Source organism: Leucoraja erinacea, chromosome 30, assembly GCF_028641065.1.
Source record: "Leucoraja erinacea ecotype New England chromosome 30, Leri_hhj_1, whole genome shotgun sequence".
Lineage (NCBI taxonomy): Eukaryota > Metazoa > Chordata > Chondrichthyes > Rajiformes > Rajidae > Leucoraja > Leucoraja erinaceus.
Window position 1 is genome coordinate 6,314,167 of NC_073406.1, and position 288,358 is coordinate 6,602,524.

Genomic DNA, 288,358 nt, shown 5'->3' on the forward strand with positions numbered 1-288,358 from the left:
ACCCTTCTTCAGACTGATTATGTAAGGGTAAAGGCTAGAAAAGAGAAGTTGAGGTGTGGCAAAGCTTGGCAAGTGATTAAGATATTTTTCAAGCTGTTCAAAGGTGGATTATAATGAATCAATGCAACTAGAGATGTTATTAAATAATAACCTGATAGCAATACTTATGAAAAGTCTTCTTTGTAAGAAAATATTTAATTTCACTATCTGAAAATATACTAGCACTTCAGTGTCACCTTTCACTGAGATAAAAGATCGTATTTTCTGATATAGAGGTGCAATATCTCCAATTTTGCAACCACTGACAAAGCCCACAATTTTGATCACCGGCAGATTTCACAGAGATTTTTGTAAAGAAGATAGAAAATCTACCTGTCTGGAAAAGCTTGTTTTGCTGAAAGGAAGGATACAAAATTGACCAATAGAGAGTTGATAAATGATTCTCTCTCTGTTGCTCTTTGCCTTATTCTCTGCAGTGAGCTAAACATTTCGAAACAGATGTCTCATCTTCTGTTCTAAAATACAAGAACAATTATTTTAGGGGGGCATTATTTAAAATTGGACAATTGAATGTCATAACATGGGTTTTGAGATACCCGTGGAATACGAGGCGCAGTTCTAGTTTACAACCTCAATCTGGCAATTGAGGGCGCAAATGTCAGAAATCTTAATTTAATTCAATCTCTTTAAATTAAAAACATAATGAACAAAGCTTTTGTTCTTTAGGAGGCCTGGGTCATTCCTCATTAAATTTACTGTCTTGTGAGAAGTTTGATAAGGCTACTTACTCTTAATCTTTAATTTATACTGAGCTAGTTTTTGAGTTTTTCAAAGATTCTAGGCAACACAGTCATTCACTGCAATTTTTAATTTATTTGCAAAGTTCCATCAGTGTCAGAAAGTGAAACATGAAATAGAAGCGAACTCTCCGTTGCACAGATAAAAATGGTGGCAACACACAACCCACAACCCACAAAGGAACAATGCATTACTTGCATTGTCACATTTCCTTATGCCACTGTGTGGAAACAGAATCCAGGTCTCCAGGTCATGCCTTATATTCTGCCCACAAATACGGGGCACACCAGCACTGAATGCACAGGTTTAACATTTAAAGTAAGAAAGTTCAAGTCCCCATGATCATTTGTTGATTAGTTACATGGATGGAAAAGCAGATGTACTGGATAACATTGCTGTCCATTGGATGACAATATAAAAATCCATGCAGATATTGTGAAAACATTTTGTATATTTAAGATGCTGCTTCCCTTTTTTAAACTAGCTATAAATTTTGTCTAGAAACGAATTTTCAGAGTCCTCCTGATTCCCTCACAGTTATGATGCTGAATCTACTTTTGAATTGTTTGGTTCCAGATTCAAATTCAAAGAGGTTATTGTTTCTTTCTTGATTTGGCTACATTTGATACTTTGCTTTCTAAAGTTTGCATTGGACCGGATCCAACTCAGATACAAAGTAATGATCGAGTGCTTTATCATTCACCTGCTTATCACCTTCCGGCAGCTGTCTCCGCATTCACCCGCCACTCCCTCACCTGGCTCCATCTGCCTCCTATTTTGTTTTGTTTTGTTCTCTTTATTATCTTTAGCCTACCTCCATCCATCGTCCACTTCCTCTGCCTCCCAACCTCACCCCACTCTTCCCCTGCCTGTTATCCTTCACCCCTCTTTGGTCCAGCAATCACCTCTCACTTCTGTTTATCGTGGCGATCTTCCCTTTCCACTCTCAATGTAAGGTTTTTGACCTGAAACATTCCTCCGGCTGATTGTTTGTTGCTCCAGATTCCAGCATTTCAAACTCTTGTGTCTCTGCTTTACTATTCAGATTCAATTCTTCTCTCTCAGGGGTCATTTGATCCATACAAGCATTCAGAGTTTTTTTTACCAATTGCCAGCAAAATACCTCTTGGGTGTGCAAGAAACTATGACAGTTTTTAATCTTCCACTGTGTAAGTCTAACTTGCCATGTAGGCTAAGAACACAAAAATACTTGTTTTGCTTGAAACTGCATTGGTTTATGATTAATGATATTTTTGTTTCAGCTACAGTACATCTACCTGACTTTGGAAGTCAAATTTGGTTGAATAAGTCTTACTGTCTTCCCAATCCTGGTCCCACCCCCCACCTACATTCCTTCCTCTAGCTTCACAATTCACAACTCCAATCCTTTTGTCTCAAACTTTCTGCCTTTACATTTGACCAGCCCCTCCCCCCTAACAGCTCTCCCCCCCCCCCCCTCCCCCCCCCCCCCCCCCCCGTATGATCAGTCTGAAGAAGGGTCTAGAACCAAAACATCACATATTCATGTTCTCCAGTAATGCTGCCTAATCCACAGAGTTACTCCAGCACTCTGTGTCTTTATTTGTAAACCAGCATCTGCTGTTCCCTATATCGATATATACATCGTAGTGTTCTTGCTGGAGTAGGTGGAGTTGTCCTTGATGTGTTGGAGGGCGTTTTGATACTGTAAAGCTTGATTGGTTTATTGACGCAAAAAAACCAAACATGTCCCACATTACAACAGCAGGAGATTGGTCAATACTGATCCACAAATGCCTGATAACTTTTATACAGTTCAAGGATCAGAAGTGCAAATTTACTCTATGCAAATACACGCAATTCTACTAAACCCACCAAGGACATACATGTTTAGCTCCAGTTCAACAAACTGTTGGGTGATGTGGATTTCTTGGAACTTCAACAGGTGAAGCCAAGCAAAGGTTTCCTTTTGCTCTGACTCCCAATGGTCACAGGCTACCAAAGTTGATCTAAGATTCCATTTAGCAAATATTTGTTTGGACTCCCTTGCCTAGTGTTTGCACTGGAGACATCCCACAGTGTTCATCGCCATGTGAAATGTATTTAATGCTGTAGCTCAGAAATTGACACTGTTCTTTGCAGTGTTATATTAATCTATCACATGTGACAGTCCTCAGCAAAATGTCTTGCCGAGTCAAACATACCAGTCACTGCAGGTAGAGATGAAAACATTGCTAGAAGGTTTTGTGTTTATATATGACTCTATCACATCTTTCAGAAATATTTATCAATTAAACATTTTTTTCTGTACATTTTCTCAAACCTATCCTGGGAGCAGTTGGTAGAAGAGCATAGGAGTTTGATGGGATGTTGTACAGGGAGCTTTACTCCATTTCCAATCCATGCTGTACTTACCCTGGAAGTATTTAATGGGACAGCCAAGAGGCATCCCACACTAGCCACACCCACTTTGGGAATGTTTGATGGGATGATATACAAGCATACGAAACAGAGCAGGAGAAGGGACTCAGTCTCTTGAGTCTGCTTGCCATTCCATAAGCCGACCTTCCATGGCTGACCTGACTGATGGCAAAGAGAGATTAAATATAGCCCATGGTCTACTTACCCCTATATTTTATCCCATTTGTCTTGCATCTTTTTGTGTTAACACTGCTGCATTATCCTTGTATTCCTTAATATTCCTTAATACTTTACACTCCAATGCTCTACATGCTAACCCCGTAAATCGTAAACAAAACAACAAATGCTGAAAATAAGTCAGACAGAGAATCAATGTTAATATTTAATTAAAACTGTAAATCCTAAATGGTATAATTAGAACTGTATACCTTGACTCATTGGGGCAAATTGATATCCCCTTAAAAAAAAGAAACAAAATGCTGGAGTAAGTCAGTGGGTCAAGAAGGATCTCTTGAGAACATGGATAAGTGAGGTTTTGGGTTGGGACCCTTCTTCAGACTGATTGTGGTGGTGGGGGGAGGGGGAGGAGCAGGTGAAAGCTGGAAGAGATGAAGGGCAGGACAAGTGGTATGTGGATACCAGTGTGGGGAGTTGTTGATAGAGATGGTTGGACAAAGGCCAAAGATGAAAAGACAAAAGGTGTGAGATAAGGATAGAATTGGCATGAATTGTGAAGCCAGAGGATGGAATATAAGTGGAGAGAGAGGGGGAAGGGGAGAAATGGGGTGTGAGTTCAGGTGAGACATAGGGAGGGGGCAGGGGAAGAAGAAGGGTGTTTGTTTTTAGGTTAGTCACCTTTGTGTCTTGTTTTGTAAACCAACATCCTTGTTTCTACTCTTCCAACACTGCTCGGGTTTCAGAGGCAGAACATTGAAAGGGGAGGATTGGGTCCAGGGAGTATAATGTTTCTGGGCCATTCTTTGGAAAATGAACCAAAATGTCACACACGTTACCAAACGGCATCACATAGAGCAATACATTTAAAAATTATTGCAAGAGATTAATCTTATTGCTATTTTCCTACCTACAGAACTATAATGCATGTCTGCAAAATATATGAACATTCTAGCTTTTAAAAATTCACAAGATTCACATGTAAGATGAAACTTATGAAAAAAATGATTCCGTGTGAGGTCACACACGTGACCAGTCATATTTGACCTCTGACCCTAAACAAACATTGTCAGCATAACATAAATATTTAACTTGATAACCTTTGAAAAAAATATGAATCATATGTACAGTACAACACAATATACCTGTAATGCTTTCAGAATTAGAAGAGGTGTATTCCACAATTGTTCACATTTTTTGGTCACACACGTGACTAAGAATGGGCCTTCTGTCCATTCACAGAATGCTAGCATTTACACTCTCAGTGGTGTTACTTCACCAGTGCCGCTGCAATCAGCAAGCAGTCCCGACTCTCACTGTCCATGCCAAGGTGGTGTAGACTGAAGCCGGGCTTCCTCAGCTTGATGTCACTGCAAGACCACCAAAGCTGCACTGAACTTAGCAGCCTTTCAAAAATCTTGCAGCCACTGAGGAAGGAACACTGAACTAGTGAAGGAAGGCAGGCACAAAGGAATGCCTTAGTGGTTTGTCGAAGTTTGCTTAAAATACAGCATGATTTAATTGATACATTTGGTTTGGAATGTTTAGTTTGTGTTGGCTTTTATTGATTTTGCAGAGTTTACACAACCTACAGCCGACCACCACAATTTTTGAGACCCGCATGTTTGAGTACCACAAGGTTTCTCCAGAACAGTTCTGACAGTTGAATCAGGAACCAGTGCTCCATTACAACATATGGCACTGTTGTTTTCATTTAATTCAAGTCATGTGTGTACTGGTATACGTGTTTATGTAGGAATTCTGCACCAGTCATAGCAATGGGCAGTCACAGTGATTTTCTGTGTTCGTCCTGCCAATTGATTGCACAGGGCCTTCCTGCTTGCCATCCCTAGGGACATTCCATCCAGGAGTGTGCTCGTGGATCAATTTTATTCATGATGGTTTGCAAGTGGTGAATTTGGATAGTTTGCTGGTCTTTGGAAGGGTTGCTGCAAGATGACCACTGCCAGGATGTTGGCTATTGGTTTGAGAAGTGGTATCTGCAATGTAATATATGTCATGGGGGGGGAAGTCATTTCTCTTTGAACAGAAAGCCAAGATAGACTGCAAAAGACAAGATGCTATAAATATCTGCACCTGAGCTGGGAAAAAGCCAGAATTGTTGAAGTTCTTAGCCACATTCAATCCCGCTGCCACTGCAATTAGTTTCTAGATTTAAATGATATCACCATGTGAATCTCAGCATTTGAAACGTTGGTTATTGCTGAGATTCAAGTTGGAGAGTTCCTCCCTGAAATTCACAGAAATACCTTCTTCTCTTCTTATCCCGATAGCTTGTCTTGTGCATGTCTTGTGCATGGCAATGGAATAGGCCCAGGACAGAAAGGTCAGTATGGGAGTGGGACGAGGAGTTAAAATGGTTGACAACTAGTAGATCCAATAGGCCTTGGCAGACTGAGCGTAAGTGTTCGGCGAAGTGGTCGCCAAGTCTATGCTTGCTCTCGCCAACGTACAAGAGGCCACATCTGGAACATCAGATGCAGTAGATGAAGTTAGCAGAGGTGCATGTGAACCTCTGTTTCATCTGGAAAGATGGCTAGGGTCCCTGGATGGAAGTGAGGGAGGAGGTATAGGGACAGATGTTACACACTTGCTGTTGCAGGGGAAATTACCTGCGGAGGGAGTGGTTTGGGTGGGAAGGGATGAATTGACCAAGGTGTTGCGGAGGGAGCGTTCTCTGTGGAAGGCGGAAAAGGGTGGAAATGGGAAGATGTGACTGCTAGTGGAATCACTTTGGAGGTGATGAAAATGTTTAGAGGATGATGTGTTGCATGCAGAGGCTGGTAGCGTGAAAGGTGTGGACCAGTGGAATTCTATCCTTGTTCCATCTGGGTGGGAGGAGTGAGAGCAGAACTACAGGATACAGAGGAGACTCCAGACTTTGTGGGTTTTTTTTTGTAAACCAGCATCTGCAGTTCCTTGTTTCTACCTTATATGATGCATTATGCAAGAGTAATTGGTTTAAGCATTAAAATCAACAACAAGCACTTTAGCAGCAGCCCAGACCACTCCCTGGAGACATTTGAAACTTGAAACTTCTGTGCAAAACATCAAAATTGTAGAATTGCCATAAAAGCCAAAAGAAAGAATTTAGCAATTACCCTGATTATCCATGTTGTTTAAATGGCACTAGTGGAGTGAGAGAGGTGGGGCAGCGGGATTCTTAATGTGCTACAGATATTAGTTGTATCCTGCAATTTACAATCCTCTGAACGTCTCCAATCAGAGGAAGATGTACTAGGATAGGGCATCGCTGCAGTGTGGAGTTACGTGTTGCATGTTGATACATCAGGGGATATTAATCACACACATGTTAATGTATTTATTGAAATGACATCTGACATATTTTCCATTAGAAATGTATATGTAAGTTGCACACCCCATTTTGTGTCTCTAATGACGATTTTAATGGTCGAAAACAGACATTATCAATGGTATTATCTTGCACAGTACATATCTTGAAGCTGTATATACAGATCTTATGCATCACGACTTTACATTATGAATCCTTGCTGCTGTGATGATTTATCTACAAAACAGGATGCATTAAATCATAAGGAATTTTTTTCATCATGTATTGGTATTTAAGGTATTTTAACTATTTAGCCATGTTTGCTAAAAAATTGATACCTATAAGTGTTCCACAGTCTTCCCTTACATTCTGAAACAGGATACATGCTGAGATTAAAGTAAGAGTATGCAATTGGAAATCCTGTCTCACACTAAGATCTGATTCCTCTTCTTCACAACCACTGTGCATCTCCACAGCATATCCTCTCCTGTTCCTAAATTCTAAATGCACATTTCCCTCCACTCCATTATTCCCCTCTGTGTGCTAAATCTATCTCACTGTCTTTGATTTATTCTGAACCAAATGTAGTGATTTTTCCCTCGAAAATCTATACTAACCATTAGCTATTGAATCAGATCAGACTCTTTGCTCTTTGTTATTTATTCTGGATAATTCAGCAAAATCAACAGTCCCCGTTGTATAATGGATCTACACAGTATATACAAACGCAGATTATAATTTGTGCACATTATTTCTAAAACCACCTGTTTTTGAGATTAAAAGTTGAAAAAAAAAATGACTTGTTTCAAGATTTATAAATACTTCTATTGTGCTCAGTTTTTGTGGTTGGTGATGTCTCATTCTGTTCATCTCATCCTGTTTGTCATACAAATACCAAAGAGTCTCCTTCCTGTTACCAGAGTAATTCAGATAAGAGGAGTTCTGCTCAACTGACAGCATCCAATCCACACTAGACAATAAAAATTGGATTAAAGGCAGTCAAAGTCATTGTTAGTGTGTCTGTTATTAATCTCAAGTAATTAGCAGGATAACTCTTGCCATTGATTCGGGCATCAATCCTTAAATTAATCTGAAATGTAAAAATCAACACAATAGAAATGCCAATTAACTGACAGCCATATAGCCACACCCAAACAATGTCATTGAGCTCCAAGACAGAAACACGCTATTTTTGTCTCAGAGTAAAGAGCAGAGGGGCCTAAAAGAAAGCATTCAAATATGTTATTGGAAATAATTCTTTAAAATTTCAATATAAGCAGTTCTATTGGTATCAATTGATTTAATACGTTTCTCCAATACCAAATTGACAATGATAGTACATGGCTTTTTGTTATTGCTGGCAAGGCAAGTATTCATCACAAATTATCCTAAATTGCACTACAGAATATAGTAGAGAGCTGCCTTCTGTACCTTCTCTCAGTATGGTAAGAAGCAGAGCATAGAGTGATCCAATTAGATAGGGAGTGCACGAATTTGGAAGGAATTTCCAAAACAGAATGTTGTGTGACCTGAGGAGGAATTTGGAGAAGTTAGGGCATCTAACATTCTCATCAACCTCCCCTAAACCCCTGTAATGGGAAAAAAAACCACCATGGTCTTAAGGATTGGTAATTCTTTAGTCATTATTTTCTTTTTGTTAGTTTTGGCAGGTTATTATGCCTCATTTAGTATTTAATGGTCGACAGTCGATGAGAGCATGGAGGACTATCGTGAGGGGAGAGGGGAAGGACAATAGAAAACCCAACGTGGGGGGAACTGTTGGGGGGGGGGAGAACAAAAGGGGGAGCCGGCGTGTTTTGTAACATTGTCAGCACCCTAGGCAGCTGCTACAGGTATTGGTATACATTGTGTTTGCAAGCAAAGAATCTCACTGTGCCTAGTCACATCTGACAAAGTGTTCCTATTTTTATTTCATTTACTCTGGATGCCAGGTTATCGTGTCCTCGTTCTCTATTATAACTACTTTTCACTATTTACATTTAAGGGGCTATATTACTACAGATCATCTTTTTCCAAATACAACTGCAAATATTTTTGAATTGGGTTCCCTATCCCTTGTGAGTTTCTTTATCATGAGCTCCTATTATTTGTGCAGTCACCTTTCATTGTTCTTTGTATATCTCCCAATCATTAGGATCTTTGATAGCTTTTGCCTTCTCTTTTTGTTTTATGGTGTTTTACTGTTTTGGTCAGCGGTGGCTTATTTTTCTGGAAAGTTGAATGCCCCTGGTGTTGTAAATTGACTTTGTTTCACATTTTATCTATTTTTACTTATTTCCATTTGTTACTTGTCATTTTACTTATAGACAGATTTGCTAGTTTAACATGGACAGTCTTTGATTTACAAGGAGGATGTCAATCTTACCTAAATAAATATCCATAACAACTGCTTAGATAAATTTCTCCTTTTTGAACATTGCATTAAAGTTAATAATATTATGACCACTGTTGAGAAATGTTTATGCAGTGTTAGGCTGTTACTAAATTTGGCTCATAAATAAATCCAATATGGATTGACCTCTTGTTAGTTCCATCCACACGTGAACTTAAAGCTTAATTTTCATGAAAGTTAAAATCTACCAGTAAAACAATATGCTTGTCTGATGTTTGCATTTGTACACACCACCATTTCACATCTGCTATCATGCTGCCAAACACAATTCCCAATGCAACTTTAAATCTTTTCTCATTAATCCTATCCATAAAGTCGTCACTATCTGCTCACCTCATGTTAAATCCTCTCATGATTGAAACAATTCCAACATCAATCAATAAGGCCACTCCTGTCCTTTTAGTATTTTCCTTATATTTCCTGCAGTGCTGGCTAGAAAGGCCGAATGGTCTACTCCTGCACCTATTGTCTATTGTAACTAATAACCTGGTATATTTAGCTCCAGGTTCTGGCAATCCTACTGGTATGCCTCAGTGAAGGCTGCAGTGACAGACACCCCCTCCCTAAATTGGTCCATGCAATCCATTCATTTTGTTCCTTATATGAGCACCTTTCCTCACTACTTTCTTCACTCTTGTTTCATTCTTTCATTTCTGTTAGTTTTCCATTTATCAAAGGCTGAATGTAAGGGTTTTTCTCAACTTCTCCTTTGATAACTTTTGGACTATGCTTTACCCAACCTTGGCTTTCTATGATCTCCCCTCTACCCAAGTTACCATTTCAATATCCTCGTGACACAATTCTTTGGACCTTTTTGATTCCCTTCATTTCTTTCCCTCCCTAATTTCACCTTACTTTCTCTCCCCTCTTCCTTATCCCATGGCCTTTAGCAGCACCCCTTTCTTTGCCACCCTCTCCATTATTTGCCCTCCTTTCCCAATTCCATAATTCCTTGTTTCTCCCTATGTTTCCCCTTCGTAATCCTCCTGTCTCTTTCCCTGTCTGCACCTGTAGCATCCACCCACTCTTCCTCCATGCTTATCTGAATATGGGATAGTTGTGAACTTTGTACTGTGCAAAATGGAATCTGTAGATTCAGTATCTCCAAGGGGAAGTACCTGGACATTGGAAGTTGAGAAGTGTTCCATAACTTTGAAGGCATAAAAGGGTTAATTCAGTTTTGCTGTGTACATTTGCCGTTCTTGATGAAGGTGGCGCAATCACAAAGCAGAAAAGGTGCCAGCAAAAGCATAAACCTTATCACAGAGTGGAGCAATAATTATTCTCCCTCAGGGCAGACTTTGAAATTTATGACGGAACTATCATGATTAAAGAACTGCACAATGTCCTGCTGACAGCTGGGAGGATCTGGCACTGACACGTGCCAGGGTTGCATTCCATTTACTTAACTCAGCCTGTAAACGAGGGCACTCTGTATTGTTCACGGAAGGGATAGGTTCAATTTAGCCCAAAGATGCAGGCAACAGATTAAGAAACACGACACCTAAAAATAAAAAAAAATCTGAATATGCTGTAGTTACATAATAGGCCTGTGAGCTTCGTGAGCAGTAAAACAAGGGTAGACACAAAAAGCTGGAGTAACTCAGCGGGCCAGGCAGCATCTCTGGACAGAAGGAATGGGTGATGTTTCGGGTCGAGACCCTTCTTCAGACAGGTTAGGGATAAGGGAAAAGAGAGATATAGACGGTGATGTGGAGAGATAAAGAAGAATTAATAAAAGATATGCAAAATAAGTAACGATGATAAAGGAAACAGGCCATTGTAAGCTGTTTGTAGGTGAAAATGAGAAGCTTGTGCAACTTGGGTGGGGGAGAGATAGAGAGAGAGAGGGAATGCCGGGGCTGCCTGAAGTGAGAAAAATCAATATTCATATACCACTGGGCTGTAAGCTGCCCAAGCGAAATATGAGATGCTGTTCCTCAAATTTACGTTTAGCCTCACTCTGAAAATGGAGGAGGACAAGGAAAAAAGGTCTGTGTAGGAATGGGAAGGAGAATTAAAGTGTCCAGCAACCAGGAGATCAGGTTGTCCCACTTCAGGTAGCCCCGGCATTCACTCTCTCTCTCTCTCTATCCCTCTATCCCTCACCCACCCAAGTCGCACGAGCTTCTCATTTTCACCTTAAAAACAGCTTACAATTGACTAATAATTTAATAATAATTTATTTGTCATTCGAACATATAACTATACATTTGAACGAAATGTCGTTTCTCACGGGGTTATGCTAGGTGCATAGCATTTGATATTGATGTAAGGTGCCAGTGTGTATTAGGTGAGGTGAGTTTGGGGGGGTGGCGGGGGGGGGGTGTTCATCATTCTAGCAGCCAGGGGGAAGAAGCTGTTGCACATCCTGGTGGTGCTGGTCCTTGATGCTCCGGTATCTCATGCCGGACTGCAGAGGGGCAAAGAGTCCATGGGAGGGGTGGGAGGAGTCCTTAATAATGTTGGAGGCTCTTTGGAGGCATCTTTTGTTGAAAATGTCCAGAATGGATGGGAGAGACTCGCCGATGATGTTCTCCGCTGTCTTGACTAATCGCTGCAGGGTCTTCCTGCTTGGTGCGGTGCAGCTCCCGTACCAGACGATGATGCAGCTGGTCATGAGGCTCTCTATGGCACCTCTGTAGAACATAGAGAGGATGGGTGGGGGAAGCCTCGCTCGTTTCAGCCTCCTGCTGAGCCCTCCTGGCAACGTGTGTAGTGTTGAGGAACCAGGCGCGGTGCACCCCTGGAATTTCCACCCTCTCCACGATGGAGCCATTGATAAGCAGAGGGGAGTGGGCAGCTAGTGTTCTCCTGAAGTCTACAATCATCTCTTTGGTCTTGGTGACGTTCAGAGACAGATTTGTTGTCTTCGCACCAGTTCACAAGCTGCGCCACTTCCTCTCTGTCGACAGTCTCATTGTTGTCTCTGATGAAGCCCATCACTGTAGTGTTATCTGCAAATTTGATCATTTGGTTGGTGTTGTGCTTGGCGGCACGGTCCTGGGTAAGTAGTGTGACTAGTAGTGGACTAAGCACACAGCCTTGGGTAGCTCCGGTGTTCAGGATGATGGTGTTTGAGGTGGTGTTGCCAACACGGACTGACTGTGGTTGATGTCTTAAGAAGTCCAGGATCCAGTTACAGAGGGGGGTATTGAGGCCGAACAGGGAGAGCTTCCCCACCAGCTTCTGAGGGATGATCATTTTGAATGCCGAGCTGAAGTCAATGAATAGCATTCTAGTGTAAGTGGACTTTTATTTCTTTATTTATTTGCTTATTTATTTATTTATTTTTAAGAGCCTGGTTCCTTTATCGGCATCACTTTTTTTGCATATCTTTCATTCATTGTTATTTATTTCTCCACATCACCGTCTATATTTCCCTTTTCCCTTATCCCTAACCAGTCTGAAGAAGGGTCTTGACTCAAAACATCAGCCATTCCTTCTGTCCAGAGATGCTGCCTGGCCCGCTGAGTTATTCCAACTTTTTGTGTCTATCTTTGGTTTAAACCAACAACTACAGTTCCTTCTTACACAGTAAAACAAGGGGTGAACAGAAGTAAATAATTCAGAGTCAATATTCTGGGCTAATAAAAGATGAAACAAAATGACACGGACTGGGAGTTAATTCTGTGGCAATGCAATGTTGCAAAATTTGGGGAAAGGACTTATCAATGCTGAACAAGGTTCATGTGCAAGTTTTAAGTCTAAGATGTGAATCATGATACCACAAAGTGCTATTTCAATAGATCTTTGCTGAAATTTGGAATGAGACAAGACATGTACCAGGGTGCCAGACGAGAAGGAACCCTGGTACATGTCTTGCTTCATTTTACGGTCTAATCACTTTTACAAATCACCCAAGCAAGCAGCTGTTGATTAGTGGAGCATTTCAAAACATTGACTTTCTAGCAGGATGAGGTCAGGGTTTTATTTGATAGCATGTCAAGTCCAAACATGCTTGTTTTTATACACCTATCTACAGGATATAATAAAGGCAAATTTCCTGAGGACCTCCTTACAGTGTCCTAAAAATACCGCGCAGCTCTCCCTCTGTGAATATTGACACAGTTTCAGATATCCTCCTTAAGATTCTGTCACATCCACTTACACGGCCCAGGCATCCCTTATAAATACTAACATACCAATGGGTATCATCGATAATGCCCGACATACGATTAGTCATCCCCTATTAATAATAACACAGCCTCAGCCAGTCCCAGCAAATATTGCCAAACTCCTGGTCATCTCCTCGTAAATCCTGTACATTCAGTATCAGGATGTTGAGCTTAATGAAAGAGAGGTTGATGGAGAGTTGAGCAGATGTGCATTGTAATGGATACGATGCTATGCGTGTAGAATGCCAGACTTAGTCACTGCAATGCAATGTAGGTGAGTGGGAAGTTGGATTGAGTGAGTAAAAGTCTGAGTGGAGTGAATTGAGCACGTAGGAATATTGGAAGGATGAGTGTCAGCGATTGATTCTTTCCCTTGATTATTTTCCAATTGGTTTCTTCTTTGAAACCATTACTTGTAATAATTATTGGTGCATGATTGACATTGCATGGTATTGTTTCATGATGTATCTGCATAAAAGACAGCTTTGATCTCAGGTTATTAGCTATTTCTCCATTTGTTTTACCCCTGCAAGACATTTCATGCCATGAACGTCATCTGAAAGGCACTTTATAAGATGATTGATTTTATGGGTGAATGTTACATGTTCCTTCATGGATTTTCTTGATCATTACCTACTGTTCATTGTTTTCCTGTTTTCTCTCTTTCTGAAGGGACAGTCTCTTGTTTAGCCTCTATCCATTGCTTTACCAGGTCAATTTTTCACACCAGAGCCCAGTCTTTGGAATGTCAGAAGAACTTCCAGCTGTAGAGAATGCTGCAACACAGTCAAAGACCACCCTCATGCATACTTTTCAATGGGAGTCCCTGTTCAGCAATCGTAATGCTGAATCTCATCTTTAAATGAGATACAAAACCAAGGGTTAATTTGTCCCCTCAGGACAGGGTAACATATTTTCCTGGTGGAATCAATATCAAGAAAACAGATCATCTGATCTGCCTCACGTTGATATTTGTTGAAGATTACTATGCACAGTTTGTTGCCACGTTCCTACATTGTAACTGTGACTGCATTCTTGATTAATTATAAAGAAACAAAGAACAATAGATGCTGGTTTATACCAAAGACAGACACAAAATGGTCTATAAACTGAGTGGGTCAGGCAGCATCTCTGGAGAAAAAGAATGGATGACGTTTCGGGTCAGGACTCTTCTTCTTCAGACTGAAAGTAGGGGGTGAGGTAAAGAACTGGAGGTGGGAAAATAGGACCAATAAGGGTGGTGCTCTGGTAGGCCCATTGTTGGCTAGGGAAGGTGTGATTTCAATGCAATACAATGTGGTGAACTGTGGAACTGGTTAAATGACTAGGGTGGAGGAAGGGGGCAAGGGAGAGGGAGGAGGGTTAGGGAATGAAGGTATAAATTACTTAGATAATCCAACCCTCTTGCATGGCATGGTTGGGAAGGAAGGAGCAAGGAGTCTAACTTTAATAGGATCTTTCTCTAGACAGAATGCGTGGAGCGCAGATTTCATCATAACAAACACCATCAGAGAAATATCATCACCATCAAGATATCGTGGCAGCACTCCCAATCCAAGCACCTGCTGATAATATCATTGAACAGTCACATTATCCACACCATGACAGGTATCAATGATTACTGGACATATTGCCTATTCCACTCTATTATCTTAGCTATCAAAATATCAGCATCAACAATTATAATCAATGTAATATATAATACATTTTATAAATGAACTACATATAGAACAATTTGTATGAGCATACACTTGGCAATATAAATAATTTACAATAAAAGATTAAATAGAAGCAAGCAATGCATTAAATAAAAAATACTCATTATTCTTGCTAACCTATTTTATATAATTGCATTCTGTAAAAGGACAGTAGATATATGGATATACAAACTATAAACACACTACATATAAAAACAATGGGTGGATTCTTGTTTTGAACAATGACATTTGATGTTTGATTATCATATATTTTCTGCAAAACTCACAGTTTTTTATTAGATCCTTTCAATTTGATGATTCTGTGCTCCACATATTTTTTAGCTGTCACAGGATCAAGTCTCTGAAGGTTTTACTTCCCTGGATTACAGCATCACCAAATGACCTTTAGTTTGTTCAATGAATGTGGAGGTGTTTACAATGAGTCCAATGTTAGTCATTGATTTAAAGGAAATGACTGTGTCTCGAGTTTAACAAAAATGCCTCACTCCCAGTTTTGTGTACAGGCTGGTTACATGAGTCACTGTTACTGAGAGGGAACTGCATTCCCATGGCTCCATCTAGTGCTTGTACCCATGTAGTGTACATTTCTATTCTGGACACAATGGGCTAGAAATTAAAATACTGTTTTTATAATAGTAATGAATGAATAGGTTTAGGTTTATTATTGTCATGTTTACCAAAGTGAAACATCTTGTCTGTGTGCTTTCCAATCAATTCAGGCAGTACTATACATGAATACAATCAAGCCAAATTCAAGAACAAAAGGTAGAGCAAAAGAGAAAAATGCAGAGTGCAGAATGTAGTTGCCAGCATTGTAGGGTAACAGTTGAGAGAAAAAGTCTGCAGTCTGCAATGGGATAGTTTGGATATGTGAATTAGCAGCAGGAGGCGTAGGCCATTTACCCACTCGATCTTTCTCTTTGATTTAATAATGTCATGACTAATCTGACAGTAACCTCAGTTTAGCTCTCCTGCCTTTCCCAGCCAACATTTCACTTGCTCCCTTCTCAAAAATTCATCTACCTTCAGAAAAAAAGAAAAATCTCTGTTTCCAAATATTCATAACCTTTTGAGAGACAACAATTTACCAAATCTCTGCCTGAAAAATCAATGACATGCCCATATCTGTAACGGTGAGCAAAAAAATAAAACGGCTGGTAGAACTCAGCAGATCAGACAGCATCTGTGGAGGGAGGCACAAAAAGCTGGAGTAACTCAGCAGGACAGGCAGCATCTCTGGAGAGAAGGAATGAGTGATGTTTCGGGTTGCGACCCTTCTGCAGACTGGTTAGGATAAGGGAAACGAGAGGTATAGATGGTGATGTGAGGAGATAAAGAACAATGAATCAAAGATATGCAAAAATGTAACAATGATAAAGGAAACAGGCCATTGTAAGCTGTACGGTGAAAATGAGAAGCTAGTGCGACTTGGGTGGGGGAGGAATAAAGAGATAGTGAATGCCGAGGCCACCTGAAGTGAGAGAAATCAATATTCATGCCACTGGGTTGTAGGCTGCCCTAGCGAAATTGGTGGTGAAGTTGATGAAGTCTATGAGTTCTGCATGGGTGCAGGAGGTAGCACCGATGCAGTCGTCAATGTAACGGACATAAGAGTTCGGGGATAGGGCCAGTGTATGCCCGGAACAGGGATTGTTCAACGTACCCTACAAAGAGGTAGGGCCCATGCGGGTGTCCATAGATGTGCCTTGGACTTGGAGGAAGTGGGAGGAGTCAATAGAGAAGTTGGTGAGGGTGAGGACCAGCTCCACTAGGTGGAGTAGTGTGTTAGTTGAGGGAAATTGGCTGGGTCTGTGTTCGAGGAAGAAACGGAGGGCTTTACGGCCTTCCTGGTGGGGGATGGAGGTGTAGAGTGACTGAACATCCATAGTAAAGATGAGGGAGTGGGGGGCTCGGACAGTGGAAGTCAAAGGGGAGGGAAATGGACAAAACCATTTATATTTCTCTCCACAAATGCTGCTTGGCCCACTAAGTTCATGAAGCAGTTTGTTTGTAACTCAAGATCTAGCTTTTGCAAAGTCTTGTAGTTTTCTCAGTAAGTGTGTGTCTTTCAGGGCTAAATCACATATCTTTGGCTACTTCTAGAATACCAAATATTTACCAGGATAACTTAAAAGTTGCCTCCGGACGAAGTCCCAGCCTATTGTACTAAATCAATGTTGGTTCCCTTTCAACTTTGTAATCTGGTTGCTTCCCTTTGTGTACAGGCCCAGATGTCATCCCCAATATCCTGACAACCCTCCCATTTAAATCGACCACCCAAGCTTCCATGTCCCTAGCACTAATCTTGTGATGCAGCCATCAAACCCCCTGACAAACACAAATCTCTGACAAGCCCCCTGCTCCACAGGCACTGACTCCAACATCCAATCCTCAACCCCCAATTACAATGCCATGGACCCAGACCAGCCCTGGCCAGGTCTCGGATCTTTGGTGCTGCCGAAGGGCACATATCGTTGGTGCTTCAGGTAGCAACATTTTACCACATTTTTTATGAATGTAGATCCATATCTTAGACTTACACTTAGACATAGATCCTTTATTTGTCAATCAGACCTTTCGGTCTGAACAAAATGTCGTTGCCCGCAGCCATACATGTAATAATAAACAACAAAACACACAATAAACACAAATTAACATCCACCACAGTGAGTTCACCAGGCACCTCCACTGTGATGGAGGCAAAAATCTTAGGGTTACTGTCTCTTCCCTCCTCTTCTCCCTCTGCGCCTACGCGATACCCCACCGAGCGATGATAGTCTGTCCCGTGGCCCACCAAGCTCCGCGAAAATATCTTGGAAAATATAATGCCTTTCCTGTGTTCTCCCTTACGTATTTACTATTTGTTTTGCATTTTCTTCTGTAGGTGCTGAGTCTCACTGGTGTCCAATCCCCTCCCCTGAAGTTGCTGACTCTCCCTGGTGACCCGTCCTCTCCACTGAAGGTGTTGACTCTCACTATAGTTAAAATTATTTTTTTTCTTCCTAGAAAAATGTTTGGTATGAAATCTGATTATCTAATTTTGCTTCCTCCCACTGCAATGGGATGGTGCGCTCTGCCAAGTGGCATAATTGAACTAAATTGATGTTCAATTCTTTCAATATTCAGCTGAGGTTTATCTATTCTGCACGATATTTGGTTGAATTTAACCTTTACCTTAACATTAAGGCTGATCAGATTTATTGTGTGCAAGTCCATGTCCCAGACGAATACAGAGATCACTGTAACAGGCATGTGCTTCGAGCCCGGTGGAGGCATAATCTTTAAATGTTTTTTCTCCTCAAATAGCCAAAGGCTGTGCTGCACATTGAAGGGGGTGGTGAATTTTATCATTATTGTGTTCATTCCCTGAACGGTGCCTCCTGAGACACAGAGCGTGCTCCCTGATTTTCAGAGCATTCTCATGGGGTTCTTCATTGTTGGAGATAGGTATCGTACACCATGACCTTGAAGACTATAGTATATGGATGTTAAATGTTCATCAATCAATTGCACAATTTGTTGCCTTCACTCACCAGTGCCACTTCCGTTCTGCACTCACCACATGTTCTGGTTGCACTGCTGTTGTTGTGGCTCTCGTTGTAGCCCTTTCAGGAGCCCTGCTGAGATATATGCAGCTTCCTTAGCCACACGTGAGCTGTCAGAGGATTGGAGGGTGGCAATTGTGCCTTTATTTCAGAAGGGCTGCAAAGAAAAACCTGGGAACTGGATAGACTGCACCCCAGGGTTCTGAAGGAGGTGGCTTTAGAGAATGTGGAGGCATTAATAGTGATCTTTCTAGAATCACTAGAGTCAGTGGTAGTTCCAGACAATTGAAAAATTGCAAATATTACCCCGCTGTTACATAGAAACATAAAAAATAGGTGCAGGAGGAGGCCATTCGGCCCTTCGAGCCAGCACAAGAAGGGAGCAAAGCAGAAGTGGGAACTATAGACCGTTTAGCCTGACTTCAGTGGTTGGTAAGATTTTAGAGTCCATTATAAAGGATGAGGTTTCTGAGTTCTTCGAAGTTCATGACAAAATAGGTCGAAGTCAGCATGGTTTAGTGATGGGGAGATCTTGCCTGATGAATGGGTTGGAATTCTTTGAGGAAATAAATAGCACGACAGACAAAGGAGAGTCAGTGAATGTTGTTTAACTAGATTTTTAGACAGCCTTTGATAAGGTGCCGCACGTGAGACTGCTAAAGAGGAATCCATGGTATCAAAGGGAAGATACTAGCATGGATAGCAGGTTGGCTGGATGGCGGAAGGCAAAGAGTGGCAATAAAGGGGGCTTTTTCTGGTTGGGTGCCAGTGACTAGCAGAGTTCTGCAGGTATCGGTGCTGGGGCCGTTACTCTTCACGTTGTATATCAATGATTTGGATGAGGGGATTGAAGGTTTTGTGGCCAAGTTTGCAGATGATACGAAGATAGCTGGGGGAGCAGATAGTATAGAGAAAGCAGGGACTCTGCAGAAGGACTTGGACAGGTTGACAGAGAAGTGGCAGATGGAATACAGCATAGTAAAGTGTGGAGTTATTTTGGTAGCAGGAATAAAGGTAGTGTGGCGCCACCATGTGGCCGAGATACTTTGGTCTCTACCCGTTGTTCCTCGAGCTCGAGCTCATGCATGGACCTGCCATAATCTGGGCCAACTAATCAACCTCAATCTGGGTGAACAGCTGACGGGGTGCAGCAGACGACGGAGCTAGTCTTTACTTCACAGTCAACACATTAACACACCTTGCCCTTTAGTACTAATTGTTTAAATATCGTTTAAATATTAAACTGAGTGTTTATACAACATGTGAACCTCTTCAGTAGACTATTTTCTAAATGGGAAGGGAATTCAGAAATCAGAGGTGCAAAAGGACTTGGGAGTGCTGGTGCAGGATTCCCAAAAAGTTAGTTTGCAAGTTGAATCGGTAATAAGGAAGGCAAATGCAATGCTAGCATTTATTTGGAGAGGATGATTATACAAAAACAGGGATGTAATGCTGAGACTTTATAAGACACAGGTTATATCACATTTGGAGTATTGTGAGTAGTTTTGAGCCCCATATCTGAGAAAGAATGAGCTCGCGCCGGAGAGGGTCCATAAGAGGTTTACGAGAATGATCCCAGGAATGAGTGGGTTAACATATGATGGCACTGGGCCTCCTGAAACTTACAGAATAGTAAAAGGCTGGGATTGAGTGGATGAGGAGAGGATGTTTCCACTAGTGGGAGAGTCTAGGACCAGGGGTCATAGCCTCAGAATAAAAGGATGTTCCTTTAGGAAGGAGATGTGGAGTTAGTCAGAGGGTGGTGAATCTATGGAATTCATTGCCACAGAAGGCTGTGAAGGCCAATTGATATTTTTAAGGCAGAGATAGAATATTTATTGATTAATATGGGTGCCAAGGGTTATGGGGAGAAGGCAGGGGAGTGGGGTTGAGGGAGAGAGTTAGATCACCCACACTTGAATGGCGGAATAGACGATGAACTGAATGGCCTAATTCTGCTCTGATCACTTATGAACATGAACTATAGACAAGTAAGTTTAACATCTCTTCAGGCACACCACTCGTCATGGGAATCTACTCTGAAAAACAGCCTTTCACCATCAAGCCAATTATGTATCCAATTAGCTAGAGTCTCCCTGGATCCCATTCGATTGAACTTTCCAAAGCAGCCACCTATACAAGCTGAACGCTACATTGACTACATCTACTGCCATGTGCTCATCGACCTTCATGGTTACTTCAGAAAAAGTAATCAAATTTATGAGACATGATCTTCCACGCACAAAGCTGCACTTACACGTCCTTGTCCTGCCTCTTTTCGCTTCCAGTTTTTTTCCCGTTCTTCCTACTACAATCAGTCTGAGGAAGGGTCACCTATCTATTTTCTCCAGAGGTGCTGCCAGACCTACCGAGCTAAACTTTGGCTAGAAGGCATGTTTTATTATCCTTGATTCATCTGGGAGCAATTCACTTAATTTAGCCCCTTGTCCCCAAAGTTTCATGAGTAGCGATTTGCAGAGTCAACTGGGATGTAACTATCTTTGTTCTGCCTAAATTTAGTACCCAGTTTTGATGCAGGATGATCAGTCTAGAATAATTTGAATTCATTTAGAAACTGATCATTGGACACTGTGCTTTATGGCTGAAAATGAAAACATGGCAAATCTTTAATAATCTCATGGTTTGGGAAATTATAAGCACTTCTGCATGTCAAATATTTATTAAATGTAGTTCTGCTATTACGTGTGTTTTCGTAATTAAAAGTTGACATTACGAGAGTAATGAATTCGGGAACATTTTGCATTACGTGGACCGAATTGGCTATAATATGATTTTGATCGTGAACGAAATAACCATTCAAAAGGATTTTGAATTGTCCTTGGTCAATTCGTCCCTTCCCACCCATACCACCCCCTCTCCGGGCACTTTCCCTTACAAACCGCAAGAAATGCTACACTTGTCGCTTTACCTCCCCCCTTGACTCCATTCAAGGACCCAAGCAGTCTTTCCAGGTGCGGCAGAGGTTCACCTGCACCTCCTCCAACCTCATCTATTGCATCCGTTGCTCTTGATGTCAGCTGCTCTACATCGGCGAGACCAAGCGTAGGCTTGGCGATTGCTTCGTCGAACACCTCCACTCAGTTCGCAATAACCAACCTGATCTCCCGGTGGCTCAGCACTTCAACTCCCCCTCCCATTCCGAATCCGACCTTTCTGTCCTGGGCCTCCTCCACGGCCAGTGTGAGGACCACTGTAAATTGGAGGAGCAGCACCTCATATTTCACTTGGGCAGTTTGCACTCCAGGTATGAACATTAACCATATAACCATATAACAATTACAGCATGGAAACAGGCCATCTCGGCCCTTCTAGTCCGTGCTGAACACGTATTCTCCCCTAGTCCCATCTACCTGCACTCAGACCATAACCCTCCATTCCTTTCCCGTCCATATAACTATCCAATTTATTTTTAAATTATAAAATCGAACCTGCCTCCACCACCTTCACTGGAAGCTCATTCCACACAGCTACTACTCTCTGAGTAAAGAAGTTCCCCCTCATGTTACCCCTAAACTTCTGTCCCTTAATTCTCGTCATGTCCTCTTGTTTGAATCTTCCATACTCAGTGGGAAAAGCTTATCCACGTCAACTCTGTCTATCCCTCTCATCATTTTAAAGACCTCTATCAAGTCCCCCCTTAACCTTCTGCGCTCCAAAGAATAAAGACCTAACTTGTTCAACCTTTCTCTGTAACTTAGTTGCTGAAACCCAGGCAACATTCTAGTAAATCTCCTCTGTACTCTCTCTATTTTGTTGACATCCTTCTTATAATTAAGCGACCAAAATTGTACACCATACTCCAGACATTGACTTCTTATTTCAGGTAGTCCTTACTTTCTTCTCCCTTACCTTCTCCCCCTCTCCCTCAGCCCACTGGCTCCACCTCTTCCTTTCTTCTTCCCGCTCCCCCACCTTCACATCAGTCTGAGGAAGGGTTTTGGCTCAAAATGTTGCCTATTTCCTTCACTCCGTAGATGCTGCATCACCCACTGAGTTTCTCCAGCACTTTTGTCTACTAACCATTCAAAAGGATATGGGAAAGGATATAGCAATGGAAAGGTGGCACAGAGGCAAGGGAGGCAGAGAGCTACTCCCTTCCTCTCCTGCCTTGCATCTCCCGCCTCCCCCTTGGCTGCCCCACTTGTTCTTCACTTTGTCTTCATCCTCCTCGCTGCCTCCTTCGATCACACCCCTTTCACTGGTCGGCTTTTACCTGTTTCAATTCCGAAAGCTTTGAATGCTGCCATTGCCTCTGTATCTTGCGATTGGTACATTTTGGATGTATTATCCACCCACAAACTTCGTATCATGGATGCTTTGGGGTTTGAGTTCTGTTTCCCTATTGGTTAGCGATGCTGCACCAGTCTCTTGTGCTGTCTCTGCTTCTGTGTCCAGGACTCCGCTGCCTCCAAGATTACTTGCTGCACTGCCGTGGCATAACGCAGGAGGGAAGGAAGGCAGAGAGATTAGGGAAAGGCAGCATGAAGGAGGAGGCGGGGTAGACCAAAGCTTCCACCCCAGGATCAGGATGCAGGAAACGGCATAGACGGAGGTAATTACAGTCCTTGTCAAGCTGAGCTTTTGTACGCAGGCTGCTGTAAAAGATGAGCAGCCGGTGCTACCTACCAGGGGCTGATGAGGATGCTGCACAGTGCAGTGCAGCTCGCCTCCCAGTCACATGCCGAGAGTACTGAGAGCGAAGGATGATGGAGGCTAGTGATGGGCCGGATTTTTTGTTGATTTTTGGCAATTTGCGGACGCTTTTGATTAAGAGCAAATAAACGATAAGCTTGAAACAAAGGTCCTGAGTAGCAGGCAGGAGCAATCGGAGAGGAATTCAGGGGCGATAGAAAAGACGGGAAGTGATTAGATCAAGGTGTGAATTGCTGCTGTTTTTGAATGCGCAATAAGAAATGGCATCAATTATTACAGGAAGGGCTTAAATGTCATTCTATTGTGAACTCTCAGCAGCGGCATATATTTGGAAGACACCGTGTGTGGTCATGCAGCAGTGTGGCTGGGGGAGAACTGCTACATCACGGGCCCACCCGCTTCACTCGGCTGCCTCCAGTATCCTTCACACACAAATCTAATCACCATGTGTCAGACCCAGGGCAGTCAGCTGTGGAAAGCTGTTAATATTTCAATCCTAAAACTAAAGCACCATGTCACCGGAATCCCGTATAGGCCGCACATATGGTTAAAGAGAGAACATTTTGGACAAAATTCCAAGCAGCCAATGCTTCAGGGCGAAGACCCGTCGTCATTCAAAGCATGTATCCATCATAACTAGCACAATCTCCTCAATATTATGTTATTCCATCGTGCGTGCTGGTTTGAATGAAGGTGTACATTTCTGATGATGGACAAGATTGGATATTTAACAAAAAGGTATAGCCGACAGTGTAGGAGGAGTGTGCTGCAAGGAATGTTGGTTTACACCGACGATAGGCACAAAATGCTGGAGTAACTCAGCGGGTCAGGCAGGAGAAGGAAGGGTGGGTGAATGGGAGGAGTATGTGTGAATGAGAGGATTGCCTGGACATTGGACACTAGACATTTTTGGTACACTAGACATTTTTGGTGCACTAGACGGGTGCTGCTTATAGAGTTAACACAAAAACCGTGAAACTGGCATATCCTTACGTAAATATAATATTATTGTGATATACACTCCCATCGTTGTGATTTAAATCCCGGCCTACATGTTTCTTGAGCCGCTTGATGTCAGGACGGGAGGCAAACAGCGGCCTGCAGGTGGCGACTCTCGGGTAAGCGCTCTTTAAGAGATCTCTCCATGGTATGGCGAAAAACGGGAGAAGGAAACTGCATCTGGATCTCCAGTGCAAACCGCTTCCCCCAACAGTAATGCCGCTATCACCTCGAGTTCACCACAATTTCGACTTTACAGAGGGCATCTGGCACCAATTCTTTATACGCACTAAATCATGGAAGAAATGTTTGAATAAGGTGGCACTTTACACCATTAATGCTTTGCTACTTTTTGTGGGACATTTTAAGTAATTCATGAAGATTGTGGGTTATAATATTTTCATCCAATCATTAAATATTTAGAAGCTGTGAGAGATTATGATGTTCATCACATGGGGAAAACATGCCCAGTTTTAGGTGTGAGGGTGTCCCTGGCAAGCATATGTTACCCATAGATAATGGTCCTTAAAAGATGGGGAACCCCTTTCTTAACGAGGCAATTCATCTAGGGAAGCAAGGATGTTGCATATTGTGTTTTTTGTGACTTTTGGTTTGGAGAACAATGGGAGTGGAATTCCAAGATTTCAATCTACTGACCATGAAGGAGCAGTAATATGTGTCTGGGGGAATTTTAAGATGGTATATCAAAAGTAGTTGACTGGGCCCTCTTGTTTGGAGATGATATGGCATGTGAATGTTACGTGGCAGCTGATGCCTGAACATTATCTGGACTTTACTCCATGCAGGTGTGGGCTGAGAGGTTGTGAATAGAATTGAGCACCGTGCAATCCATCAGTGAACACCCCACTTTTGACTCATGAAAGAAAGAAGGAATGTAATTTTTGAAGCAACTGAAGGTGGGTGAGTCTAGGACCCCAATTGAACTCCTGCAGAGATGACCTGATCATGGGGTGACTACAACCATCTTCCTCTGTACAAGATCAGGCTGCAACTCTTGACATCCATAGATTTCAGCTTTACTGGGGCTCCTTGAAGCTGCACTCGAGTAAGTGCTATCCTGATGTCAGGAGCAACCACTCTAACCTCAACCGTGGCATTCAGCTCTGTTGTCCATATTTGGAAGAAGGCTGTAATAAGATTTAAAGCACAGTGGCAAAACGCAAACAGTTATTGATGAGTGTTCATAGAGAGTAAGTGCTGAGTGTTAGCACTATCAATGATTTGATCATTTTTATGATAATTGAGTATGGACTGTTTGAACATAATTTGCCAGAATAGATTTTCCTACTCTCTGTGAAAAGAACATAGATAGGCATTTTTCCACATTGTTGGGTAAAAGACAGCCGTACTGGTATGGGAACAGCTTGGATATAGGTGCAGCTAATTCTGGAGTGCAAATCTTTGTTACAACTTCTTTGATGTATCTGGCCCCATTGGGTTCACTGTGTCCAATGCATGCAGAAATGTTTTTGACAGCATCAAAATGTCTGAAGTCTGGCCTCTGTGATGGTGGGATCTTACAAGGATGCTGAGATGAATTGTCCATTCAACATTTCCTGCTGATTGTGGTTACAAATTCTTGGGTCTTGGAATGGTTGGAGACATTTCAAAATGTGCCAGCTTTGCTTTTTTATGCAATGTACACGTATAAACGTGCACATCTATCCAATTTCTTGGCTTGTGTTTGTGTGTGCGTGTAAGAGGAATTGAGTGTGAGATATATAAGTGAGTCAGGGTGTAAGGGGAGCTTTCAAATTACCTGTGACAGGGAGTGAAGCCAGAGAGCAATTTGGTTTCTTTATTCAGCAAACACAAAGTGCTGGCAGAACTAAGCCGGTCAAGCAGAGACGTTGCCTGACCCTCTATATTTCTCCATACTTTGTATTTTGCTCAAGATTGCAGCACTTGAAGTTTCTTGTGTCTCTTGGTCTCTTTATTTATTTTCTCCACTGCCCCTCCACACCAAAGATCCTATAGCAGATCTTTGCTCCACACTACCCCAATGATTCCACTCCTCTCACTGCTTCTCCCATATACTCTGCATGCTCATCCTGTAACCCCAAACAATTTCTATTGTGTTCTTTCTCTCTTCACTGCACCTTTTCTCCCATCTTTCATCCACTAGTTACAAACATCTTTGAATCAGTACATGGCCACTGGTGATCAGGGCTTTGATATGGTGCAATATTCTTGAGGTTCAGCTCCTTATTCATATCTAATGGCAATGGAAGGACGCATACTTTATAGCACAAATGGGTTGATGTAAATGGTTACAGTGCAGCTGTGCTTCCTTCATTCTATTTCATCTCACAGTTTCTCTCAACTTTTTGTTACTTTCTCTCTAATAATTTTTCCATTCGCTCCTTGAATGCATCTACACAATTCACCTGAGCAACCCTTAGTTCTAGTAGGTTTCACATTTTAATTGTAGCTTAAAGAATTTTCTATTGGATTTATTAACTGTCGGGGGTGAACATTGCTTTACGAAAACATCTTTTCTACATCTGCCATAACAAACCTTTCTTAATTTTAAACTGTGGTTCTATTGGTAAGTTCATGGGGAGATGGGGAAAGAAAATTCTCTGAAACATGTAAATTTAGGCAGGATTGTTGCAAACTATGTGGAAACTGTAATGATGGTGAGGCATGGGTTGGTAATTGTTCTTTACGATTGGATTGCATGTAAATAACCCAGTCTTTGGTCTTTCCTATACAGGACGAAATCAATCAGAGGAAAGTGACCAAGGCAGCACCATGAGCTCCCCAAATCCAACCACCCCCAGCGATGCCCTCTTCCCAAACCCGACTTCTCAGGAAAACCGGTGTCCCTCAAGCTGCACCTTCCCCCATTCCACTGCCCAACACATCAGTCACCGGGCGAACAATTACAAGCGTCATCCCAAGAGAAGAAAGTTCATCAGGCCTTCCCCCCCTCCCCCTCCCAATACACCAATTCCCATTGAGCTCCTTGATTTCAGTGAAATTCCGCTGCGACACTCCTTCTGGAAATTGCTTTTCAACGGATGCATTCTCTTTGGGATTGAATTCAGCTATGCAATGGAGACAGCTTATGTCACCCCTGTCCTCCTCCAGATGGGTCTACCAGATGAACTATATGGCATGGTTTGGTTCATCAGTCCCATATTAGGTACAGTAATTCCACTTTATATATTCAGAATGTACCATATTTAGCTCTACATGGAGGGTCCAGCCCAGCTATTGTATTGGCCATAGAATGAGGAATATGTGATTCTTGCAGTTCTGGACATGTATATAGAAGAACAACTTGTGACTGAACAAGACTTGCATTTTATAACATCAGGAAGTCCCAAAACAGTTTATGAAATAATTTTAAAATGTTGTAAATGACCATAAATAAATATTTAATTGGAACAAATCAGACTCGTCATATGGTCATAAGGAGGAGCCAGAGGTCCATGCATTCTCTCTCACATTTTGAATTCTTCATCTCCTTTTCCAGATTTGTTCAAGTTTCTGTTGTTTCCACAAAAACAGGCTACTCAGCCCAACTGGCCAAAGCCAGTGTTTATGCTCTGCATCAGTTTCCTCCCATCTTGATTCATCCCATCCTATCGGCATATGCTTTAGTTACTTTTTTCCCCTTATATTTGTCTTGCTTCTCCTTAAATGCCTCATTCTGTATAGCTGTGACAGAAGAAGAGCATTCCCAGTAGAGAGACAAATGGTTGAGGACTTTTACTGCTTTTATAAATGCTGGAATATCTCCTCCTCCATCTTTGATCAATAGGTAATGTCTGACATATAACATGCAAGTGTGATTGAGGCAGTGCAGCGTAGGTTCACAAGATTGATCCCTGGGATGGTGGGAATGTCATATGAGGAAAGATTGAAAAGACTAGACTTGTATTCACTGGAGTTTAGAAGGATGAGGGGATATCTTATAGAAACATATAAAATTATAAAAGGACTGGACAAGCTAGATACATGAAAAATGTTCCCAATGTTGGGCGAGTCCAGAACCATGGGGTCACTGTCTTAGAATAAAGGGGAGGCCATTTAAGACTGAGGTGAGAAAAAACCTTTTCACCCAGAAAGTTGTGAACTTGTGGAATTCCCTGCTACAGAGGGCAGTGGAGGCCAAATCACTGGATGGATTTAAGAGCTCTAGGGGCTAGTGGAATCAAGGGATATGGGGAGAAGGCAGGCACGGATTATTGATTGGGGATGATCAGCCATGATCACAATGAATGGCGGTGCTGGCTCGAAGGGTCGAATGGCCTCCTCCTGCACCTATTTTCTATGTTTTTATGAGATACTCAAATACTCGTGTTGTCCATTACTAGTGACAGATTTTTTTCTTCACTGTCTAGTTCCTGACTGAATCCTTCTCCTCTTGGAACCATTTCAAACTACCCAATTATCAGGGCAGGAATTCTCCTGAGAACGGCAATCCCATATTAATGTGATAGCTGGATATAGTTCATTGAGCAACTGGAGCCAAACACTGTGAGCACTAAAGAGAAAGGGCGAGATTGCCCATTTAGAATGGGGATAATTTACATGAACTAATCAACCAGCTAATCTTTTAGATGTGGGGGAGAAACTAGAGTTCTCGGAGGAAATCCATACAGTCACACTGAGAGCACCCAATGGCAGGATCACACCTAGGTCACTGTAGCTGTGTGGCAGTATCGCCATACTGTTAGAGGTATCTTGTGGGAGCACGGTCAACATTGCCACACAATGGCAAACCTGTTCAGGTTCAAGCGTGTTATGTTCATTTAGGGAAGAAGATTCAGTGTTACAATGCTGTAGGGAGATGTTGCAGGGTCGGGCTGCTTTACGTTCATGTTCAGGTGATTCACTATTATCATATTGTGGGATAACTGTGGAGAAGGTCTCAATTCTCGTTATTTGTGGTTGCAGGTTTCCTAGTTCAACCAGTATTGGGAGCCTGGAGCGATGGTTGCTCATCTCGCTTTGGCCGTCGTAGGCCCTTCATACTTGTGCTGGCAATTGGTGAGTTATAGTTTGATGTTAACTCTGAAGAAAATTTCAGCCTCAAGGGAAAGTTGACAGAATTGAACTGGGTTTCGAAAATATAGTGCATGATTGATTCCATGAAATGCAAGGTTTAAGTCCCGGCGACACTCGTCAAATAGAGTAACTATTCAGAGAGTGGATGTTCATTGAAGGCTTTCTCATTCATGCGAAAATTACATTATGGAATGAATAATTCAGGAAAGTTTATACAGAGAATAAGGTCATTCTGTGTGTATTTTGGAGAGGGAAGACCCAAGCATTTGAAGAGTAGATGGATAGGTTAGTTGGATGTATATGGAGAATAAATGGGTGAGTAACATGGAGGGGAAGGGAAAAAATACACAACGTGCTAACTCAGCACTCAGGTAGCATCTCTGGAGAACATAGAGAGGTGACGTTTCAGGCAGGACCCTTTTTCCAGGTAGAGGATGAAGCAGGTTGATGAAGTGAAAGATATGGGAAGGTATGCATCAGTGGGTTTGCGGAATACGAAGAGAAGGTGGGTCAATGGGGAATATGGTTCACATTGCTTTCCACGTTTGATTATTGCATTGAATTTTAATGTCCTACTTGACTAAGCAGGACCCATTGGGTCCCTGTCACACGGGAGGCCTGGTCCCCCAACGCAACCCGTTCCCCAACGCAATATTCCACCACTCACCCGTTCCCCAAACACATTGCGTTCCCCCAACGCAATATTCCACCACTCACCCAGAGCCCCCAACAGCGCAGGCGCGGCTCATTTCCCCTCATCCCCCGGCACTCCCTCCCCCTCCTCTTCATCTTCCCTCTTCTTTTTCCTCTCCTCCTCCCCATCCCAATCCCTCCCTCACCTCTCCCTCCCTCTCCTTTCCCCTATCCTCAGTCACTCCCTCCCTTCCTCCATAACTCCTCTCCCCTCCCTGCAGCAAGGGGCACCACCGTCCCAGCCGTGGCGGTGACTGACAGGAGAGGAGACCAATCTGCGCATGCGCGGTTTTTAAGATTTTTAAACCGTAATAACTTTTAAAGTATACTATAGATCGGAACAAAACTTGTTGCACTTGCAGCACAGGAGAATGGTGAGTCAGGTGGCGAAAAATCGTAGTGGTTTTGTGTACCGATTTTGTGCAAATAGAAAAACCACATGCATGCCGATGGTTTACTAAATTAAAGTTCTTGATATTTATTGGTTAAGGCTGCACTGATATTAAGCCCTCTTGATTGGGCACTCATGGGTGTCATCAGCCATGTTTTAAGATATTCTTCAACTCTGGGAAGCCAGCTTGTTAGTCTGTTTTGAGATTTAAGAGGACATCTGTCTCAGAATATTGTACACACCCTGTGCAGATGTCTTCTTTGTTACAAACCAGCATAGAAGTCATTGCAGTGAATAAGCATGAGACGATCACTGAATGCCTTGACTATAACATTCCACCTTGCAGCATTGTGAGGTCAAAGGATCCCTAAATCCTAAAGCTTGCTCATTTTGACTGACATCACTATAAATTGATATAGCCAGATTACCTGCCTCATGCATTTATGTACAGGTGCACAACCTTTTATCCGGTGTTCCAGAAACCGAAAAGCTCCGAAAACCGGCCATTTTTTCCAGATGTCGTCTGCGCACCAAAGCTCGCGTTTGGCGCCAAACTTGACCCAAAACGACCCACGGTCAACCCAGGTCTGTACTACTGTAGCGGCTGCCTCCTCCCTGGAGACCGGGAGACGCTTAAACATCTGTAAATCATTGCTTAAATGTTAGTCAGTTAGTTTGGAGGGCTTTTATGTGAAGGGGGGTGAAGGGGTAAACTTTAATTCTTAGTCCCCTACCTGGTCGGAGAGGCGGGGAGCGGTCAATGCCTTACCGGGTCGCCGTGCAGTAAGCTCCGCAGCGCTGTGGCCGTTGGGGCTGCGGGCGGCGCCAGTTGTAGCTCCGACCCCGGCAACTCTACCCCTGGCTGCGAGGCGCTCCAAATCCAGCGCGGCCCGCGGCCGGACGCCCCAGCTCCGCAAATGTCGGGAGTCGGCAGCGTCGCAGCGCTGGGAAACCAGCGGGGAGCGGGCAATGCCTTACCGGGTCGCCGTGCGGCAAGCTCCGGAGCGCTGTGGCCGCCGACACACAACATCGCGGAGCGTCGCTGGATTTGGAGCCGCGCAGCCAGGGGTAGAGTTGCCGGGGTTGGAGCTCCAACCGGCGCCGCCCGCGGCCGGACGGAGCCCCCAACTCCACGGCTCCAAATCCAGCGACATTCCCGGAGCTGGGACGTCCGACCACGGGCGGCGCTGGATTTGGAGCGCCTCGCAGCCAGGGGTAGAGTTGCCGGGGTCGGAGCTCCAACCGGCGCCGCCCGCGGCCGGACGGAGCCCCCAGCTCCGCGAGGTTGGGAGTCGCCGACCAGGTAGGGGACTAAGAATTAAAGTTTCCCCCTTCACCCCGACTCCACCACCACCACATAAAATCCCTCCAAACTAACTGACTAACATTTATGCAATGAGTCTCCCGGTCACCCGGGAGGAGGCAGCAGCTCCAGACTTTTCAAGCCGCCCGCGCTACCTACCTAATCTACGCTAAAAATCTTCCATTCTGAAATCCGAAAATGTCCGAAATCCGACAAGTGTCTGGTCCCAAGGCTTTCGGATAAAAGGTTGTGCACCTGTATTACCAATTGTGTGATGCTGCAAACATTTCTGGCAGAGGCCTGGAATGAGGCAAAATGGTTGAGAACAATAGCTATTTTGGTAGCCATTGATAAAGCCTGGCCTCCATATCCAACAGGATGGAAATCCTGTACAGCAGGCTGCCAAAAGCTATTAATCCAGTGCCGGTCACCTCCTAAGCTTCTCTGAGCTGGATTTCATTGCTGACTCCTTTTCACTGTGGGTTGCAAGGTGCTGACGGTACTGTTCCCGAGACTCTTCTAAACTCTACTGTATTGCAGGATACTGGTGACGATGCTGGTTAGAGCTGCAAAACCTATTTATCAGGGTGGCCCCTCCAGCGCTCAGAAAAGTTACACTTTGACAACGCAATGATTCCCTGTTCAACTTCTGTGAAGAAAGTCTTCCATAGAGTTACTTGAAAAAGGAGCTGTGAGCTCGGAATCGATGACAGGTTTTGGTTATCATCTGTTTGGCTCCTACCCAATGTTCTCACCTTTGTTTCACTGGGAAGTTCTGAGAAGCTCAGGCAACCCATATGCACTGGGCTGAAACCCCCAGAGCCTACAATTTTGCTCTTAATGAACAATTGCCTTATTGAAATAGCTAAATAGCCTCTCCTCAAAGGTTGCACATGTGGCTTAGATTAAAAATGCAAGTTGGGAGTCAAGTTTCCAATGTGGTGTGCATTTGCAAATTGAAACTGGCTCACTTCCTTTCAATGTGGGTTTGATCTTCTTACTGTGTTGCTTTGTTCCAGGTGCACTGATTGGCCTCTCACTGCTGCTTAATGGCAGGGACATGGGTCTTGCTGTTGCTGACACAGTCACTAATCATAAATGGGGCATCATCCTGACCATCTGTGGTGTTGTGCTGATGGACTTCAGTGCTGATTCAGCAGACAACCCCACCCACGCCTATATGATGGACGTCTGCTGTCCAGAGGATCAGGACCGGGGCCTGAATATTCATGCACTCCTGGCAGGTTTGTCTCCATTCAACAACATTTCATCACTGATTTATGACCCTAATGAATTAGTCAGATACGGGGTCTGGTTAGAACATATCCTAGCATGACATTTTCTTTCCTGCATTATAAATGAACACTAACCTTTCCCTTCCCTCTACCCAGTTGTGTATGATTGTTCCACATCCACTCACAATGAAATGAGATTTGCTAGTTTGCTGCATAATGCTTCTCTTTTAAATCCATCTAGGTCTGGGAGGCGGGTTCGGTTACGTCATTGGTGGGATCAAATGGGATCAGACCAATTTTGGAAGAGCTTTAGGAGGTCAGCTCCGGGTTGTCTACATTTTCACAGCAATAACACTGTCTGTCACTACTCTTCTGACGCTGACAAGTATCCCAGAGAAGCGACTGAACGCACAGGGCAAACGGAAAAAAGTGATGAAGAGCCCAAGCCTTGCGCTACCTCCCTCTCCACCAATGGTACTTGATGACGACAGAGGCCAGACTACTGGCCAGAGTGTCACGCGAATCTACAACGGTATGACCAGTCCCATTTCCCCACTGAGCCCTCTCACCCCCAAGTATGGGAGTTTTATGAGCCGTGACAGCTCTCTGACCGGGATTAACGAGTTTGCCTCATCCTATGGAACTTCCTATATTGACACGGTCCTGATTGACTGCTACACAGGAGCCAATGACCAATACCTCAGCATGCCCAGACACACCCTCAGCTCCAGTCTCCCCCAGATTCCTGACGAAACTGAAAATGAGGAAATGGGAACTTCGATGGTTGTTGAGAATCCCGAGAACCTGCAGGTTGATATCACAAGGAATTCAGCATCAGGAATTCTCAAAAGGCCGGAGACCTTGAGTATTCCGAACAGTTACCTGGCAAATGGCGGTGACAGTAGTCGGAGACGGACAGTGACCTTCAGTCAACAGGTACAGATACATCAAAGGAGCATACAGTTCGGTGAGGCATGGGGCGGGGTTGTGGGGGATGGAGTAAGCCTTTGGGAGGTGGAGGGCACTCAGCATTTGGAGGGCGATTGGCAAAGAGAGCGGCCGAACAGTGCGACGAGGGGGCAGAGTTGGTTAGGAATTGTGTGTTCAGGACCAATAAACACAGATCATTGGTCAGTTTGAGTATTATAAAAACCCAACTGGTTTTCGAATGATGTGGCCACTTAAGTGGGTCAGTTAGGCCCCTACCCTCCCACCCTTTCTCCACAGAATACCTTCCTCTGGTCTCCATAGGTTCAGACTTTACCTGGTCAAGTCATTCCAGAAACACACAAAAACTGGACCCAGCTTCCATCCAGTAATGTTGAGCATTTTGAAGACATAATCAATTTCCCTCAGGAGAGTTGTCAGTCCCATTGGGAATCTCACCAGCACATTATCAATGTAATGTACAACATGCCCGGCTGAAAAACCTAGTAACCAATTGCAGTTACGCACAGCACTTTTGGATACAGGTACAACATGTTAGATTTGAAAAGCAGGATGACTCGCCCCCTAAAATTTGTGAATCCCTTGACCTGTTTTTGAGAGCGCCTTAGAAGGCACAGCCATCGTTTCCTAATGTTTAGGGATAAAACTATTCCTGGATCTGAGAGTTGATAATCACCCCACCGGAATGACTGGACTCTCATTATTTCAGATGCTGAACTCGGGATTATTCACGTTACAGTGTTCCAGTGCCACCGTATGATAGAATAAATCTGGTTTTAACACCCTGACCATGAATTCTGTTTGGTCCCGATCTTCACAATCCCTTTGCAGATTTTGGATGTTGCATGACTGGTTAATGTTGCAGGTTTGTTATTCTCAGTACATTCATAGCCTTGGGAGTTCACAAGTTCATTAATGATAGGAGCAAAATTAGCCCATTTGGCCCAATAATACTCCGCCAGTCAATCATGGCCAATCTATCTTTCCCTATTAACCCAATTCCTGCCTTCTCCCCATAATCCCTGACACTCATACTAATCAAGAATCTGTCTGCCTTAAAAATATCCATTGATTTGGCCTCCACAGCTTCCTGTGGCAATGAATTCCACAGATTCACCTCCCTCTGACTAAAGAGATTCCTCCTCATCTCCATCCTAAAGGAACATCCTTTAATTATGAGGCTATGTTCTCTGATCCTAAATTCTCCCACTATTGGAAACATCCTCTCCACATCCACTCTATCCAGGCCCTTAATTATTCGGTAAACTTCAATAAGGTCCATCCTAAACTCCAGCGAGTATAGGCCCAGTGCCTTCAAACGTTCATCATACTCATTGCTGGGATCAGTTCACATCACCCTGGTACAGTACGGGATCAGTTAGTGTTAAGTCCAACCCATGGAAAATGTTTTGACTTAAAACGTTGACCATCTCCACTATCCATTGGCTTCTTCAGGGGATTATTCATCAACAGATGAGATGACCCTGATAGTTCTGTTTTTGTCCGGGCTTTGAAACAGGCTAAAATGTTTAACAGATTTAACAATATTCTCAGGAGTGAGCTGGTGCCTCTTAGGCACTGATGCATTATAGCAATTTATGATCCCCAGAGAATCATATACATGATTCAAGAGCTGTATTACACAAAAGCTTGGCAAATTATTGTTTTTTTTTGTTATGGTGCCAAACCTAAAAGCTGCCAGTGTTTAATAAGACATTGGGTTATGAAAAAAGCACCTAAATCGGTGTAGAGATGTCTATGACTTTTGGATAGTTGTGATATATTTGAAGTTCAGAAGTAATTGTTGCACATGAATAATGCAATGTTTGTCACCATTGCATTGTTTGAAGTTTCAATCCCAGGGTCCACAAGTTGAAATGGGAAATGGATAAGAGATACATGGAGAATTGGAGGCAAGTATTGATGAGACAGACTAAGGGGAGAATAATGCCCGTCCCACTTAGGAAACCTGAACGGAAACCTCTGGAGACTTTGCGCCCCACCCAAGGTTTCCGTGCGATTCCCGGAGGTTGCAGGTAGTGGAAGTTCATTATGGGTAACTTCATTGGGATATGATTTCAAATTGGTAATAAAAGTCAAATTAAAGTAACATTTTTATACAAAAGATATTGGAGCTGTGGTCAAGAGTGAAGCACATTGAGACATTGTATAAATAGGATCAGGAGATAATTATTATATGTCCGGAGGAAGAAGTAACCTATATCCTGATAGAGTATGCAGAACTGTTGAAGGGTACATTGGGAACCCCAGTGAATGTTGGCATCTTCAGGGGTGGAGGCAGGGAGGAAGCCATAAAGATGCAGAGATACAGGATGAGCTGATAAATTTAGATTGCAGTGACTGATTTTATCTTGTTACAGGTTGCAAACATCTTGCTGAATGGAGTGAAATACGAGACTGACTTGAATAGCGCAGAAGAATTATCTGAGAGGCCGCTCTCCACATCTGTCTTGTTTTCATCAATTTGTCAGATGCCAAAACCACTGCGGAATCTGTGTGTCAATCACTTCTTGGGTATAACTCTCACTATTTGTTCAGCTGTCATCAAATGCTGTGCTGTAAATGCTGACCTGTGTAAGGCTAGGAATAGAAGTTGAGAAGTAATTTGAATACAAGAGCAAAGTGGTCATACTGCAATTCATGCAACTCATTCAACCATATCCGCAATGATCTTCATTAGGTCTCTCTACCTAAGAAAATATCTCCTTGCAATAGAGGGAGTGCAGTGAAGGGTCACCAGACATGCTCTCCAGATTCTAATGGAAGGAGTGGCGAACTCATTGAAACATACAAATTATTTTTTAACATGGCTTAACAGAGAAGATGTTACAAGGTGTGATGTGGACAAGCTTTGATGTGGACAAGCTTTTCCCTTTGAGAATAGGGAAGATTCAAACAAGAGGACATGACTTCAGAATTAAGGGACAGAAGTTTAGGGGTAATATGAGGGGGAACTTCTTTACTCAGAGAGTGGTAGCGGTGTGGAATGAGCTTCCAGTGGAAGTGGTGGAGGCAGGTTCATTGGTATCATTTAAAAATAAATTGGATAGGCATATGGATGAGAAGGGAATGGAGGGTTATGGTATGAGTGCAGGCAGGTGGGACTAAGGGGGAAAAAAAGTTGTTCGGCACGGACTTGTAGGGCCGAGATGGCCTGTTTCCGTGCTGTAATTGTTATATGGTTATATGGTTATATGTAGAGATGATATTTCCCCTGGCTGCAAGTCCAGAACCAGAGATGAGAATACATTTCTTCACCAAAAGAGGCATGAATTTGTGTTTTTCTACACAAGATGGCTATGAAGGCTCAGTCCCTGAATATTTTCAAGACAGAGATCAATAAGTTTTTGAATGTTTATGGAACTGAGGGATATGGCATTAGTTCAGGAAGGTGACACTGTGGTAAAAGATCAGCCATAATCTTCTTGAATGGTGGAGGAGGTAGCTGCCTGTGTCCATTTCTTACATTCTTAAATAACCTAGCAAGAAGACAGCAAGGGATGAGCTCTGCACACAACACTGAGTCGGCTCTACTAAAAGCCACAATGAATATTTTCTCTCTGACATTAACCACAGTTCTCGCCCTTAGAATTATTGAGTTATACAGCATGGCAACAGGCCCTTTAGCCCAGCCCATTCATGCCGACTGAGCAGTCTTCCAGGCCTAATGCCATTCCTTCTCTCCAGAAATGCTGCCTGTCCCGCTGAGTTACTCCAGCATTTTGTGTCTAACCTCAATGCCATTTCTCTGCAGTTGGCCCATATCTCAAAATCTTTTCTATTCACATACCTGTCCAAACATCTTCTAAATGACCTCAGCTGATGGTTTGACTACGGCAGTCTCTTCCAAAGCATTTTCTCTCTTGTCCATCTCAACGGGAATGTATTTGACTGACTTTATGCTTAACAATCATGCCCTCTATTTTTGTGGTTGTGATTTCACTTTGCATCCCCACACAGGGGTATGTGCAGGAGTTTAAATCTGACTACTTTTAGGGGGTGCTGAGTGTGATGTCTTTGTTGAGTCCCACTTGCATACTCTGGAGTTGCCTCTCCAAGGCTGGGAGTCCCACATACAAATGAATGAACTTTTTTTTTTCCACACTCCAAATCGGACAGAACATCTCGTTTCAGACAAGGAAACTTCTGCAATTCTGCATTATTGCTTCCAAGTATCAACTAACTATAGGAAATCTGCCTTGTTAAAAATCACTATCTCTGGTCCTGTACCCACCCCTTCCTTTGACCAATGACTACTGCCCAAAGTTCCTTGTTGAGAATGTTCCTCTCTGATTGTGGCACTGGTATTGTACAGCTTAGACGAAGGAGGACTGTTTCTCATATTGTCTTTGCTGGAAGTTACACCTTATGTTGAGGATCTTGTTTTGAATGAGCACAGCAGTTTGTGAGGCAAATTTACCAAAGTTGTTGACAACATAAACATGCTATAGTATAGAGTGGGAGATAAATTCCTGATTTGTGTTTAATTGGCCAAAGCCCTAAGAGGAGATTTTTGTGTAAGTACATGTTGCTTTCAGTTCGAGGGAAACTCAATAACTTTAAAAGGGAATTAAATTAATACAAGAAAAACTATGTCTTCAAGCACTCTTTATTGTTTGTGAGGTATTACTATCTTTTAAATGGGTTAGATTCAGAACAACTGTAAAACTGGGCATACATATATGACATAATCAGTGACATCAAAGCATAACACATTACTCATCCTTACTGACAAACTGTGAGGCCATCGTTGGTTCAATGAGGTACGCCAGGAACAAGATATACGTATAATTGGCTAAGCTGTAACTCAAACCTAAGCATTAAAAAAAAGTTTGACATTGGCAGAGTTGGGCACTGTGGAATACATAAAGGCTCCACAGGGGGTGGTCATAACTGGTCATAAATATGGTGGACAGCACAGCAGTCTGTGAATGTATTCTTATCCTCAGTAATGGTGGTGCCCAACACTTGAATGTTAAAGGCAAGTCTGAAGCAAATGTAGCCAACTTCAGGTAGAAGTGCTAACAGAGACAGGTTGATAGACCTGAATACTTTTGCTGCAGAACTTGCCATGCCTCAGAGCCAGCTGTTTGAGTACAGCTACAATACCAGGTTAGAAGTTGGATATTCTATTTCAAGTTACTTAACATCTGACGGAACAAAGCCTTTCCATAATCAATGAGCACAAATCAGGAGTATGATGAAATATTGTCCATATACCATGATAAATACACCTTCAACTTCACTGGTGAATCTCAACCCCATTTAGGATCTAACAGCGTTCTTGACTGATACTGGATCACTCACCCTAAACATTCACTCTCATCACTTGGTACCATCAACAAAATGCACTGTTGTTATTTGTTAAAGTTATTTAGTTAACACCAACCGGCTCTCAAAATTAGAAATGGGCAAGGACAACACCTGCAAGAGATTATCAATATATGCAATTTCTTCTTCAAAATACATTCTAGTCTTGAAAATATATTACCAATCCTGCATCATAACACTGGGAGTACCCTCATCCAGTGGACTGAAGGAGTTCAAGTTATCTCACCACTATCTTCTCAAGGAGTTAGGAATCAGCAATAAATATAAGCTTTGTCAGCCACGGGCTGTAGATTGAAGGAATGGTTTTAATAGCCTAATCTGTCCATATGCTTCATTCTGTGCTGTATGGTTAAATGAGATACACTGCCTAATCTTAAACCCTTGTTGTGAGCTGTTTGTTTATCACTAGTGTGCTCTCTCTCTGCAGGTTGGCTTTCATTTGAAGGGATGTTGCTTTTCTACACCGACTTCATGGGGGAGGTGGTATACGGGGGGGATGCCAAGGCACCTCTCGACTCGGAAGCATTTCAAAAGTACAACACAGGAGTGAGCGTGGGTTGCTGGGGAATGTGTATCTATGCATTCAGTGCAGCTTTATATTCAGGTAAGGCACTGAATCTACACTGTGGGACTGCTCAAGCACCAATACTAACAACACAATGCAATGCCAAAACGAGTTACATATTTTTGACAAAATACATCACATGAATTTGAGTTAAAATATACATTTATTAAATCGTGGTAGACACAAAATGCTGGAGTAACTCAGCAGGACAGGCAGCATCTCTGCAGAGAAGGAATGGGTGACGTTTCAGGTCGAGACCCTTCTTCAGATTGATGTCAGGGGATATTAAATCGTGGTGTTGTATCTCATTACACCAGTAAAACTACATCATCTTTTAGACCAAAGCAGAATGTGCGCCGGTAATTTGTCCAAACCACCGTGGAACGGCAAATCTGAAACCCTCATTATATAATCATGCATCCAATTTCCCAACTATCGCTACCAAAAGCTTGACAATCTCCCCATAGATCTTCCTGCCCCTTATGTCTCTCTATCCCTTAACACTCATGATTCCAGGCTTGATCCAGCCTGACCACCAACCGTCTCTCCCCCACCCCTCCCAGCCCCAAGACCTTTGGACAACCTCTGCTAGCTCATCAGTAACAAACATAGCTGTGGTTATCTTATTGTCCTTGGATCAAAGGCCTTTCTTCATGTTTAATTTGTGCCTCATTTGGATAGAATCTGGCTGTTGGGCCCCTACAGTGCAATGTCAGTGAACCCTGAAGGCGTGCAGGATTTCTACACTGATGACCCCTGTTCAGATTCAGTACTATGCTGAATTCCAGGCAGTCTCATTGTGGATTTGTCTATTTGTTGCCAAAGGGCAAGGTACTCAATTCTGGGACATTGAACTTTGTAATTAATCTGGGAGTATCTAATCTGTTACATAGGGAGGCCTCAGGAATGGCGGTCCAATGCTCTGTAGAACTGGAAGAATTTGTTGACATTTGTTGCATGCAAGTTCCATGTTGTTGGGATTGGCAAGTAGTGTGGTCCATAAATCATATTCAGAATGGTTAATTCAATGCAATAATATAAACAAGTAAAAATATCCATATACAGTACCATCATTTTAAATTGTATTGGTAAAACTAAAAAAAAGCCAACAAGTATGCCATGGGAAATATGCAATGTCAACGATACAGAATGGCCATTTTTTTCATGGGTGTGATTGCTATGTTTTCTGTGGGCAGAGTGGTCATATTTGCTGAAGTCAATCTTCTCCTGCTGCTGTGGACATATTGGCTATTATGAAAGATGGCCGTGTTTATTGTGAGCTGGGTAGCCATGTCTGTTTTGAGTACTTGTTGTGATGGCCGTATGCAGTAGGTATGGTGGCTGTGTATATTGAGGGCATGGCAATCATATTACCTGTGACAGTATACTCTGTGAATAGGGTATCAGTAGGGGATGTGTGGCTCAGTTTTAAAACGATCTTGACTAATTCTGGCAATGGGAATTCATTAAGAATTTCTCTGTAAAAAAAAGACAAACAGAATGCACAACTGGATCTGTGAAGGTAGCTCCATCAACTGCCAACATCCGGAACATTGCATTCTTTAATTTTGATAATTATCGAAGAAAAACCATTTTTCCCTCTGTTTCTGGTAAAACAATGTGTTGCCACAATTTTCTGTGAGTTTATCAGACTTCAGATTTCTATTTGTCCTTATTATTATACGTAAACTGTGTGCCTACACCCGAGAGTAGAGTAATTCTCCATTGACCAAACACACTCAGAGAGCACGGTTTCTGTGCAGAGATTGTGAAACCTGTTGATTGAGCTGAGAGAAAACAAGATCTGAATGTGTGCAAAAGTGAACCACAACCTCTTTTCGCAGCAATTCGTATCAAAATGTGGAACTGAACTCGAGACTGTGCCTTATGAGCCAGCATGGTGTGTGAAAGCACTGCCCAGTGTGGAACTAAATTATGCAGTATACTACCATGGCATTCAACAACTGCAACCTGAGATACCAGCACCTAACTTGGCAGCATCCAGTTTGCCAATGGTCACCACTTTGGCATCATTCAGCATGCCAGCACTACACAACACATCACCACTCATCACACCAGGATGCAATAAATCATAATCCATTATACTAACTCTAACTTTATCTTCAAACATTTACTCTACTTTTCTCAACACATTTTCAGCTTTGTTTTACACATTTCTCATTATGCAGTATTTTGATTTTCTTCAGCCATCTCATTTAAGCATCCAACACATAACACCAAAAAGCCCTTGCGTAATATGACTGCTCTATAACCCTGACCATAACCACTGGATCCAGGTATCTAGTTTTCTATCACATGTTCCTTTCTTTCTACAGCAATGTTGGAGAAGCTTGAAGAGCACTTCAGTATCCGAACTCTCTACTTCTTTGGTTATCTATGCTTTGGAATTGGCACTGGCATATCTACCCTGTCCCGGAATAGCTATGTTCTTTTATCACTTTGCGTTACATATGGGGTCCTGTTTTCTTCACTCTGTACTCTGCCCTACTCGTTGCTGTGTGAATACTACCAGAGCAAAAAGGTATAAACTCATAACAAAAGTGTACACTCACATAATGCATACTATAGTTAATAACAAAACTGCATCCAACCAGCATCGGAGAACAGTTTTTGAGTTGCTTTTGGTTCTGCTTTTTTTAAATTTTGAGATATAGGAGACTGAGCCAAGAATTTTTGTTGTTAAAGCCTGTAAGGATTTACCATGTATCTGATCAAAGCCAGAGAGGTGGAGAGAGCAAATCAATGATATCTAGGACTATTGCATTGTCAGCATTAAACATTCTCCTGAGATTGGGAGACATTCTAGTGAGAGGGACATAATTTGGAGACCAATTTAGGAGTTTAGCAATTTGCAGAATTTGTGATATAAGATCGTAAAGATAAAGAGGCTACTCCACCTTGATCTATACTTATCCTGAATATGTTTAGTGGGTTAGGGTTTGAATTTAACCTGTGTGGTACTTGGACTATTTGATAGAACAATGTCGAGGGAGCTTTATTATGTGTCTAATGCATCTTGTATCTGCCTGTGGAGCATTTGATGGGTCTGTGTAACTTTACCCAGAATCTAACCTGTGTTGCGTATGCTTGAGAGTGCCAAGGTGCCGTCTTTGACTGAAATGGATAATATTTAATTCACATTGACTTTTTATTTTAAAGTTATCATTGTCTCTTGTTGTTCCATTGATCTTTTGTTATGACTAATGCTGATGGATATCTGTCTCTAACATGCAGTATATTATTCTTTTCTAGTTTGTAGGACCACATGCGAATGGGACTAAGCGAGGGATGGGTGTGGACATTTCACTCCTGAGCTGCCAATACTTTCTTGCACAGATCATCGTTTCTATTGTAATGGGCCCGCTAACATCAGCAGTTGGTAGTGCCAGTGGGGTGATGTACTTTGCCAGTCTGACCTCTTTCATCGGGTGCCTGTACTCTTCTCTGTTTGTAATTTATGAGATTCCTCCTGATGATGAAGTGGAGGAGCACACTCCTCTCCTCGTGGACACCTGATAGCAGCAGTTCCACGTGCAAACCATTCAAAGAAATTGCAGTTGAAGTTTCGCACTTTTTCCAAGATTTCCACAACCAAATCATCATTGCATAAAAAGAATTAGAAATGATGGACTAATTCCTATTTTTTTTTAATCTGTGCCAGTCCCTCTGGAATATAAATGCAAAAATATATATGTAATATAAAAGCTATGAGAATTAATTAACTAGTGGCAGTGATATGCATGGGTTACAAGTAAAAAGTCTGCACTTCTCTCAGGCGCATATGACCGTGTGGGAGTGGGGCCCCAGGCACAGACTGTGGCAACACAAGGCGTATCATGTTACCAAGGGTTTGTAAACCATGTGCATCCTGTGCATCCCCGTTTTATTTCCAGCCATTAAAAACTGTTCAACTACATTAGATCTTTCCAAATTAAATGTCCTTTTCGCAGTGTTGGAAAGAGTTGGGAATATCACAATCGATCACAATCACAATAATACTTTATTATCCAAGTATGTTTTGCAACATATGAGGAATTTCATTTGCCAAGTCAGTCATACAAATAAAACGAGTGGTTAAATTGAGAACATAGTGAGAATGATACATTGTATGACAGTCCCACATTCCATCTTTACTTTAGACTTTAGAGATTAATTGCGGAAGCAGGCCATTCGGCCCACCAAGTCTACGCCGACCAGCGATCATCCCGTACCAAGTCTACGCCGACCAGCGATCATCCCGTACGGTAATACTATCCTACACACAAGGGACAATTTTACCAAAGCCAATTAACCTACAAACCTGTACACCTTTAGAGTGTGGGAGGAAACCAGAGCACCCGGAGAAAGCCCATGCTGTCACAGGGAGAATGTACTAACAATATACAGACAGCACCTGTGGTCAGGATTGATCCTGGGTTTCTGGCACAGTAAGGTAGCACCTCTACCGCTGCGCTACGTGCAGCCCTAACTGATCTTGGTCTAATGGCAACAGTGATTATAGTTGTTACAATTTGAATCAGGGAGTGTCCCCACTTAAAGATCATTATCCAGTGACTGCGGCAGTGGGTTTGTGTATTTGTGCTGTCTGTCCCAGGACCGACATTCCAAGGGTTTGTACAAAGGAAACCTCACACATCAGGGACAGATATAAACTAAAAATCTGTCCATCTGAGATTAATTGTGCATTCCCTATATTAACTTTTTTAATGACTCTAGCTTCCTCAGAGTTTAATAAAACCCTACATCAGAGAGAAACTTCACCTTATATTTTAGTGATATGGTTGCAAGTAGATATTTTTATGGATAATTTAACTAACTAACTTTTGTCAACTCTACACTTATTAATGTCACATTATGGTTAATCTTTGCCATTAACGTTTGCTCACTACAACTTGGACAATCCTTGCTCAAATATTTTTTGGAATCTATGGTGCTGTGACTAACAGGGGGCTTTATCAGTCCATTAGATAGGAACGTAAAAACAAAGGATCAAAAGTAGTTCAGTCTGCCGTCTCTGTCATTCAGAAAGATCATGGTGATTTAATCTTGGCCTCAACACCACTTTCCCACATTCTCCCCATGTCCCTTCACTCCCTTATAGTTCAAAAATGTATCAATGTCCACCTTGAATATATTTAATGGCATTGTCCTCATGGGTCTGTGGGATGAAAAATTACAAAGAGTCATGATCCAAAGTTGTGATATTCAATTTGCCAAATTCTTGCTCAGTGGCCTCTTATTGTTGTTCAAATTGAAGCTTGCATCCCTTAGAACAAAGGTGATTGTTTCATGAAGTACCTAAGTCACTGCTCCTCCGTAATATCCTGTGGTTGATTGCTGAATAAGTGAACATCTTTCCCCAATAGCAGGAGAAGGGAATGAAATTTGAGATGCTTGGATTGGGTAGCATGTAACTATTTATTCAGTAAATACTGGAATCTGAAGAAAAATGAATTGCTGAAGGAACTCGGCAGATCGAACAGCATCTGTGGAGGCAAACAAATTAACGATTTGAGTCAAGACCCTGCATCAACGCAAGAGTCTCGGTCCTAATTTCTAGGAATGTTCACAACTCCTTCACCTCCCCAACACATTCCCAATTGCTGCTTGACCCACTGAGTTCTTCCAGCAGTTTGATTTTTATGCCAATATTTATTTCTACGGGTGATGATGAAGAGCACACATCCATTATTATGTGTGGGTAAATATGAAAACATGCTCACAGAGGTAAGGGATAGTCAAAAAATTCTGAAAATACGCAGCAGGTCACCAGAACTTGCTGATAGAAGGTCATTGAGCAGAATAGTAACTGTGTTTTCCTCTTCACAGATTCTGGTTAACCTGCTGAGTATTTCAAACACTTTTTTTTAGATTTCCAGCATCTGCCGTAATTTGCTTTTGCACTGGATTGATAGGGGAGCCTGGTCAGTTCACTTTGAATGTTATCTGATTGTGTTGATGGAGTGGAGTCACAGTAGGAAACAGGACAATTAGAGCACTAATTAGCAGAGCAAAAAAACATCTTATACCAGCTCAGTCCCTCACTCAATTTGAGTGCAGGAAGGAAACATGTTTATAATTGTATTAATCTTTACTCTGATTCTAGGTAAAAACTTATTGCACTTGTAAATGATTATTGACTTGAATATGAATGACACAGTAAGGACCTTGGTTTAAAAAAATGAGATTAAATAGGTCCAAAATGTTGTTCTTCTGTGTCATTTATTTAATTATATTGATCAGTAACTAAATATTTCAAACCCGTTCAATCATCATCAAGAGTACTGATCTCAATTAGACCTCCAGCTTGAAGATACAATTTGTTTCCGTGCCTTTGGGATAATGGCAGACAGAGTTAGAGAAGGTTTTTGCTTCAGGTTATCAGGCGTTTTAAGGGATGGGCTTGGATATAGTGCTCATTACAAACCTACCCATAGAAGGATTTGCCCTGCCTTAACAAATGTTAATGTTCTGCTTCACTGCACTGTCTGATCTATCTTTCTTTCACCCTGCAGCAGGTGGAGAGCTTTGTTGCTTTTGCACTGCGATTTGTGCTTTGTGGATTATCACAGGGTTTCAGTACAATTAAAAAAATGTTCCTCTTCATCAATGTCATTGTTTGACACCAGAGGGAGCCACGGATACACCGTTCTGGCTGCAATGCATTCACATCACTACATCCATCTGCTCCACAGCCTGGCCAAACCTACATAACTAAGCAAGATTAGTTAGGGTGTAATTTCAAAGCTGCACTTGTCGGTTGTAAGCTGGAGATAGCATTACCAATTTATTAAAGGAAAAGGGAGATGGGAAAAGGAGAAAGTGATGGAGCTTGATCTGTCATTGATCTATTCAAATCTCAAATTTCCTGATTTTGTTTCTGTATCTCTACTTTGGTTAACATTGTAGAGCTGGAGATAAATTGTCACACTGTCACCTTGCCATGATTGCTTTGAAATTTCCTGGGGCTCCAGCAATCCTTGCTCTTGGTCCTGTACTTTCCCACAACAATGGGTGATTAGAGCAGCTTCCAACCAGTATTCCCTATTTTCTTCTGTGTTGGATCCAGCTCTCAAAGAACACACCGGATCTAAATAAATCCATCAGACCATGGATGAGGGACAAGGTACCTGAAAAGATTGAGCAATGCTGAACAAATTTCCTTGGGGAAGATTAAGGAAAGTATTAATAGAGCTATTCAAAATCATAAAAGGCAGGAGCGAAGGGGATCCATGTCCCAGTGATAGTCGGCAACTTCAGGGGAGGGAACTGGATCTCAGTGATGATTAGCACTAACAGGAAAGGAGGCAAATCAGAAAACCAACCTCAATTGAAGTTCCACCAGTCAATTCATGGAAAGCTTTTGATGAATATTTAGATTTGTTCCTAATCATCCATTCCTTCTCTCCAGAGATGCTGCCTGTCCTGCAGGGTACATCTCTTTCAGAACCTTCCACCAAGTCTCAGAGTGTAACTTCTGGGAACACTTCACAGCTGATCAAATCCGTTGAGATTGAAACAACTTTGCTCATCGGTGCTGGTAATTGGCAATCTCCTGTGTGATGCACCTCAGGCAGGATAATTAAAATTAGCACATAACAGAAAACATGTTCTCCTGTTGCCAGCCACCTCTGTGCAAGCATTGCCTCTGAAAGAAGTCTGCTCATTCAAAAGAGACAAAAATTTTGCAAAACTGCACCTTCTGACTCCAAGTAGGGTTCACGTCCTGAAGAAGAGTCTCGACCCAAAACGTCACCCATTCCTTCTCTCCAGAGATGCTGCCTGTCCCGCTGAGTTACTACAGCTTTTTGTGTCTTATCTCCTGAAGATACTGACTGTAACTGTGATACACAGCCATGATATCATCTAGTTCCTAATGGCTGAGAATAAAATTGCTTGGTTGATAACAGGCCAATTTAATTTTTTTTAATGGACAAGACAACATGTGCAATTTCCACTTTATCATATAGATGTTGCTTTCTATAGTGTTGTTTTCTTCTTAGGCAGTCCTTGGGGATTGGGGTGATTTGTGTCCACTATATGGGTTCTGAGATGATCAATGAGCTCCATGAGGTACCCAGCCACAGGTGGGGAAGGTGGGTGGGTTATTTTGATTATTTCCACTGGTTACATTTGGCCGTCGTATGCTTCTGTTGGAAAGACTTGAAGTGGCAGGAGCCCGTCTCAATGCTTTTTCCCCCATTTCAAGCGGATTTGGGAAAGGGATTCCCAGCAATGGATGTCACACTTCAGTGAAATGTTGAGAACATTGATTCTGGATTTTTTTCCTCTGTTCGCCAGAATCTCAGAATAGAGTGTCTGCTTTGAGACTCTGCAGTAAGGCGGGTGTGTGTGCCCAATGAAGCAGGTTGAGTTTAGTTACAATCTCAGTGCTGAGGATGTTGGCCTGGGTGAGGATACTGACATTGGTTCACTTATCCTGACAGTGTATTGGAAGATTTTGCAGACACAAATGGCTGTGGTCACTCATACTGATGCTAACATGCTGATCAGTCTGAAGAAGGGTCTCGACCCAAAACATCACCCATTCCTTCTCTCCAGAGATGCTGCCTGTCCTGCTGAGCTACTCCAGCATTTTGTGTCTATCTTCAGTTTAAACCAGCATCTGTAGTTCCTACCTACACTGATGCTATCATGGACAGATACATTTTCAGTAAGTGGATCGATGAGGATGGTGTCAACTAGATTTAACCTTCAGATTAGTCAATCCATGCAACAGAACTAGTGTGGAAGTTCTGTCCAGTGAGGTCAGTAAGTGGTGATGCTATCAAGCCACTATTGGTGATGGCATTGAAGTCCTGACGCATAATGTATTATTTTTCCTTACTTTACACACTGCTGCTCACAAACATTGTTCAACAGTTAATTCATCAACCAATCAGGAGGCATCTTTACATGCATCTGAAACTTCATGGGGTCTGGAGTCAATGTGTGACTCACATATCTAAGACATTGAACCATCACCTAACGTGGGATTGCATGTCAGTAACAAAAAACATACCAGGGATTGTAATGCAGTGGATGTCTGGCTGTAATGGATTGTTACATATGAAAGTGGTGCAGGAACAGACCCAGTGAGGCCTGCTCCACCATCATCAAGATCATGGCTGATCTACCTCACAGTCATTTATTTGCATTAGCCGCCCATCCCCTGATTCTCCTTAATTTAGTGAAGTTATTCATCTTGTTTTGAAGGAACTCAATGACTGTGCCTTCTAATCTCACTGGGATAGAGAATTCCAAAGATTCACCATCTTCTGCATAAAGAAAATTCTCCTCTAAGCTGGGGGAAAAAAAACATTCTCCCTGCATCCAGCATGCTGAGCCCTGTAAGCATTTTGTAAGTTTCAATGAGATCACATTCTTCCAAACTAAAGAATACAAGTCTAATCTACTCAATTTCTCCGTACATGGCAAATGAGTCATCCTTGGAACCAGTCGAGTGAATCTTTGTCGGATACTCTGAGGGAAGTATAACCTTTTTTTAGGCTACAAAACCAAACTATACACCGTTGTATTCTGGGGTCCTATATAATTGAATAAGACTTCTTTATTCCTGTAGTTAAATCCTCTTGTTTTAAAAGCCATCATACCATTTGTCTTACTAATCACTTTATGTTTCCGCATCTTTTAGTGTCCTGGTACTTGGATACCTAGATCTTTTTGAGCATTACCCAATCTCTCATCATTTTAAAGTGCTAGGTTTTTCTATTTCATAGACCAAAGAGGATAACTTCACATTTTTGCACATTCTTTTGCATCAGCCGTTTTCTGGTCCATACATTTGGCTTCTCTATATTCTCATGAAGCCCATTATTCCTCTATGCAATCTTACCTAACATGGAACTATGATACAAAATGCTGGAGTAACTCAGCGGGACAGGTAGCATCTCTGGAGAGAAGACATGGGTGACATTTTGGGTCTGAAGAAGGGTCTTCACCCGAGATGCTGCCTGTCCTGCTGAGTTACTCCAGCATTTTATGTCTAACTTTTGGTTTAAACCAGCATCTGCAGTTCCTTCCTACACATGAAAGCATGATATTTGGCCTTGTCGGACAATTTTTCCTGATAACATATCATATTCTTAGGCTATCTCTCAGGATCGAGGATTACATTCACTCCATTTTTTGGAGATTCTCAGACAAGAGTTTGAACGATAAACTCTTCCATGGATGTTACGGCTGGAAGCTGGAGGAATGGATGGGTGAGTAATTTGTGACGTGGTTCACCCCTTCTGCTACTTACGCAAGGCTTCTGGGCTCCCTATTATTGGCCTAAGGTTCTTAATACCATCTCAAATACTCCTTCTCTACCTTGGGAGTCCTGGACCACAGATTCCCAGGAGTCAGTGGGTAAATTAAAAAAAAAAATCAAAATACATCATGTTCACTGGCTCCCCCTTAATCTGTCACTTCCTCAGGGAACGATAATAATTTGACTATATAAGACTCTTGCCTCAATAATGTCTAAATCACCTCTTGCAGTGTAGACACTAGTGCACAGATGTTTGTGTGATCAATGCTTGCCATAATAAATTCTTAGTGGTGCATCCTGTTTTATTCTTGTTATTCTTATTGTCATTATGCTTCATTATGGCGATTATGATGTATTAGAATGGCTTGTTGGAGATATCAGGGGGCAGTTAAGCATTAACCACATTGATGTGGGTCTGTAGTTACACAGAGATCAGAGAGTTGTTTTCTTTTCCTGAAATAATTTTCCAACAATCTAATAGTCTCATGGTCACCATTACTGACTCTGGCTCTAAATCTAAACTTATCATTATCTGAATGGTGGGATTTAAATGCAAATGTTTGGATTGTTAGTCCATGCCTTGGGGATCTTGGGGATCAGGTCTTATCCCCTTTGCTGAAGTTGCTGACTCTCACTGGGATCCACGTGCCTGTTTATGCTCAAGGGTTGCATATAATATCACTGGTTTTTCCCAAGTTCTCAGGGTATACAGAGGATGCTTGACCGTCTACGAATTCCCTGCTCTTATTATTTCATCTAAAATACTAATCTAGGGACATAGAGCTGGAAATGCCAAGTGTCCCACTTACGCGACCTTTACAGGCGACTGCTGGCACCCGTGATAGGTCGTCAATGAGAGGTCTCCAAAGAGTCGTAGCATCTTTCTGGTCGCCATCGAATTTTCAACGTTGAAAATTTCAGCGACCTATCACGGGTGCCGGCAGTCGCCTGTAAAGGTCGCGTAAGTGGGACAGGCCCTTTAGTATGTGAATAACCAGGACTTTCCCCCAAAATTCATTTCCCCAGGAGTAAAATCCAGCTTCCAAGCTATTTATAATCTTTCCAGATATTTTACAATTAGTTCTCAGGATCTAAGTGCTGCTGCCATTCTTAGTTCCACTAGGTTTGGAAAGTGAGGGACAATGAAGGGTGAATTACATTTGGTGTGGTCAGCTCAAACCAGGGAAGAGTGACCGAAAACCTGCAAAGACCTTATACTCTACCCATTCCCTCCACTCTCGTTCAGTACACCCATGTTCAATAAACTAGAATCTCTTCCTCGCTCGACAGGTGCTGCTTGAAGTATTATATACTTAAATCATTTTCTGCTTTTTTTTTTAAATTCAGGGTTTTCATATTCCATACACCTGTGGTGTGCATACCCGTCAGGTACAGCATGATCTGCATCTTTATGTACAGTATACTGTATGTTCTATATTGGTGTGCTGGACATCTGTATTCTGGATGCCCATCCCAGTCATGAAGACCATTGCTCCATACACTTGTGATGAATACGTGCTCTGTACTCCTACACAAACGAAATGAGTGTGAATGCTGGAAATCTAAAATATCAACAGAACCTTTTGAAAATATTCAGAATGTCCAATGACATCCATGGAAATAGAAACAGTTAACATTTCAAATTAATCAGCTTTTACCAGAATTAGAAATGAAGACACAAAGATGAAATGAAATGGAGAGAAAGGGAGGGTGGTGGGGTAGACCACAATGTGATAGAATAAAAGGTTCATGGATTAAATGACAAAAGTTGATTAAAGAAGAAGGTGATTGTTGGGAACAAAGAGTCAGTCTGCAGAAGGTATAAATACAGAGTAATTATCTGAAGCTACAGAAGGCTGTATGTAGTATGTAATGAGCCCAGATGCTCTTCCTGTATTTAGTTTGGGACAGTGTAGTAGGTTGAGGAGAGAGAGGTCAAGTTGGCATAGCCTTAGAAAATTAAAGTAACAAGTTGATTGGAAGCTCAAAATGACATATTTCGCAAAGTAGGTACATAATGTGCATTTAATTTACACATAGTAAATTAAAAGTAGTACAAGTAAATCACAGTTTCACCCATGACCAAGCTGGCCAAGCCTTGATGGTCATAGCTGTTGCACTGGGAAAAAGATGAAAGATAAGATGAAATGTCAGAGTTAAGAAGGTGGCCAAAAAATATCAATCTGTAGCCAATAATGAGGGGTTAAACTACTCTATCCTCACAAATCTACCTGTGGTATCATGCAGCACGCCAACTTGGCTGCATGGAAGAAAATTGGAGCAGATCTGTTGTTCATAACTGGACATTGATGATGCTTTGTAGGTCAGCAGCAGCAGCTGAAATATGCATCACTACAAACAAACTGGAACATGATGATGTTTCGGGTTGGGGTCCTTCTTCAGGCTTGCATTTCCCTCCATCGCCCATCACTATCAAGCCACGACATCAGCCCTGATTCAATCCGAGACTTGGGTGTCCTTGTACATCAGTCACTGAAAGTAAGCATACAGGCAGGGAAGAAAGCAAATGGTATGTTGGCCTTCAAAGCGAGAAGTTTTGAGTATAGGAGCAAGGAAGTTCTGCTGCAGTACAGACCACACTTGGAGTATTGTGCGCAGTTTTGGTCTCCGAATTTGAGGAAGGACATTCTAGTGTAGGTTCACCAGGTTAATTCCCGGGATGGCGGAACTGACATGATAAAAGAATGGATCTACTGGAATTTAAAAGGATGAGAGTGTATCTTATAGAAACAAAATTCTTAAAGGATTGGACAGTTTAGATGCAGGAAATAAATTCCTGATGTTGGGAGAGTCCTGAACCAGCAGTCAAAGTTTAATAATAAAGGGTAGGCCATTTAGGACTGAGCTGAGGGGAAAATAAATTTCCCAGAGTTGTGAATCTGTGGAATTCTCTGCCACATAATGCAGTGGAGGCCAATTCAATGGATGTTTTCATGAGAGAGTTAGATATAGCTTTTAGGGCTAAAGGAATCAAGAGATATGTAAGTAAATCAAGGGATATGGGGAGAAAGCAGGAACTAATTTTGGACTTCAGCCATGATCACATTGAATGGCAGTGCAGGCTCGAAGGGCCTATTCCTGCAGCTATTTTCTACGTTTCAATGAAGGTATGCTGAAATAGAAATTGTAAATGAAATGAATTACCAGCATATTCAGGCTTCAACACTGGGCTATGTAGATGCGAAACAGCAAGAATAACGTGTCATAGACAAAGTCACGCAATCTCATAATTTATGGATTAGATCCAAGCTCAACCATCTCATTGCATCTAGGAGAGGCTACAAGACAATCTGCATCTTTCACAATGGCTGGGCCCAGAGTAGGAAAGACAAGGCTGGATATTTACAACCACAAGCAAAGTCATGGAAGGTGTTGGCAATGCTACCAAGAGGCACTCACCAATAACCTGTTCATCAACACCCATTTTGGTTTTGCTAGGACCACTTAGCTCCAGGCTGCATCAGAGCTTTGAGACAAACATAGACCAAAGAGCTGAATTCCAGAGGCGAGGTGATATCAAGGCAGCATTTGACAGTGGCGCATCAAGATGTTTGGCAATGCTGAAGTCAGTGGGAAACAAAGAAAAAACACATTCCAATGGCTGGTCAAACTTCGCAGGAAGAAGATGGTTACGGTTGTTGGAAGTTGCAATCATCACTGTAGAAGTTCTTCATTGTTGACCCAATCTCTTCAGTTCCTTCATCAACATCCATTTTGGTGGCAAAAAAAAAACAGGAAAGCAGACTATTATCTAAATGGTGGCCGATTGGGAAAGGGGGAGATGCAGCGACACATGGGTGTCATGGTACACCAGTCATTGAAGGTAGGCATGCAGGTGCAGCAGGCAGTAAAGAAAGCGAATGGTATGTTAGCTTTCATTGCAAAAGGATTTGAGTATAGGAGCAGAGAGGTTCTACTGCAGTTGTACAGGGTCTTGGTGAGACCACACCTGGAGTATTGCGTACAGTTTTGGTCTCCAAATGGCTGGAAGGACATTATTGCCATAGAGGGAAAGACAGAGACGGTTCATTTACTGATTCCTGGGATGTCAGGACTGTCTTATGAAGAAAGACTGGATAGACTTGGTTTATACTCTCTAGAATTTAGAAGATTGAGAGGGGATCTTATAGAAACTTACAAAATTCTTAAGGGGTTGGGACAGGCTAGATGCAGGAAGATTGTTCCCGATGTTAGGGAAGTCCAGGACAAGGGGTCACAGCTTAAGGATAAAGGGCTTGAGACCTTTAAAACCGAGATGAGAAGAACTTTTTTCACGCAGAGAGTGGTGAATCTCTGGAACTCTCTGCCACAGAGGGTAGTTGAGGCCAGTTCATTGGCTATATTTAAGAGGGAGTTAGATGTGGCCCTTGTGGCTAAGGGGATCAGGGGGTATGGAGAGAAGGCAGGTACGGGATACCGAGTTGGATGATCAGCCATGATCATATTGAATGGCGGTGCAGGCTCGAAGGGCCAAATGGCCTACTCCTGCACCTAATTTCTATGTCTGTTTCTGTTTCTTACCATTGTAAAGCTGGAAGTGGAAATGCTCATTGATGATTGCCAATTGTTCATTTCCATCATTAATACCCCAGGAAATAAAATTTTGGATACCCAAGACACTGCAGATACAGGAATCTGGAGTAACAATCTGCTGCAGGGTCAAGACCCTGCATCAGGACAAAGTGGAGAGGGAAGATAGCTAATGGGAAAGGGAGTGGGGGGTTGGTGTATGACCGGCCAGTAAGTGAATGAGGGATGGAATTGGGATATGGAAGCAGGTGAATGATAAATGGGAAAGACAAAAAGGCAGATGAAGAGGAGAGGGAGAATGTGGAGATAGCTAGGAGGATGAGCTGGGGCAAAAGTCTACCTTTGCTTAAATCTGATGTGAGGAAGGTGGTAAGGGGAGAGGTGAAGTGCAGATGGAATCAAATCAGATCGGGGAGAAAACTACCTGATTGCAGAAAGATCCAGACCACAGAATGGGCTGATAAGTGGCAGGTAATATTGACCATTTCAAAAAATCTGAACAACTACCTTTGATATTCAATGGCATTACTATCTCCAGGTCCACCATCTGGGCAGCATGGTAGTAGGGGTGCAGAGGCAGGGCATTAATTCACCAGAAACTCAACTAGACCAGTCATACATGCTGTGGCTAGGACAAGTCAGAGGCTTGATACAAATGTTTGAGAATATCAGAAGTGTATCAACAACAAGAAACGAGTAAGGAGAGTGCCTGGACGAGTACAGCTTGAAAAACCCTCAAACTGTTCCTTTTCCTCCTTTTTCACTGCCATCCAGGGACCCCGACAGTCTGTCCAGGTGAGACAGAGGTTCACCTTCTCCAACTGCATCTGCGGTTCTCGATGTAGCCTGTACATTGGCAAGACCATGCGTAGTCTTAGCACACATTTTGGTCGGTCTTGCGCTCGGTACACCAAGGCCTGCGGAACTCGACTTCCCATTCCTTTGTGTCCTGGATTTTCCTCCATTGTCAGTGAGGCAACACGTAAACTGGTGGAACAGCACCTCAAATGCTGCTTGTGTAACTTACAAACCAACAGTATGAACATTGAATTCTCCAACTTTAGCAAACCTCTACAACACACCCTCCCCTTCCTCCCCCATGAAGTCACCTTTCTTTCCTCCCCTCCCTCCTGTGTCGACTGATCTTGCACTTTTCTTTACCCCCCTCCCCCTAACCCCTTCATCCCTAAACAATCCACGTCCCTAACCCTTTACTCACCTTGTTTGTGTTCTATCATTTGTCCTTTATCCAACTATCTATCAAATCTGCTCCCTCACGTGACCTGCCAAGCTTTGTTCTGCCCTTCCACTCTTCTTCCCCCACCCACGCGCTCAGTTACTCCAGCATTTTGTCTTTCCTTGGTAAACCATCACATCCTGTTTCTTGTAACTACCCTCCAAAAATTCAAATCCATTATCTTAAACATTCAATGCATGCATACACTACTGGTACACTGCACCTCCAGTACTTCCTATAAAATGCAGTTGCTCCTGTAAGCTACTCCATTATCCACAGGTTGTTCCAGAAGACTGGAAGGTGGCTACTCTACTGTTATTCAAGGAGTGCAACAGGGACAAGACAGGTAATTATATGCTGGTGAGCCCGACATTAGTGGTGCATAAAATGTGTAGGAAAGAACTCCAGATGCTGGTTTTAATCAAAGATAAGACACAAAATGCTGGAGTAACTCAGGACAGGCAGCATCTCTGGAGGAGGAATGGGTGACTTTTCGGGTCAAGACCCTTCTTCCGACTGAAGTGGTGAATATGCTGTTGGGAAAGGATTCTTGAGGACAGGAAATGCTACCAGCATTTGGATAGACAGACTGATTGGGGAGTCAATATGGCTTTGTACATAGGAAATATGATTTAAAAAAATTACGAAGAGGTCACCAAGAGGATAGGGCAGTGGACCTTGCCGGTATGGACTTTGGCAAGGCCTTCGATTGGAGAACAAAGGTAGGTTCTGGTCCCACTATTTGTTCCCTAAATTAATGAATTGGACAACAATGCAGTTAACATTGTTAGGAAATTTATAGAATGCATTAAAATTGGTGGTATCAAAGACAGTGTTGAAAAATAGCTGTTGACAAGATCCAGATCAATTAGGAAGGTGGGCCTAAATGGGAAATGGAATTTAACTCGAAAGTCAGAGAGATTTGAAGATCTTATTTAGGGACAACTTTTTCACTGAGGAGTTGCAAACTGTCAAACTGTTATTATGATAGGGAAATATCGAACTAAGATATTGCAAAGCAAATTACCAAATGTGACTTTTGGGGGGGGGGGGGGGGGGGGGGGGTGGATGTATGGGCAACTGATAATCTGGGAGAACTGTTGGTCAGTACATTAGATGAAATATTTTAAATATCAACCAAGAGCATTTGATATTAATTTGGAGTTATTACATTCTAGAGCTAAACCTGAACCCATAACTTTCTCACACTGTAGCTCCCAGCATCTAATCCTTTATATTTATCCTTCAAACTTAAGTGAAATTGTAAACTGTGCCAATTAAAAGCAAAGTTAAAAAAAAAGCAAAATTGAGTATTATGTCTGGCAAAAATGACCAAAACACTCTGCAAGTACTTAGGGATTGAGACCTACTTCTAATCAACCACCTTATTTCAAGTCACATAAATAATTTAACCTTGAAATGTAATTTGGGAAATGGCTTCAATGGGAATGATAGAAAATGACCGGAATAGAGATGACAACCAACAGACACTGAACATTGGAAAGGAACAAGTGGGAAGTCATGGACAAGATCACACAGTACCACAAACCAACCACTGAAGAAAAATAAATGACGGGAGCGAAGGAAAAAGCAGCAACTTGATTGCATCTCTTTCCATTACGAAGACAAAAATCTCAAGCGCAACTCCCAAGGCTACACAAGAACATTTCTAATCACATAACTAGGTTAATCCATGCACATCAATTTTGCAAATTTAATTAATCCTGGCATAATTTACAATTATGTTAATAGTTGTAAAACAATGTATTACTATTTAGGGTCAGGCTGAAAACCATTTTACTAGAGCTCATCCATAAATTTTATTAAAGGGCCTGTTCTCTTCAATCAGCTCAAATGGTTGCTTGACCTGCTGAGTATTGGCTCTGAAATTACTTTCCACTTCCTCCTCGAAGTGGATGAATACAGCTGTCCCACTTTTTGCTGCCAGCCATCAATCACCCTCATCCAGATTTCCATACACTGGCCCAGCAATAGTCATGAAACATTTCTACCCGCTTCCCTTCAGTTTATTGTTCTTCATGGGTAAAGCGAATAGGTAGTGGTAAAGAAATGGAAAATGTGTTATTGGTAATGCACTCAATGATCATTAAAACCATGTTTTAAAAAACCCAGATTTATTTATAGTACTTAACCAGAATATACAAAGTAGTGGTCAAGCATGAACTAATGAGGTATACAAATTTAAACCTTGTTCAATATGGAAAAATGACACTAATTCAATCAATTCCTTAAACCATGGGTTTTAAGCATACATCACAATGAGTTCAAAATTTACAAATTGACCCTGTCAATTTACTAGAAATGTACGGCACCACAAACAAAAACAGCAAAAAACTGTGGAGCTTGAAGAAAGTATTTTTTTCTTATTTTTGGATTTTTGTACAGAATAGAAGACCAATTTTATTTCCCCCCTACCCAACTTAGCAAGACCTATATCTTTGGCCTTCATTGCATATGAACCTATACCCTAAGCACAATTTACAAAAAGAAAGAAGGGCAGTAATTATTTTTTTCTTGAAATAAGAACATGGTCAGTAAACTGTAAAGTGTGTGCTTCTGAAATGTACAAATTCAAGTTCTAAACCCATTTTGAAACAGACCCAAAACTTATTACTGCATTCAAACCCATTACAAACGTGGTTGTACAAAGACCATTTAATAAATAACTTCATAAAAAAAACAAATATCCCCCAGAGCAATGCCTTGGACAGGTGTTTCAAGAACCAGTTGTACAGTACAATATAAAAACTCACTCTGCAAATGTACAAGAAAAAGCACACTCTCTACATCGTGAACTTGACCACACCATCAAGATATAAAATTTTAAACAAAGGAATGTTTAAGCTTCAGTCTTGGATTTTGTTGACTCTCCATTTTCTGACTTTTTCCTCTTGCTTTCGACTGCATCCTGGAGGAAAACAAGGAAATTAGTGGCTTAAAACTTCAATGTCCAACCAAAATGAACAGCATACTTTCTATAGCATTCAGTGAATTTACCTTTTATGCACTTAAAAGAACTGTCAAGCCCCTATTGTGTTCTGACACAATATCATACTTATATGGCCAATAACCTTGAGATCAGGAATTAGCACACCTAATAACAAAATTTGAAATTTGACAGAACACATACCAATTCAGTAATTTACTTCAGAATTTAACATTTTAGTCAAAAGAACAACTTTTAAAAATCTATACAAACCTCTTCCTCTGCAGGACGCTTTGCTGCATGACCATCTGCATCATCTCCTTCCTCCTCAGCACCTTCTTCCTCATCACCATCCTCTTCACCTTCACCTAGATGATAAACATTCGTTACCAACCAAAATCTGTGCACAAAATTAACGATGAACGTTCAATACATCATAATAAAATTGAATGCTGTGCAACTTAACCAAAGTATTATCTTAACCAAAGTAACAACTAGAATTCTTAAAACATTGATGTCACGCAAGTTTTTTTTAACAAAAATTGTATCAAATTCAAAATGTATCCTGGATACATACCATCTTCATCTTCTTCCTCTTCCTCATCTACTTCCTCTGCATTCTCATCAACATGTTCTGCCCCATTCTCCTCCTCTTCCTAAATACAAAACACCTCAATTATGCCATTGTGTAGAGTAGTTATAATATGGACTTTGAAAGGCTATCAATAGTAAGAAAAGTAAACACTTTATGGTTTACCATGATGTGCAAGAGATTATTATCACATGACAAATATAAAGTTACAGGACATGATCCCACTAGTTAAGTGTCTACAACATGGGATATGCCCCCTCCCACATGACCATGTAGGACATGGCAGAAACCATTGCGATTCATGGGAGACGTCTTGCGGAGAGTTGTGAACAAAACAAAAGAGATCTTTCCCTTCTACAAAAATATAACCCGTGATACTATTTGAAAGTTCTCCACCCCTCCATCTTAATACCTACTGTTCCATTCGCTGGAGCATCACCGCTTCCATTTTCTTTTTTTTCAATTTCCTCCGTAGCCTTTTCCTTCTCCTTCTCCTTCAGGTCCTGCAATTCAGGAGAAAAAAAAACATTAAAACGTTATGTTTAACATCAGTACAGCTTGCAGCCCTAACATTCCGCGCCGCCTACATGCGCCCATTCATTACAGCGATCTCCCCGCCATCCTGCACGCTTCGTGTTTACTCGAGCAACAAACACCAAAGGCCGCGGCAAATTTCGACGTCCACCAAACCAGGCAAGCGCCCCATCGCATTAAATCCAAATGGCAGTGACTGAGCTCCAGGCTGCAAGACACCGGCGATGAGAAGCCAGCATCACGCACGCTCAGGCCAAGTTTAAAAACATCGCCGTGTTGTACTATTAGAACCATTGACCGCGTTGCAGAGAAAGCCATTCATTGACACGTTGCCTTCGCTGTGATAGCGAGGAAGCGAAAGCCTCACCATAGCTCGAATCCCATTTAATTAACACTCGTGTGAGATTTTGCAAACTTCGGGTCTGGCGCGGCCGCCCGGTGCCCTCCATCCGCCCCGCGCTCCATCTGGGCGAGGACATACCCCGCCCCCCCTCCCTCCGCGCGCCGGGTCCGCGCGGGCCGCCCGGGCCTCCATCCCCCCCCCCGCTCCATCTGGGCGAGGACCATACCCCGCCCCCCCCCCCCCCCTCCGCGCGCAAAGATCCCTCCCCCCGCGGGCGCTCGCTCGCTCCCCCCCCCCCCCCCCCCCCCCCCTCCATCTGGGCGAGGACATACCCCGCCCCCCCCCCCCCTCCCCCCCCCCCGCCCCCCCCCCCCCCCCCCCCCCCCCCCCCCCCCCCCCCCCCCCCCCCCCCCCCCCCCCCCCCCCCCCCCCCCCCCCCCCCCCCCCCCCCCCCCCCCCCCCCCCCCCCCCCCCCCCCCCCCCCCCCCCCCCCCCCCACCCCCCCCCCTCTCCCCCCCTCTACCTCCGGGCGGGCGCTCGCTCGCTCCCCCCCCCCCCCTCCATCTGGGCGAGGACGTACCCCGCCCCCCCTCTCCTCCACTGGGCGAGGGTCACACCCCCCCCCCCCCCCAAGGCGATGACATACCCCTCGCCCCTCCCACTGGGCAACGACATCCCCACCCCCCACCCATCTCTCCCTCCGCGCGGGCGGGCGGGCGCGAGACGCCGCGCGTGCGTCGCCGCATCCGTGCGCGCGCTCCACTCCCGCCGTTTCCTCAACCTCGTCCCGTCGGACAAAACAAAACCCGGTGTCAGTAAAGGGCGGGAAGCGGCGGCGATGCAGGTGGCGTCGAGAGTTCTCCCAATCCAACTTTCTTTGCTCCCCCTCATCCCCATCCCCTCGCATCAGCGCCAAAACGGAGCAAAACCGGCCGGATGAGTCTTGTGACCGAGACCGAGTGGGGTCCGGAGCGTGGAGTGGAATCATCCGAGTGAAACGCGCGACCGGAGAAAGAAAAGGTTATGGCGAGGGAACGATTCCCGGGAGGGTCCAGGGCTTGAGAAAGGCGCCGGTCCTCGGGAAGCTGCAAGGATGCTGAGGGCGGGAACGATGTAAACCGGCGGCCGCCAATGCCCGCAGGGACAACAGACCCCGGCCCCGCCGCCGGACTCCACCAACCCCGCCCGCGGGACCCAGGGACCGGTCCCGTCTCCACCCCCCCACCACCACACACACGGCGCGCCACAATTCCCGACCCCCGTAGCCGGTCGGTCGCCAGTCACCGCGGAAAGAGCGCACTTCCACTCAAAAAAGGGTACCGAGTGTAGGGGCTCTGCAGCGCCCACAACCCGGGGGCGGCAGTGAAACCTCCGTGTTTACATTCACTCCGGAATCAAGTTTTCAACTTTATTAAAATAAAGTAAAACCTGAAGGACCAGAACAAAACTCCGCCGCCCCTCAGCCCCCAAAACATCACCCTGAACTGAAACCATCCTTGTGCAGGAGGTCCGCACTTTAAGGTCGCGCTGGCTACACGCGCGCTTCACACAAACAGAAATTTGAGATAACAAAGGGAACACGAGGAAGGTTAAACATCAAGAATAATTTAGGACCATTTTACAATTATGTTTGTGGCAACAAATAAAACTCACCTTAGTTTTAACGTCTTTGGTGGTGTCCACTACGGTGTCAGCCATTCTGAGGGAGTCTCAGGTAGATGAATATATTTTTCAAAAATTGAAGTCAAGTAGGTAAAGGCTGACTTATCCGGTGGTTGTAAATATATCTCCGGGCAGATCTCCCTGTATCTGACACACGCTGTGAGGAGGAATGAGGCGCCGTTCGCTGCGCTCACACTCTTATTACCTTCGCTCCCCGACACCCAGCCACGCCCTCCCTGTCACCGATTGGCTAATGCCGCTGCCTGTCAACCGCCGGGTGCCACCTCCCCTGCTGTTGATTGGTGATATGCAAACACAGTTCGCTATGATTGGCTCTTCGACTTCTTTTAAAGTCCAGCCTTCGCCGCGCTGATTGGTGCGATGTTAATCTATATTTGCATAGCCCCGCCCCGAGCTGACGCTCACCCGGCGCAGGTCATTCCTATTGGGTCCTGTCGCCAACGCACCAAGTGTAGGCTCAATGATTTGTGGCATCGCCTCAAGCTCTTGGTCATTGCTCCCAAAGATGTCAATCACCAGGCGGAGGAACTTCCAATTGGAAAATATGACTATTTAGACCTAGTTGCTCCGCCTCCGGTTTTTAACAACTAAGACCTGGCATTCATCACGTCTAGAGGTTGTCTGCTACTGGTCCATTGTCTGTCAATTATTTTAATCCTTCATTTTAATTGGTGGTAGTTTCAAGCCTTGCCTTCCTTTCATTCGCATTGGTAAACGCTCACAATTGCTCAGTTTTCGTATTAATGTAATTGGTTCCTTTTTAAAGGTCATCTACTTATCGCCACTGTCCAGAAGACTGTTATTTCCTTGGTTGTTTTATAGTTAGATTGGCATTGAAATTTGTTTTTCCCTGTTTACCATTACTACGATCCATATCGTAATGTTCTTATTATTATGACGGACTCAGCCAACCGCTGATGGGGATTTGTATTTGAATATCTAAATAGGGCTGATTTGACTTTGTTCAACAATGTTCAGAGTACAGCAGCTCACGTTTTTGTTGAAAATAATCCTTTAAAATTGCAAGAAACACCGAATAACTTTTTACTAATAATTCATTGGCATTTACGACGCTTTAACTCGGGGAAACAAAGCATATGAAATGAGTTTTCCCTCCCCCCAAATTCGGAAGATGGAATTCACCTGGTCGGATTAATGCTAATCGCGAGCCGAGGCATCCGCAATTTTTATGGGGTTTTTTTTTGCAATCTTCCCACTCAGATCTTCAAACTAATTGTTGGAGCGTGGTTACTTGTTCGCCGTTTCCGCTAAATCCGGTGTAACACACGTTCTGTTACGTTTAGATTTGTTGCATTTACTCAGGTGCAGCTCTCACCTTCACGTTTTCCTCCACACTCGTGTAATCCTTTCCACCGCCGTGGATAGGTTCGCCTGCGCTCGAGCGCCAAGTTATAACAAAATGGAAACTTATTCTGAGCGAGTCTTGACTTGAATCGCAGTGCGGTGGCAACTTCAGCAGACCTACATTTTCACTTCTTTTTACTTTAAGAGTTCTCGTTTTACTATATACATTGGGAAGGGAAAGACTTAATCGATGAACTAAGCAATGACCTTCTAACGACACGTCGTATTGTTTTAATGTTAATTCCGCAATTTGTCATGCTTCATTTCTGAATTATTTGAAAGGAAGTACTCAGTAGACGGTCATATTTTTGCTATTGTATGATATATATACATATATAAAAATTCGGTAACTGGTTAACTGACAAATCCTTCTTACCTGTTGTACCAACAGGTTTTACCTGGCAATTTGCTGACTCTATATCGACTCGTGTCATTGCTTTTTCCCGCCTTTGGCTGTTTGCCACATACTCGTGCGGAGAAGTTCCTTTTGTCTGATTTATGAACATAGTTTCCAACTGTCAGGCAAATCGAAACTGTTGCAACACAGCCGAGAGCAGATCGCGAGTCTATTCGCTACTTCAGTATCATTAAATTCGCGTATGTTTTAATAACAAGTCTAGTGCATGGCAATTGTTAGTTGGACTTATTGCACGAGCTGAGCAATAGCAAGGTTGGCACTGAAAGCCACGTGATGTTTCTATCTTATAATGTTTTTTAGTATATTTTTTTCATGTTAACAACTACAACTTCAGAACTTGATTATCACAATGTTATTGAAATCAACACTCATTCTACTTGTCATTACACGAACTCAATCAAAACCATGAACCAACCGCCTATGTTCATTCAATCTTTTATTCTGCAGAGTACTATTTTAAAACCCGCTAAAAAGTAATCATCAATCTGGTGACTTGCGTGGTCGCCTCTTTTTGGCCTTGATGGTTCGCCTTGGCCTTGTACCTCAAGCTTCCAATTTAAAGTAAGTTAATTTAATTTAAGGAATCAAAAACTGGATTCAAATTAAGACATATTTTGCAGTGGAGTACCTGGTCATAAACATCTTTTAACATTATACTTTTTTGCTTGATACTTTGGGAAGGGGTTTTCTACAACCTTAATGCAAAACCGCAGAGATCTCGAAGATCTCAGATTCGCTTCAGAATCAAAATATCAGCTAGAGAAAGAATAGCTTGGGCAGGTATTACAACGACTGCTCACGACCTAAAATAATCCCTGACAAGTTTTTTTTAGGTTACCATGTGAATCGCCATCACCTAGGAACAGTGGTGGCACCTGTTCCTTTTTAGATGGAATAAATAAAATACAAGATGACAAAATTATTATATTGAAAAATCCTTAAGGATATTGTTCCACAGAAGACGAATTATGTCCTGAGAGCATATTTAATTCTCATCATTTTTATGTGCTTAGGTAAATTGTTTGTGCAACAACACTGGTTAAAAAATGTTGTTTTCCTACTGTGTGTTTAGTGCATGTCCCTAAATGTGATAAACTTTTGCTGTTGACAGGAGAGATTAATTGGTAACCTCGACATCTTTGGAGGGTGGGAGGAAACGAGCACCCGGGTGAAAACCCCATGACCACGGGGAGAACATACAAACTCTGTACAGACAGTACCCATTAGTCAGAATTGAACCTGTGTTTCTGCAACTGTAAGGCTGCACCACTGTGCCACCCTCAAATTACACCCCAGGGTTCTGAAAGAAGAAGCTTTTGAGATTGTGGAAGAATTAGTAGTGATCTTTCAAGAATCATTAGAGTCAGGAGTGGTCCCAGAAGACTGGAAAATTGCAAATGCTGCTCTGCTGTTCAAGAATGGGGCAAAACAAAAAGGGGAAACTGTAGGCCATTAACCTAACTTAATTTAGATTAGATTTTAGAGTCCATTATCAAGGATGAGGTTTCCGAGTGCATAGAACCACATGGTAAAATAGGCTGAAGTCAGCACGGTTTTGTGAAGGAGATCTTGCCTGACAAATCTGTTATTTGAGGAAGTAAATAGCAAGGTAGGTAAAGGAGGGTCAGTAAATGTTGTTCACTGGGATTTTCAGAAGGCCTTTGATAAGGGGCTACACTGAGACTGCTAAGCAAGATGAGAGCCCATGGTACTAGAGGGAAGATTCTAGCATGGATGGAAGGTTGGCCAATTGGCAGAAAGCAAAGAGGGAGTTTTTCTGGTTGGCTGCCAGTGACTTGTCGTGTTCTGCTAGGGTCAGTATTGGGCCTGCTACTCCTCACGTTGTACATCAATTATTTGGATGACAGAATTGGCTTTAAAGGCACTGGTCAGACTGCATTTGGAGTATTGTAAGCAGTTTTGGGCACGATATCTGAGGAGGGATTTTCTGGAGTTGAGTTATTATTCTGGAGTTGTTAAAAATGAACAAGCAAAATATGACAGCTGTCATTATTCAATGGCAGATTAGTAAGGAGTTTATAAAGGATTACCCATTCTGAGGGGGATTTTTGTCTCTTGCGGGTCTTCGAAATTTTGTTCACCAGAGAATATGGAGGCTGAATTATTAAATATACTCAAGGCCAAGATCGACAGATAATTATTTAAAGGGGATCAATGTTAACAGGGAACAGTTAGGAAAGTGCAGCTGAAACTAAGTTCACATTCGTCACGTTCTTTGTATAATGACAGTAAAATCAAGAGCTACATTGCCTACTTCCGTTCCTGCATCCATTGCTTATGTTATTATGAATTGTATGCAAAATGTAGTAAAATTATCAATTTATAGATTGACCTGAGTGACAGCTGAAACTGCATTGGGTATTCACTTTAGCATGGTAGGAGCCAGATGCATGTTGATAGATTACTATTTTAACTAGAGGCTGAGCCAAACAGGATTTGGGAAAATTATTATCTCAGCACATACCACATTGCATAATTTATTTTGCATAAAAGGTGGACTTGGGGCAATTTCAAATTTGTTGATATTCTGAGTTGATTTTGAGTGTTACCTTCCACTGTTTTGCTTTCCCTGTGCTCATGATTATGATGTTCCTGTAAACTCTGGAATTTCCCATCAAAATTGCTCCCTATTCGTTCTCTTCCTAAAAACCCACCTCACTGACCAAACTTTTCAGCAATTGCCCTGATATTTCTTTAATGTACTCGATGTCAAATTTTGTTTGCTAATGTTCCTGCAAATTCTTTTGTGAAATTTTACTATGCCAAAGACCTTATGTTAAACTAGTGGCTGTTTCTTGTTGAGATAAGGTGATTGGGAATTTATTTCCCTGTTTTGTTTTATAAGCTGACAGCAGTTATTGTACTAAGGACTGTACAAATATAGTCCAGCCAAGCTTCTCCGGAAGCCAAACTTATGAGAGCATAGACATGGCACATAGAGACCAAGTGCAGGTTTAAAAAGCAGTTCAAGTGTAGGGCAAATACTTGATTTCGGTGTTTCATGGTTGGATTTGTCTTCAGTTCCCCAGTAAGGAGGGTGTAGAATAATTCCTTTCCTGGTTCATTTTACAGCTGCTTTCATAATTTGTACTCGTATATGTTCATTCTGTTTTTGTTTATTTTCACTAAAGTGGTGCTTTTCAGATTATCTAAATATACAGGAATATTGTGGAATTCTTTTTTTTACAGGAATAATTGGTCTTCGGTGCTTTACCAAAATGGCTATTTTACATACGTGAACTAAAATAGTAGGGATTTTTTTGCTGGAAGGGTGAAAACTGGCACCAAAAGCCTCCAATGTTGACACAACTAGTTTGTTTGGAAGTTCTGATATAGTTCTCCGTTTTAGTTATAATTGCTGATTATAACAAGGATATCAAAGCAACATTTGACCAAGTGAGGCATGAAGAAACCCTAGTAAAGCTGAGGTCACAACTGGCATAGAAGCTAGCTGTGATTGTTCGAGGCAATCATATCAGCTCTGAGATTTTGCAACAGGAATTCCTCGGGACAACATCCTAGACCTAACCATTTTTGGCTGTTTCATCAATTCAATTATTTTTGGTGACTTCAAGAACTAAAAAGAGGCTGTTTGCTGTTAACTCCAAAGTGCTTAATTCTATTTACAACTCCTTTTGATTATAATGTAGACACTATTTAGGCTTGGGCTGATAAATAGCAAGGCATATTCTAGCAGTCACCAGCTCCAACAAAATAACATCCCTTTGATCATGAATGACATTGCCATCAACATATCTCACAACATCATCAACCTTGGTTTGATAATGAGAATCATCAAATTACTAGAAATCTAACTGGTCCAGCCACCAAGATTTTTGACAAGCTCTGTCATGGTAGAATGGTTCAGAAGTTTAAAGCTCAACAGATCTAAGGCAAGTTGGCAAACTAGATCCAAAATTTATTTGGTGGCAGGAGGCAAAGAATCATAAAAACACCAAAGAAAACCAATTTAGCCACCAGTTGAGAAAGAGTTACCCAAACTAATTCCACCTCCAGTGCTGTAATTCCAGCATCAGTAGCCCTGCAAGTTGCAGGTCTCCATACACACCTCCAAGATCTTTTAAAATGTTATGAGGGTTTTTCCTTCCACCTCAGTGCTTCTACCAGTTACTTTGAATCTTTGCCCTCTGGTTTTTGACTCCTCTGCTCTGGGGATTAAGTCATTCCTCTTTATCTACCAATCTCCTTACTATAATTTTGCACACTTCAATTAAGTCCCTCTTCAGCCACTGATCCAAAGAAGATAACCATGACTTATTTCATCAATTCCCCCGGTCCTGGCAACAAATTTGTGAATTTTCTCTGCACCCATTTCAGTCAATCGCATCCTACATGTGGATACAAAAGACTGCAGATGCTGGAATATGGAGCATAAAACAAATCGCTGGAGGAACTTAGTTTAGTTGCTGGTTTAGAAACAAAGACACAAAATGCTGGAGGTACTCAACAGGCCAGGCAGCATCTCTGGAGAACATGGATTGACCAATTTCCATCCGGGGATGAATAAAGTTTATCATATCATAGGTTACATTTCGGATTGGGGCCTGCTTCAGACTGATTGTAGTGGGATTCGAAAGAAAACTGAAAGAAAGGTGGGGCAGAACATGCCTGGCAGGTATTTTCTCCAGGTGCTCTGGTTTCCTCCTACACTCCTATTACATACAGGTTTTAGGCTAATTGGCTTTGGTAAAAATAGTAAATTGTCCCTATTATGCAGGATAGTGCTAGTGATCTCTAAAGTCAAATGTTTGGGGATGTACATGTGAGCAGAAAAGAGTTGTTCTTGTCATTTAATCTCTCCTGTTCCCCCTAACATGTTTCTTAAAACTTAGTGTTACTATTGTTTTTCATGTACCTGAAACCTTTTTTCCCCTGTAAAGATACTGCAAATCTTGCTGAGTATTTCCAACGCATTACTTTTTTCCAGCATATGAATTAAGACAGGGACTAGGCTACTCAGCCTCTTGAGATTGTACTTCTATTATTAGATTATGGTTGATCTGATTGTAACCTTAATGCATTTTCATGTACTCCTGATAACCTTCCACTCGCTTGCTTATAAGAATCTATCTACTGCTGCCTTAGGGGACCGAGGATCTAGTGGGTGGGAGGAACGGAAGGGAATTTAGTATGTTAGTAAATGGTGTTAGGTAAACTGTTGGGACTGAAGGCAGATAAATCCCCAGGGCCTGATGATCTGCATCCTAGAATACTCAATGTGATGGCCCTAGAAATTGTGGATGCATTAGTGATCATTTTCCAATAGTCTCTCGACTCTGGATCAGTTCATGTGGGCTGGAGGGTAGCCACTTTTTAAGAAAGGAGGGAGAGAGAGAAAACGGGGAATTATAGACCACTTCGCCTTAAATTGGTAGGTGGGGACGTTGCTTGAGTAGATTATTAAAGATATTATAGCAGTGCATTTGGAAAGCAGTGACAGGATAGTTCAAAGTCAGCATGGATTTATGAAGGGGAAATCATGCTTGACTAATCTTCTGGAATTTTTTGAGGATGTAACAAGTAGAATGGATAAGGGACAGCCAGTCGATGTGGTGTGTCTGGACTTTCAAAAAGCCTTTTGACAAGGTCCCAAACAAGAGATTAGTGTGCAAAATTAGAGCACATGGTATTGGGGGTAGGGTATTGACATGGATAGAGAACTGGTTGGCAGACAGGAAGCAAAGAGTAGGAATTAACGGGCCCTTTTCAGAATCGCAGGCAGTGACTAGTGGGGTGCCCCAAGGCTCGGTGCTGGGACCCCAGTTATTTACAATATATATAGATGATTTAGACGAGGGAATTAAATGTGGCATCTCCAAGTTTACGAATGACACAAAGCTGGGTGGCAGTGTGAGCTGCGATGAGGATGTTAAGAAGCTGCAGGGTGACTTGGATAGGCCGGGTGAGTGGGCAGATGCAGTATAATGTGGATAAATGTGAGGTTATCCACTTTGGTGGCAAGAACAGGAAGGCAGATTATTGTCTGAATGGTGTCAGATTAGGAAAAGGGGAGGTGCAGCGAGACCTGGGTGTGCTTGTACATCAGTCACTGAAAGTAAGCATGCAGTTACAGCAGGCAGTGAAGATAGCTAATTTGGCCTTCATTGTGCGAGGATTTAACTTTAGGAGCAAGGAGGTCCTACTGCAGTTGTACAGGGACCTGGAGTATTGTGTGCAATTTTGGCCTCTTAATTTGAGGAACACATTATTGCTATTGAGCGATAGCAGCGTAGGTTCACCAGGTTAATTCCTGGGATGGCGGGACTGAAATATGGTGAAAGAATGGGTCGAGTGGGCTTGTATTCACTGGAATTTAGAAGGATGAGAGGAGGATCTTATAGAAACATATACAATTCTTAAAGGATTTAATAGGCTAGATGCAGGAAAAATGGTCCCGATGTTGGGGGAGTACAGAACCAGGGGTCACAGTTTAAGAATAAGGCCATTTAGGACTGAGATGAGGAAAAACTTCTTCACCAAGAGTTGTGAATCTGTGGAATTCTCTGCCACAGAAGGCAGTGGAGGACAATTCACTGGATTTTTTCAAGAGAGAGTTATATTTAGCTCTTAGAGCTAAAGGAATCAAGAGATATGGGGAAAAAGCATTAACGGGGTACTGATTTTGGATGATCAGCCATGATCATATCGAATGGTGGTGCTGGTTCGAAGGGCCGAATGGCCTACTCCTGCATCTTGTTCTATGTTTTCTATGTTTCTCTATGTTAAGAGTCAATCTGAAGAAGGTTCCTGACCTGAAACATTGCCTGTGTATTTCCTCCAGAGACACTGCCTGACCCGCTGTTACTGCAGGACTTTGTTTTGCTCAAGATTCTAGCACTCGAAAGAAAAAGCTTTTGCCTCATCTTTGTCTTAAATCAGTAGCTTCTTTTAAACATAACTCTCACTTCTATATTCTTCCACGAGAGGAAATGTCCTCTTCACATCCTCCCTGTTGAGATCCTTCAAGATCTTATACATTTTAGCAAATGATCTTATTCTTTTGAACTCCTGTGGAAAGGTGCGTAATTAGACAAATCTTTCCTTATAAGACAATCTGCTCATTCCTTGAAGCCCAAGAAACTGCAAATGCTGGAATCTTGAGCAAAACATAAAGTGCTGGAGGAACTTGGGGGGCCAGGCAGCACATGTGGAGGGAATGGACAGACATTGTTTAGGGTCGGGGCCCTTCTTCAGACTGATGGAAAAGGGAGGAGAAAGCTTATGGATCTACACTGTGCTCATGAACCTGTAGAAGCTCCTGGATTTATGTTTACATTTTAATAACTTGATTCTTGTTTTCAAATCTGTCCAAGATATTGCTGCTACTTGTCTATGTAACCTCCCCTAGCACAATCCTCTGATCTCCAAATCTCCCTCTGTCAATCATTGCTAATTTCAGTTGTTTCACATTTGCAGCTAATTAATATCTTGACTTTCTCATTCTAAAACTCTTTGGCTACCAACCTCCTTATTTTATTTAAAATGGTCATTATAATTTACCCAAGCAAATACCCAACAGTCAGGGCCAGCCTTAAGACAATTGGACCGATTGCCCCCAATTGGGCCCCGCGCCTAAGGGGGCCTCGCGCTAATTTTCCGTATTTTGTACGGAAATACGAATTTGCGTTGTTAAATACAGATTATTTTTTTTTTAACATTCCCCCCCCCCCCCCCCCCCCCCCCCCGACATCAGTCTGAAGTAGGGTCTCGACCCAAAACGTCGCCTATTCCTTCTCTCCACAGATGCTGCCTCACCCGCCGAGTTTCTCCAGCATTTTTCCAGCATCTGCAGTTCTTTCTTAAACATTATAATATACCTTATTATTTTCCAATATCTCATAATGAGGCAGAGGGCTAACTTTTATTTGATACCACTCTTGGAGAATCTTGGGAGATGTTATTTATTTTGTTGGATTTGCTTTATTAGCGTAAATTGTAATAGGGATTACCCAATTTTTATTGTACCTTTTCAGACCAGATCTCACGTACCTATCTATGGACTATTAGATGAACTCCCAATCAATTGTTCTTGTAACATTAGCAATCTTTTATTTAATAATAATAGTCAAAACCATTTTTTGTCCCTTATGAGACCATATTACAATATCTTGTTAAGTTTCACATACATGCTAACGTGTTTAAATATTTAAAACATTTCACTAACTTAAAATGCTAAACATCAACCAAACCCTGCTGGTAATCTGTTTTTTTCAAATATGTTACCATCTATTAATAATTTAATTTTGGTTGAACATCATTATATTTTAACAAAATCACTTAATTGATTGTAAAGCATGTTTAGGGTATCTGGAGGTCATGAAGGGCATTGCATAAATATGTCTTTTATCTTATCTTCTGACTGTTACTGTATTCCTATCTATGTTGATCGCCATCTGCTACCCTCTGCTCATTAACCTGCCGTGTTCATATTTATTTTTGATGAACACACATTGATAAGCATGGTTAGAACAACATACATTTGTGTCGGCTAGAATCATACATAGTCCTCTATCCACTCATACAGTTGTAAAGATTGTATCAGCAACTCCGACCTGTGTAGGATTTTACACAGTTTTCATTTGATGACTCCATTGCAGTTGCAAATTTAGCAGATTGGGACTCATCAATCTTACTGCTACATGTTGCGATGTATTTATTTACTCATTTATTGATCTGGTATAGAATTAAGTAATAAATTATGGACCACTTAATACAATTCAATCATAATAAATGCCTAATATTGAATACCAGAAAAATATTCATATCTAATGCTGATTTATAGATTGTCAACACTTAAAGTTCATGTGTTTTGCTATGTTATGTTACTCTCGATATAACTAACTTAACATCTCATCTCATACTAACTTTCAGTTTTAGTCTTGAAATTTAGTATTTTAACAGGCAGATAATAAAGCAATATAGGAATTGAATGATTTTACATAGAAGTACAGTGTCCAAATAACATCGGCCTATGGATTATGAAATTATGGATGAACCAGCACCTGATTGAAATGCATTTCTAATCCATGCAAGTAGCAAATGTACATCTCAGTTCCATATTTTTACTTCAGCCATTGATTGTTGGAGAAATTTAGTGTAATATTTTACAAATCTGAGTTACAAGACGCCAAATGTCTAGTATTAAAGGCTCACCTGGTGTCAGCCTAACTTATATACTCTCAAATATCCTGGATTCATTCCTTGACCTGTGCTGAATAATTAATGTTAGAATTGTAGTTTGTGTATGCCTACAAATATTGAGCAAGAGCAGATCTGGATTTAGTTGCAGTCCAAACTTACTTATGACCAGGGTAATGGAATATCTTGGGCCTCAAAATCATTAAGAAAGAAGAGCCAGTCTCTTCAAGAAAAGAAGAGATGAAAATTAGGAGTAAAGCAACTTAATGGTGAATACTTTGCCAACTTTTGACATTTAATTAATTCCTCTTAGAAGGAATTCCATTTCAAATTGTGATCCTGCTGATGAAATACTGTAGCTCCAAAAATAATTTCCATTTTATTAAAATAGGTTCACCTAATTACCTTGAATGGCATGAGACAGATGTTGGGTATTACTTAAATAATCCTAGTTCTTTTTGCATTGGTAACCCAAGATAATTAAATTCTGTGTCTAATTTAAGTTTAAATTGATTTGGGTTTTTTTTGTATTTCTTAATACTCTAGTTGCTCTGTGGTATAGCTTCTTGGCCTACATAGCCTAGATTTTAAATATATATTTATGCAATATTGATTTTTTAAAGGCCATATTTGGATTTAAGCATAACGTATATGGCATTTTAAGCAAACTATTGTAAAATCAAAGACCTTAGCTACAGACCGTTATTTAAAATGCCGGGTGGTAATAGTTCAGGCAATATTAAAGGATCCCTTTGTATCTACAACATTTTAAAAGTGTTGTTGATATTGACTTTTTCGGAGTAAATTTTGGTTCAGTGGCTGATTTTCCCCCCCCCCCCCCCCCCCCAATATTTTTATGGCCTATTTGTTTTATTCTATGATTCACAATCCTGCTTATAAAGATAAAGTGTATTCATAACCTGTTAATATGGGTGGAAAATAATCTTCTTCGTCTGTACCTTGATTTCAATTCAAATTGGACAGAAGGAGCTAGTCCTTTATCTGACAACTGTCAAGAATTGTAATGGATTTGAGTTTGGGTATCTACAGTTCAATTCTAGGTTGACATTTAGATCCAGAAAGGTATACATGTGACTGGAAAGGGAAGTCTTAAGTAGATGTTTTTCCTCCTGAAAGTTGAGGCAGTGTGGTGATACAGTGAACAAAGCACCTTCGAACTACAACGTGTCTTGGATGTTCAAGGGACTTTCGGCTTTTGTTTGTTTTGCACTGTGTTTTTTATTTTATGAGCTTTTATTTATTCAACTTTTTTTCTTTGTTTACTGTGGTATCTATTGAGTACTGTGTTTACAAACCTGTTGACCTGCTACATGTAAGAATTTCCTTGTTTCATTTCATTACATATGACAATTAAACACTCTTGACAATTCTAGCTCTGCTAAGAAAATGTCAAAGGGTTCTCCCTGCTCCTGGTTGTGACAGAACCAGTAACAATCATAGTAATTGTGTTGCAATGTACTTGTATTACATCAAATGCATTCTCTAAGTTCTCATTTGAGGCGTATTGGACATTTCTCTACCCTCATGGTAATGGCAGATAAAATGGTGCAGATACAATAACAAATATGTTCTTTTACTTATAGTATTATTTGTACAGTATTTTCAAGAATCAAGAGACACTTCTACTGAGTGCAAATGTTTCCTTGCACTTACAGTTTTATTTGTACAGTGATCATCTTCCACTGAATCAATCAAACTCTGGCATCTTCCACACTAAATCATTGTTGCAGCAACAGACTGCATTTACTCACATGATACAATCTTTGAAACAGCAGTGATTATTAACATCCAATTATACGTAATGGCACATATGTTACAGGAGAAGCTTATTTAGTTCCTTTTCTCCCCCTCTGCGTGTGATGGTATCATGTTACACAAGTCTCTGTCACTCTCAGGGCTACACCATAGAGGATTGGGACAACGTGCGACTGCTGATTGACAATGGAGGACGCACAAAATGTTAGCGCATGCTTACTATGTTCATCAGCATGTCACAAGAGGCTGACTACTGGTTGTAATTTCTAGCCCAATAATTCCCATTGTGGCACTTGCATCATGACTGTGTCCAGTTTTAAACATTTGTCATTGTGACTATTTCTTTAACTTTAACCTGGGTCACAATTAGATTGTCAAAATGATATTTTGAACGTAAACTAATCCATTCCTATTCCTGTATAAACATTATTTAATTGTTGTTATTGAATTTGCTCTTTGTTTAAGTGGAGAAATTCTGTTGGGAAGGGCTGCATTTTAGAATCACTTACATTGGAAATTGATATAAATGGATTTGATGTTTTTAACAATGTAAATCAGTACCTGGGTCATCACCTTTTTTATTTGAAATAAATAATTCTGACATGTAGGAGAAAGAACATTGTGTGTATTTTAGTTGTACATGCAGGTAATCCACATTAGGCAAGTAATTGTAAATGTTATTAGCCCTGTATTACTTAGAGTGGAACAGCTGCATCTTTTAATAACTAGACAGGTTGCACCTTGTGTACAAGGCAAATGCTTTCTCTGATTTGATGTAGAATAAACAGAGGAGGGCAGGAGTGTTCACGTTGTATATTTAAATTGTTTGCCTTGCAGTTTGAATATTAGGCTCTAGGTGCAGTATTCACTCCATTAAGAGGCAAAAAAAATCTTCTTCAGTTGAGCCAGACAAAAAAATCTTATAAACAAAATATCCTATTTCAGGCATTACTATTTGTACATTAATTGTCGAAAGACAGCTTTGCGATGGGGCATTTAAGAATTTACCTGATTTTAACTCTTTAAAAAGTGCTAATTCATGCTATGTTACAATTCTGTGGAGAGTGACAGTTAATATTTCACAACTGAGCTTAGACTTTGAATGTTGGCAGTTTGTAGCCAAGTGTGATTTTTGTCCTTACCTGACAGATACATTACAATGACAGATCTCTGATCACTGGCTCAATGATTACAAAATCCAACCCTTAAAAATTGGTAAAATAAGAATTGCCAGAGAGCTTGGAAACTAAGTTCCAAGGGAGGAGCATCTGCGATTCAATTAGTGGAAAACTCCCAAAGGCCTTAGAATTTGTAGAGGAAATTTACAAGAATTATTCCATGGATGAAGCATTTTAATTCCAAAATTGGTGGTATCGTGGACCGTAAATACGTTTATTTAAGATTATAATAAGATGCAGATCAACTGGGAAAGTGGGCCAATGAAATGGCAGATGTAATTTAACTTGAACAAGTGTGCAGCATTACAATTTGGAAAGTTAGACCAGGGCAAGACATACACAGTAAATGGCAGTGCCCTGTGAGTGTTGTAGATCAGAGAGGGGGACAAGTACATAGTTACCTAGCAAGATGACACAAAGTAAAGGAGTAACTCAGTAGGACAGGCAACATCTCTGGAGAACATGGATTGGTGATGTTTCAGTCTGAGACCCTTCTTTACAATGATTATAATGGGGGGAGAAAACCTATATGTAATAGGTCGACACAGGAGAGGGTTTCTTCTGACAGGTAAATGGTTGGAACAAAGGTCAGAGAAAAGAACAGTAGGTGTGAGATCGGTTTGAAGAATTTGGGATTGTGAAGCCAGGGAGAGGAAAGTAGCGTGGGGGGGGGGGGGGGGGGGGGGGGGGGGGGAGGGGGGGGGGGGGGGGGGGGGGGGGGGGGGGGGGGGGGGGAAAATAGGTCAGAGTGGCACAGGGTAGGGTGGGGGGGAGGAGAGGGAGGGGAGAAAGGGGGGGGGTAGTTAAAGGTTGTATAAAATTGCAGAATTCAACAGTCAAACCGTTGGGTTGTAAGCTACCCAAGTGGAATATGAGATGCTGTTTCACCAGTTAGTGTGTGACCTCACTCTGGCAATGATAGAAATGTCAGCCTTGGAATGAAAAGGGGAGTTAAAATGGTTAGCATTGGCCTTGGTGGACCGAACATAAGTGTTCAGTGAAACGGTCGCCGAGTCTATGCTTGGTCTCGCCGATGTACAGGAGTAGCAATGTTACAAAATTTTGAGATTTAAAAAATCAAGTCTGCAATTTATCCCATCAGATAAAGCATAACAATAAGTTTAATTTGACACCTAATTCACTTTCATATCTCAAGTAATAAAAAGTTATGGCCATTTTCACACTCGGAAATTAGCATCTTGTTCCCTATTGATTTTCTATGGACATAACAAAAAAGCTGTGATCGTGGACAGTCAAAAGCCCATAACCTTCTTAAAAATTAAGAGAACTGAATGAAATTTTCAGTTATCATAGATTGAAGCATTCTGAAACAAATATAAAATAATCTTACTTGGATGACCTGAAATTAAAGCATATAATTAGTTAGTTACCCAATTGTAGCTAATTTCAAACTTCAATTACTAGATCTAAACATCTATCCATTTCTTAATAAATGATTAACATTTTTAAATAGCCCAAGTGTCCAAATAATATTCACAAATAATTCACAATAAAACATGATTTTTAAATCTCATTTACATCAATTTATAGGCCAAATGGAAGGAATTTAGTGTTCACTTGCTGTAAATTAAAGTCATTTTAAATCTGCTTTCTAGTGGGTTCCTGTGAACGCGCTGGTTTAGAACGTTCACATTGTGTTGGATTTGTGCCCTCAAATGCCCAGAAAAATACTGCGGGGTATAAAGAGCCCAAAATGAACTACTCGCTATAGAAAACTTTAGATACAGGGTTATATACAAGCCCCATTTAATGTAAAAATAAGGTACATACCTTTAATTCTTTGCTTTATAAAGAGGATATGAGAGTAGAGAACAGCGTCTTTGCAAGAGGTAGAGTGGGAGGAAGTGTAGTCCAGATAACTGTGGTAGTCAGTAGGTTTATAATAGACATCAGTCGATAGTCTGTCCCCTGAGATGGAGGCAGAAAGGGGTGAGGTGTCAGAGATAGTCAGGTGAATTTGAAGGCAGGGTGGAAGGTAGTGGTAAAGTTTTTGAAATGCATGAGGTCTACATGGGTGTAGGGGCCAACCCGATGCAGTCATCAATGTAGCAGAGAAAGAGTTGGAGCATTGGGCCAGTGTACGCCTGAAACGAGGACTATTCAATTTAGTAGCCCTGTCCCACGGTACGAGTTCATTCCAAGAGCTCTCCCGAGTTTAAAAAAAATCAAACTCGTGGTAAGCACGGAGAATGAACGTAGCGGGTACGTTGGAGCTTGGGGACGTCTCTTAGCGGCTCGTAACGCTAACAGCAGGTACTCGGGGAGACAGCAGGTACTCGGAGGGCTCCTTCCCATTCCCACTGATATTTCTGACCTGTGCCTCCTCCATTCCCAGAGTGAGATTGAATGCAAATTAGAGGAACAGCATCTCACATTCTGCTTGGGCAGCTTATAACCCAACAGTGTTCTTGAGACTCTTGAAAGGCGCCCATAAATAAAATTTATTATTATTATTATTAGTATGAACGTTGAATTCTCCAATTTTAGATAACCTGTAACTAACAACTTTACTCCCCCTCTCTTTCTCCCCGCCCCCTTCTGTCCCCTGGATTCCCACCTATTTTCCCCCCCCTCACCCCCCCCCCCCCCCCCCCCCCCCCCCCCCACTACTACCCCCACCTCCTCCTTCACAATCTGCACCTCCTCAAACCTGTCTCACACGTACTGTTCTTATCTCTGGCCTTTGTTCCAACCATCTGCCTGTCAAAACCCCCCCTCGCTTGTGTCGACCTGTTGCCTGCTGCACTTTGTCCTGCCTCTCCCCTTTTCCGGTGTTGTTCTCCCCCTCTACAATCAGTCTGAAAAAGGGTCTCAACCCATAATGTTACCTATCCACGTTCTCCAGAGATGATGCCTGACTTGCTGTGTTACTCTAGCACATTGTATCATTTTGTGTATTCACCAGCATCTGCAGTTCTTTGTTTCTACATTAGCATCCTAGTGACACAGATAGACGTGGTGTAAAAAAAAGGCATTTGGAAAGGCGTTTGCTTTCATTGGTCAAGGCATAAAAGACGAGAGTTGATACTTCACATTACAGCTGTACAGGATGTTGGTGAGACAGTGCGTGGAGTATTGTGAGCAGTTCTGATTGCCTAGCCATGAGAAGGATGTTATTAATTGACAATGAAGCAGAAGAAAAATCACAAGGATTTTGCCAGGACTGGACAGCCTGGTGCTTTTTTCCTTGAAGTGTCGGAGTCTGAGTGGTGACCTTATAAAGATATATAAAGTCATGAGGAGCTTAGATAAGGTGAATGGTCACTGTCTTTTTCAAGAGGTACTTGAAAGGAAAACAAATCTCAGCTTCTTCCAACATCAGAGGTCTTTCAACCCATCAAGTGTATGCCAGCAGCCTGACCATTCCCATTTTTCCACAATTTTGTCACCTATTCTTTCTCAAGTGCCCATCAGCTGCTGCCTGGTTGTCTTGGTACCTGGGCTATTTGCAATAGCCAATTAATGTAGCAGAAGCAAGAGAATGAGTGAGACTATGGAACTAGGTATGTGTAAGAAGGAACTGCAGATGCTGGTTTAAACTGAAGATAGAGACAAAAAACTGGAGTAACTCAGTGGGACAGGCAGCATCTCTGGAGAGAAGGAATGGGATCTGAAGAAGGTCTCGACCCAAAATGTCACCCATTCCTTTCCAGAGATGCTGCCTGTCCCGCTGAGTTACTTCAGCTTTTTGTGTCTATATCTATGGAACTAGGTAGATTGCTGATCTGTTGACTTGCATGCACAATTTGTTGTAAGGCCTCTTTCTGTACAGTTGTCTGTTTTATGATAGTTGAAATAGATTTTCTGCCGAAAGATTGTTGAAAATTTGGATGATGATGACTGTGTCTGGTGAGGAGTTTATAGTGAAATTTTGAGGACTGAGCGTTAAGAATCTTGGATTTGCTGTGGGCTGGGAATGGGCATGGAAGATCACCAGATTTTTTTTTTCTCCTGTTATATTCACCATTCTCTCCCATTCCACGTAAAAAGGGCTTTTCGGGACCAATGATGATCTTTATCTTAAGCCTATGGTATGGTATACCATAATGTATGTCATTATCATGAAAGAATAATAACAAAGAAGAAGATGTAGGCAGCATTTAAGGAGGCTGCATCCATAATATATTACACCCACTGTGCAATATATTGTCACATATCCTATGACAATCTTGGTGGGGACATGTGGATTAGAAGGCTTTACTAAATTGGCAATGTCGAGTAATGCCAGCTATTACATGACTGTCTGCATCCATGATCATCTGACTCTGCAGCTGTCCATGCCTATGAAGGTCAGAAGAGCAATCAGCTTTTTTGGCACCAGCTCATTCCAAGCAGACTCTGTGATAATGACTAGGGTGTGTTAGGATGTACAAAAATAATATATCCAATGTATCTACCTTCACGGTCTTTGCTTGGAGATTTGTGTGAAGTACGAGAAGCATTAACAGTCTGACTAGCCATAAGGTAAACACTTATTTCAAGGCTTTTATCATAATTTTGACATTGAATAAAGTCATTGAATGAATGTTTCTAATTGGCTCCCCAAATCCATGTTATAATCCACTTTTAATCCAGAATTAAAAACCAAAGTCCTTGTCTTGCTTGGTATTGGCTGAAGTGGATAACTGCAATGGGAATGGTACCTCTGACCTATAGGTAACCTCGATTCAACTGGAAGAATGCATTCGGAAGTAGATTCAGGAACTGATGCAAACATGTCAGAACCAACAGATAATTTTAAATAATGTTCACAGGAAACACATGGCCCTCTTCAACCTCCATACTCCAACATATCAATCTTTTCCCCACACAGTTCCGTACCTCTTGACTACTTCCTTTTCTGCATGAAACTACGTCATTCTAATGATCTATTGTACTATTATGGCTGCCAAGTATTAAGGTTATCAATTTATTGAGTTTTTTCTTGGTTATTGTATTTTTATCTGTGTGTAATGTGCTTATGGGCAATATGCTCAGAATCTCACTCGCCATTCATTCGCATTCAATGAAGGCGATAATGTTAAAACATTATCAAATCTTCTGGTTATGAAACCCAATAACTTTTTTAACTCTTATTCATGCAGTGAGCTTGTAATTATTGTGTGTTTGAACCCTCATTCTCTTTTATGTCATTGCACCTTTCCCTGTTCTTCATTTCTTCCTTATATCTGATATTGGATCTTATCTAATTCCTTATGTTATTTCTTGTAGATCATTGTGGTTGCTATTTTAGTGCCGTGTATAAATCTGGACTATTTCCCCTTGTCTCCCCGATTCACATGATTTCATCCTTTTAGTAAACTTCTGCTTGCAAGTTTCCTGTCCCTAACTCCCAGAATGTTTTCCAGTAAGATTGAGGGAAATACTACTACGCAGTAGGGGAGAACTGATCTAAGAAATGTGATGCTATCGGCGTATGAAAATTGAGAAGATGTTTTAAATATACAAACAAGTATTGGTGTTAGATCCCACTCGCCGCCTGCTTAACCGGAGGACACCGAGGCCATGGAATCGGAGCTTTGTCCTCGGTCAACACGATATAGGACTAACTGACAAGCTACTTACAGTTTCATATTTAAATATTTGTAATTGAAGGTTAAATGTAGCCATTTGGAAAATTCCTGTGTGGCCTCTTGTGGGCTTTAACAGGATAATGTGCACTGATAAGACTCCGCCACTAGTTGTCTCAGTTGCACGTACTTGCACAAAATGACGATCACAACCAATACATTTAAATATATTTCCTCTGCTGTTTTAAAATTAGGTGCGTTAGTGTACTTGTGCCATCTTCTTTCCTATTGATATTATTGAAAGATTATGGTTCTCCTGCTGATAGCTGTATTTTACGCCTGAACCTTTCTTATCTCAGTTCTGCCGGCCTGGAGCTGGACCTTGACCCGCCGCTTTGACACTATAATCCCGGCTTCATTTCACGGAGTGGTCCTGCAGAACCCCCAGCATTACTGCACCAGAAGTGGGTTAGGGGAAAACCAAAGGGCCACAGGAGTTTGCGACGATTAGCAGGTAAATCATCCTGGCAGATTGAGATTGGGTGGGATATTTCCCATCGTTGCTTCGGGACTGTGCTTTGTTTCAAAGATCTTTGCTTTGTTTCACAATCTGATCGGGGGGTGGGTCAAGGTAAAACAAAAACACGCTTGGAAAAGAAAGCTTAGGAAGCCGAGCTGCGTTTCGCTATATATAATCAGGCAGTGAAACCGACAACCAGCCAGTGGCGTTCTGCGCAATGTTGGGTGGGAAGTGGGCGCTTAGTTAAATCCATAAATGTATTTCCTGTCTCCGCGGATTTTGGAGAGCAATATATATTCTTTCCTCCCTCCGCAACTCCTTGTTGCACTCATCCCTTCCTACCAGGCCACCCAAACCACCCTTTCCCCGCCTCATCCACTCTCTTCCCAGGTACTTCACCCTGCAACCTCAAGTCATATAACACCTGCCCCACTATCTCCTTTTTACAAGCAATCACCGTAAAAATCTGCATTAGTGAAAAATAGTTTGGATGATATAAGATACAACTACCATAATGATTCACTAATGCTTGCAGTATATAGACCTCCTAACCGTGGTGATAATCTGGAACAGAGTGGATATGAATCGACAGTGGTGGCCACTGTTGGTGCTGGCAGTGGTGACCACAAGGGTATTACAATAACAAGTACAAGGATTCAACAAATCAAATTGGCAAGTGCCTTGAGGATGTGTTTGTGGACTATTTTTTGGTTGACTCTTTAGAACAGTATTTTGAAGAACCAACAAGGGAACAGGCTATTTTAGATGAAGTCTGAAAAAGGATCTTGATCCGAAAGGTCACCTTTCTGTGTTCTCCAGGGATGCTGCCTGACTGTGAGTTAATGCTGCCTGACCTGCTGGGTTACTCCAGCACTTTATGGGGTTTTTTGTAGACCAGCATCTGCATTTCCTTGCTTGTACTATTTTAGTTTTTTTTTTAGCAATACAGGATTAATTAATGGTCATATAATAAAGTATTCCCCAGAATAATCAACATTTGCTCAAATTTCAAATGTTGTTGTGGGTGACAAATCTGAGTTTGAAAATATTGTCCTAAATCTATATTACTAAATTCTGATCTTAACCACTTCCTGTTATTCTGTATATTGATTTTAGAAAAAACGCTGCCACTTACGGCTGTGATTTTTGCCCATCTTACTCAGAGTCCCCCTCCGCTCCGCAGGACAAGAGGATTTTTCCCATCGATGAAAAATAAAAGAGTTATTAGTGTTTAAAAAATGTTGAGATTCTCTCACCTTCCGGAGGGACTAAAACCCGGAAGTGCCTCAGTCAGTCTCTGCAGGATGGAGGAGCGGGAGGATCACGTCTCTCAGTCTGAGCTGTGAATAACACTGAACACATGTCTACTAAACTGTGAGTGGTTTTACTGACCTGTTGTCAGTGCCTTTAATGTGGTTTGAAAATACAGTTCGGAAATGCTAAAGCTGTGTTGCCTTTGGTTTGGAAATGCTAAAGCTGTAAATGCTAAAGCTGTACTGTCTTTGGTTTGGAAATGCTAAAGCTGTGTTGCCTTTGGTTTGTTTGGAAATGCTAAAGCTGTGTTGCCTTTGTTTTGGAAATGCTAAAGCTGTGCCTTTGGTTTGGAAATGCTTGTGGTTTGGAATGCTAAAGCTGTGTTGCCTTTGGCTTGGAAATGCTAAAGCTGTGTTGCATTTGATTTGGAAATGCTAAAGCTGCGTTGCCTAATTAAAGTTGCCTTGCCTAATTAAAGTTGCCTTGCCTTCTATATAATTAAAAGTCTAATCTTGACCACTTCCTATTTGCACTTTACATTGATTTTAGAAAAAATGCTACCACGTACGGCTGTGATTTTTGGCCATCTTACTCAGAGTGGAAAAGGATTAGGCTCGTGCAAATGTTAGCCTGTTTGAGGAATATACTGGGGAATTAAAATGGGAAATAAAGAAATGGCAGATTCTAAATCATTTTTACTTTTTTTAGATAAGATACTAAATGCATTCTAATAATAATAGGCATTCGAGATGCTATGGGAGGGAGGAACATAAGATAACTCATCACCAGTCTAGTTTTCCTGCAACTTACTAATGAACTGCTATGGTTTTGGACAACGCTGCACTTTGAATATTGTGATCTCATTTATTCACTTATTCAAGTGAGTATTGATTATTCCATCTGAGTTGCGCCTCTTGAGTCTTTGGGATCAGAGTGGGATCCAGTTTCTGCTTTGTTTTTATATCTTAAATGTTAATATAGTGGACTCCATTTTGGGCTAATTGACCCTCAAGATATTGGAAGTAGGTTTCGTGGTGACGATAACATTTGGGCAATTGTGTGCTCCAGTGATAATAAACATTTCACATCCTCTCTGGCCAGAGACTAGTATTTCTTGGATCCAAGAGTTTCTTCCCAATGAGGTCACTTCTTTTCTGGTCTAATCCACCCAACAGTTTCATCTTGAGTGTGACATTGATAACTTGATAGGTATGACATTGGTATTTTGATGCTTTACTTATTTATGACTTTCATCATAAAGATTTGGGCAGCATTACAGCAAAGTCTAATTCAATCAAGGCAGACTGGCTAATTCATTATTCTTCTGTAACCTAGGGTCATTTTGATACATTAGGTAACATCAGCTAAATTAAATAATACCAAGGAACATAGAACTCTCTTAGACTGCACTGGGCTAACAAGAAGAATGGCTGGTAGGCTAGTTCAAATAGCATAAAACGTTCCTATTACATCTCATATTGAATTAATTGCTGTAATAATATGATACAATTTGACTTAAAATGGAAATTATGTCATTTTACATTGGAGATCCCAATGTGGACAGATTTTGGTACCATGTTGAAATATATTTAGTAAGGTTGAAGATATGACAAACTTGTGATTAGAAATGTCATCTTTCTCTTGAGGACAAAGAGGGTTCATTCAAAAAAGTACTCAAGATCTGGAAATGTCGTATCTGAAAGGAAGTTGAAGGGTACCTGAATTAATATTTGCAAAACTACATAACAATAGTCAGAAAATGTGATTTCACTTAAAATCTTTTCTTTTTTTTTACTGTGATGGACGTGACAGGCTAGAGAACTTTGTTATAGGGTCATCAAAAGTAAGGCATTATTGACTTACTTTTGATGAAATTCAGCGAGCAAACGCGATAATTCCCGATATTTTGGACTTTTAAATCTCCACGGCAAATGTCCGCTGTTCACTTCCGCTGGATTGGCACCTTCAGCTCCCTCTTTAATTTACCTTAGTTTCTATCTTTTTTTTGGACTGTAAATCTAGGTAGCTGTGCCTCACGGTCACCCTGACGGGCACAGTAAATTGCAGCTCAAAAACTGGCCGTTTTCGATGTTTTTAACGGGTGGGAAAGTGCGTGTTTTCCCATTCACTAACATGTACCGGATGTATAGCATGTACTCCACTTGAGATTTTCGGTCACGTGGGTGCGGATCTACGCACCAGTGACCTTTCGTGAAATCACCCTATAGCTAACTACAATTATCAGTTGATACTACGCAGTTACAGTGAGTGGCAATTTAATTTGCGTGATAGAAATGCATGGTAAGAAGGAGTGCTTGTTTGAAAATTTCACTGTCCTGTTGTCGAAATTTTAAAAACAAACAAACAATGAAAGTAATAGACTCAATTATGTGCGACCATAAAGATGTGTAGCTCCATAAAGGGTGTCAAAACGTTCATGATGAAGATTTAAAAATATTTATTAGAGCATTGTGGACTTTGTAGACAAGGTTGCATGAATTTGACATCCATAATTGCCTTTGAGAATGTTGCAGTGAGCTGCTTTTGAACTGTGGCAGTCCTTGAAATGTAGGTGTACCCACAATGCTGTTAGCAGCGAGGTTCCAGGATTTTGACCCATCGAGAGTGAAGGAATAACAATATATTATGACGTAAGTAAGAGTTTCATTGTTCTGTTTCGCTGCATATGACAAACATTTTTGACTATATTTCTAAGTCAAGCTGGAGTGTGGCTTATCGGGCAACTTCCAGGTTGTGGTGCGCCCATACTTTTGTTGCTCTTATCCATATGGTTGCCAGAGGCTTTGGATTGGAAGGTGCTGTCTTGATGAGCTGTTGTAGTGTATTTTGTAGGTGGTACAACCTGCTGCCACTATTTGTCAGTGATGGAGTGAATGATTTCCATGAAGCAGGCTGTTCTGTCCTCTATGGTGCCAAGCTTCTTGAATGTTGTTAAAGCTACACTCATCCAGGACAGTATTCATCGCACTTCTGAATTGAGCCTTGTTGATGGTGAACAGGCTATGGGAAGTTAGGTGGTGGGTTACTCACCACTGGAATCCTAACCTCTGACCCGTTCTTGTAGTCACATAATGTATTTGCCTACTCCAGTTCACTTTCTGGTCAATAATAACTGTAGGGTATTGATAATGGGAGATTCAGTGATGGTAATGCCTTTGAATGTCGGGAGGTGATATTCCTCATGTTGGATATCATCATTATGTCATGAATTTGTCACATGTCCAGCCTTTGCCTCGAAATGGTTAATATTGCTTGATTGAGAATTTGCAATTATAATTGTGTGTACTGATAAACTGTGCAACCCACATTTGTTTGCCATGTCTGTAATTTTAATTCATGTGCGTGGGTCTTATATTGTTTGCCCTCATGATGAATGCGATCATGGTGATGATGAGGCTTGGGTCATATGAAAGAAACTAGAATTCACTTTAGTTCCACATGTTAGGTATCACCATTACAAAATACGATAAGAGAGATAGTTTTTTTTTACTGAAGATGGACACTTAAAGCTGGAGTAACTCAGCAGGTCAGACAGCATCTCTGGAGAAATAGAATAGGTGACGTTTCGGGTCGAGACCCTTCTTCAGACTTCCTCCTTTGTCAGTAATTTTTACTGAAGACTTCAAAAAGATAAGCTAATTTGCAGTTGGAAATGATTTTGTATTATTAAATTTTATGTTCAATTTTAAAGTGGTAGGTTGGGCCAGAAAAAAAGAGCACAGTTTATAACCTACACCAGGTTTTGATAGATAAATAATGCTTAACGAGAGTTAACATGATCAATTTTAATACTAGAATTCCATATTCAGTTCGGAGTTCTGACACTGACATTAGGAAATGGTGCAAAGTGAATGTAATGAAGAAGAGAGGAAACATTAGAGGGTAAATCTAGTGAAAGCTCAAGTGCAAGCAGTCTGTCCACATTCTGGAATGTAATTTGGGCATATTTACAAGGAAGTCTGTTATTACAAAAGTTAACTGTTTGTAAGATATTCTTCATTGATCTCCTGCTGAGTGCCTAAATTTGTATCTGGTCTTTTCTACAGTAGTTATGCCTCTTCCTGTGGAAGTGCTTATAATTGGAGCTGGAAATCGGGGACAGATTTATTCATTTTTTGCCAAGGATTTTCCAGAGCGAATGAAGGTAGGTCTTGGAATCTTTTAAATTCTTTGCTGAGGATTACACACAGTGTGTAATTGAAGTATTAATTGCAGCAAATATATTTTAATTTAAGCAAATCAATCAATGAAGTGCAGAACTTCCTAAATAGTGATAAGCTCTCAGCAATGCGTCAGAAATTTGGAAATACGTGTACATTAAATTGTTATGGACAGAAAAGTTAAATAATGTTCACCTTTGCGTGTAAAGGATGAATATGCAAGGTAGAAGCAATTCTGTTGCCGTTATCCAAATCTGGTTCTTCCACATTTGGAATAATGTTGTATTTCTGGGCATTGTACTTTTTAAATGCTACTTTGGTCTAAGAGGAAATGCAGTATAGTTTTATTCTGATAGTGGTTTGTTTACTCATTATCGATGTGGATGTCACTGGTAATGTCAGCATTTAGTGTGTTTCTTAATTGACATTGAGAAGGTGCTTTACAAGCTGCTGCTTTAAACCATTACCGTCCTAGCAATGGAAGTGCTTCCACAGTGCAATAGATTGTGTATTGCAGGATTTTAACCAGCACTAATGAAGGAATGACAAAGCATTTGCAAATAGGAACAATGCCTATCTGGAAGGTGCACATGATTGTGATCGCATCTGCCTGACGGACTTGCTCTTGTAGTTAGTGAGGTGAGGGGGTGTACAGGTTTGGATGATGCAGTTTCAGAATGAACTGAATGATTGAAAGAACGCGCACGCACACACACACACACACACACCTCAAACAACAAATTGATCTCACTTTACAGATAATGCAATCTAGTTAAGGAGATAAAGATGGGATAGCAGCACATTTGGAAAGTGGTGAAATCATTGGACAAAGTCAGCATGGATTTATGAAAGGTAAATCACGTCTGACGAATCTTATAGAATTTTTCGAGGATTTAACTACTAGAGTGGATAAGGGAGAACGAGTGGATGTGTTATATCTGGACTTTCAGAAGGCTATCGACAAGGTCCCACATAAGAGATTAGTATACAAACTTAAAGCACACGGTATTGGGGGTTCAGTATTGATGTGGATAGAGAACTGGCTGGCAGACAGGAAGCAAAGAGTAGGAGTAAAGGGGTCCTTTTCACAATGGCAGGCAGTGACTAGTGGGGTACCGCAAGGCTCAGTGCTGGGACCCCAGCTATTTACGATATATATTAATGATTTGGATGAGGGAATTGAATGCAACATCTCCAAATTTGCGGATGACACGAAGCTGGGGGGCAGCGTTAGCTGTGTGGAGGATACTAGGAGGCTGCAAGGTGACTTGAATAGGCTGGGTGAGTGGGAAAATGCATGGCAGATGCAGTACAATGTGGATAAATGTGAGGTTATCCACTTTGGTGGCAAAAACAGGAAAGTAGACTATTATCTGAATGGTGGCCGATTAGGAAAGGGGGAGATGCAACGAGACCTGGGTGTCATGGTACACCAGTCATTAAAAGTAGGCATGCAGGTGCAGCAGGCAGTGAAGAAGGCGAATGGTATGTTAGCATTCATAGCAACAGGATTTGAGTATAGGAGCAGGGAGGTTCTACTGCTGTTGTACAGGGTTCTGGTGAGACCACACCTGGAGTGATTGCGTACAGTTTGGTCTCCTAATGGTGAGGAAAGACATTCTTGCCATAGAGGGAGTACAGAGAAGGTTCACCAGACTTGGTGAGACCACACTTGGAACTACCCTCTGTGGCAGAGAGTTCCAGAGATTCACCACTCTCTGCGTGAAAAAGTTCTTCTCATCTCGGTACCCCTTTAGTTTTCCTGGACTTCCTAACATCTAACAATCTGATCTAGCCTGTCCAAAAATTTTGTACATTTCTTAAGATCCCTCTCATCTTCTAAATTCTAGGAGTACAAACCAAGTCTATCCAGTTCACCAGACAGTCCTGATTCCTGGTGATCTCTGCACTCAGGCACTAATGAAATCTAGTCATATGAAGAAAGACTGGATAGACTCGATTTGTACTCGCAAGAATTTAGAAGATTGAGGGGGATCTTATAAAAACTTACAAAATTCTTAAGGGGTTGGACAGGCTAGATGCAGGAAGATTGTTCCCGATGTTGGGGAAGTCCAGAACAAGGGGTCACAGTTTAAGGATAAAGGGGAAATCTTTTAGGACCGAAATGAGGTAAACATTTTTCACACAGAGAGTGGTGAATCTCTGGAATTCTCTACCACAGAAGGTAGTTGAGGCCAGTTCATTGGCTATATTTAAGAGGGAGTTAGATGTGGCCCTTGTGGCTAAAGGGATCAGGGGGTATGGAGAGAAGGCAGGTGCAGGATACTGAGTTGGATGATTAGCCATGGTCATATTGAATGGCGGTGCCGGCTCAAAGGGTCGAATGGCCTACTCCTGCACCTATTTTCTATGTTTCTATATATACCGATTATATTGTCCCAATTGAGATGAAGCATTAAAGACAGCTGAATGGTCCATATACGCATTAAGCCATTGAATAAGCACCATTAATGGATTATAATTAGAACATTTGCATGTGTCCTGGTAAATATAGTTTGCAGATAATTCCTCTGTATTTGTTATAACTTGTGCCATTTTCAGCAGTGTCACTTGACACTTGAAAAATAATTTTCTATTAATTTTGAATAGACAGTCCTGCATCATTGTATCTTCTGTTTGCAGGTTTATCAGGCAGAAGAGTATAAAATTACCTTTTTGTCTGGAAGACTTAGGGTGAAAATGGACAAAACAACAGAAAATCATCAACTCTATTCAATTTCCATTAACTGCAATATAAAAGTTATATGTAAAATGATGTGTTTCACTTTTACTCTAATTGAATCACCTGTTTATTCTCCACCCCTCCACAAAATACCAAATTCACCTCAAATTATTTTTAATAACATCTTCTGTGTTTATAGTACTTTCTGTGTACAATGTTCACCCTTTCTCCCTTTTCACCTCTTGTTTATATGCATGACAACTGACTGCAAATTTGCATTGCAATTTCTTGTTAAGCCCTAGTATGAATTCTGACAAAGCAAGAAATTATTAGATGTTTGCATGAATTTTTATGGGAAAGTAATTATGCAGAACAAAGTAATAAGAGTTAATGTTAACATTCAAAATGAGAATATTGTCTGTGCTCTTTTGCCTTGGGAATATGGAGCTTTGTTGAGTTCTTGATCTAAGAGTAATGTAGATCAAGACCAAAATATCAATTTTTTTTCAAAGTTCAGATCTAGAGTTAATTGTAACTTCCTTTGTCCATTAAAAGCCAGAGTATGTCCAATGTGATTTATCCCCGCTAATCCTGCTTCTTTCACTCAGCTCTTATTAAGGTATCAATGCAGTCTAGCAGGGAATTGCCAGAATTCCTTTTTTTTTAATGGATTTAGTGTGTCTTTCTTGAATTTGAACTACATCTTGAGGAGTTTAAAACTGTAGCGACTAGATTTTTTCTATAAATGTTACAGCACAACTTAATGTCGTAAGATATTCTGTAACAGCACAACTAATGTCGTAAGATAACCTGTAGTATGTGGAAACCCATGTTACTCTTAGCATGCAGGTGCAGCAGGTAGTGAAGAAAGCGAATGGCACGTTGGCCTTCATAACAAGAGTAGTTGAGTATAGGAGCAAAGAGGTCCTTCTGTAGTTGTACAGGACCCTAGTGAGACCACACCTGGAGTATTGTGTGCAGTTTTAGTCCCCTAATTTGAGGAAGGACATTCTTGCTATTGTGGGAGTGCAGCATAGGTTTACAAGGTTAATTCTTGGGATGGCGGGATTGTCATATGCTGAGAGAATGGAGTCGCTGGGCTTGTATACTCTGGAATTTAGAAGGATGGGAGGGGATTATATTGAAACATATAAGAATATTAAGGGTTTGAACATGCTAGGGGCAGGAAACATGTTCCTGATGTTGGGGGAGTCTAGAACCAGGGGCCACAGTTTAAGAATAAGGGGTAAGCCATTTAGAACGGAGATGAGGAAACACTTTTTCACACAGAGAGTTGTGAGTCTGTGGAATTCTCTGCCTTGGAGGGCTGTGGAGGCCTATTAAGATAGCAGAGTCAAGGGATATGGGGAGAAGGCAGAAACGGGTTACTAATTGGGGATGATCAGCCATGATCATATTGAGTGGCGGTGCTGGCTCGAAGTGCCGAATGGCCTACTGCTGCACCTATTGTCTATTGTCTATGTTTTTCTATGAACCTTGAAATTGAAGTTAACCATCTTAAATGAATTAGGGTAATATGCAATGCTGTTTTAATGCCATTAAAGGATGGTACAGTCATTTCTAGTGTTACACTTACTATTTTTAGGTAAAATCTGGTTTGCATCTGTATCATGCCATCAGACTTTGATACTTCAATATTAATGACCTCTGTTAATCTTTTACAATTGTCTCAAAATCGAAGGGTAACAGATTTCATGCTATTTTAAACCACAGCAAACTCTGTTCTTTTCATGGTGAAGAGTTGGGTGGGCTGCCCAGTTAAGAATGGCAAATTAGATAAAAGTGCTGTGGATTGATCATAAATGAAAAAAATTAGCAGATGTGAAGAAAGGCCCTACATAAAGGAAAGGTACTTCAATGACTTAAATTGAATCAAGCAGTTTTTTTCCATTGCTTTTTACAAATGTTCCAGTTTAATTTCACTGAAATGAATCCTGATTTTGGAACGTATATCCGAATGTACTAAGTATTTTCTGCTATTTCTTTACTAACAAATCCTCCTACTGCATTTAATAGATCTGTTAATTTGAGTAGAAGCAAAGAACTGCAAATGCTGGTTAATACACAAAAGGGCACAGTGCTGGAGTAACTCAGCAGATCAGGCAGCATCCTTGGCGAATACCAAAGTTGTGCCAATGAAAGTCAAAGAAGGAGACTGAGAAACAAGAATAAAACTCTTAGAGACATCATCCGAACCTTAGGCTTACCAAAGTCAACGGTTTGGAACATCATTAAGAAGAAAGAGAACTTACTAATTTCAAAGGGACTGGCAGGCCAAGGAAGACCTTCACATCTGATAACAGAAGAATTCTCTCTATAATAAAGAAAAACCTCCAAACACCTGTCCGACAGATCAGAAACACTCTTCAGAAGACTTCATGAACGGAAATACAGAGGCTACACTGTGAGATGCAAACCACTGGTTAGCCGCAAAAATAGGATGGCCGGGTTACAGTTTGCCAAGAAGTACTTAAAAGAGCAACTACAGTTCTGGAAAAAGGTCTTGTGGACAGATGAGATGAAGATTAACTTGTATCAGAGTGATGGCAAGAGCAAAGTATGGAGGAGAGAAGGAACTGCCCAAGAACCAAAGCATTCCACCACATCCGTGAAACACGGTGGTGGGGGTTTTATGGCCTGGGCATGTATGGCTGCTGAAGGTACCGGCTCACTTATCTTCATTGATGATACAAGCGCTGATGGTAGTAGCATAATGAATTCTGAAGTGTCTAGACACATCCTATCTACTCAAGTTCAAACAAATGCCTCAAAACTCATTGGCCAGCGGTTCATTCTACTGCAAGACAATGATCCCAAATGCTGAAGCAACAAAGGAGTTTTTCAAAGCTTAAAAAATGGTCAATTCTTGAGTGGCCAAGTCAATCACCCAATCTGAACCCAATTGAGCATGCCTTTTATATACTGAAGAGAAAACTGAGGGGGACTGGCCCCCAAAACAAGCATAAAGTAAAATGGCTGTAATACAGGTCAGACAGAGAATCACCAGAGAAGACACCCAGCAACTGGTGATGTCCATGAATCGCAGTCTTCAAGCAGTCATTTCATGCAAAGGATATGCAACAAAATACGAAACATGACTGCTTTCATTTACATCACATTGCTGTGTCCCAAACATTATGGTGCCCTGAAATGGGGGACTGCTGTAATTTCTACATGGTGAAACCAAAATGTATAAAAATGTCCTTTATTAAAATTTGACAATGTGCACTTTAACGACATGTGATTTTTTTTTTTTTCTATTACAAATCTCAAATTGTGGAGTACAGTGGCAAATAAATAAATGATGGGTCTTTGTCTCAAACATTATGGAGGGCACTGTAGTAGAAAGTAGGACTGGTTTCACCAACAGCTTGTCAGCACAATAACCCTGGTCTCACTCCAAACCAAGAGAATCCCTGTGATCTATCCATTCTCCCCCTCCTTTTTGCAACAAAACTTTATCTCTTTCCTACTCCTGACAAGATACAAGATACATTTAATTGTCATTTGGACCCCTTGAGGTCCAAACGAAATGCCGTTTCTGCAGCCATACATTACAAACACATAGACCCAGACACAACAACACACAACATAATTTACATTCCATCACATTCTGTGATGGAAGAAATAAACTTATCTCTCTCCACTGCAGTTTCCATCTCCCCCCCCCCCCCCCCCCCCCCCCCCCCGATGTCAGAGTCAAAGTCAAAGCCCCTGGCTGGCGATGGCAATTGTCCCGCGGCCATTAAAGCCACGCCGGGTGGTGCGAGGTCGCACACCGGGTCTGTCGCAGAGTCCCGCGAAGCCGCGCGCCCCGCTCCAGGAGCTTTCAACCCCGCAACTCGCTTTGAAAAAAGCGGTATGGGATTCCACAGACCTGCCGTTGAAGCCTCCGACTTCCCGGTCGGGCCGCAGCAGTAGCAGCAGCAGCATTTTTTCCGGATAGCAACGGTTTCGGCACCATGTTCCCCGGTTTTCCTGTTGGAGCTCCTCGTTGCAGCCCCAACGATAACGAAGAGGGGGAGAAAAGGTCGGGTCTCCCGTGCAGGGAGAGATTTAAAAAGTTTTCCCCACCCCACCCCCACCCCCCCACACACACACACCCCAACAAAAAATAACAAAAACTACATCATAGACAGAAAATAATAAAACACCTTTGACGAAGCGCCTTTGATCTGAAAGTTTAATTGTTGCTCTCTCCATAGCTTTATTTAACATCGGATGAGAAATATTAGTGTTGCAAAGCCAGATCTAACCCATAGTGTGAATGGAAGCATTTTGCTTGAAAAATATGATTTAAGACATGCTTTCCTTTGATTTTTTAATACAATTTTACATGTTCTTTTTCCGAGCTATATCATAAATAATGAAGAGATTTGCATGACCTATCAGTTTTCCTGTACTCATGATACTTTTTCTTTGATTCTTCATTTTCAACTTTTACTATGGCATGGGAGAGGAGTTTGAATGGAAAATATTCCTGTTCCGAAGGACTTTTGCCTAGTGTTTGCAATAACACATTTTAGAATGCTATTTGTTCCTGATTTCTTGATGAGTAATTTCTCACTGTTAACCTCCTTATGGTGTTTTTGCAGCAGCAGTGTTTTGTATTGTCATGTAATGTACTTACCATGATTCTGTTTGCCACACACCATAATATGGGCACACTCTCTGTCTCTCTTCCCCAGACACTCACTTGCATTGTACAGATTGATGGCTGTAGTTCACCTAAAACTATGTCCTGAAGTGTTGAATTGTTCATTTTGTGAGGTTGTGCATCTTGAGGGTGGAACTAAGCATTATGTATTAATAGTTGTAACAGGAGGAAGAAAAAAAGAATGAAATATCTTCTTGTATATTTAAAGAGACTGTTTCCCAAATTCCTTGAAAATCCATGCGAGTGTTGAGAAGCACATTCCTGATTAATTGCTTTCATCTTCCTGCCAATGGCTATCCTCCTCTTTCTCTCACACCCTCGGAATATGAGTTCTGTTGCCTATTCAGAGCTACCACCAGTGACTGACTTTGGCCGTCAAAACCAAGCCCTGCACCTGTTACATAAATTACACTAGTGAAATAATGCTCATTCCAAGCAGCTTATTTTGGTGGAGACACCAACATTAGACAATAGCCACATATTGCAATCGGTACAAATTGACAACAACACTTCCTTATTGATGGCCATAGGCACAGGAACACCTCAAGGCTGTGCGATCAACCGCGCTCTATGTACCCAATTTGTAACTGTTGAGCTGAATACAGTTCCAACGCCATCTTCATAGTTGTTGATGCCACCACTGTTGGACAAATTACAGATGGCGACGAGTCAGACTATTGGAGGGAGATTGATTGACTGGCTCAATGGTGCTGGAACACCAACCTTGAAGGGATCTACGGGAGTCACTGCCTTAAAAAGGCAGTCAGCATCATTAGAGACCTACACAACACTGGCCACACTCTCATTTCATTCCTGCCATCGGGAAGAAGTTATAGGAGCCTGAAAACTAATATCCAAGTACAGGAGCAGCTTTTTTCCCCCAACAACCATCAGGCTATTAAACACAACAACCTCCAAATAAGCTACTATGGTGTTTACAGAGTATTTTGTTTGCATATCTGATGTACTGCTGCAAGTAAGAATTTCATTGTTCCATTTCGGGACATTTGACAATAAACACTCTTGACTCTTGAACATGTGAGCAAGTACATTTCCTACTCTAAAATGTAGCTTTTAAAAATGATTCTGGGGAAGGTCAAGTGAAATTGAAAAAACTTTTCAATCGTATGATTTGTGATGCATGTAATCTACAAATAAAGGGAACATATGCACGATAACTTCTTGTTTTGGAGTGAACTGTTCTAATGGCAATAATGAAAAAGGGACATCTGTTTCATTGTTGTATTCTTGAGGGGATAGAAATTCCCATTGTATTTAGCTAATTTATATGCTATATATTTATTGTATTTCAAATTAATGAACAGAATGTAAGTGTTTTGCTCAAATTTGCTTACTGCAAGTTCATTTAAATTTCATTTTTTACTGAAGTTTTACTATTACCATTGTGAACTATTCTGAACCTATTCAGAATATTTTAAACCCTGTGACTCATTCTAGTGTCAGTTACAACAGATATCATTGGTAACAATACTGAAATTACCAATTGAAAACCATGGGGATTGGTTGATTCCTACATGTGCTGCAGGAATCAACCAACATGTAATGTAAGGACTGACTCTGAGGATGTAGTTCTGGGCAATCTGGCAGTGCCAATCATGTTTTTTAAATGTTTTTTATGGCTGTAATATTGTTGTTAATCTTGTATGTTAATTCAACAGGAACCAGTTTGCTAGGTATACAGTTTATAGCAGAAAAAGGAAGTGGATTATCTGGTAGCAGATATTGAAATACGCAATTTAAAATTGAGTAGAAACTTTTGTAGCGAAGTGTGGCCTGTGATTTGCACTTTCCATTTTCCAGCTTTGGGAGTCCTCTTGCAGGAGTTGCAAAGGTTGTGTTTAGATAGTGGGGTATCCCCCTTTGATACTTGTCACGAAGATGGAATTTAATGTATAGATCATATTTTCCAAAAGGTTACAGTTATGTGTGTTCATGCTACTTATAGCACGGAAACAAACTCTTCAGCCTAACATGCCCCTGCCGACCACACTGCACCATCTGCGCTGGTCCTACCTGCCTACGTTGGTCCATATCCCTCTAAACCTTTCTACCTATCTACCTATTCAAATGTCTTTTGCAGAATTTGCAGAATATAATTTTGAAACCGCAGAAGGGAATTGCAAGGCATGTGTTTATCAGGTGTATGCATATGCATATACTTTGACAATGCATGGGTCATAGGCTCGTCAGATTTTGATTTATTTATTTAGCTTTGGGGTGGCATCCTCCTCTTTACCATGGATTAACATACTGAGCATTAGATTATACTGTTGATTCAATCTGAAGATGTTCAAGAGTGATCATTCTTTGGCAAAGGCACTAGATTCTGCAGCTATATGGAGACAAAACTGGAGGCTAAATTGAACAGTAATGGAATAAAACTGGTTTAGGAGCGTCGAATGATCTAAAATTTGCAATAAGATTTTTTTAATTTCTCCAGTTTCTCCAGACCCAAGGGTTCCTCTTTGGGGTAGGCCTTTAACGAGAACCAGTTATTTCTACTGTGAGTGAAACTGGAAGTGAGTGTTGGCAGGTTATTTGAATGTGATGCCATGTACTCCTGTGTACTGATTCAGACTTTTCAGCAGAAATCATGCACCATAAACGGGTTATCCTCTTTTCTAGCAAAGTGTAAAGAGTCTAATTGTGTTGTATCTTTAGCTCAATATCATACCAGGTAAAACCCTAAGAATTATAATTCAATTTGTATTAAAGGGACTTTCATTGTAACTATTTAAACACAAAACTCTCAGGAAAGGTCAATAGGCCTTTTGCATTTATTGGCTGAAAACAGAATGGTCATGGTATGTATTAATGGTGGGGGGAGTGGGAATGCCGGAGAAGGCGATTGATTCAGAAGACATGGTTCTTTAAATTTTAACTTGTATCTCTATGGTAATGGCCTGAGAATTTTAGTAATTTTCCAGTGAAATATTGGCATACTATGTAAAAGCCTTAATTCAGCACCTGAGTGAATGACATCTGTAGTGTATAGTTAATACTTATACATTGCGCTAAAATCAAACAGCTTCTGATGTCACATTCGTTTTTTTACAACGAAAAGTACCTGAATAGGATGGGATTGACCTAAGTTTGCTGCTGCCATAGCTTGGTGGTGTCTCCTGCAGACTCTTTTGCGATTTTTGAAAAGCAGGACTAAATTGCTGAACAAATTGAAAATTGCTGTTTGGAAAGAAATAAAACATGTCCATCTATGCAAGAATGCACTCCGGACTCACATTTGTGCCAGATGCACATTTTCACATAATTAAAACAGTTTCTTTAAAATTGTCTCTGCTTTCTTTTCAAAAAATTTTCAAATATATTGTCTCTTCATATACTGCATATTACGCTAAGCGATTCATGCTTCATAAGATTAACACACTACAGTTTTTTAAAAATAAAGTTCTGCAAATGTTGCTATGGATAATTTCATTATGAGGAATGCAGAGCAGACGCTTAGGTTCAACTTCCTGTTTTGAGTACTCATCTTGTCTTAGGCTGTGTTCAATAATTAGAAGAAAGAGAAGCTAACTGACTTTGCATTATTTTCTTGATTGGGCTGACTGAAATGCCCTCGACCTATAAATAACTTAACAGGCATTCATTCTGAAAAGTTTTTTTTTGAATGAGCTACAAAAGTAGTAACCATTTGTATATTCAATATAATTGGTATGGCACAGGAGGCTGCTTCTGCCTATTGCGTCCACTTGCAGAATCTACTAGGTCCTGTTCACCTACAGCCTTGTAAATTCCCCCACCTGCCAACTGATCATTTAACTTACTACCAGAAAATCCTATATGACTGTTTCCAAAGCCCTCACAGCAGTGACCTCCAGACAACAGCCATTCTCTGGCCAACAATAGTCTCCCCGCATGTTCATTTTTTGTTCCTTATCCATGACTTTTGCTGTTTATCAATTGTTATCACTGGCATTTATTGTTCAGCATTTCCCTGTTTTTGTCTGAACTAGTTTGTTATTTTACTTGTGTTGCAGGTTGTGGGAGTAGCTGACTGCCGCCAAGTTGCCAGACAGAATTTACAGATGAAATACTCAGTGGCAGATTGTAATGTCTTTGATGGTGAGTTGCTTTGCTGAGCCACTTTCACAATGGTATTTTTATTTAGTGCATTAAACTCTAAAAGTATATGCATAAAAAATGCTGTAAAACTGGAAATTTTAAATGTAGTCAGAAGGTCTGGCAGTATTTATGGAGAAAGCAACAGAATTGCATCAAAATTGAATTAATTCAGAAAATCCTTCAGAGGGGTAAACCCTCGAAAAGCTCCTGGACCTGATGGTATACCTGGTCGTGTTCTAAAAACCTGTGCAGACCAACTGGCTGGAGTTTTTACAGACATCTTGAACCTCTCACTTCTGAGGTCTGAGGTTCCCACCTGCTTCAAAAGGGCATCAATTATATGGTGCCCAAGAAGAGCAAGGTGACGTGCCTCAATGACTATTGATGGCACTAATGAATTACCTAGAGCATTCTGAGCAAATTCAGATAAAACAGTTTTTAACACAAAAAGTTAATTAGATCTGATTTTTATCAATATTTTTTGTTAAATTTGTTCTTTTTTCTTAAGATTGGAGGGGAGCTGCTGCTCGGGTGAAGTTTGCAGATGCAGTGGTCATAGCAACACCTGACAGACAACACAAGGTACATAAGCAGAATCATGTCCATTGTGTATTGTAAACTATCAACAGTTCATTTAACACAAACAGAATGACCATTGGATAAAGAATAGTGTAAGGTCATAAAGGTTATGAGAAACCTTTCTTTTTGGTGTAAGGATAAATATCCCTGTATTAAATCAGCACCCTTTAATACTCAACTGTGATACTCTTGGTAAAGAAGGGAATAACTCCCCCAGTCTAAAAGCTTTAACTGCTATGGTGTTGGTGTGTGTAACACCATCATTTTTAGTGGTGTACAGGATATTTCTGTTTTTTTTGGCTTTGGTGAGAGCGTTGGATTTGCTTATTGAATTGGAAGAAGTGAAATGTTCAATTGAAAGTTTCACAAGTTTGGGACTCTTCAAGTGGATATGATTGATTGCTTTTTTTGAGATGCCACACAATATGTTGTGTTATGAACAAAATGCTGAAAGAGGAGTAGTAGATGTATTTGATGGAGCCATAGTGCTGGATGTGCAGAAACATTGAAGAAGATTCCACAAGATATGGAGGCTGTGGAGGTGAAGATGAAGTGAAGGCTTTATTCCATTTACAGAATCTGTAATATTTTGGGGGGGTTTCATTTTAAATGTTCCTCTTCTTAAAATTAGCATTTTCTGGCCAAGGTAGAAGTTGATTTGAAACTCTGCCAGTGATTCAGCTAAATGTCTTTAGACCAGATATCATACATAACCTACTTGACACTCATTGATTTAGGCAGCTGATAATAAAGAAGGTTAAATGTTAGTACTTGAATGACAACAGTTGATAGTTGTGAGACTGAAATTGTTTTTATTCTCCTACTTTGTTTCCCTAGTCTCAGACAATGGTGTTATCATTTAATACAGTTTGAATTAGAGTTTATTGGTTGTAATCCATTTGCTGAAATATTTTTTTATTTAAATCATCAGGAACCAGCAGTGGCATTTGCAGAAAAGGGCTACCACATCCTACTGGAGAAACCCATGGCTGTAGGTCTTCACTATTTTATTACTACAGGTTAATATTTATGATGCAGCAAAATGTAATTGTGTTAGACGAGGAGAGCATGCCTAGCAGTTTTATATGTCTAAACTCAATCAAATCTAAAATTTCTATATATGGGAAATGTTGAGGCAAAATGATTATGTAAGTCATATGGTTCTGTTCCAAGAATTAGTTGAATATAAACAAGTAATTTCCATGTAGTGATTTCTGATCTCAGCCAAGTGGGTGAGAGTGTGAGAGCATGTCGGCTTTAATCATTACTGAATATCTACCTCCCAGCAGGAACTAAAAGCAGTTTTGCAGAGAGTTGGGGCATTTCCCTTGTCTTTATACTGGGATGTAAAACATCTTGTAAAGAGAGTCAAAGTAAACAACATGGGAATGACTGATAACTGAAAGTTAAAATAAAAATAACAATTAAAACCAAGTGCAGATCCTGGTGACTGGAGCAATACAAGGGACAACAAAACCTGATAGAACATATTATGTCACAAAATGGGAATATGAAAAGAAACTTGCAAAGGGTGTCAAAATTAATACAAAGTACACTTCTGTTTTGGGAAGAGGACCATGATCAGGAGAGTTCCATAAGAATGTTCAATGTAAATTTAAAAAAAAAAGGAAATGGTTGACACTTTAAATGATTTATTTTATACCAGTATTTACATTCAAGAACAAAGAAAGCATCTGGATAACTCGAATAAACTAATATTGAATCTGGAACAGAGAACCATTAAAATTAATTTAATGAAACAAATGGTAATGGAGAAAGTAAAGGCACCAAAGGATGGCAAATCCTCAAAGCCAGATGGTTTCCATCCTGGGATTTTAAAGATTTTTTTTGCACGTATAGGTACTCAACTATAATTTTCTGAAATTCTTCAATCTAGGAACCTGTGCTTTAAATTAGAAAAATGCATGTTTCTTCACTTCAAAAAAGACAATAAGCAAAACCCAAGAAATTATAGACTGATTAATTTAACACCTGGAAATTACTAGAGCCAAATCTGCAGATGAAACAAAGAGAGGTGGAGGAGCAGGTAGTGTAGAGAAATCTGAGTTTGCAAATTATTTCAACAAGTTGGGAGAGTGGGCAAAGACGTGGCAGATGGAATACAGCTTTGCAAAGTGTGCAGTCATGCACTTTGGTTCGAGAAATAAAGGCGTAGAATATATTCTCTAAATGGGAAGAGGATTCAGACATTGAAGGTGCAAAGGGACTTGGCAGCGCTGGTGCAGAATTCCCAAAAGGTCAATTTGCAGATTGAATTGGTAGTAAGGAAGCAATGTTAGCATTCATTCTGAAAGGACTTGAATATAAAACCAGGTTTACGAGAATGATCCCAGGGAGGATTGGGTTAATGTATGATGAGCTTTTGACGGCTCTGGGCCTGTTTTCACTGGAGTTTAGAAAATTGAGGGAGATCATTGAAACTTACCAAATAATGAAAGGCCTGGATAAGAGTGTATGTGAAGAGGATGTTTCCACAAGTGGGAGAGTCTAGGACCAGAGAGTACAGCCTCAGACTATAAGGACGTGCCTTTAGAAAGGAGATGAGGAGGAATTTCTTTAGCCAGAAGGTGGTGAATCGTTGCCACAAATAGCTGTGGAAGTCCTTGGGTATTTTTAAAGCAGTTTGTGATTAGTAAGGATGTCAAAGGTTACAGGAAGAAGGCAAGCGAATAGGGTGGAGAAAGATAGATCAGCCATGATTTAATGGCAGAGTAGACTTGATGGGCCGAATGGCCTAATTCTGTTCCTATGGCTTATGAACTACAAGTCTTCCAGAAATGTCCAAAATAAGCAGTGCCCTATAGTGTCATCCAACATTTTTTTATAAACTACTGTGGGCGGAGATGAGGAACACTGAACAGCTACTGTAGTGTCTCATTTCTTCATGACAGCCATACTGGGCACTAGTTTACCAAAAATAAATTAGGTACTACTATGGAAGCCTAAGACCTACAACAACAACAACAACAACAGGTATCATAACATGTGTAGAAAGGAACTGCAGACACTGGTTTAAACCGAAGATAGACACAAAAAGCTGGAGTGGGTCAGCGGGTGTCATAACATTATTATTTTAACATTGCACATGTTTTAAGACACTTCACTGGAATGTTATCAAACAAGATCAAAATTATGCCAAAGGATGTAGAATTACTTGGGAAAGTTGGTCAAAGGCTTGATCAAAATAATACCTTGGTCAAGCAGAAACAAAGGGCCAGAAATGTATTTTGAAGGGAATACCAGTGCCAACAATCTTGACAACTAAATTTCTTTACATTTTCCTTGTGAAGTCGAATTATACCTTGCCCTTATACATTGTCTGGGTCGTCAAGATATTCCAGATATATGCTGGGACAGCCAGAAATATCTCAAGAGAACTAGAAATGTGTGTCAAATTCATCAGTGCCTTTTGTGCACAGTGTATGGGTTATTTTGAGTAAGGGTTCCCTTCAGGGATCTGTCCACTGGTTTCAGCTGGCTCATCAAGGTGAAGTAATGTTTCTGACATCTGCATTATTATTTATTAAGATACTTCCCAGAGCAGAAATATAAAGTGCTGGAAGAACTGGGTGAGTCGGGCAGTATCTGTGGAGGGAAATTGATAAACTACATTTTTGGTCAACAGCTGCTTGTGTCTCCATGTACTGTATATCTCCAAGTTCTGCTGGAGAACATTGGAATTAATGCCCATTTACTGTAAGCAATCCTATTTCATTGTGTGCTGTATTCAAACACAGCTGAATACTTTGATCTGGGTATTTATCTCAGATATTTACCTCAGACCACACTTCTTTAATATTGAAATGCTTGAAGATTCAGCATGTGAAATCCCCTTAAAAGAATAAACCACTGGGAGCCTGTTTACTTGGCAAGTCAAAGCATGATGATTGAAACTCACCCAGACCACCTACATGACTGTGTATAGCCTGCGTCGAATATCTCTAGTTGCATAACTCGGATGTTTGTTCGCTGTGGCTACTCCGAAACACTGAAATGTTTATTCCGCAGAAAATTCTGTTTGGGAATTATACAAAATTAATTGTATTATATTTTTATTTTTGTTCAAATTAATTCAACTAATTTATGAATAAGTATTTTCTTTCAACGAATGAATTGAAACTTTCTTTAAGCAATCAGGATCTAATCCTAAAGGAATCTCAACTTGTTAAAATAAGACAGACCTCCGTTTTTGCTGTATTACTGAAGCAACGGTGCCTGACTGGATCCTCTCATGCTAAATACCCACGTGTTTGACAGGCAGAGCTAAAGCTAAACAAACATACCTAAAATCAAATGGAACAGATGGGTGGGAGTCACCAAACCCATCCTCATGTATTCCCTGGTGGCCAGCTCAAGTGCAAAGTAGAATAAAACTAGATGTTTGCAGTTAGTATACCATCTGGAGAAAGATGGGGGTGGGGGGGGGGGGGGGGGGGGGGGAACCTGTTTAAGGGATAATAATGTAAATGCTTTCATTCTTCAAAAGCATTTGGAACTCTACAGTGGAATAGCTGGAATCATGCGGGCAATTTTACCCGGCTCCATTTCTATCACAGAAAGATAAAAGTTATTGCCTAGTATTGGTTGGAAAATGAAGCAGCATCTCTACTATGAGTGGCCATGTATGAGGCTTTGCACTGGAATTGAAGCCTGACAGTTTCTCCCCTGGAATAATTTTATCATGTGAATAAAAACAAATTATTGAGGATAAAATGGATTAATGGCAAGTAGTCTAGTTTGAAATTATGTAGAAAAATATTTGCTACCCAGTTTTTTATTAATCACAAATATATTCTGTGTTTTCAGTAAAGAGGTTGATTATGTGTTGTAAGAAGGGGAATACTATACCATGTAATAACAATGCATTGTTCCATTGCTCTGGTAAACTAGACATCTGGAGTCACCTTTCAAACTCTTAATCCCTGCAAATAGGCACAACCCTGGGATTTGCTGTTGTAATTTGGCAGATGCTATTAAATATCTGGCTATAATCAAAGCTGGTAAAACAGTAAAAAAAAAAAATGCTGGCTTCCTCTTTATCTTGTTTTCTGGTAGTTTGTTGTGTGCCTTGCGAATTATGAACTTGTCTGATGTATTAGTTGTAGAAATTGTGTCCACAAAATGTACTGACGAGCTTAGACTAATTATTAATATTTGGGCCAAAACATTGATCGACTGTGGGGTGTGAGGGGCAATTAGTGAGGTAAGAAACGGAGTTAAGAGGAAGAAGGGAAAAGGAGTTGGAAAATCTGCAGAAAGAAGCACAGAGACAGAAAGGGAAGAGGAGAATAAGCGAGTTCGGTATTCCGACTGCGCATGCCCAGGTCAAAGGTCACTCGCTATAAACAACTGCCGAAAATGTTTCTCCGCCAGTCCAGCTTCCCTACCTGTCTTCCACTCGCATCTGCCGCATCTCTCTCGCTGTTCCATCCCGCTACCTGGCACCCCCATTCCTCAGATTAAATATATTTTTACACATAACTTATGAATAAAGATAAGAATTTATACACAGTTTATGCAGCCAGTACTTAGTTCGCTTTTTCTTTATAGTGAGTGACCATTGACAAATCCCATGATTCCTTGTATTTTTCAGAATACCAAACTCGCTTATAGAGGCCAAAAAACATTGGGGAGGGAGGGGGGGGGGGGGGAATAAATTTAGGTAAGTGGAGGTCAGAGAATTGAAATAACTTGGCAGTGGGAGAGGAAAAGTACTGGGTATGAATAGAAAATGCAGGCTCAGGGTTGCTGTAAAATGGAAGGCTGGAGAAGAGTATGCAGAATCCTTGCAGGTAATAGCAATCATTAAAGGGATGGAGAAAAGGATTGACAACTCATGGCTAGGTTAGATCAAAAATGCAGATTGTAGGTGAGGGTGAAACTTCGGAAAGAAAGATAGATTTTCCCTGGGAACATGTCCAGTAGTTACACCCACAGCACAAGTGCAGATGATGCCTGGCCTGTAACCGTGCCCACTGGTATTTATGGTCAGCTGACTTAACTATGATTAAGATGAAAAGCTATTCACTTAAATTTGAATTAAATGCATCTTCATCCCCAATTCAATAATGTTGTACTAATATGCAAATGAGGTTCAACATGAAAATTCTGTTATTAGGAGATGGGATTTTTGTAGATCCATTCAGTGAGGCAAGTTTGATAAATAGCTTCCACTGTATTCCACTATATTGGCAGACCAATTTCCCTCCAGGGATGAAAAACGTTTATTGTACCGTATCATATTCCGTTTAAAATCCCATCCAGAACCTTAAACAAGCCAGGTAGCCTGGCATCACTTCTTTTCTGACAAGTTGTTCAAGCTACTAGTTACCATGTAAAACTAATGGCATTCCAACTAAGATATGAATAAATACAAACTAAGGCCATTTGGTTTCTCATACCTGCTGCTCTATTCAATAAGATCATGGCTGATCAGTGCTGCTTAACCCCGTAATCCTTGATTTCCCTAATATTTAAAGATCTGTTTTTTCAGACCCTTGAATTTGCACAATATCACCTTAATCTGAAATATTCACGTCATGTGATTAGGCAGCAGTTTTTTGTTGTTTTTTACCCTCTATTTCCTAACATTGCCACAGATGGCAGTGGAGGCCAAGTCTTTGGATATTTTCAAGGTAGAGATAAACGGATTCTTGATCAGTAAGGGTGTAAAGGGTTATGGGCAGGGGAATGTGGTTGAAAACAAAAGATAGATCAGCCATGATTGAATGGTGGGGTATACTCAATGGGCTGAATGGCCTAATTCTGTTCCTATGAACTATGAACATTTCTGAGGATGTAAACTTTGTTAGAGTACAATTTTTCAAATAACTCGGTTGATCTTGTTTCTTCTGTTAACCAGGTAACTGTTGATGATTGTAAGGAAATTGTTGCTGCGTGCATGAAGCACAATGTGATTCTTTCAGTTTGCCATGTCCTGAGATACTCACCAGCAGTTTTAAAAGTGAAGGTACGTTTACTTGAAAGCTGAGCTCAGAGTACTTATCCATATGGCCTGACTATCAATTTAAAATCAGATAAGTTCTAATTATTCTTGCTTTCAGCTGCAAAATCAGCTAGAAGGAATGAGAGGTAACTCAAGGAAGTGTCAGTAAAGGTAGCAGTTTTGTTATCAGAAATTGTTGAACGTGTGTTGGTGCCAATGGTTAAAAAATGTCCAACATGAAGTTGAGGTCTAAGAGGCTAAGGACAGAAATTTGGTCATGGGTCAGAGAGAGGACAGATTATGTAGTTTTGGAGTCTCATTTACAGAGAGAAAAGACGTGCTGCAAAGTGGGCATGCAGTTTACATTAGGTCTTCCCAGTGTAGAGAAGGCCACAATGGCAGCAGTGAATACCGCATACTAAATATGGAAGAAGTAGTTTGTTTTATTAAGAATGATTAATTGGGGCCCAGGATGGTGGGAGGAAAAACAAAAATGGACAACAGTTACATCTCTTGCATTTAAATAGGAAGGTTCAGTGGAAAACGAAGAGGATTTGGGGACTAATCTAAACAATCCCTTTGGCCCTAGTTAACCGGAAGTAAAAATAATTATGTATGTGTTAAATAATGTGCATAAATAAAAATGGTGTAACATTTTTTCTACATTAGATACATTTCTAGGTTGAGAGAATACAGATACATTATTTGGGCCTCTTAACTCATCAATGTTTAACTATTGTAACTCACCACAAATAACATTTTTTTTTCTTTGAACACATAGCATGTTTTTTATAGTAATAATTTACTTGAGAACTAAAGAGGCATGATGTTTTTAAGGACAAATGAACATTTAATCCATGTTATTATTGTCAAAATGTGCAATCTTATCAAAGTTACAAATTAATTGTTGCCATAATTATTTTACGTTTGTCTCATGTTAACTTATGGGCGAGCTGCAGGCTTCGGATAAAAGTATTTTGTGACGTTAATGACATTTTGATATCCTGAGGCGAGGGTGGGTTGTGTGTGTACTCCCTTACTGATATAGTTTTATGTAGCTTCTCCTTGGAATTGCAGACAGGTAGTTTGGGATTTGCTCAACGAGAAACCACTTATCTGAACAACAAAAGACATACTGTTTCGTCAGTCCAAATCTTTTCGTTTTAAAATTGTAGGCAATATAATTGCTTCCAGCTGTCTTATTACTTTCCCAGAGCACTGGATTTAGCATCAAATGCAGGAAGTGTTTGTTTGAGTGAATTGATGGATAGTTTGCAGATTAAAAGAACAAATTAGTTAGTGTTAACTAGGAAGAAGTGTGCAATATTTGATAACTGCAGAAATGAACATCATGCCATTTATTACTACGGGAAAATTGTTTCATTATTCTACTACTGTAACTGCTATCCTTTCTTATTTCACATGTTGAATTGATATCTGCATTTCTGTGAGATGGTCTAGTTTACAAAAATCTGTTTTCATGAATCATGAAAGAAAAATTACATTTACATAGTGCCTTTTCATGATTTTAGTTCTTCCCAAAGATTTAGTAGTTACAAAATCAACACTATTCAGCGAAACACACCAATCATTTTCTATCGGAGAAACAAAGGCATAATAGGTGATCAGCCATGTGACTTTAGGTTTTTCTGTTTCTGCTTCCTTCCAGAATTGGCAACAAAAATGTTATCTCCACAGAATGGTTCTCAGTGTGGTTGCTGAGACCATTTAATCAAAGGGAACTATTTTCCCTCTGGTAGATAGCTGCAGGTAGTGGATCATTAGAGCTTCACTGGTACTGATTCCATCCCAGTGCTGCAGGGATTAATACATTCCCTGTTTCTGTGCCATGGGATCTTTGTGGACTTAATTGTGCCAGTTTTGTGCCAATATATCCAGATGGTTGTTATGATGAATGCAGCAAAATCTGGGGAGCCCGACTGACCATGACAGGGTCCGCCTTGTCCTCACCTTCCACCCCATCATCCGTCGCACACAGCATCTAATCCTCCAACACTTTCGCCACCTCCAACGGGATCCCACTACTGGCCACATCTTCCCATCTCCACCCCTTTCTGCTTTCCGCAGAGATCGTTCCCTCCGCAACTCCTTGGTCAACCTGTCCCTTCCCACTCAAACCACCCCCTCCCCAGGTACTTTCCCCTGCAACCACACTAGATGCAACATCTGCCCCTTTACCTCCACCTTCAACTCCATCCAAGGATCCCAACAGAATTTTCAGGTAAGGCAGTGGTTCACTTGCACCTCCTCCAACCTCATCTACTGTATCTGCTGTTCCAGGTGTCAACTTCTGTACTTCGGTGAGACCAAGCGCAGGCTTGGCAATCATCTCGCTGAACACCTCCGCTCAGTCCGCCTTAACCTACCTGATCTCCCGGTTGCTCACTACTTTAACTCCCCCTCCCATTCCCAATCTGACCTTTCTGTCCAGGGCTTCCTCCATTGTCAGAGTGAGGGCCAGTGCAAATTGGAGGAACAGCACCTCATATTTCACTTGGGTAGCTTACACCCCAGCGGTATGAACATTGACTTCTCTAACTTCAAATAGCCCTTGCTTTCCCACTCTCTCCACCCCCTCCCCCTTCCCAGTTTCTCCCACCAGTCTTACTGTCTCTAACTACATTCTATCTCTGTCCTGCCCACTCGCCTGACATTAGTCTGAAGAAGGGGTTTGACTCGAAACGTCACCCATTCCTTCTCTCCAGAGATGCTTCTTGTCCCACTGAGTTATTCCAGCATTTTGTGTCTTCCTTCGATTTAAACCAGCATCTGCAGTTCTTTCCTACCCATTACATTTCAGCCATCACTCCAGTCCAATGGATGTCTGATGGGGAATCAATGTTGTTGTCTTTACACCTGGCTCCTTACTCAACAAGTGCAGTTGTAGTAACTTGGTGCTTGACCATAATTCAGGACATAAAAGCCTATTTTGTGATTAAGCTGACTCATCCACCCCGATGATGCTTTCCTCCTCTACATATAACATTTAGCAGAACTTCAAACTGGAACCAATATAGGTACCTGGTGCTTTTCATAATGTATTCTTCCAATAAGAGTCATGTTCTACAAAATAATGCAGATATCTTAACATTTTGGCACGTCTCCGGGAAAGGCCACACCGATTCTCGATGTTATGCCACGTGGGAGGTGACATGGAAAAAGTTGCCACTCCGTGGAGGAGGCGACCAAAACGGTTTCCCCCCGAACGGAGTTACCCCCCCCCCCCCCCCCACCACCCCCCACACAAGACACACCGAGAAACATTATAAACATACATTAAAACACACAAAATAAAACAAAAAATATAGAAAAAACAAACATGCTGCTGATAGACTGCTGGCTTGCAGTGCCCCCACGACCTATAAATGTGTTTAAAAATAATTGGCAGCAGTAATACAGCTTTGCAAATTTACTTGTTCCTCTGCTGCTTCTATCCTTTGGAATCGCAGTAGAATAGGTTACAGTTTAGAAGGATATAATTTTGTCCACTGCATTCATAACACAATTTGTAAACATTCCTAGTGCTAATATTTTCTCCCAATATGACATGCTTCAAATATTTCTTATTTTCCATTGAAAAAATCTTTATTCCAAATGTTTACAATACTTTGAGAGATCCTTTTAGCCACTTTGCTCATATTGAGTACCTCAAGTTTGTCTCCATTACTGTAGTCAGTCACTCTGTGCAAAGACGTAATAAATCTTTAGGACCTTGATTATCGAACAGTACAGAACACAGAACTGTGCCAAACATGATGCCAAGATAAACTAATCTCATGTGCCTGCACAAGATCAATATCCCTCCATTCCTGCACATCAATGTGCCTATCTAAATCCCACTTAAAAACCACTGTCATATCTGCCTCCACCAACACCCATGACAGCATGTTCCAGGCACCCACCACTCTCTGTGTAGGGAAACAAACTTGCTCCTTGCCTTCTTTAAACTTTGCTCCTCTCACCTTAAACTAATGCCCTCCAGTCTTTGATATTTTCATCCTGGGGAAAAAAGTCCTGACCATCTATCCTATCTTTGCCTCTCATAATTTTATATTCTTCTATCAGGGCTTCCCTCAACTTCCAGCATTCCAGAGAAAACTATCCAAGTTTGTCCAACCTCTCCCTTGTAGCTAATACCCGCTATTCCAGGCAGCATTCTGGTAAACATCTTCTGCACTCTCGCCAAATACTCCACTACTTCCTGTAATGGGACGACCAGAACTGCACACAATAGTAATTTACAGTTGATGATTTGTGGTTGATAGATTTCAGGAAATCAGCATTTGAATCACACGGCCTCACTTCAGTGAGATTGGACTTTATTTACATCATTTAGGTTACTTGACATTGGACAGAATTGCAGAACTGCCTGTTTACACCCAGTATGAGTCATGAGCAGGCCAGGAGCTGCAGGGAGAACTCGGTCCAATTGGACCTTTGCCACCAATCCTAGTCTAAATATAATTGCGCCATGGCTAAGTGAAGCCAATTCACCAAGTCCTTAAACAATTTCTCTCCATTAAACTATCTGCATTTTGAAAGCCAACTGAGAAGTATATTTTTCCACTGTGAAATTACTGAATACTAATCAATAGAAAAATAGCAATAATGTAACACCTTTTGATAAGAACCAGAAGTTGGAGATAATTTGGCCCCTTGATCCCACTGCCATTCATTAACATCATGGCTGCTCTGGTCTTGGCAACTACACCACTTGCCAAGTCCCCCCCCCATATCGCCTGTCCCATATCCCCACGATTCTCATGTAGTTTAAAGGTTTGTTAATCTCCATTTTAAATATATTTAATAGTTCTGCTTCCACGGCAATTTGGGATATATTATTCCAAAAGTTCATGATTTTCTGCGAGGAACAGTTCTTCCCATCTCGGTCAGTTACCCTCTTATTCTAATACCTTGCCCTCATTCAAGATCTTCTCTCGTTGTCTATACTCCAATGAGTTAAGGCCTAAATGGCTTAGCTTTTCTTCATTCCTCTTCGCCCCAACAATCAAATCCAGTATTTCTGCTCTACTTCCAAAGAAAGTACATGTTTCCTTGAATGTGTAGACCAGGAATTCATGCAATATTCCGGGTACTGTTTCACTAGTGCCTAGTAATGTTGCTTTAAAATCTCTCTTATACACTATACCAGTGATTCCCAACCTGGGGCCATATGGGGCCATGGCAAATTTCAGGGGGAGGGGCACAGAAACAATTGGGGATTTAGGGGGCCACAGGTTCAATGAAGGGGGCCACTTTTTTCCGCTAATAATGTCAGGGTGGGGGGGCACAGAAAAATTAAAGAGCCCAAGGGGGCCATGAACTAAAAAAGTTGGGAACCACTGCTCTATACCTTTTGCAATAAAGACTGATGTTCAACTAGTCCTCTTAATTACTTTATCTGCATGCTAATGTTTTATTATTCATGTACTAGCACCCATGATACCAATGTACTTGCACTTTTTAAAGATAAACACAATTTTAATTATAATTTCTATTTTCATTCAGTGTAAACCTTCCATTTTACCATATTATATTTTATCTGCCAGCTTCTTGCCCACTTGTTTAACCTATCTGTGACCCTTTGCAGGCTCATTGTGACCTCCTCCCACTTGCTAACCTACTTAATTTTGAAACATTAGCCAATGTGGCAACATTACATTCTGTCCCTTCATCTGTTATCAAAATGGATTGTACATAGTTGAGGACCCAGCACTGGTCCATGTGGCACTCCGTAAATAATAATTATAAATCAGAAAATGAATCCATGTATCTCTGGGTCTCTGTTTTCTACTTACATCTCCGTTTTCTACCAGTTAGCTACTCCCTTGTAATCTTATATTGTGCAGAAACCTATTATGAGGGTTCTTTTCAAATATCTTTTGGAATCTAAATACATGGCATCTACAAATTCCTCTTAGATTCATAGAGTCATAGTGATACAGTGTAGAAACAGGCCCAACTTGCCCACACCGACCAACAATGTCCCAGCTACACTAGTCCCACTTGCCGGCGCTTGGTCCGTAACCCTCCAAACCTGTCCTATCCATGTACCTGTCTAACTGTTTCTTAAATGATGGGATAATCCCAGCCTCAACTACCTCCTCTGGCACCTCGTTCATGCACCCACCACCCTTTGTGTGAAAAAGTTATCCCTCGGATTCCTATTAAATCTTTTCCCCTTCACCTTGAACCTATGTCCTCTGATCCTCGATTCCCCTACTCTGGGCAAAAGACTGTGCATCTACCCTATCTATTCCTGTCATGATTTTGTATACCTCTATAAGATCTCCCCGCACCCTCTGTGCTCCATGGAATAGAGACCCAGCCTGCTCAACCTCTCCCTATAGCTCACACCCTCTAATCCTGGCAACATCCTCGTAAATCTTTTCTGAACCCTTTCAAGCTGAACAATATCTTTCCTATAGCATGATGCCCAGAACTGAGCACAATATTCTAAATCCGGTCTCACCAATGTCTTGTACATCTGCGTCATGACCTCCCATCTTCTATACTCAATACTCTGACTGATGAAGGTCGAAGTGCCAAAAGCCTTTTTGACCACCTTATCTACCCGCGACTCGACTTTCAAGGAACCATGCACCTGTACTCCTAGATCCCTCTGCTCTACAACACTACCCAGAAGCCTACCATTTATGGTGTAGGTCCTGCCCTTCGACATTCCAAAATGCAACACCTCACACTTCTCTGTATTAAATTCCATCATCCATTCCTCTGCCTACCTGGCCAATCGACCCAGATCCTGCTGCAATCGTTCACAACCATCTTCGCTATCTGCAAAACCACTCACTTTTGTATCATCAGCAAACATGCTAATCTTGCCCTCTACAGTATGTTCTCATCCAAATCATTGATGTAGATGACATACAGTAATGGGTCTAGCACCGAACCCTGAGGCACACCACTAGTCACAGGCATCCAGTCTGAGAAGCAACCTTCCACCATTACCCTCTGTCTGCTTCCTTCCATGGAGCCAATTTGCTATCCTTTCAGGTATCTCTCCTTGGATCCCATGTGATTCCAGAGCAACCTACAATGCGGAACCTTGTGGAACGCCTTACTGAAGTCCATGTACACAACATCTACAGCTCTGCCCTCATCAACCTTTTTGGTCACGTCTTCACAAAAATCAATATTATTTGTGAGACATGACCTCCCACGTACAAAACCATGCTGACTATCCCTAATCAGCCCTTGCCCATCCAAATGCCTGTATATCCTATCCCTCAGAATATCTTTTGGAAATCCAAATACACTGCATCTACAAATTCCTCTTTATTCACATTTCATGGCTTCAGAGCCTCCCAAAGCATTTGCCCCCTCTGAAATACATATGCTGTATAGCCACTGTTGTTCTCTAGGAGCAGGAGAAAAGGAGCACTAACCTTATGCAAAGCTAGCTCCTACAAACCAGCATGTAATACATAACTTGATTAACTTTGACTTAATAATGAGTGAAGAACTCACTTGCTTGTCCTCAAGTAATAAGAAATTTATTAAAAACGGGAATGAGTTCCAGTATCTACTCCATGAATGGCAAATTTGAAATTCCTCCAGATATTTGTACTTTATAATTCATTTAGATTTGAGATTGTGTTCACACGATTTACATTCTCATGAGGTTTGTTCTCAAGCTTTTGGGGTCCAAACTTCAATGCTTTTCATCAGCAGGCCTACCATCTATATTACATTTAATAATTTCTTGCTCTGGATTTGTTTATCAGGATGAGAGTGAATCACTACTAGTACTGCTCTCACAAACAGAATCTAGCGGGTAATTTTCAGATATTGAGCTGTTGATGAAGGTGTCAGTAACTGGCTCTACTTGTTAGGGATTTCACCCTCATGGACTGCTCCCTTGCCATTTCTCAGTCTGTAAATTCTGAAAAAAATCCGTGAATAAAAGGTTGTTAAAATTGTGTGTCTCACTCTTCCTCCCCCTCTCTCTCCCCATTTCCCAGACCAACATCTCTAGCACAAAGGACCCACAATATTAATTTACCTACGTTGAGCAGATCACGTAATTCAAATGCTTGACACAGGACTTCTGAAACAATAATAATTAAAATGGATTTACAGGGAGATTAAGAAAAAGATTCTAGGATGAGCTCAAACCTCCATGAAAGAAAAATGCGACATTGGAACTGAATCTTGGGAGTGTCTGGCATGTAACCACTCGAAGTTGAGAAGGAGCATTCGGGCAGGTCTTGAGAAGTTTAAGTCCATACAGTGCGAACATAGAAGCCCTTCAAGTCTCATATCTACCCTGCAAGGCCAATCTTTAAAAGAGTCCATGTTTCCTCCATTGGACTCATCAGTCACTTCAGTGCCCCACAAAAACAGGCCAGTCTCAATCCTGAGGACTGCCTCAGAAGGAGAAACTAATTACCATTAACAAGTAATGTATTCATTCTTTCTTAAATATATCCCAATTGTTACCTAAAAAAACTGACGGAGAGCTAAAAGAAATTATGTGTATGCACTTTACTCTTTTGCTGTAAAATGTCCATACTCATTTTATTAAAGGTATCAGTTATCACAATAATCTCTGTAGAGACACTAGCTGTATAAGCTTTAGATGCAGTTTTTTTTTTTCACAAGAATCACTTTGTGCTGAATGAACAAGTGAAAGACGTTTGACCGTAAACAGTACATACAGTATTAATTGTAGCACTCCCGCTGGATGTCCCAGTTAAGATCAGCTAACTGAGACCAGGGATTGCGGATGAACATAAGTGGCTTTCTCGTACGATGAGTAGTTTCCATACCCACTAAGTCAGAAGGAATACCAATAAAAGTAGATTTTATATTTTAGTCTAAACTAAAATTCAGATAGAGGGAGTTCACCTTGAGGACAAGTTGATACTTCAGATTTCCTGATGGAACAAGTCTCCTCAATAATTCATCAAACTGCTTTTTATAATTCAGAAACAAATTGGTCTGTATCCAAAGTGATCAGATTATTAGTCCAGTGTTTCTTTTTATCATTTTCATTCTTTTGAATGTATCTCTGTGCATTGAGTATTTGTTGACTGAACACAATGTAATAGCACAGAATAAGGTAGGGCATTTTGAAGCCTGCCACAGTATGAGCTGCTCTTTTTCAGACCGCTTTGAGAACAGTCAAGAAATAAATAAAACCCTACAGTGTGCGTAGAGGCTTGTTGCTGTTCATGATCATCCATCTGGTAAATGCAATCCTTGGCAGGAATTTGAATGAGATTATACAGTGGCTTTAAGTATGATGCCATAACTGGCAAAGGTTATATGAGTTTGTTTCAGATTTACAGGATACCTTATGGAATTACAGTCTTCTCACTCTGGGTACTACAACAAATCACACCTTTTGCAGCCAGTTTGTTTGCTGTCTATTCAATAAAATATTTATTTCTACCAATCGTACTCCTCCTCAATTTTATGTGAGGGTATTTCAAACATGCGTCAAGGCAAAACTACTTTCCATCATTGGACGTCGACAAAATTGCTGGAGAAACTCAGCGGGTGCGGCAGCATCTATGGAGCAAAGGAAATAGGCAACGTTTCGTGCCACTCCTACCACTTTATGTGAGGCTCACCATTCTATGGTTTCTTGAATTATCCTTATTTCTCTTTTTAAGCAAATAAACAACATTGGCTCTGGGACCTTGCTGGTGGTTAGAGAGGATACAAAGCTCTGTGTCGAGGCTCTAGCAATCCCCTCTCTTGCCTTTCTCGATAAACTGGGATAGATCCCATTAGGCCCTGGGGCTTATTCTCCGGGCTCAAATGGTAAAACATATTAGTATGCACAAAACTGATCCCACTATTCTCCATGTCCTTCTCCTTAGTGAATATCGTTGAAAAGTATTTGTTTAGTATCTCACTTACATCCTTTGGCTCCAAGCAGAAATTCCCTCTCCCGAGTTACCCTCTTGTTTTTAATACATATAGAAAAAGTCTTCGGATTCTTTTTTATTCTATTTGCAAGGACATTTCATGGCCCGTACTAGTCTTCCTAATTCCCTGCTTAAATTATTTCCTGCTTTCTTTATATTCAACAAAAGCCATGACTAATTTCAACTTCCTTGACTTTAAATATGCCTCCTCTTTTCATTTTGACCAAATTTACATCTTCACTCATCATCACGTTCCCTATCTTGCCAACCATGTCCCTTCTCCTTACTAGAATATGCTGGCCCTGACCTTTGATGTGAAAATCTTTGGGATATTTATGATAAGATTCTTTCCAAAGAATGTGCACTATTTTAAATTGTCAATCCCCATGGCATTTGGTTGTTCTCACACTCCAAAACCAAATCAAAAACTGCAGATGCTGGAAATCTGAAATGAAAGCAGAATGGTGGAAACATTCAGCAGCTTAAGCAGCTTCTGAGGAGAGACACAGTTTCAGTTTGATGTCTGCTCATCAGAAATACACTAGAAATAATTTGAAGAGTAGTGGGACGCATGGAGAGAACAAAGGGAATGTTTGTGATGACCAAGAAAGACGGAATGGCACATGTGGTACATGATACTGACTGGGTGGGGGAGTGAAGATTTTTCAATTCTGGATGGTCTCTCTGGAGGACATGTAAACAGAAGAAGGGGAATGCAAAAGGGAAGAAGTGAGCAAGAAAAATATAATGTATCAGTGAAAAACAACACTGGAAAACTAAAGTTCTCTCACACCTCCTGGTGGTGGACTCATGAGTAGCATGTCTGAAAGTCGCCCTCTGCTATTCATTTAGTGTAAGATGGAGCATAACATGGTGCTTTGGAAACAATGTCTCTAGGAAAGGGAGTGAAGAATACATCCATATTCCTGCTGCTTTGGTGAACACTCTATGGTCCATAAATTACTGTGAGGATTCCCATAGTATTTTATACTGGGGGGCCCACCACAGCACTAGCAAGTAAAATGATGGAATATGGTATGCTGTCACGCCTGATTTTTCATTTAAGGTGTATATATTTTTGCATTGGAAGTTATGTTGCTGTGTACAATATCTTATAAACAAGCACTTCAATGTTTAAAGTTAACCCAGCCTGGACATTGTCTAGTATGTTGGTTCCCATCTGCTCCTAACTGCTGAAGATACTGCAGCACAGGGCATGCTTCCACTGTCCTTAGCGGCTAACAAGTGAAAGTTACAAGGACTGGTACGAAGGTGAACAGCAACTAGCGTGATTGACGTTGAATAAAGGAGCTGTGAGATTCAATGGGTTTGTTGTAGATATCGGTGGATAACTTGTTACCTGAGATGGAGACAGATCAAGAAAGGGGAGAGAGGTGTCAGAAATGGTCCACATGAATTTGAGAGGAAGATGGAAATTTGCAGTGATTGATGAAATTGATGAGTTCTGCATGGGTGTAGAAGGCAGCACCAATGCAGTCATCACGTTGGCATTCTCTTGATGTTATGTCCAACATTTCTTTGTTACTTACTGCATGTGAAATAAATTAGGTTATCTTCATCTTGTTGCATATGCAAGTCTATCCAGATTAACATTGTATCACTAAGGTCCTATAAACGTTTAGAACTATCAATTAAATGTTTTTGATTTGTTCCATTTTCCGGCCAAAGCCTTTGGAGTTTTTTGCTTGAACTCTTTAACTTTGTGCTGAATTAAATGAAGTTGTGCTAATTTCATTCTACTATGCAGTGCTTCCTTGTGTTTGCATTAAATGTGAGGTTGTTGCAGTAATTAGATAAGGATAATTTATTTCCAAATTATGTAAAATATGCAACAGTTATCAGGAACTGAAACAGAAGAGAGCATAAAATGTACCACATATTGAACTGAGATAAAGGGTTACATGTTCTCAATGTAAACTTTAAACAGTGTTTTGGAATCACAGCAAATATTTTTGTATAATCTGTTTATATGTTTGATTATCAAACAACCTTGCTATTGGCTTCATACTGCAGAGAAATACTTGAAAATTATCTTGTGACACTGATCACATCCTCAGAATTTCCATGGGGAGTTAACAGAAAATTATTTATTGATAAAATACACTCACTTTTACTTGACAATTACCTAGCATGGCTTTCGCAAGTATATCTTGCAAGACCCCAAAATTATAATTGAGATTTTACAGGTAGGCAATCTTTTCTTTTGAAATGGTTTAAGCTAGAATACAGAAAAAATTAGTTTAATGAGAATTTTTAGGATACGTGGGTGGTGGTGCAGCAATTAATTTTTTTTATACGTAATACAGGGATCTGGACTATAAGCCCAAACATGGAAATATAAAATCCAACAAGACCACTGTGGAATTCAAGCTTAGTTAATAATATGGAATTCAAAGTGAAACAAATATTATTCTGATGACCATAACACTAGATTGTCGTAAAAACCAACTGGTTCACTCATGTCCTGGCCAGGTCTGGGCTGTGCAGGAACTGCAGATGCTTGTTTGCACTGAAGATAGACACAGCATGCTGGAGTAACTCAGTGGGACAGGCAGCATTTCTGGCGAGAAGGAATGGGTAACATTTGGGCTCTGAAGAAGGGTCTTGACCCAAAACGTCACCCATTGCTTCACTCCAGAGATGCTGCCTGTCCCTCTGAGTTACTCCAGCATTTCAAGTCTTGTCGGTAGTGGACCTGGAGTCATATAATATGGTTGACTCTTGAATGCCCTCTAAATTTGTCTTGCAGGCTGATTAATTGTATCACAAGGGTCACATTGAAATAATGAAAGAATAAAACCAGATCTGGACATCAAATTCAAACATTGTAAAATTGCTTGGCTCGGTAGACACAAAGTTCTCCTCATATGGGGACGTTTCTTGAAATTGGGAGGGCTGTTTCACAGACTAGCCAACAGCGAATGTGATTGGCATCACAATATTATACATGGCACCATGCCAGACGTCTTCCTAAGAACATCCTGTACCACTGTTCGACAGAGCCATCAGAAGGGCAGCACAGCTGACTAGCTCAGGGAGTCCTCAGCATTGACTCCAGACCACATGAAGACTGGGATCAATTCAAACATGGGCATAGAAAGCAACTCCAAGTGTTCACGATTGGCTAATTATTTTTTGCTCCTTGTATTGATCAACACTTGAACGAAGACCAAAGGTAGCAAATGCACAGCTCATGCTCTGGATGGGAGTCTGCAGAATTCCTCCATCTGGAGTATAAAGGCAGATAAGGGTACACTAAAGTCCTCTCATTCTGGCATGCAGATGGGGTGGGATGTGGGGGGGGGCAACTTCATCCAAACTCTGGATGGATGAACTGTACCAATTACATTACACTGTGGCTGCAAAAGCAGGTTGAAGGCTGTGTGTTCTGTAGTACTGAAATCCCAGATACTTTACCAATATACATTTCAAGAGTATGATGGAATGTTCTCAACTTGCCTGGATCCACTGTCCTGAAAATGCCGTACTGCGTTCTAGATAAAATTTGATTGGTACCGCAACAACCACCCTAAACGTTCATTCCATCCACCAGTGACTACAGCGTGTCCAATCTGGAAAATACCATACAGTTACTTGCCTGGGCTACCTCACTAGCACTTACTAAGCATGTAGCATCTAAAGTCAAGTAGGTCAAGAGCTCAGTTACCTACAAACTCAGTATCTATGTTTCCTTCCAATATACACACCATCCTGACTTGGAAATATATCACTGTCTCTTCATCATAATTGGAGCTAAATCCTGAACTCCCCACCAAGAAAAGTATTGCGAGAATTCCTTTGTGAAAAGAACTGCAGCATTTTGAAGAAGGTGGCTCACCAACACTTCTCGAGGGCAACCATTGACTTTGCGAGCGACATCCAGATCCACAAAAATGAATAATTAAAACAAAAGACTTGGAGTAAGATGGAGTTTGGTTTAATAAGTGAAATCTTAGAAGATGCAGAAATCCCGTGATGCACAATGGAAAGAAATGCATTATTTACAGACTTTTGAAGATGTTGAGTCCGTACCTGGATAAAATATTTTCAAAATACGTGGGATGTGTTCCTGTGTTAAAAGTATTATGTAAATTACATTTTTTATCAAGATGAGGAACCAACCCTGCAACTTTCCTAGTCTGAGTGGCTACTCATGCTTGGGCACTAGATTTTCACTCTAAACTATCAAATGGGCTTTACTCAATTTAACTAAAAGACAGGAGAAATTTAATGAAACCCAAAAAATAGATGTGTTGAACTCATTTTGCACAATCCTATATGTAGGTTGGATCATTAATATTTAAATAGCTATTAAAATGTTTTTATTGTCATATATTAATAACATTCTTGCAAGGGGTAAACATGAGAAGTAACATGGACTGAGCAACAAAATAGCTAGAACAGCTAATCTCAGTCAGCCTTGATCATAGTTTGAGACGGCCAATCAGTCCAATCAATCTGTCATCAAAACTAGGCTGGCAAAAGATTTCACAGACCTTTGTTTACTACCTTACGACTCCCAAGTTCCTGAAGCTATGGTGTGTATTCTATATGTTGATGCTGGAATCTTGGACCTGGGCTATCTTGCTCTTCACGGTGCTGTTCCTGGGTTTACCAAGCTGGGGTACAAGGCAAACTCAGAGAGTACGTTTCAGGTTGGGACCCTGCTTCAAACTGATTATCCATTCCCTTCACAGATGTTGCCAGGCCTGCTGAGTTCCGACAGCACTTTGTGTTTTGCTCAAGATTTCAGCACCTGCAGTTTGCACCTACACCTTACTTTTGGGAATCTGCACCAGCACTCCCAAGCTCCTTTGCACCTCCAATTTCATAAATCCTCTCCCCATTTAGAAAATCGTCTACACCTTTATTCCTACTAACACATAAATGCACACTTTGCCACACGCTGTATTCCATCTGCCATTTCTTTGCCCACTCTCCCAACCTGTCCAAGTCCTTCTACTCCGTTTCCTCTGGACTACTTGGCCGTACACCTATATTCACATCGTCTGCAAACCTGGCCACAAAGCCATCAATTCCATTTTTCATGTGAACCCTTGTATCAAAACAACAGATTGCAATCTGGTTGGTCTTCCTTACCACAATATACTTGCTTTTTGGGAACATTCATTTCACCTTTTGTGGAAAGTCCCTTTGCAGTTATTTTCATAATCTGTTGGTGTTGTAAGTGAAGTGTTATGTATTTTGACAGTGCAAGTACTTTTAATTAATTTGATTGTTTACATTTCTCTTCTTGATATTTGTGGTTATGAAGAGTTAAAAATAATGCACAAGAGATTTAAATTACAAATAATAATTTCATTTTGAGCAAATCAGCAAAATAAAATGTAATGGCGGACAGAAAGCCCCGAAGGTTGCTGTTCGTGTTTCAGTTCTCTGTGTGCTAAACCAGGCTATTTCCTGTGAAAGCCCAGTGCACATTTGAGTGACAAGATTATTTCTGGGTAGTCTGTTCAGTGTCTGAATTCTTAACTCTGCCCACAGAACCGCCCTCTTGCTTTTTACAGTGGAATTTTCCATCATGTTCACAACACAGCAAATAAAGAGAGAAAGAAGGTGGAGATCTGACTTGGATGTCAACACTGATGTGGAGGGGATTCATGAGCTGTCGTGTAGGGGCTTGCATACGTTTTACAGTCGAATTTGCATGCTGAGGTTTGATAGGATGTCGGTGCAAGTGATAGCAGTGGAAACGTGGTTGCTGATTGCAAGATGCAAATCCACCGAATGATGTCATGGTTTATTTGTGCAGGAGCTGCTGAGCCAGGGAGTGATAGGAGAAGTGGTCCACATCCAACATCTGGAACCTGTGAGTATTACTTGGTTCTTCATGAAAGGCTTTTATTTCCTTCATCAATTAAAGGGACAGCAAGTCTTACTGAATTTAGAAGCTGCTGACGTTATTTCTTAAACGGAAATCTAAAAGCATAACATGTGTCAAACTAATTAACTTTAAAGCAGTACTACAGTGAGAATGCATTAAAAAAAACTTTCCTGCCAGATACCAGAATTTTAATTGGTCTGAAAAGTCTTAAAAACCCCCCACCTCTTTCTTTTATCTTTAAACATTTCCGTGATTTTTCTTTTCTGCCAGCTGCAATGTGCTTCTCCTGTACTTTTCACCCTACAATAACTTTTGTTTTGTGGCATTACTCTGTCTGCAGCACTGTGCTTGGAGATGGTGGCTAGAGCTGGACAGCATAAATGTAGTAGTTGTGTGGCTGCACCTGAACAATTGGCTGCTAGTTATTTTGCCATGAGTAGTTGAAAAGTGGGAAAAAACTGGTTGCAAACAACAGTAGGATTGATATCTTTGTTAGAAGAAATGTGTGTACAACGGTGACACAAATATTTTCAATGTATCCTACCCCCTAGTTAAAATAATTCCTGTTTTTTTAAATTTATATTTTCTTTAAGATATGGTCCAAATGGTTTTGAAAGAGATTTGTTTCAATAAGCATCAGTATTGGTTGGATGTTTTTTTTTGTGATTCTGAATACTGTACTTATTGTTATTCTACAATAGTATTACTTACAGTTGTTTGCAACAGGTTCTTTTCTACTGGGAAATAATAAAATTTCTATTCCACTCCACTAATTTATCTAAAAGAAAAAGTAGAATTTGAAAAGTGCACTTGAAGTTAATTAGGCTTATCACATCTGGGTTGGCATTGGGATGTATCTGCATGGATTTCCGTGTTCCTAAATGAGCTTCAGTGTTCCTTCCTGGTGTATGTGTTTGCTGTGATCTACACTGTGCTCCTGACACTCAAGGTATGTTTGAGCAGTGTCTCAATATTAATTACACAGCGTTTACAGTGGAAGAAAAGTAGCACCTGACCGTTCTCAAAGTAAAATTGTTCTATTTCCACAAAAAATTAAATTCTTCATCAGGCTGTCCACACCAGAACAATACCTTCATAAGAGTATTTCCATTTTAATTTCAAAGTACACAATTATATTGATCTTTCTGAAATCAAATAGCTGAATAATTCGTTCATGAACAGATTTATGCAGAGGTACTTTAGCTGATTGTGTGTAAATAAATAAAGACATATAATAAAACTTGCTTCATGTGTGGTCTTCTTGATTTTGAACAATTTGCAAAACCCTAATCACAAATGTACACTCAATAATTAGACATCCGAGCTAAGAATATTGCATTCAGAGTTCTATTGAAGTTATGTAGTATCCTGATGAGACTCCACCTGGCTTATTTAATTGTGTACAGATTTGCTCCCTAAAGAAGGATATACTTGCAAAAATGGGAGTGTAACAAAGATTCACCAGATTGATCCCTGAGAAGGAGCCTCTGGCATTCAAAAAAAAAAGAGACGTGATCTCATTGAACAATACAAAATAGAAAGGATAGAATCAGGGATGTTGTTTCCATTGCTGGGGTATGCAGAAACAGGATAACTGTTTGTCATGTGTAAGAAGGAACTGCAGATGCAGGTTTACACTGAAAATAGTCACAAAATGTTCCCTATGCAACTCCCTAAATAACTCATCACTTCCCACACAAACTACCCCCATCCCCAGGTCATTTTCCCCAGCAACCACGGGAGATGCTATATTTGTCCCTATACCTCCTCCCTCTACCCCGTTCAAGGACCCCGACAGTCCTAATCAAGTGAGGCAGAGGTTCACTTGAACCTCCTCCAACCTCATCTACTGTATATGCTGTTCCAGGTGTGGAATTCTATACATCGCCGAGACTAAGCGCAGGCCCGGAGATTGTTTCACTGAACACCTCCGCTCAGCCCACGTAGGCCTCCATAATCTCCCAGTAGCTAAACACTTTAACTCCCCCTCTCATTCCCATACTGAGCCTCATCCACTGTCAGAGTGAGGCCCAGCACAAACAGCAGCTCGTATTTCGCTTTGGCAGCTTACAACCCAGCAGTATGAATATTGATTTATCCAAATTTAAGTAACCCTTGCTTTCCCTCTCCATCCCTACCCCACCCTGGTACCCCAACTAGTTTCACTGTCTTTCTGATTAATTTTTACTGATTGTGTATGCCTCCTTGTCACCTTCCCCTCGGCTAACAATGAACCATTCTACATATCCTTATCACCATCTGCTTTGATCTGTTGTTTTCACACCTTACCTTTCCATATTTCTAGACCCCTGACTCGCAGCCTGAAGAAGGGTCTCGACTTGATGCATGACCCATTGCTTCATTCCTGAGATGCGGCCTGTCCCATTGAGTTACTCCAGCACTTTGTCTATATCTAACAGTCTGTCACTTCGGATTGAAGTGATGATAGTGACTCTTTGGAATTTTTTTATCCTAGATAGCTGTGGATGATCTGCTGCTGAATATTTTCAATAAAGGCTAACAACCTTTTGGATATTAAGAGAATCAAGGAATATGGAATTAGTGTAGGAAAGTGGCACTGAGCTAGAAGATTGGCCACAACCTTGATGAATGGCAGACAAACCTGCAGAGGTGAATGGCCCACTTCTGCTTCTATTTTCTCGTAGTGTCTTTCTGGTCGCTGCTAAATTTTCAACTTGAAAATTTTTCGGCGACAATGGGTTTGACGCCAATGAGCGTAGTTTGACTTCTCCTGTAGTAGGTGATGTCGTAGGTTGTTGCCAGGATGATGTAGGTTGGCGCCGGTTTTTTTCGGCGACCTGTTACAGCTATGACATTTGGCGGCAGTTGCCTAAAACAAATCGCCAAGTGGGACAGGCCCATTACACTGCAATTCTAATTGTAAAGGCTACATAGTATTAAGGTGAAATATAGAAAACATTGAATCAAATGAATGACTGTATTGGGTGTCACATGTTGCTTTCAATGAACCGATAACCACACTTCCTCTTACGTATATAAAATAAATAAACAAAAAAGGTGAACACAAAATGCTGGAGAAACTCAGTCAGCATCTCTGGAGAGAAGGAATGGGGAACGTTTCGGGTCGAGACCCTTCTTCAGTCTGAAGATTTAAACCAGCATCTGCAGTTCTTTCCTCCACAAATAAACAAAACGTATCTATTCGCATTTATTTTTATCTGACAGCCTAGATAGATGGGAGAAGTACAATACAGTTTATGAACCATGATGGGAACCAAGTACCACTTGCAAACACATGAGGAACTAATGAGGAACTGGATGTTTTCAAGTGAGAGTTAGATTTAGCTCTTAAGGCTAAAGGAATCGACGTATATGGGGAAAAAGCAGGAACGGGGTACTAATTTTAGGGTGGTGACTCGAAGAGTCGAATGGCTTGCTCCTGCACATATTTTTCTATGTGGTGGCGGTTATGCTGTAGGCTGATGGGAGATTGTGCATGAACAAAATTGCATCAGAACCAGAGGATCAAATTAAGTTCACATCTCTAAAAACAAATGTATGAAATGGCTTGATATTGTTGGAATATTTTACCAGTTGCTTATAAATTTCAGATATCTAAATACCAGACAAATGAGAGTACAGTAAGTTGGATATTTTGTTCATCTGAGTTTACATGAAATTGTAGCAACACCATTGACATACTGGCTGAAGTCAGCCAATTTAAGATAGTCTATCTTGTTCAATGCCTTTAGAATAGAATATGTTTACTGTCATTGCACAAAACTGAGCAACGAAATTCCATTTGCTTCTCCTCCGTTAAAAGAAATACAACACGACACCAATGCACATATGTACAGTTAATAGTAGAATATAAATACATTTTTAAAAGAGATTAAAATAATTTAGCGGTATTCCTCGAAGTTACTTCTTGCTTCCCAGTGTTCACTATTGGAGTTAAGCTCTTTTATCGCACAATGGTAGAAACTATTTTTTAGTCTACCAGTGCGAGCCTGCAGAGACCTGAATCGCCTCCCGGAGGGTAGCAGAGTAAAAAGGTGGTTGGCAGGGTGGGATGTGTCCTTCTTGATATTTATGGCCCTGCGCAAGCATCGGGCCTTGTATATGTTGTCCAAGGAGGGCAGGTTAGCGTTTGTAATGCGCTGCGCAGTTTTTATAATTCCCTGCAGCGCCCTCCTCTCAGCCACAGTACAGCTGGCAAACGACACCAGGATTCCATAGGTGAGGATACTTTCCACGGCACATCGATAGAAGGACAGCAGCAGCGGCTGTGAGACGTTAGCTCTCCGTAGAGACCTTAGGAAATATAGCCGCTGATGAGACATCTTCACGAGGGTGACGGTGTTCATTTGCCATTTGAGGTCCTGGGAGATGTTTATTCCCAGGAACTTAGTCGTTGACTCTCTCCACCATGTCTCCTTTGATGTATAAGGGAGCAGGTTCCTCTCTCCTCTTCCTCCTGAAGTCAATGACAAGTTCTTTTGTCTTTGATGGGTTTAGTACCATTTGCCCTCTCATAAGAAAAAATACTTGTGAATGATTTTCCCCACCGTTTGTTTTCTTTATAATCTTCTTCTTCCGCACCACACTGTCTATCCTTTCCATGCTGTATTTTCCTGCTTGATTTAGCTTTTTATCTCTTTCTTTACTACTTGTTAGTTTTCTGTCCTTTTCCTTTTATGGCCAGTACATTTGTTTGTTAGCACGTAGAGAATTCCCAGTGCACTAATATACTCATGGAATTCCCAATGCACCAATTTTCACTAGTGTATCGAAGAGGGAAAGCATAACTATTAATTGTGACTAGTGATATTATCCATGACCATTCACCTTTTCTAGTTTTCATAAATTAATGCATTCAATTTTTTCTGTGGTATTGTTCATGAAGCACATTGAGTAAAAACATGTGAAATGTGGAAAATTATGCTTTCTTTGAGGAGGCCATTTGTCCTGTGTGTGTGTCTGTGTCAGCTTCTTTAAGAGAGCTATCCAATTAATCACATTATGCCTGACCATGGTTGCTTTTTAAACTGCATTATTTTATGTTTCTCTGGTTAATGGCTGTTTTCTGTTTTGTTCTTACGTGTATTTGGTATATGGACACTGTGATCTGTTCTGTAGTCGTCCCTACTATGTTCTGTTGTGCTGATGCAAAGCAAGAATTTCATTGTCCTATCAGGGACACATGACAATAAACTCTTGTATCTTGAATTATCAGATCTGATTGGGGTTCCTATTAATACACAATATTACATGTAATTAGCAAAGATCCATTAAAAAGTTAAAACTTATCATTCTTTCGGTACAATTAAAGTTTTTACTAAAATGAGAATGAATGTTTTTGTTTTCTGTATTCTAGGTTGGTTTTTATCATTTTGCTCACTCATTTGTCCGAGGGAATTGGAGAAATGAGCAAGAGAGCACCTTCTCACTATTGGCTAAATCTTGCCATGACATTGACATCATCAACAGCTTGATTGGAAAAAGGTGAAACAATTGCAAAACAATGCATTTAAAGAAAGTTATATTACTGCTCAGGCTATTTGAAATAAGAATAAAAGTAACACAGAAGTCCCCAGTTTGAATTGCTGCACTCAGTTAGCTCATTTTAGTTTCACCCCTACCTCCCATCCCCTCTTTACGGAGTGTTTCTGTTGCTGATCATTATCAAAACACAACTGCTGGGGAAAAAACACACGTGAACTGGTTAAAAACAATATCCAACATCTCAGTGATGTTTTTGATGAATCAACTTGCCAATAGTGTGTAAACAGAGCCAGATGTAATGAGTGATCAGTTCCTGGGAACAGTTATTTTTGGTGGGAAGATTGAAGTTGCTCAAACACAGTATGTGAGGAATGAAGTCATCAAGTGTACAAATAACTTTTTTTCCTCTTTAATGAGAACAGCAGGAAACCATTTAAGCTTCAAGAAAAATGGTTTGATATCTGATTGTAGCATTCGTAGTACCCAAATTCCAAATATGTTATTTGACATGAAAATGGCTGGATGTTTCCACATTACTGTGACTGCAAGTTGAGTTAATTTAATATTAATAATCAGGGCAGAACGCTTTTAACAATGACCATTATTTTGCTAATGTAATTTGTTAACTTTTCAGGATGTGGGACTTGCTGGCAAAGCCATCATTTATTGTATATCCCTAATAGCAATTTATTCACCTTGAATCACTACACTTCTTCTGATGAAGGCATTCTCACAGTGTTGGTGTAACCTCTTTGATTTAGACCCAGTAATGATGAAGGAACACCAATATATCACTACAATGTGTGACTTGAAGGGGAAATTTCAAGACCTTTGGCCCAACTCGAAATGTCACCTGTGCGTTCCTCCTCAGATGCTGCCTGATCCACTGAGTTTTTTCGTCGCTTAGTATTTTGCTCAAGATTTCAGCATTTGCAGTATTTTGTGTTTCCTACACTCACACCTTCTGTGACCATGAACGTTAAGGGCTGCAGTTACACAGAAAATTGGAGATAGTGCTTTTTCATATACAGTACCTGCTTAAATTTTTGTTTAAATTTATTTTTAAGGTGTATCAAAGTTTCATCATTCGGATCACTCTCACATTTTACCAAAGAAAATAAGGTTAGTGGTAACTATAAGACATTGTTGTCAAGTACACTCTAAAACTATCTAAATTCTAAAGAAGGATCCAACCTGAAACGTCACCTGTCCATGTTCCCCAGACATACTGTCTGACCCACTGAGTTACTTCTGCACTTGCATGAAACATAATTAAAGTTTACAGTGTGGAAGGAAGCCATTTTGCATGTGTTAGTGGCTGCTCTTCAAGAGTAATTCCATAGCTTCATGACATCCTCTGCTTGTAGTGATCCTGCTTTTCATATACATCTCCTGTTGGATAAATCCATCAAACGTATCACTGCTACGGAGATAGGAAATTTGATTTCAAGAGAATGAATAAATTGGGCAGTTCACAAAATACAATAATTTAGCTTGGATACTCCAGGTCGTGTAACTCAGTTACTACCTAGATAAAATTAGTCTCTGGGGAAGCTGTTGTGTTGTAATTCTGGATGGAAGGAGTAAGGCAGCTTGACTGAATGTGTAGGGAGGAACTGCAGATGCTGGTTCACACCGAAGATAGATACAAAATGCTGGAGTAACTCAGCGGGACGGACACCATCTCTGGATAGAATGAATGGGTGTTGTCTCGGGTCGAGACCCTTCAGAAGAAGAAGAAGGACTTGCCTCCACAGTGCTATCCAAAGATCTTAAGATCTTTGGTGCTATCTTGCTCAGTCAAACTTTTAAAATCTCATTTTGGTTGGTTTAATCCCTTGTGAAAGCCTTTTCAATAAAATTGGATAGGAAACCCCCAAATCACTTTACACACAATTTATCACAATTAAGTGTTTGTACATTATGTGCATGCCGTTAGAGTGTGAATTATCTGGTTTATTTTTCGTTTGAGAGGCATCACAGCTGATCCCAATGTTATTCTCATCCTTTGTCTGCATTTGCATTTATTTGTGTACTTATCACACAAGAGAAGACCATTCAGCCCATCAGTTCCCTGCAGAAAAAAAACATTTGTCTCCTTCCTTCTGTTTGTTCCTCGTTTCAAATGATGAATAACTACTCTTTGAATCTTTTTTTCCGATTACCTCACTCTTCAACAAGTCCATGAATAAAAGAAAGCAATCCTAGTTTATTTCTTTGTTTACTTATCTAGCATTGCTGGTGCAAATGATGGTGTTTATATTGACACCTGAGCTGATGTCAGCAGGGACTTTACAACAAAGTTTGGGTCCTCTAGTTGGTACGTTTATGTATCATTATCAGGAAGGCTATTGAAAATTAAAGGCAATTTATTAGGTAGAAATGACACAGATAGGGTGGAGGTGGAGTGAGGGATTTGGTCACAGACACAATTTGGGGCAATGGCAGGGATTGTTCAGACGTTTGAGCGGGAACAGTGAGAAATGGCTGGTGGAAATGAACGTTAAGCAAGAAGATGCATGCTTCAGATCTCGTAGAAAATGATCTGTTAAGGTCCTATTGTAACTAATACTACAGCAGTCTTTAACTCCCCTGTTAATGCATGCTTGCATCTGTGGAGTTGTCTGTGCCATTTGTAAGTTAATTTGTGCCTTTGTGCAACTATTTGACATCACAACACATTCCTATTGGCTAGTGTGAATGCCCACAATATATGCATGGAGAGTCTGGACTGAAGTCAATCAACTACTCAACTATTATAGGAGTTTATATAAAATATCACTTGTTATGAATTAAGACACTATGTGAGGAAGTTTCCAGGCCACTATATTTTATCATGTTCTGTTTACTGTGGTCATAAATAAATATTGCTGAATTATGTTGTTAACTTCCTGTGCTATAATGTAAGTGCGTTTATAAACTAAAGATTTTCCTGCTTCTATCCAGCCTCAGGGTGCTGCTTCTCGATGCTTGAATTGTGCTGTGGAGCAGAGCTGTCCATATTCTGCCAAGAAATTTTACCTGGAAGGTGTCAAGAATGTGAGTAAATTTAAAAGCAAATAAGCAGATGAAAGATACCTCTATGGAAGACTCTGAACGCCTGCGGGTCTTCTTGGGGTGATGGGGAGAGGTAAGTAGGGTCAGACTAAAATTAGATTTTTATTGTTTGGATAAGAACTTCTCTATGCGGCTGGATTTGAAAGCGACTTGGTGGACAGATACACCAAAAAGAACACCACTTCAGGAAGCCACTAAATTTAGCATTTAGCCCAAGCATAAGAGGCTGAATCTGAGCACTTTCCACAGCAGGGTCAAGTTTCCAATGTATAGACATTAAACACTGCACAGAATTTTGCCCACAAATTGAAGATGAAGCGTAGTGGCATTGAAGGAGTTGAACATTTGACAGGCACTCTCACAACAATTTGCTTGTGTGGTTCAATGAAGGATTCTGTTCACAAATATTGTGGTGGTGGTGGTGATGGTGATGGTTAACCTCAGGATTAACTTTGTAAAAATCAGACTTGAGTTTGTCAAATTTATGGTCCTGTGTGCACATTTTAGAGGTGACCAATTGTGAGCCATTGCATCAATTGAAGGAAACAGTATGATACATAGCCTTGGGTACAGCAATAAAGTGCTCCTTATTTACCTCTAACTGTAAAGGGAAGGAGAGATGCGCCTCTTACTCAAGGCATAAACTCCATTATTTGGGAAACGGAGGTTTTTATATCAATTATTAGCAAACATTTTCAGCCCAATGGAGCAAAATCTTTTGGACCTGTCAATGTGCCAACCTCTGTGGTCCCTAATTTTTACAATGCCGTGCCAGAGACATTTGCAGAATATCAAAGTTGGCGGCACAGAAATATATAAAGGCAAATGGTTGATCAATGATTGTCAGAGTTTTATCAACGCTTATTTGTGATGTGGATTGTCATAATGAGTGAATGCTTGATTTTCCATCACCAACAATCCCAGAATGCATAGGCATGTTCATCAACTGAAGAACTTCCCATGGATGCTGTGGCAATGTTATTTCCACACAATTGTCCTGGGACAGTGGACCTTTTCTGATTCTTTATGAATGGCACTTACTGATTCTTTTGCTGATTGGCAAATTGTACTTGAAGGCATGGAAGACATGCCACAGCATGAAACTTCGTCCAATAGGGGACACAAGCTAAAGGCACAGAACCTCGTCAGAGGATTAGCAGGAGGAAGATTACCAAGCATTGCAATGGGGACTTTGTACATGCATTGTTTAAGTTCAAAGGCTACATCAAATCCAGTGTTAAAACACATTTGTACTCCCTGGCTTTTGACCATGCCTGAGACTTTGCTTCTGTTTTTTATTGTTTTTGATGTTTCTTTATTTTACATGTCTTTTCCTACTATTTCTTTTGATTGTTATTATTGGTGTGTATTAACTTTTTTGTCAATGATTAGTGATGTACAGCACTTTGTTGCAACTATGATTGTTTTTAAAGTGCTCTATAAATAAAATTATTATTATCAGGAAATCAATTTGAAATTTAGGTGCCAAGCTCACTTCATTCCTACCACTGTTCCCCATATTGATTCTTACAATCACTTACTGACGATTGCACCGTCCCTGGTTGTTCAAGTCTCTGCATTTTAAAAGATCACTTGCCAAACTCTAACCAAAAATGTGCAAGACCTGGAAGTGGAGTCAAAGAATAATATTTGTTTGAGTAAAAATAACAGAAACTTAACAATCTAATATTGTACAAGAAGTACTGCTTACATTTATTTCTAAGAAATCCTGCATGACCAACTCGTCTGGCTTCAAGTGAGCTGAGCTAGTGGCAGTCTTTTCAGATTCCTGCTCTTATGGCTGAGATGCTCTTGGCTAATGTCCTTAATATTTTGGCCACCAGCGCATAAGATGGGAGCATTTGGGTCAGAATCCCCACTTCCATGTCTCTCTGACTAATTTAAGTTGATGTTTTGTGCAAATGGCCATTCCCTTCGTAGAAGAAGATATCATAGCAAAGGCCTCCAGCAACATATCATTCATGCTCATGGCAGATTCCGCCATTGTCTCTGGAAGTGTACATGTTGTGACTAGGATGCTTGCCAGTGCATTCGGTCTTATTGTTGATCCAGAAGTATCCTGTTCATCAGCAGCCCAATTTATGAGCTTCTGTGCCTCGCTAAGAGCAGTTTTCTCTTTGCCATATGTTAAACTCAAACTGCAGTTCTTGCCTGACGCACTAAAGTATCTGACTTCTAAAGTTCTGGATATGAGTTCTTAGTGGCCTCAGAATGACCTCTGAGAAGGAGGAGTAGTTGTTTTTGTCTTTCTGCAGGTTCTGAATGATGAATTAAAAGTGTGAATGGCATGTGTTGAACAGATGGATGGAGAGCATGAAATTGCATTAAGATGAGGTTACTACAGTGCTGGCTTAATAGATGAGGATGTACATTGACAGATGGATGAATATACCTACAAGAGGAGGTTGTCAAAGGATTGATGTGTGGGACTAGTGTGACAAAGGCAAACCAAAGATGTTGGGATGCATAAAGATGCAACTGAACTTGTCACTATGCGCACCTCTGTGTGATAAAGTCACTGAATTGTTTTTGTGCTGAATCAAGGAGAAACCAGACGCCTCCTCTTTACTTCAGTGATGGCTTCTAGTCATGTCTTCTTTGTATTGCTGGTAGATTCTCCTTCCTCTCAGCTGAGCTTTTGTCAAGAAATTCAAAATGTATGATAGTGTATTTATTTTAGACTTAGGCAACTAAAAAATGATCTTTTTCTCTTCTGCAAAATGCAATAACATCCACGTCTGGGTTGTTTCGTGTCTCTGGGTTCTTATGTGTGAGACAAATGTAACTTCCGTGGGAGTAGTATAAGCAATCATGCCATTGCAATGTTATTCCTGGCACAACATCGTTTGCCCAGATGTGCCAGACAAGAGATTCTATCAGGTTAGTTACTCACTTACTTTGGGATTCTCAGGTACCATCACCACTCTCCCTAAACTCACATGCCTCTGCAACCCACAATCTGATGAAGCACCTGCTGGAGGTTTCAATCTCTAAAACCACTCCACCCCTCCATCCCATACCCTCAATGCATTCCTGCATTGGCCGTCAAATCAAAAGCATCTCGCATTTCTCATCCACTCTCACCTCAGAGCCGCCCCTATGTCTCTTCCCACCTATCAAGCATCATAGTATTGGGGTCATATTCCCTCACTCCCATTCTTAGCCATTGGACAATTTGGAACCAAGCACTGGTGCCCTGCTACAATGCAAGCCTTTTGCCTTTATGAATGTGCTAAAACCTCCTGTTTTTTATGTTTCTGTGATTTCCTTACAGCTTCTGGCCATGGCTTGTTGGCGTCCCATTTTTTAATGTCAGAATCCAAATATGATGTTTGCAGATCCCTTTAAATTGTGAAATAGAAATTGAATTGCGTGTGCTGTCCATAGACCCACTCAGCCTAAACGGTTAAGGACTGGAAATGGAATGTTCATACGGTGGCTGGATCAAAGAGGCACCAGTTGTATGACATGAGCTTCCAGGTTTCTGATGAACCACCTAATTCATCGATTGCCCCACTCTTCCAATACACCAAAATGTAATATATATATATATTCTGGGTACATCCTGCATCATATTGCTTGCAATTTACTTTTTCTTTAGTCTGTAGAAGGGTTTCGGCCCGAAGCGTTGCCTATTTCCTTCGCTCCATAGATGCTGCTGCACCCGCTGACTTTCTCCAGCACTTTTGTCTACCTTAGTTTTTCTTCAGCTGCCTGTGCATGGGAAAGTCAGTTCTTGTTCCCCAATCTGGGATTAGTTAACTCAGCCCAAGCAAAGGATTAAATCTGTGAATTATTTATCTGGATGACTCGATACCCTACCAGATAGTGCCTGTTCTCACTTGGGAAGTTGAGCAGCACAAGCAGGTGATAGTTGGGGCAGGCCTATGTAATTAGAATTGTAATTAACATAAGAATACACTAATGTCATAAATAACAAAGTGGCAAGTGAGCTATGGTCAGACTCACGAGGGTCAAAAAATATATTATTTTAGGGTTCATTTTATCTCCCCTCCTGATCTGATGCAGCTAACTGATGGGCAGGAACAGATTGTTTGGCACAGGTTGACCTCTGGTACTTGACCCACTTCGCCATTCTTTGCATGTGATACTTGATGCTGAGTGTCAGCAAACTATTCTGTCCTGCCAAGGCCTCGCAATGAGCCTAACCCTGTCCTTATTTGACATTCAACTACTAAGCAGGATTCATTGGTAATAATCAGGTGCAGGGTTCCTGCCTAATTTTCATCTCTGTAGACCACTTAAATGCTCAGGTATATTGCTTACTGAGATAAGCTAGATCAATGCAAATCAGGAAGCAAACCAGGAAACCTTCCTTAGCTGTTTGGTTCAGTTATGTCCTACATTGAGTTAGTTAATATCTACTGAATGTAGATATCTAGTTGTCATGAATATGAATGGTGATAGTGACTGAGGTACAGGTATCCAACACCATCCCTCAATCTTGATAAAACTGTCTCTTTGTCAGTATGCATTTTTTTAACTTGTGCAGTTAGCAGAATCGCAGCTACACGGGTAACTAACAGCAGTATAACAAAAGCACAGGAATAAATCTGTAACCAGGGAGAAACGGTTTGCCTTTGTCAGACTAATAATATAAAGGTCATACAATTAAGGACTTCTTTGTTCAAAGTTTTTACAGGCTACACAAATGTGGCCATCTGCTCATTAAAGTTGTGCAGGCCTCTTAATACTGCATGAATGACAAATGGACATTAAAAAGAAAACTAAATGGGAGAGCAAAAGGCCAGGGCTTCAACAGAGTAGCACAAAAGCCCATGCCTTCTGCCAGGAGAGCAAGGGGATGCTCATCATGCAGCTGCTGAGCATGACCGATCTGTCTGTGCCAGTATAAGAGGACATCTGGTGAAGCTCAGGCGGCCGGCAGTGAAGCCTGCCTCTTTACTACCACATTGTAGCAGCCTGGCACTATTTCTACCAGGTGGACTGCAGCTTAAAGAGCAAACCTGATAGGATAGAAAAGCCAAAAAGGAAATTATATGATCCAATTAGCAGGGCTCCAAACTTTGTTTAAACACAGTTTTTGCCTTCTTGTGTCAGATAACATACTGTATTAAATCACTTTCAATGCAGGACCAGCAGGTCAGTCAGCTCTCTTTATTCAGTCTTTTCAAATTTACAACAAATGAAACAATACCTTGTTTGGTTGGCAGCAGTAAAGGTGGTCTGCATCTGTCTAAAAATCAGCCTTTAATAGTCAGTGTAAATGTATCACATTCTGCACTCTAAGTGGGGCAGTGTTCCTGTGGTGTCCACATGAGGAGCCTTTTATTAGAATATTTAAATCCCCATTTAAGCAGCCTAGATTGGGACACGGGCCTGCATTTTTTTCTTTTTGCTTCAACGAAGCACTAGCCTTATTCATAAAAACTGCAAACTGGAGTCCGTGATGTTTGACTCTCTGATTCTAGGGGAATGGTTCTGGACTTCAAGCAGGTGTCTTACTGATGGATGATGTTGTTTTAAACCTGTTTTTTTTGTTGTTGTTGTCTTTTTTACCTTTTATGTTGTTTCCCAAAATTCTTGGGTTTACAGGAAAGGCCATTATTCTATTCATTTTTTTGTCACCCAAGTTTTTTTTCATTTTTGGTTAAAGTTTGTTTTGAGATAATGCCTTTAAAAATAGGAGATAATGACTATTCCATTGGGAATTTCAAATAATTGAATGCTGTTACATGACACCCAAACCGATTACTAATTACCTGCATATATCATTGAAATTCTTATTCACATCTAGTTTGTGATTGCAGAGCAACCTGCAGATCATACATTCCGCATCCATGCAATCCAAGAAATGATAGGTAGAACCAAACTCCTAGTTAAGCCTCATTGATTGGGAGAGGCAGTGAGATGTCAATAGGTGTGCCACTTGTTACAGATTATCCAGCCACTGGTTTGATCTTGGGGCTTTTGTTTAAATATCCAGGCCCAGGATCACGTCTGATCTCCAGAGTTTGACAGTGTGGTTCCTGGCAATTGTGGTGCTGTTGACGATGATGAGGAAATGGTTATTAAGGATTCTGCTTGTTTCCATTTTGCAGGGTCACAAAGGATGGCCTATTTCGACTATCTGCGAAGGCGCTGATGTTGATATTGAGTCGGTTACTAAGGCACTTTGTGAAGGACCTTATGGAAGATGTGTATACGAATGTGACAATAATGTTGTCACCCATCAGGTAACTGCATTACTCATTAATTAGTACTTTTACTTGAATTTTATAATAGAGCAAATAAATATAACTATAGTACAGGATTTTTCCATATTTTCTATTTATAATGCATAAACATTTAGAGCTATCGAAACCTCTGCAGAGGAGGCAATTCCATGTTATTACCACCATTGAAAGTGCCATGTTGGTATCTTGGAATTACCTAAACTAATCCTATTTATCTCCTCTTTATTCTTTAATATTTTTCTCATTCAAATGTTTTATACAATTCCATCATACAAGTTATGAGCCATTCAGCACCGATTAACGGCAAGGGTTGCAAAGGTTTCCTACAGCCCTTACATAATAGCTGCGTTACATTATATCAATAAGCTATCCATTTAAATGAGATACAGCAGATCTGTTCTTCATAATGTAAATGAGGCAATGAGAAAGTATTGTGAAACACAACTAGAACGAACTGAAACTAGGTCACAATGGTTCAGTTCTGTAGTTTGATTACTGAATTCTCACGAAGTGAACCTTTCTGCCAGGTTGTGAATATGGAGTTTGAGGGGGGAGTGACAGCAGCTTTCACTATGGTGGCCTTCACTGAAAAACTGTGTGACAGGAACATGACAATTTATGGAACTAAGGTAGGAACCAGAACTATTAAATGAATAAACACGAGTTCACCTTTTCTTGCCAAAGACCATTGGATTTACTTTCCAATGTATAAACAAACTTATATCATGTTAAGTTCAAAAGATACCAGATGGGTTTTGCCTAGAATTTTTTTCCAATATATGCTGTTGTATACTGGGTGAGAAGTTGGAAGTTGTTATTCCAGTGTGGGAGACCAATAGGGCATGCTGGCTGGCCACCTGAAAAGGATGGAGACAGTTAGTCATGTCTGGTCTCCTTTCAATGTGATATTGTTCTCCAGTCCTCAAGCGAGGCCCTTGATATAGTTAACAGCTCTTTGATCTTTAGGACTCTGCCTGGCAATGATACCAGCAGAGGGCTGCAGGCCTTTGATTAGAAAGTGGGGTTGAGGCGTCGGAGGCATAAGGTACAGTCAGCATTTTTTTTGAAGATCCAGAAGGAATATTCCTCTGCATGATGACTCCAAATAAAAAAGCTTTTTTTCCCATTTCCTGATGGGATGACATAACTATTATTGGAGTATCTGCAATGCAAGCTCTGGCCTTGCAAGTATGCTTCCCTCTTTTGTCAGTATAGCTATAATTTGAATTGGAAAGATGCCTGCCTAGAAATTTATCACTGGTCAGTGATTCTATATGTGCCATGTAGTATTAATATATACACCATTCCATTCACTGGACTGAATTTTGGATTTGGAGTGCAATGCACTGACCCTGTTCAACACCCTGAGGTGTATTGTTAGCAATAGACTATTGGTTTAAGCAGTCTCGAGATCTGTTCAGTGGCAGGCTTCTGAGAAAATGTGAGCAGGCCCACTTTTAGGCTGCCAATGGCAGACTTTTGAGAAAGTACCAGTCAGCGCAATTTCAGTGTTAGCAAAGCACCAAGGCTAAAAATCTGATGTTAACATTGATTTTACCAAATGAGTATTGACTGCCGTGTAATTTCAAGGAAAGCGCGAAAGGAAAGATTGCATTTTGGAATCGCACTACAAATTTCTCAGGTATTATTTGAAAGGCAATTTGCAATCTACAATAGCTTCCAATTTTAATGACTGAAATATTAATTGTGATCAATCCTCAAATATGTGTACGATCAGTAAATAAAACAGTCTGAGTAGATTGTGTTTTACTTAACTAACTCTTAATAAATAGTGCCTTTTGAGTTCATTGTACCGTATCATATGGAATCAGGCAAATATTACAAACTTAAGTCAAATGGTAAAGTTAGGGCAGATTCGGTTAATTCCAACGCATTCCAACTCGGTGTTTTCTAATCACGTTTTAATCCTCAAAATGTAGTTTGTGTAACCAAAAAATGTTGTCACTGTTATGGATGAATGCTTAACAAGCTTGTATGACCTATGCTGAGGCAACATTAATAAAGACATTAACAGGGGAATGTAACTTGAGTATATTAAATTATCAATTATTATCAGCAATTAATTCTGTAAATGATTCATTTTGCGTTGTAAATTTATTGTTACTTCAATTGGTCTGTTTATTTTGATGAAAGCAGTTAAGGATTTATCTCTGATCAACTAAAGGAATTTCTCCGTATGGAGTCGGTGCAATCACATTTGTCATCTAAAATAATCCAAATTTGTTTTTGTTCAAGAATGAACCAAACCCAATCTTTAGGGACTTTTACATTTCTTGAGCATAAATGGCAACACTGTTTTCCCAGTGTTATATTTATTCTTGTGTAAACAATCCAACTTGCAAATCACAGAATCTTGAAATCCCATGTCTATAAAATGATGTGCCCAAATGCCTCTCCTGGTAAATTAAACCTGAACTTGCTTATTTTCATTTAACTGGAACAATGGAGTAGACATAGCACCGTCTGTAAGAACAAATTGCAGATTTGGGGATAGACATCCCGTCATTAGATCATACTTGAGAGACTTGTCATTAGTCCCCTAGATTACACATATGTGAACCATACATCTGAATGTGGCCCTGTCTGAGAATTCCACAAAATAAGCCTATGTTATGAGTGGCAGATGCCTCCAGAAGTAGAATTAATAAAAACCTGTGTGGTAGGTGGAGCCATTCTCTGAAGTACAGAGTGTAGTTATTTACAATATCTCCCCTCCTCCAATGTTATTGATGCATATTTCTGCTACACCTGCCATGTATGAATAAAATAGTGTGGCAGAGACAGATGTTAAAAATCAGATTAAAAGCTGCTGGAACATTAGAAGTAAACTATCCCAACTTTAAGCTTGGAACTTCTGCAATCATACCATTGCTGGCACAGTGTCACAACAGAAACAAATTCTGGTTCCGCATATAACACCTGGGCTCCCTTATTTACTTGGGGCCATGATGAGAGTGAGGGAGGATTGGAAGGTTAAGAAATCTGAGAGCAGACAGGCAATTACATGCAGAATACAGTACTTTTTGACTTTGTCCTGGCAGAAATTCTGAGTTCTGGCCAACATAACTTAAAATAAAAATAACTGGAGAAACAAGGCACTTAGTTTCCTTACAGATTTCAGTGTCTACCAAGCTACCAGAGAACATGATTATCTACCTCTTGATTCACCTCTTAAAATTGTAAGTGTAAGTACCTCACAGGGGTATCTGTACGCTGAATTCCTATTTTTCATGAAGAATCCACAATGTGATTATTCCCACGCGCAGGGTTTCTGTACGCTGAGATTCCCATATTGTTCATATACCCCTGAAAAGAATTATTGCATAAAAACAGTAGAAAAGTTATGGCACTAATATCGGGTCTGCTCTGTAGTATACAAAATTTCCAAGTTTGAGGCAAAAACGCAGGTTTTCTGTACAAAGCTTATTAACAGAGGAGCCAAAGTTATTGTACACAGGTTTTCTGCAAGCATGATGCCCCTTTGAAAGAAAGGGTACTGTTGATTGTTGAATATTAGGTATCTTTTGAATAAGCGATAAAAAAAAGCTCATAGAAAGCGAAGGAATAGGAACACCGAAACCTATTCATGAGTCGGGGGGGGGGTGGGTGGGGACAAGAAAGGGAAAAGCTCCAGTAAAAGGGAGCTTTAAGAACATGCAGAATTGAATTCATCCCCCGTTTGAGGCAAAAACGGAATACACATGTTCCTTAATAAGTACTGCTCGCTGTGGCATGAAGAGTCAAAGCTGGTATATGTCAACACAGCTGGTTAGGCGGAGCGAGCGGAGGTGTTTGCAAAGTTTCGCCCACCTCTTTGGTGACTATGAGGTTAAGCAGCAGCAGGAGGTTGGAAGAGATTTAAACCTCTGTCGCACCTGTCTGCTTGGGTCCTTGAACGTCGGGGGGGAGGTAAAGGGACAAGTGTTGCAAGGTCATGTCTTGCGGTTGCATGGATGCTCCGAGAGGGGAAGGGAAGAATTGACATTGAAGTGTGTGGCGACGGGGTAAGGGTACTGGCGAAACTGACGGAGGATGATTTTTTGTATGTGACGGCGGGTGGGGGGAAAGGTGAGGACTAGGGGGGACTCGGCCCTTGTTGCGAGTGCGGGGATGGGGAGAGAGAGCAGTGTTGGGGGGTATGGAAGAGACCCTGGTGCGAGCCTCATTTATGGTGGAGGAGGGGAACCCCCGTTCCCTGAATAGTGAGGACATTTCAGATGTCCTGCTGTGGAACGCCTCATCCGTGGAGCAGAAGCGGCGTAGACGAAGGAATTGGGAGTAGGGGATGGAGTCCATACAGGAAGCAGGGTGGGAAGAAGTGTAGTCCAGATAGCCAGGGGAGTCAGTGGGTTTATAGTGTATGTCGGTTAGAAGTCTATCACCTGCAGTGGAGATAGTGAGGTCAAGGAATGGTAGGGAAGTGTCGGAAATGGTCCAGGTGTATTTGAGTGTGAAGTTTGGTATTCCGAAAAACACAAAGAATCATGGGATTTGTCAAAGGTCACTGGCTATAAAGAAAAAGCGAACACCGCTGGCTGCATAAACTGTATGTAAATTCTTATCTTTATTCATCATTTATGTGTGAAAATATATTTAATCTGAGGTACGGGGTGCCAGGTAGCGGGAGAGTGGGTGTAACAGCGAGAGAGAGGGGGGCAGATGGGAGAGCGCGCACAAACCCGCGCCTCATCCGCAGCCCGGGTTAAACCTGTGTCCCCAGCGCCGCGGGCGCTGCCGAGCCGCCGTTGGATTGCCTCATCCCCCCCCCAGGGTGTCCCGTCCCCGCCCAAGGGGCAGTCGGAGACGTCCGGGGTGTTTCCGGAGCGCATTCCATGGGCCCGCCGGGGGGGTGCGGGGGGGGGGGTGCATGCTCCAGCCTGGCCCCACTCCTACTCCCGAGGAACCCATTCATTTTTTTGCAGGGATGCTGTCTGTCCAGCCAAGCCGCCGCAGAACCCTGTGCGTACCCCAGCCGGCGCTGGGGAAGTTGGCCAGCCGTTCCCTCGCCCCACCCAGCGGCCGGCCAACCGCGCCGGCCATCGGCGAGGGTGCGCGCAGGGTGCAGGAAGCATCGTCGGAGAAAAGGAAAGGGTGACGTTTCAGGTCGAGACCCTTCTCCGGAGATGTTGCCTGGCCCTCCGCGGCGCCCCATGTGCGTCCCCGCCAGTGGCCGGCACTCGGCCCCCGCCGCCACCAAACCTCTTTGTCTGAGTCACAACACGATCCACCAAGGGGGCAAACCGACAGCCACTGGACAGGGAGAGAGGCTCAGTCTGCGGTCCCACTATCTTCCAACTATTAGAGTGTTCAGCAAGCATTAAGGGCCTCAAGTGTACTAAAAATACCACATGGTCCTTCTCCAGGCATGAATCTAATCTTAGAAAGGCTCTGGCAATTACGATTGCCTCACCTTTGGACTGCCCGCTGCGTGGATATGTAAACACTCAGTCGTAGGAGCAAACCAATGAAAACATCCCTCATTAGCCTTCTCCTTTATGCACCAGATCCCAACGATCAGGAGCGTTGGGGTTTACTCTCTGAATCAGAATGTCTGGGCAAAACAACATGGCTTGGTTCTGGACTGACGCTTCAATGTTTGACCAAAATTGCTGTTTTTTCCATGTGAGAATTTTTAGATGACCTGTTCAACAATAGTCTTAACCTACTTGTTCATTGAAAAGTAAATTACCACTGGAATCCTTGAGGCGTATGAGGTAAATTCTCATGTTATTCTGGCCCATATTCATTTCTTACCTGTTTTCATTAAAACTGATTGGTACACAACTTATTTGTTGGACTTTGCTGTGCCTAATCTGGATACTTTATTTACCAAAACAATTTTGTAAACAAACGGAGAAACACTAACTTTCCATTTGCAAAAGCATTTTCAGTAAGTTTGGGCTGTACTATGGCCCATTACAGCTAATGAAGAACTTTGATAATGTAGCTACTGATGTAAAGTAGGGTATGTAGCATCAATATATACACTATGAAGAACCAAATGCAGCAGTGTGACAATGGTCAGATGATCTGTCGAGTGTGGTTTATGGTACTAAACTCAAGGGATAAATCGCCAAAATCACCTATTTTATAGTCACAAAATCTTATCCAGAATGCTTTAAGCACCACATTCGGTACAGATATTTCTACTGCATTTGTTAACATTTAAATCCTGTTTAATTTGAATTTTCTGTAATGGCTTATACATGTTGAGCCGCATAGTTGCAATTAAAAGTTGAAAACCACATTAAAAAAACAGCGAGCCTGTCATTACAACTTCCTGTTCCAGCTGGCTGGAATTAAAAACCATGTTTGAAGGCACGCACACAAAGGCTCACATTTACAGCGCTGCTCGTCACATCTCACCAAAGTATTTCAATTTAAATCCCACCCCAGAGACTGAATACAGTACCTGGGGTCACACTCCAGTGCAGCATTAAACAATGTGTTCTGTTGTCAGATATATTATCCTTTGGATGTAATGTTTCGCCAAGGAGTTACATACGTCTTCCTGGTGATATGGATCCCATTAGAGGATTTGGGGGTGAGCAGAATTTGCTGCTAATATGTTGTTCAATGAGATTATAATTGGTCGTAACTGGGGCCCTGCATACTTGAACCAGAGTCTCTGATAATTTACAAAAAATATTAATGCTGTGGCCCTGGTTTTCATATTATCTTCCCACACATCTCTACTGCAAGTAGCAGGAAGGCCAGCAGCCCATTAGTGGTAACTGGTACTCTGTCTGAAAGGTATGTGGGAACTGAGATAGGAAGAAATCTCAACTTGTTCCCAAGTAATTGCTAATTAAACTGCTCGCCGACTCAAAGTGTGTATTCCTTTTATTTACTTGCACTGTGGGCATGACCTTCAACATTTGTGAAATAAGCAAAATGCAAGAGAAGTATCAACTAGTATATGTGGCCAGTTTTTATCACATATAAGGCTTTGACTACATCAGTTGGCAGACATTGTGCAGATCTTCCTCAGACTTGGCTCATCCCACAGAAGTTCATGTCTGTCTTATGTCTGCTCCTTGATGGCATGCAAGCTGTGATCATAATCAACAGTTCCACAACGGACTCAACAGACCACCCGGTGGGGGCAGGGGCCACAGAGCCCGGGGGAAACCGATGCTGTCACAATGTCTTTGTCTTTGCAATGTGGGAGGAAGGATACAACCACTGCAGTAGCTCTATCCTACACACTGTGAATTTCCCCTTGTGTGTAGGATAGAACTAGTGTCCAGGTGATTGCTGGTGGGCACACTCTTGATGTCTCCATGCTGTATCTTTGAACTAAACCAAGCTAAAATGGTTCAAAAATACCATTCGCTCCATCCACCTAGCGGTCATTCCGTGAAACAACTGACTCTGTCTACAACAGGTTCAGTCCTCTATAACCTAAATCCTTTATAAAGAGGTCCTTTAAAATGAAGATTTACTGTATATGTTTGTGTACTATGTTTTCATATTCTGTTATGCTGCTGCAAGTAAGAATTTCATAGTTCTATCTGGAATATATGACAATAAAACACTCTTGACTCACTTGACTACAGTGGGAGCACACTGTAACTCAACAAACACCTCCAGATGTTTAAACACCTTTTGCTGGGACAAAGTAATTCACATGGATGGTTTAAAAGGTTCTGAGGACTTAGAACCCAGACACCAAATATTTGTGTTATGACGGCTAATTCTCTGCGTACACAAATATCTCATTCTTAATAGGCAGAGCATATATGCCTATGACCATGTTTGATGTGCAAAGTGGCAAAATATGTCTGGTCTGGAACCTTATTTGATCTCTTTCATAATGATGCAAAATAACTGAGCTGAAGGATCTGATGGTTTGATGTGGGCCTATTAATATGCACCCATTGTCTCACATTTGACTGATGCACATGAGTATGTCTTATGGTTATGCCAATTTGTAAACCATATCACGAGTAGCCTTTTGTCGTTGGTCAGTAATCTGTGCAATGTAGACAATACAGTTTGTTTGTAAAATTGTCCTTTTAATTTCAGAATTGATTGATGATTGTAGTTTGATCAGGCTTTTTTTAAAGACTGGTTCTTCGTTGTATTACTGCCTGCGATCCATACAATTCTTGGAGGATGTCATATGCCTTAACACTTTGTCCTTCATTGTGCAATGGTAAGATGACCCTAAACTGACTATCTTTCTCCATAGAACCCTTGCGTAGCTACACCAAGTTTTGTTGTGCCCTTCAGCACAGTCCGGCACCTTGGAATCTGCCAATATCTGTTTTTAATTTGAAACTTACAGGTCTTCCATTGCACTAATGGAAAAATGTGTCTCAGCTCTCAATTCTGCTATTTGTGATCTAAGTTAGTCTGAAGCTTGACTTGCGCGTGCTTGGCTTTACCACACAATAAGGTGTCCTAAATCATTGTCGAAAATCCAGATAGTTAAGTAAATTCTTAAAGAATATTTCCAATCTGAAACGGATAGAATGATTACAAAAATGCATGAGTGAATACAAAATGGCAACATCTTAACTACAGTAGTTTTTAATCTAACTTTGCCTTTGAAAGCCAGCAAATATATTTATTTAAACCAGTAACATACAACTTGCGTTTATCTCCAATTGCCTTTGAACAAATTTTAAGAGTCTTAAGTTTGCCTAAAACTGCATTCTCTGGTTGATAGCATAGATCTGGGCACTATTTAAACTTAATTTAGTAAAATGTATTTCTTGGTTAAGTTTACTAACCAATCAATCGCAACTGCACAGGGGACTGGGTAGTGATTGTTGCTTTTAAAAATAAACCACATTGTGATTGGTGCAATGAACCAAATTGTGAATTACACTTTGTTGCTTAGCAACTGATATGAAGGCAATAAAGAGAGTTCGAAGAGCAAAGTGCAAGTTGAGTAGGAGAGGGGGATTTGCTTTTAAAACCATCGGCTGCTCGAGCCCTTGAATTCTTAAGAATGTGGCATTAAACTGCCAGAGGCTAACTTCTGCAATTTTTTTAGCTCCCAGAATTCATTTATCCAAAAGTTCCACATTAAATTGAAAAATAACTAGCATTTAATTAGGGCTTTTCCTGTTATCAGGGCATCCAAAAGCACTTCACAATTAATGATTTACATTTGAAATATAGTTACCATTGTAATTTAAGCCAAGCAGCAACTAGCATTTGTATGATGAGATCCTATAAACTATGAGATAAGCAGTGTTGGTTGAAGGTTTAGTATTGGCCAGGAAACCGGGAGGGCTCCATATTTTTCTTTGTGTGTTCCACAAGATGTTTTATATCCATCTGTAAAGGCAGCCCCAAGGCACTTTACAAAGGCATAATCAAAAACAAAGTCTTCTCAACACAGGAAGCAAAGTTTAAAATGTTTTGTGGATTATTTTGTCTGAACACTTAAGCAGACATACCAAATTCTTCCCTTTAAGTTTAAAAGCTGCTTGTTCAACATGCAGCTTTGGAGAAACTACTTTCCTCCAGTTAAACACTGGGAAAACTGAAACCACCATTTTCAGTATACAAACAAACTCTGTCCACTGACAACCGCCATCGCAGTCTGCATTAAACTACTTGTAAACATGATATCTAAACTGACCCCGAGTAAATCTTCTGACTGTACACAGCTCATTCAAAGACTATTTGATTCCCCCAAAGTGACATTGCCTATCATTCTGTTAATCTATCGGCTCTGAAACTCTGGATGGAAATAACTTCATCAATATAACACATTTCAATTTTAAATAACTGTCCATATTTTTAAAAATACAAACTATATAAAGGAATATAAAAGTTGGAAAGTTTGCAGCTGTATAAAATGTTGATTAGGCCACATTTGTTGAGGAAGGACGTGGAGGCTTTGGAAAGGATACAGTAGAGGTGTTGCCTGGATTGAAGTGTATTAGCATGGATGAGTTGGTCCGAAAGACCTGTTTCCTTGTTGATAGCTTGATGACAATGCATTGGAGGGTGACAATGACTTGATAGAAGTATATAAAATTATGCAAAGTGCAGATATGGTAGATTTTCACAATCTTTATCCTAGCGTGGAAATGTCAAATACTATGGGCAAAGGCTTAAAGTTAGGGGAGGGGCGTGCGGGGAGAGGTTTAAAAGAGATATTCAAATCAAATTTTTTACAGAGAATGCTGCCGGGGAGGTGTTAGAATTAAATGTGATATCAATGTTTGAGGCATTTGGACAGATATATGAACAGGCAGCTATTGGAGGGATAGGGACATGTGCAGGCAGATGTTAGTTTAGTTTAACTGGAGTTTAAATTGGCACATTGTGCTGGAGCAACTCAGTGGGTCAAGTAGCATCACTGGAGAAGATTATACGCGACATTTTGGGTTGGGACCCTTCTTTAGATTAGCATCATGACTGATGCAGATATGATGGGCTGAAGGTCCTGTTCCTGTGCTGTTCTGTTCTATGTTCCATTCTTATAGACTTTAGTTCATTTCTGACCCGACCTGGTGTTGTTATCAACAAGTATTCCTGCTGGTAATAACAAGGGATCAAAGAGATTTCCCAATATCTTAAATGGAGAGTTCTCTTTCTTGTTTTTATATCTTCCAATGTTGTCTTCTCTGTAACTCAGTATATATTTAAAAACATCTCCTCTATTCTATAGTCTATTTTTCTGCCCCAAGTCTCTTATGTTACAGGTATTTTCACCATAACACTGAATTCCATGTCTTCAGCCAGTGGGAGCTCAAACTCTGTATTTTTTCCCTTAATCAGTTATATAAACTAGGATTGCTGCCCTGCAGTTTTAAAGATCAAGGTATGACTTTGTCAAAACTTTCAAGTTAGCGAGGAAAACTGATGGGGCAGATGGAGATAAACTGTTTTCATTCTCCATAGATTCTTAGATCTATGAAGCATGAGATTAAAAATCAATGGTTCAATGGCACATTATGGTCACATGTACCTAGATACAATGAAATTATGTTTTTGCATACAATTCTGTAACAATCCCACTATATATTCGGGACAATCATACTTAAGCACAAGAGTATAAGATAGTAATAACACTGAGGCAGTATACAAGAGTTGCCACGTTTCTCTTTAAGTAGAAGTTCAGACGTCGCCCCTGTGTAGGAAGGAACTGCTGATGCTGGTTTAAACCAAAAATAGACACAAAATGCAGGAGTATTTCAGCGGGATGGGCAGCATCTCTGGAGAGAAGGAATGGGTGAAGTTTTAGGTCGAGACCCTCCTTCAGATAAATGCCAATTGATACTAGATCAACTGGTTAATTATATTATGAAATTAATAGATTTTTGCAAACTAAAGTATTAAAGAAAATTAGATGAGGGAGTGTATATGATGCACACCAGTCAGGACCTCATTATATGGGTGAACAGGCTGGAGGGGTTAACCAGCTCATTCCGATTTTAATAGGCCTATTTTTTCCTAATTAATGGAATGTGCATCATTCATTCACTATGATCCAGTTGTTCCTTTTTTGTTCTGATTATTTTGGAGGATTGCCATGGAGCATCATCATTTACTTTGCAAGATAAACTGCTAAAGATCTGGCTTATCAGCTTGTCTTTTATAGTAGAGTGCTTTATCAGAATGGTTATCTAGTTGATATATAGAGTCTGGTGGCCATACACTGGGCAGGCTGATTATTCTCAGCCTGCCAATACCACTGTAAGTTACAATGCACATTTATTAAGGCTGTTTGGTTCGTTATCTCCAATGACAGTTTGTGATCATTTTGTAGTTATGACTTTTGACCAATTGTGTGCAAACACTACTAATAGGGAGTTTCTTAATTTGTCCCACAGTATAAATGAAGACTGAAATATGATACATGGACAGATATATGGTTTCATTTCAATCATAAGAAAGTTGTTTTGGAATCTAGACAATTTGAACCCATGTTTTGCAAAATAGGACCAAATTGAGATATTTTGTAAATTAAGGTCGAGTCATTGCAGATTTGGAAAATGTTGCATATCTTAACAGAGCCACCTTACACTGATGAGCAGATGGAAAGCACTGTACTTTGGCACAATAATTGTTTTAAAGTGGCAAAAGATAAAATATGATATGGTTATAAAATTGAGCAAGTTAAGCTCCTTGTTTATCAACACACTTTACACTGAGTTGATAAGTGTAAAGGCCTACAGACCAGAAAAAAAAAATAGGAGCAGTTCTTGGGTTGAGCAGAATTATTGGATTCAGGCAATTCAATTTTGGAAATTCTCTTTGTAAACTTCTTAATCTCTGTATCCTTTATATTAAAAGTCATATCCATGTTAATTTATTTGAAAGCTACCACCCCCCCCTCCCAAATGTATTACTATCAAAATATAAAATGCTGGAAGTCCACACCAGTATTATAATAATAATAATAACTTTATTTATAAAGCGCTTTTAGACAACATCAGTTACCACAAAGTGCTGTACATGGGAAGTCAACAAAAAGTTATTACAAACTACTAAAACCATTAAGACGACAGGACTATAAAAACAGTAAAAATTAAAAGACATTAAAAGCACTAAAAACAGGAACAATGTCTCAGCCAGTGTCGAAAGCCAGTGAATAAAAGTGAGTTTTTAGGGAGAATTTAAAGATGGACAGTGAAGGGGCCTGTCTGATCTGCAGCGGCAAGGTGTTCCAGCGTGCCGGGGCAGAAACAGAAAAGGCTTTATCCCCTCTGAGCTTCCGCTTAGATCTTGGTACCTCAAGGAGCAGCTGATCCGCTGACCTGAGGCACCGGGCAGGAGGATATAGGTGGAGCAGCTCAGAGAGGTAAGGCGGGGCGAGGCCATTCAATGATTTAAAAACAAATAAAATAATTTTTAAATGAACTCGAAAGTGCACTGGGAGCCAGTGAAGGGAGGCCAAAATTGGCGTAATGTGCTCCCTCTTTCGAGTTCCGGTTAAAAGGCGAGCGGCAGCATTTTGGACCAACTGGTGACGAGCCAACGAAGCTCGTGAGACTCCAGAATATAGTGCGTTACAGTAATCCAGCCGAGATGAAATAAAGGCATGGATTACTGTTTCAAAATGCTGCCACTCGAGAATGGGCTTCACCTTTGCCAGCTTCCTTAGGTGAAAGAAGCTGAACTTAACCACTGCGCCTATTTGTTTGGGAAGAGAAGACCCATTAATATTTCAAAAGTAACACTTTTTGAGTTGTGTTCATATGAAGGACTACACCAAATGCTGTCTGAACTATTAGAACATTGTTATCTATGATGAATAGATCAAAGATCTATTGCGAGCCGAACATGCATGCATATGAAACACACAAAAACCATGACTGAAAGTGCCTCCAGGAGAAGAAGATGGGGAGAAAGTTGCCAGAAAAGAAGAAAATAAACTCGACTAGATGAGTTGCTCCGTGTTTACAATGTTTATACAATGTCATAGTACTGTGCTCCCCCATGTATCAGTTGCAGTGGTATGATCTATTGACGTGATTACTACCTAGGGGAATTCAGTGCAATGGCTTTTTTATGTGCAGTCTTCCACGCTGCTTAGTTTTGTGGTTGGTATCATGCTATTGAGAAAGAAACATGCTTGAGAATAATTATGTTTATTTGAAAAACCCAGAGCGTAGCACCACCAAATGGCAAACGGTAGAATTACTGGGGGTTTTTTTCACCTCTCAATAAAGTGCTTTTACTTTCATCATCAGTGGTAATCACTCAAAGTCGAGTATAAATTGTCTTTCTGATGGGTCCCTTCTGTTTTGAGATGCCTGAAGAGGCCGATCCTGGAGCCACAGTCTAATTGCAAAGAGATGCAGACCCGGGTCCAATGATGTGGCACCACCACAGTTGGGAGTCTCTAACTGCTGCAGCCTTTTTCTGCCTTCTCAGCCGTTGTGGTGCTCCACCTGCTGGCCAGCCACCATCTTCCACCTCGTGCACCATTGAGGTCTTCTTCTTGGGCACTTTGTCAGCATCCACCCCATCAACAGCATCATAGCTCCAGACAGTTTCGCTCTCAGGATCTTAGGCACACGCAAGCTTCTCCACCATGACAAGGTGGCGACCCGCCGAGATGTTCTTTTACATTGCTAGTGATGTCAATAATGTACAGATGAGTTCATCCATCATTTATTTTTATGGGTATTGCTGCTCCTTTCATTTCAGATGCCTGTAAAGCTGCTCCTTTTCCCGTGAGCAATGTGGGAGCTACCAAACCAGGGAAACCTTATGTTTGCGGTTAATTAGTTCTTTGTTCTCTTGGTCATTCTCACTAAACTAGCCCTAGTTTTTCTTAGAAAAGCCAAGAGTCTCTGCGGATACTCCATGGATAAACTGGCTAGGTTATTGTGATGTTTCATTAAAGTCGTCTTTATTATGAATTTATTTTTTGTCTCTTTTGCAATAATATGGAGAAAATTAACATCCATGCAATATTTCTCATACTTGTGTCATGTAGTTCATAAAGGCTGTTTGGACTGCTCGATCAGATTAACATAGGCACAGATTAGCAAATTTGCATAGATGAAAATTAGATTTAACATGTCTAAGTCTGCGTTGCCTTGGCAGCAAAGGATAAAGGAGTTTAATTAGAGTTCATGTTAGTCTCTAATGTCGTACGTCTAAAAGTACCGTTACACCTGTTATCCAGCATGGGTATTGGAGTTGAAACTTTTGCTTTGACATCAACTGAAATGCAATTGAACAATAAGGCTTTGCAATGAGGATTTAGCCTTTAAGAATAGTATTTCATGAAGGCATACTACATTCCTTGGCTTGACAAATTTTTGAAGATTGTTTGAAGCACCTTGGTTTTATCATCATGGAAGGATCTTTGTTTTTTGTTTTAATGAAACAGGCTTTGTTTTCGGTGAAAATAACTGGATTTTAGAATAAATTGGATTTTTCCAAGTTCCTGCTGCAGACGATCAAATTAACTTCAAGATGTGTAGGTTTCGGAGGGAGACACAAGGAACAAGATGGAATCTTGAGTAAAACACAAAGTGCTGGAGTAAGTCAGTGGGTCAGGCAACATCTGTGAAAGGAATGAATAGGTGACCTTTTGGGTCATGACCCTTCTTTAGATTTGTCAGAGACTGACGGGTCTTTGGATTTTTTTCAGAAGGGTCTGGACTTAAATATCGCCTACCTATTTGTTCTACAGATGTTGCCTGACCCACTGAGTTACTTCAGCACTTTAGATCTTGAGGGTTCCCATTGAATCCTGCAGCATTCCTTTGTTGAACCATTCAAGAACCTTGTTTTTATACTAGACTAAGTGGGATTCATTGGGTCCCATTCTCACAAGGGAGGGCTGGTCCACAACGCAATATTCCACCTCTCCACCAATTCCAATATTCCACCACTCACACAAGCCCCCAACTGCGCAGGCGCGGCTGACGGGTTCCCGTTGTGACGTCCCTGATCCCCCGACCTGCTCCACTCACCCCCCCACTCCACCCCTTGCGCTTCCTTCCCCCCCCCCCACACATTCACTCCATCCGCCCCTCAAACCCCCCCCCCATCCACTCTTAGAGGCTCTCCGGCGGCGCAGCCATTCCCTCCCATTGAGTTCCCATTGTGACGTAAAAGAGGAGATTGAGCCCATTCTTTCTTGTTGCGTCTCTTGTTACGTTCTGCAGCCTAGGGCGGGGATCAGCTTCAGGCGGAGGCTGTCGGGGATCGGTGGTGGGAGCGTCCTGCAGCTGGGGGAGGGGGACAGCTTCAGGCGGTGGCCAGTGGGAAGGGCTTTCTGGAGGGCTAGTATGGGTGTTGTGGGCTGAAGGGACTGGTTTCCAGAGGACTAGTATGTACATGAGCCAAATGGATTCTTGGGATAGTCCTGCGGCTGGGGTCAGTGATACTCCAGGTGGGGGCCGGCGGGAGTGTTCTGTAGGGGGGAGGGGGACTGTTCAGGCGGGGGGGGGGGGGGGGGGAGTGCTGCCGTGGCCTACCGCTGCGTGGTGTGCCGCTGTGGTGACGTGCCTCTGGGAAGGGGGATGGCTGTGGGGGAGCGGGGGAGGGGGATGGTGGTGTGTGTGAGCAGGGGTGGTGAGCCTTCTGGCCTCACAGTTCACTCACTCATGGCTTGTGGACTCACAGTTCACTCACTCATGGATTGTGGACTCTGTTCACTCACTGACGGCTTGTGGACTCACAGTTCATTCACCCACGACGGCTTGTGGACTCACAGTTCACTCACCCACGGCTTGTGGACTCACAGTTCACTCACCCACGGCTTGTGGACTCACAGTTCACTCACCCACCGCTTGTGGACTCACAGTTCACTCACCCACGGCTTGTGGACTCAGCACGGCTTGTGGACTCAGTTCACTCACTCACGGCTTGTGGACTCACAGTTCTGGACTCAACTCTCACTCACAGTTTCCGAGCTGACTCACTCACGCCCGGCCTCCGGGGATTTATTCTCCTCGGGATCGTGGCTCCACAACAAGGTAGCAGCATTAAGAACAGAGTTACCATCTGCCCAGATCCAAAGAAACAAATCTCAGTATAAAATATTACAAAGCATTGAGAAGGAGCAGACTGTGGGAAGATTGAGATCCATACATCAGTTGTGAATTTGCTTCATGTTAGTTATGCACACTCATGGGGAAAAAAACCGAAATAACTATTCCTGAAATTCTTACACTTTGAAATGACTAAGTATGTATCTTTACACAAATCATATGCGTTACTTCCTTGAATGTGCAATGAAAACATGTTGTTATTGCTTCTAAAGTTTTTTTGTATATTGGCTTGATTACACGAGATCATGCTTAAGGTTTGCACTCTAGCAACTGAATCTTACACCCAGATCTAATGTTCTGCCAGCAAGATGAGAGAACAAAATTTGGTAATGCAAATATTGGTTGATTTCTGCACAATCTGATTCGAATAAGAACCAGGATAAAATTGGCTTAAAAATGCAGCAAATCATGTAAAGAATAGTTGGGCAATATTTCAGTAGCCAAAGTCATTGAATTAAAGAGCATTTTTGTTATTGCTAGTGTTGATCCTCCACCAAGGATTAGTGCATCTGTTTCAGTATGGGGGAAAAAAAAAGACAACCTAAGTTTGAGGTGAAATAGTTTCACCAAGACATCTGCCTTCTGGGCCAGAGCAGATAATTTTGGATGGTGGAGTTCCTGCAGAAACTTTGCTTAACCCAAATGCAATTAATTTTCTTCCATCTGTGGCCCAAGCCTTTTTCACCAGGAAAATGAAACTCCCCAGTATCAAAAACTAGCCCATTTATGTTCTCATTTGGTATCATTGTCTGTGACTGGAGCAGGAATATTACCTGATAATTCCCCATCTTCAACTTGAGGTTGTCAAGTCGAATTTAGTAACTTATAGCTATTTCAGCTCAGGCAATGTACTCAGCCCTAGGACATGCCAGCAGCAAACAATCTGTTGGAGGAATTGAACCACATCTGTGGATGGAAAGGAATGGTAGATGTTTTGAGTCAAAACTCTACATCAGAAGTTCCTCCAGCAGGTTGTTTGTTGCTTCAGTTTCTCGCATCTGCAGTCTCTTGTGTCTCATGGGACATCACAATCACACCAAGCAGTGCATTTGTTCACATCTCCACATACTAATGTCTTCATTTGTAAAATATTTTCTTCATAATCTTGGAGGTCATCCAACTCGTCAATAACTGATCGAGTTCCACTTGACTCTGCCTGGCACATATCCCTACAAATATTTCCTATCCTTGTACCTGACAAGGTGTCTTTTAATTGTAATGTACCTGCCTTTACAACTTTCTTTGCCAGCTTGTCCCATATATGCACGACCCTCAGTGTGAAATGGTTGCCCCATGGGTCCCCTTTTTTTTTTATACCTCTAAGATTATCCCTCTACTTCCTACGTTCCAGGGAAAATAAGGCCCAGCCTCTCAATCTCTTCTTAAAACTCAAACCCTCTAAACCAGTAACATACTATTTTTTTAAAATAGAGGCACTTCAATAACCACCCTCCTGTTGACTGGCACCTCACCCATGATTATCGATGAAACTGTGGCCCCACAATTGCTGTGGAAATCATAGAATCACACAGCACAGACCCTTTCAGCCCACTTCACCCATGCCATGATTCTTATCTATCTATGCTAATCCTATTTGCCTGTATTAGGCCTATATCCCTCTTAGTACCTGTTCAAATGCCCTTTAAACTTTGTAATTGTATCTACCTCTCCCAGTTTGTTTCCACATGCCTCCATATGTTACATTGGAAGTCATCCAAATTGTACAGGTTTACTCTGTTTACATTCTACCCATAAAATGAATCATACCACCTCACAAACTGCCCAGCACATCAGTTACCTCTTGCACTAGCAAAAGGAGAATCCCATATTCCCACATTGGCTTAATCAGTCATTTCAGAACACGTAAGTGAAGTGGAAGGAAGGCATCCTTGATCCTAAGGGACAGTCTCACACACACGCGCGCGACACACACACACACACACACACACGCACACACACGCACACACACGCACACAGCTTCCTTCACCAGCCCGTGTGAAATTTTTAGACAGCGCTCCCGCCCCGCTTACCCTGTCAAAAAATTAACTCGGTGCAAAGCCAAGGTGATACAGACACACATCGCAATGAACAGGAAGGTTGGCGCTGTAAAAAGACGGCTAAAACACAGTGTACAGCAAGTCCTTTAAAAGAGAGGGGGGGAGAAGGAGTGGAGACAACTTTTAAGAAGCCAGAGATACACGGCTGTGAAGCTCGGCGGACATTTAACATTACTGGTCGGTTATCCTTGGTTCTAAAAGCTACTGCTTACTTTTTTCCCCTCAATGAGCCAATGAAATTCACCCATCAGCACCTGCTACAACCTACGAGAACCTCCGAGAACCTTCGACCTCCTGGCAACCCACTTGGACCTCCTGGCGACCCACCTACGGCTCGAGAATTCTCGCTACTCTCCATGGGGGCTTCATTCTAGTTGCCGCTAATTTTTCAACATGATAAAAAATTCACGGCGACCATAATGAGACGGTGACTAGTTCCCAGAATGCGGGAACTCCTCACGACCATGAAGGCGACTTCCCGGCAAACACCCGCGAACATGTGGCGACCATGTGGCGACTGCATAGTCTCCTGCAGTCGCCTAAAAAGTCGCCTATGCGGGACAGGCCCATAAGAAACAACGGGTGGTTATTTGGATATGCAGTTGAACTGTGTACCATAAAGAATCAGTTTCTTCAGAAGAGTGTAAAACTGTAACTTCGATGTATTTAATCTTTCAAGTAACCAAATATCTTAGACCTGTTTAATAGAGGAGCAGGAGACTAGTTTTGGAGAAGTGGTGGTAACTGAAAGCAAGATAAGAAATGTATGCTCTTGGAAGGCTTTTGATAAAAGAGGAAGCATTGCAATGTTAAGTCGGTGTAAGCTTCATAGTGCTGACTGTAAGCTTTGCAACCAGTGACGGTGAAGGCTAGGAGGTATGAGTTTAGAGGGTAAGACAGCATTAGGTTATTGAGAAATTTGAAGCCAAAAGCCAAGATTATCATGTTGATTCACTGGCGAGCATCACCCTGGAGCTTAGTGCAGGAGATGGGCAGTAGGAATACATACATAAAGCCTAAGAGATAGGATAAAATAAGTATAGTGAAATGTCAACCAATCAACTTGAGCCTTGTACTAATATTGAATAAATGATATAATCGACCTGTGGATTTGTTTGATTATTGGTGTCTAGCGGCTTAACCTAGCACAGCTCGTAGTGCAGCATTGTGTGTACTTTGGTCAATAAACAGTACAGCAAAACCTTTTAAAAAGCTCTCAGTGTTAGTGACAATATATGTGGTGCAACTGCACCTGCATGGGGCCCTAAACAGGATCGAATCATTGATTGTTGAACCAAAAAACACAGTAAACGGAAACCTCCAGTTCCTGTTTAGAAACAGAAATGGGTTAAAAAAAACAACGTTTTTTTGAAAAAAAACAGGTTGATAGTTGGCAGCTGCTTTAAAATCATTTGGAAATTCATGTTGTGTCAGATTGCCATTTCTGTCTTTTGGACTGTGTAAGGTTGTTAACTTGAACTAGTCTTCAGTTCGAGATGTCCAATCATGAGTTGTTTAACTGAGGCGTTAACTCATACATTACAAAAACGGCACAGTGGTGCAGCGGTAGAGTTGCTGCATTTACAATGCCAGAGACCCAGGTTCGATCCTGACTGGGTGCTATCAGTACGAAGTTTGTACGTTCTCCCTGTGACCGCGTGGGTTTTCTCATTGCTCCAGTTTCCTCCCACACCCCAAAGACGTACAGGTTTGTAAGTTAATTGACTTAGGTAATAATTTCAAATTGTCTCTGGTGCTAAAGGCATAGTGCTAGTGTACAAGGTGATAACTGGTTGGCATGGACTCGGTCAGCCAATGGGCCTGCTTCCATGCTGCATCTCTATTGTCTAAAGTAAAGTCTGAACAAAGAACACTGTTGTTGACAGAAAGCCTTATCCACCACAGTTTCAGGAATCGGTCATTGGCATTAATATACGTTTCAAAGTCATTACAACTTCCTCTTTGAATTATCTTTATTTGACTTTCTTCTCTGAGTGACTTTTTGTGCTTAGTAATTTCAGACAACAATGAAAGCCCTCTAGGCTCTCTACCATCTCATTTGCTTACCCATTCTTTGTCAATCTCATGAATTCTGCCTCAAAATCTAATCCTCCACCCACCACAGTGCCACAGTAGCCCATTGACCAGTTTAACTGTTTCCTCACCGCTGTTTTGATGTACTCATTTCTACATTCACCCAACGAATTTCTCTGGCTCATTCTTTCCTTCAATACAATACAATACAATACAATTTTATTTGTATGACTTTTTTTTCTGTATGACTGCAGAAATGTTGTTTCTGCAGTCATACACACAAGAAAGAACCAAGACACAACACAGTTTACACAAACATCCATCACAGCGCATCTCCTCCTCGCTGTGATGGAGGGCAAAAACTTATCCCTCCCCTGCACTCCCCATTCCCCTCCCGATGTCAGAGTCAAAGCCCCCGGCGGGCGATGGTAATTGTCCCGCGGCCATTAACGCCGCGCTGGGTGACTGTGACTGATCAGCACATAAACATTTTTGCCCTATTGCCTTCACCATTACTGTCAAAATCAATCACCTGTTTATTTATTTCTATCATTGAGACTGTTTATGTAGCTGATCCATGTATAGAACACAAAGTGCTGGAGTAACTCCGTGGATCACGTAGCATCCAAGGAGGACAAGAATAGACAATGTGTAAATGAGCCATGTAGTGGATTCTGCCACTTCCTCCAATTTCTCTCTTGCCTTCTGTCGACCTTTTCCAGGACTGCACAGACAATATTTGCACAGATAAGAGTGATAGGGTTAGTCTTTGGAGCTGGATAATTATGAATTATAGAGGTGGAGAGTATGTAATCATTTGAAATACTGCAAGTAATTTAAGGATAATATAGAGAGATAATGCACTATTGTCATCATAATTGTTCAATCTCAATCTCTGCCAATACCTCTGACATTTTTCTATTTAATCTTCAATTTCTTCTATATCCTTAAATTCCCAAATTTTAGAGACACAATTTCCAAACGTGGGTCCCAGGATTACTCAATTTTCCTCTTTGATCATTATTTCTGTCTTTCTTAAGCCACTCTGTGTATGATATCCAACAACTGCCCAATCTGTATAGGAAGAAACTGCAGATGCTGGTTATAAACCAAAGATAGGCACAAAATGCTGGAGTAACTCAGCGAGACAAGCAGCATCTCTGGAGAGAAGGAATGGGTGACGTTTCGGGTCGAGACCCTCCTTTAGACTGAGGGTGACGGGAGAGGGAGACATAGAGAAATGGAAGGGTAAGGTGTGTAAACACAGATCAAAGCAGACAATTATCATTGTTAGCTGTGAGAAAGGTGACAAGAAGGCATATAATCATTTAAAATTACCTATCTATATACAGTACCTATCTATCATTTTTTTTCTTTGAGATTCTGAAATGCATTGTCTCTATACAGTTTCAAGTAACCTCTCAAAAGGTTTGACTTCTACCCCTCGAATAGTAAAGATGTAGTTTTGGCTGCTCATAAATATCATTTTATAATGGTAACCCACTAAGACATTATCACACCATTCACTTTGATCCTTATGCAGCGTTTGAAAGGTTTTGTACTGCCCTCTTTCATTACCTCTTCTGTTAGCTAATGTTCAGGATCTATCTTTGTGTAGTTTAATTTCCACCTATCAGAAGATAATCACTGCATCTCAAGGCTCTTGAACCATCACTATCAAAGTTTTATCCTCGGCATCTCTTGTCATGCATGCAATATCCTTGTTCACAGACCTCTCAGGCAAGGAATCATTTTCCATATAAATCCCAATACTTTATCTGCTCTGTTGGCCCTTGAACCACCTCCATTGTTTCTCTAGTTTTTAATTTTAGAGAGAGTGTCAACTATCTGTAAGTGAATATTCAGAAGACTGCAATCATCATTAGCAGCAGTTACCCTTATTCTATTCTAAGCATATTGCCCATCCCAGTAGCTGGTACCGTTTCCTGCTCTTCCCCACTCAAACGTTTGTCTTGAATTATTCCATGATTTTGTTTCCACTCTAGTCACAATTATTCCAAACTCCCTGACAACTAATACTAAGAAGGATAAAGATTGCTCTCCAGTTCACACACCATTCTGACCAGAATGAATAATTGCATAAATCCTGAACTACTTTCTCAAGCAAGTCCGTAGTATACAGGCAAATTTTATATTTGCTACAAAGGTTTGATTCAGTAGGTGGTACCCATTTTTCAGTAGGCTACACGAGAGTGCATAAAATTGAGAAAATGTGCGTGCTTTATGTTGCTTTGCTTATCTGACTATTAGCTTGCATTAGTGTGCCAGGTGCACAGAAGACCCAGTAGGAAACGTGTGGATTTCATACAGTAAGGGCTGCATAGAGCTTCAAAAAGTTTTCTTACTAGGTTATGAGTAGCACACAAATATTTTGCATGATAGAATTTCCAGGCCATTCCCTTTAATTAGCAAAATCCATTTTGGGATATATTTTTACTGACAGCATACTAATGAACTAACATATTGCATATTGCTACAAAGAGAAGGGCAGTTGGATAATCTAATCCCCAGAGGAAGACTGGAATGTGCTTCCTGCACCACTGATAACTGTCTTTCTTGCATTACAGATAAACTGTATAGTTGGGAAATGTTTTCGTCATTGCTAGAATGATAAACTCCTTTGTTTTTCTCTCTCGAACCGTAAAGTCGATTAATGAGGCAGTACCACATGTCCACACACGTGATCTGCATTCAAAACCTGAAATACTGATTCATGTTTTGAATGGAAAACATTACTCTGTTGTTCAAAGAAGTAAGGCACACTGTATAATTTGATTTGTTTAAAAAATGGTCAAAAAAGTAAATTCTAGTTATCTTTTTATCCCTGGCTGGTTGTTACACAGACATTAGCTGACTTCTAATATTTCATGCAAATTACTGCTGTTAAAATTTGAGTTTGATCAACGATTTGATAGCCTTGAGCATCAGAGAAGACCCAAGTCAGATCTTGTCCACATGTCATATCTGCATACAGCTCTTTCTCTAAGGGCTCACTGAATACCATTGAAAAGCACGGTCTTACAATTGCATTCTTATAGATATTCTGATGAAGGTTAGTTAACAGTTTATTTATTTCATGGGTTAGAGCTTAAATGGCAAGGACACCATTGATTGCCCATTGGGAAAATGTTACTGAACAGCTTTCTTGAGCTCTGAAGTCGGTTTGATTGAAGGTCCTCCAGCTGCACTGTTGGGTAAATAATTCTAGGATTTTTATTCAATACATCTACTTTAGTTCTGAAAGGCCTCTTAGACCATAAGTGAGGTTTATTGGATAACAATCATGGGCATCCCATAGCACTGGGACAGAGATTTAATTGTAACATTCAACTGCTGCCTCAGCTTGGGTCAACTAACAGTACAGTCCAATTATTCAACATGGGACTTGTTCCATGGGCATGTTCTACATGCTTCAGTCCTCATCAGTCAAATCCTACCAAAGTATAAATTGGATAAATTGACTTTGATCCATGTTAGGTTAGGTGCAGTCGAAGATAATTTTAGAAGATGAAATATAGACTGCGGAATAAACATCTCATATACTGTGACGTTGGGTGAGTGGGCAGAAGGATGGCAGATGCAGTATAATGAGGATAAATGTGAGGTTATCCACTTTGGTGGCAAAAACAGGAAGGCAGATTATTATCTGAATTATGTCAGATTAGGAAAAGGGAAAGTGCAATGAGACCTGGGTGTGCTTGTCACTAAAAGTAAGCATGCAAGTACAGCAGGCAGTGAAGAATGCTAATGGCGTGTTGGCTTTCATTGTGAGAGGATTTGAGTTTAGAAGTAAGGAGGTCCTACTGCAGTTGTACAGGGCCCTGATGAGACCGCACCTGGAGTATTGTGTGCAATTTTGGTTTCCTAATTTGAGGAAGGACATTATTACTATTGAGGGAGTGCAGCATAGGTTCACCAGGTTAATTCCCGGGATGGGGGGACTGACATATGATGAAATAATGGGTCGACTGGGCTTGTATTCACTGGAATTTAGGATGAGAGGGGATCTTATAGAAACATATAAAATTCTTAAGGGATTGGACAGGCTTGAATGTTCCCGATGTTGGGGGAGTCCAGAACCAGGGGTCACAGTTTAAGAATAAGGGGTAGGCCATTTAAGACTAAGATGAGGAAAAATAATTTCACCCAGAGTGTTGTGAATTGTGGAATTCTCTGCCACAGAAGACAGTGGAAGCCAATTCACTGGATGTTTTCAAGAGACAGTTAGATTTAGCTCTTAGGGCTAAAGGAATCGAGGGATATGGGGAAAAAGCAGGAACGGGGTACTGATTTTTGATGATCAGCCATGAGCATTATGAATGACGGTGCGGGCTCGAAGGGCTGTATGGCCCACTCCTGCACCTATTTTTCTATGACCTAGAAAAATGCACATACGCACAAACACGCACAAATTTAACATTCATTAAATATGATGCTGTTGTCACCTTTAAACTTACTGTTTATAAACAGGCATTTCTGACTTCCACGGTAAAATATCATGGAAAATATGTTATTCCTGACTTCTAATGCTTGTTCAAAGTTGACTGTAATTTCATTAATTTGAAACCGACATGAATTCTCATTTAGTAAGTGGCTTGAGGAAACCCACAGCATATGCAGCAACCTGATAATATGATACTGTTTAACACATTAACAGCATTAGAGGAAGTGAAGAAAGGGATGGGCCAGAAGTGAGTTTTAGTGCAGAGATATCATCACATTCAATTTAGATCTGTTTGACCAGAACTAAATGTGACCTTGCAATTTAAGCATGGTTAACAGTTGGAAATAAGGTGAACGTTGTATTTTACAGGAGGAGATTGGAATTATTACTCTAGTGTGACCTAGTAATCTATCAGTATTAAAGAAAATATGCATTCCTTTGAACTACCATGTTCTCTGGTACAGTATACTCATTAGTGTGTCTCTCTGTTTAGTCATGTTTAATAATGTCATGAAATGATTAACCAGAAGCAATCAGGACCATGCCCATAAAGTTCTGCTGCAGTAACAAAAATGGGAGAAGTTGAATTCATTCTAGTCACACCAATGGTCTTACACAGAGCTACCTAGCATTCAATACTTAAAGGTAGAATTTATTTTCGGTCATCAGTGCTAAATTGATGCAAGAAAATCAATGAGCTATTGTACTTTTCTCCCAACACTCGGTTCCATTGAATCAATGTACAAATACCACTGATAATTTAGCACGCATCTTGGATGAGTGATAAAAAAAAATTATATCCCAAATCCATAACCTAGAACAGTAATGCCATAATTGTGTGGTGTTTTATAGCAATACTAGACCAAGTGGGACCCGTTGGGTCCCGTCCCTTCAATGCGCGCTTTCCGGGGGGGGGGGGGGGGGGGGGGGGCCTTCGGCATCACACACGCACTAACCACCCCCCACACACAGAGGGAGGGGAGAGATGGAGGTGGAGGGGGGCGGAGGGAGGGGGAGAGAGAGGGGGGGAGAGAGAGGGGAGAGAGGGGGAGAGGGAGAGAGAGGGGAAGAGGGGGAGAGAGAGGGGGGGAGAGAGAGGGGGCGATGGATAGAGAGGGGAGAGGGAGGGGGGGAGAGAGGAGGAAGGGAGCACGCAGCACGACCTGAGCTGCAGTTTAAAACGCTAAGTGACGAATTTAAAGAAGTGAAAGTTAAGAATCCAAGAAGTACAGAAGACAAATCAGGGGTGACGTCACTCGCAGTGCGAGCAGCGGCAGGCAGTCAGATCCATTGTGACGTCATCAGCGAGACCATCTCGTTTATTTTCCAAGCTATTTGAGATTTGTGAACATTTTCATAAATAACTTGAGATATAACGCATGAAATTTTCAGATAAGGCGATTTTTAACATCATGGCGTAAATCTCCAACGGAATATGTAAAAATGTCACCGTTAGCGCATCGTGTTTTCGAGATGTCACACACACACACACACACACACACACACACACACACACACACACACACACACACACACACACACACACACACACACACACACACACACACACACACACAATCAGAGTTTTATAAGTGTAGAGATAGTGACGTATGCCCCATTTGATGTGTGAATAGTGACTATTGGGTGGCCATTTATGGAGGATCACAACAAATACAAATTCTGCCACAGAATTTTGTGAACAATAAGTTGGTATTGTTTGAGGGAAGAATGCAAGTTGTAATTCTCAGTGATCTTCCGTGCTGTTGCTTTGCACTGTTTATACGCTCTATGTAAAAAGAGAACCTGAAATGAGCTGATTTTGCAACCACTGTTCCATTTCCTAAATACATTCTTGTACCGTCATGTTGGGGCAAGCAGCTTGACCTGTTCACTGCGCTGCCTGGCAGGGGTGTGGCAACACGAGCATGATTGATGACAATTGGCTGAAAGAGATTCTTGAGTAGCCCAATGGGGCTATACCACTGCTATTACCATGGCAACTGAAGGAGGAGAAATGAGGAACGAGATTACATTTAGATTAAACCTCAGGCTGTTGCCATGGCAACATTCAGAAAAGAAAAAGAACTTCCAAAAAGCCTTTGGGCCTCACTGCGCCGATCAATCTGAAGAAGGGTGTCAAATTTCAAACCTATGGCTACAAAGGGATGCTAGACTAGCTTTTTGAAATGTTTTATCAAATACAGCTGGTCTATTTCATGACTGCTGGCCCTATTGCATGTGACTGCAAAAAAAAAAGGTTTTTAAAAAATGGTGCATTTCAGAAGGCTCTGTTGTTCAAGGCAGTTTGTGGCTGAGCAGTACGTCCCGGAAAGCCACAAGTTAAATATTTTCACTGCGTTACTCTGATCAGGGGGTGTGCTGAGAGCTAGGAACATACTGTTCTCCCACCAAGTAAGGAACTTGTAAATATGAAGGAGGCGGAGTTCCATGTGGCAGGCTCAAACTTCTGTTTATTTTAGAAAATGCTGGAAACACCCAGTAGGTTATAGAGCAACAGAATTCAATTGCTTATGATTGAGTTTCAATTTATTTTTTAAAGAAACCTGATTTTTGTGTGTTTTGCAGTCTCTCATAAAAATCCTTCTGAGATAGTAGGAATTAGCCGATATAGTAAGATTATGGCTGATTTTGTGTCTCGGATCCACTTTCATGGCTGATTTCTATATCGTTAGCGATATAGCACGGAAACAGGCCCTTCGGCCCACCAAGTCCATGCCGACCAGCGATCCCCACACATTAACACTATTCTACACACACTAGGGACAATTTACATTTATACCAAGCCAATTAACCTACTGTTAAAGTCAAAGCTGTACGTCTTTGGAGTGTAGGAGGAAACCGAAGATCTCAGAGAAAACCCACGCAGTTACAGGGAGAATGTACAAACTCTGTATAGACAAGCACCCATAGTCAGGATTGAACCCGGGTCTCTGGTGCTGTAAGGCAGCAACTGTGCCACAGTGCTGCCCAAATCTGATTGCTTTGATGTCTATGAATATATCGAATGTGCGTATTGTTTGAGTATTCACAGATATCTGGGTTGAGAATTCCAATAGATTCCCATTGACCTCGGTGAGGAAATTTCTCCTTAGACCTAAATGGCTTGCCACATATTCATAAATTGTCCAACTAGACCAAATAGCTTCTCAGAATCAATTCGTTCAACCCCTTTCAGAAATGTAACTGTGAAATTACGCTTATTCTCCTAAACACCTATGATCCTTTCTTTGGACACCTTTCTAATTTTTTTTATCGTGTTTATCATAGTCATGAAGGGTGATACAGCTGGTAGAGCTGCTGTCTCACAGTACCAGGGTCCCGGATGCAATCCTGATCTTGGGTACTCTCTGTGTGGAGTTTGCATGTTTTCTCTGTGACCGCGTGGGTTTTTCTCCGGATGCTATGGTTTTCTGTGGCAATTGCCTCTGTAAATAGCCCCTAGTGTGTAGGGCGTGACTGGGAAACTGGGATAACATAGTGAACGGGTGATTGATGGTCGGCGTGGACTTGGTGGGCCAAAGTACCTGTTTCCGTGCTCTTTCCTTCTTTCAATCAACCAATCAATAAATACATACACTAATGATCCAAACACATATAGAAACAACATAAAGTTTTGATTCATCATAAGGTTGTTCAACATGTGTAAGTTTTGATGATTCATTTAAAAAATATGTTATTAGTAAACCCCTCCACACACTAGATGGTGCTATTTAAAATAGAAATGCATATTTAGTGACAGCGCAATAGTTTCTATGGAGCCTACCACATTTCTTTCCTCCCAGTAATTTGTTAAATCCATTCAGCAGTCAAAGTACTAGTCCAAGTATGGACCCGTTGGGCCCCATCCCCCAACGAAATATTCCACCACTGACCCATAGTCCCCAACTGGCGCGGCTGAGGGGTTCCCGTTGTGTTGCCAGAGATCCCCGTTGTGACATGAATCATGGCACCCCCTTCCCCCCCCAACTGTGCCTAGCCATCCCTCTTCCTACCCCTATCCTCCGCCATTCCCCCTCATCTTCCAGCACTCCCTCCCGCTCCTCTTCACCCTCCCTCTTCTTTCCCCTCTCCTCTCCTCCTCGCATCCAGACTCCCTCCCTCTACTTTCCCCTACCCTCAGTCACTCTCTCCCTCCATAACCCCTCTCCCCTCCCTACCCCCCTCCTCCCTCTCTATCTCCCTGTTCCCCCATTCTTCATCTTCCTCCTATCCCACTCCCCCACTCTCTCTCCTCACCTCCCCCACTGCCCTCCTCTCCCTCTATCCCCCCCCCCACTCCCTACCTCCCCATCTCTCCCTCTATCCCCCCCCACTCCCTACCTCCCCATCTCTTCCCCTCCCCTCTCTCTCTCTATTCTCCTCCCCCACTCTCCCTCTTCACCTCCCCCACTTTCCCCTCCCTCTCCCCTCCATACCCCCCCTCCTCCCTTTATTTCCCCCCCCCCTGCTCCCCCACTCCTCACCTCCCCCCCCATCCCACAACCCCACAATGAAAATCACAAAGTTGTTTTAAAAATGTAACCTCCCCCCTATTTCCCACCCCCCACCCCCCTCAAAATGAAAATCGCAATTTTTCTTTAAAATAAACCGAAACACAATGTTAGTTGTTAATGAAAACGGAAGAATTTGATTAAAACTGAGTTTTTTTTTGAAAATCACGATTTTTTTAAATGTAAATGAGATTCAGGATCCCATTGTGACGTTGTTGTGACGTTGGACGCTGCTGACGGGCAGGGCAGTGGAAAAGTGGTTTGAAAAGTGAGTTTTGTATAGTTTAAAATGTCAATAACTTGTAAAATATAACATCAATCCGAACGAAACCTGTTTCTTTTACATGCCAGGACAATGGTGAGTAAGGTGGACCAAAAATTGTAGCACTATTGTGTACCGTTTTGGCGGGGTTTTAGAATACCATGCACATGCATGCATACATACAAACAAATAAGATGTTATATATATAACCACAAGACCAACAACTATAGATCTAACAGTAAACTATTTTACTCCATTACTTATTATTAACCAACTAAGGTTATTTTGTCCTTCATAATGTTCATTTTGTTTACATGGCAACTATTTCACTCATTGTCAATGATGCAGATGAGATTGTGGTGGAATGTCACCAGTAACTGAGAACATTGCATCTCACCACGTTTCCTGCTTTGTTGTGTGCAAAAGATGCTGTACCACAATTGTACAACACCTGTGCTTCCGTTTAACTAACACTTTAATTCTCCAATTCAGTCTGACTTATTTGTCTGTAACCTCCTACACCATCACAACAAGGCCCAGCAGAAACTTGGGGAATAACACCTCATCATCATTTTGTCATTGCGGTCTTTCAGATTCAATATTGAATCCTTCATCTGTAGTAACTTGCTCTTCCTGTCTGTATTGGAACTGCCCATTTCTGCCTATGTCATTTATCTATGAATCTGGTTCAGTTTTTTTTTCTTTCTCTTTGAATGTTGCCTGGTGTGCTGGGCATGTTCTACAGCTCTGATACAAGCAACACTTAACACTGCAGTCTATCAGAAGTATCCCATTGGAATAACAAAAAGTTATTTGCAAAGCTTGCTATTTCATGAAATTTGTAGAGTTCCAGCAACACAAATACATAGAACTTTTCCTTCCTGGCAGTTGAAAAGACTTATTTGTCTAGTTGTGTGTTATGTTACTTTGCTTAGGAACAAGACTGATGGAAAATTACTCAAACTCTTTCTCTTTGAGGTGCAACAAAATGTACCAGTGTTATAAGATGACTGTTGAGTTAGAGTTAGCAGCAATGTGTAATGAACAAGAATCTATGAACTCAGCAGCAACTGTTTAATCTCTGGGAACACAACTTCATGTTTCTATGTCAACTTCCACCTTATTTTATGATTCAGTAACCCTTTAACCGTACAGTGCTGTGCTTAAAGATGATCAGAAGCGTCGATAACGAGTCTTACAAAGGCCTTCAACTCTGTCAAAAAGATACCAGGTGTATCTCACGCTGCTTGCACTCTCACCTCAACTGGATGAAATATTTTAACATTTGTTTTATATCCAAAATAGATTACTGCTGTGGCAGCAAAGATTCATTTATCTTTCCTCATCTTAAAATGATTGAAGTGCACCTTCTAGATTCTTTTAGTGTGCATGTGATCCACCTTGTCCACCGTGTAAATGCGTAATATCTAGTATTCTTTCCCCAATGGATTTCAGACTGCTTGAATCTGTGATGCTTTTGTTTTGCTTTCAAACAAGCAGTTGACGGATGTCCCTTGATTCCACAATTATAGCAAAAAAGTCAATAGCTAAGCACCTTTCGTTTAGATGAGGCCACCTTCTTAAAGAAGATGCAGTAGAGATTGGCAACAATTTGTAAACACTCTGGGCCTTTGCTGGGTGATGTTACAAAATCTGCATTTGTCTGTCTGTTGCCTCCATTGGCTGGACAATATCAAATGCCTGCTTGAAACTCATTTACTTGTCAAGGAATAGCCTCCTTTGATACAAACTTTAGATTCCACAAACCACGTCAAAACGTATCATTCTTGCAATATTCAGCAAAACATCTCAAACCTGTGACAAAAACGACAAGAGTTTCCCTTAAATCCAGACTTCTGCTGCCAAACATGTACTATTCAACTATGGGACTGGAATAGGAACATATTTGCTGTTCAACCAGTTTAACTAACTTTATAAGTGTGTTGATCCGCTTTGGCTGAGGCTATAAGGTTTTCTTCAGCATGTCATATGTCTGGATACAAATGAGAGCAAAATGAACATCCATTTCCATTTTGGAATGTTCTTTACATTGAAAAGACACTGATGCACTTTCAATCCCTTTTGCAATTGCATAAATGAAAGTATCTAAAGTTCCAGTTCTGCCATTCTTGTCTTATTTGCACATGAAACCTATACTTACCTTCACCATTGGGCATTGTTTTGGGTTTAAAACATGCTTGTATGCTGTTATACCTTGATGGGCTCGGTTTTATCAGCAACCCTGACCAGGTCTTAAATTCCCCTGAAATCTCACAGGTAAGAAGACATACTCGTGAAGAATTTTGCTTGATTTTTATCACAATTTATCAAACTGCACCATTAAGTTGATCCAAGCACGCTTAAAACTCCCCCCATAAAGTCCTTCTTCATCACAAGGTGGTCCAACAAGTGCAAATTATTTGAGTAGCCATTATTGAGGAAACCTTTCCACATGGGAAGGAAGAAAATATTTTATTAAATTATTGGTTTTCTTACTTTAACGGCAGCAGACAAATGAGCACTTTGTGAACTGGAAGGCAATTTACCTCACTGAATCTAATACAGATTCAGATTCAGATTCAGGCAAATTATTACTTCCAAATGTAATCATTCCAAAGAAATTAAAAGTTTTGTTTCAGGTTTATGAAGTTGCTGTATTTTATAAAATATAATGCTAAAACAACTATGTTTACAGCCTGCAAGGCACCTGGCAGAAAGATGTAGCTGAGTAACTATGGCTTCTTCTTACAGTTTATTTTGGCTTCATTTCACCTCCATCTTTCCCCTGGTGAAGCAAAATTATATTATCCGGCCATAACCTGAGTGGAGGTGATTTCTTTTTCTCCATCTTCAGCCTGAGGTGCAGAGTTAAGAAGTACAGTCCATACACCATCTCAGAATAACAACATTGGTCACTGGAACAACAAAAATTAGCAAAAGAGAACCTTAATCCTTAAAAGGAAAAAACAGTTGGGCAAGTTGTGAAACTGCTTCGTTAACACATGCTTTACATTAATGTATTTTCTTCTGGACTTAATCTGGATTCTTTCTGATTAGTATCATTCAGCATCTATCAAAGATTGGTGATTTAAGAACAGATAAGAACAGCTCATTCTGCAATCTATGTAAATTCAGTCAAATAGCTTGTGCGTCATCACTCATTATTGAGTTATATAGGCAAATAATGGTCTCGGATATGATTCAAGAGAGTAACTGGTACAGGCAGTTCCTTATGTTGGACCACCTTGTGATGAAGAAGGACTTTATGGGGGGAGTTTTAAGCGTGCTTGGATCAACTTAATGGTGCAGTTTGATAAATTGTGATAAAAATCAAGCAAAATTCTTCACGAGTATGTCTTCTTACCTGTGAGATTTCAGGGGAATTTAAGACCTGGTCAGGGTTGCTGATAAAACCGAGCCCATCAAGGTATAACAGCATACAAGCATGTTTTAATAATGTTTGAAACTACAGTACATTTCATCTGATGCCTTTTACCATTATTTTCCTTCGTATCCTAAACCACTAAATTCACCAAATAATGTATTCTCAATGACAACAAAATCCCAACAAATTTAAACTTGTGACATGAGGCACATGTGAAAACAGATCTCTCTCACACTTCAGAATTCCTAAGTGTACAATGGAAGAACTTCCTGTAATTCAGATGCATAATTAAATTCCATTGGGGCCAAAACAAGATCATGTTTGTCTTTAATTAGCCAAGAGCAGACTGATTTAAAGAAAGGAACATTTTAAAATCACAGTGCACTATTTCATAATTTATAAACCAGCATCTGCAGTTCCTTGTGTCTCTAAAAAAAAAAAAGTTGTCTGGTTCCTGACCCAATTCCTTTCATTAGCTCAACTTGTCCATGGGTGTTCCAGGTGAAACTTAAGAAATCAAAGCAGGAGTAGGACACAGTCCTTAAATCTGACCCACCATTAAATAATGTTGCATTTAATCCTCCATTTCATGGTCAACACTTGATCCCCATATCCCTGGAGTCTTGTAGTACTCACATTTTTTTAAAATCTCATCCTTGAATGTATTCAACAAATCATTCACATCCATGATTAGAACAAAGAATTTCAAAGAACAACAATGCCGTGCACAAATATTTTTTCTCATCTCTGTTCTAAGTGGTAAACCCCACACCTTGAGTCAGTGTGCCTTCTAGTTCTAGAATCACCAACCAAGGAAGCAGGCTCTTTGCATGAACCTGCCAACCTCTCCCAGAATCTAACGTTTCTAAACTCCTGTGTTTTTCAGTATCCCAAAGACATCCTCCGTATCCAGGAATCAGTTTTGTGAAACTGCCTCCAAAGGAGATATATTCTTAATTAGCCACCAAAATCAGAACTGCAGGCAGTATTTTGTATGTGGTCTCAGTAAGCCTTATACAAGTTCAACAAGACTTCATGATTCCTATACTCTAAGCCTCTTGCAAGAATTCATCTTCCTAATGCTTTCTATACCTGCAAGTTCATCATTTTTATATAAGAACTAGCAAACTAAAATTCCTTCATAAACCTGTACTTAATTGTTTCTTGGCTAAAAAAAAAATTGTTTCTTTAATCAAAGTGAATTACCTCACGATTTCCCATTGTATTTTCAATCAGCCTTTCTAACCAATTAATTTCAACATTCTGTATCCCTTTGCAAACTTTACGCAACCTCCTCACAATTAACTTTCCTGTTTTTTACATTTCTTGAGCAATCCCGAATCAGGATTTCAATTTTGATTGATGATTGTTCCAGAAGGAAATGAAAAATCAAGAACATCAAACTCTCTAAACTGGATGAAAACAGCTTGTAAATCTCCATCCTACCACTTGGTGGCAGAACACCGTGGCACCTCTTTAGGCTGGTTTTGACAGAAAGTTTTGAGGCAGTAAAATAAATATAAAATTCTTTCTTTAAAAGTTCATCCAAGATTTCCGTTTTGATCAGAACAGTGGAGTAGAAAATGACTTTCAATTTAACAACCTCTTAAAAAACACAGTTAAAGGTATTTAGAATTGTTTGTATTATTTCCCCTGATCAAAATTTTAAGTTCATGTATTGGTATTGGTTTATTATCATGTTTACTGAGATACAGAGAAAATCCTTGTGAGCCACCCGATTAAATCATATACATAGGAACCATACACAAGTACAATGGGTATTGAAAATACTAAAATAACAGAATGCAGAATATAGTGTTACAGTGTTATAGCATTAACTGTAACAGAGAAAGTACAGATCCAGTTGCAGATATAAGTGCTAACTCCAAGTTCTACAAGTTTGGAGATGAGCTTGGATGGGCTAATGGTATTAAAAGCAGAGCTGTTGTCTATGAATAGAAGCTTGACATAGGTATCTCTCTTATCCAGGTGTTCCAGAGATGAGTGTAGGGCCAGGGAGATGGCTTTAGCCTGGACCTGTTCAGGAAACAAAATGGTGTACCCAACCCAGGCACCATCAATGGTGCTGAAATGGAAATGGTTGAGTGCTTCAAGTTCCGAGATATAAATATCACCAACAATATGTCCTGAACTGACTGCTTTAAAGCATCTGCCATAAAAGCACACCATGCTTCAACTTCTTCAGAAAACTAAGGAAGTTCAACGAGTCTCCAACAAAACAACGGGGAAGAAGATGTTCCTGAATCTGATGACACGTGCTTTCATGTTTTTGTATCTTCTGCCTAATGGGAGAGGGGAGAGGAAATGACCAGGATATAAATAATCCTTGATTATGTTGGCTGCCTACCCAAGGCAGTCTGAAGTGTAGATGGAGGATAGGCTGGTGTGTGCGATAGACTGGGCTACATCCGCAACTCTGCAATTTTTACAGACTTAGGCAGAGAAGTTGCGAAAACAAACTCTGATGCTTTCTTTGGTGCATAGGCAGAAGTTGGTAAGAGTCATTGGAGACATGCTGAACCTCCTCAGTCTTCTGAGGAAGGAGAATTGTTGGTGTGCTTTTTCATGATAGCTCCATTGTGGTTGGGCCAAGGTGTATTATATTTGATGGTGATATTTACACCATCAACATGAAGTCCTCTACCATCACCACTTTGGCACTGTTGATGCTGATTGGGGCATTTACCTCGCCTTGTTTCCTGAAGTCTTGATGTTTTGTTGTGCTTACATTGAGGGAGAGGTTGTAACCTTGATGTGATGTTACCAAGCCCTCTATCTGCTTTCTATACTCCATCTTGACATTGTTCGACATCCGACTCACCATGGTGGTGGCATCTTTAAATTAGACCAGAGTTAGACCAGAATTTGGCTGCACAGTCGTGAGTGTATAGGGTTTATAGTAAGGGGCTGGGAACACATCCTTGCAGATGCACCGGGGTCGAGACTTATCATGGAGATGTTATGTTGCCTGTCTACTAGTTCTTGATTCCTCTAATCTGGATAAAATACTCCATGCATTCAGCCTATCCATTCCCCTCACGATTTTATGCACCTCTATAAGATCACCCTTGAGCATCTACCCTCATGATCAAATACACTCCTATGATCACCCGTCATCCTCCTGCGCTCCAAAATTTTTAGCCCTAGCCTGCTCAATCTCTCCCTGTAACTCAGGCCCTCAAATTCTGGCAATATGCTTGTAAATTTTCTCTGCACTCTTTCCAGCTTAAAATCTTCCCTCTAGCCAAGTGACCAAAACTGAACACAATACTCCAAATGTGATTTCAACAATGTCTTGTACAACTGTAACATAACTTCCAAACTTCTATACCCAATACCCTGAGTATCAAAAGCCTTCTTAACCGCACTATCTACCTATGATGCCACTTTCAAGGAACTTTGTACCTGCACTCCTAGATCCTTCTGCTCTCCAACAAGTCTCCAGCTCCCTACCTTTCACTGTGAAGGTCCCACCCTTGTTTGACTTCCCAAAATGTACCACCTTCCACTTATCTGCATTAAACTCCATCAACCATTCCTCAGACCAACTGATCAAGATCCCGCTGTAATTTTTGATAACCATCTTCGCTATCTATAATAGCACCCACTTTAGTGTCATCTGCAAACTTATGAATCATGCCTTGCACATTAACATCCAAATCATTGATTGCAATGCACCCAACACTGATCCCTGAGGCACACCACTAGTCACCGGCCTCCAGTCAGAAAAACATCCTTCCACTATCGCCTTCTGCTTCCTTCCATGAACCTAGTCACCTCGCTCTCCCTGGATCCCGGTTTAATTTCACCAGTTCTCTTAGGAGGCATCAGGGATATAAGTAGTCAGAAAATGGGCATTGTGATTTGTAATAAAGATTAATTATGACTCTTCTTCAGACAAGCAGTCTGAAGAAGGGTCCCGACCAAAAACTTCACTTCCCCATGTTCTCCAGGGATGCTTCCTGACCCACTGAATTACTTCAGCACTTTGTGTCTTCTTGTGTAAACTAACGTCAGCTATTCTTTGTTTTTACATATTAATTTTAGGGATTGCGTGAGTTTATCAATGAACCATAAGCATCTTAAAGAACTAACTTCTGCTTCTTGTTTGGATGTCATAATGTCAACATAAATTACAGTCAATTTGGTCGTCCTCAGTGCCCTGGACGAAGGATTAGGGCAAGTGACATCTTGTAAATATACACAGTATTGCCTGTTATTAGTGTGTGGAGTAATTTCAATAATTTTCATCTCTCAGAGAGTGGAAAAGCTTAATAGTCCTCACTATGTCGAATATATGCCGCTGAGGAAGGAAGATACATTCTCTGTCAAATCACTTCTGTTATTTCTTGATGACATTAAATCCTGGATGGCCCTAAACTTTCTAGGATTTAATGAAAAGAAGACAGAGGTGATATTGTTTGGTCCCAATGGCTGCCGTGAACTTCCCCCTGTTGACTTGGGTCCCTTGGCACGGTATGTGAAGCCAACAGTTTTGAACCTGGGTTTTAAGATGGACAGTGATTTTAAATTGGATCATCAAATAGGCGCGGTAGTAAAGTCCAGCTTCGTTCATTTAAGGCAGCTGGCAAAGGTGAAGCCCATTCTTGAGCGGTAGCATTTTGAAACAGTAATCCATGCCTTTATCACGTCTAGGCTGGATTACTGTAACGCACTCTATTTTGGAGTTGCTCGATCTTCCCTGGCTCGTCTCCAGTTGGTTCAAAATGCTGCTGCTCGCCTTTTAACTGGAACTCGAAAGAGGGAGCACATAACGCCAATTCTGGCCTCCCTCCACTGGCTCCCGGTGTACTTTCGAGTTCATTTTAAGACTCTTTTATTTGTTTTTAAATCTTTAAATGGCCTCGCCCCGCCTTACCTCTCTGAGCTGCTTCATCCCTACGCTCCTGCCCGGTGCCTCAGGTCAGCTGATCAGCTGCTCCTGGAGGTACCGAGGTCTAAGTGGAAGCTCAGAGGGGATAGAGCCTTCTCTGTTGCTGCTCCGGTGTTATGGAACACTCTGCCGTTGCACATCAGACAGGCCCCCTCACTGTCCATCTTCAAAACCAATCTTAAAACCCATTTCTATTCCTTGGCTTTTGACCCTGCATGAGACTTTGCCCCTGTTTTAGTGTTTTTAATGTTTTTTTTTTATTTTATTGTTTTTACTCTCTTTTAACGTTTTTATTGTCGTGTAATAATTTTTTGTCCATGATTAGTCATGTACAGCACTTTGTTGCAACAGTAGTTGTTTTTAAAGTGCTCTATAAATAAAGATATTATTATTATCATGTCAAAATTGGGGCTTTTGGGGCAGTGTACTGAAGGATATCCTTTGGAAAAACAATAAAATAGTGGATAAAAATAGTGCATTAATATCCACAGCTGCATTATAGCACTGAAATTCCCTGTCCAGTCCCTTTCATGTAACCAGTGGCAGACTGGGTCTAAAAATATTGGTTGCCAGGAGACAAAGGGGGCCCACTTCATCAGGGGCCCACTTCATCAGGGACCCACTTGCCATCGGGCAAGTGGCCAGTCTGCCACTGCATGTAACTGCCAGGTTGAATTAACAATGTGTTTTTCTACTCCGCTCAGTGGATGTTCCAGTTGGTAGGCTAAAGGTGGTGCTACTGACTTCTTCGAGCGAGTAAAAATGAGTCTCTAGTAGATGTCTCTATACGCTTCTCTATACCCTTTACTCCCAGACACTTGTGGTGCTCAGCATGTCCTTGCCTGTCACTGCTGGGTCTCTTCTGCATTTTTACTGCTTTCTTAAGTATGACATTAGTAGCTGGGTCACCGTACCACCCTGTGTCGTTGAGTATTGCTGGTACTGAATATTGTCAGATGATGGTAATTCTGCTGGGAGCAAAACCATAACAATCCCAACCAAAGAAAATGTGCCAGGCGTGGAGGTGGGGGTGAGTTAAAGTTTTACCTTGTATTATCGGAAAATAAGTGTGTTGAGAATCACATCATGTGTGAGTTAGAGGGGAGGGGGAGACCTGTACTGATACCCTCTTATGGCTGCTGACTATCACCATTTGACAGAATTGCAGCCCAAGAGTGGAGAGCAGCCAATGAATTGACAAGAAAAATAAAATTAGAAATGTAATAGTATGATCTGAAAACTCGTTGTCAGCTCATGAGGACTCAACTCCTCCCCTCCTGTCAGAAACAAGGTTGTTTTTGATGAAGGTTTCCGCTATTCAAGTAACAAAGGAAGAGCATTTATGGCACAGCCGACAGATCACGCTGAACACAGTATCGGGTGTGTTTTCCTGACAGCACAATTGTTTGTCAAAGTTTCATTTCTAAACACAAAGTACTATAAATAAATCAGACAGCTGAGATGTCTCAGTATAATGGTTGTCTATCTCTGTCTCTGAAATAATTCAGATATTGTACTCCTGGAACAATTGATATCATTATTTTCATATTTGCTATTTACTGCTTTTGTCCCACATGATTGCAGCTATTTTCCCCATTTTCCCTTGCTGGAAATGCTGCTGCTTGCTGGGGATTGATCCATTGTTTCCAGGTTGTCATTTCTCAAATGTGGATACAGGTGATGATTGGTAATCTGAAATTATGAAGAGAGTTGTGAATCTGTGGAATTCTCTGCCACAGAAGGCAGTGGAGGTCATTTCATTGGATGTTTTCAAGAGAGAGTTAGATTTAGCTCTTAGGGCTAAGGGAATCAAGGGATATGGGGGAAAAAACAGAATGGGGTACTGGTTTTGGATGATCAATTATGATCATATTGAATGGCGGTGCTGGCTCGAAGGGCCGAATGGCCTACTCCTGCACCTATTTTCTATGTTTTTATTTCGCATAATAGACAAAAGATTGAATTATATTACTGGCATATTGCTCATTTCTCTCCCCTTTTCTGGAACTCTTTATCTTTCCCAGGCACAGTGGCGTAGCTTGTAGAGTTGCCGCCTCATAACACCCGAGATCCGGGTTTGATCCTGATCTCATATGCTGTCTGTGTGGAGTTTGCACGTTCTCCATGTGACTGCGTGGGTTTCCTTTAGGTCCTCGAATTTCCTCCCACAACCCAAATGTGTGCGGATCTGTAGGTTAATTGGCCCCTATAAAGTTGTAGGAAGTGGATGAGAAAGTGGGATAACAGAACTTATTTGAACGGGTGAAAGATGGTCGGCATGGACTCGGTGGGCCAAATGGCCTGTTTCCGTGTTGAAACTCTAAACTAAACTATTAATGGAAATGTATAGTGTGTAGGAAAGAACTGCAGATGCTGGTTTAAATCAAAGGTAGACACAAAATGCTGCAGTAACTCAGTGGGACAGGCAGCATCACTAGAGAGAAGGAATGGGTGATGTTTCTGGTCGAGACCCTTCTTCAGACTGTCTACCCTAGAACTGTACAGCACAGAAATGTGCCCTTCAGCCCACAATGTTGGTTCCGAACATGATGCCAAGTTAAACTGAATTCATCTGTCTGAACATGATCCATATCCCTCTATTTCCTGCATTTCCATGCAAATCAAAAAGCATCTTAAACACTACTACCATATCTGCCTCTGGCAATATGTTCGAGGCCCCTATCACACTGTAAAAAAAACTTTCCCCACACATCTCTATTAAACTTTCATCCTCTCACCTGAATGTCTCCCCTATCCATGCCTCTCATAATTTAATATACTTATATCAAGTCTCCTCTCAACCTCAATCCTGGTGTCAGTCTCCATCTAGAGTCTGCCTGATTCATAATATCATTATGTCATTGGAAATGCTCCTGGGATCCCATCACAATGTGTCTATAGCAGCTGATAGTTTGATGGGAATTAAGTGTCCCAGAACCATGTTCTTGATGAAAAATCAATGGGGATGGATCCCATGAGGGAACGATGAGGCACTTATTATTGTGAAGCCACGCTTGGAACAGATGGTGCTGCGGGGAATTTGCCTGTGTTTAGACTGACTAAATGCAAATTAACTATTTGCTCAAGAAATAATTAAAAGAATATAGAAATCTGGCACCATGCAGAAAAATGCAAGGCGTAACAATGTGTTTATAAAAAAATGTTTAGAAGCACAATTTATTCTTAAGTTAATATCTATTTCAAGTGTAATTGGTTAATTCAGATGAATGTATAAAATGTTATTCTTGCCCTTTTTAAATGTATCTTCTAAGACTGTCATATCTTCCAGTTCATGCAACAAGTGCTAGCACCATGATCTACTGGGGCAGATATACCATGGCTTAGATGTATAGCAAAGCTCCCTGCACTTGGCATTCAGGTCCCTTTGAAATGTTTTATGGGTTCAAAAGATTGGTTTTATAAAAGTAAATGTTGGTCGCGATGTAGTTCCTTTTCTCACCACATGATGCTTTCACACAGTGGAATTTAACTTGCTCGCATTGTTCTGTCAATTTACATAAAAGACTGAAAATTCATGCAGGTGCTGCCCAATATTCTACCACCTTGTGTATGAAATGCAGTTGTCCTCATCTTTTCTGCTCTTGAAAGCTGTTTTTTTACGCCATCCGTTTATTTTTAGCTGTCCCAAACAACTAATAGGAAAAGATATCCCATTCCTGAGCACTGCTCCTTCTTGGAAGCAGGACCACAGCAAGCTTGTCCATGTAGCTGCATTGGATGAATACCTCGTATTCATTCAATTCAATCGACATTCAACGTATTTTTATTATATTTTTAAACTTATATAATAAATCTCTCTTGGTAGCTCAGAAGATTAATCCAATTCCGTGATACACATCAGAACGGTTCATTCTGAATCACTGGACAGGTAATCGATTTCTATCAGAATAGTCGGCCACTGTGTCACTTTACTGCAAATTGTTTCAAATTTCTTATTTTTCTACTTCCAATTTCCCAAAGCACAGCCTCTGCCACCAAGGACAAAGGCAACATGTTTCCCCGCAGGTTGCACATCTACCTGGTTTGGGAATATATTACTGTGTCTTCATAGTCATTGGTTTTAAATCATGGAACTCCATATTCAATAGCATTGTGGCTACAATAACTTAACACTACCTACCAATTAATTTAGGAAAGAGTTATAAATGATGGTCAAGCTAACATTGCCAACATCTCCAAAATGCGGGAAGAAAAATAAGATTCATAGTACAAAAGCAAATTAACTAAAGATGACGGACATCTGAAATCAAACTGGAAAATATTAGAAATTCATAGTAAGTCGGGCTGCATCTGAAAGGAGAGAAAAAAAAAGTGAATTTTTCAAATTGATTGCCTTTCATCTGAATGGTTTTGAGGAAAGTAATTAACCTAAAATTCTTCTCTATTTTTCTGTTTATGTATTCTGCTTAAAGTGCTAATCCAGCATGTTCTGAATTTATTTCCAATTTCTAATCAAACCAAGATATGCTGATAGAAACAATATGTGAGCTTCTGTCCTCCCTGGGCCCTTGTGGGACTAGGTTGCGTTGTACTGTCTCCAACAGTTGAATAATCTGAAATCTGTCCTTGTTTTCGAAGACTGGCCACTTGGTCAGGAACTGGCACAAACAGGACTGTAGACAAGGAAATATTAATAGTGGCAAATTAAGGGAAGGAGAGAAAATTGGCAAGGAAAACAATACAATATTATCAAATACGCATGTACTTTATTTTTGGTTTTCATAGCACATACCCAGAATAATAGATCTTTTCTCCGTTTGCCTTGCTTCTGCTTACTGGAGTTATCTAATGGCTGCACAGGCCAAGTGCCAGTGAATTTAAGTTGCATGTATTCGATATTTGCAGCAACAGTGTAATTATTTGTCTTATTAATGCTATCTTCACTCAATGGGTTTAGCCATTAATCTAAAATACACTTTTAGAAGCTTAGTATTTATTACCATCATCTAAAGGATTGGTTTTGGGAAGGAAAGTTGATGATATTGTGGATAGCAAGGCAGGTTATCAAAGACTACAGTAGGATATAGATCAGATGGAAAGTTAGGCAGAGCACTGGCAATTGGAATTTAATTTTGATGTGCAAGGTGATTCATTTTGGGAAGTTCAAGAGTGGTAGGATAAATAGTAGGGCATTAAGGAATGTTGATAAACCTCTGGGTTTAAGTCCATAACTCCCTGAAAGTAGGAGTACAGGTAGATAGGGCCATAAAGAAGCCATAACAAATGCTTGCCTTCATAGATTGAGGCACAGAATATAAAAGATGGGACATAAGATTGCAGCTTTATTAATTCCTAGTTAGACTGCATTTAGTGTATAGTGCACAGCTTTAGTCAACACGCTACAGGAAAGATGTGGTTGCACTGGATAAAGATCAAATAAATATTTATTTCTCGGAATTCCTTTTGATAACTTTCCCACCATCAATCATCATCATCGACAGTCACTCGAAACGAGTATGACTGTCCTCTCATGGGGGACGCTTGTGCATGACTTTGTTTAACGGTGGTGAGACTGGTGCACTGACAGCCACCACACGGTTCTTGACAGATCTGGGTCAGAACCCAGTGGCATGGAATCCAAGACGACCGGGGACCCTATTCTGCTGCAGCCTTCATCCGCCTTCCCAGCCATTGTGACGCTCCACTAAAGTTAGCATCATCCTCCTCCTGTTCCACCGTTGAGGTCTTGGTCTCCATCAATACGATTATGGTAGACTGAAGGGCACATTTCCATATGACTATATGATTCACACCAATAGTCTGGGCTCCGAGATGGGGTTTTTCTTGACATTGCTATGGGAATTTTCAGTGTTGTTCATATTGATGTTCTGTTCAACTGCTCATCACTTCAATCAGATGAATGGAGTTGGAATTTCTCATTTGGACAGGATCAAAAGTGCCTTAAAATCTTTTAAAAGTGATATAATTGCATTTTTGGCTGTTTATTGTTTGACTAATGTTCTGGACATATTGTTGAAGTTATTATGAAGAAATGTTGCAAGTAAATTTGAGCTCAGACTCGTGAATATGGCTCCATGTTATTGTTATCATGTTTGTTAAGCACTTGGCATAAGCCACCAGTGGTTCAGAGAGAGGAAGTAGAAATCTAGCCCTCACAAACCATTTAAGGGATAACTAACTTATCTGGTGAGGAACAGGAGCCTTTGGACCCTTCAACATAGCAATAGGACCCTTCGAGTCTGTGATCAGTATCTGCTTTTGCTCTATACTATTGTTTTAGTGAACAAAAATCTTCCAAGGTCAGATTGAAAAATAAAATGGACCTAGGCAGTTTTCTTTTTAATGCAGGTGGGTTCCATCACTCTCTGTGTTTTAAAATCTGTCCTAAATTCACCACTGGAAGAATTGGCTCAAGCTTTAGACCTTATCCCTTAATCAAAGACTCCCAGACAGCAGAATTTATTCCTTCCAGTGAATAGCTAAACTCAAGTTACCCTTCAGTATTCTAAATTTCAGAAAATTCAACCGTAGTTTTTCAAATTTCTCCTTGTAATGTAACTTAAGCCCAGGTATCAGTCTGATAAATCTGCATTCCAAACATCCTTCCTTCATTGTGGCAAAACCAGTGCTTGATGTGGCTAGAGCATAAACTCTACTTTATTTTCTTCACCTTCCCATGTGATTTTGTCCGAGTGTTCATTATTATTCAGGTTATTATTCACGTTATTCTTTGCTATCATGTTACCTCACATTTTCTACTTTCTTGTTTTGTAGGGTGAGCTGTCAAGTGAGGGCCAGCATCCCGTGAAAGTTTTCGATTTCCTCACACAGACTAAAAAGGAGTACCCCTTGGATTATTCTATACTGCAGCAAACTCAGCTGACAGGGCATGGAGGAGCTGACTATTATCTGATGGACAGCTTTATACAAGCCGTTGCTGTAAGTAACTTTATAATTATTAAAGATCCTTTGCTTTTTCTCCTTATATTGAATTCTACATCGCTTTCCCTCTCTGAAGGTTTGTATGATTATTGCAATGGTTATTATCAAGTGTTTGCTTCATTCATTGAATTGAAATTGTTTTTAAGATAAAATTTGTGAACTTCGATTGAGTTTGGCAATCCAGCACATAACTGAGCAGTGCTGCATTGCTGGAGACGCTGAGCATTGGATGATACTTGAACTGAGATCTATTCTGGTGGTTGTGAAGAAGAACAAGGAGTTTCCCTGGTGAACATTCCTTAACTAACAGCAGCAAAACAAGCCATTCAAATTGTTTGAGATTTTGTTCTGCACAAAACGTAACTTGCCTTTGCTTGTGTGGCAATTTTGACTTAAAATTAATCATCAGGGCAGTGTTTTATCTATCACTTGTTGCCCTTCCTTCCTTTCTATCCTTTTAAACATTGCATCGGAGTCCTTAAGGTACAAACTGTTTAAAAAATTGTCCCTTGTTTGTAGGGTAGTGTTAGTGGTTGGCTCGGACACGGTGGGCCACAGGGACTGTTTTGCACTGTATCTCTAAAGTCTAAGTAGAGGACATTAGGCTGCCAGTGCAGCACAACTAAATTCACGTTACCGCTCAACATGTCCAAGCATGTGGATTCCAAATAGAGTAACATGTTACGGAACAGGAGCTTGGTTTGAGCTTGATACAAATTCAAATAATATGGTGATAATTAATGAACAGTAACTGCGTACTAGTTTAGGAGCACTCCTTGTTCCTGTACTAACAGACAGGATGGGAAAATCAATTAGAGCTCAGGCTGTGGAATCAGAAAGAAACTGAGAGCAAAAGCAGAGAACAAAGGTCAGGCAGCACCAATAGAGAGCAAAACAGAGGTTATGTTTCAATCCAATGATCTTTTACCTGAACTAGGAAAGGATTGATTTCTAACTTCTAGAGTCAGTCAGAGTCATACGGCGTGGAAACGGGCCCTTTGGCCCAATTGCCGACCAACATGCCCCATCTACATTAGTCCTGAGCCTGCTTGCGTTTGGCCCATATTCTTCTAAACCTTTCCTATCCATGTAGCTGTCCAAATGTTTTTTAAATGTTTCCGGACTAGTGTCTTGATTCGTCTCATAATTCAGGCTTTTTTACTCCCACCTGGCTTTTCCTTCACGATAACAGGAACATGCATGCCCTGAACTCTCGTCATCACACCTTTAAAAGCATTCCACTTTCCAAACATCCCTTGCTCTACAACAACCTACTCTAATCAAATTTAGCAAGTTCCTGTCACAAAAAGTTGGCCTTGCCCCAATTCAGAATTTTAACTTGTGGGCCCGCCCTGTCTTTATTCGCAACTATTTCAAGGCTAATAAAACTGTGGTCACTGGTCCCAAAAGGTTTGCCCTGGGACATTGCAGTCACTTACCCGTCCTAATTTCCTAAGAATAGATAAAGCTTTGCCCTCTATCTTGTCGGGCTCTCTACATGTTCGCTGAGTAAACTTTCCTGAACACTTTTGATAATTTCTATCCTGGCACATTGACAGTCAGTCGCAGTCGCCATTGGGAAAGTTAAAATCCCCTACTATGATGAGCCTATTAGTCTTATCTGAATTAATAGACCTGAATTCTTATTTTTATTGCTGCCCGATTTGCTATTTGCAGCATCCTCAAATTTCAGGTATATTTAGTTTTTTTTTGTTTTCTTGGTAATTGAGTGTAACCAACCCAGCTGAAATATGTCCCAGACTATTTATTAAAAAACAAGAGAGGCAATTGTGAAGGTTCCGATTACAATTTGTTAATCCTCTCTGGAGTGTTGGTCAATGGTGCTAATTTTGTAGTATTCTTTAAAGAGAGAGGATCCGATAAACGAAGTAATCACAGACCAGTTAATTTAACTTGGAACCTATTCTAAGGGATAATAATAAACTTTTATGTACAAAGGCACTGATTAATGGGGAACAATCTGTGTGGATTTATTTAAGGGAGTGTCATGTCTGATTTTTTTGAGGAGGTAATAAGCGTACATGAGGGCAATGTTTGCTGTGATTTTAACAAGGCGTCTGACAGAATTTCACACTGCAGGCACATGGTTTTAATGGAAAGTGACAAGTCAGCATATAAAGGGCAATAGTTACATAGAAACATCGAAAATAGTTGCAGGAGTAGGCCATTCGGCCCTTCGAACTGGCATCGCCATTCAATATGATCATAATTGATCATCCAAAACCAGTACCCCATTCTGTTTTTCCCCCCATATCCCTTGATTCCCTTAGCCCTAAGAGCTAAATCTAACTCTCTATTGAAAACATCCAATGAAATGGCCTCCACTGCCTTCTGTGGCAGAGAATTCCACAGATTCACAACTCTCTAGGTGAAGAAGTTTTTCCTCATCTCAGTCCTAAATAGCCTACCTCTTATTCTTAAACTGGTACCCCAGTTTCTGGACTCCCCCAACATCGGGAACATTATTCCTGCATCTAGCCTGTCAAATCCCTTAAGAATTTTATATGTTTCTCCAAGATTCCCTCTCATCCTTCTAAATTTCTGTGAATATGTCCAGTCGATCCATTCTTTCATCATATGTCAGTCCCGTCTTCCCGGGAATTAACCTGGTGAACCTCAATAGCAAGATTGGCCTACCTCAAATTAGAAGACCAAAACTACACACAATACTCCAGGTGAGGTCTCAACAGGGCCCTGTACAAGTACTACTGCACTCCTTGCTCATATACTCAAATCCTCACGCTATGAAGGTCAAAATGCCATTTGCTTTCTTTACTGCCTGTAACTCCTAGTTGATGGGTGTTTTGTGACTAGAAGGCTGCCACAAGGCCCAGAAAGAAGTAGGTCCTTACATTATGTAAAATATATTAATGATTTAGACTTGAATGCAAGGGACTCGATTATGTTATTTGCAGACGATATATCTATAATAATTAGCCGTGTGGTTGACAGAGAGGAGAAATGTTTGCACTTGCAAGAAGGTATCGATGGCTTGGTTAGCTGAGCAGAAAAGTGGCAAATGACGTGTGAGTTAATGCATTTCAGTAAGTGAAATAAGACATGGGGATTTAAAAAACTGGCAAGATGTTGAGTTGTGAGGAATCATAAAGGGAGCTCTGTTCCACAGATTGTTAAAGGTAACAGGCAAGTTAATTAGGTGGTTAGGAAAGTATTTGTGTAATTTTCTATTATTAGCCTTAATTTGTAGGATAAGAACAGGGAGGTTATGCTAGAACTTGATGCAATATGTTAAGCCATGGCTTGAGGACTATGTACAGTTCTGGCCACCACACAGATAAGGACGGGATTGGAATTGGAACTGGATGAGGAATGAGGAAAGATTGGATCAGGTGGACTGCTTTCCTTGAAATGGAGGGTGCTCTTGTCCAGTGCTTCTTAAACTATTTCAGTGCCATTCATGCTTGAGTCTTATCACTAAATTTCATTCACCCTCGACTAAATTTTCTTATTTTTTGGTAATTTTCATCTTATTCTCCCTTGTGTATAATTTTATATATACCGGTAATTTATTTTGTCGCATGAGCAACAAACATAAATTAATTTCTTATGTATTTTTTCCAACTTTTTGAACATCGTAAAAATATGTAAAGAAAACTAGGAGCGAAAAAAAAAGTTTCATTACCACCATAGTTGGAAAATCATTCTATTAGAATGATTTAAAAAAAACATTCTAACATCTAAACACTGGGCTTCAGCCCTATCATACCCTTTTGGGCTCTGATTACTGCAGTTTTTTTCTTGGAAGACTAGTTCAAGAAACCATGGAGCAAGTGATGTAATATATTATTATCCAACTAATATAACTTTCTATTACTCTCCCCGACAAAAGCTCACAATATCACCAAATATCAACTTTGGCAGCTAAATTGCTACACAAAGTAAAGTTACGGTTCAAAAGTTGCCTACGGTGATCCTCCAGTGTTGTCATTTATACATTTATGGTCCCATTAGTTCGCCTGGTGTTCCCTAAAAGGTTATATTTCAGTAAATTTGGGAAATATCCTGCTGCTTTGAAATTAGAAAACCATTGGTAGAGAGAAAAAAACATAAAAATTCCAGCTCCACTGCCGTTAAAGCCAATAAGAGCTTACTAACCACTTTATTGGCAATGCCTTTTTTAAGTATAGAACAAAATATCTAAATATCTAAATAAATTAAGTCATTCACCCTTCATTCACCCCTGTAGTTTAATTCACCCCAAAATAATTTAATTCGCCCTTGGGTGAACCATTCGCCGGTTTAAGGAGCACTGCTCTAGACATATAAAGTGATGAGGAACTGAGATAGAGTAACCAGGAACGCTCTAATTTCCCTTAATAGAGGGATTTAAAAAAAACAAGGTCATATTTTTAAAGTAATTGGTTGAAGGATTAGAAATAATCTGAGGCAATTCTGTTTCATCCCTTGGGTCATAGTGATCTGAAATTCATTGTCCAAAGAAAAGAGAGAACCCTTTACTACTTTTAAAAAGCACACATGCCTACTCGATGAGCTGTGACCTGCAGCCAAGTTGTTCGAGTTTATCGTCATATGCACAAGGACGATGAGGTAGAGGTAAAATGATAAATCTTGCTTGCAGCAGCATTACAGGCACATGCACTCAGACAAACACAAAAACAAATTATTGATATATTAGACAAAACTTTTAAAAGAAAGAAAACTGCAAAAAAAACTACACATGAGTGTAAAACGCAATTAGAAAAATAGGCAAGTTCATGGTAGTGTATGAGGTGTTCCATTTCCAAGGTGGGATTAATGTTAGTGTTTTACAGGTTGGTTCAATAATATGTTAGTTGTAATAAAGTATACGTTCCTGAACCCAGTGGTGTGGGAATTCAGACTTCAAACCTCATGGTAGCAGCGAGAAGATGGTATCGACTGGAGGGTAAGGGGATCCTTGGTAGATGCCAACTTTGAGGCACCCTCATAGATGATTTCAATGGAGGGGAAGGCTGTGTCTTTGATGGACTGTGCTGAGTCCACCAGTGTCTGCACCTTCTTGAGTAATTGTGTGTAGGGATTGCCATACCAGGCCACAACCAATCAGTCAGGATACTTTCCACAGTACTTCTGTAGATGTTTGTTAAGAGTATTCTGAAATGTGCTAAATACCTTTCCGAGTGGACACCGGAAAGCTCCCTCCTCGACTCTCGGGGCTTCCAAGAAAGTAGAGTCACCAGCTTGCTATCTTCATGATTACACATGGAACTAGTGTATGGGTGATCATGGGTCAGCATGGACTTGGTGGGCCGAAGGGCCTGTTTTCACAATGTATCTCTAAATTTTAACATAGCATAATTCTCACTTCTGTTCCCAGCTTGATAACCTTGCAAATCACCTCTCTAACAAAACCAACTAGGCCATCCCCTTGTTTAATATGCCTCTGTAGTTTCCTTTCTGTTTGTGTGCAATAGTGTCTTGCTTTCTCTTTTGAAATTACTCGGTGATTAGATGCGGGTGAGTAAAACTCCATTTTACCAAAATACAGGTTTTACAGAATACATTACCCTGCTGTAAGGCTGCACTGCCCCCTGGTGGTTTCTCGACATCAGTACATGTGCTCATTCCCCCATGCACCATGCAGAATATAATTTTAGTGCCATTTTAATTTCAGTTTGGAAGTCCAAAATGTGTTTATCTGGACTGTACAGCTGGCTTGATAGCTTCCCCTAACCGTGATACTTTCCATGTGCCCTGCCTAGTGAAGGCAAACATTATTTATTTGTATCCCATTAATACTTCCCGTGATAATGAATGGATCCTGTGCCAACACTTTAGCGGTTATCAGATCTTCTTTAAATGGAAGCAACAATGCACGAGTCATGGGCCAGTCAGCCAAACATTGGTGATAGTCAAATAAGAAAAGAAAATTCTACAACATAGAACATTACAGCACAGAATGGGCCCTTCGGCCCACAGTGTTTGTGTTGAACATGATGCCTAGCTCAACTGATCTCATCTGCTTGCAGATGATCCATAATCTGCTATTTTCTGCACTTCCATGTGCCTATCTAGAAACCTACTAAATGCCACTATTGTATCTGCCTCCACCACCACTCCTGGTAATGCATTCCAGGCCCCCACCACACTCTGTGTAGAGAAAAAACAAAACAAAAAAACACTTGACCCGCACATGGCCATTAAACTTTCCTCCTCTCACCTTGTTGCTATGCCCTCTAGAGTTGATCATTTTCATCCTGGAAACAAGGTTCTGACTGTACCTTATCCATGCCTCTCATAATTTTATATATTCTTCAATTCTATCAATTCTTCCCTCAACCTCTGACACTCCTTAGAATACAATCCAAATCTGGAAGAAAACTAGCCTCTCTTACAGGAGAAGTATGTGATAAGACATTTGAGGCGGCCATCAAGGTAAAGAAATGCAAAATAAATGGTAGTGAACCAGGTTGGTTCTTCAATGGTTCTTTATTGTCACGTATGCACAGTACAGTGGAATTCCTTTGCACAACCACAAATGGACAGTCGTCACAATGTTGCTGGTGTTTAAAATTTTAAAAACCCAGAAAACACAACCAGTCCAAGCGCCTGTCCACATGTTGGAAGTCCTGGAGCGCTCCTGATCCAGGAAGCCTGCAGGCCCGAGACCCGACGTCCCTCTCCTCTGCCGACCACCCCCTGTGTCCCAAGGAGCGCCTCCTGTAACCGACCTTGAAGGCGCTAGAGATAATACCCCGTCCCTCTCCTACCAGTCCACACCTCAAATCCATCGTTTCCAGCGGCTCTCTCCTCGACTCACCAGTCTTCGGGGGTTCCAAGCTTCCCCCGCATATGACCGTTGGGACTTTGGTATCGTCGGCCACTGAGCCCGTCCTTGTTCCTTGTTCTCGGTGGTCCTTGTCTGTCCGACCTCATTCTCTGCATCATTACGACCTATGGGCTTGTTCTCGTTCGTGGCGACCACAGGGATAAAAGGTGAATCCTGGGGGGTATTATCAAAGGGAAAGGGGTGAGAATTATACAGTTGAGGGAGAGAAAGGGAAGCTCATGCCCTCTAACCTCATCTACCGCATCCGATGTTGTTGATGTGGCCTCCTTTTTCTCAGCGACACCAAGCATAGACCTGGTGCACCGTCTGCCAAGGCCTATTGGATCTCCCAGTTGCTAATCATTTTAACTCTCTTTCCAATTGCCATACTGATCTTTCAGTACTGGGCCTCCTCCAATGCCAGAATGAGGCCACATGCAAATTGAAGGAACAGTCATATTCATATTCCGCTTGGGGAGTTTACAATGTAATAGTATGAACACTGGTTTCTCCAAATTTAGGTAATTAAACTAATCCCCCCAACCGCCCTTTTCCCTCCATCCCCCACTTCTTTCTTTCCCCCTATCTTCTCTTCCCTGTGCCCCACCTGGACTTACACCCATTTCTCCCCTCCCCTTCCCCCCCTCCACCTACATTCCTTCATCTGGCTTCACAATTTACAACTCTGCTATCCTTATCCCACAATTTTTGTTTTTTCTTCTCTGGTCTTTATCTAATCATTTGCCTATCACCCCCCCCCCCCCCCCCCCCTGTATATAACCTGCCAGGCTTTAGCCTGCCGAATCTCTCTTCCAGCCTTCTCTCATCCCTTTCAGTCTGAAGAAGGGTCCTGATCCATAACGTCGCAAATCAATATTCTCCAAATAATTCTCCAAACCATTTACGGTTCTCTATTCTTCTGACTGCCTGGACCAGAGAAGAAAAGATCAGCAAGGAGGGAGTTAATAAAAGTGTTGAAATTTGGAAACGCAAAGAAGTCATTAACCAGAGATATAGATCTTTTGCAAATATGTAGAATGATTAAAGTGGAAATAAGCACCTTTTCTTCACTATCTAGAAATAAACACTCGAAAGTTTGGTGGGATTGGAAACTTTGCACATTAGGGTTAGATAAGCACTCAATGTGCCAAGGTTGCAACGTGAGAGCTGTAAAGGGGTATCAGATGGACTCAGTAGGTCCCAGCTATGCCTGCATTTTTACATCGATATCCTACATCCGTGCAGAAAGCACGGATATTATTAACTTTACCATTGACTTCCACTCAGCCCTGAAATTCACCTGGACTATCTTGAACACCTCTCTCCCCTTTCTCAATCACTCTGTCTTCATCACAGGAGACAGATTATCAACGGATGGTCGAATACAAATCTATCAACTCCCATAGTTATCTGGACTACACTTCTTCCTACCCTGCCTTCCCAGAGACCTCACTCGCATCTTTCTCTTTTTCACCCCAATGCCTTACTTTTCCCTATTTGCTTTCTCTAACTTCACCCTTTTTACCCCACTACCTTTCTCTCCTCATTCTCTTCCCCTCCCTTTCTTTTTTGCACCAGTTCCTTTCTCTCTGCCGCGCTATCTCCCCACTTACTCTCCTACCACTTCCCTTCACTCCAACCACTTTCTTTTTCTCCCCCAATGTCCTTTTTTATCACTGCAATTTTATCTCTCCTCCCCCCCACATTCTCTCTTTCTCCCTTGCACTCTCTCACCCCCACCCTCTCACTCTCTAATACAATATGACTGAAGATTGCTCCACCAGAGCCTTCGTCTGTGCAAATTCTCATTTTTGTTTTTGTTCTGCAGGAGAATAATCCATCACTGATCATGACTGGTCCTGAAGAAACCTTGGCCAGCCACCTGCTGGTGTTTGATGCCGAGCGTGCACGAAGGGAAAGTCGCATCATCTACTGTAATCAGACAGAATGATAATAGCTGCAAGCACCTCAACATGTGGGAGAAATTTGAGGAGTTTTCAGGATTTATATCTTTCACTATATTCCAGGTGTACATTGCCCTTCAGTTGCAGTAGGGAGTAAACCAGGTTTGGTGTGAGCTCTAATCTTTAACTTTATTTCCCCAATACTTAATTTGAAAACCTACTACTTTTGATTAGGCAATGGAATTGAATCCGATATTAAGATATTTGTGTATATTTATATTAATGGAAAAAGATGGTTGTGGATATCAGTGAACAATAGACCAAGATGTAAGTTCTAATTAGTAGCATCATTGATTGGGGGTGAATTCAATTGCCTGACATATTGAGAAATTAAAACAAAAAGATAGGTCAATGTAAGACAATGCAATAAATGGTAAATGTAACTGGGACCGGGAGTACATTAATCATTTGAGAAATAGAGTAAATAATCAGGAAACTCATTCATTCTTATTTGCCTCTGACTGAATCTGGTTAAAATGACATCTGTCTGAAAACAACATGAAAAGAGAGAGGACGGGCTTATGTCATTGACGTTAAATAGGTTTGAATAGTATAATTAGTGCTGTAACTGGATCCTGACCTGAAGCAGGGCAATGAACAACAATTCTAGGAAAATTATTTACTGCAAATTTTTTTTCTTTTCACAAAGTATTTTCATATGTGGTATGGCCAGATTAATATTAAATGTGAAGGATTAGAACTGTCCAGTACTGCTTTAAAGTGGAAATGTAAAGGAAATATGCACCGAGGACTACTGTAACTCGGAGTAAGATTGGTGTGAAAGGGCAATGAAACTTTCCAGGAATCTTTGTGGAAAAATGTTGCCTGAAGTGTATCAGTCAGTCTACATCATCAGCAAAGTGACAGATAGTGGCAACAACAGTTACTTCTAACTACATATAGTCCACATTAACCAGATAACTGATGCCCACTCTGTGTTCCACCAGGACCAGTCGCTGAGCTTCAGAGGTGAAGCAAAGTGACAGCATTTGACTGATTGTGGCATCAGGAGGCCTGGTAAACCTGAAGTCATTGGGCATCCAGAGGAAAATATTCCAGTCCTTAGAATCATAACTCACATAGTGTAGTGCAGAGGTCAATTATCACAGCCCCCAAGACATCCTGCAGGACTTTCCATGGGCTTTGCCTTGGACCTACCTCATAAGATTGGAACTGAGGATGTTTGCTGCTGATTGTTCAATTATATTTGTAGTTTCTCAGAGAATGAAACAATCTATGCCTGGTCTTAGTAAGACTGCAATAACATTCTATCATCAGCTGATAAATGGCAAGTTACATTTGTGCTACAAAGGTGTCAGACAATGATCATGTCCAACAGTTGGAAGGCTGATCATCTACGTTTGGCAGTCAATGGCAATACCGTTGCCAAAAGCTCAACATACTGTGGTGATGAGCAGATCAGAGCCTCGGTATCCTATACATGTGACTAGCTTCCTGACACTCAAAGCCTTTCCACAAGGCACTCAGTGCGATGGAATATTTTCAACTAGGTTAGATGAGTGCAATAACATTAGGAAGTTTGACAGCATCCAATACTTGACTGATACCCCAACCGCCATACTATGTATCAGTGGCCCATAGTGAGTACCATCAATGAAGTTACCACCAAGAATGAGTTGGGCTCCAGGCACAGAGGAATATCATTGCCTGAATTTTCCAACAAATTGCACACCATTCTGGGAAATATATTGGTGTCTTCTCATCATTACTTCATCTAGGTCTTGGAAAAGCCCGTGCTTCAGCATTGTGGGAGTATCTTCAACAGAGGATGGCAGTAAGATGGTTCCCCTCAAGGGCAATTATGGATGGCAGTAAATAATAACATTGCTGGCAAAGCAGAGATCGTTTTTTATAAATCTAGTTCTAGACTGAACTGAATTGTTAATCTCAACCCAGGTAAGAATTGAGGTACTCCATCCAATGGAAATCAGGTCAGCTTTCTATTTATGGCAACATCTTGTTAAAAAATATCATAGTGCTGATAACCATGGTACATAGAACATAGAACAATACAGCATAGGAAAGGCCCCTTCGACCCACGATGTCAGTGCCGAACATGTTGCCAAGTTAAACTGATTTCATCTGACTGTACATAATCTATAGCCATCTATTCCCTGCACTTGCAACTGCCGACCCAAAAGCCTTTCAAATGCCACAATGGTATCTGCCTCCACAACCACCCCGGGCTGTGCGCTCCAAGCTCCCACCACTCTCTGGGTAAAAAAAAACTTGCCCCGCACATCTCCATTAAACATTTCTGTGTTTTCTGTCTGGAGAAGGGTCTCGACCCGAAACATCACCCATTCCTTCTCTCCAGAGATGCTGCCTGTCCCGCTGAGTTACTTCAGCATTTTGTGTCTATCTTTCATTAAACATTCTTCCTCTCATCTTATAGCTTTGCCCTCTAGTGTTGAAAATTTCCACCCTGGGGGAAAAAGGTTATGACTGTCAACTTTAATGTAAAGTTTAATGTGCACGGCCATCCTCCCCTATCTTCACCCAATACATACAAATTTATGTATATAGGCTCGTTCTTGAATACTAGTTTGTTGTTAAGAAGGGAGGTGTAGTTTTGTGCATTTTTTAAGTCCATTTTTACTAGGGATGGATACATTACTACCAAAACAATTTAATTGTCCGTAGCTAACTGCCCTTCCACCACTGCAGGCTGCGGAAATGCTGCTTTCACTGTGCTGTTGGGTAGGAAACGGTCAGACTTTGACCTAGAAATGATGATGTAAAGCCAATACATGTCCACCACAAGACATGTGTGACTGAGGAAACTTGGAGAAGGCAGCATTTCTCTTCCAGTCAAGAAGCCATATGTTTTGGGGAATAATATTGAAGGAGCCTTGGTAAGTTAATATGTGATACTGAATACTGATTTTTTTTTTTGTATCCATTCATTAATACTGGGATACAACAAATGATTGCATGTCTGTTTCATCTCTGCATGAACCAGACTGGGCAAACTCTTTCTGAAGCTGAAACATGTTATGCAAAAATATTTGTTTGTTTGGAGTTTGTTTAATGATGAAGCAGACAGGGTGATGTTACTGTAGAGGTATTCTTATAATATTATAAACTGCTTATAATATATTATATTATATAATATATAATTATGTAATATATATTAGCGGCTAATATATTATATGTGGCTGTTGTTTTGTAGAGTCATCAACCTAGCCTGAAAACATCAATGTGTATTTATGTAATTCCCATAAGTTTAAAATATCCTTTTAAAAAAGCATAATCTGCCAAAAATAAATAATGGGATGGAATAATAGTTGATTTATTTGCTTACTTTGACACTACTGCTTTCTCTAGGAATGGTAAAGGCACAAAATTCCAGATTTTGCCATTAGGTTCAGGAAGAACTGTTAATTACAGATGTGGCTGGACAGAGGCACAATAAAAGCTATTCTTAGTGGAATATAAGCATATATATTGAATTGACATAAATACATTAATGATCTCTGGTGTGTAGGTTTGTTCTTGTAACCATGAAAGATAATTAGCATCTTTAATTATGAGTGTGAACATTTACTTGAATATGCTAATTCAAGCATCATGAATCCAAGTGAATTGAAATGTTTCTCCATTATTAATACTGTGAGGGGAACCAGTTCACTATTATTGATTTTCGAATTATGAGAAATCTATTTAAAAGAAGCAATGCAAGTAAAAAGCCACATTCAGCATGGTTGTAATGTGTTACTCAAGGAAATAAATGACAAAATAACTTATGTAAACAATGAAGTATTGTAAACAATCAAGTGTGATCATCTTGAGTGTTTCTTTTGGAAAAAAAAGAAAAAAAAAAAGTTTCTTTTGAAATTAAAAAAAAAAAAAAAAGTTTCTTAGTTGATCCTTTGAACATTTCAGGATTTTTGAAGAGAGCGGTCTATTTTCTTCAATGCCTTAGCTTCTTTCTTCATCACCTAAAAATAATGATAAATGAAATGACTGAACTTGTCATTGCCATGGCAAAAGAGATAGGGGTGACCATTATACACAAATAGACGGGATTGTGAAATTGTTTTATCTAAATACAAAGCTCTGAGATGCAAAGGGATCTAGAGGTCCTGATGTGCGATTCACAAAAGGCTGATATGCAGGTACACCAGGTAAGCATGTGCAATGTTCTGTTTTTGTGTTAAGTTCAGTGCACAACTTTGTCACTTCAGGAAGGGGGACTATCAAGTGGCCAGAACAAAAGAATCCTATGCACAAAGCCTCTGTGCAGAAATTAAATAGCCCTGCTGACTCCTGTGAATCTCTCACCCATGACTACTCAAAGTGTAGCATGTTGGCATTGATGCATCAGGAATACACAGCACTATGACTTAAATGCCCATAACTGGCAGAATGATCATGTCACCTCATGAATTATCCAGCCAACTGCCCCATCAAGTGCCCTCTCCTCCATCTATGGAAGCGTCTGCAGTTCCCACATTGGTCTCATCAGCCACTTCAGACCCATAAGACAAGTGGAAGCAAGTCATCCTCAATCCTGAAGGACTGTCTAAGAAGGATAAATGTGCAGTGAATCAAAAAGAAATCCAGTTAGGAAACCACGTAGACCTTAAAGTGATGATCAGACAATTTCTTATGGTGAATCTGTGTGGGTTTTAACATTTCCCAGCTTCCTGCTGCTAATAAAAACAGCAGGTCATTTGGGCAAACACAAAAATACCATAAATTCACCAGTGCAGTTGGATCTGGCTAGGAGTCTTCATGTTTTGGAATGGTTGAATGTGAAATTGTGTCTAGACCAGACTTTAACATCGAAGAGAGATGGCAGTGATACAATGATACTCAGCACTGATCAGTTCACATTAATCAGGCACACAGCATTGGCACATAACTTACTCCTTTCATTATTCTTTGCCGTAGTTCATTCTGAGTCAGGGGCCTCTCCTCTTCATCGGTCACTGGAGAGTCAACATCGCTGTCATAATCATTTCTAGAAATGGAGGAATGAAAATTTTTACCAAAAATACTTTCTTTACATCTTGATCCAACTATTACCTTCACTCAATATAAATTCCAAACATCATCAGGGATGAGAACCATTTGCAAGTTTTTTGTTCCAAATACTTCTCTCCCCAGCTCATATTTCGCCCTCTTACCCTGAACACAATAACCTAATGTGGCACGGTGACATAACGCCAGAGACCAGTGTTTGATCCTGACTATGGGTGCTGTTTATACAGAGATTGTACATCCTCCCCATGACCTGCATCCGAGATCTTCGGTTTCATCCGACAATTCAAAGATGTACAGGTTTGTAGCTTAATTGGCTTGGTATAAATGTAAAATTGTCCCTAGTGTGTGTATAGGGTAGTGTTAAGGGGAATCGGTTTGCTGAAGTGCTTGTTTCCGCGCTGTATCTCTAAACTAAACCTTTAGAGGACAGTTTCCATTGCCTTTTTCCCCCAAAGTTCACACATCACGGCATAATATTTATATTCTTGCACCCACTGAAACATTATTGTTTCAGTGAACATGCACACTATATTTGCTTATTGTCTGGTATTATTTTCCTTGTAAAATGGCCCGCTTGTTCACTATTTCCTTTTAGTACCACCCCACCAATCATCAGTTTAATTCATCAGTTTGCAATCTCCATAAGATACTTTAGAGGTTGAGTTGATCTTTGTTCCTCCCTAAGAGTCTGGGAGCTACAAACCCTGTGGTAGGAGGTTCAATGTAGACTGGCTGAGTGGGATTCTCCAAACTCTGACCCATCAGCAGCATAGCAGTTTTCCGTGGGTCATAAGGCTGGTCATAATCCTGGAGTAAATAAAACACAAAACGATAAGTCATTTTGCTTCAAACTCAGACTCGCCAAGATTGGTCAAAATTTGATTGAATTCAATTGATCAATAAACATTTATGTGCGATAATCCATCTTGAGAATTAGTGTCATTGAACAAAACAGCACGGAAATAGACCCACCTCAGCTGTGCTAACCAATATACCATTTCGTGCCTGTCCTATATCCTTCCAAACATTTCCTATCCATGTACATCTCTGTGTATCTTTTCAATGTAACTGCACTTACCTGCAACACTCTCGGGCAGCTAGTTCCATGTACACACTATCCCCCATGTGAAATCATATAGCACTAAAGGAGTCTTTCCATATGTCAGGATCTAGGATCTAGAGATTTCCAGTGTAAAACTAAACTCTCGTGATATTTTCTATTTAGCAATAATAATAAACAATATTACCTCATAATTTATGTACTAGTTACAAATACTGTCATCTATATCAAATATTTTCAAATTCCTCCTCTACATTCGTGGAAGGCACTGGCTATTGTTTGGAAAGAGGGATGCAAACATCATCCACGTGTCTTGGCCATGTGCTCATTCTTCATATATGAACACAGACAGTGAGCTGTTGAGCATGGAAGATCTCATTGCTGCTCTCGACTATTTCAGTTATGATCCTCACACAAGCGCCTTCTAAAAACTGGCACAGATGGGACAGAAATTACCTTGAAAGCATCACAATTTCACTATTGCAGCTGCATCGGAGCCTACACGAGCTAACTCATCAGAGACTGAAGATCAGACAGGGATCCTGGTCAGCCTAGCTTAGTGCTGCAACATCTAATGTACAAGTGCACAGAACCACTGTGATGCTGTCTTGGCAGATGGGATTCCTGATGGGTGACAAGACTGGTTTAAAGTACTTTTGAAGTGTTCACTGTTGGAATGTGGGAAACTTAGCAACCAATTTGCACCCAGCAAGTTCCTCTCAACAGCAGGGAGCGGCAGCTGAAGCCATTACATAAAATGAAATCAACCTTGTTAAAAATGGCACATCCCCTTATTCTCTTCTGGAGTTCAAATAATGTATTTGGACATTGTCTCTCACTGGATGGCACAAATCAGCCCTGCATTTGTCATGCACAGAAAATATCTCGTGGGGTCAGTATTACCATGTAACTGCCTACACACAGCTCATAATAAACCACAAAGCAGAGACTGTGAGTTAAGGAAGTGATGCAAAGATACCTTGGATAAAAGGTAGGATTGGATGGATAATAACTCATTGGTACGCTGCTCAATGAGGCCCAGATACTGCATCACGTTGTTATCTCGAATTCCAGATGAAGATCCCAACATTTCATCCAATATTGATCGATCACAGTTTATTTTGTTAAACAATGATTCAATTCCTGTAGATGAAATACATTTCAAATGAAAAGTGGTCTCAATGGGATTTAACACAATTTATTTTACTTATTTTGCCTCTCAATGATGCTCTTTTCTACCTAGATTGGTCAAAGCAAAGCACAAGGGTCCAATCTCCATGACTGGGTATGGAAAACAAGTCTTTGGTAATGAGGAGAAGAAAATCACAATACAGCTCACATCCACCCATATTTCACAATCACAGCTTCAGGAGTGTCAGTGATAATACTCAGGAGCATGAACTTTGCCTAATTCAGTCATTCCTAGCCCAAGGGTGCAAAGGTCAATTATCTGTTCTTTTTTAAATACTGAGGTGTGGGCCTCATTGATAAGACTGGCCAATACACCACATAATATGGTGGGTGCAATATTAAATAGACTGCACACCTGTGGGGCACCCAGAACTTCTGGTGTAAAATCTTAACTTGATTCAGAACACAAATAATATCAGAAAGGCAATACTCATTGACAATTAAAATAGACTGTCCACACAACAATGGGTGTGTATAGTAATTTCAAGTTACCTTCTACATTGGAGGCTCTGGTAATGACCACATCTGTGAATGTTCCACTCTATCACATGTTATCTCATAAGTTATATAGTCATCAAGTGAGATAGAGACACAGAAACAAATGAATGAGCAAAGGCAAAGGTCCATCTAATTCATCTTCTACCTCCTGGTGGTCATGTGATTTAACAATGATGGTATTGTTGATGATCCTTTGTAATCTGTATTAATAAATCTACAGTAGACCCAAGCATGAAGTGAAGAGACCTTATATGTTAGAGGTCTAGAGGATTAGTTCATGCCTTTTCTTTGTATACTGTTGCTATCAGGAATTTTAAATAAAACTGCTTAATTTAGTAGAAAGTATTTACATTGAAAGTGTGGACATGCACAGTTCACTCATATAAAGGCAAGATTTTATATAATTACAAGCAATATGGTTGGATAGCTTGTTTCACTGTCATGAGGAAATATGAAATATGTGTATATTCTGCAGAGTAATTTGATGCTTAATTGTAGAATTACACAGTGACATTCTTTTTTCAGGCAGCGTGCAAAAAGTTCAGCCTTTCCCCAAAGGTTCTTTTCATAGATTGCACCTTGCTTCAATGTTTTCCACTGCATATACTCCTGGGTCTTTGCTAATTGACAGTTTAGTCATAGATAACTCCCTCTGCTGGAGGAATAGCAGGTTTCAGATTGGTGGGTGGTCGTCAGCAGCAACAAATATTTATATCGCCATGCTGCCCTATAAGGCAACAAATCCAGGTGAATGTCAATGTCCAAAATGTCACTCTACACCTTCCATCAAAGGTGTATTCTCATGTTAGCTCAATGGTACCATCTCCCCAATTAGTTTGTTTATTATGTTATTTATAAGGTATTTACAAGCCTGTTGTGCTGCTGCATATAAGAATTTCATTGTTCTGTTTTAGTGCATGTGGCAATTAAACAGTTTTGACACGAGGTACTAAATGAACTTGAAGGACAGGACAGGAAGAGCTTCTCCCACCTTTAACCTGGTAACTATTAAACAAGTTTCAGTCAGAAGACAATTCACCTTCTGCTCAAGGGAAACACTCTCTCCTTAGGAGTCTTAACACATTCCAAATCAATCATTGCCCAATAGGTTTGTGCTCAAATGGATTCTGAGATTTCTTTAATGGTACATCATCTAGAAGAACTGAGGTTTTTTGAGGGGGTAGGGGGTTGGCATTGGGTGGTCAGAAGCAGATCTCTGAGTTGGGGCTGGTAGAACCTCAGTACATGGTAACACTTGTCTTTGCATCACTGATTTATCCACCTGAGGTAGGATAAAGCCCTGTAAGGTGACCATCAGGTACAGTGAAGCATCGCAAATATTCTCTGCCCACACCCCAACAAACCTTGAAGCCTTACACATGATGATTTGCAGAACCATATGATGTGGAGCATGTGGACTTCCAGAATAAATGGTAGGTAGCTTGGGCAATTACAAAAGCAGTGATTCAGAGAATATACCAGACTTGGGCCTTGTAGAGTAATTGAAAAGATGTTGACAGTTCTGGTGAGGGAACTAAACACCCAACTAATGAACTTGCTGTCAAAGTATAGACTTGGGACTTCATGAGCGGAATCCTCAGTACCTTCAATAATCAGACCTGATAGTGAAGAGTTGAAAGGATTGATTCTCTCTCCTGCCGGAAAACATAGCCTCACTCTTGTGCTTACTCTTGTACCAAAATAGTGAAAGCATAGTAATTCAGGAAACAACAAATACCAGTTTTGAGTTGATCCAGTATTTTTTTGCCCACTGTGAGCCTGCTCTCGTATAACTCGCATTGTTTGCTCAGTTCCTCTTGTTGAGTTTCAATCTTCTGCATGACACGTTTACGATCTTGTTCCAGTTGCATCTCCTGTGATTTGAAGGCTTCAATCTGTGCCTGGATCTGGGGCATATATGAAATTAATTTATGAGAGAATAAATTACATTAATGTTTCAGAGAGATGGCTTGAAACATATTGCTCACCAACTTGAACTGAGACTCATTTAATAGCAATAATCACAGAAACAAACAGAAAATTAAGTACTTTTGAAATGAGAAATAAAAACAGAAAATGCTGAAAATACCAAGCAGTTCAGGCAGCATCTGTGGAGAGGGAAACAAGATTATTGTTTCAGATCAATGAACTTTCTGATGCTGCCTGACCTGCTGAGTGTTTGCAATAATTTTTCTGTTTTCAAAAATAAAATCCACCATCATTATCTTTTTGCTTTTCTCAGAATTTTTAATTGTAGTTACTGCTGTTTTTGTAGGGCTACTTGCATGTGCCGAAGATGATTCCTCAAAAAAGCAATGGGAAAGTGTTTTCTAAATAGTTTAATTAATGTGCAACTTTTGGCACTGATGAGTTATGACTTCCGTCTCAATTATATTTCATCTAAAATCTGTGCAAAATTTCATGTTGTTCTGAGACATGGGTCATGTAAGTTGATTTCTAGACACATTTTTGATGTTCGGCCCACAGCCCAGTAGGAGATTTGAGGGGGGGAAAATTCACTTAGTGTGGAATAAAATGCCTGGGTGGAGTGCTGCTGTGCTGTAAAATGGGATTAGTATAGATAGGTACTTAATAGTTGGCAAGGGCATGGTGGGCCAAAGAGCCTGTTTCTGTTCTGTAGGACACCATGACATTATGATTCAGGGTCGATCGTGACCTCGGGCTTATATAGGCAGTTGCTTATTCTCCCTGGCCTGTGACATGGTGAGTTTCTACCAAATGCACTGGTTTCCTCATATCCTAAAGACATCTTCATAGGTTAATTACCTACCGTAATGAACCTCTTGCATAAGTGAGTAATATGTTGAATATTTAATGTTGAAATCAAAGCTCACCAATCATATGCTTAAACTGTTTCTATCTCAGGATCAGAAAACGGTATCTTATCTCCTCCAATCTACAACATTTGAAACCCAAGGATGGTCCTCACATCCCCAAATTCGAATTCACTTCATCTTCCATTCTTTGCAAGTAAAATGGTGCCCAGTATTACCAGCATCTCCCCTGCAACCTGGGTTTCTGAAGAACATTTGATTCAGTTGACTTACATCCACAATCTCCTCCTGCTGTTTCTCAGCTTCACTGTTCTGCTCATTGATGTAATTAAACAGTGCAAAGTTACGATCTTCCACTATTGGAGAAAAAACACCATCATAATCTGGAAGTTAAAATCAGAAAAGGTACGCTATCTGATTTTTTAATTTAATGAATTTATGAAGTCTTAATCCCTCAGGGAGCCATTTCCACATTATTGAACAAAGCCAGTGCCGCTAAAATCAGAATTACAATCCCTCAATTTCTTGGGCCTTTGACCTTTAATATCTGTGCCGAACATGATTTCCAGATCAATTCATCTTAAATGCTTGTACATGATCCATATCTCTCCACATATCCATGTGTCTATTTAAAAGCCTATTAAATGTCACTATTGTACCTGCTTCCACCACCACCCTTAGCAGCACATTCCAGGCACCCACCACCCATTGTGTTAAAAACAAGCCCCACACATCTTTAATCTTTGCCCCTCTTACTTTAATCTTCTAGTATTTGACATTTCCATCCTGGGAAATAGTATACCCTGTCTGTGCCTCTCGTAATTTTCAATCCCTAATTAATCAGTATCACTTCCAACTTGCCCCAAACTCCACTCCCCCCTCTCACCAACCACCACTCCTCATTCCTCTGCATTTTCCCCATTCCCACCATCATGCTTTGTTTTGAACCTGGTACATAGATCAAATCTTTCTCCTCACAATTGGAAGGCTGAAAGTATTTACTTACCTTCAACAAACATTGCGACCAGTGCATCCAAGTTGTCCTCCCCTGTGAGTGCACGGATCTGCTGAAAGACGGCCTCATACATCTCCATAGTCTCCTCCTTTGGGTCTTTTCTCTTTCTCGCAGCATCCTGGTCTATAACATTATAAGAGAGTACGTGTACATTTCTGTGATCTCGTTGTCCTCAATGTCCACTCAAACTTCCACAAGAAATGATCAGAGCTCCTAAACAGACCAGTAAAATTGGTGCTGCACTCTTGCATTTACTTAGATTTCCGAACTGTCCACACAGACTCCATTGACCAGATGATCAATTAAGTATAAATTGTCTCAGAGTCTCATGATGTGCACTTCAAATTGAGTAAATAACTTCATGTACGTTATTTATTCCAGTTGGAGCAGGAGCACAGGGTGTCATAGTGTCATGCGCCACTGTAGCTGATCTACCACAGAGGATTTAACAAACATTATTGGACGTGGAATCCAGAAACTAGTTCAAATCTCATTTGGGCTCTATGAGAAATTGGATTTCGTTTTTTTTTAATGTGGTGTCAGCATATGTGACTGCAAACCTTATTGGTTGGTTTAAAATCCCAACTCATTCACAAATTAATTTTAGGGATGGAAACATGTTGTCTTCACTATGTGTCCTTTATTTGATCCAGTGGCACAACACTATTTTTAACTTCTAACTGAAGTGTGTTATTGAGACCCCCAGTTGTATTATAATCAGGGTGTTTGGCAAATGCAGTTAACTGCCTGGCATTCCCTTTGACACCAACACCCTGAGAATGAGTAATAAAAATGTTTGTCTCTCATGCAAGCATTGCTCAGGCAATGTTATTTAATTATCATTTTCACCTTTCTTGTAGATGCCATATAAAGCTTCATCTTCACCAGAGCGCTCCTGAGCTTTAATTGCCATGAACTCCTTCAGCTTTTTATCATGGTCAATGACTCGCTGAAGTTCTTTCATCTCGGCTGCATGCAGTGCCAGGTCCTTCTCTGCCTTCTCCTTCAATTGAAGCATCTTTGTCTGTGCTTCATCCCTGGAAACAGATTAGATAGATGTTACTTCATGCCACAGAGGGAAATATTTTCTTCAATCTATGCCAGAATTAGATTCCATGAGTATCTTTGACCGCATCCATCTCGGGACTTTAGTGCTGCTGACAAGACCAGTATTCAAAGGTATATTTCTTTGAGAAGGAAATGGAAAACCTTATTTCAGCCCATTGGAACCTTGCTCCAGTCCAATGCTTTGTGGTGATTGTTGATATTATGAAATGGTTTATTAGCCTACATCACCCGCTTTAGTCTAGACAAGGGGAGTTACTGAGCTATTGCACCAAAGTGAATCTCACAACCAGGTCAGATCGATTCATATCATATAGTCATTAGGAATCTGCTGGCATTCAGGAATCACTAGATAGCTTTCAAAACTAAGGTTCTGTCTTGCTGTTTCCTCATTCAGCCTTTTGAGTGCTGAGGCCAATTATCACATTTCAGTCTAAAAGCATTTAACTCAGCACAGATGATGACCCATAACCTTGCTGGTCCTTTTGCTACAACTTTAATCGATTAAACCTGCAGAGGATTAAGTGGGGACAGTTTTGTCCTTTGTATTTTAGTTTCCTTGATATCACATTAGAACACTGAAACATAAATAACTTCTGGTCCCACAGAAAACTGAGAATCTCAAAAGGATACATCAAATAACAAGAGGTGGTGGAGGGGTTAATGGACCGTTTGGGACGGGGAACCTTAGAGATGGTTCATCAACTGCATTTTGTCTGGTCTTCACTATGCATGCATATTTAATTTCAGGTAACTCAAGGGATAATAAATTGGTTTCCAGCAGACCACTGAGAAATCACCCTATCTCGCTGTGGTGAAATATTTCAGAAGGCTGCTTCGATCTGCTAATTGAGATGAGGGGAAAAAGAGCTGAGAAGAGTGTCACTGACGCACAATCTCATCACCTGGCATCATAGGCGGCTGTCGAAATGTCAATCACGGAACCGATTTCCTTCCGAGTCTCAAGAAGTTCCTATTCAGTGAGAGAGGTACATCAAATGTCTGAGGTTAGATGATGCACTGGGGTTACGAAATGTCAGATTTTCTTTATGTAATTACAGCAGCTTCAATTAGTGTGAGTAACCAACAATCAAAGGAACAAGGGATAAGAAAAGGCCATTCAGCTTGAGAGTCTCCCACCACTCATTCAGATTGGCCTTTTTTTAAAATTCAGTGTGATTTAGTTCCTTTCCACAGCCTCCAATTTATGTTTCTGAACCTGGTCCTGCCCGGAGTTATTCGTGCCTAGGTGTGATGTCAAAGGTATGTGGATTGGTCCTGATAAGGCATCGTGATCTGCACAGAAAATAGTCCACAGGAGCAAAGGCAAGTTTAGGATCCCACTAAGTAAATCTAGTGAAGAAACCGGAGATAAGAGTGTTTAAACCCCACTCTCAAAAACCGTGAAACCAAATTTAGTAAGTTTAACAACTTGTGGACTCACCCAAGAAGTAAATGAATATCTGCCAGATTGTCCACACAATTTATTTTCTACCACTATGTTAAGGCTTGCATCTAGTACCAATTGGGATGGGTAAATGCTAATCTCCTGAGTGCCGCAGAAGAGGAAATTGAAAAACAAAGAATCACCTTTCCAATTTTCTGCAGCAAGATACGTTTTCAGTATGCAGAATGGTGAGGATCTACGCACTCCCATGAGAATTGTAACTTACATTTGTGAAGCCTCTGACTCTGGGCTGCAGTCACGTTAAACCCTGAGCTAGAGGAGACACATTCCTGCATAAGATAATATATAAACTATGGAGCAAAATTATTTTAATCCTTACTTTTTCCAGCTTCCTGTAGAGCTGCTCAAACCTTGAACGCTCAACACGCAGTATGTCAATTTGTTTCCTCAGCTGTCCATTTCTCATCAGCTGGGTATTGAATTTCCTCAGTGCCTGTAAATGGGGGTGAATAATTTCTGCAAATTATTTAAAATTATGAGACAGTAAAGTCCCTGTCCCCCAAGAAAAAGCATAGAGTCCTCACCTTTCACCCCACAAACTTCTGCATCCAACATATTATTCTCCAACATTTCTGTCACTTCCAACGTGATCCCATCACCAGTCACATCTTCCCACATTCACCCCCTTTTGCAGAGACCGCTCTCTCTGCAATCCTTGGTTCACTCATTGCTCCCCACTCAAACCACCCCCTCCCCGGTTTCTTTGCTTGCAACCGCAGGAGATGTAACACCTGTCCCTATACCTCTGCCCTCACGTCCATCCAGGGACCCCAGCAGTCCTACTGCGTCTGGTGTTCCCAATGTAGCCTCCTGTATATGAGTAAGACAAAGCATAGACTCAAAGACCATTTCATCGATCTCAGTCTGCCAAGGCTTATTGGATCTCCCGGTTGCTAAACATTTTAACTCTTCTTGCTATTGACCTTTCCGTCCTGGGCCTCTATGATCAGAGTGAGGCCACACGTAAATTGGAGGAACAGCACCTTGTATTCCGTATGGATCGCTGACAAACAAACAAATTGAATTCTCCAATTTTAGGTAACTACAACCCCCCACACCTTTTTTCCCCTCTCCCTCTTTGCCCTCAAACCACCTGGACTCAACCCTATTTCTCCCCTTCCAATTACATTTCTTTCTCTAGCTTCCCAGTTCACAACTCTAATCCTTTTATCTCATACCTTCTGTTTTTTCATCTCTGGCCTCTGTCCAAACATCTGCCTATCCCCCCCCTCCCCCCCCCCCTCCTAGCTTTCCTGCCCTGCCTCTGCTACAATCAGTCTGAAGAAGGATCCTGACCCCAAACATCACCTATCCATGATCTCCATAGATGCTGCCTGACCCACTGAGTTACTCCAGCACTTTGTGTGTTTTTGGTAAATTAGCATTAGTAGTTTGTTGTTTCCACAAACTGTATATTGAATCTTTTTTTTTTAGGTTTCAGTCCTGATAGATTAGGTATTCAGAACGCAAGTTAACCTAGCAGCTCAAAGTGGGATGAGGACTGAATAAGAACAAGAAAGTGCCTGTAGTTAAAATAAAAGTCACAACATGGTTAAGGAGAGCCTTGGTTCCACAACGCCTCTTAATGCAGCTCTGCGCATAAAATTAGGGATCCTAGATCGGTTGGTAACTGATCTGGAGTGTTCATTAACATTCAAAACTAATTAGTTAAAGTAATCTGGATTCACATTGATATTCATCTCCAGAATTATCTATTTATTTTTCAATTCGGTACACAGCTGTCACACCTTCTGTGCAGTTCTGCAAATATTCGTGCCAAGGACAGGCATGAAAGTGCCCAAGCCCATCGAAACTGAAGCTCAATTAGATGCAATACGAGATTAAAAAGAAGAGAAAGAGATTCAATTTGAGAATTTAAAAGCAGTCCCTCTATAACCACATTGGAACTGAGCAGATTTTTACCATTTGTGGCCATAACTCCTCTGTCATCCTTTAAATTCACTTCAGCAGTATTTCCTGCACGGGAGTTGAATCATGGATTTGTTACAGCGCAGAAGGAGACCATTTGGCCCAAAGAGTCTATGCCAGTTCCTTGAAGAACATTCAGATTATTGGCCTTCACCTCCTTGTTCACCCTCTGGGAATTCTTACCCTGTCCTGACGGTCCTCCATGACCCCAATGTTCTTCGTCAGCTGTTCATTCATTGCTTTAACGTTAACACCTGTACACAACCTCTTCTTCTGCTCGAAGATTTTTTGCTCCAAGACCTTTATCTGTATTGAAAAGAGTTAAAAGGAATTTACAAGAAATGTTTATTGATACAGATACACAGTCACAGATACTCCCATTTGTGTGAATGCAGACAATGTATGTGAGCACATATATGCAGGCATACAGTCAGCGGTACCCTCAAACATACATACGCTCAAACGGATACACATCAATGTCCTCACAGTCATGGAGATTCACATCCACAGACATTGAAATATACAAATCTTAATAAGCCACAGAATATTATGGTATATTTCTATACCCACAGGATATTCTATTTTGGGAAGGGATGCTGGTGTTCAAACAAGGGATTGGAGAATGATACAAGAAGGTTGGCAGGTTTCTGAGCACCAGTTCTAATTCAGAACTACCTTTGAGCAGCTTAGCAACAAATGATTACATCAGTCAGAAGGGTCCCAAACCACCATTGTCTATCCATCTCCCTAATTGCACCCAGAACTACCTTTTTTACTCCAGATTCCAGCTTTGCAGTTTCTTGTGTCACAACAAATGATTGGGAGACAATGTAAAGTCAAATTTAAAGGGTCCCAAACCATGACATCAAGATACATTGTCTAAGATACATTTATTGTCATTTGGACCCTCCACAGAAATGCTGCCTGAGCCATACATTACAAACACATAGACCCAAGTTTACATAAACATCCATCCATCGCTGTGATGGAAGGCCTTAAACTTATCTCTCCACTGATTCCCCCCCCCATTTGCAGTTGTCCCGCGGCCATTAAAGCCACGCCGGGTGGTGCGAGGTCGCACAAAGAGCCCCCGGCGTGCGCTCGCAGAGTCCCGAGATTCCAATGATGTCAAAGCGGGGGAAGTCACCGTTGCGAGAGCCCTGAAAGCGGTCTCTTTCCAGGGAGGGCAAGTCAGGTATGACCTCCGTCTCCGGTCAGGCCGCAGCAGCAGCAGCATCTTCCGGAGGCCAGATTGACCAGAGTCCCCGGCTTCTTCCTGTTGGAGGCCGCTCTATTGCGGCCCAACGACATCGGAAACTGAAAAGGTCGGGTCTCCAGTGGGGAGAGAAAAAAAGTTTCTCAGCATTTAGCCAAAAACTACATTTAAACACAGACAGAAAAATAATAAAACGTGGACAGACTGCAGAGGCCGCTGCTGACGAGAGTCGCGCCGCCCACCGGACCGGACATCTTAGTGATTGATGTGGTTACTATGTAACTGAACCACTGGGCAAAGTCTCAGCATTTAGCCCATAGGTGGGTCACAGCAACTAAACTTAACAAGCATCTGATACCCTCATTGTTCCCGAGGGGAAATAAGCCAGAATTCAAGCTAATGATCTGTCTGTAAATTACACGAGCAACGGCAATAGCAGGATTTGTTTTGTACAAATAAAACATTCCTGCATCACTCATGGTGTTCGGTTCCATGAAGAATTATCACTGGTGAGGTCTGGAGCTCTGCTGCACCAGATGCACTGAAGGATTTTGAGCATCCAGCAGAACCAGTTAAGGAGGAGCAGATAAATGTAGATGGAATGGTGAGTAGGTTTGCTGACGACACCAAATTGGAGGAGTTCCAGACAGCGATGAATGGTGTCAGAGGATAAAGGGGATATAGTCCAGCTGCAGAAATGGGCGTAGAAATGGCATATAGAGTTTAACCCAAGCAAGGGTGAGGTGTTGTACTTTGGGAGGTTGAATGTACACAGAGAGCACATAGTCAATGACAAGACCCTTAACAGCATTGATGTGCAGTTGCTTACCGAAGCTGGCAGCACAAGAAGTTGGGTGGTTAAGAAAGCATACAGTATGTTTGCCTTCAGTGGTAGGGTATTGAATATAAGAGTCAGGAAGTCATGATGCAGCTCTCTAGGACTTTGGTTAGGCCACACTTGGAGTATTGCATGCAGTTCTGGACGCTTTATTACAGGGAAGATGTAGAGGCATTTGGAGAGGGTGCAGACAAGGTTTACCAGAATGCTGCATGAATTAGATGGATTCAGATATGGGAGAGGTTGGATACACTTGGTTTGTTTTCTTTGGAACGTTGAGGGGAGACTTGATAGAAATATATAACATTATGAGAGGCACAGCTAGAGTAGACAATCAGAACTGTTTTTCCCAGGGTAGAAATGTCCAACACTAGAGGTCATAGCTGTAAAGTTCGAAGTTTAATGGAGATGTGTGGTGCAGTTTACTTACACAGAGAGTAATGGGGGCCTGCAATGCCCTGCCATGGGCGGTGGTTGAGGCAGATGTGAAAGTGCCACTGAAGAGGCATTTAGATAGGCACATGGAAGTGCAATGATTAGAGGGATATGGAGTATGCACAGGCAGATGAGTTCAGTTTAACTTAACAATATGTTCGGCACAAACATTGTCTGTCGAAGGGCCCGTTCCTTTGCTACACTGTTCTATGTTCTTAATCTGCACTGTTCCCAGATGTGCCAAATTTAGCAGACCTGATTATCCCAGCATGCAAACTTCTATTACCAAAGTCAAGCAACAAATGAAGTCCAGTTATGTCTATGGGGTCTAATCCTTCCTGAGTCTAGACAGCAGAAATCCCTGCAGAGGCAGTATTAATATAATCAGGCCCTGACAACTGAAGTGTTAAACACATCTTTGTGCACTCATGACGATTAGGAATGTTGACCGCCAGCTGCGGCATCTCCCCCAGATTCCTGCCTTGAACCCGGTTCAAATTCTCCTTGCATCGTGCATTGTCTATCTAGTCCCACCCCAACACAGCAATTCTGTGGGCCTGGAGCAGCATCTTGCTAGCAAACGTTTATTTCCTGAAATTATTCTCCTGTTGTGGATAGTAAATCCGGAAGTAGAATCAAATAGAGAGTGGCAAAGTTTAAAGGAGATATGCAGGACAAGGTTTTTTACACAGAAGGTGGTGGGTGGCAGTGGAGACAGATACGATAGTAGTGTTTAAGGGGTTTTTAGATAGGCACATGGATATACAGGGAATGGGTAATATGAACTACATGGGGGCAGAGGAGATTAGTTTATCTTGTCATCATGTTTGGCATGGACATTGCGGGTTAGAAGGGTCCGCTACTGTTGTATATTCTACTGTAAAGAAATCTCCCACCTCTGGGCATCCTGGCTCAGATTTCATTTCCAACAGAAGTTCAATTTCCTTGCTATCAATGCCAAGTAGTAAGCCACATCTTCACCTCCACTTCCAGATCCTTGATACTTTGCTTCTCATTGGTGATTTGTTCCTCCAGCTTCTCCTGGTAACTCAAGCTGTTCTGAATACTTTCCATGTCCTCCTGGTCCTGCTGCTGATTGTGTTTGCTCTCCAAAAGCTGTAGATTTAACATTAACTCCTCGCGATCCTTTTTCATTTTCTCGATATCTGCCCTATTAAAATCAGAAGGATCAAGAATCAAAGGACTTGCAAATAGCATTTCAAAAGAAACTATTCTAGGCCTGTTCAGAACTTATATAAAGAAGCACCTTACAACCCTTCACAGTACAGGCAGTCCCCAGGATACAGCTGACCTGACTTGCAGAGATCCAACTTTACACAAGTTTTCCCATGTCAAAAATAAGTTTGACTCAGGTTCATCCCTTTGAAAAAAGATCACTGCACCTAAAAAGCGCACTGAACATTTTCTCCCAAACCATAGAGTGATTTCTGCCCTTGTCATTAACGCACACCAGTGAAATGAATATACATGTTGTGTACATAGAAATGTGACCAAGAGAAATATCACAAGAAAATAAACCAATATTTCTACTCCAGATGAAACACATTCACAAACCTTCCTGTAGAAATTCTCAGGTAAGACTGGAATCAGAAGTCGTCGACAGTTTAAACAATTATGGAGGACATATTCAATTAATCATTATACTTCCAAACAAAATTTGTAGCCAAACTGCTGCCAAGGTATTTTGACGTTCGAAGTCTACACATCAAAGATTGTAATATCTACACATATTATAGTATTGGGGTAAATTGTTTGTTTTTGACATTGGAAAATTTCAGTTTATGGTCAGTTCTCTGTATCGGAACCCTTGCGTAACCTGGGTACTGCCTGTGTAGCTATGGCACAAGTCTGATAAGAGTAACCACTGGACTTGTCTTCAGTAACCACCACTGAAACATTCCTGTGAAACCTGTTTTAATGGTTGAAATCCTCCTTTTTGTTTTGGCTTTAAAAGTTCATGTGACAAATAAAATTGACTTTGAAATTGACTTTATCCGAATACCCGCCCCCATTCATCAATTCTAATTTCACTGGCAATTTCCAATTGAATAATTGAAAGGTTTATTTCAGTTATAAGTGACACTGACTCATTACACAGTAATCTTTTATCAAAACAGTATTTCTACCTGGGCACATACATCCCAACTACCAGTCCTACAATAACATCAATCTGTTGCATATGGAATCCTGTACCCTGGTGACACTTACAACTGTTTCCTCAGCAGCTCCTGGGACTCCAGGGTATATGCCTGCCGATCTCCCTCCATGATTCTGAACTGATGCTGCAGCTTTCCCAACTCACTTTCAGCTGTAAGGAGATGAATGTAATCTTAGAGATATGTTCAAAGAAAAACTTGCATCTATCTATTATTATTCCACTGCCCCAAAATATTAATCTACATCATTAAGATTTTAAAATCAACCTGTGCTGCATCATCATGCACATTTGAGATTTAAACTGGGTACATAAATTTCCTACCAAGCCCTTCCATTTCTCCATCGCTTCCATTGGAACGATTACTCGATGCACTCCCTCGAGGCATAGTATGCATCCAGGTTCTCTCTGAAACGTAAACATATTTTGGAATAATGTTTTGTACAATAATGGCTAGCTTACTTCCAATGGACACGTTAGTTAATAAAGGGAGCTATGAACGCAGTCTATGTCCAAAAGCTTTGTGATATTTTTGATTCATCAGCATTCCACAGTAACCCAAATACTAATCCTATATTTGGGATCTGTAGACAAGACAGATATGCAAGATTCAAGATTGTTGTGGTTGATCATGTGAAACTATTGAATTCAAATTTGAACCAAATCAAAGGTTGAAGTGTTGAGCTGCAGTGGAACAGTATAGGAAGCCAAAGGCAAAGAAGTTAGGTCAGAGCGTGATGGAGAATTAAACTGACAGGCTACTGGCAGTTCAGGTACTTCCTGCAGACCAAATGCATACCCAGCCTGCGTTTTCATTTCTCCAATGTAGGAGGGAGCACATTGCGAGCACCAAATAGAAATGATGAAAATAGGAGCAGGAGTAGGTCTTTTACTCTTGGTGTTTATTCCTCTATTCACCACAATCATGGTTTATCATCCACTTAAATATTGTGTTCCTACTTTCCCTCCATATCTCATGATATCTTTGGCATTAAGAACTATATCTACCTCCTTATTGAAAATGCAGTTAATGACATGGCCTCCACTACCTTCTGTGATGCAGAATCCCACATGTTAATCACCCTTTGTGTGAAGGGATTTCTTCTGATTCTCAAATATGATGCTGTGACTCTCAGGTAACTGGGAACATCCTCTCTGTATCAAGTGTGTCCAGTCCTGTTACAACATTAATAGTTTCTAGGAGTTCCCCTCTCATTTCAATGCGATACTAAATTTGAAATATATAAGTGCATTGCTTTTCTCTTGAAAGGAAGATGGAAAGGAATAGGCCATTTGCTCCAATGATGAATAAATCACGACTAAGCGCATTGAGACCAAGCGTATTGAGACCAAGCGTATTGAGACCAAGGTAGGCTTGGCGATCGTTTTGCCGAACACCTCAGCTCGGTCCGCATTAACCAACCTGATCTCCCTGTGGCTCAGCACTTCAACTTCCCCCTCCCATTCCGAATCTGACCTTTCTGTCCTGGGCCTCCCCCATTGCCAGAGTGAGCACCACCGGAAACTGGAGGAGCAGCACCTCATATTCCGCTTGGTCAGTCTGCATCCCGGTGGCCTGAACATTGACTTCTCCAATTTCCGGTAACCCTTGCTGTCTCCTCCCCTTCTTAGCTCTCCCTCAGCCCTCTGGCTCCTCCTCTTCCTTTCTTCTTCCTGCGCCCATCCCCCCCCCTCCCCGCATCAGTCTGAAGAAGGGTTTTGGCCTGAAACTTTGCCTATTTCCTTCGCTCCATTGATGCTGCCACACCCGCTAAGTTTCTCCAGCAATTTTGTCTACCTTTGATTTTCCAGCATCTGCAGTTCCTTCTTGAACAATAAAGCATGACTAATCTGCCATTCACATTGGTTTCTGTCTGGTCTCCACAAACCATCTAATATCTCAAAAATCTACTTGCCTCAGAATAGCGCATTTAGTATCAGTTGTGGTTTTAAAGCAAGAACTTTATAAGGTACATGTGATTGTGTGCTCTCTAGGTTGTAGCAACTGTCCGAAAAGGCCTTTTGGAATGCAGACAATGCTGGCAATGGTTTTCTTATCTGTTCAGTTCCCCACCTACAAAATTACACAAATTATCAAGGCATTGCATACAGGCTTCTGTATACTTAAGATTTCAGGCTCACATTCTGTCTCACAGACCCCGGAGAGAGCTAATCTCTCTGTGTCTGAGTCTTAAATGGTCGTTATCTTATCCTGAGATTTTACCCACTGATTCTTTAACAGAAGATTCTTTAACATGCTCACAGCAACAACCAAGCAAAGGAGTTCATCTAAACTCCAATCTGTGTATTTCTTCCTTATAATATAACCCCTGGCAACGAGGAGGAAATCTAGCAAACAATAGACAATAGGTGCAGGAGTAGGCCATTTGGCCCTTCAAGCCGGCACCACCATTCTATGTGATCATGGCTGATCATCCCCAATCAGTACCCCATTCCTGCCTTCTCCCCATGTCCCCATATCCCCAGATCCTCCTATGTTTAAGAGCCCAATCTAGCTCGCTCTTGAAAGTATCCATAGAACCGGCCTCCACCGCCCTCTGAGGCAGAGAATTCCACAGACTCACAACTGAAAAAGTGTTTTGTCAACTCCGTTCTAAATGGCTTACCACTTATTCTTAAACTGTGGCCCCTGGTTCTGGACTCCCCCAACATCAGGAACATGCTTCCTGCCTCTAGCGTGTCCAAACCCTTAATAATCATATGTTTCAATAAGATCTCCTCTCATCCTACTAAATTCCAGAGTATACATAGAAACATAGAAAGTAGGTGCGAGAGCAGACCACCAGGTCCATCAAGCCCGCACCGCCATTCGCTCATGGCTGAACACTAAACAGACACACTTACCCACAAACAGTAGACACAAGACACAGAACACAAGACACTACCCTCCCCTTTATACCGCTAAACCCCTCTCCACCCCAAGAACCTCGTGATCTCCTGGGGGAGGCAAAAAACCGGATAAAAACCCAGGTCCAATTCGGGAAAAAAAACCGGGAAATTCCTCTCCGACCCCAATCTAGGCGATCGACACTTGTCCAGGAGATCACTCAGGTCTTACTATACTAACCATACCTAGGTCCATATCCCTGCCCTCTCCCCGTAGCCCCTTATCCCCTTGGCAGCTAAAAAAACATATATTTTAGTCTTAAATATATTTAAAGTTTCTGCTTCCACTGCTCCCTGGGGCAGTGAATTCCATAAATTAACCACCCTCTGGGTGAAGAAGTTCTTCCTCATCTCAGTTTTAAAAGAGCCCCCCCTTATTCTGCAACTATGTCCCCTAGTTCTAGTTTCCCCGATCATTGGGAACATCCTCGGTGCATCCACCCGATCAAGGCCCCTCACGATCTTATATGTTTCAATGAGATCGCCTCTCATTCTTCTAAACTCCAAAGAGTAGAGTTCCAGCCTACTTAACCTTTCCTCATATGTCAATCCCCTCATTGCAGGAATTAATCTTGTAAACCTTCGCTGCACTGCCTCCAGGGCTAGTACATCCTTTCTTAAGTATGGACCCCAGAACTGTACACAGTATTCCAAATGTGGTCTCACTAATACTGTGTACAGCTGCAGCAAGACCTCCGTGTTTTTATACTCAATCCCCCTAGCAATAAAGGCCAAAACTCCATTGGCCTTCCTGATTGCTTGCTGCACCTGCATACTAACTTTCAGTGATTCATGTACTAATACCCCTAGATCCCTTTGCGTTGCATTACAACGCAGCTCCTCTTCATTTAGAAAATAACTTGCCCTGTCATTTTTTTTCCCAAAGTGAATGACTTCACATTTATTAGTATTAAATTTCATCTGCCAAGTTGTTGCCCACTCACCTAGCTTATCTATATCCTTTTGCAGACTCTTCCTATCCTCCTCATCCCCTACTTTTGCTCCCATTTTTGTATCGTCCGCAAATTTTGATATATTACACTTGGTTCCCTCCTCCAAACAATACAATTGTTATATACAAACCCAGCCGCTCCATTCTCTCAGCATACAACAGTCCTGCCATCCTGGGAATTAACATTGTAAACCTACGCTGCACTCCCTCAATAAGAATGTCCTTCCTCAAATTAGGGGACCGAAACTGCACACAATACTCCAGGTGTGGTCTGACTCTTTGCTCCTATACTCAACTCCTCTTGTTATGAAGCCCAACATGCCATTCGCTTTCTTCACTGCCTGCCGTACCTGCATGCTTACTTTCATAATGTTTTCAAACCTTCTCTGAACTGCCCACAAGACAAGTATATCCTTTCTTCATGTGGAGACAATAACTGCTTATAGAACTTCATAAAGCAGAAAATACTGCAGATTCTAGAAATTTTCAGCGGGTCAGGCAGCATATGTAGAGGCGGAAACAGATTAATGTTCCAGGTCAAAGATCTGATATTTTAAGATCTGATCAGATCTTGGCAACAATAGAAAACATGCATATTTTAAATTTCAGAGGAAGGTTAGGGATGGAGAGAGAGCATAGGGAGTGTTCATTGCGAAAACATAGAGAGTGTTTGTTACTAGGATGGAGACCAGAACACACATTGGTGAAATTAGAGGTGGTGCTGGCTGAGAGCGAGTCTGGTAATTGGAAATGATCTGCCTAGAGGAGGCGTAAGTGGAGGGACGATAGCACAAAATACTGGAGTGACTCAGTGGGACAGGTAGCGTCTCTGGATAGAAGAAATGGGTGACGTTTATGGTCCAGCCGAAATGTTAACCATTCCTTCTCTCCAGAGATGCTGCCATTCCCGCTGAGTTACTCCAACATTTTGTGTCTTTCTTCGGTTTAAACCAGCGTCTGCAGTTCCTTCCTACAACTGTAAGCAGAGGGAGATGACTGAATCTAGAGAGGGAGAAAAGGCATTGCTGTAGTAATTTTTCTGTGATCTCACCATCCTCCAATAGTTACAGCGAATCCTCTCTAATTTGGTAGTGCAACCCTCTTAGAATAAACTTTTTCTTAAGAGTTTGAGGCCCAGTAAAGTGAGAAAGGAGGATGGAAAATGACAGATATGGCATCTCCTGACTTGCAATAAGAAGATCCCATGGGAGGGGAATATATATTAGAGTCATAGAGCTGTGTGCCCTTCGGCCCCTCTTGCCCACGCCGACCGTTAGCATTCTAGGCTCGTCCTATTTGGGACATATTTAGCCCATACATTCCTCTAAATTCTTACATCTGTCCAAATGTTTCTTGGAAAGTGCGTTTTAAACATCACTCAGTTTCTCAACTGTGGAGGAATTTACTTAAATTCGACTGTTTTTCGAAAGCCCCGAGAATCACTGGAGATTCGTGAGCAGGAATAGTGTGAGTGATTTCCCTCATAACGCGGTTGCTCCAAGATCGTGCCCAGGCCAGCGTCCTGTCCAGTCTCGCTGAAAGTTACCGCGGCGCATTTGCACGATGCCATTTCGAACTGACTTTGGTCCTTTCATTCAGAAACATTAAGCATCGACAGAGCAAAATATAACACAACGGAAACTAATATTAGTAAGAACTGGCATTGATTATCGCTGAAGCTTCAGTGGAATTTTATAAATATTCGGTGAAATTTTTCAGATGAAGAAATTCCAGTAAACTGGACCGGGCAAGAAATGGGAACCTTTGTTCTTTTTGCAATCATTTTGGTTGAAATAGCCTTAAATTATTTTGAATCGTAATGCATGAATCGATGCAGTGAAATGGTTTAATGGAGACTGCACTGGAAATGTTTACGAGATTAGGTTTAGATTATTGTAACAAATTTGCAAATCTGGGTGTAACCTATGAGAGATTCTCACTTCCTACCTGGCTCACGGTTCGGTTCGGCGAGGACCGACTCGTGTCCCGGGATCTGCGGTTAATTTCGGCAGGAAATGTTGTTGGCAACAGTCTCTAAGGCCGGGGGCACCAGCCAATCCACACTTGCTCGTGTTGCATTGAATACAATGTGTTGCGATGGCTACCGTATCAGCAATGTGTTAATTCTGAACTGTGCTGTTATGTTGAGTTTCACTTTACATGCCCCCAAGCAGCTGAAAGTGATATTATAAAAGTTGGCACCGGTTTTGTTTAAACTGAGGCGTAGTTAGAACTTTGAGCAGGTGCATGGTAAAACTTTCAGAGTGGGAAGTCCACTCTATCTATACATATATGAAGATGCATACATATTTTTCTTCCCATTAATGTGTCTCCTGAGAAATAAAAGCAGTGAAAGCCATATATGGCCTCTCAGGCCAGTTCCATCTTCCAATAAGATCATGACTTATCATTTGCCATAATGTCACTTTCCTGCACTCTCAGTATTATTTGTTTAATATCTAGAAATCTAGTGAGTTATGAATATACTCCGCAAACGAGTCTGCACGGTTTTCTTGTGAATATAGTTCCAAAAATGTGCCACTGTTGTGTAAATGGTATTTTGCGAGCCATTTGCCAAGGTCCTGCATGGCAGGCTAGTCAGGGAGATTACGAGCTAGCTGGATACATAATTGGCTCCTTGGTAGGAAGCAGAGGGTGATGGAGGACGGTTATTTTTCAGACTGGAGACCCATGACTATTGGCATGCCAAATATATTGGTGCTGGCTCCATTGTTTATTTGTCATTTATTTAAATAATTTGGATGAGAATGTACAAGGCATAGTTAGTAAGTTTGCAGATGTTACTAAAATAGAAGGTATAAACAGTGAAGATGTTTGGCAAACATTATAGCGAGATCTCAATCAACTGGATGTGAGCTGAGGAATGACAAATGGAAAGAAATTCAGAGAGGTGTGAGATGTTCTAATTTGGAAAGTCAAGCCGGTAACGGACTTCAGAGTGAAAGGTAGGGGCATGGGGTATGTCCTAGAACAGCCTGGGGTATGTCCTAGAACAGCCTGGGGTATGTCCTAGAACAGAAGGACCTGGGAGTACAAGTACATACTTTTTTTAAAGTGGCGTCACAGGTAGATGGTGGTGAAGAAGGTGTTTGGTACACTGGCATTCATCAGTTAGATATTGAGTGCAGGTGTTGGGATGTTATGTTGCTGTCGTACAAGATGTAAGTGAAGCCACATTTGGAGAGTTGTGTACAGTTTTGGTTGCCCTGCTATAGGAAAGATGTCATTATACTGAAAAGAGTGGAAAGGAGATTTGTAAGAATTTGCCAGAATTCGCGGTCTTGAGTTATAGGGCGAGGGCTTTATTCCTTGGTGTGTCGGAAACTGAGCAACAATCTTATAGAGGTGTGTAAAATCATAAGGAGCATAGGCTTAAGGTGAGAGGAGAAACATTTAAAAGGATCCTGAAGGGCAACTTATTCACACAGAGGTTGGTGCAAGATGGAACAATTGCCAGAGGAAATGGTTGAGACAGGTACAATAACAATATTTAATAGATTTGTGGACAGGTAGATGGATAGGAAAGGTTTAGAGAGTTATGTCTTATTCAGAGCTAATGGGACAAGCGTAGATGGGCATCTGTTGACATGGATGCATTCGGCTGAAAAAACTTTTTCTGTGCTATATTACTCAATGACTCTAAAATTGTCTTCTTAATTTTCTGTACCTACCTATGTGTTGGCCTTCAGTGAATTGTGCACAAGGTCACCCATGCCCCTCCAAACACCAATACCGTTTCATATTTTACCATTTAAAAATGCTCTATTTTTCTAATTTTATACAAAAGTGACTTTTCTGCATATTTTTCTATCTGCCATATCCTTGCCCATTCACATAATCTGTCTATATATATCCCTGAAGCCCCTCAACATCCTCCTTGCAACTGTTGCTGGCATCATCACTGTATCAATGCCACAGCATTGATACAGGGAAAATAGTCACAAAGTGCTGGAGTAACTCAGTGGGTCAGGCAGCATCTGTGGAGAATATGAATAGATGACGTTTCACAGAGTGCTGGAGTAACTCAGCAGGTCAGGCAGCATCTCTGGAGAACATGGATAGGTGACATGTCACAGAGTGCTGGAGTAACTCAGTGAGTCAGGCAGCATCTCTGGAGAAAAGGTATAGATTATATTTCGGGTCAAGACCGTTCTTCAGTAATATTCATGATGTGACATGCATAGACATTCCTGAATGTTACCCAAACCATCGTGAGCTACTTTGTTTCGGTGCTTGCCCTCTCCTATAACGTCTCTGCTGCCTTGGGTGATGCAGGACAGGACACAAGCTTTGGTGCACGGTGTGAAGCTGTTGCCGTCTGTCCCAGCCTGGTAAAAACCTGGATGGAGTGGATTTGGATGGGGTGTTTCCACTACTGGGAGAACCTAGGACCAGTGGCTACAGCCTCAGAATTAAAAGACATTCCTTTAGGAAGGAGATGAGCAGGAATTTCTTAAGTCAGAGGGTGGTGAACTGTGGAATTCATTGCCACAGACAGCTGTGGAGGTCAAGTCAATGGACATTTTTCAGGAGGAGATTGATAGATTCTTGATTGATACGGGTGTCGGAGGTAATGGGGAGAAGGCAGGAGAATGGGTTTGAGAGGGAAAGATAGATAGAGTCATATAGTGTGTAAACTGGCCCTTCGGCCCAGCATGTCTCATCTGCACTAGTCCCACCTGCCCACGTTTGATCCATATTCCTCCGAATCTGTACCTATCCATGTTGTACCCTGTCTAACTGTTTTGTTCCATAACCACCCTTTGTTGTAATAGTCCCTTTTGCCCTTCAAAACTACCAAAAAGGCCTCTGGCAGCTTGTTGACCATTTTACACCTACCTGACCACCCTTTGCAGCTGCACTGTGCGGAAAAAGCACTACAAACGGGTGGTGAAAACCCCTCAGATTCCATATGCCCTCCACCCGAAATCTTTTCATCAAAGCCCTCACACCCCAACCATCACCTCCTAAGGGAGGCTTCAGGTGTCCTCTGCTCCTCGAACTCGGAGTCACTAGACTCTGGGCAAATTCTGTATTTCCTGATTATTCAGTATCTCAATTTACAACCACTATCTATCCAAATCATGATTTTATACACCTCTATTAGATCATCCCTCATCCTCCTGTGCTCCATGAAATAGAGTCCCAGCCTACACAACCTCTCCCTATAGGCTGGGACTCTAGCTATAGCTCTGGCCCTCTTGTCCTGGCAACATCCTTGTAAATCTTCACTGTACCCTTTCCAGTTTGATGACATCTTTCGTATAACATGGTGCCCAGAACTGAATACAATACTCTGAATGCGGCCTCACCAACTTCTTATGCAACTGCAACGTGACCTCCCAACTTCTATACTCAGCCTGACCCGCTGAGTTGCTCCAGCACTCTGTGAAACGTCATGGAACAGGGCAAGATTAGCAAGTTTGCTGATGATACAGAAGTGAGTGGTTTTGCAGATAGTGAAGATGGTTGTGAAAGATTGCAGCAGGATCTGGATCAATTAGCCAGGTGGGCAGAGGAATGGTTGATGGTTACATGGTTCCTTGAAGGTCGTGTCGCAGGTATATCAGGTGGTCAAAAAGTATTTTGGCAATTTGGCCTTCATCAGTCAGAGTATTGAGTATAGAAGTTGGGAGATCTTTCCCTCTCAAACCCATTCTCCTGCCTTCTCCCCATTACCTCCGACACCCGTATCAATCAAGAATCTATCAATCTCCTTCCAGTGGGGGTGGTGGGGGAGGCGTGGGCCCAGTGGGGGTCAGCAGGGGTGGTGTGGGCCCAGTGGGGGTCAGCAGCGGTGGTGTGGGCCCAGCAGCGGTGGTGTGGGCCCAGCGGGGGTGATGTGGGTGGTGTGGGCCCAGTGGGGGTCAGCAGGGGTGGTGTGGGCCCAGTGGGGGTCAGCAGGGGTGGTGTGGGCCCAGTGGGGGTCAGCGGGGGGGGTGTGGGCCCAGTGGGGGCCCAGTAGGGGTCAGCAGCGGCCCAGCGGGGGTCAGCGGGGGTGGCGTGGGCCCAGCGGGGGTGGCTTGGGCCCAGCGGGAGTCAGTGGGGGTGGCGTGGGCCGGCAGGGGGTCAGCGGGGTTAGTGTGGACCCAGCGGGGGTCAGCGGGGGTGGCGGGGACCCAGCGGGGGTACGGTGGGTCCAGCAGGTGTCAGCGAGTATGGCGTGGGCCCAGCAGGGGTCAGCAGGGGTGGCGCGGGCCAAGCGGGGGTGGCATGATCCCAGCGGGGGTGGTGTGGGCCCAGCGGGGGTGGTGTGGGCCCAGCGGGGGTGGCGTGGGCCCAGCGGGGGTCAGCGGGGGTGACGTGGCCCAGCGGGGGTGGTGTGGGCCCAGCGGGGGTGGCGTGGGCCCAGCGGGGGTGGCGTGGGCCCAGCGGGGGTGGCGTGGGCCCAGCGGGGGTGGCGTGGGCCCAGCGGGGGTGGCGTGGGCCCAGCGGGGGTGGCGTGGTGTCGTGGGCCAAGCGGGATTCAGCGGGGGTGGCGTGGGCCCAGCAGGGGTGGCGTGGGCCCAGCGGGGGTGGCGTGGGCCCAGCGGGGGTGGCGTGGGCCCAGTGGGGGTCAGCGTGGGTGGTGTGGGCGGGAGATGGCTTGGGCCCCGGCGGCGGGGGGAGGCGAGGGGAGCGGGCCCCACCGTAGTGGCGGCTGCCGTTGGGGTTACAACCGCTGGGTTCAGATTCAGCCACTCCCGCCTGGCGATGGGAGAACGGAGAACTGGCCGTTTCCAAAGTGGAAACGCTGAATTTTAAAAAAAAAAATGTTTCCCTTCTTACTCTGAGGGGAAAAAGGGGGATCCGGTCGCACCCAACGCACCCCCCCTTCGGACGGCCATGTGGATAAAGTTCTGGTTTTGCCTGCAATGTAATACTGACTGTAAAATACTCTGGGGCTGGCCAGAAAAAATGACATATGCTATATTAATGTAGGAAGCTAGAAAAACTTCTTGCTCTTAGGATCTGTGCTTGTTTTGAAGTTAAAAAAAATAAAATAATGCTCCTTAAGTAAGATACATCTGCATTTAAAACATGTAATTTGTTAATTTCTCTATGAATTGGTGCTCATTGCCTCATGCACATTGATCCTAAACCAATTTATGCCAAAACCATGCATGGGAACTGACAATTCAGAAGAAGGGTCTCGACCCAAAACGTTGTCTATTCCTTTTCTCCGGAGATGCTGTCTGACCTGCTAAATTATTCTATCTTTTTGTGTCTATCTTTGGTTTAAACCAGCATCTGCAGTTCTTTCCTACAAATGTTGTCTCTCACTTGCAAGTCATCTTGGAATTCCATCAACTGCCTCCTGGAGAAATGGGAAGTTTGGCAGATCAATAACTCCCTTTGATCCAAGATACTGATATCAAATGATTATCTTCTCGCTTTCATCCCTTGCATTTCAAAAGTCATAGTTGTCAAGATAATGTCCTTATTTATAAACCATTCCCCAGCACTTTCTACCACTACAAGTGAGAACATTCAGCCAATATACTTGTGGACACACGAAGCAGATTCAATTCATATACAACAATTCTTTATTTATCTGTAAACAGTCATATTCAATTTAGAATAAGTAAATGAGTCAGTAAAATAGTTTGGTATTAAATAAACAGGACAATTATTGTAAAGTTAAACTACATCACAGTCGACAATAGTCAAGAGATGTACTTTCCTTAACGCTTTCTGACAAAAAATATTTGAAAAGTTTATTACAAAAATTAAACAGACTAAAAATGTGAATGTTAAATCAAGGTTTTCAATTAACCCACTGTCTTATTGTAATTATAATATAATATTTCCTCTCTTAAAGGTTATATCCGTGATTTGGCTTAAGTTCCATGTATATACCCTCGTGCCCCACCCAGGTATTCATTCTTTTTGTTCGAGAACTGAAGTAAAATGATTTTCCGTCATTTTTTTTGTCCTATATTCCCAAAATAGACCAGATTACTGTATTCAAACATTAATGAAGCCAACATCCAAGGCTTGTTATTATTGTGAAGAGCAAATGCAACAACACTCTTGTTCCGTTCTCCCTCTTGTTTTGAAGATTCAATAGTCAATAGTCAATAGTCAATTTAATTGTCATTTGGACCCCTGGAGGTCCAAACGAAATGCCATTTCTGCAGCCATACATTACAAACAAATAGACCCCAGACACAACATAATTTACATTTTACATAAACATCCATCACATTGCTGTGAAGTAAGGCCAAAAAAAACTTATCTCTCCACTACACTCTCCCCCCCCCCCGATGTCAGAGTCAAAGTCAAAGCCCCCGGCTGGCAATGGCGATCGTCCCGTGGCCATTAAAGCCACGCCGGGTGGTGCGAGGTCGCACACCGGGTCTTGATGTTGGAGCCCCCGGCGTGCGCTCGCAGAGTCCCGCGGCCATTCCAAGCCGCATGAGGCAGTGATGTTAGGCCCCGCTCCAGGAGCTCTTCAACCCCGCAACTCGGGCGGGAGAAGTCGCCGTTGCAGGAGCCCTGAAAAGCGGTCTCCCTCCAGGGACCCGCGGGCTCCCGGTGCCGCCGTCCGCAGACCCGCAGTTGCAGCCTCCGCATCAGCAGCAGCAGCGGCAGCAGCAGCAGCGCTCCACCACCGCTCCATCCGCTCTGGACTCGGCCAGCTCCGCGACGGTTAGGTGAGTCGGCACCAGAGTCCCCGGCTTCTTCTGTTGGAGGCCGCTCCTCATTGCAGCCCCAACGACAACTGAGACCCGACAAGAAAAGGTCGGGTCTCCAGTGCAGGGAGAGATTTAAAAGTTTCCCCCTCCCTCCCACCCCACCCCCCCCCCCCCCACGCACACACCCCAACACAAAAATACCAAAAACTACATATAAACATAGACAAAAAATAATAAAAACGCGGACAGGCTGCAGAGGCCGCTTCATAGACGCATTGAATCAATGCTTATTTGTCTTATTGAGAACTGAGAAAACCTTGTAACATGAAAATAATAGGACACTGATATCAATCAAATCATTACTGAGCTTTCTGGAACAACAAAACTGTAAAAACAAAAAAATGTTAAACTGAGTTACTGAGCAGTATGAATTTTTCTTATTTCTCAGAAATATTCGTGCAACAAACAAAGTATTTTGAAAATATAGTTTTAACTTTGTTTTGGGAAGCTTAAATGCCCTTTAGTTAATACATGTTGAACAAAGTTGTCTAAACTACTGTGGGCTGTGACGATCTAACATTGGCATCAATTGTCACTGATCAACCGGCATAACCACTTCGGGACGCTTGGCTCGTATCTGGCAGGGAGAAAACAAATCGCCACATTATTAAAGGCAATAATAAACCATTTTTCCTCAATAGATTATAAGATCACGATGACATTGCACGCAACATTCAATTTACCTCAGCCTCTGTATCTACTTTGTCTAAGTTTGGTCTCCAGACACCAGAACCGAAATCGTCATTGAATGAAGGATTATTTTCCAGGTTGTATCTTCCTTTTCTCCTCCCCAGTGTTTTGCCAGTATTTGGCGCTAGTGACTCTGTAGTCAGATCTGGAGGATGGGGGAGGGGTGAGATGGGAGGGGGAATAACATTTGACACAATAATGGCTTTACTGCAGAATCTCTAAATTTTGAGACAAGTTCAGAGAGTTGCAGTTTTTGTATGTGAGAGAAATATGTGTTGATATGCTATAACCAGGGTACATTGGTCTTCCTAAAATACCATCTATACTAACTGAAATAATAATACAATTTATTTTGTTGCAAGCAGCACTGGCAATATAAAGTGTTTGATGGAATCTGAAGCAACAAACAATTTGCCAGAGAATCCTAATACAGGGTTTTGACCCAAATCGCTGACCATTTCTTGACATCTACAGATGCTACTCGACCTGCTAAGTTCCTCAAGCAAATTGTTTGTTGTTCCTGATATAAAGCATAGGTGTGTCCACTCTTTGAATGATAGCCTCACTTTCCCACACACAATGAAATGCCAATTGGATCCCTCTTCCAGTATTGTCAATAAATGATTGCTGCCATCGTTGTCACCTCCTTTTACAGCACTGAGTCGATACTGAGGATTGTCCTGGATTCCTGGCAGTGAAATGGCAGGGAAGTTGGCATGCAAAATATATATTTTATTTTTATTGTTGTGGAAACTCCAACTAAATTACCTAAATATTTTAAATGCACACAGACGCCGTTGTAATCTTTGCCTGCTTGCTCACCCGAGAAGGTCACACACTTCGGGTTAAGAACATTTCTCCATATGTCCCATTGAGCTCCATCTACTGCACAGAGGTCCTAATTTCTGATCAGACTTGGATGGAATCCAAATTTGTTTTACCTGAGAAGACACCTATGACTTTTGACTTAATATGCCAGCTAACCAAACATTTGAATCAACCTGAGCACCTTGTTAAAAACTGTAGCTAAACATTGCTAAGATAATGACACATTCTAAAAAAGAGGATGGGCATTTAGGCAAAAAGTCTAAACTGACAACCAATACAATTATTTTATATGTCACATGCTATCAAAATACTTGTATGAAAGGTAAACGTTGTGGGTTATATTGCATACAAAGGTGGTATTCAATTACCTGTATGTGGAAACCTGAAATATTCTTCATCAATCGAGTACCACTTCTGTGGAGTGCCGGGATCTGAATGTCTGAGAGGAAAAGGGGAAGATCAGATTTTTTGATTAATTGATTTTGTTCATTTTTAGGGAGTGGCAAAGCCAGTATTTTATAGTCTACTCTTCATTGCCCTTGAAAAGGTGTGAGCCAATGTCTCCTCGGACTGCTGTAGCCCATCTGGTAAAGATACCTCTAATACATTTGGGGAGGAATTCCAAGATTGATGATAAAGAAATAATGTGATTTGAAGAGAACGTGGTCGTGATGTTCCTTTGTGCTGTTGCTCATGTCCTGCTTGGTGATGATGGTGATTCTGTAGGAACCTTAGTAAACTTTGTAAACCGCTGCCTAACCTTCTGAAGACAGTACTCACTGCAGTGACAGAGGTAGTGGATCTTTAAGATATGGATGGAATGCAGATCAAATGGATGTCTTCAACCATTTTGAATGTTGTGGAGGTTGAAATCATTCAAGTAATGGGCATTCCACAACATGTTTATGCATGTGGGAAAGGATTTAGGAAGTCAAGAAACAAGTTGCTCACTGCCTATTTGGCCACTAATTTGATTGTGGACCATTGGAATTCCTAACGATTTCCGTGCTGGAGTTTGATGATGGTGAAGCCATTATAAGCCAGAAGAAGTTTGTTGGAGGTGAATTGTAAATGTTACTTGCCCAAGCCTGTCCAGGTCTTGCTATAAGCTTTGCACAAATTGCTGAAATATACGAGAGAGCTATGAATGGAGCTAAAAGTCAATCAATCTTCACTGAAGAGCACAGCAGCCAGCTTAATGATAGAAGTCATTCATGAAGCAACTGCAATAATTGAGCATAAGACACAGCCTGTAGACCTCCTATGGTCATGTCCATTGCCCTTTGCAATGACAGAAATTCCAAATACAGACTAACTTCTGAATGTGGATAAATGAGGTTATCCATTTTGGTGGCACCTTTGAGGTTGCTCTTAAATCGCTCTCCTCTCACTGCAAGTCTATGCCCTCTAATTTTAGAATCTGGATAGACTGAGGAAGACATTATTGCACCAGACTTTCTGGGACTGTCATGTCGTATGAGAAAGATCTTGGTTTATACTCTCTAGAATTTAGGAGATTGAGAGGGGATCTTATAGAAACTCTATCCTGGGGAAAAGACTGCAAACATTCACATTATCCATGTCCTTAATGAACTTATGTCACTCAATAAGTTTACCTCTCCTCTTCCTGTGCTACAAAGAAAAAAGTCTCAGCTGATCCAGGGTCTCATTATAACTCAAGCCCACAAGACCAGGCAACATCCTGATGAATTTATTTTGCACCCTTTCCAACTTAATAACAAATTGTGAAAGTTTAATGGATAATTAAAGTAGAACGTTTTCCAAACCGCTTGAATTGAAAGTTCTCATTTCATTCACAGGGAAGTTCAACACAAGAAATCATTAGCTTAATACATACCTGTATTTCTTTCTCCGCCAGTATATAATGACAATGATGATGACTATTAGAAGGAGCAGAGCACCTGCCAACACGCCAAACAGCACACCATAGAATCCTGAGTTCCTTACGAATATATCACAGTTTTTCCCGGTATATTGGTAAAATGTGTTCTGATAACATCTTCCAAAAGAAATAAAAAAACGATGAAGTGACCAATTGTAGATAAGACATTAAATGAATAAAACACTTTCTTAATAACCTACCAGACACATCCAAACCCAACAAATGAGTAAATGAATAAAAAGTCGCCAGGGTCAAGAGATTAGGGCCACATCTGGTGTCTGAGATATATGTACAAGAAACGCCTAACATTTAAAAAAAACAGTTGCTTAGCTAAACTCAGGGTATTTGGTTGGTTAGGGTGAACAAGCCTCATTGCACAAGGTAGAGGTATGCTTAATGGAAGTATTTCTGCAATTGAGAGTTATGTTTTAATAATTACTAGAAACATAAACACATAATCCGATCCGGCATTCCAGTGCTGTTGTGAGGAGTGCAGCATTTTTAGTGTATATATCATTGCTCACTCACTTATCCTGTGTACATCCCTTTGTAGCTTCCATACATCATCTTCACAGCTTGCTTTCTAATGTGTCTTTGTAAATTTAGTAACCACATCTTCCCTACTTTCATCCAAAGTATTTCTATAAATTGTACAATGATGAGGCCCCAGCACTGATATCTGTGGCACATCACTTACATAGAAAATAGGTGCAGGAGTAGGACCTTCGAGCCAGCACAGCCACTTGTCACATCTTGACAACCAGAAGGAGATCCATTCATGTCTATACTCTGTTTCCTGTTAGCCAGCAAACTGGCTGTGCAGACTAATGTTACCTTCTCGACTATTAGCTGTTATTTTCATGATATGTTGATGGGACAGAAAAATGGTATTGAAGGACCGAATGGTTTACTCCTGCTTCTATTTCTTATGCTCTTATTATGTTCTTCTAAGGGAGCCATTAAAATGGAAAATTTCTCATATGCCTGGAATCTGAGTTCTGTTCACTCTCTAATGACCCACGCTGGAATGTGGGTGTGTGTTGATACAGCATCTGGCTGCATGTCCGAGGCCACCATTAGCTTTAGAGCTTCATGAAAAATAGTGATTTCCGTCGGATGCTGTGGAGTTCACAGTACCAGTCGAAATGTACCTGAGAAAGAGTCATGCCCTTCAGGACAGCAGAGCAAAGCAATATACAAATGTTACTTACTTGCAAATGGAGCCATTAACTTTATTAAAGCAATTCCCATGCCAGTGACAGATGTCAAACATATCTTTGCAGGGTCCATCACATACACAATATTGCCCATTGGTGCAGTTGACGTTGTAATCATTAAATTGGATCTCACATGTCATATTCAAGTCTGTGATATCTAAACAAAATTAATGGGGAAAAGTAAAATGAAGGTGTCAGATGTATGGACAGTCTGAATACACCTAGTTCTCCCAGGTCATAAACAGTCATGTTCCAACACATTACCAAGGGATCCAAATTAGGTCAGAAACCATGGAGCAGACCACTGCCTTGGCTGGAAAGAATAGAAAGACTAGATAGATAAATGACCACTAGTCAGTTGAAACCAAGACGTTTTTTGTTCCTTATGGTATATTCCTTTATCTCAAAGATAGTTCCTAGGACAGAAAATAGCCTGAGTATTCAATCTTTGTGTGTACAGAGGCAGAGATAATAGCAAAGATGGTTGCCGAATTGTGGAGGATTCTGGGCACCTCTTGATTTAAACCGTTACCTGGGCCAGGAATTTAAGGAGCAGAAGAGAAAAGGAAATGATAAAAGTAATTGAATGAGTGAATTATTGTGCAAAACATTTGTCAATGCAATACTTACTGTTGATTGATGAGACCGTAGTATTAATACCAGTGAGTTGCATGTTGTTACCACCCAATCTTGATCCGAGGTCCTTCAAAGTAGCTGTATTATTAATATTAACGAGCAGTGTATGGGCTAGATGATGGTTTAAATAGTTGATTTCTGTGTCTGATTATTGGTATAGTTGTAGAGGCCTTTGCTCTCTATGATAATGCTTCCTTTCCTGTGGAGAAATTTAATGCAAGGTTAAGTTTTGCTATCTCCATACTTTCATAAGATATGCAAGGCACAACAACCACCTCAGAGAACATATCTTAAGCTACAACAATGAAAGGACAACTCAAAGCACATATTTCTCAGATGAAAGCAAAAGGACTCTCCTGAGTCATTATTCCAATATAACATGCACTTGGTGTAAAAAGAGCCCACAACAGCAAGGACAAGCACAAGAAATGTTGGAGATACTCAACAATTCAGGCAACATCCGTTGAGGGAGAAACAGAGTAAACATTTCAGATCGCTGGCCTTTGGAACTGTTGGCAGAGTTCTGCCATAAAAGACTGGGTGATCATCAAAGAAACTAAGATTCTGTGGGGAAGATCATTCCTTTCAAAGGAAGGGTACGCCAGGAGGATTGAATGACCATCACATCACACCTCTTGTTTTCTTCTCCCCTGACTCACAGTCTAAAGAAGGGACTTGACCCGAAACGTCACCTATTCTTTTTCTCCAGAGATGCTGCATGACCCGCTGAGTTACTCCAGCTTTTGGTGTCTATATATCAGTACTGACCTTTGTGTAGCTTTGGCTCTGTGACAACAGTCTCATGTTTCAGACTAATTTTCTTAAAGAAATATTTATTTCAGGCTAAAACAAATAATATTAAAGGATTGTGGTAGTTTGCCAAATTCAAATCAGCTGCCATGTCTTCTACATCATGACGATGATTACATTTTACAACCTCTTCATTTCATATAAAGTACTAAGAAACGAGTTGAATCACAAAAGACTATGAATGTCTACATCTCCTTTTTTCCACTTTGCTGCCACCAGTCTTGGACTCCTTCCGTGACAAAATGTGCTATCCATGTGGACATCAAGCACAGTGTGGATTTATCCAACTGTGGGTAAATCCACAGGAATGCCTGGAGTTAGCAGGTTCTGATCTGGATGCCTGGCTGATTTTGTCCTAAACAGTTCAAAACAATGAGGCTAATTGTCCCAAATTATTGCCGCAGAACGATTATTAACGTCATTGTACATTAAATGTGCAGCTTTTGGTGTGTGAAGTGAATGACTAACTTTCTTCACCAGCTGAGGCAGGAACTTGGATAAACATCTCTACAGTCGGGTTCCTAACGGTGCAAAATAACTGTGTGAAAATTGCAAGTATTCAGGATTTAGTTAACCACTAAGAATTGCTAATTTTAAGGATTTTATCAGCTGAAGAATTGAAGGGAATTTCTTTTGCAAAAGTTTGTTATTATAACATACCGGAGTTCAGTAATAATTACTTTGTAAAAGTGCTCTGGCGAGGCCATTTTGTATATTGGTGTCAGCTGGAAAAAAACAAAAAAAGAAATTAATTTGAATAAAGCTATGACTGATTCATTAAATTACAGACACAGGAATATGATCTATGACTGAATTTCAAAATAAGTCTAATTGGACACCTGGAGGGATTTACGGTTCACCTACTGAGTATTTCTGGAGATTTATATGTGGAATAACAGACACCTGGGAGTAAGTTACAGAATGGAATCTAAATGATAAATTTGAGCCATTAATATATATACAAAATGTACCCAGGAATGACTCACTACACCACATATTAATGGGTATTCCAGTTTCTGAGATGACAGATAGAAATCAAATGTTGGGAATTTTCAGCTGATCTGGTAGCATCTGTGGGAGAGTTTGTTATTTAGGTTGATGACCTTATATCAGAGGAGTTGGAAATGAAATTCAACAAAACTGATGGAGACAGAAAGTGGAGAAATAAACTGATTTATTTAATCAAAAGCAAACTGCCCGTGGAACTCTGTGAATCAGGAGGCAACGTTTCAGGTCTGAACTCTTCTTTAAGATGTTGGTACCAGCTGAAATATAAACCCCAGTTGCTGCCAGACTCATGGAATATTCCCAGCATTTTCTGATTTAATTTCAGTTTTTCAGCATCTGCAGTATTTTAGTTTTTCAGCATCTGTAGTATTTTAGTTTAGGGTTACCAGGAAGACCAACTATTTTTGCTAAACACAGGCATAAAAGGTTTACTGGCTGGTAAAGATGACAGGGACGAGGGAAATCTTAGTTTTCAGTTATTTACACTGTGGTATAAAATGCAGTGATAATAGTTATTTTAGTTATTTATTCTCACTCAGAATAGAATCTTCAACATGTTAATGTTTTACTATAGATCTGACAGGTTTGTTCTAAACAATGCTACAGAATAATGTCACTTGAGTCTAAAAAGATAATTTAATAACAAATCAGTTTTTAAGATACAGTATGTATTATACAAGTGTATTTGAAGTATTGATTAATCTAAATACAGAATCTTTCAAGACATCTATACCAACCTCTGTAATCAAAAGTTGAACATATTTTCTATATTGCACGCTTGAAGTGTTTTCAAACATTTCATCCCAGGTCTTGTTTATCCGAAATGTGAGAATAACTTCTCTCTTTGGTGTGTTTGTATCTGCAGCAAGAGAAGACCAGAAAAGCTACAGACATTAGAACAATCCTAGCCATGTGATCAGTTATGCCTATACAACTGTTTATTGAAAGGCTAATCTTTCTATGTAAAGTAGGGAGAAATCGTTACAGGCTGATTCAGAAACCTGATCCGTTCAATCCTGATGTCCACATAAACAAAAAGCAATCAGGAAGGGGCGTTTGCTCATTGATTTCCCAACCTATGCCGAGGCATTTCCACGTCAGTTCTAATTTCTCAACGCCCCATTGATCGCGATCACATGTACAATAACCTTCCCAGTTGTCGGATTAACTACATTTGACTACATGTTGCATTCTCTTATTAAGCTATACGGGCAGAATATAAATATCAACATTTATAACATTCAAATTCCACAATAATGCAATTAACTTACCGGGTACAGCATGGGTAACGTTAAGTCCATATTCACAATAAGTACCATAAATATCTCTAGGACAATCACACACGCAGTGATCTTCCGTTGTTGCACTTGAATTACAAGTACCTCTATTCAGGCAACTGCATCTATTGCAGTAGTCCAGTGCTGGACGCAGGGTAGATGATACAGTATTTGGATGTGTTGAAACTTTCGAAGTTGAATGAACTGAACTGAGGGAATGAATTTTACTTGTAGTCATCTTAGTAGTGAATGGCATTCTAGTTGATGATTCATGTATTGTTGTTGGATGCATTTTTGATGAGGACACGGAGCTTGAAGGCACTTCTGTGGTCCGATGGCTTTCTGAGGGTGATGATTCATGTGCTGTTGGCTGTCTTTCTGAAGAGGACATTGTGATTCGAGATGCCTCTGTAGTTGGATGGGATTCCGATGAAGTTTCAGTTGTCACTGATGCTTGTGCAGATGTTGAACGTGTTTCTGACGGGGATTGAGTAACCAATGAAAATGATGAGGTTGTGGAGTGGGATTCAACTGGCAACACAGTGACTGATGAAACTTCTGTTGAGCTTTGATGTGTTTGCGTTGAATGCTGTGTGCTTGACGACTCCACTGTTGTCGGGTGTGTTTCTGATGAAGGTTTGTTTGTGGATGTTTGTGTTGTTGGATAGGTCTCTGCTGAGGACTGAGTTGGCGATGATAGTGGTGTTGTTGTTAGGTGGGTTTCAGGTGGGGATACACTAACAGATGAAGCAGATGTCAATGTTGGATATGCTGTTGTTGGAAGCTCTGTTGATGATGATTCCTGTAATGTTGTTGGATGTGTTTTTGATGAGGACAAGGAGCTTGAAGGCACTTCTGTGGTCTGATGGCTCTCTGAGGGTGATTCAGTTTTTGATGAAACTGGTGTCGAAATGGAGTATGTTTCTGTTGAGGACTCAGTTACCTGTGTTAAACTTGATGTTGTTAAATGTGTTTCTGAAGAGGACTCAGTGACTGATGAAACATTGGTTGTGCTTGGATTGGATTGTGATGATAGTTCAGTTCTTGAAGATTGCTGGGTTTTTGGAGTTGTTTCCAGAGATGTGGCAATCGTGGATGCTGCTATTGTAGGATGTGATTCTGATGAAGGTTCTGTTGTTGAGGAAGCTTTCACTGATGTGGAATATGATTCCGATGCGGAATGTGTTGTGACTGAAAATTGCGTTGTAAAATGTGGTTCTGAAACAGTCACACTTTCTGAAGAATTCTGTGTCGTGCTTGCATTGGTTTGTGTTGAATGCTCCGTTCTTATTGATTCCTGCGTTTCTGACCGTGTTTCAGCTGTGGACAATGTGGTTGCTGATGCCTGTCTACCATTCGGTGTTGGTGAGGAAAATTCTGTTGTGGATAAGCCTTCTGTTGTGCGTGGGTAGGTTACTGATGGAGGCTCCGTTTCCTTTGAGATTGGTGTTGTTAAATGTGTTTCTGTTGTCAAAATAGTTTCTGTTGAAGCTTGTGTTGTCTTTGGATATGCCGATGTAAAAGGTTCCTGTGTATTTGTCTGACGTGTTTCAGGTGAGGAGACAGTGATCGATGATTCTTCTGTAGTTGGATGTGATACTGTTGCAGATTTGTTGGAGGATGTGATTTGCGATGATTGAGAATAAGTTACCGCTGAGCTCCCAGTGACCAAAGGTGACGTTGTTGCTGTTGCGAGGGTTTTTGATGAGGACGCACTTTCTGAGGAAATTTCTGATGTTGTTCCATGAGTTTGTGTTGACTGCTCTGTACTTGATGATTCATGTGCTGTTGGCTGTCTTTCTGAAGGGGACATTGTGATTCGAGATGCCTCTGTAGTTGGATGGGATTCCGATGAAGTTTCAGTTGTCACTGATGCTTGTGCAGATGTTGAACGTGTTTCTGACGGGGATTGAGTAACCAATGAAAATGATGAGCTTGTGGAGTGGGATTCAACTGGCGACACAGTGACTGATGAAACTTCTGTTGAGCTTTGATGTGCTTGCGTTGAATGCTGTGTGCTTGACGATTCCACTGTTGTCGGGTGTGTTTCTGATGAAGGTTTGTTTGTGGATGTTTGTGTTGTTGGATAGGTCTCTGCTGAGGACTGAGTTGGCGATGATAGTGGTGATGTTGTTAGGTGGGCTTCAGATGGGGACACACTAATAGATGAAGCAGATGTCAATGTTGGATATGCTGTTGTTGGAAGCTCTGTTGATGATGATTCCTGTAATGTTGTTGGCTGTGTTTTTGATGAGGACAAGGAGCTTGAAGGCACTTCTGTGGTCTGATGGCTCTCTGAGGGTGATTCAGTTTTTGATGAAACCGGCGTCGAACTGGAGTATGTTTCTGTTGAGGACTCAGTTACCTGTGATAAACTTGATGTTGTTAAATGTGTTTCTGAAGAGGACTCAGTGACTGATGAAACATTGGTTGTGCTTGGATTGGATTGTGATGATAGTTCAGTTCTTGAAGATTGCTGGGTTTTTGGAGTTGTTTCCAGAGAGGATGTGGCCATCGTGGATGCTGCTATTGTAGGGTGTGATTCTGATGAAGGTTCTGTTATTGAGGAAGCTTTCACTGATGTGGAATATGATTCCGATGAGGAATGTGTTGTGACTGAAAATTGCGTTGTGAAATGTGGTTCTGAAACGGTCACACTTTCTGAAGAATTCTGTGTCGTGTTTGCATTGGTTTGTGTTGAATGCTCCGTTCTTATTGATTCCTGCGTTTCTGACCGTGTTTCAGCTGTGGACAATGTGGCTGCTGATGCCTGTCTACCATTCGGTGTTGGTGAGGAAAATTCTGTTGTGGATAAGCCTTCTGTTGTGCGTGGGTAGGTTACTGATGGAGGCTCCGTTTCCTTTGAGATTGGTGTTGTTAAATGTGTTTCTGTTGTCAAAATAGTTTCTGTTGAAGCTTGTGTTGTCTTTGGATATGCCGATGTAAAAGGTTCCTGTGTATTTGTCTGACGTGTTTCAGGTGAGGAGACAGTGATCGATGATTCTTCTGTAGTTGGATGTGATACTGTTGCAGATTTGTTGGAGGATGTGATTTGCGATGATTGAGAATAAGTTACCGCTGAGCTCCCAGTGACCAAAGGTGACGTTGTTGCTGTTGCGAGGGTTTTTGATGAGGACGCACTTTCTGAGGGAATTTCTGATGTTGTTCCATGAGTTTGTGTTGACTGCTCTGTACTTGATGATTCATGTGCTGTTGGCTGTCTTTCTGAAGGGGACATTGTGATTCGAGATGCCTCTGTAGTTGGATGGGATTCCAATGAAGTTTCAGTTGTCACTGATGCTTGTGCAGATGTTGAACGTGTTTCTGACGGGGATTGAGTAACCAATGAAAATGATGAGCTTGTGGAGTGGGATTCAACTGGCGACACAGTGACTGATGAAACTTCTGTTGAGCTTTGATGTGTTTGCGTTGAATGCTGTGTGCTTGACGATTCCACTGTTGTCGGGTGTGTTTCTGATGAAGGTTTGTTTGTGGATGTTTGTGTTGTTGGATAGGTCTCTGCTGAGGACTGAGTTGGCGATGATAGTGGTGTTGTTGTTAGGTGGGTTTCAGATGGGGACACACTAACAGATGAAGCAGATGTCAATGTTGGATATGCTGTTGTTGGAAGCTCTGTTGATGATGATTCCTGTAATGTTGTTGGATGTGTTTTTGATGAGGACAAGGAGCTTGAAGGCACTTCTGTGGTCTGATGGCTCTCTGAGGGTGATTCAGTTTTTGATGAAACTGGTGTCGAACTGGAGTATGTTTCTGTTGAGGACTCAGTTACCTGTGATAAACCTGATGTTGTTAAATGTGTTTGTGAAGAGGACTCGGTGACTGATGAAACATTGGTTGTGCTTGGATTGGATTGTGATGATAGTTCAGTTCTTGAAGATTGCTGGGTTTTTGGAGTTGTTTCCAGAGAGGATGTGGCCATCGTGGATGCTGCTATTGTAGGATGTGATTCTGATGAAGGTTCTGTTGTTGAGGAAGCTTTCACTGATGTGGAATATGATTCCGATGAGGAATGTGTTGTGACTGAAAATTGCGTTGTAAAATGTGGTTCTGAAACAGTCACACTTTCTGAAGAATTCTGTGTCGTGTTTGCATTGGTTTGTGTTGAATGCTCCGTTCTTATTGATTCCTGCGTTTCTGACCGTGTTTCAGCTGTGGACAATGTGGCTGCTGATGCCTGTCTAGAATTCGGTGTTGGTGAGGAAAATTCTGTTGTGGATAAGCCTTCTGTTGTGCGTGGGTAGGTTACTGATGGAGGCTCCGTTTCCTTTGAGATTGGTGTTGTTAAATGTGTTTCTGTTGTCAAAATAGTTTCTGTTGAAGCTTGTGTTGTCTTTGGATATGCTGATGTAAAAGGTTCCTGTGTATTTGTCTGACGTGTTTCAGGTGAGGAGACAGTGATCGATGATTTTTCTGTAGTTGGATGTGATACTGTTGCAGATTTGTTGGAGGATGTGATTTGCGATGATTGAGAATAAGTTACCGCTGAGCTCCCAGTGACCAAAGGTGACGTTGTTGCTGTTGCGAGGGTTTTTGATGAGGACGCACTTTCTGAGGGAATTTCTGATGTTGTTCCATGAGTTTGTGTTGACTGCTCTGTACTTGATGATTCATGTGCTGTTGGCTGTCTTTCTGAAGGGGACATTGTGATTCGAGATGCCTCTGTAGTTGGATGGGATTCCGATGAAGTTTCAGTTGTCACTGATGCTTGTGCAGATGTTGAACGTGTTTCTGACGGGGATTGAGTAACCAATGAAAATGATGAGCTTGTGGAGTGGGATTCAACTGGCGACACAGTGACTGATGAAACTTCTGTTGAGCTTTGATGTGTTTGCGTTGAATGCTGTGTGCTTGACGATTCCACTGTTGTCGGGTGTGTTTCTGATGAAGGTTTGTTTGTGGATGTTTGTGTTGTTGGATAGGTCTCTGCTGAGGACTGAGTTGGCGATGATAGTGGTGTTGTTGTTAGGTGGGTTTCAGATGGGGACACATTAACAGATGAAGCAGATGTCAATGTTGGATATGCTGTTGTTGGAAGCTCTGTTGATGATGATTCCTGTAATGTTGTTGGATGTGTTTTTGATGAGGACAAGGAGCTTGAAGGCACTTCTGTGGTCTGATGGCTCTCTGAGGGTGATTCAGTTTTTGATGAAACCGGCGTCGAACTGGAGTATGTTTCTGTTGAGGACTCAGTTACCTGTGATAAACTTGATGTTGTTAAATGTGTTTCTGAAGAGGACTCAGTGACTGATGAAACATTGATTGTGCTTGGATTGGATTGTGATGATAGTTCAGTTCTTGAAGATTGCTGGGTTTTTGGAGTTGTTTCCAGAGAGGATGTGGCCATCGTGGATGCTGCTATTGTAGGATGTGATTCTGATGAAGGTTCTGTTGTTGAGGAAGCTTTCACTGATGTGGAATATGATTCCGATGAGGAATGTGTTGTGACTGAAAATTGCGTTGTAAAATGTGGTTCTGAAACAGTCACACTTTCTGAAGAATTCTGTGTCGTGTTTGCATTGGTTTGTGTTGAATGCTCCGTTCTTATTGATTCCTGCGTTTCTGACCGTGTTTCAGCTGTGGACAATGTGGCTGCTGATGCCTGTCTACCATTCGGTGTTGGTGAGGAAAATTCTGTTGTGGATGAGCCTTCTGTTGTGCGTGGGTAGGTTACTGATGGAGGCTCCGTTTCCTTTGAGATTGGTGTTGTTAAATGTGTTTCTGTTGTCAAAATAGTTTCTGTTGAAGCTTGTGTTGTCTTTGGATATGCCGATGTAAAAGGTTCCTGTGTATTTGTCTGACGTGTTTCAGGTGAGGAGACAGTGATCGATGATTTTTCTGTAGTTGGATGTGATACTGTTGCAGATTTGTTGGAGGATGTGATTTGCGATGATTGAGAATAAGTTACCGCTGAGCTCCCAGTGACCAAAGGTGACGTTGTTGCTGTTGCGAGGGTTTTTGATGAGGACGCACTTTCTGAGGGAATTTCTGATGTTGTTCCATGAGTTTGTGTTGACTGCTCTGTACTTGATGATTCATGTGCTGTTGGCTGTCTTTCTGAAGGGGACATTGTGATTCGAGATGCCTCTGTAGTTGGATGGGATTCCGATGAAGTTTCAGTTGTCACTGATGCTTGTGCAGATGTTGAACGTGTTTCTGACGGGGATTGAGTAACCAATGAAAATGATGAGCTTGTGGAGTGGGATTCAACTGGCGACACAGTGACTGATGAAACTTCTGTTGAGCTTTGATGTGTTTGCGTTGAATGCTGTGTGCTTGACGATTCCACTGTTGTTGGATGTGTTTCTGATGAAGGTTTGTTTGTGGATGTTTGTGTTGTTGGATAGGTCTCTGCTGAGGACTGAGTTGGCGATGATAGTGGTGTTGTTGTTAGGTGGGTTTCAGATGGGGACACACTAACAGATGAAGCAGATGTCAATGTTGGATATGCGGTCGTTGGAAGCTCTGTTGATGATGATTCCTGTAATGTTGTTGGGTGTGTTTTTGATGAGGACAAGGAGCTTGAAGGCACTTCTGTGGTCTGATGGCTCTATGAGGTTGATGCAGTTTTGGATGAATCCGGCGTCGAACTGGAGTATGTTTCTGTTGAGGACTCAGTTACCTGTGATAAACTTGATGTTGTTAAATGTGTTTCTGAAGAGGACTCAGTGACTGATGAAACATTGGTTGTGCTTGGATTGGATTGTGATGATAGTTCAGTTCTTGAAGATTGCTGGGTTTTTGGAGTTGTTTCCAGAGATGATGTGGCCATCGTGGATGCTGCTATTGTAGGATGTGATTCTGATGAAGGTTCTGTTGTTGAGGAAGCTTTCACTGTTGTGGAATATGATTCCGATGAGGAATGTGTTGTGACTGAAAATTGCGTTGTAAAATGTGGTTCTGAAACAGTCACACTTTCTGAAGAATTCTGTGTCGTGTTTGCATTGGTTTGTGTTGAATGCTCCGTTCTTATTGATTCCTGCGTTTCTGACCGTGTTTCAGCTGTGGACAATGTGGCTGCTGATGCCTGTCTACCATTCGGTGTTGGTGAGGAAAATTCTGTTGTGGATGAGCCTTCTGTTGTGCGTGGGTAGGTTACTGATGGAGGCTCCGTTTCCTTTGAGATTGGTGTTGTTAAATGTGTTTCTGTTGTCAAAATAGTTTCTGTTGAAGCTTGTGTTGTCTTTGGATATGCCGATGTAAAAGGTTCCTGTGTATTTGTCTGACGTGTTTCAGGTGAGGAGACAGTGATCGATGATTCTTCTGTAGTTGGATGTGATACTGTTGCAGATTTGTTGGAGGATGTGATTTGCGATGATTGAGAATAAGTTACCGCTGAGCTCCCAGTGACCAAAGGTGACGTTGTTGCTGTTGCGAGGGTTTTTGATGAGGACGCACTTTCTGAGGGAATTTCTGATGTTGTTCCATGAGTTTGTGTTGACTGCTCTGTACTTGATGATTCATGTGCTGTTGGCTGTCTTTCTGAAGGGGACATTGTGATTCGAGATGCCTCTGTAGTTGGATGGGATTCCAATGAAGTTTCAGTTGTCACTGATGCTTGTGCAGATGTTGAACGTGTTTCTGATGGGGATTGAGTAACCAATGAAAATGATGAGCTTGTGGAGTGGGATTCAACTGGCGACACAGTGACTGATGAAACTTCTGTTGAGCTTTGATGTGTTTGCGTTGAATGCTGTGTGCTTGACGATTCCACTGTTGTCGGGTGTGTTTCTGATGAAGGTTTGTTTGTGGATGTTTGTGTTGTTGGATAGGTCTCTGCTGAGGACTGAGTTGGCGATGATAGTGGTGTTGTTGTTAGGTGGGTTTCAGATGGGGACACACTAACAGATGAAGCAGATGTCAATGTTGGATATGCTGTTGTTGGAAGCTCTGTTGATGATGATTCCTGTAATGTTGTTGGATGTGTTTTTGATGAAGACAAGGAGCTTGAAGGCACTTCTGTGGTCTGATGGCTCTCTGAGGGTGATTCAGTTTTTGATGAAACCGGCGTCGAACTGGAGTATGTTTCTGTTGAGGACTCAGTTACCTGTGATAAACTTGATGTTGTTAAATGTGTTTCTGAAGAGGACTCAGTGACTGATGAAACATTGGTTGTGCTTGGATTGGATTGTGATGATAGTTCAGTTCTTGAAGATTGCTGGGTTTTTGGAGTTGTTTCCAGAGATGATGTGGCCATCGTGGATGCTGCTATTGTAGGATGTGATTCTGATGAAGGTTCTGTTGTTGAGGAAGCTTTCACTGTTGTGGAATATGATTCCGATGAGGAATGTGTTGTGACTGAAAATTGCGTTGTAAAATGTGGTTCTGAAACAGTCACACTTTCTGAAGAATTCTGTGTCGTGTTTGCATTGGTTTGTGTTGAATGCTCCGTTCTTATTGATTCCTGCGTTTCTGACCGTGTTTCAGCTGTGGACAATGTGGCTGCTGATGCCTGTCTACCATTCGGTGTTGGTGAGGAAAATTCTGTTGTGGATGAGCCTTCTGTTGTGCGTGGGTAGGTTACTGATGGAGGCTCCGTTTCCTTTGAGATTGGTGTTGTTAAATGTGTTTCTGTTGTCAAAATAGTTTCTGTTGAAGCTTGTGTTGTCTTTGGATATGCCGATGTAAAAGGTTCCTGTGTATTTGTCTGACGTGTTTCAGGTGAGGAGGCAGTGATCGATGATTCTTCTGTAGTTGGATGTGATACTGTTGCAGATTTGTTGGAGGATGTGATTTGCGATGATTGAGAATAAGTTACCGCTGAGCTCCCAGTGACCAAAGGTGACGTTGTTGCTGTTGTGAGGGTTTTTGATGAGGACGCACTTTCTGAGGGAATTTCTGATGTTGTTCCATGAGTTTGTGTTGACTGCTCTGTACTTGATGATTCATGTGCTGTTGGCTGTCTTTCTGAAGGGGACATTGTGATTCGAGATGCCTCTGTAGTTGGATGGGATTCCGATGAAGTTTCAGTTGTCACTGATGCTTGTGCAGATGTTGAACGTGTTTCTGACGGGGATTGAGTAACCAATGAAAATGATGAGCTTGTGGAGTGGGATTCAACTGGCGACACAGTGACTGATGAAACTTCTGTTGAGCTTTGATGTGTTTGCGTTGAATGCTGTGTGCTTGACGATTCCACTGTTGTCGGGTGTGTTTCTGATGAAGGTTTGTTTGTGGATGTTTGTGTTGTTGGATAGGTCTCTGCTGAGGACTGAGTTGGCGATGATAGTGGTGTTGTTGTTAGGTGGGTTTCAGATGGGGACACACTAACAGATGAAGCAGATGTCAATGTTGGATATGCTGTTGTTGGAAGCTCTGTTGATGATGATTCCTGTAATGTTGTTGGATGTGTTTTTGATGAGGACAAGGAGCTTGAAGGCACTTCTGTGGTCTGATGGCTCTCTGAGGGTGATTCAGTTTTTGATGAAACCGGGGTCGAACTGGAGTATGTTTCTGTTGAGGACTCAGTTACCTGTGATAAACCTGATGTTGTTAAATGTGTTTCTGAAGAGGACTCAGTGACTGATGAAACATTGGTTGTGCTTGGATTGGATTGTGATGATAGTTCAGTTCTTGAAGATTGCTGGGTTTTTGGAGTTGTTTCCAGAGAGGATGTGGCCATCGTGGATGCTGCTATTGTAGGATGTGATTCTGATGAAGGTTCTGTTGTTGAGGAAGCTTTCACTGTTGTGGAATATGATTCCGATGAGGAATGTGTTGTGACTGAAAATTGCGTTGTAAAATGTGGTTCTGAAACAGTCACACTTTCTGAAGAATTCTGTGTCGTGTTTGCATTGGTTTGTGTTGAATGCTCCGTTCTTATTGATTCCTGCGTTTCTGACCGTGTTTCAGCTGTGGACAATGTGGCTGCTGATGCCTGTCTACCATTCGGTGTTGGTGAGGAAAATTCTGTTGTGGATGAGCCTTCTGTTGTGCGTGGGTAGGTTACTGATGGAGGCTCCGTTTCCTTTGAGATTGGTGTTGTTAAATGTGTTTCTGTTGTCAAAATAGTTTCTGTTGAAGCTTGTGTTGTCTTTGGATATGCCGATGTAAAAGGTTCCTGTGTATTTGTCTGACGTGTTTCAGGTGAGGAGACAGTGATCGATGATTCTTCTGTAGTTGGATGTGATACTGTTGCAGATTTGTTGGAGGATGTGATTTGCGATGATTGAGAATAAGTTACCGCTGAGCTCCCAGTGACCAAAGGTGACGTTGTTGCTGTTGCGAGGGTTTTTGATGAGGACGCACTTTCTGAGGGAATTTCTGATGTTGTTCCATGAGTTTGTGTTGACTGCTCTGTACTTGATGATTCATGTGCTGTTGGCTGTCTTTCTGAAGGGGACATTGTGATTCGAGATGCCTCTGTAGTTGGATGGGATTCCAATGAAGTTTCAGTTGTCACTGATGCTTGTGCAGATGTTGAACGTGTTTCTGACGGGGATTGAGTAACCAATGAAAATGATGAGCTTGTGGAGTGGGATTCAACTGGCGACACAGTGACTGATGAAACTTCTGTTGAGCTTTGATGTGTTTGCGTTGAATGCTGTGTGCTTGACGATTCCACTGTTGTCGGGTGTGTTTCTGATGAAGGTTTGTTTGTGGATGTTTGTGTTGTTGGATAGGTCTCTGCTGAGGACTGAGTTGGCGATGATAGTGGTGTTGTTGTTAGGTGGGTTTCAGATGGGGACACACTAACAGATGAAGCAGATGTCAATGTTGGATATGCTGTTGTTGGAAGCTCTGTTGATGATGATTCCTGTAATGTTGTTGGATGTGTTTTTGATGAGGACAAGGAGCTTGAAGGCACTTCTGTGGTCTGATGGCTCTCTGAGGGTGATTCAGTTTTTGATGAAACCGGCGTCGAACTGGAGTATGTTTCTGTTGAGGACTCAGTTACCTGTGATAAACTTGATGTTGTTAAATGTGTTTCTGAAGAGGACTCAGTGACTGATGAAACATTGGTTGTGCTTGGATTGGATTGTGATGATAGTTCAGTTCTTGAAGATTGCTGGGTTTTTGGAGTTGTTTCCAGAGAGGATGTGGCCATCGTGGATGCTGCTATTGTAGGATGTGATTCTGATGAAGGTTCTGTTGTTGAGGAAGCTTTCACTGTTGTGGAATATGATTCCGATGATGAATGTGTTGTGACTGAAAATTGCGTTGTAAAATGTGGTTCTGAAACAGTCACACTTTCTGAAGAATTCTGTGTCGTGTTTGCATTGGTTTGTGTTGAATGCTCCGTTCTTATTGATTCCTGCGTTTCTGACCGTGTTTCAGCTGTGGACAATGTGGCTGCTGATGCCTGTCTACCATTCGGTGTTGGTGAGGAAAATTCTGTTGTGGATGAGCCTTCTGTTGTGCGTGGGTAGGTTACTGATGGAGGCTCCGTTTCCTTTGAGATTGGTGTTGTTAAATGTGTTTCTGTTGTCAAAATAGTTTCTGTTGAAGCTTGTGTTGTCTTTGGATATGCCGATGTAAAAGGTTCCTGTGTATTTGTCTGACGTGTTTCAGGTGAGGAGGCAGTGATCGATGATTCTTCTGTAGTTGGATGTGATACTGTTGCAGATTTGTTGGAGGATGTGATTTGCGATGATTGAGAATAAGTTACCGCTGAGCTCCCAGTGACCAAAGGTGACGTTGTTGCTGTTGCGAGGGTTTTTGATGAGGACGCACTTTCTGAGGGAATTTCTGATGTTGTTCCATGAGTTTGTGTTGACTGCTCTGTACTTGATGATTCATGTGCTGTTGGCTGTCTTTCTGAAGGGGACATTGTGATTCGAGATGCCTCTGTAGTTGGATGGGATTCCGATGAAGTTCCAGTTGTCACTGATGCTTGTGCAGATGTTGAACGTGTTTCTGACGGGGATTGAGTAACCAATGAAAATGATGAGCTTGTGGAGTGGGATTCAACTGGCGACACAGTGACTGATGAAACTTCTGTTGAACTTTGATGTGTTTGCGTTGAATGCTGTGTGCTTGACGATTCCACTGTTGTTGGATGTGGTTCTGATGAAGGTTTGTTTGTGGATGTTTGTGTGTTTGGATAGGTCTCTGCTGAGGACTGAGTTGGCGCTGATAGTGGTGTTGTTGTTAGGTGGGTTTCAGATGGGGACACACTAACAGATGAAGCAGATGTCAATGTTGGATATGCTGTTGTTGGAAGCTCTGTTGATGATGATTCCTGTAATGTTGTTGGATGTGTTTTTGATGAGGACAAGGAGCTTGAAGGCACTTCTGTGGTCTGATGGCTCTCTGAGGGTGATTCAGTTTTTGATGAAACTGGCGTCGAACTGGAGTATGTTTCTGTTGAGGACTCAGTTACCTGTGATAAACTTGATGTTGTTAAATGTGTTTCTGAAGAGGACTCAGTGACTGATGAAACATTGGTTGTGCTTGGATTGGATTGTGATGATAGTTCAGTTCTTGAAGATTGCTGGGTTTTTGGAGTTGTTTCCAGAGAGGATGTGGCCATCGTGGATGCTGCTATTGTAGGATGTGATTCTGATGAAGGTTCTGTTGTTGAGGAAGCTTTCACTGATGTGGAATATGATTCCGATGAGGAATGTGTTGTGACTGAAAATTGCGTTGTAAAATGTGGTTCTGAAACAGTCACACTTTCTGAAGAATTCTGTGTCGTGTTTGCATTGGTTTGTGTTGAATGCTCCGTTCTTATTGATTCCTGCGTTTCTGACCGTGTTTCAGCTGTGGACAATGTGGCTGCTGATGCCTGTCTACCATTCGGTGTTGGTGAGGAAAATTCTGTTGTGGATGAGCCTTCTGTTGTGCGTGGGTAGGTTACTGATGGAGGCTCAGTTTCCTTTGAGATTGGTGTTGTTAAATGTGTTTCTGTTGTCAAAATAGTTTCTGTTGAAGCTTGTGTTGTCTTTGGATATGCTGATGTAAAAGGTTCCTGTGTATTTGTCTGACGTGTTTCAGGTGAGGAGACAGTGATCGATGATTCTTCTGTAGTTGGATGTGATACTGTTGCAGATTTGTTGGAGGATGTGATTTGCGATGATTGAGAATAAGTTACCGCTGAGCTCCCAGTGACCAAAGGTGACGTTGTTGCTGTTGCGAGGGTTTTTGATGAGGACGCACTTTCTGAGGGAATTTCTGATGTTGTTCCATGAGTTTGTGTTGACTGCTCTGTACTTGATGATTCATGTGCTGTTGGCTGTCTTTCTGAAGGGGACATTGTGATTCGAGATGCCTCTGTAGTTGGATGGGATTCCGATGAAGTTTCAGTTGTCACTGATGCTTGTGCAGATGTTGAACGTGTTTCTGACGGGGATTGAGTAACCAATGAAAATGATGAGCTTGTGGAGTGGGATTCAACTGGCGACACAGTGACTGATGAAACTTCTGTTGAGCTTTGATGTGTTTGCGTTGAATGCTGTGTGCTTGACGATTCCACTGTTGTCGGATGTGTTTCTGATGAAGGTTTGTTTGTGGATGTTTGTGTTGTTGGATAGGTCTCTGCTGAGGACTGAGTTGGCGATGATAGTGGTGTTGTTGTTAGGTGGGTTTCAGATGGGGACACACTAACAGATGAAGCAGATGTCAATGTTGGATATGCTGTTGTTGGAAGCTCTGTTGATGATGATTCCTGTAATGTTGTTGGATGTGTTTTTGATGAGGACAAGGAGCTTGAAGGCACTTCTGTGGTCTGATGGCTCTCTGAGGGTGATTCAGTTTTTGATGAAACTGGCGTCGAACTGGAGTATGTTTCTGTTGAGGACTCAGTTACCTGTGATAAACTTGATGTTGTTAAATGTGTTTCTGAAGAGGACTCAGTGACTGATGAAACATTGGTTGTGCTTGGATTGGATTGTGATGATAGTTCAGTTCTTGAAGATTGCTGGGTTTTTGGAGTTGTTTCCAGAGAGGATGTGGCCATCGTGGATGCTGCTATTGTAGGATGTGATTCTGATGAAGGTTCTGTTGTTGAGGAAGCTTTCACTGATGTGGAATATGATTCCGATGAGGAATGTGTTGTGACTGAAAATTGCGTTGTAAAATGTGGTTCTGAAACAGTCACACTTTCTGAAGAATTCTGTGTCGTGTTTGCATTGGTTTGTGTTGAATGCTCCGTTCTTATTGATTCCTGCGTTTCTGACCGTGTTTCAGCTGTGGACAATGTGGCTGCTGATGCCTGTCTACCATTCGGTGTTGGTGAGGAAAATTCTGTTGTGGATGAGCCTTCTGTTGTGCGTGGGTAGGTTACTGATGGAGGCTCCGTTTCCTTTGAGATTGGTGTTGTTAAATGTGTTTCTGTTGTCAAAATAGTTTCTGTTGAAGCTTGTGTTGTCTTTGGATATGCTGATGTAAAAGGTTCCTGTGTATTTGTCTGACGTGTTTCAGGTGAGGAGACAGTGATCGATGATTCTTCTGTAGTTGGATGTGATACTGTTGCAGATTTGTTGGAGGATGTGATTTGCGATGATTGAGAATAAGTTACCGCTGAGCTCCCAGTGACCAAAGGTGACGTTGTTGCTGTTGCGAGGGTTTTTGATGAGGACGCACTTTCTGAGGGAATTTCTGATGTTGTTCCATGAGTTTGTGTTGACTGCTCTGTACTTGATGATTCATGTGCTGTTGGCTGTCTTTCTGAAGGGGACATTGTGATTCGAGATGCCTCTGTAGTTGGATGGGATTCCGATGAAGTTTCAGTTGTCACTGATGCTTGTGCAGATGTTGAACGTGTTTCTGATGGGGATTGAGTAACCAATGAAAATGATGAGCTTGTGGAGTGGGATTCAACTGGCGACACAGTGACTGATGAAACTTCTGTTGAGCTTTGATGTGTTTGCGTTGAATGCTGTGTGCTTGACGATTCCACTGTTGTCGGGTGTGTTTCTGATGAAGGTTTGTTTGTGGATGTTTGTGTTGTTGGATAGGTCTCTGCTGAGGACTGAGTTGGCGATGATAGTGGTGTTGTTGTTAGGTGGGTTTCAGATGGGGACACACTATCAGATGAAGCAGATGTCAATGTTGGATATGCTGTTGTTGGAAGCTCTGTTGATGATGATTCCTGTAATGTTGTTGGATGTGTTTTTGATGAGGACAAGGAGCTTGAAGGCACTTCTGTGGTCTGATGGCTCTCTGAGGGTGATTCAGTTTTTGATGAAACTGGCGTCGAACTGGAGTATGTTTCTGTTGAGGACTCAGTTACCTGTGATAAACTTGATGTTGTTAAATGTGTTTCTGAAGAGGACTCAGTGACTGATGAAACATTGGTTGTGCTTGGATTGGATTGTGATGATAGTTCAGTTCTTGAAGATTGCTGGGTTTTTGGAGTTGTTTCCAGAGAGGATGTGGCCATCGTGGATGCTGCTATTGTAGGATGTGATTCTGATGAAGGTTCTGTTGTTGAGGAAGCTTTCACTGATGTGGAATATGATTCCGATGAGGAATGTGTTGTGACTGAAAATTGCGTTGTAAAATGTGGTTCTGAAACAGTCACACTTTCTGAAGAATTCTGTGTCGTGTTTGCATTGGTTTGTGTTGAATGCTCCGTTCTTATTGATTCCTGCGTTTCTGACCGTGTTTCAGCTGTGGACAATGTGGCTGCTGATGCCTGTCTACCATTCGGTGTTGGTGAGGAAAATTCTGTTGTGGATAAGCCTTCTGTTGTGCGTGGGTAGGTTACTGATGGAGGCTCCGTTTCCTTTGAGATTGGTGTTGTTAAATGTGTTTCTGTTGTCAAAATAGTTTCTGTTGAAGCTTGTGTTGTCTTTGGATATGCTGATGTAAAAGGTTCCTGTGTATTTGTCTGACGTGTTTCAGGTGAGGAGACAGTGATCGATGATTCTTCTGTAGTTGGATGTGATACTGTTGCAGATTTGTTGGAGGATGTGATTTGCGATGATTGAGAATAAGTTACCGCTGAGCTCCCAGTGACCAAAGGTGACGTTGTTGCTGTTGCGAGGATTTTTGATGAGGACGCACTTTCTGAGGGAATTTCTGATGTTGTTCCATGAGTTTGTGTTGACTGCTCTGTACTTGATGATTCATGTGCTGTTGGCTGTCTTTCTGAAGGGGACATTGTGATTCGAGATGCCTCTGTAGTTGGATGGGATTCCAATGAAGTTTCAGTTGTCACTGATGCTTGTGCAGATGTTGAACGTGTTTCTGATGGGGATTGAGTAACCAATGAAAATGATGAGCTTGTGGAGTGGGATTCAACTGGCGACACAGTGACTGATGAAACTTCCGTTGAGCTTTGATGTGTTTGCGTTGAATGCTGTGTGCTTGACGATTCCACTGTTGTCGGGTGTGTTTCTGATGAAGGTTTGTTTGTGGATGTTTGTGTTGTTGGATAGGTCTCTGCTGAGGACTGAGTTGGCGATGATAGTGGTGTTGTTGTTAGGTGGGTTTCAGATGGGGACACACTAACAGATGAAGCAGATGTCAATGTTGGATATGCTGTTGTTGGAAGCTCTGTTGATGATGATTCCTGTAATGTTGTTGGATGTGTTTTTGATGAGGACAAGGAGCTTGAAGGCACTTCTGTGGTCTGATGGCTCTCTGAGGGTGATTCAGTTTTTGATGAAACCGGCGTCGAACTGGAATATGTTTCTGTTGAGGACTCAGTTACCTGTGATAAACTTGATGTTGTTAAATGTGTTTCTGAAGAGGACTCAGTGACTGATGAAACATTGGTTGTGCTTGGATTGGATTGTGATGATAGTTCAGTTCTTGAAGATTGCTGGGTTTTTGGAGTTGTTTCCAGAGAGGATGTGGCCATCGTGGATGCTGCTATTGTAGGATGTGATTCTGATGAAGGTTCTGTTGTTGAGGAAGCTTTCACTGATGTGGAATATGATTCCGATGAGGAATGTGTTGTGACTGAAAATTGCGTTGTAAAATGTGGTTCTGAAACAGTCACACTTTCTGAAGAATTCTGTGTCGTGTTTGCATTGGTTTGTGTTGAATGCTCCGTTCTTATTGATTCCTGCGTTTCTGACCGTGTTTCAGCTGTGGACAATGTGGCTGCTGATGCCTGTCTAGAATTCGGTGTTGGTGAGGAAAATTCTGTTGTGGATAAGCCTTCTGTTGTGCGTGGGTAGGTTACTGATGGAGGCTCCGTTTCCTTTGAGATTGGTGTTGTTAAATGTGTTTCTGTTGTCAAAATAGTTTCTGTTGAAGCTTGTGTTGTCTTTGGATATGCTGATGTAAAAGGTTCCTGTGTATTTGTCTGACGTGTTTCAGGTGAGGAGACAGTGATCGATGATTCTTCTGTAGTTGGATGTGATACTGTTGCAGATTTGTTGGAGGATGTGATTTGCGATGATTGAGAATAAGTTACCGCTGAGCTCCCAGTGACCAAAGGTGACGTTGTTGCTGTTGCGAGGGTTTTTGATGAGGACGCACTTTCTGAGGGAATTTCTGATGTTGTTCCATGAGTTTGTGTTGACTGCTCTGTACTTGATGATTCATGTGCTGTTGGCTGTCTTTCTGAAGGGGACATTGTGATTCGAGATGCCTCTGTAGTTGGATGGGATTCCAATGAAGTTTCAGTTGTCACTGATGCTTGTGCAGATGTTGAACGTGTTTCTGATGGGGATTGAGTAAACAATGAAAATGATGAGCTTGTGGAGTGGGATTCAACTGGCGACACAGTGACTGATGAAACTTCTGTTGAGCTTTGATGTGTTTGCGTTGAATGCTGTGTGCTTGACGATTCCACTGTTGTCGGGTGTGTTTCTGATGAAGGTTTGTTTGTGGATGTTTGTGTTGTTGGATAGGTCTCTGCTGAGGACTGAGTTGGCGATGATAGTGGTGTTGTTGTTAGGTGGGTTTCAGATGGGGACACACTAACAGATGAAGCAGATGTCAATGTTGGATATGCTGTTGTTGGAAGCTTTGTTGATGATGATTCCTGTAATGTTGTTTGATGTGTTTTTGATGAGGACAAGGAGCTTGAAGGCACTTCTGGGGTCTGATGGCTCTCTGAGGGTGATTCAGTTTTTGATGAAACTGGCGTCGAACTGGAGTATGTTTCTGTTGAGGACTCAGTTACCTGTGATAAACTTGATGTTGTTAAATGTGTTTCTGAAGAGGACTCAGTGACTGATGAAACATTGGTTGTGCTTGGATTGGATTGTGATGATAGTTCAGTTCTTGAAGATTGCTGGGTTTTTGGAGTTGTTTCCAGAGAGGATGTGGCCATCGTGGATGCTGCTATTGTAGGATGTGATTCTGATGAAGGTTCTGTTGTTGAGGAAGCTTTCACTGATGTGGAATATGATTCCGATGAGGAATGTGTTGTGACTGAAAATTGCGTTGTAAAATGTGGTTCTGAAACAGTCACACTTTCTGAAGAATTCTGTGTCGTGTTTGCATTGGTTTGTGTTGAATGCTCCGTTCTTATTGATTCCTGCGTTTCTGACCGTGTTTCAGCTGTGGACAATGTGGCTGCTGATGCCTGTCTACCATTCGGTGTTGGTGAGGAAAATTCTGTTGTGGATGAGCCTTCTGTTGTGCGTGGGTAGGTTACTGATGGAGGCTCCGTTTCCTTTGAGATTGGTGTTGATAAATGTGTTTCTGTTGTCAAAATAGTTTCTGTTGAAGCTTGTGTTGTCTTTGGATATGCCGATGTAAAAGGTTCCTGTGTATTTGTCTGACGTGTTTCAGGTGAGGAGACAGTGATCGATGATTCTTCTGTAGTTGGATGTGATACTGTTGCAGATTTGTTGGAGGATGTGATTTGCGATGATTGAGAATAAGTTACCGCTGAGCTCCCAGTGACCAAAGGTGACGTTGTTGCTGTTGCGAGGGTTTTTGATGAGGACGCACTTTCTGAGGGAATTTCTGATGTTGTTCCATGAGTTTGTGTTGACTGCTCTGTACTTGATGATTCATGTGCTGTTGGCTGTCTTTCTGAAGGGGACATTGTGATTCGAGATGCCTCTGTAGTTGGATGGGATTCCAATGAAGTTTCAGTTGTCACTGATGCTTGTGCAGATGTTGAACGTGTTTCTGATGGGGATTGAGTAACCAATGAAAATGATGAGCTTGTGGAGTGGGATTCAACTGGCGACACAGTGACTGGTGAAACTTCCGTTGAGCTTCGATGTGTTTGCGTTGAATGCTGTGTGCTTGACGATTCCACTGTTGTCGGGTGTGTTTCTGATGAAGGTTTGTTTGTGGATGTTTGTGTTGTTGGATAGGTCTCTGCTGAGGACTGAGTTGGCGATGATAGTGGTGTTGTTGTTAGGTGGGTTTCAGATGGGGACACACTAACAGATGAAGCAGATGTCAATGTTGGATATGCTGTTGTTGGAAGCTCTGTTGATGATGATTCCTGTAATGTTGTTGGATGTGTTTTTGATGAGGACAAGGAGCTTGAAGGCACTTCTGTGGTCTGATGGCTCTCTGAGGGTGATTCAGTTTTTGATGAAACTGGCGTCGAACTGGAGTTTGTTTCTGTTGAGGGCTCAGTTACCTGTGATAAACTTGATGTTGTTAAATGTGTTTCTGAAGAGGACTCAGTGACTGATGAAACATTGGTTGTGCTTGGATTGGATTGTGATGATAGTTCAGTTCTTGAAGATTGCTGGGTTTTTGGAGTTGTTTTTCCAGAGAGGATGTGGCCATCGTGGATGCTGCTATTGTAGGATGTGATTCTGATGAAGGTTCTGTTGTTGAGGAAGCTTTCACTGATGTGGAATATGATTCCGATGAGGAATGTGTTGTGACTGAAAATTGCGTTGTAAAATGTGGTTCTGAAACAGTCACACTTTCTGAAGAATTCTGTGTCGTGTTTGCATTGGTTTGTGTTGAATGCTCCGTTCTTATTGATTCCTGCGTTTCTGACCGTGTTTCAGCTGTGGACAATGTGGCTGCTGATGCCTGTCTACCATTCGGTGTTGGTGAGGAAAATTCTGTTGTGGATGAGCCTTCTGTTGTGCGTGGGTAGGTTACTGATGGAGGCTCCGTTTCCTTTGAGATTGGTGTTGTTAAATGTGTTTCTGTTGTCAAAATAGTTTCTGTTGAAGCTTGTGTTGTCTTTGGATATGCCGATGTAAAAGGTTCCTGTGTATTTGTCTGACGTGTTTCAGGTGAGGAGACAGTGATCGATGATTCTTCTGTAGTTGGATGTGATACTGTTGCAGATTTGTTGGAGGATGTGATTTGCGATGATTGAGAATAAGTTACCGCTGAGCTCCCAGTGACCAAAGGTGACGTTGTTGCTGTTGCGAGGATTTTTGATGAGGACGCACTTTCTGAGGGAATTTCTGATGTTGTTCCATGAGTTTGTGTTGACTGCTCTGTACTTGATGATTCATGTGCTGTTGGCTGTCTTTCTGAAGGGGACATTGTGATTCGAGATGCCTCTGTAGTTGGATGGGATTCCAATGAAGTTTCAGTTGTCACTGATGCTTGTGCAGATGTTGAACGTGTTTCTGACGGGGATTGAGTAACCAATGAAAATGATGAGCTTGTGGAGTGGGATTCAACTGGCGACACAGTGACTGATGAAACTTCTGTTGAACTTTGATGTGTTTGCGTTGAATGCTGTGTGCTTGACGATTCCACTGTTGTCGGGTGTGTTTCTGATGAAGGTTTGTTTGTGGATGTTTGTGTTGTTGGATAGGTCTCTGCTGAGGACTGAGTTGGCGATGATAGTGGTGTTGTTGTTAGGTGGGTTTCAGATGGGGACACACTAACAGATGAAGCAGATGTCAATGTTGGATATGCTGTTGTTGGAAGCTCTGTTGATGATGATTCCTGTAATGTTGTTGGATGTGTTTTTGATGAGGACAAGGAGCTTGAAGGCACTTCTGTGGTCTGATGGCTCTCTGAGGGTGATTCAGTTTTTGATGAAACTGGCGTCGAACTGGAGTATGTTTCTGTTGAGGACTCAGTTACCTGTGATAAACTTGATGTTGTTAAATGTGTTTCTGAAGAGGACTCAGTGACTGATGAAACATTGGTTGTGCTTGGATTGGATTGTGATGATAGTTCAGTTCTTGAAGATTGCTGGGTTTTTGGAGTTGTTTCCAGAGAGGATGTGGCCATCGTGGATGCTGCTATTGTAGGATGTGATTCTGATGAAGGTTCTGTTGTTGAGGAAGCTTTCACTGATGTGGAATATGATTCCGATGAGGAATGTGTTGTGACTGAAAATTGCGTTGTAAAATGTGGTTCTGAAACAGTCACACTTTCTGAAGAATTCTGTGTCGTGTTTGCATTGGTTTGTGTTGAATGCTCCGTTCTTATTGATTCCTGCGTTTCTGACCGTGTTTCAGCTGTGGACAATGTGGCTGCTGATGCCTGTCTACCATTCGGTGTTGGTGAGGAAAATTCTGTTGTGGATGAGCCTTCTGTTGTGCGTGGGTAGGTTACTGATGGAGGCTCCGTTTCCTTTGAGATTGGTGTTGTTAAATGTGTTTCTGTTGTCAAAATAGTTTCTGTTGAAGCTTGTGTTGTCTTTGGATATGCCGATGTAAAAGGTTCCTGTGTATTTGTCTGACGTGTTTCAGGTGAGGAGACAGTGATCGATGATTCTTCTGTAGTTGGATGTGATACTGTTGCAGATTTGTTGGAGGATGTGATTTGCGATGATTGAGAATAAGTTACCGCTGAGCTCCCAGTGACCAAAGGTGACGGTGTTGCTGTTGCGAGGGTTTTTGATGAGGACGCACTTTCTGAGGGAATTTCTGATGTTGTTCCATGAGTTTGTGTTGACTGCTCTGTACTTGATGATTCATGTGCTGTTGGCTGTCTTTCTGAAGGGGACATTGTGATTCGAGATGCCTCTGTAGTTGGATGGGATTCCAATGAAGTTTCAGTTGTCACTGATGCTTGTGCAGATGTTGAACGTGTTTCTGATGGGGATTGAGTAACCAATGAAAATGATGAGCTTGTGGAGTGGGATTCAACTGGCGACACAGTGACTGATGAAACTTCTGTTGAGCTTTGATGTACTTGCGTTGAATGCTGTGTGCTTGACGATTCCACTGTTGTCGGGTGTGTTTCTGATGAAGGTTTGTTTGTGGATGTTTGTGTTGTTGGATAGGTCTCTGCTGAGGACTGAGTTGGCGATGATAGTGGTGTTGTTGTTAGGTGGGTTTCAGATGGGGACACACTAACAGATGAAGCAGATGTCAATGTTGGATATGCTGTTGTTGGAAGCTCTGTTGATGATGATTCCTGTAATGTTGTTGGATGTGTTTTTGATGAGGACAAGGAGCTTGAAGGCACTTCTGTGGTCTGATGGCTCTCTGAGGGTGATTCAGTTTTTGATGAAACTGGCGTCGAACTGGAGTATGTTTCTGTTGAGGACTCAGTTACCTGTGATAAACTTGATGTTGTTAAATGTGTTTCTGAAGAGGACTCAGTGACTGATGAAACATTGGTTGTGCTTGGATTGGATTGTGATGATAGTTCAGTTCTTGAAGATTGCTGGGTTTTTGGAGTTGTTTCCAGAGAGGATGTGGCCATCGTGGATGCTGCTATTGTAGGATGTGATTCTGATGAAGGTTCTGTTGTTGAGGAAGCTTTCACTGATGTGGAATATGATTCCGATGAGGAATGTGTTGTGACTGAAAATTGCGTTGTAAAATGTGGTTCTGAAACAGTCACACTTTCTGAAGAATTCTGTGTCGTGTTTGCATTGGTTTGTGTTGAATGCTCCGTTCTTATTGATTCCTGCGTTTCTGACCGTGTTTCAGCTGTGGACAATGTGGCTGCTGATGCCTGTCTACCATTCGGTGTTGGTGAGGAAAATTCTGTTGTGGATGAGCCTTCTGTTGTGCGTGGGTAGGTTACTGATGGAGGCTCCGTTTCCTTTGAGATTGGTGTTGGTAAATGTGTTTCTGTTGTCAAAATAGTTTCTGTTGAAGCTTGTGTTGTCTTTGGATATGCCGATGTAAAAGGTTCCTGTGTATTTGTCTGACGTGTTTCAGGTGAGGAGACAGTGATCGATGATTCTTCTGTAGTTGGATGTGATACTGTTGCAGATTTGTTGGAGGATGTGATTTGCGATGATTGAGAATAAGTTACCGCTGAGCTCCCAGTGACCAAAGGTGACGTTGTTGCTGTTGCGAGGGTTTTTGATGAGGACGCACTTTCTGAGGGAATTTCTGATGTTGTTCCATGAGTTTGTGTTGACTGCTCTGTACTTGATGATTCATGTGCTGTTGGCTGTCTTTCTGAAGGGGACATTGTGATTCGAGATGCCTCTGTAGTTGGATGGGATTCCAATGAAGTTTCAGTTGTCACTGATGCTTGTGCAGATGTTGAACGTGTTTCTGACGGGGATTGAGTAACCAATGAAAATGATGAGCTTGTGGAGTGGGATTCAACTGGCGACACAGTGACTGATGAAACTTCTGTGGAACTTTGATGTGTTTGCGTTGAATGCTGTGTGCTTGACGATTCCACTGTTGTCGGGTGTGTTTCTGATGAAGGTTTGTTTGTGGATGTTTGTGTTGTTGGATAGGTCTCTGCTGAGGACTGAGTTGGCGATGATAGTGGTGTTGTTGTTAGGTGGGTTTCAGATGGGGACACACTAACAGATGAAGCAGATGTCAATGTTGGATATGCTGTTGTTGGAAGCTCTGTTGATGATGATTCCTGTAATGTTGTTGGATGTGTTTTTGATGAGGACAAGGAGTTTGAAGGCACTTCTGTGGTCTGATGGCTCTCTGAGGGTGATTCAGTTTTTGATGAAACCGGCGTCGAACTGGAGTATGTTTCTGTTGAGGACTCAGTTACCTGTGATAAACTTGATGTTGTTAAATGTGTTTCTGAAGAGGACTCAGTGACTGATGAAACATTGGTTGTGCTTGGATTGGATTGTGATGATAGTTCAGTTCTTGAAGATTGCTGGGTTTTTGGAGTTGTTTCCAGAGAGGATGTGGCCATCGTGGATGCTGCTATTGTAGGATGTGATTCTGATGAAGGTTCTGTTGTTGAGGAAGCTTTCACTGATGTGGAATATGATTCCGATGAGGAATGTGTTGTGACTGAAAATTGCGTTGTAAAATGTGGTTCTGAAACAGTCACACTTTCTGAAGAATTCTGTGTCGTGTTTGCATTGGTTTGTGTTGAATGCTCCGTTCTTATTGATTCCTGCGTTTCTGACCGTGTTTCAGCTGTGGACAATGTGGCTGCTGATGCCTGTCTACCATTCGGTGTTGGTGAGGAAAATTCTGTTGTGGATGAGCCTTCTGTTGTGCGTGGGTAGGTTACTGATGGAGGCTCCGTTTCCTTTGAGATTGGTGTTGTTAAATGTGTTTCTGTTGTCAAAATAGTTTCTGTTGAAGCTTGTGTTGTCTTTGGATATGCCGATGTAAAAGGTTCCTGTGTATTTGTCTGACGTGTTTCAGGTGAGGAGACAGTGATCGATGATTCTTCTGTAGTTGGATGTGATACTGTTGCAGATTTGTTGGAGGATGTGATTTGCGATGATTGAGAATAAGTTACCGCTGAGCTCCCAGTGACCAAAGGTGACGTTGTTGCTGTTGCGAGGATTTTTGATGAGGACGCACTTTCTGAGGGAATTTCTGATGTTGTTCCATGAGTTTGTGTTGACTGCTCTGTACTTGATGATTCATGTGCTGTTGGCTGTCTTTCTGAAGGGGACATTGTGATTCGAGATGCCTCTGTAGTTGGATGGGATTCCAATGAAGTTTCAGTTGTCACTGATGCTTGTGCAGATGTTGAACGTGTTTCTGATGGGGATTGAGTAACCAATGAAAATGATGAGCTTGTGGAGTGGGATTCAACTGGCGACACAGTGACTGATGAAACTTCTGTTGAACTTTGATGTGTTTGCGTTGAATGCTGTGTGCTTGACGATTCCACTGTTGTCGGGTGTGTTTCTGATGAAGGTTTGTTTGTGGATGTTTGTGTTGTTGGATAGGTCTCTGCTGAGGACTGAGTTGGCGATGATAGTGGTGTTGTTGTTAGGTGGGTTTCAGATGGGGACACACTAACAGATGAAGCAGATGTCAATGTTGGATATGCTGTTGTTGGAAGCTCTGTTGATGATGATTCCTGTAATGTTGTTGGATGTGTTTTTGATGAGGACAAGGAGCTTGAAGGCACTTCTGTGGTCTGATGGCTCTCTGAGGGTGATTCAGTTTTTGATGAAACCGGCGTCGAACTGGAGTATGTTTCTGTTGAGGACTCAGTTACCTGTGATAAACTTGATGTTGTTAAATGTGTTTCTGAAGAGGACTCAGTGACTGATGAAACATTGGTTGTGCTTGGATTGGATTGTGATGATAGTTCAGTTCTTGAAGATTGCTGGGTTTTTGGAGTTGTTTCCAGAGAGGATGTGGCCATCGTGGATGCTGCTATTGTAGGATGTGATTCTGATGAAGGTTCTGTTGTTGAGGAAGCTTTCACTGATGTGGAATATGATTCCGATGAGGAATGTGTTGTGACTGAAAATTGCGTTGTAAAATGTGGTTCTGAAACAGTCACACTTTCTGAAGAATTCTGTGTCGTGTTTGCATTGGTTTGTGTTGAATGCTCCGTTCTTATTGATTCCTGCGTTTCTGACCGTGTTTCAGCTGTGGACAATGTGGCTGCTGATGCCTGTCTACCATTCGGTGTTGGTGAGGAAAATTCTGTTGTGGATGAGCCTTCTGTTGTGCGTGGGTAGGTTACTGATGGAGGCTCCGTTTCCTTTGAGATTGGTGTTGTTAAATGTGTTTCTGTTGTCAAAATAGTTTCTGTTGAAGCTTGTGTTGTCTTTGGATATGCCGATGTAAAAGGTTCCTGTGTATTTGTCTGACGTGTTTCAGGTGAGGAGACAGTGATCGATGATTCTTCTGTAGTTGGATGTGATACTGTTGCAGATTTGTTGGAGGATGTGATTTGCGATGATTGAGAATAAGTTACCGCTGAGCTCCCAGTGACCAAAGGTGATGTTGTTGCTGTTGCGAGGGTTTTTGATGAGGACGCACTTTCTGAGGGAATTTCTGATGTTGTTCCATGAGTTTGTGTTGACTGCTCTGTACTTGATGATTCATGTGCTGTTGGCTGTCTTTCTGAAGGGGACATTGTGATTCGAGATGCCTCTGTAGTTGGATGGGATTCCAATGAAGTTTCAGTTGTCACTGATGCTTGTGCAGATGTTGAACGTGTTTCTGATGGGGATTGAGTAACCAATGAAAATGATGAGCTTGTGGAGTGGGATTCAACTGGCGACACAGTGACTGATGAAACTTCTGTTGAACTTTGATGTGTTTGCGTTGAATGCTGTGTGCTTGACGATTCCACTGTTGTCGGGTGTGTTTCTGATGAAGGTTTGTTTGTGGATGTTTGTGTTGTTGGATAGGTCTCTGCTGAGGACTGAGTTGGTGATGATAGTGGTGTTGTTGTTAGGTGGTTTTCAGATGGGGACACACTAACAGATGAAGCAGATGTCAATGTTGGATATGCTGTTGTTGGAAGCTCTGTTGATGATGATTCCTGTAATGTTGTTGGATGTGTTTTTGATGAGGACAAGGAGCTTGAAGGCACTTCTGTGGTCTGATGGCTCTCTGAGGGTGATTCAGTTTTTGATGAAACCGGGGTCGAACTGGAGTATGTTTCTGTTGAGGACTCAGTTACCTGTGATAAACCTGATGTTGTTAAATGTGTTTCTGAAGAGGACTCAGTGACTGATGAAACATTGGTTGTGCTTGGATTGGATTGTGATGATAGTTCAGTTCTTGAAGATTGCTGGGTTTTTGGAGTTGTTTCCAGAGAGGATGTGGCCATCGTGGATGCTGCTATTGTAGGATGTGATTCTGATGAAGGTTCTGTTGTTGAGGAAGCTTTCACTGATGTGGAATATGATTCCGATGAGGAATGTGTTGTGACTGAAAATTGCGTTGTAAAATGTGGTTCTGAAACAGTCACACTTTCTGAAGAATTCTGTGTCGTGTTTGCATTGGTTTGTGTTGAATGCTCCGTTCTTATTGATTCCTGCGTTTTCTGACCGTGTTTCAGCTGTGGACAATGTGGCTGCTGATGCCTGTCTACCATTCGGTGTTGGTGAGGAAAATTCTGTTGTGGATGAGCCTTCTGTTGTGCGTGGGTAGGTTACTGATGGAGGCTCCGTTTCCTTTGAGATTGGTGTTGTTAAATGTGTTTCTGTTGTCAAAATAGTTTCTGTTGAAGCTTGTGTTGTCTTTGGATATGCCGATGTAAAAGGTTCCTGTGTATTTGTCTGACGTGTTTTAGGTGAGGAGGACAGTGATCGATGATTCTTCTGTAGTTGGATGTGATACTGTTGCAGATTTGTTGGAGGATGTGATTTGCGATGATTGAGAATAAGTTACCGCTGAGCTCCCAGTGACCAAAGGTGACGTTGTTGCTGTTGCGAGGGTTTTTGATGAGGACGCACTTTCTGAGGGAATTTCTGATGTTGTTCCATGAGTTTGTGTTGACTGCTCTGTACTTGATGATTCATGTGCTGTTGGCTGTCTTTCTGAAGGGGACATTGTGATTCGAGATGCCTCTGTAGTTGGATGGGATTCCAATGAAGTTTCAGTTGTCACTGATGCTTGTGCAGATGTTGAACGTGTTTCTGATGGGGATTGAGTAACCAATGAAAATGATGAGCTTGTGGAGTGGGATTCAACTGGCGACACAGTGACTGATGAAACTTCTGTTGAGCTTTGATGTGTTTGCGTTGAATGCTGTGTGCTTGACGATTCCACTGTTGTCGGGTGTGTTTTCTGATGAAGGTTTGTTTGTGGATGTTTGTGTTGTTGGATAGGTCTCTGCTGAGGACTGAGTTGGCGATGATAGTGGTGTTGTTGTTAGGTAGGTTTCAGATGGGGACACACTAACAGATGAAGCAGATGTCAATGTTGGATATGCTGTTGTTGGAAGCTCTGTTGATGATGATTCCTGTAATGTTGTTGGATGTGTTTTTGATGAGGACAAGGAGCTTGAAGGCACTTCTGTGGTCTGATGGCTCTCTGAGGGTGATTCAGTTTTTGATGAAACCGGCGTCGAACTGGAGTATGTTTCTGTTGAGGACTCAGTTACCTGTGATAAACTTGATGTTGTTAAATGTGTTTCTGAAGAGGACTCAGTGACTGATGAAACATTGGTTGTGCTTGGATTGGATTGTGATGATAGTTCAGTTCTTGAAGATTGCTGGGTTTTTGGAGTTGTTTCCAGAGAGGATGTGGCCATCGTGGATGCTGCTATTGTAGGATGTGATTCTGATGAAGGTTCTGTTGTTGAGGAAGCTTTCACTGATGTGGAATATGATTCCGATGAGGAATGTGTTGTGACTGAAAATTGCGTTGTAAAATGTGGTTCTGAAACAGTCACACTTTCTGAAGAATTCTGTGTCGTGTTTGCATTGGTTTGTGTTGAATGCTCCGTTCTTATTGATTCCTGCGTTTCTGACCGTGTTTCAGCTGTGGACAATGTGGCTGCTGATGCCTGTCTACCATTCGGTGTTGGTGAGGAAAATTCTGTTGTGGATGAGCCTTCTGTTGTGCGTGGGTAGGTTACTGATGGAGGCTCCGTTTCCTTTGAGATTGGTGTTGTTAAATGTGTTTCTGTTGTCAAAATAGTTTCTGTTGAAGCTTGTGTTGTCTTTGGATATGCCGATGTAAAAGGTTCCTGTGTATTTGTCTGACGTGTTTCAGGTGAGGAGACAGTGATCGATGATTCTTCTGTAGTTGGATGTGATACTGTTGCAGATTTGTTGGAGGATGTGATTTGCGATGATTGAGAATAAGTTACCGCTGAGCTCCCAGTGACCAAAGGTGACGTTGTTGCTGTTGCGAGGGTTTTTGATGATGACGCACTTTCCGAGGGAATTTCTGATGTTGTTCCATGAGTTTGTGTTGACTGCTCTGTACTTGATGATTCATGTGCTGTTGGCTGTCTTTCTGAAGGGGACATTGTGATTCGAGATGCCTCTGTAGTTGGATGGGATTCCAATGAAGTTTCAGTTGCCACTGATGCTTGTGCAGATGTTGAACGTGTTTCTGATGGGGATTGAGTAAACAATGAAAATGATGAGCTTGTGGAGTGGGATTCAACTGGCGACACAGTGACTGATGAAACTTCTGTTGAGCTTTGATGTGTTTGCGTTGAATGCTGTGTGCTTGACGATTCCACTGTTGTCGGGTGTGTTTCTGATGAAGGTTTGTTTGTGGATGTTTGTGTTGTTGGATAGGTCTCTGCTGAGGACTGAGTTGGCGATGATAGTGGTGTTGTTGTTAGGTGGGTTTCAGATGGGGACACACTAACAGATGAAGCAGATGTCAATGTTGGATATGCTGTTGTTGGAAGCTCTGTTGATGATGATTCCTGTAATGTTGTTGGATGTGTTTTTGATGAGGACAAGGAGCTTGAAGGCACTTCTGTGGTCTGATGGCTCTCTGAGGGTGATTCAGTTTTTGATGAAACCGGCGTCGAACTGGAGTATGTTTCTGTTGAGGACTCAGTTACCTGTGATAAACTTGATGTTGTTAAATGTGTTTCTGAAGAGGACTCAGTGACTGATGAAACATTGGTTGTGCTTGGATTGGATTGTGATGATAGTTCAGTTCTTGAAGATTGCTGGGTTTTTGGAGTTGTTTCCAGAGAGGATGTGGCCATCGTGGATGCTGCTATTGTAGGATGTGATTCTGATGAAGGTTCTGTTGTTGAGGAAGCTTTCACTGATGTGGAATATGATTCCGATGAGGAATGTGTTGTGACTGAAAATTGCGTTGTAAAATGTGGTTCTGAAACAGTCACACTTTCTGAAGAATTCTGTGTCGTGTTTGCATTGGTTTGTGTTGAATGCTCCGTTCTTATTGATTCCTGCGTTTCTGACCGTGTTTCAGCTGTGGACAATGTGGCTGCTGATGCCTGTCTACCATTCGGTGTTGGTGAGGAAAATTCTGTTGTGGATGAGCCTTCTGTTGTGCGTGGGTAGGTTACTGATGGAGGCTCCGTTTCCTTTGAGATTGGTGTTGTTAAATGTGTTTCTGTTGTCAAAATAGTTTCTGTTGAAGCTTGTGTTGTCTTTGGATATGCCGATGTAAAAGGTTCCTGTGTATTTGTCTGACGTGTTTCAGGTGAGGAGACAGTGATCGATGATTCTTCTGTAGTTGGATGTGATACTGTTGCAGATTTGTTGGAGGATGTGATTTGCGATGATTGAGAATAAGTTACCGCTGAGCTCCCAGTGACCAAAGGTGACGTTGTTGCTGTTGCGAGGGTTTTTGATGAGGACGCACTTTCTGAGGGAATTTCTGATGTTGTTCCATGAGTTTGTGTTGACTGCTCTGTACTTGATGATTCATGTGCTGTTGGCTGTCTTTCTGAAGGGGACATTGTGATTCGAGATGCCTCTGTAGTTGGATGGGATTCCAATGAAGTTTCAGTTGTCACTGATGCTTGTGCAGATGTTGAACGTGTTTCTGATGGGGATTGAGTAACCAATGAAAATGCTGAGCGTGTGGAGTGGGATTCAACTGGCGACACAGTGACTGATGAAACTTCCGTTGAGCTTTGATGTGTTTGCGTTGAATGCTGTGTGCTTGACGATTCCACTGTTGTCGGGTGTGTTTCTGATGAAGGTTTGTTTGTGGATGTTTGTGTTGTTGGATAGGTCTCTGCTGAGGACTGAGTTGGCGATGATAGTGGTGTTGTTGTTAGGTGGGTTTCAGATGGGGACACACTAACAGATGAAGCAGATGTCAATGTTGGATATGCTGTTGTTGGAAGCTCTGTTGATGATGATTCCTGTAATGTTGTTGGATGTGTTTTTGATGAGGACAAGGAGCTTGAAGGCACTTCTGTGGTCTGATGGCTCTCTGAGGGTGATTCAGTTTTTGATGAAACCGGCGTCGAACTGGAGTATGTTTCTGTTGAGGACTCAGTTACCTGTGATAAACTTGATGTTGTTAAATGTGTTTCTGAAGAGGACTCAGTGACTGATGAAACATTGGTTGTGCTTGGATTGGATTGTGATGATAGTTCAGTTCTTGAAGATTGCTGGGTTTTTGGAGTTGTTTCCAGAGAGGATGTGGCCATCGTGGATGCTGCTATTGTAGGATGTGATTCTGATGAAGGTTCTGTTGTTGAGGAAGCTTTCACTGATGTGGAATATGATTCCGATGAGGAATGTGTTGTGACTGAAAATTGCGTTGTAAAATGTGGTTCTGAAACAGTCACACTTTCTGAAGAATTCTGTGTCGTGTTTGCATTGGTTTGTGTTGAATGCTCCGTTCTTATTGATTCCTGCGTTTCTGACCGTGTTTCAGCTGTGGACAATGTGGCTGCTGATGCCTGTCTACCATTCGGTGTTGGTGAGGAAAATTCTGTTGTGGATGAGCCTTCTGTTGTGCGTGGGTAGGTTACTGATGGAGGCTCCGTTTCCTTTGAGATTGGTGTTGTTAAATGTGTTTCTGTTGTCAAAATAGTTTCTGTTGAAGCTTGTGTTGTCTTTGGATATGCCGATGTAAAGGGTTCCTGTGTATTTGTCTGACGTGTTTCAGGTGAGGAGACAGTGATCGATGATTCTTCTGTAGTTGGATGTGATACTGTTGCAGATTTGTTGGAGGATGTGATTTGCGATGATTGAGAATAAGTTACCGCTGAGCTCCCAGTGACCAAAGGTGACGTTGTTGCTGTTGCGAGGGTTTTTGATGAGGACGCACTTTCTGAGGGAATTTCTGATGTTGTTCCATGAGTTTGTGTTGACTGCTCTGTACTTGATGATTCATGTGCTGTTGGCTGTCTTTCTGAAGGGGACATTGTGATTCGAGATGCCTCTGTAGTTGGATGGGATTCCAATGAAGTTTCAGTTGTCACTGATGCTTGTGCAGATGTTGAACGTGTTTCTGATGGGGATTGAGTAACCAATGAAAATGATGAGCTTGTGGAGTGGGATTCAACTGGCGACACAGTGACTGATGAAACTTCTGTTGAACTTTGATGTGTTTGCGTTGAATGCTGTGTGCTTGACGATTCCACTGTTGTCGGGTGTGTTTCTGATGAAGGTTTGTTTGTGGATGTTTGTGTTGTTGGATAGGTCTCTGCTGAGGACTGAGTTGGCGATGATAGTGGTGTTGTTGTTAGGTGGGTTTCAGATGGGGACACACTAACAGATGAAGCAGATGTCAATGTTGGATATGCTGTTGTTGGAAGCTCTGTTGATGATGATTCCTGTAATGTTGTTGGATGTGTTTTTGATGAGGACAAGGAGCTTGAAGGCACTTCTGTGGTCTGATGGCTCTCTGAGGGTGATTCAGTTTTTGATGAAACCGGCGTCGAACTGGAGTATGTTTCTGTTGAGGACTCAGTTACCTGTGATAAACTTGATGTTGTTAAATGTGTTTCTGAAGAGGACTCAGTGACTGATGAAACATTGGTTGTGCTTGGATTGGATTGTGATGATAGTTCAGTTCTTGAAGATTGCTGGGTTTTTGGAGTTGTTTCCAGAGAGGATGTGGCCATCGTGGATGCTGCTATTGTAGGATGTGATTCTGATGAAGGTTCTGTTGTTGAGGAAGCTTTCACTGATGTGGAATATGATTCCGATGAGGAATGTGTTGTGACTGAAAATTGCGTTGTAAAATGTGGTTCTGAAACAGTCACACTTTCTGAAGAATTCTGTGTCGTGTTTGCATTGGTTTGTGTTGAATGCTCCGTTCTTATTGATTCCTGCGTTTCTGACCGTGTTTCAGCTGTGGACAATGTGGCTGCTGATGCCTGTCTACCATTCGGTGTTGGTGAGGAAAATTCTGTTGTGGATGAGCCTTCTGTTGTGCGTGGGTAGGTTACTGATGGAGGCTCCGTTTCCTTTGAGATTGGTGTTGTTAAATGTGTTTCTGTTGTCAAAATAGTTTCTGTTGAAGCTTGTGTTGTCTTTGGATATGCCGATGTAAAAGGTTCCTGTGTATTTGTCTGACGTGTTTCAGGTGAGGAGACAGTGATCGATGATTCTTCTGTAGTTGGATGTGATACTGTTGCAGATTTGTTGGAGGATGTGATTTGCGATGATTGAGAATAAGTTACCGCTGAGCTCCCAGTGACCAAAGGTGACGTTGTTGCTGTTGCGAGGATTTTTGATGAGGACGCACTTTCTGAGGGAATTTCTGATGTTGTTCCATGAGTTTGTGTTGACTGCTCTGTACTTGATGATTCATGTGCTGTTGGCTGTCTTTCTGAAGGGGACATTGTGATTCGAGATGCCTCTGTAGTTGGATGGGATTCCAATGAAGTTTCAGTTGTCACTGATGCTTGTGCAGATGTTGAACGTGTTTCTGATGGGGATTGAGTAACCAATGAAAATGATGAGCTTGTGGAGTGGGATTCAACTGGCGACACAGTGACTGATGAAACTTCCGTTGAGCTTTGATGTGTTTGCGTTGAATGCTGTGTGCTTGACGATTCCACTGTTGTCGGGTGTGTTTCTGATGAAGGTTTGTTTGTGGATGTTTGTGTTGTTGGATAGGTCTCTGCTGAGGACTGAGTTGGCGATGATAGTGGTGTTGTTGTTAGGTGGGTTTCAGATGGGGACACACTAACAGATGAAGCAGATGTCAATGTTGGATATGCTGTTGTTGGAAGCTCTGTTGATGATGATTCCTGTAATGTTGTTGGATGTGTTTTTGATGAGGACAAGGAGCTTGAAGGCACTTCTGTGGTCTGATGGCTCTCTGAGGGTGATTCAGTTTTTGATGAAACTGGCGTCGAACTGGAGTATGTTTCTGTTGAGGACTCAGTTACCTGTGATAAACTTGATGTTGTTAAATGTGTTTCTGAAGAGGACTCAGTGACTGATGAAACATTGGTTGTGCTTGGATTGGATTGTGATGATAGTTCAGTTCTTGAAGATTGCTGGGTTTTTGGAGTTGTTTCCAGAGAGGATGTGGCCATCGTGGATGCTGCTATTGTAGGATGTGATTCTGATGAAGGTTCTGTTGTTGAGGAAGCTTTCACTGATGTGGAATATGATTCCGATGAGGAATGTGTTGTGACTGAAAATTGCGTTGTAAAATGTGGTTCTGAAACAGTCACACTTTCTGAAGAATTCTGTGTCGTGTTTGCATTGGTTTGTGTTGAATGCTCCGTTCTTATTGATTCCTGCGTTTCTGACCGTGTTTCAGCTGTGGACAATGTGGCTGCTGATGCCTGTCTACCATTCGGTGTTGGTGAGGAAAATTCTGTTGTGGATGAGCCTTCTGTTGTGCGTGGGTAGGGTTACTGATGGAGGCTCCGTTTCCTTTGAGATTGGTGTTGTTAAATGTGTTTCTGTTGTCAAAATAGTTTCTGTTGAAGCTTGTGTTGTCTTTGGATATGCCGATGTAAAAGGTTCCTGTGTATTTGTCTGACGTGTTTCAGGTGAGGAGACAGTGATCGATGATTCTTCTGTAGTTGGATGTGATACTGTTGCAGATTTGTTGGAGGATGTGATTTGCGATGATTGAGAATAAGTTACCGCTGAGCTCCCAGTGACCAAAGGTGACGTTGTTGCTGTTGCGAGGGTTTTTGATGAGGACGCACTTTCTGAGGGAATTTCTGATGTTGTTCCATGAGTTTGTGTTGACTGCTCTGTACTTGATGATTCATGTGCTGTTGGCTGTCTTTCTGAAGGGGACATTGTGATTCGAGATGCCTCTGTAGTTGGATGGGATTCCAATGAAGTTTCAGTTGTCACTGATGCTTGTGCAGATGTTGAACGTGTTTCTGATGGGGATTGAGTAACCAATGAAAATGATGAGCTTGTGGAGTGGGATTCAACTGGCGACACAGTGACTGATGAAACTTCTGTTGAGCTTTGATGTGTTTGCGTTGAATGCTGTGTGCTTGACGATTCCACTGTTGTCGGGTGTGTTTCTGATGAAGGTTTGTTTGTGGATGTTTGTGTTGTTGGATAGGTCTCTGCTGAGGACTGAGTTGGCGATGATAGTGGTGTTGTTGTTAGGTGGGTTTCAGATGGGGACACACTAACAGATGAAGCAGATGTCAATGTTGGATATGCTGTTGTTGGAAGCTCTGTTGATGATGATTCCTGTAATGTTGTTGGATGTGTTTTTGATGAGGACAAGGAGCTTGAAGGCACTTCTGTGGTCTGATGGCTCTCTGAGGGTGATTCAGTTTTTGATGAAACCGGCGTCGAACTGGAGTATGTTTCTGTTGAGGACTCAGTTACCTGTGATAAACTTGATGTTGTTAAATGTGTTTCTGAAGAGGACTCAGTGACTGATGAAACATTGGTTGTGCTTGGATTGGATTGTGATGATAGTTCAGTTCTTGAAGATTGCTGGGTTTTTGGAGTTGTTTCCAGAGAGGATGTGGCCATCGTGGATGCTGCTATTGTAGGATGTGATTCTGATGAAGGTTCTGTTGTTGAGGAAGCTTTCACTGATGTGGAATATGATTCCGATGAGGAATGTGTTGTGACTGAAAATTGCGTTGTAAAATGTGGTTCTGAAACAGTCACACTTTCTGAAGAATTCTGTGTCGTGTTTGCATTGGTTTGTGTTGAATGCTCCGTTCTTATTGATTCCTGCGTTTCTGACCGTGTTTCAGCTGTGGACAATGTGGCTGCTGATGCCTGTCTACCATTCGGTGTTGGTGAGGAAAATTCTGTTGTGGATGAGCCTTCTGTTGTGCGTGGGTAGGTTACTGATGGAGGCTCCGTTTCCTTTGAGATTGGTGTTGTTAAATGTGTTTCTGTTGTCAAAATAGTTTCTGTTGAAGCTTGTGTTGTCTTTGGATATGCCGATGTAAAAGGTTCCTGTGTATTTGTCTGACGTGTTTCAGATGAGGAGATAGTGATCGATGATTCTTCTGTAGTTGGATGTGATACTGTTGCAGATTTGTTGGAGGATGTGATTTGCGATGATTGAGAATAAGTTACCGCTGAGCTCCCAGTGACCAAAGGTGACGTTGTTGCTGTTGCGAGGGTTTTTGATGAGGACGCACTTTCTGAGGGAATTTCTGATGTTGTTCCATGAGTTTGTGTTGACTGCTCTGTACTTGATGATTCATGTGCTGTTGGCTGTCTTTCTGAAGGGGACATTGTGATTCGAGATGCCTCTGTAGTTGGATGGGATTCCAATGAAGTTTCAGTTGTCACTGATGCTTGTGCAGATGTTGAACGTGTTTCTGATGGGGATTGAGTAACCAATGAAAATGATGAGCTTGTGGAGTGGGATTCAACTGGCGACACAGTGACTGATGAAACTTCCGTTGAGCTTTGATGTGTTTGCGTTGAATGCTGTGTGCTTGACGATTCCACTGTTGTCGGGTGTGTTTCTGATGAAGGTTTGTTTGTGGATGTTTGTGTTGTTGGATAGGTCTCTGCTGAGGACTGAGTTGGCGATGATAGTGGTGTTGTTGTTAGGTGGGTTTCAGATGGGGACACACTAACAGATGAAGCAGATGTCAATGTTGGATATGCTGTTGTTGGAAGCTCTGTTGATGATGATTCCTGTAATGTTGTTGGATGTGTTTTTGATGAGGACAAGGAGCTTGAAGGCACTTCTGTGGTCTGATGGCTCTCTGAGGGTGATTCAGTTTTTGATGAAACCGGCGTCGAACTGGAGTATGTTTCTGTTGAGGACTCAGTTACCTGTGATAAACTTGATGTTGTTAAATGTGTTTCTGAAGAGGACTGAGTGACTGATGAAACATTGGTTGTGCTTGGATTGGATTGTGATGATAGTTCAGTTCTTGAAGATTGCTGGGTTTTTGGAGTTGTTTCCAGAGAGGATGTGGCCATCGTGGATGCTGCTATTGTAGGATGTGATTCTGATGAAGGTTCTGTTGTTGAGGAAGCTTTCACTGATGTGGAATATGATTCCGATGAGGAATGTGTTGTGACTGAAAATTGCGTTGTAAAATGTGGTTCTGAAACAGTCACACTTTCTGAAGAATTCTGTGTCGTGTTTGCATTGGTTTGTGTTGAATGCTCCGTTCTTATTGATTCCTGCGTTTCTGACCGTGTTTCAGCTGTGGACAATGTGGCTGCTGATGCCTGTCTACCATTCGGTGTTGGTGAGGAAAATTCTGTTGTGGATGAGCCTTCTGTTGTGCGTGGGTAGGTTACTGATGGAGGCTCCGTTTCCTTTGAGATTGGTGTTGTTAAATGTGTTTCTGTTGTCAAAATAGTTTCTGTTGAAGCTTGTGTTGTCTTTGGATATGACGATGTAAAAGGTTCCTGTGTATTTGTCTGACGTGTTTCAGATGAGGAGATAGTGATCGATGATTCTTCTGTAGTTGGATGTGATACTGTTGCAGATTTGTTGGAGGATGTGATTTGCGATGATTGAGAATAAGTTACCGCTGAGCTCCCAGTGACCAAAGGTGACGTTGTTGCTGTTGCGAGGGTTTTTGATGAGGACGCACTTTCTGAGGGAATTTCTGATGTTGTTCCATGAGTTTGTGTTGACTGCTCTGTACTTGATGATTCATGTGCTGTTGGCTGTCTTTCTGAAGGGGACATTGTGATTCGAGATGCCTCTGTAGTTGGATGGGATTCCAATGAAGTTTCAGTTGTCACTGATGCTTGTGCAGATGTTGAACGTGTTTCTGATGGGGATTGAGTAACCAATGAAAATGATGAGCTTGTGGAGTGGGATTCAACTGGCGACACAGTGACTGATGAAACTTCCGTTGAGCTTTGATGTGTTTGCGTTGAATGCTGTGTGCTTGACGATTCCACTGTTGTCGGGTGTGTTTCTGATGAAGGTTTGTTTGTGGATGTTTGTGTTGTTGGATAGGTCTCTGCTGAGGACTGAGTTGGCGATGATAGTGGTGTTGTTGTTAGGTGGGTTTCAGATGGGGACACACTAACAGATGAAGCAGATGTCAATGTTGGATATGCTGTTGTTGGAAGCTCTGTTGATGATGATTCCTGTAATGTTGTTGGATGTGTGTTTTGATGAGGACAAGGAGCTTGAAGGCACTTCTGTGGTCTGATGGCTCTCTGAGGGTGATTCAGTTTTTTGATGACACCGGCGTCGAACTGGAGTATGTTTCTGTTGAGGACTCAGTTACCTGTGATAAACTTGATGTTGTTAAATGTGTTTCTGAAGAGGACTCAGTGACTGATGAAACATTGGTTGTGCTTGGATTGGATTGTGATGATAGTTCAGTTCTTGAAGATTGCTGGGTTTTTGGAGTTGTTTCCAGAGAGGATGTGGCCATCGTGGATGCTGCTATTGTAGGATGTGATTCTGATGAAGGTTCTGTTGTTGAGGAAGCTTTCACTGATGTGGAATATGATTCCGATGAGGAATGTGTTGTGACTGAAAATTGCGTTGTAAAATGTGGTTCTGAAACAGTCACACTTTCTGAAGAATTCTGTGTCGTGTTTGCATTGGTTTGTGTTGAATGCTCCGTTCTTATTGATTCCTGCGTTTCTGACCGTGTTTCAGCTGTGGACAATGTGGCTGCTGATGCCTGTCTACCATTCGGTGTTGGTGAGGAAAATTCTGTTGTGGATGAGCCTTCTGTTGTGCGTGGGTAGGTTACTGATGGAGGCTCCGTTTCCTTTGAGATTGGTGTTGTTAAATGTGTTTCTGTTGTCAAAATAGTTTCTGTTGAAGCTTGTGTTGTCTTTGGATATGCCGATGTAAAAGGTTCCTGTGTATTTGTCTGACGTGTTTCAGGTGAGGAGACAGTGATCGATGATTCTTCTGTAGTTGGATGTGATACTGTTGCAGATTTGTTGGAGGATGTGATTTGCGATGATTGAGAATAAGTTACCGCTGAGCTCCCAGTGACCAAAGGTGACGTTGTTGCTGTTGCGAGGGTTTTTGATGAGAACGCACTTTCTGAGGGAATTTCTGATGTTGTTCCATGAGTTTGTGTTGACTGATCGGTACTTGATGATTCATGTGCTGTTGGCTGTCTTTCTGAAGGGGACATTGTTATTCGAGATGCCTCTGTAGTTGGATGGGATTCCGATGAAGTTTCAGTTGTCACTGATGCTTGTGCAGATGTTGAACGTGTTTCTGATGGGGATTGAGTAACCAATGAAAATGATGAGCTTGTGGAGTGGGATTCAACTGGCGACACAGTGACTGATGAAACTTCTGTTGAACTTTGATGTGTTTGCGTTGAATGCTGTGTGCTTGACGATTCCACTGTTGTCGGGTGTGTTTCTAATGAAGGTTTGTTTGTGGATGTTTGTATTGTTGGATAGGTCTCTGCTGAGGACTGAGTTGGCGATGATAGTGGTGTTGTTGTTAGGTGGGTTTCAGATGGGGACACACTAACAGATGAAGCAGATGTCAATGTTGGATATGCTGTTGTTGGAAGCTCTGTTGATGATGATTCCTGTAATGTTGTTGGATGTGTTTTTGATGAGGACAAGGAGCTTGAAGGCACTTCTGTGGTCTGATGGCTCTCTGAGGGTGATTCAGTTTTTGATGAAACCGGCGTCGAACTGGAGTATGTTTCTGTTGAGGACTCAGTTACCTGTGATAAACTTGATGTTGTTAAATGTGTTTCTGAAGAGGACTCAGTGACTGATGAAACATTGGTTGTGCTTGGATTGGATTGTGATGATAGTTCAGTTCTTGAAGATTGCTGGGTTTTTGGAGTTGTTTCCAGAGAGGATGTGGCCATCGTGGATGCTGCTATTGTAGGATGTGATTCTGATGAAGGTTCTGTTGTTGAGGAAGCTTTCACTGATGTGGAATATGATTCCGATGAGGAATGTGTTGTGACTGAAAATTGCGTTGTAAAATGTGGTTCTGAAACAGTCACACTTTCTGAAGAATTCTGTGTCGTGTTTGCATTGGTTTGTGTTGAATGCTCCGTTCTTATTGATTCCTGCGTTTCTGACCGTGTTTCAGCTGTGGACAATGTGGCTGCTGATGCCTGTCTGCCATTCGGTGTTGGTGAGGAAAATTCTGTTGTGGATGAGCCTTCTGTTGTGCGTGGGTAGGTTACTGATGGAGGCTCCGTTTCCTTTGAGATTGGTGTTGTTAAATGTGTTTCTATTGTCAAAATAGTTTCTGTTGAAGCTTGTGTTGTCTTTGGATATGCCGATGTAAAAGGTTCCTGTGTATTTGTCTGACGTGTTTCAGGTGAGGAGACAGTGATCGATGATTCTTCTGTAGTTGGATGTGATACTGTTGCAGATTTGTTGGAGGATGTGATTTGCGATGATTGAGAATAAGTTACCGCTGAGCTCCCAGTGACCAAAGGTGACGTTGTTGCTGTTGCGAGGGTTTTTGATGAGGACGCACTTTCTGAGGGAATTTCTGATGTTGTTCCATGAGTTTGTGTTGACTGCTCTGTACTTGATGATTCATGTGCTGTTGGCTGTCTTTCTGAAGGGGACATTGTGATTCGAGATGCCTCTGTAGTTGGATGGGATTCCAATGAAGTTTCAGTTGTCACTGATGCTTGTGCAGATGTTGAACGTGTTTCTGATGGGGATTGAGTAACCAATGAAAATGATGAGCTTGTGGAGTGGGATTCAACTGGCGACACAGTGACTGATGAAACTTCCGTTGAGCTTTGATGTGTTTGCGTTGAATGCTGTGTGCTTGACGATTCCACTGTTGTCGGGTGTGTTTCTGATGAAGGTTTGTTTGTGGATGTTTGTGTTGTTGGATAGGTCTCTGCTGAGGACTGAGTTGGCGATGATAGTGGTGTTGTTGTTAGGTGGGTTTCAGATGGGGACACACTAACAGATGAAGCAGATGTCAATGTTGGATATGCTGTTGTTGGAAGCTCTGTTGATGATGATTCCTGTAATGTTGTTGGATGTGTTTTTGATGAGGACAAGGAGCTTGAAGGCACTTCTGTGGTCTGATGGCTCTCTGAGGGTGATTCAGTTTTTGATGAAACCGGCGTCGAACTGGAGTATGTTTCTGTTGAGGACTCAGTTACCTGTGATAAACTTGATGTTGTTAAATGTGTTTCTGAAGAGGACTCAGTGACTGATGAAACATTGGTTGTGCTTGGATTGGATTGTGATGATAGTTCAGTTCTTGAAGATTGCTGGGTTTTTGGAGTTGTTTCCAGAGAGGATGTGGCCATCGTGGATGCTGCTATTGTAGGATGTGATTCTGATGAAGGTTCTGTTGTTGAGGAAGCTTTCACTGATGTGGAATATGATTCCGATGAGGAATGTGTTGTGACTGAAAATTGCGTTGTAAAATGTGGTTCTGAAACAGTCACACTTTCTGAAGAATTCTGTGTCGTGTTTGCATTGGTTTGTGTTGAATGCTCTGTTCTTATTGATTCCTGCGTTTCTGACCGTGTTTCAGCTGTGGACAATGTGGCTGCTGATGCCTGTCTACCATTCGGTGTTGGTGAGGAAAATTCTGTTGTGGATGAGCCTTCTGTTGTGCGTGGGTAGGTTACTGATGGAGGCTCCGTTTCCTTTGAGATTGGTGTTGTTAAATGTGTTTCTGTTGTCAAAATAGTTTCTGTTGAAGCTTGTGTTGTCTTTGGATATGCCGATGTAAAGGGTTCCTGTGTATTTGTCTGACGTGTTTCAGGTGAGGAGACAGTGATCGATGATTCTTCTGTAGTTGGATGTGATACTGTTGCAGATTTGTTGGAGGATGTGATTTGCGATGATTGAGAATAAGTTACCGCTGAGCTCCCAGTGACCAAAGGTGACGTTGTTGCTGTTGCGAGGGTTTTTGATGAGAACGCACTTTCTGAGGGAATTTCTGATGTTGTTCCATGAGTTTGTGTTGACTGATCGGTACTTGATGATTCATGTGCTGTTGGCTGTCTTTCTGAAGGGGACATTGTTATTCGAGATGCCTCTGTAGTTGGATGGGATTCCGATGAAGTTTCAGTTGTCACTGATGCTTGTGCAGATGTTGAACGTGTTTCTGATGGGGATTGAGTAACCAATGAAAATGATGAGCTTGTGGAGTGGGATTCAACTGGCGACACAGTGACTGATGAAACTTCTGTTGAACTTTGATGTGTTTGCGTTGAATGCTGTGTGCTTGACGATTCCACTGTTGTCGGGTGTGTTTCTAATGAAGGTTTGTTTGTGGATGTTTGTATTGTTGGATAGGTCTCTGCTGAGGACTGAGTTGGCGATGATAGTGGTGTTGTTGTTAGGTGGGTTTCAGATGGGGACACACTAACAGATGAAGCAGATGTCAATGTTGGATATGCTGTTGTTGGAAGCTCTGTTGATGATGATTCCTGTAATGTTGTTGGATGTGTTTTTGATGAGGACAAGGAGCTTGAAGGCACTTCTGTGGTCTGATGGCTCTCTGAGGGTGATTCAGTTTTTGATGAAACCGGCGTCGAACTGGAGTATGTTTCTGTTGAGGACTCAGTTGCCTGTGATAAACTTGATGTTGTTAAATGTGTTTCTGAAGAGGACTCAGTGACTGATGAAACATTGGTTGTGCTTGGATTGGATTGTGATGATAGTTCAGTTCTTGAAGATTGCTGGGTTTTTGGAGTTGTTTCCAGAGAGGATGTGGCCATCGTGGATGCTGCTATTGTAGGATGTGATTCTGATGAAGGTTCTGTTGTTGAGGAAGCTTTCACTGATGTGGAATATGATTCCGATGAGGAATGTGTTGTGACTGAAAATTGCGTTGTAAAATGTGGTTCTGAAACAGTCACACTTTCTGAAGAATTCTGTGTCGTGTTTGCATTGGTTTGTGTTGAATGCTCCGTTCTTATTGATTCCTGCGTTTCTGACCGTGTTTCAGCTGTGGACAATGTGGCTGCTGATGCCTGTCTACCATTCGGTGTTGGTGAGGAAAATTCTGTTGTGGATGAGCCTTCTGTTGTGCGTGGGTAGGTTACTGATGGAGGCTCCGTTTCCTTTGAGATTGGTGTTGTTAAGTGTGTTTCTGTTGTCAAAATAGTTTCTGTTGAAGCTTGTGTTGTCTTTGGATATGCCGATGTAAAAGGTTCCTGTGTATTTGTCTGACGTGTTTCAGGTGAGGAGACAGTGATCGATGATTCTTCTGTAGTTGGATGTGATACTGTTGCAGATTTGTTGGAGGATGTGATTTGCGATGATTGAGAATAAGTTACCGCTGAGCTCCCAGTGACCAAAGGTGACGTTGTTGCTGTTGCGAGGGTTTTTGATGAGGACGCACTTTCTGAGGGAATTTCTGATGTTGTTCCATGAGTTTGTGTTGACTGCTCTGTACTTGATGATTCATGTGCTGTTGGCTGTCTTTCTGAAGGGGACATTGTGATTCGAGATGCCTCTGTAGTTGGATGGGATTCCAATGAAGTTTCAGTTGTCACTGATGCTTGTGCAGATGTTGAACGTGTTTCTGATGGGGATTGAGTAACCAATGAAAATGATGAGCTTGTGGAGTGGGATTCAACTGGCGACACAGTGACTGATGAAACTTCCGTTGAGCTTTGATGTGTTTGCGTTGAATGCTGTGTGCTTGACGATTCCACTGTTGTCGGGTGTGTTTCTGATGAAGGTTTGTTTGTGGATGTTTGTGTTGTTGGATAGGTCTCTGCTGAGGACTGAGTTGGCGATGATAGTGGTGTTGTTGTTAGGTGGGTTTCAGATGGGGACACACTAACAGATGAAGCAGATGTCAATGTTGGATATGCTGTTGTTGGAAGCTCTGTTGATGATGATTCCTGTAATGTTGTTGGATGTGTTTTTGATGAGGACAAGGAGCTTGAAGGCACTTCTGTGGTCTGATGGCTCTCTGAGGGTGATTCAGTTTTTGATGAAACCGGCGTCGAACTGGAGTATGTTTCTGTTGAGGACTCAGTTACCTGTGATAAACTTGATGTTGTTAAATGTGTTTCTGAAGAGGACTCAGTGACTGATGAAACATTGGTTGTGCTTGGATTGGATTGTGATGATAGTTCAGTTCTTGAAGATTGCTGGGTTTTTGGAGTTGTTTCCAGAGAGGATGTGGCCATCGTGGATGCTGCTATTGTAGGATGTGATTCTGATGAAGGTTCTGTTGTTGAGGAAGCTTTCACTGATGTGGAATATGATTCCGATGAAGAATGTGTTGTGACTGAAAATTGCGTTGTAAAATGTGGTTCTGAAACAGTCACACTTTCTGAAGAATTCTGTGTCGTGCTTGCATTGGTTTGTGTTGAATGCTCCGTTCTTATTGATTCCTGCGTTTCTGACCGTGTTTCAGCTGTGGACAATGTGGCTGCTGATGCCTGTCTACCATTCGGTGTTGGTGAGGAAAATTCTGTTGTGGATAAGCTTTCTGTTGTGCGTGGGTAGGTTACTGATGGAGGCTCCGTTTCCTTTGAGAGTGGTGTTGTTAAATGTGTTTCTGTTGTCAAAATAGTTTCTGTTGAAGCTTGTGTTGTCTTTGGATATGCCGATGTAAAAGGTTCCTGTGTATTTGTCTGACGTGTTTCAGGTGAGGAGACAGTGATCGATGATTCTTCTGTAGTTGGATGTGATACTGTTGCAGATTTGTTGGAGGATGTGATTTGCGATGATTGAGAATAAGTTACCGCTGAGCTCCCAGTGACCAAAGGTGACGTTGTTGCTGTTGCGAGGGTTTTTGATGAGGACGCACTTTCTGAGGGAATTTCTGATGTTGTTCCATGAGTTTGTGTTGACTGCTCTGTACTTGATGATTCATGTGCTGTTGGCTGTCTTTCTGAAGGGGACATTGTGATTCGAGATGCCTCTGTAGTTGGATGGGATTCCGATGAAGTTTCAGTTGTCACTGATGCTTGTGCAGATGTTGAACGCGTTTCTGACGGGGATTGAGTAACCAATGAAAATGATGAGCTTGTGGAGTGGGATTCAACTGGCGACACAGTGACTGATGAAACTTCTGTTGAGCTTTGATGTGTTTGCGTTGAATGCTGTGTGCTTGACGATTCCACTGTTGTCGGGTGTGTTTCTGATGAAGGTTTGTTTGTGGATGTTTGTGTTGTTGGATAGGTCTCTGCTGAGGACTGAGTTGGCGATGATAGTGGTGTTGTTGTTAGGTGGGTTTCAGATGGGGACACACTAACAGATGAAGCAGATGTCAATGTTGGATATGCTGTTGCTGGAAGCTCTGTTGATGATGATTCCTGTAATGTTGTTGGGTGTGTTTTTGATGAGGACAAGGAGCTTGAAGGCACTTCTGTGGTCTGATGCCTTTCTGAGGGTGATTCAGTTTTTGATGAAACCAGTCTCGAACTGGAGTATGTTTCTGTTGAGGACTCAGTTACCTGTGATAAACTTGATGTTGTTAGATGTGTTTCTGAAGAGGACTCAGTGACTGATGAAACATTGGTTGTGCTTGGATTGGATTGTGATGATAGTTCAGTTCTTAATGATTGCTGGGTTTTTGGAGTTGTTTCCAGAGAGGATGTGGCCATCGTGGATGCTGCTATTGTAGGATGTGATTCTGATGAAGGTTCTGTTGTTGAGGAAGCTTTCACTGATGTGGAATATGATTCCGATGAGGAGCGTGTGGTTGCTGATAATTTTGTCGTGAAATGTGGTTCTGAAACGGACACACTTTCTGAAGAATTAAGTTTTGTGCTTGTAATGTTTTGTGATGATTGCTGGTTTCTTGGTGTTGTTTCTGGAGGGGAGCTGCCTCTTGTGGGTGATTCTGCTGTTAGAGATGATTCTGAGTTTCCTTCTTTTGAAGGATTTGATATTGATGATGCTTCTCTCATTTGGTTGCTTTCTGATATTGTATCCCTTCTTGTCTTGAAATTTGTGGCTGATGAATGTTCAGCTATCAATGAAAATGGAGATTAAATTAATTTTTGATGGAGACACAATTGAAAATATTGTTGAAATTAAAGTCATTATCATAGTTATAATCAAGTAAACAGACCTTTCTACCCAATTCATCCATGCCGACCAAGGTGCCCTCTAGTGAATGAAGTAATGTTTGGAAGGAATTAAAAATATTAAAGTTAATCAATTGTGTTTCAGTCCTTTGTCACCTCTGCCCTGCTGTCGGTTCTGAATGGTCATGTGGAATCACAGGATTCCAGTGTCAACTCCATATGACTCAGCAGAAACCGAACTCTGTGCATAAGGTTAAAAGGTCATAAGTGATAGGAGCAGAAGTAGGCCATTAGGCCCTACAAGTCGACTCTGCCATTTAATCATGGCTGATCTATCTCTCCCTCCTATCCCTTCTCCCTTTAACCCCTGACACCAGTACTCATCAAGAATCTATCTCTCACTGCCTTAAAAATATCCAGCCTTCTGTGGCAAAACATTCCACAGATTCACCGCCCTCTGACTAAAGAAATTCCTTCTCATCTCCTTCGTAAAGGAACGTCCTTTAATTCGGAGGCTATGACGTCTAGTCCTAGATTCTCCTCATTCACTCTATCCAAGCCTTTCACTATTCAGTAGGTTTCAATGAGGTCCCTCCTCATTCTTCTAAACTCCAGCGAGTACAAGCCCAATGCCGTCAAATATTCATCATATTTTAACGCACTCACTCCTGGGATAATTCTTGTAAACCTCCTCTGGACTCTCTCCAAAGCCAGCTCATCCCTCCTCATATATGGTGCCCAAAATTGCTCACAATACTCCAAATCCAGCCTGACCAGCGCCTTATAAGATCCTCAGCATTACATCCCTGTTTTTGTATTCTAGCCCTCTGGAAATAAATGCCAGCATTGCGTTTGCCTTATTTGTGCACAGGTTCAGAACTTATTTCTGTTGAAATGTTTGAGCATAACTCATTCCATAGGGAAATAATGGCAGAAGCCAACAATATTCACTTCGCATGAGGGGACAGATTTACGGGTTTTGTATGATGTTACTTGCGAAGAAGAAATTTTTTTCAGATGTACATTTTAGGGGTCTGATTTAAAATTCTAATTTTCTTTAGTGTCAGATTCTAGTATTCTAAGATTTCTGTAATGTAACGTATTCTCCTCTGTGAACACATAATCTAACGACTTATTTTATTCTTTTTGCCATTTTTCCTGTTCCCATTGTGTTTTCTCCTGAAAAAAGGACACAAAGTGCTGGAGTACCTCAGCGGGTCGGGGACATTTCGGGTCAGGGCCCTTCTTCAGACTGATTCAGTCCGATTAAGGATCCTGACCCGAATCATCACCTATCACAGCTTAAGGATAAGGGGGAAATCCTTTAGAACCGAGATGAGGAGAACTTTTTTCACACAGAGAGTGGTGAATCTCTGGAACTCTCTGCCACAGAGGGTAGTTGAGGCCAGTTCATTGGCTATATTTAAGAGGGAGTTAGATGTGGCCCTTGTGGCCAAGGGGATCAGAGGGTATGGAGAGAAGGCAGGTACGGGATACTGAGTTGGATGATCAGCCATGATCATATTGAATGGCGGTGCAGGCTCGAAGGGCCGAATGGCCTACTCCTGCACCTAATTTCTATGTTTCTATGTTTCTATCCATGTTCTCCAGGGATGCTGCCTGACCCGCTGAATTACACCAGGATTTTGTGGGGGATTTTGTAAACCAGCATCTGATGTTTCTTGTTTCTATATTTTCTCCTGTTTTTGTCTGTAAGGGACCTATATTTGACTTCACTAATCTTTTTTCTTTTTACATATTTGTAGAACCATTTACCATCCACTTTTATATTCCCAGTAATCAGTTGTGATATTTATAAGGAATTGAATTTTCGCAGCATATCAGGTTATAGACCTGCACATTGAATTTGTAAGTTCATCAAGGCTGCTGAATGAATGGTTATTTGTCGCATGGACTGAATATTCATGCAGAGGGTGGTGGGCCTATGGAACGAACAGCCAGAGAAGGTAGTTGAGGCAGACACCATAATGGCATTTAAAAGACATGGATACAAAATTGAAGAAAAGGTTTGGAGAAATATAGGCCAAACACGGGCAAATGGGACTAGCTTAGATGGAGAATCTTGGTCGGCATGGACAAGTTGGGCCAAAGGATCGTTTTCTGTGTCATATGACTTTATGAACCAGAAATATGAAATTCCTACTTGCTGCTGCTTTACAGGCTAAATATAAACAATAAATGTACAATAAATTATCGGAGAAATAAAAAACTGCAGATGTTGGAATTTTCAGCAAAACATAAAATGCTGGAAGGACTCAGTGGGTCAGGCAGCATCTGTGGAGGGAATGGATAGTCTAAAGAAGGATCCCAACTTAAAACGCCATCTGTCCTGGTGAGTTTTTCCAGCATGTGTTTTGCTCAATATTCTAAGTAAACTGGACCATGAACGCTCAAACACTTACTGCTGGAAATCCAATGGAGCTGAGTAATATTAAAATCTAACAAACATTTCAGGTTCCTGAAGGGAAACCGCAAAATATTCAAACTGGGTTTGAAACTGAATAAAATGCTTAACAGGTTAAATCTGTTCAAAGCACTGAACAGTGTAGCAAAAGAAGATTAAAAGGATAGCCTTCCCTACTCTCCCTTCTACTGTTGACGCTATTATGAACCATACATTGAAAGAAATCCATCTTTAACTTCCATTTGTAAAGAATATAGGCCACTGGTGTGAATCACTGATATTCCTGGTGACTGAATGTGCCCAGATTTCCTGCTTATATTGTACTGCAGCCATGGTGCCCACACTACTGAGGAATTCATTGTACATAATTTACAGATAACTATCCTCAACTCACTGCATTTCTTCTCGTTGGAGATATTGTAGATCCTCTTTGCACCACTCTACGTACTCATTATTTTCAATAAATTGTCTTTGTTTGCTCTGAGTCATATGCCCCACGTCATTCTCCTCTGTACCAACCTCGTTAGATGACCTAATGTTCTTTGTAAACGCCCTGTTTAAATAATTAATTGTATTAGCAACTGGTATCGCTATTACATCAAATTATTTTCTGTGTTTGATAGAACCTGCCTGATTGGCAGATGATCCCAGTTCAGGTGACTGCTCCAGGACAAGGAAGGACACTGATCAAGTTGTAGCCTTGGATCTAATCAAAAATGGTTGAAGGGAGTTTATATAAAGAGTTACTTGCATTTTTAGAACGTGCTTCATAGCAGCAAGTCCCAAAGTGGTTATTGCAACAGTTTTGAATTGTCGTTTATGTTGTGATGCAGGAAACAGACCTAGAGATTTTCACTGAACAAAATCCCTCATTTGCAAATTACCAAATTATTCATTTTTACTAATGTTGTTTAAAGATAGTTTTTAACCCAGGAGAAGTAATTGCCTGGATCTTCTTCCAATAATATTGTGGAATCTAGAATTTGAGAGGGAGTGGGCCCCTTGGTTTAGTATCTCATCATAGAACATAGAACAGCATAGCACAACAACAGGCCCTTCAGCCCACAATGTCTGTGCCGAACATGATGCCAAGACCAATTCTTATCTACCTGCACATTATCCATATCCCTGCACATCCATATCCAACAGTTTCTGGGATGCCACTATCGTACCTCAAGGCAATATGTTCCAGGTATTGAGTCTCGATTGCCACCACAGAATCTTTTGTCTGGAGTGCTACAATGAGGAAGGTCAGGAAGATCCTTAACATATGAGAGGTCTTTAAAGAAGCTGTTCTTGAATGTGGTAGACTGCTGACAAGCCTTGATATCAATTGGAGAGGGGAGAAGAGAGAATGACCAGGGTGTGAGAGGACTGTGATTGTTGGCTGCTCACCTGAGGCAAATGGTAGAGTGACCCACCCATTCTGATGTGACTCAGTAATGCTGGAATGAAGGGCACCTGTTTCATGGCGCTTGTATGTCTTGGAGAATCTGACATCATTCACGTTGGTGTGGGTTTATTCATTCCATCTCATTGCAGAACTGGGTGACCACAGGGAAAGCTATTGGCTGAGATGTTTCTCCCTGACCACAAACACAATGGAGTTCATGATTCAGAGTTTCCATCGCACATTGCAATCTACATTATTCCACCCCGGCCAGCTTACATCCAGCAGACGTTGTGCCTGTGAGCACGGGCCACATACCACTTGTGAATATAAACAGATACCACTCAGCACACCAGGCAGTGTGTGGGGGAAGAGAAACAGAGGATATTTTTCGGGTAGAAGGCTCTTGTCAGATTTCCAACATCAGCAGTTTTGTGACTTTCACTTCTTGAGGAATGCTGTAATTTGTGTCAATATTAACGGAACAATTACTGGAGTTGGGTGGGGCCATTTCTGTGACATAAATAATTAATTTATAATTCCTGGTGCCAGGCACGTGCCTCTGTTCCCTTGAATTTTGAAGATGGAAGTCTAATTTGATGATGGGGTTGAAATGAGAAGAGGGTTTAGAAGGGTGAGTGAAGGGTGGGTGAAGACTTTCCCAAGAATGCACAGCCATTATCTTAGAATACGTTCAGGGGTGACAGCAAGAGAACTTTGTCACAGGGCCAGTGTAGTTATAATCTGGAGCTAATTTCCACAATAGTTTGAAGTGGAACTGGAGATTTTAAAACTAAATTCAATATGTGTCGGCACGGACTTGTAGGGCCGAGATGGCCTGTTTCCGTGCTGTAATTGTTATGTGGTTGTTATATGGTTAATATAATTTGGTTGAGGGAGATGACAAGATTGTAAAGTGAAGAAAAGCAAAAAGAAGTTGAGGCCTTGATATAATTAAATGACAGAAAGGGCATACATATTGACTCATTAGCTCATGCAAAGGACAATATTCTGACATGTATGAGTTAAAGAACATAGCCTGATGTCTGAGCACATAGAACTGTACAACATAGGAACAGGCCCTTTAGCCCACACTATCCATGCCGAACATAATGCCAACACCTGATCCATATACAGTACCTCCATTCTTTGCATATCCATGTGCCCATCTAAATGCCCCTTAAATGCCACTGTCATATCTACCTTTACCACCACCCCCTGGCGGCATATTCCAGGCATCTACCACCCTCTGAATCAAAAATGTGCCCTACACATCTCCTTAAACTTTGCCCATCTCGCCTTAAAGCTATGTCCTCTTGCCTGGTATTAAGTTTGGATTTTAAATAATTGTAGAATTTCTTACAAAGAACCGCCTCTGGAATATCTTGTTTGCTTTCCCTCTGATGCTCTGTAAGCAGCTACCATTCCTGATCCCGGTTCTAGTGTTAAACGGTCGCTGATTATCTGAAGAATAGAATATTCCATGCGTTGAGTTGTCTGAGGTATTAAAAAATCGGGTTGGGGAGAATGAGTGAATCCTACAGGGAACTGGAGATTGGGAGGAATGAATGAATGATACAAACAAAGACACGAGGACCAGGGAACTTGGGGCAGTCAATAGAAGTGTCTTGAGGGCAATCAGCATTACGATCGAGGTGATGCTGAATGTCCTAACGCACATCAAGGCAGACAACTCTCCTGGGATTGATCAGATATATCCAAGGACACTGTGGGAAGATAGAGAAGAAATTGCAGATGTCCGGGCTGAGATATGAGCCATGATTAAATATGAGTTAGGTGCTGGTCGACTGGAGGGCGGCAAATGTTCGGCCTCTATTTATTGAGGGTTGCAAGGACAAGCCTGGAAATTATGGGCCTGTGAGCCTACCATCTGTGGTCGCAAAGTTACCAGGGCATTCTGAGGTATAAGAAATGCATGCGTTTAGATAGACGAGGACTGATTAGGGATAGTCACCACAGTTTTGTAGATGGGAGATCGTGTCTCACGAATCTGAATGAGTTTTTGAAGATATAATCATAAAGTTGATGACGGCAGAGATGTAGATATTGTCTGTATGGATTTCAGCAAGGCATTTGACAAGGTACCGCATGGTAGGCTGCTTTGGAAGATGACATCAAATGGGTTCCAGGGTGAGTTAGCCAACTGGCTAGAAAATTGGCTTCATGGAATGCAGCAGAAGTTGATGGTAGAAGGTTGTTTTTCAGACTGGAGGCCTGTGACTAGGGGTTTGCCTCAAGGACCAGTGCTGTGCCCATTGCTTTTTGTGGTTTATATCAACGATTTGCATGAGAACGGACAAGGCAGGAATAATACGTTTCCAGATGATAGCGCATAGTGGAGGGTTATCAAGGTTACATGAGATCTTAATGCTGGAGTAACTCAGCGGGACGGGCAGCATCTCTGGAGAGAAGGGATGGGTGACATTTTGGGTCGAGACCCTTCTTCAGACTGAGAGTCAGGGAAAGAGGGAGACTACAGGTATGGGAGGGTAAGGTGTGAAAACAACAGATCAAAGCGGACGATAAGGAAATGTAGAATGATTCAGTTAGATGAGGGGAAGGTGACAACGAGGCATACAATCAGGAAAATTAATCAGAAGGACAGTGAAACTAGTCATAGAACTAGGGTGAGAGAGGGATAGAGAGAGAGGGAAAGCAAGTGTTACTTGAAGTTAGAGAAATCAATATTCATACCGCTGAGTTGTAAGCGGAATCTAATCAGCAACCTTTTCACACAGAGGGTGGTGGATACATGTAATGAGCTGCCAGAGGAAATAGTTGAAGCAGAAACTATAACAACATTTAAAAGACATTTGGACATGGATAAGAATGATTTAGAGGACATGGGCCAAAAGCGGGCAGGTTGGACTAATGTAGCTGAGGCACCTTGGTGGGCATGGGCAAGCTGCTCCGAAGGGCCTGTTTCCGTGCTGAATGCTCTGACACTATAACAACAATGATAATGGTAGGAATTATAAAACAGAGATTGAAAGTGGGTGACCATGCCTGAGGTGAATTGTGAGAGGGGTGAATGACCTGTCCTTAACATAGCCATCAAATACTCTTAAAATCAGCATGTCACACTTCTCCTCTCTGAAGGAGCTAATCCATTTGCTGATAAGAGATTTTGCTGATAGACTGTTCCACTTTAACATTCTGTGTTGATAAAAATTCCATTTGAAGCTGCAATTTTCATCAAAGTCTGTCAGGTATAGAGTCATACAATATGGAAACAGGCTGTTTGGCCCACCGAGCTATACTAGTCCAATTTTCCAGCACTTGGTCTATGGTCCACTTTGTTGTGTCCTCTTTGAGTTTAAATGTTCGTCTTTTAAATAAGGTGAGAGTACCAGCCTCCACCATCACAACAGTTAGTATTTTCCAGATTTCAATCACCCTCAAGAAGAAAAAATACTCTCTCATTCTCCTAGCTCTTCCCGTTGCCTTCTGGTTCAGATGGCCTACTAAAGGAAAAGGATTCTCATGATCCATCCTCATATTTGATCATGTGTCCTTTCAACCTTCTTGAAGGAAAACAAAAGAGGAGACACAAGGAACTGCAGATGCTGAAATCTTGATCAAAACGCAAAGTGCTGAAGAACATAGCAGGTCAGGCAGCATGTGTAAAAGGAATGGACAGATTATGTTTTCTGGTGGGACCCTTGTTCATACTAATCGAAAAAAAAATATTATAGAAAACAAGCCCAGTCTATCCAGTCCTTCTCATGGCTAAATCACTCCATCTCGGGCAACATTCGGGTGAATCTCTTCTGCACCATCTCCTGAGCAATCACATCCCTAGTGTGGCGAACAAATGGTCACTAAATTCTACATCTCAAACCAGCTGCATATTTCTCTCATAGACACAAATCATTTACCACAATACACAGGAAAAATGCATTCAAAAATAACTTTCAAAGTAATAGTTACTAAAACAATAAAAATAAATAGAGTATGTACATCAAAAGACTAAGCGCATAACGCAGCAGCAGCTTCAGAATTCAGTAACTTTATTGACGTAAATCAGTAAGTGTTAAGAGGAAACAGAACTTAAATAAACATAGCAAGCAATAGATTAAAAATGTTTAAATCTTAATCCCTTCTTCAGATAACAGCTGAAAATCAATAGTTTATTTTGACATAAAAACATAGAATGGCAGAAAGGCCCAGCAGATCAGGCAATGGCAGTACAGAGAAACGTTGAACTTAGTGGATGTCAGTGATGTGCAAGTGTGATGGGAAGACAAGATCAAAGCCTGTAAAAGGGGTAAAACAATAAATGATAACAGGGATGATGATGCAAGGCAAAGGAATGGTAGCGGAATCAGTAACAAGGTTAGAGCGAGTCTTGAAGGGATGGAAGTGGAAATAGCAGAATCATTCTCAAACACTCAGTGTTGAGCCCAGAAGGTCTTATTGAAAGTTTATGTCGAGCTTCATTGGAACCATGCAGGAGAATGAGGACTGGAGTTGAAGTGAGCAGAAGATTAAAGTGACGCATGACCAGGTCACAAGTGTGCACTTGTCATCCTACATGTGTAGACCATCATAAGAGGAACATGTGGTATTCCAACTTGCAAATACAAGAAGTAAATCACAGTTTCTCCTGAAAGAAATGTTTGGGCCCTGGACAATGCAAAGTAGAAGGCGAAACAGGTGTTTCATCTCCTGCATGTACATACCATAATAGGTCAGGAAGTAAAGAGGGTGTTGGGATCATTGACAAGTGGACCAGCTTGGCTCGGAGTGAATGGTGAAAGAGGAGGGGAGGGGAAGATGTGTCGAGTGGCCTCACACTGGAGAAGGAGGATACTCGACTGAATGTGTAAAAGGGAAGAACCAGATATGAACGAGTGAGAGCAAATAAAGAAACCAAGTGCTGGTTTAAAAAAAAAAGACAGAAAACGCTGGAGTAACTCAGCGGGTCAGGCAGTATCTCTGGGGAACATAGATAGGTTATAGGTAGATACAGGTGAGGGTGGGGAGGAGGGTTGATAGACAGAATGGATAAAGGCCAGATGAAAAGACAAAAGGTGTTGCGAATTATAAAGCTAGGGATGTGGATGGAACGGAAGAGGAGATATTGGTAAGAGTCTAGGTACAGGAGAGAGGCGGAAAATAAAACGGGGGGAGGGTGGGATGAAAGGGGTGGGGGGTTGTTTACCTAAAATTGTAGAATTCAATGTTCATACCATTGGGTTGTAAGCTTCTACTCACAACTGTCTTTATTGCTTCCCTTGTACAATCAGAAAACTTGGCTACAATACACGTAATCCATTCAATCGGATCAGTCCTGACCTGAAACATGATCTGCCCATTCTCTCCTGATGTCACCTGATTTGCCGAGTTCTTCCAGATGTTTGTTTTATGATTGAGATTGCAGCATCTCCAGACGTGTGTCACCATGAGATTGCTATCTACCTGCCCTCTGGCAGTTCAAATAATATTTTCTGGATATCCAAATAGCCTGCAGATACTTGTTCTCCTTTCTCCACTGGCTCAATACATGCTCAGCAAATGAAGCAGCAAGCATTGTGTACTTTATAAAATTAGTTTGTATACCCTTCCATACTCCTCTCTTCCATTTTCATAGTCATGGAGTCACAGAGCATGGAACCAGGTCTTTTGCTCAACATCCCCATGTTGACCGATATGCCCCACCTCAGCTAGTCCCACCTGCCCGCTTTGGGCCCATATCCCTCTTAATCTTTCCTATCCATGTACCTGTCCAAATGTACTGTATTTTAAATGTTGTTATGGTACCTGCCTTAACCACCTCCTGTGGCAGCTTGTTCCATATATGCATCGCCCACTGTGTGAAAAAGGTGCCCCTCAGGTTCCATTGAAATCTTTGTTAAGGGAAATTTGAGAATGTGTTTTGCATCTTCCCCCTCCCCCCCCCCCACTTCACACCAATTTAGACAGGCAAGGAATGGTTATAGAAAACATCGCACTTTACTTAATTGTCTTTATTTTTATGTTTTTGACTGTCTGATGCTTATTTGCTACTTGGTTCATTTCATCTCCTTGCACAGGTGAAGGTGTGTGGGAGGGGGAGGGGTGAATTGCATTTGAGGCTGTTGTAGTCATCACTCTTCAACCCAAAGATTTCCATATCTCCATGAAACTGAAGAATTTTAAAACACACCCAGTGGTTGGCAAACTATGTACCCGGTGGGTGGCAGTATATTTCCTTGTTGTTTTCATTGGTTTCCCAGTGAAAGACAGGCAGAATATTTCATAGCCACCTGCTGACTAAGGGCAAACTGGGAAACTTTACTGACATTAGATGGTTCACTTTGTATTGTTCATCCGCGTGAACAATGGCCTCAGCAGGAGTGGACTGTAAAAATGGAAATTGGCCTTTTACAACCTCTACATCCTGGAAGGAATGAAAGTGCATGCCTTCATTCTACCCAGAATACCTCATAAATTTTAGAAAAGAATCACAGTCTTTAGTGGACAAATCTATCACCTCGCATTCCTCTGATGCAAGAATTGTGTCTGTGCTGAATAGAATC

At 41.5% G+C, this 288,358-nt stretch overlaps 8 protein-coding genes across 14 annotated transcripts; 2 read left to right on the top strand and 6 right to left on the bottom strand.

The window, feature by feature from the left end:
• The first annotated feature begins 22,602 nt into the window (after positions 1–22,602).
• Positions 22,603–43,905, top strand: slc45a1 (solute carrier family 45 member 1). Of its 2 annotated transcripts, XM_055659289.1 has the most exons (9): positions 22,605–23,052; positions 26,890–27,321; positions 29,082–29,174; positions 32,599–32,823; positions 33,056–33,750; positions 36,144–36,297; positions 39,542–39,718; positions 42,016–42,221; positions 42,953–43,905. In XM_055659289.1, exons 2-9 carry the CDS (start codon positions 26,928–26,930, stop codon positions 43,214–43,216), a joined length of 2,208 nt encoding a protein of 735 aa, XP_055515264.1. In that variant the 5' UTR covers positions 22,605–23,052; positions 26,890–26,927; the 3' UTR covers positions 43,217–43,905. The 2 variants fall into 2 exon arrangements, with proteins under 2 accessions (XP_055515265.1, XP_055515264.1); XM_055659290.1 differs by lacking the exon at positions 42,016–42,221 and having other exon boundaries at positions 22,603–23,052; positions 42,953–43,116.
• Positions 43,906–57,882: 13,977 nt separating this feature from the next.
• Positions 57,883–62,028, bottom strand: si:ch211-222l21.1 (parathymosin). Its single transcript, XM_055659297.1, has 5 exons — positions 61,834–62,028; positions 59,720–59,806; positions 59,289–59,367; positions 58,985–59,079; positions 57,883–58,693 (listed from the first exon to the last, which is right to left on the bottom strand). Exons 1-5 carry the CDS (start codon positions 61,876–61,878, stop codon positions 58,625–58,627), a joined length of 375 nt encoding a protein of 124 aa, XP_055515272.1. The 5' UTR covers positions 61,879–62,028; the 3' UTR covers positions 57,883–58,624.
• Positions 62,029–62,177: 149 nt separating this feature from the next.
• On the top strand, positions 62,178–194,476 carry zgc:154075 (uncharacterized protein LOC556929 homolog). 6 transcript variants are annotated; one of them, XR_008725861.1, is made up of 15 exons: positions 81,014–81,825; positions 87,153–87,250; positions 98,647–98,731; positions 99,240–99,313; positions 100,242–100,301; positions 106,194–106,301; positions 121,989–122,045; positions 127,420–127,547; positions 128,615–128,669; positions 130,494–130,586; positions 136,709–136,843; positions 137,371–137,472; positions 181,737–181,901; positions 190,544–193,555; positions 194,028–194,476. XR_008725861.1 is itself a non-coding variant. In XM_055659293.1 (15 exons), the coding sequence occupies exons 3-15, from the start codon at positions 87,158–87,160 to the stop codon at positions 190,664–190,666; spliced, it is 1,278 nt and encodes a 425-aa protein (XP_055515268.1). In that variant the 5' UTR covers positions 81,014–81,565; positions 81,671–81,825; positions 87,153–87,157; the 3' UTR covers positions 190,667–194,476. The 6 variants fall into 6 exon arrangements, 5 of the variants coding, with proteins under 5 accessions (XP_055515271.1, XP_055515269.1, XP_055515268.1 ...); XM_055659293.1 differs by having other exon boundaries at positions 81,014–81,565; positions 81,671–81,825; positions 190,544–194,476; XM_055659296.1 differs by lacking the exon at positions 81,014–81,825 and adding an exon at positions 62,178–64,207 and having other exon boundaries at positions 190,544–194,476.
• Positions 194,477–194,500: 24 nt separating this feature from the next.
• On the bottom strand, positions 194,501–217,315 carry odad1 (outer dynein arm docking complex subunit 1). Its single transcript, XM_055659291.1, has 15 exons — positions 217,182–217,315; positions 211,700–211,783; positions 211,429–211,528; positions 210,181–210,370; positions 206,894–207,016; positions 205,101–205,214; positions 204,219–204,286; positions 203,098–203,285; positions 202,240–202,371; positions 201,507–201,589; positions 200,177–200,345; positions 197,729–197,892; positions 196,393–196,496; positions 195,573–195,666; positions 194,501–194,641 (listed from the first exon to the last, which is right to left on the bottom strand). The coding sequence occupies exons 2-15, from the start codon at positions 211,770–211,772 to the stop codon at positions 194,582–194,584; spliced, it is 1,662 nt and encodes a 553-aa protein (XP_055515266.1). The 5' UTR covers positions 211,773–211,783; positions 217,182–217,315; the 3' UTR covers positions 194,501–194,581.
• A 6,775-nt stretch (positions 217,316–224,090) lies between these two features.
• LOC129711398 (mucin-17-like) lies at positions 224,091–254,769 on the bottom strand. Its single transcript, XM_055659007.1, has 11 exons — positions 252,140–254,769; positions 238,943–252,020; positions 232,297–238,801; positions 231,763–231,884; positions 230,678–230,742; positions 229,202–229,406; positions 228,566–228,728; positions 227,310–227,471; positions 225,820–225,890; positions 224,617–224,768; positions 224,091–224,510 (listed from the first exon to the last, which is right to left on the bottom strand). The coding sequence occupies exons 1-6, from the start codon at positions 254,767–254,769 to the stop codon at positions 229,331–229,333; spliced, it is 22,476 nt and encodes a 7,491-aa protein (XP_055514982.1). The 3' UTR covers positions 224,091–224,510; positions 224,617–224,768; positions 225,820–225,890; positions 227,310–227,471; positions 228,566–228,728; positions 229,202–229,330.
• Positions 254,770–258,988: 4,219 nt separating this feature from the next.
• On the bottom strand, positions 258,989–265,348 carry LOC129711399 (mucin-2-like). Its single transcript, XM_055659008.1, has 3 exons — positions 261,034–265,348; positions 259,608–259,786; positions 258,989–259,145 (listed from the first exon to the last, which is right to left on the bottom strand). The coding sequence occupies exons 1-3, from the start codon at positions 264,745–264,747 to the stop codon at positions 258,989–258,991; spliced, it is 4,050 nt and encodes a 1,349-aa protein (XP_055514983.1). The 5' UTR covers positions 264,748–265,348.
• A 1,083-nt stretch (positions 265,349–266,431) lies between these two features.
• Positions 266,432–268,056, bottom strand: LOC129711400 (mucin-2-like). The gene has a single exon (XM_055659009.1). The coding sequence runs from the start codon at positions 267,596–267,598 to the stop codon at positions 266,432–266,434; it is 1,167 nt and encodes a 388-aa protein (XP_055514984.1). The 5' UTR covers positions 267,599–268,056.
• Positions 268,057–274,669: 6,613 nt separating this feature from the next.
• Positions 274,670–276,230, bottom strand: LOC129711401 (mucin-2-like). The gene is made up of 2 exons (XM_055659010.1): positions 274,946–276,230; positions 274,670–274,826 (listed from the first exon to the last, which is right to left on the bottom strand). The coding sequence occupies exons 1-2, from the start codon at positions 276,148–276,150 to the stop codon at positions 274,670–274,672; spliced, it is 1,362 nt and encodes a 453-aa protein (XP_055514985.1). The 5' UTR covers positions 276,151–276,230.
• Between the last annotated feature and the right edge of the window lie 12,128 nt (positions 276,231–288,358).

Excerpts from the sequence above, each read along its gene's own strand:
- LOC129711399 (XM_055659008.1), bottom strand. The coding sequence starts at position 264,747 with ATGGCCACATCCTCTCTGGAAACAACTCCAAAAACCCAGCAATCTTCA. Across the intron at positions 259,787-261,033 it reads TGGTCACTGGGAGCTCAGCG|AGGCATCTCGAATCACAATG; the intron begins GTAACTTATTCT and ends ATCCAACTACAG. Across the intron at positions 259,146-259,607 it reads TGGTCACTGGGAGCTCAGCG|TCACAACACATTCCTCATCG; the intron begins GTAACTTATTCT and ends CGCAATTTTCAG.
- zgc:154075 (XM_055659296.1), top strand. The coding sequence starts at position 87,158 with ATGCCTCTTCCTGTGGAAGTGCTTATAATTGGAGCTGGAAATCGGGGA. Across the intron at positions 136,844-137,370 it reads ATAATGTTGTCACCCATCAG|GTTGTGAATATGGAGTTTGA; the intron begins GTAACTGCATTA and ends CCTTTCTGCCAG. Across the intron at positions 137,473-181,736 it reads TGACAATTTATGGAACTAAG|GGTGAGCTGTCAAGTGAGGG; the intron begins GTAGGAACCAGA and ends CTTGTTTTGTAG.
- LOC129711401 (XM_055659010.1), bottom strand. The coding sequence starts at position 276,150 with ATGGCCACATCCTCTCTGGAAACAACTCCAAAAACCCAGCAATCTTCA. Across the intron at positions 274,827-274,945 it reads TTGTCCACAGCTGAAACACG|TCACAACACATTCCTCATCG; the intron begins GTCAGAAACGCA and ends CGCAATTTTCAG.
- si:ch211-222l21.1 (XM_055659297.1), bottom strand. The coding sequence starts at position 61,878 with ATGGCTGACACCGTAGTGGACACCACCAAAGACGTTAAAACTAAG. Across the intron at positions 59,807-61,833 it reads CCAAAGACGTTAAAACTAAG|GACCTGAAGGAGAAGGAGAA; the intron begins GTGAGTTTTATT and ends CCTGAATTGCAG. Across the intron at positions 59,080-59,288 it reads AGAGGAAGAAGATGAAGATG|GTGAAGGTGAAGAGGATGGT; the intron begins GTATGTATCCAG and ends TTTATCATCTAG.
- LOC129711400 (XM_055659009.1), bottom strand. The coding sequence starts at position 267,598 with ATGGCCACATCCTCTCTGGAAACAACTCCAAAAACCCAGCAATCTTCA.
- LOC129711398 (XM_055659007.1), bottom strand. The coding sequence starts at position 254,769 with ATGGCCACATCCTCTCTGGAAACAACTCCAAAAACCCAGCAATCTTCA. Across the intron at positions 252,021-252,139 it reads TTGTCCACAGCTGAAACACG|TCACAACACATTCCTCATCG; the intron begins GTCAGAAACGCA and ends CGCAATTTTCAG. Across the intron at positions 229,407-230,677 it reads GTAATTATTACTGAACTCCG|GAAAGGAAGCATTATCATAG; the intron begins GTATGTTATAAT and ends ATTTCTCCACAG.
- odad1 (XM_055659291.1), bottom strand. The coding sequence starts at position 211,772 with ATGCATACTATGCCTCGAGGGAGTGCATCGAGTAATCGTTCCAATGGA. Across the intron at positions 204,287-205,100 it reads TCTACAGGAAGCTGGAAAAA|GAACTTCTTGAGACTCGGAA; the intron begins GTAAGGATTAAA and ends CTCACTGAATAG. Across the intron at positions 194,642-195,572 it reads GGCAAAGAATAATGAAAGGA|GTGATGAAGAAAGAAGCTAA; the intron begins GTAAGTTATGTG and ends CATTATTTTTAG.
- slc45a1 (XM_055659289.1), top strand. The coding sequence starts at position 26,928 with ATGAGCTCCCCAAATCCAACCACCCCCAGCGATGCCCTCTTCCCAAAC. Across the intron at positions 27,322-29,081 it reads GTTCATCAGTCCCATATTAG|GTTTCCTAGTTCAACCAGTA; the intron begins GTACAGTAATTC and ends TTGTGGTTGCAG. Across the intron at positions 42,222-42,952 it reads AATACTACCAGAGCAAAAAG|TTTGTAGGACCACATGCGAA; the intron begins GTATAAACTCAT and ends ATTCTTTTCTAG.